Source organism: Rhinichthys klamathensis, unplaced genomic scaffold (assembly GCF_029890125.1).
Source record: "Rhinichthys klamathensis goyatoka isolate OS25496 unplaced genomic scaffold, OSU_Roscu_1.1 h1tg000197l_1, whole genome shotgun sequence".
NCBI lineage: Eukaryota > Metazoa > Chordata > Actinopteri > Cypriniformes > Leuciscidae > Rhinichthys > Rhinichthys klamathensis.
Window position 1 is genome coordinate 2,811,524 of NW_026606723.1, and position 268,477 is coordinate 3,080,000.

General features: G+C 39.7%; 2 protein-coding genes across 7 annotated transcripts; one reads left to right on the forward strand and one right to left on the reverse strand.

Moving 5' to 3' along the window:
• Positions 1-8,090: 8,090 nt before the first annotated feature.
• On the reverse strand, positions 8,091-162,646 carry igsf9bb (immunoglobulin superfamily, member 9Bb). 6 transcript variants are annotated; one of them, XM_056263070.1, is made up of 21 exons: positions 162,336-162,646; positions 105,287-105,478; positions 100,567-100,713; positions 79,281-79,432; positions 59,261-59,378; positions 55,292-55,433; positions 50,923-51,068; positions 47,506-47,648; positions 45,921-46,061; positions 45,727-45,843; positions 45,481-45,631; positions 44,376-44,487; positions 40,045-40,220; positions 37,769-37,995; positions 37,310-37,394; positions 35,830-35,991; positions 35,437-35,482; positions 19,502-19,657; positions 13,016-14,659; positions 9,930-10,057; positions 8,091-8,538 (listed from the first exon to the last, which is right to left on the reverse strand). In XM_056263070.1, exons 1-21 carry the CDS (start codon positions 162,397-162,399, stop codon positions 8,324-8,326), a joined length of 4,464 nt encoding a protein of 1,487 aa, XP_056119045.1. In that variant the 5' UTR covers positions 162,400-162,646; the 3' UTR covers positions 8,091-8,323. The 6 variants fall into 6 exon arrangements, with proteins under 6 accessions (XP_056119045.1, XP_056119046.1, XP_056119044.1 ...); XM_056263071.1 differs by having other exon boundaries at positions 19,502-19,588; positions 44,364-44,487; XM_056263069.1 differs by having other exon boundaries at positions 44,364-44,487.
• Positions 162,647-233,995: 71,349 nt separating this feature from the next.
• Positions 233,996-263,973, forward strand: jam3b (junctional adhesion molecule 3b). The gene is made up of 9 exons (XM_056263075.1): positions 233,996-234,189; positions 257,241-257,309; positions 257,416-257,529; positions 259,915-260,067; positions 260,473-260,675; positions 262,076-262,175; positions 262,256-262,385; positions 262,620-262,674; positions 262,791-263,973. The coding sequence occupies exons 1-9, from the start codon at positions 234,000-234,002 to the stop codon at positions 262,824-262,826; spliced, it is 1,050 nt and encodes a 349-aa protein (XP_056119050.1). The 5' UTR covers positions 233,996-233,999; the 3' UTR covers positions 262,827-263,973.
• Positions 263,974-268,477: the final 4,504 nt, after the last annotated feature.

Here is a 268,477-nt window from a genome sequence, read left to right on the forward strand (position 1 = left end):
TTGTTTATATATTTATATACTTGGCAGCCCCACTTGTATCTATTATCTGAACTATATATATATTTTTTAAACTATAACCTTAGTCTTGATGAGTAAAGCAACATCCAAGTATCATATCAGTGCTTCTTGTGTCTGAGGTCTGTAGATGTTAGTTAATTTAGAGCTACTGGAGAACTATAAACAGTTGCAGTCAAAATATTGATTGGAATCTGAAACTCATAACATAGGGGCAACCATTAAAGAACGGTGCAATTCATAAGAGCACTGTAAGATACAAGAGAGGTAAGCAGAGTTAACCCTATGGGTGCCGCTTTAAATTTCATTTATCTGAAACATATGAAAGCACATCAAAACAATACAGCAAAGCTATTGAACAGCAGTGACAATCATACAAATGGGAATAAATGATACAGAACAAAGCAGATTCCCACATTCCTTAATGTGATGTTCAACATTTTAGGTAATAACATTCATCCTGCTATTCAGAATAAAAAAAGACACTTTTGAAAACGTAGTTCAGCCAAAAATGAAGATGGTATCCTTTACTCACCCTCAATTGTCAATGCTCAAATGTCATGGAGAACAACATGAAGGTGAGTAAACGATGGCAGAATTGTATTTTTGGGGTCAGCTGTTCCTTTAATGACATAAATCATATATCACATATCAGATTACAATGTCATGTTTAATTCCTTTAGTTTCTGTGCAGGCAAATGCTGACAGTACAGCATATGGATAGAAACCTACATCAATGGAAAATAGTGGCACATTAATGCCACTTGATTGAGTCCGAATGAGGTCATATTGTGATGTGCAAATCTGCAAATGATTCTACAAATGAAATTAAAAGAGACAGTGATGGTGCAAACATATTACATCAGTACAGCATACATGTTGAGGCTACCAAAAGGGATAACATTGTTGATCTACAGTAAAAAGAAAATAACAAATGTAGGCCAACAACAAAAATGTTGTTTGACAAAAAACAAGCAAAATAGAATTAGCCTATAGCACTAGAATATTTTATTTTATTTTTAAGAGCTAAAAAAGAAAAACTGGGGGGCTAAATGGAAAGCACCAAAACTGTTTTGCACTATAACCTCTTATATTTCAAAAGTGTTTTCCCGACTGTCAAGAGTGTGTTTACGGTATTTTCTAGTTTTTGGTAGCACATTGATGTAACAAAGTACACTCTCCAGGTATTAATGTGTGGTTTTCTCTCATTTTCTTTGTTAATCTACAAGAAAGATCGTTCAGTGATGATAAATGTGAGGCGCAGAGTTATCTCTGGTCTGGACCACAAAATCGATCAGCAATAGCACCGAGTCATGATATGTTCAATGGTATGGCTGTTTACACACCACACTGAGGTCTCTAGAAAAGGTTACGGTGATTGTTAGAATACATACCTACTACAAAAAGCAGTTTGCATCATCTGCTATTTCTCTAATGACCACACCTTGCTACCAGGAGCATCTAACAGCAGAAAGAACATATACTGTGTTTCTCCATAAACAAGACAGCTAAACTGGAACAAATCTTCTGTGTTTTTCTCGCAGTACAAAATTAAAGATTCCCCAATTCGTCGTTATTACGTAACTATAAATATCTGTTATTTATACATACAGTACACTGTCAAAATATTTCTACTGGTACAGTCTGTTGACTATAAGAATACAGAATACATATATCTTGGACTGTGCTGCTATACATATTGCAGGTGCCACACACACTCCTACCCCCCCCCCCCCCCCCCCCCCCCCCCCCCCCCACCCCAAAACAACAACATACCGACAAATGCCATTTCAGTCAGCACACACGAGCGAGATCTTGTGCTGACTGCTTAAACAGCACTGTAGCTGGACTACAGAACAAAACTCCATCTCTGCAGGTATATTGAACTGCACGATTAGACTCATCAGACAGAATTCAGTAACTGGTCATTTTTGAACAGAATTGTGTGCAATCCTTTTGTGTGATAGATTTCTTTATGCCGCAAATGATCATGAGAATATCTTCCACACAGTTCATTTTACATTAATGAGGTTTTGAGCATGAATCATTATATGAAATAATATTCAGCACGTGCTTCCCCTGAACATTACAATGTTTGCCGATGAAAATAGGAGCAGTTTAATATAGGTTTTATCTGTCACTGTACATTTTGTTGTCACTTTTTTATTTATATTTGATTTTGTATTGCTTGAACCAGAGCTTTAGATGACAATGAAACGGAAAAAAAGTGCAACAACCAAAAAAGCATAACAGTAGATAACACCATCCACTTTGGTTTACGATTCTAGTAGCATGTGAGACTTTTAATCATTGTGTTTTATAATACAGTATATTCTATCTGTAATAGTTTTATAGATATCTGAAAGTGAAGGCCTGCTACATGTTTCCATAAACTACTGAGACAGACCATAAATTGATCATACATCCATCAACAGCCACAGTGTACAACATATTCTCATTTACGAAAAAATATATATTGCATGATGTGCATTTTTTATTTACACCTTGTGGTAGTTCTGGTATGTGTGTGTCTGCTGTGGAGCTGGTGTCCTGATAAACCCTATGTGTTTCCTGCAGACTCATGGTGCACTAAGTGCCATGTGAGGGCATGACCGCCACACTCTCTCATCCTCTACATTGTGCTGACTCCATGCTTTCTCTCTCTCAATCTGAGACTGTGTACCAAAACGATGAGAAGCATGGTAATTCATATGCTTTTTGTATCCCTGATATACTATAAGAGGTCATCTTTTGAGAGGTTAACTTATAGGTTAGTCTGTTAAGTCATTAGTGGCGTCAACAATAGGAAAAGTGTTCTACATTTGTACATGGGTACATAATATCTGCAACTGTCATGATTAAAAACAAAAGGAAATGAATAAACACAGTTAGGGTCATTTTAAGGGTTAAAGCATTCTGAATTTCACCAGCTCAGACTATTACATTTTTTTGTTAAAGGGGTGCGCAATGCATTGTGTTTGTGTCACATTGGTTTTGATGTGCATGTGAATTTGTTATGTCTTTTATCTATTCAACAAACTATCAAACTCGTTACTATTTCATTCAGGCCGATGGGGGGGGGGGGGTTGTTGTTTCAAACATCATGTTGTTTCAAACCTGTATGATTTCCTTTGTTCTGTGGAACGCAAAAGAAGATATTTTAAAAAAAAAATGTCTCAGTGCTTTTACAATGAAAGTCGATGGGGCCCAATGTTGTTTTGACTTTCATTGTGTGGCATACTGGTTTGAAATGACATGAAGGTTGAGTAAATGATGAGAGAATTATGTATCTTTAAGTGTATCCGAAGTTTTTTTCTGCATTCACCCTTTCTAGTGAGCTATCAAATGACTGAAATAATACATATTATAAATATATAATTATAATAATCAAATAATAATATCTCATTGTATAATAAGTTAATAAATAATATATCTTGTTGCACTCATTATAAATCATTGGCTTAGTAACATTCAGCAAAATCCCCAAATCATGCTAAAAAGGTAAGAAATACTAATTATGTAAACATGTATATCTAATAAAACAGGGTTAGACTTAAACAACTTCTCTACACATCTCTAAACATAATTTCCATCCCGAACAGTTTAGCTGTCTTACTCCGACTGGAAGCAAACAGCTAAAGTACAAACCAATGGTGGCATAAATCAGCATCCAAATATCTGCAACCAAACAATCAACAGACCAGCTAAAATCGGTTTGCCAATGAGTAACGCATCATTCAAGATGAAGTAATATGCCATTTCCGCAAAATGTGCACTTTCTTGTAAGTTGCTTTGGTAAGCAAGTGTCTGCTCAGAACATAAATGTAAATGTGATGTAAACATTAGAAAGAATGTGTCATAAAAAAACTAGAAGATTCTAATTGAAAAATGCTACTAAAAATGACATGATTTATTTGCAATCAAAACAAAGGAACAGAGATTTACTAAGATGTTTTTATTAAAAAAATTATGCACCTCAGAAAATGATCTGGAATGGAAAAATGCTAAGCTTGAGATGTGTTGTCAAAAGTAATAGAATGTTTTTTTAATCTTTGTGTAGATATAAATGGCATATAAAGTCCGTACAGTGTCATAAATAATTCAACTAATGCTTGAATGAATCTCTACCACGTCTATAATGCTACTAAAAAGATAAAGGTTCATTTCATCAAGCTCAAGAGTCTGTTACAATGAATCTCATTGTATATCGCCCATGAGTCAAATCAAGTTAGCATTAATTACCTCTCAAAATCCCCAAACAGCTCATTTATCTGGCCACACTAGAGTTAGCCAATCTGTTCAACGATTGATGCTACAGTAGCAGAAGTCTCCCGCAAAGCAGAATTTGAGCTAGACCGGTATCCTTTCAGGTTTAGACATAGAAAACTTTCATCATTAGAAACCGACAAAATAAGTTGCAAATCCAATGTGAGAGTGAATGCAAGTGGACCGAAACATTTACACCACTTAAATAGCTATTTTGGCTCAAAAATGCTCTCATGCATTCCAATCCTCATGAAAAAGTAACATTGGAAACTGAATCCAAAATATGACAATATGTTTTATATCTGTATATATATTCTGTTGCGTGCATATATTGGGCAATTTATTCAAAATTACTAAAATTTTATAATACATTGTGCAATATATGCTATTATATTATATACAGGTTTTTTTTTTTTTTCATATTACAGTACATTCCTAGCTTTTTGGATATTCATTTCGATATTATTCTTTTGTATGAAGGCTTTAAATAAAAAAAGGAACACAATTTGTATGTAATTAAATAGTTAGAAAGCACCATATTTGACAATTGCCCAGTGAAATGGATCAAAAATACTTAGATAAGCACATCTCCCAACTGAACGAGATGATCAGTCGCCTCTATAACAGTGTCTTGTGACACACATCTAACTTTAGAATAGAATACCTAACTTTAGCAAGTAGGTCTCATCTAGTTACTTGATTTACAAATAAAACAACAATTACAAGTATGAACAATCAAGTCTTTGCTCAAAATATAAAGCCATTCACACAACGCACAAATGAGACGGCTCAATCGAGGTTCGGCAATCTGAGCAGGTCTCACGGCACGACGTTAAGTAAAACGTGTCGAGCTCCGAATTGCTAAAAGCTTAAAATGGTGTTCTCTTCGACAATCAATCCCCTGATCCAAATCTACATCATCCACAAAGGTCGACCTTTTTGATGGCGAAAAGGTGCAAATGAGCACTTGATGCACTGGTCTGTCATGTGTAAGCTAACGTTACATCCCGACAAATGAAATTAAATCTTCACAATATGGCAGCTGCGGCTACAACATTGCTTCCCTTTACCAATCAATATGTACGCTCCACAGCTCTCTTAACTGTAGACTGGCGCTCGCTGAAGTTTTAACGCTCCGATGGTAGTCAAGTCACAGCAGAAAAGTACGCTCACGTTAGCAAAATTTGGGTGAAATTTCACAAGCGAAAAGGGCCATTGTCCGATGACCAACTTGAACCCATTGCAAAATTTGCATGAGGAAATCATTCGCCGCCACTTTGAAATTCCAAATTGCATGGATTCCTATTTCGAATGAGAAAATTCGACAAACAACAGTAAATGTGACCGCACTTGAAGGCTTATCAGACAGATGCAGGATGGTGTTAAAATCCTAAAACATCAATTACTGAGGTGTTCAGGAGATAAGGTGCGTGACATTAGCGAAATTTCACACACACAAAAAAGTTCAATTGTCAATAGTGTAGTGATGAATGAAGCACATCTCACACTGAAGTAACTTTCAAACCCAGCAGTGTTTCTTTTGGGCAACACGCCAAATCCGAGTGACCAATTTGAACCCAATTTGGGGAAATCTTTAACCCTTAAACGTAATTCCCTATCGAGCAGATTCCCATTGAAATGACTGCGTTTTGCCCTGCACAACAGTAGCATCAAATGTGAGTGTGGTTAAAAGTGACTACTGTAACTACTACACTATTGATAATAGACCTTTTCGTGCTCATGAAACTGTGTCGAAACTTCGTTAATGTGACCACACTTAAAAGCAGCAGCCATTGTCTGATGGAAGATCACATTAATAATATAATATTAACAGAGTTCAGTCAGAAGACTTTTGATAGCACCTTACGTAGGCTGTTAAAATGCCTATAATGTGGTGATTGGCCATTGGGAGGGGATTAGCTATGAACCACGTCCCCATAACCCCTTAAACCTGCGAGTTGGAGGTCAAGGGTTAGCCTTCACTTGATGATTTAAAATCTTTTCCCAGGCTGAAGAAACAGTACAATGTTCAGCCATTTGATGCATTTTTAGACATTTTTCAAATGTACAAGCTGACTGCACATCTGTTCAAGTGATAAGACACAGAACATGCCACCTCTCGTCTGACGGCCATTACATCCCCCTTTGACAATGGCTAGCACACTAAAATCTACATTTGCCCAGGTATGTCTGTTCAGACAGTGAAAATACATGTCTTTCTGTAGAAAAGAAGCACCGTTGGATGATAGAAACACAATAAAAACCTTTGGCCGCTGGGAATAGCCCTCTCATCCCAAAGAGATTCATCCCAAAGGGTCTTCAAAGAGGAGAGAGACAGGCGCTGGGTTGCCATTTCTGGTTTTACCAAAAAACAAAAACAAAAAAAAGGCTCGATAATGGCCTACAAAGGCAGTAGATTTCTTTTCTCTCTCTTTTTTTTGTCATTTAAACAGAAAAAACCCTAACAAACACAGAAGGAACAAGCATTTAGGAGCCCTACTAAGGCTGGCCAATGCCTTTTTTTATGTAAGGGGGCATCGCATATTGATGACGAAAATACTATAGTATATTATGGCACAAAATCCTATCCTCCTCACAGTACAGTACACTTTATAGTCTTATTGATTAAGGAAGCTGTAGTATTTTTGGCATTACTATAGTACTTTCCAATATAGCTTGATAACCAAGAGAAATGAGGTTGGTGTAAACTAAAAATGTCACTCACAGTAGTCACCAAGGTTTTGCTTCAGTGCTTCAAATTTGTGTTCAAAAAATATAGAAAGATGTAGCAGCTTCTGTAAGTACACATATTGTTTATCAAAAATTGCATTGGAATAAAATGTTCCCTTAGTGATTGCCGTTGCAATCCAAGCCTATGTCTCTGCCTGTCCTGTGGCTTTAACAGATGTTGTGCTTTGTAAGAGTGTTTCCATTTTCTCCTCAAATATGGAGTATCAGTGTTAGTATGTGAGTAGAGACACTAACAACATCCTAAATGCACACATAATCCTGTATGTCTAATTCCATTGCCATGATGCCTTTAAAAATTTGAAACATTACTTTGCTAATATACGTTAAAATTGAATATGCTACAGTTCAAAAGTTTAGGGTCAGTAAGACTTTTGTTAAAAAGAAAGTAATGCTTTAATTAAGGATGCATTACATTGATCAAAGGTGACCGTAAATATATTTATAAAGTTACTAAATGCTGTTCTTTTGAACTTTCTATTTATCAAAGAATCCTGAAAAACTGTTTCACGGTTTCCAAAAAGATATTAAGCAGCACAACTGTTTTTAACATTGATAATATTAAGAAATGTTTCTTGAACAGCAAATCAGCATATCAGAATGATTTCTGAAGGATCGTGTGACACTGAAGACTGGGGTATTGATGCTAATAATTCAGCTTTGCCACCACAGAAATAAATTACATATATAAAATATACTAAAAAAACACATTTATTTTAAAATGTAATAATATTTCACAATAGTGCTGTTTTTACTATATTTGTGATCAAATAAATGCAACCTTGGTGAACATATAAGAGTTTTTTTTTTTTTTTAAACCCAAACTTTTGAACAGTAGTGTACATTTCACTTTTCATGAATGGTTTGCAAATATGTACTAAACTTGCACTGTGAAATGACATTTGAAAATACAAGAATATTCTGACTGCCAATTACTACTGAGCTTGTGGTGATTTTGAGCTATACCTGTGAGAACCCTGTGGTCTACTGCAAGATATGGTTGAGACTATTGGCAGAATAAAATAGAAGCTTGACAGCTGTCCTCTTATCTGTCTAGAGTCACTAAATACCAAAGATATAATGAAGCACTTGATCGATCTTTCTGAATTTGAGGTAAATGAACTGGAGCAAAACCTTGGAACACAAGCATTTTCTTGTGATACATTAAGTGTAACGGAACAGAGAAGAGGAGTAAACCATTGGACTCGGTGTGGACATGAAGACGTTGGCTGGCTGAGCGAAGGTGGAAGGAGCTCAGAGTTTGGGGAGAGTGTGGCCTGTAATCTCTGGGACTTCAGAGGAGAGTGGCGTGGTCTGGGTCTGCGGTGTCCATACTAGCCAAAATGGCTTTCTGGTCTTCTCGGGGCGGGCGACGGTACAGCAGAGCGGAGAAGCGGGCGTACGGGTCCTGGCGAGTCAACTTTTTCTTCTTCTTGCGGAGGTAGAGAGCTTCTTCTGGCTGGAGGACCTGAGAGGTGTGGGGCTGCTGGGTCTGAGAGGGGGTCACACCTGTATTGAGAGCAAGACAGATGAGCACAAGAGGACAGATGTGCTGAAAGTGAGGAGAGAGGATAATAAAATATTACGGGTCTCTCTGACTCGACATCTAGAGGTCATATATATGCCCTAAAACTTTAGCTCATGGCACCGTTGTAAATCAGACAGTTCATCTGGTAAACTGAAACCTACGCTACTTTCATGTCTCCTTGCTCACTCTTGTTTTATACAAATGCAACTGGTGCCAGCTTGCATCATGGTTATAGACTGTAGTGAAAATGACCAGAGGATTTCAGTTTTAGTATAACTATTATAAGTGTTCGTCTTGTAAGCCAGTTGTTTTATACATAGTAATGGACTATTTTTTCTTAGTGGAAGCTTTAAGATAATGTACAAAGGTCTCTTTCTTATGCTCACCAAGGCTGCATTTATTTGATAAAAAATTCAGTATAAATATTAATATTGTGAAATATTATTACAATTTGAAATAACCGTTTTCTATTTTAATATACTATATTTTAAAATGTAATTATTTCTGTGATGCTAAAGCTGAATTTTTGAACAGCCACTACTAGAATATAATCATTCTAAAATGATTATTTGATGCCCAAGAAATATTTTGTATTATTATCAATGTTGAAAACAGTTTTGTTGATAATATTTTTGTAGAAATGTGATACTTTTTTCAGGATTCTTTGATAAATGGAATGTAACATTATAAAAGTCTTTACTGTCATCTTTAATCAATTTAATTGATCCTTGTTGAATAGTAAGTATTAATAATTTCTTTTAAAAAAATCTTACTGAGCCCAAAATTTTTAACAGTAGTGTACAGATTAAAATACCAATATATATCAAAATACATATCAAGTAATATCGATTATTAAAGGCTATGTGTCTAATCTAAAATATTTTGCGGCATATTCATCTGTCACTTGGTAGAAGCAAAAACAGGCAGATGCCTACATGGAGAGGTTGCATCACATACCATTATTCATGAACAACATCACGCAAAGTTGAAGAAAATACAGCTCACATTTCATTCGCTTGCAATTACGAAAAACATGTATTTGTTGGTTGCGGGGAATATGATTGTTTGCTGCCACTACTTGATAACAATGTCAAAAATGGGTCCTGAAGCAGATTGACACAAGTTGACATCATTTTAAAGCATCATAGGCATGCTATACCGACATGATGGCTGTACCAAAAGGACCCAAGCGACGCAAATCAGTCACTTACGATGTTCCATTTGAGTTAGCATACTTTCATAGAAGGCAGTATGCAACAAAAAACTAACTAGGTTTTGAAACATGGATTATGATTATGAGAAAAGGCACAATATGTGTTGTACAATTAGCTTATAGTATATGAATTAAAGTAGCTTTTAACTTGTTCCTCACCCATCTTTCGTCTGGTCTTGGAGTTGTTATTGTTGATGCCGACTTTCTTGACTTTTTTCACTCGTTGATATCTCAGTGCTTCTATCCTCTCAGACCCTGCAGAGCCACTTGGTGCACCTCGACGTTTTCTGAACAGAGAGCAAAGAAAGGCAAAGCCATCACACAAGGGACGTGTAGTGCGTCGGCTCTCCATGTATATTCAACTGGTCATAGTAGTGACCACATGGCCTCGCTCAGATTACCCATGAATCTCTTACACTCAAATGATCAAGACCAGGCTTGGTCCAGTAAAGTAAGTATGATGCAAAACATTTATTTGAGTGGAAAGAGGGGTATACTTAAGACTTTTCCATGTATTTCCTGCCCAAAATTACATTTGTAATTCTTTTGAATGGCAACTTTTCATCAAATCAACATTTAAACAAAAAAAAGTCAAGCTTATGCAACAGGAAGGCAAAACATAAATATTTTATCATATATTGTTAGGAAATGAGATTTGTTTAAAAATGTATACAGTACCTCAATATGGCAACATAATGTATGCATCTGTTTAAAGAGAAATTTTGAGAAATCATGACATAGATTTGGGTAATTCCAATGGATTAGCATACTTAAATACATATTAGAATAATACTGTATAGTGGTCAAGGGAAAAAAAAACACCTTTTTATACAAAAAGCTTTATAAATCCATTCTCAGACAGTTAAGTTTGTACAGTCTTCCCATCTAAATACAGTATGGAGGCACTTAAACCGGCAGCCCGCATACTCTGCCCCACACAAACACTCGCACACACAGCTCTCACGAGGCACAATAAAATAACAGAAATAGCATTATAGAGGCACCGTCCTTCTGCTGAGGCTGCCGAGAGAAATTAAAGGCCATTAGTAGAGGGGGGAAATCACAGCTCAGCGACAAAGCATTGTCAGAAATGTGCTCATAGACATGAATACTGTCTACAATGGGCTTCACCATGCTGACAGGGGGAGAGATGGCGGGAGGGGAAAATGGCTACTTGGGAACAGTCACATAATGAAAAATAAAACAAAGCACTTGGACAACAAATGTAACAAGAATTTAATCAGATATTTGTTGGTTTTTCAACTGAAGAGCAATATTTAGCAATGGCATGCATGGCATTTTGCACATGGAACAGAACTTTAAAGGGGAATACTCTGGAAAAGCACTTCATTGGGTGAAAGCCACAACTTAAAAAGGAGCATTTTCTAGTGCCAATAGTACTTTCCCCATTGTGAAAGAAGTGCAGAAACTGTTTTGGAAGAAAACTTGCTTCACATGATTGTGAAATGTGTTCTGCAGTCCAAACTTACACAAAACACGTGCAGTTTTATGCATATGCATACACTGCGTGTACACTAGATCAATCATGATTATATATTTTTTTTTTGTACATTTAATCATACAAGGTGTCTGTACAAAGCTAATGGGTTTTAAATCAATTAAATTAGTTTCAAGCAATAAAAAGCACCTACCTGAAATGAAGTATAACATGCAACTCTTGCTTGAGACGGTCCCTAACGACTGGTCACTTTTATCCAGGTTGAGCTAAAATTCCCAGCCACTGCAAGTAGTGTTATACTGTCATTTACTATAAACCTTTTTTTTTAAAGGCACATTTAACAGAAATCATACCATGAAGGTTACCATGAATATCAAACCATGCAGACTTTTTAAATGGCAGCTTCTCACAAAATCTAAATTTAAGCTCTGCTTTTGATATTTTATTTGTATTGCGTCTCAAGCATGAGGTTGTGTTGACCAAATGGTATGTGCTGGGTTTCCTAATCAATAACTGGGGAACGTACATATGCATACTAAGACAAGAATGCATACAGGCTTCAAGACTGCAGAGCTAAAATGTGTGGTTATTTGAAAATAAATATAAAAAACAAAACAAAACCATAAACTAGGTAATAAACAAAAGGAAAGCAAGACCCAAAGACTTGTATTCCCCTTTAAAGGACGAGGTGAATAAAAGCCCCACCTGCTGCCCCCCCCTTTCAGACATGGATCCAACCCTTACCTATTGCGGTGTAGAGGACCTGGTCACAACAACGCTGCCCAGATAGCTGAGATCAATCAAAAACAAAGCAGGTAAGACTCGAGGAGCCATCAAGAATGACCAAATGCACTATTTAAGATGATGACAACATTGCAACAGATGAGAGCAGACAGTCCCTGCAACACGATTCGCCCAACAAGCCTCCCCTTGGCAGTTAGAGCTGGGGTGACCTGGGTGACAGGAGGTGGGAGAGAGGGGGAGTGTGGAAAAGGCAACCATGCGGTCAGGTTACTTTGGAACAGGAGAAGAGACCTGTTGTGCTGGACACACCAACCTCAGCCTCCACATCATACATTCTGAGAGTCGTCCTAAAAAGCCTGGAGTTAGTCAAAACGGTGGGCTTCATTTGGACTGGGATTGGTCAATTTTATTGCACATGTGGGGTTCCTCCTGTTGGGTGAAAGGCAGGGTAAAGCATGACAGTGAATGGAAAGGCTGAGATCCTGTAGTTGTGTCCCTCTGATTCCAGGCTTTTTAGGGGCTTCGTTATTGCATTTTAAATAGACTTCAAATAGAACCTCTCCAGACACGTAGCCCTAAAAGGTCTGTCACCATGTCTGTGAAGCAAATAATTCATCAAGTCTTGACTTGGAATCTGTTACCCCACAACCACTTTGGTTAGTTGCTCACTTTGGTTTTAAGACAAGTGCTTTAAAGTGCTTCACAGACCTTATGAATGAAATTGGATGTCTGACATGAAAAGCAGCATTACATAGAAAACTAGAGCACAACTTGTCTATGTAGAAAATGGTTTTGAATGGTTTTGAATAATGTAAGGCATCAGGGGCAGTGTAACTATGAAAGCATGAGTTCTAACATTCCTAAAAAACAAGCTTAAGGCAAGCAAACACAATTTTGCCCATGTGAGCAAACTGTAGCTTTAGACTAAAATTAAAAGTGTGGTTACTTTTGCACTGAGACCGCTGAAAGGTCCTAGATGTTACACTTAGGCCAGATGGTACATGATTTATCAATCCACACGCTACAGGTCTAGTGCACCTACCCTGAAGCTGATAACTGGGGTGGAGAGGGTTCTGACGGAAGGATCTCCTCCTCAGTCCTCCTATGGGTTGGCATCTGCCCAAAAATGTTGCTGCTTTCTACAGGAGGTGAAGGGGACTGTGACGGATAGCTTGCCACTGAGGTGGCAAATGCCATGTGGGATCGGTAGCTGGGACTTGCCCTTCGGCTACCTTGGCCTTGAGCAGGAGAGGAGGAGGGCGAGGACCTCCTAGAGAAGCTAGCTGAAGACGGAGGTTGAAGGGTGATCTCAGACATCTCAGGAGGGATTGGGGGTTGGATGACACTGGGACGGGGCCTGGGTCGCACTACAATCTCCGGTGAGCCTTCGTGAGAGCTAATAGGGCTCTGAGTTAGAGGTGAGAGGCGGGATGGTTGGAGAACAACCATGCTGGGTTCCATCCTACGGGGCTGCCTGGGGCTAAGCCTGGGTGTAAGCTCGTACCATCGGGTGTCCAGGCTTCCGAACGAGCTTGGGCCAACCATGTGAGACACTGGGTCAGGGTAAGGCAATACCGGTACACCCATACCGTGGCTTGTGTGTCTTAGATGCCCTAGACTCTGTGCCTCTTGCATAGGTAAACGCTTGGCTGGAAGGCCCTGAGGCTTGACCTTGCTGGGAGACTTGCCGGGGCGGCACTTTGGAGCCCCCAGCTGCAGGATACCAGGGTAAGGAGATACTTGAAGGGTGGAGGGCTGGAGAGCACTAGGTGGAAGAACAAGAGGGGGAGGAAGGGGAGGTTCTGGATGAAGATGCAAAGGGTGTGGGGGTGGAAAAATAAAGTGAGGACCCTCAATTGTGGCAAAGGTGAAATCGGGTCGTTGCCAGATGTCTGGAGAGCGTGAGGTGGAGGGATGTGCCAAGGGAAGGGTGTAGCCAGAGACTGCATAATGCTGAATCTCTCCCTCACCGATTTCCTCCGGAATGGTGGGATGGCCGAAAGGTCCCTCCAGGTGGTAAGGAGGAGAAGACATTACTGAGCTGAGAGGGCTGGTGTCCGGCATGTAGAAGGGGGGTGGAGGCTCAGGTTCCCCTGGACTTCCCAAATAGCTGTAGAACTGACCATGGGAAAAGGCTCGGAAGTGAGGAGCACCACGGATCTGCCCTGTAGCCTGGAGTCGACTGGTCTCCATGATAGTCATGCCTTCCATGGGCCTCTGAAAGCGGGGACTGTAGGCTGGGGGCTGCAAGTAAGACTCCTGGCTAGAAGAAATGGGGGAGATCTGATGGGGTCTGAGGGTAGCCATCATAGGTGGCATTGGCCCTGGATCGTCATTCTCTTCATCTGACTGTCTAAATTCAGGGTACAGGTCAGATTCCTCCACAAAGGGGAAGCCCTCAATGCGCCGTGCCTTAACCGGAGTTTCCATATCTGTGGGATCCATGACAAAGCGCCCATCTGGCCCACGACTGATCAATTCAATTGGTGTGGTAGCCTCCGCCTCATGCTTAGAGACGCTGTATTTCTTGCTAATTATTGCTCTCTTGGTCTTCTTGTATAAGGACAGCTCCTTCTCCTTGGCAGGACTTTGAGGAAACTTCTTAGCACGTAATCCATCCTCTGAAGACTCTGAAGGAGGTCCTATGGAGTGGATGCTTTCTGGACTTATCTTTCCAGAAGATGACCTATAACAATGGGAAAGAAAAAGAAAGAAGAACAAATGTTGAGTTATGATCATTGTCGTTTCAGGTATAAATACGTCATAGACAACTGGACTTTTTAATGATGTTTCATCACTCATCTAAAAGGCCTCATCTGTTATCCGCTGGGGAGAAATAGCTGTGAACACACTTACAGTACACCAAATTAGACCAACACACAGTGTGAAAGATTCTTCTCAGATGCACCCAAGGTACCTCATACACAAAACTTATGCATAGCACATGATAATGTGTGAAAATAAAATGCAAACACCTAGTTTAATAGTTCAATTATAAATTTGGTATTTAGATACAAATTACAATAAACTTTTATAGGGACACACTGGATTGATCTAAGATGTGTTGCTTACGGTCACAATTGGGGTCCAACCTTGTGATTTCTAGCACATGGTCCACCATTAGGCTACATCACGCCCACAACTCCCAAAGCAACAACAGGTAAGCCTGAAGTGAACTATAAAATCCAACAGTGCATATACATACACATTTGCTTATTTACTTGAATTTCAATGATTGCCATCATTGATCATAACACAACGAACTGTTTCAGAAACTATTCTGACATTTTAATTTTAGATAACCTGTTTACCTCTGTGTAAGTTTCTGCTTTTGGGTCTTAGAATGTCAGAATTAATCAGAATGATCATTGAAGTGGTTTGTTTACTTTAAGGTCACAATCATGGGAGTTAAATGTGACCTATGATTTAGACTATATACAAGTTTATCTTTTCAAGGCATCTTTATGCTATCTTACATATAAATAGAAACAATTAGTTATCTTCAAATTAGATTGAAAATGATATCTAGCACAATGGTCTTGAAAAGATTTACATTGTAATTCTAGGCCCCAGAAAGTTGCACCCTGACAACCATCAGAGAAATAACATTCAATTAAAAAACAAACCATTTTGAGCTCTATATGAAATAAATATGTGTTGTTGTTGTAATTTTCACTCTTTTTTTTTCTGGATATATCTTGTCATAACTCATCCTTGTTAAGCCCTTATACTCTCCAGTCACCACTGTTTGAATATCATAACTAATTCAGTTTTAACACTATTGTTTCCTCAAAAATTAAGAATAGTGTTTGTGTGAGTGAGTTGTAGACAAAATATATCAAAATAAATATTAATAATAGAAGGTGACATTTTCAGAGACATTCAACTGAGAGTATCCATGTGACCAAACAACGAGAAATAACAAGCATAGTCCAGAAAAGAAGAGAGCAAATCAGGAAATGTTATAGACATAATACTTTATTCAGTAACAAATGTACATGTAATGGCTGAAGCTTTGTTTTTGCTGAATCATTACAGCATGCACTTTCACTTGTAATGGCTGCGGTGACGGAGCTTGGTTTCCATGGCAACTGCCTATTGATGACCACCATTCAGGTGCAATGACGTTATGCTTGCTCCAAGCAACAATACAGTGAACTATTAAGCAGGCTTTTCCCAAGCCAAGCAGAGGGAGCACACAATACACACTCTTCGGTAAAACAAAAGTCCACACTTTTCAACATTGTTCTCACAAATGTTTAAAGGCATAATATACAAATATGTCTGTTAAGAAAATGAAACGAAATCTAAACACACAGACAGATCTTATTATATATTGACTTGCTTATCAACAAGGCTTTGCTTTCATTTTGCAAGAGTAAACATGTTTTGGATAAAAACATTGATAAAACATCAGAGATTCAATGTGTTTTAACTGTAATTATCCTTATCAGCTGATCATTTCAAGTTGCTGTCCTGCTAAATGTGTTGTGATGAAAGATAAAGACCCCATATCACTGACAGAAAGATGGTATCAAACCGTATAAAGAGGTAAACAAAATGAACCGTCTCTGTCTTTACTTTGCCTTCCATGCTAATTTCTCCTGGAACTTCATAATGAGTTTAAACAATCTTCAAACCGAGACTCAATTCAGATTCTACTGTACATGGGAAATTCATATAGTTGTTATATTAGGTCACACCATTCACAATCTTTCTGGACTAATTAAGCTGAGCATTCAAGAATGATTGTCAGGCATTACAATACCACAGTTCATACTGTGTTTGGCACAGAATATCTCATTAAAAGCTCATTCTACTACATTGACTGTAAAAGCAATTCCAAATAACCACACAAAGTGCATAAGCTTCACAATATACCAAGATAGTGCAATGTTTACCATTTATATAAGTTAAATCCACTAACAAAACAATAAATAACAAACAAAAAGCAATTTGAACACTGGAACACCAGTTGCTGCACGTTAACCTCTGGTGTGTAAGGGTTTGTTGGTGACATACAGGCAGTGGTTCAGATGATTGGGAGGGAGAAATCTGAAACAAACATTATGGGGTGAATAAGACACATGAAATAGAGTGCAAGCCACCCCTTGGCGGCCTGTGGTCTTCATGTGTGCAGATATTTAAACTAAACTATACTGTCAATTTTGAATGTGTGGAATCATACAAGTTGCTTAAAAGATAGATAGATAGATAGATAGATAGATAGATAGATAGATAGATAGATAGATAGATAGATAGATAGATAGATAGATAGATAGATAGATAGATAGATAGATAGATAGATAGATAGATAGATAGATAGATAGATAGATAGTGCTAAGAAGAACTGAGTATAAACTGTAAAGGCTTAACTAAATAGAGAAGTGAAAGCATCACAAGAGAATCAAAACTCACATCCACACACTCATCTCACACACCAAGTATGTCATCTCAAAGCCAAGGCCCAGCCATGTAATGAGTGACTTGACTTTGGGGAGCTGTATTAAGTTTGATTCAGAGATGATTGTGTGTAAAATATTTGTAAGAAATTTCGACAAAAAGCAAAATAATTTAAAGTGCTTGCTCAATTATGTATAAAAGAGAGTGTTATGAAAAGCTTCCATGACCAACTTGACCGAGTTCTGTGTAGAGGATTCCACAGCTCTTAATGCACTGCATCATTATCAAATTAAAGGTGCTGTGTCGCCCTCTACAGGACACATTAAAACCGATGCTTTAATCAAATTAAAGGTACACTCCAGGTTATTTTCAACCCTAAAATCTATAGACTGTATGTTTGGTTCTATCAAACAATGTTGAAGGTATATACACATAATGGAAGCCTAGTAGGTTGTTGATAAAATTCCCAGGACTCAGGACCAAGTTTTATAGGTTTGCCCAAAGTGTAGTATATAGACTATATAGAGCATATATGACTTTTGTTTTCTTCCATTTTTTAAATTGTATTTATATAGCGCTTTTCAGAATATGCATTATTTCAATGCAGCTTTACATAAAATCATAATGTTTCATTATAATGTTAATTATATCATTAGGCCCTGTTTACACCTGGTATTAAGAAGCTTTTTCGTCAATCAGATCACAAGTGAAGTGGATGATGCTATATACAGGTGTAAATTGGGTCTAAAACATTTTGAGCTTGTCCACTTTCGACAACTTCCAGAGCTCGTCAAAAAATGCATTTGTCCGGATTGCTTCCATGGTGTAGACGCTCATGTGGTCGAATGCGTTCGAACCAGTGGCGAGGCTACATTAGGCCCACTCAGATTGATGGCTGGTCCACCCAATCAAATGAGACACAAAATTTTTTTTTTTTTGGTGGGGAAAGGAGTGCTATGTGACAATAACAATCACTCATATACATGAATTTAGCAGATTGGACTTTGGATCCGATTGACCAAAACGTATCTTAATACCAGATGTAAACAGGGCCTATAGTTGCATTTAGCAGATTAGAGCTGAGCGATTATATAGTTTACATTTTGCCATGACACAAGCAATCAAGCAGTATAGATATGCTATATGCCCTACATGAGTTTACTGTATATGCGGATAAAGTTGGACATTCTATATCCAACTTTATTTAAAGAGCTGGGTGATAGTTAGTTACATCTTGCGATGAACAATTGCACAGCCGAGATTAGCTTATACAGTATATATACACGTAATTATGCAGTACATGCGACTGTGTGATAGAATTGAAATGGTAGTAATGTAATGTAACTATACCTATACTTTTACATTACGTGAGCTTAGAATTATAAGGTTCTATCTCCGTTTAGGGTAGGTCTGAGATATTGAGCGTCAAAGTTTTTACATCCCTGCTGGTTTGTGAGATGGAACCTTTTTATTTTATTAATAACTACTAACATATTTTTTTTTTTTTTACAAAAATAACACCACACAGGCATTAATAAACACCTAATGGATAAGATTGTCAAAAACTCAATTTCGACCAAAAGTGGAGATAGAACCTTATAATTCTAAGCTCACGATTAGTTAAACTATGCAAACTCCACTCTGAGAAATTCTTTTTGTAATTCATAACCACTTACTCCACCTAGAGAACAAGTTTCACCACAAAATAATAATTTTAAAGTAAACCACAAACATTAATTGAGCATTCATGTTTAAAATAACACAAGTTTTACATTTTTGATTAGAAAACATCTGGCACACTTGCCTGCTAGGCTCCCATTATAAATGTATAAAAGTATACATGTAAATGTGTTTATACAAACATTATACACACTAAAACAGAAATCAAGTAAAAAAAACAAAAAAAAAAAACAAAAAAAAAAAACAGAAAGCACCTTTAATTTCACAGAGCTAAGCGTAAATGTGTGAGTCGGGCCAAAAGGCAACAAATTCTTAAGTTTTGTGGGTCTCCAGTGTGTATAGCGCATGGGTTCACAGCCTGCCAAAACAACCGTGCCCAGCAGCGCACATGGGACGCATGCGACATAAGGCAGTGCATACTGCTGAACAAGGTGCAGGCACTCACAGAGGACTGGAAGGCGGAGGCCTGTAGCTGCTCCTTTCCTGGCCTTCCCAGAAGGGTTCTATGCCAGGTAGAGGGGTAAGAGGACTCCTGTGGCAGGAAACACAATAGAGACGGGAGGGACGGGGAGGGGAGGGGTCATGTTGGCCATCAACGAAGCTGCTTTCCATACAACCAACATAACAGGAGAAAAAAACAGTGACATGGAGAGATAGAAGTGAAGGAAAGAGGAAGGCAGAGCTTCAGGGCATAAGAAATGATAATGATCGCGGGCACTGGACTGTTCATTTATTAAATGACACTCTTAATCATCTTTCACACATTTTAAAGCATATGCATGCAGGGATGTCAAGGCCAGCTTGGATCCATGCAGTCTCCTCGTTTTGATATACCCGTTGACATTCAGAGGCTTATTTGAGATTCCTGGCAAAAGCAGCTGATATACAGTGGAGTGCAAAGATCTGTGACTAACTGTTTCAGGTTGCATAAAAAATAAATAAAAACAAAAAAACATGAACATGTATGTGTGTGTGTGTGTGTGTGTGTGTGTACCGTGCTGGCAAAATGAGTCGTAATGAGCAAATTTTCAAAGATGAGTTGTTGTTATTTTCACAATCTCTATTAAAACAAAATGATGTATGATTTGTTGGAATCATGCAAAAAATTACTGAGCTACACCTGTTTGAAGTCGATAGAGTCAGCAATGTCAATTTGGAGAAAAATCGAGTTAACTTTTTCTTAATGTTTAAAAAAAAATCACCTAGCAACCATACCTTAAAATCCCTGGTTATAACACCAAATTTGGCACACACCAAGTCAAAACCTAATATCTAGAAAAAATATGTATTCACCTTTTTTTTCCCATGATACCACAATTGTTTGATTAACATTAATTAGACAGGCAGCCTATAGCCTATATTAAGACCTACTGTACTGCACGGATCTAATATAACAAACATCAGATGTTTTTCCCCAACAGTTAACCAAAAGTTCACTTAAGACATAACAGATAATGTTTGCGTGGATACTCGCCAAGACTGATATTTTGAAATACAGTAATTCTGTACATGTATATCGGGATCTTTTACTGTCTATAGAGCTCCGGACGTCACGTGACCTACTCTGTTTAAACCGCCATATTGGCAGGGAGGAGGCGCTCAGGCGGTCCGGGACCGGGACGTGAATGAATGACGGCAGCATGAGTTTCAAGGCAACAGAGTTCATAGCACACTTTAATTCAAAATACATAGACTTGTACATAACAAAACTTAATAAATTAAATATAACAGATCCCTATAATGCCCCCGGGGTGCTTTTCATGTGTATTGATAAAGGAACTGATAGCTTTCCTGAAAGAATAGGATGAAGAAGAGTCAGCCTCCACAGAACATAAAATATTATTTTTTATTTTATTTTTCGTGTTCGCATTTATGAGGGAAAAAAAAACAATGTTACGGACTTGACAGTTCTCCGTTATGGACATGATAACCGCTGTGAAAGTGACTTTAAAACTTTCACGGACTTCAGAAAGCACAAAGCCTTTCTTTAAAGTAATTGTATCTTAATTTTAATTAATGCTTCATCAACCAATTACCTAGATTTAATAAATAAGAAGTAAATATAGAAGACAATAGATAAGAAACGGAGGCGCCGGCGGTGAACTGGACTCTTGTCTCATAAATGAACCGAAACTCAGCGTATGTAGGCTACTTCACAGACCTGATAAATGTATAGAAAGCTTGATGTCTACTTTTAAACAGAACATTTAAAAACGAAAAACAGGCTGATCTCTGCATATGTAATCCGTATTAAATCTGCATTTCTCTCTGGCGCGTTACTGTGAAGATTGCGAGTCAGCATCGTCAACTTCATATCTTGAAGCCGACACACTGACACAGAAAAACCTTGTTTATTAATAAACAATTAAAATGTCTCCTTGCTATATTTGACATATTCATAATCATTACCTTTGCCGGTTCTTTGTGGCAGCTTTTAGATACTTTGGAGCGCCACCCTTGTTACATGAACGCACCATGCATCAGCACCGAAAACGTGATTTAAAAAAAAAAAAAAAAATTATCTAAAATAAAAAAAATCATGATACGAACAGAATTGTAGGTTTGGTCTATTGTTACAGCCTTAGTAAGATGAGAAAGCAGGAGTTTAGTCGTTTGTTAGTTGTAAAAACAAAACAAACAATGGCTATCTGAACATCTTTGCCAAGCGCAAACCAGTACAGAAGTAATCAATAAATTATCGGGGAGGGTCATGCTTTTTTTTACAATCGTTTTGGAGGGTCATAGAAAAATTATTTAGGCCTACTGGCGAAGGGAGGGTCAAGTCTTTTTTGACTTTCCCAAGTTTTTCCCAGACATGAAAATATCCTAATGATGTGTCATTAGTTGTCCATTGAAATAATCAATAAAATAAAAAATTGTTTATGGAAAGTGTGTGAAAATTTTTGTTTTATGGGATAATGATAGGCTACTATATCTTTACTGTCACTATTGTAAAATTATTCTTTTATATCCTTACGGTGGGATTAAATGGGTTAATCAACAGTTTAAACATTCCCCAAAACCATGTTGAAATTTTATGGTTTTAAAATTTAAATAGACTTTAAATCATTCGACCGCTATCGATATCACTGCTACAGCCGCTCTGGCGCTCTCCTGATTTGCCTGCCAAAATGGCGGAGTTTAGATTGCGCAACGTCAGCTTCCGGAGCTCTATGGGTCTGATGTGTCTTTGTGAGCATGCTTCGGAAGTCTCAGTCAGCACGAGTAAGATCGTTTTGTTTACATTAGCATGAGTTTGAAAATCACATTTCATTGGTTCAAACTCATGCCATCGAGAATTCGCTATGAATATTCACAAATTTGGAATAATGTGCTTTAAAAAGATACCAAACTTTTGCTGAAGGGAAGCACCAATCGCCGAGAAGCGCGCAGAGAAAAACAGTATTTTCAAAGGAAAGATATTCCTCTCCTGCCTGGTTAAAACCAGACCATTCTCAGTTGTAACTGAGTTATGGTCTGGCAAAGCTTCATAGACAAATCATTTCCAAAGGGGCGTCACAACGGACGTAGCTCAAATGCCTCTGGGCGCAATTGGATAGAGCTAAAAACAATCAGAGCGATGAAGGAGATGACGTGTGCAGAGCGACGTTAGTCTGTTATAGAACAACTTAGTTTGAATAAACGAGCAGACACTGATTAGCTACTGCTCTACGTTTATTTAAAATTAACAGCAAGACAACTAGAAGTGAATGTGCTTTCCATTAAATGAATCACACACAGTAAACAAAACCTTAACAAAAAAAACTTTGCCATTTAGACGCGCAAACTGGGTGCCGGTGCGGTGAGACTTACATGCTCAGGCAGATTCGGCTTGAAGTCGGTCATCCTCGGACGCGGCGCCTTCGCGCTCGTGCGGACACGTCGAGTATAAACAAGGCTTTACTCCGTGTCGGCGCGCGCTCTGATCGGTAAAGGGGCAGAGATTTCAGACCTCTGTTTAATTAAGGAGATCTCCAAGATTTCTCTTCTTGGGAGGGGTGCACAGACCTCTCCTGAATCATCTCCAGCAGTAGCAGCCTCCGAAGCACCACTAACTCCGCCTCCGTTTCCCTCGTAAGCTGATATTAGTATTTAAACATTATCTATGATAAAAAATGTTTGTGAAACAAATATTTTAATAACATGGTTTTGGCGGTTATAGAGTTCTAATGACGGTGTTCAACTATAACCGTCACACCCCTAGTTCCACGGCGACATCCATGTTTGTAAATGTACAAAATCTGCTTCACCGTTGCTGTGCTGTCGTCATCGTGTAAAGCCCGCCCCAACGTTTCTGATTGGTGCCGTGATTTCGACGGATTAGAAATGGGCTTGAATGAGCTCTTTGCCAGACTAACTCAAGAGGTCCTCGCTGCAGCCTGTAGCACGATGACGTAGCTGGATGGTCCAATACGTAGTGGACGCTGTTACGTGCATGCGCGGTGGTGTGTTTTGGTGACGTCATATATGCATGCGCACTAGTCAAGTCAAGTCATCTTCATTTATATAGCGCTTTTAACAATGTAGATTGTTTCAAAGCAGCTTTACAGAGATAAACATATAATTTAAGGTAACATTGTTTTGGCTTTATAGCGGTTCTTGAATAATGTTATTTTCCAGCTAAAGTTAGTTTTGGTTGATTCACTTCCGTCGAAATTATCATTTGTTATTAAATTAGGGGCCGCTAGCTAAGACGACACCGTTCTCTCTAAACAGACTTTAAACGAGAACCTGTGATAAACGCTGATGGCGTTCACATGCGCATTAAGAATTGATTCTATAGTTAGAGTAGGTGTAGAAAGTAGAGAGTTACTAGTAGAGAGTTGGTGAACAATCGCACGTGCTTTGATCTTCCAAGAAGAATAAAGTTAAATATAAATGGTCACTTGAGTATGGAAGCTCTTTTCCGCCACAGAATAAAACAAATCTAACCCTAACCCTTACATCTCGCATACTGACTTTATTTCTCAGAATTGTCAGATATAAACTCACAATTGCGAGTTATAAAGTCAAATTCTAAGGGAAAAAATTACTACTTTTTTTTTTTTTCAGAATAGTTTAATATCTCACAATTCTGACTTTATAACATGCAATTGCGACTTTATATCATGCAATTCTGACTTTATATCTCCCAATTGCGTAGGATATTATAAAGTCAGAATTGCAAGATAGGCTAATGCAATTCTGAGAAGAAAAAAAAGTCAGAATTTCAAGTAGCCTATATTTCTCACAATTGCTAGTTTATATCTCATAATTCTGACTTAACACGCAATTGCGACTTTATATCACGCAAATCTGACTTAATAACACGCAATTGCGACTTTATATCACGCAATACTGACGCAATACTTTATATCACGCAATACTTAATAACACGCAATACTTAATAACACGCAATTGCGACTTTATATCACGCAAATCTGACTTAATAACACGCAATTGCGACTTTATATCACGCAATACTGACTTTTTAAACCTGCAATTGCGACTTCATATAAATTCTGAGATAAAAAAAACAGAATAGTGAGATAAAAAGTCGCGATTACCTTTTTTTTTTTTCACTCTGTGGCGAAAACAAGCTTCCATACCATAGACATGTCTTGCAGACACTGAACAGCAAATTAAGAGGAACCTTATGCTACAGATCACTGTGGAAAAATTAGTAGCCATTAAAGAAGGAACTCTTACCAGGCAAAATATCATTAAGGACTTTACATCTGACAAGATTTATTTTCTTGATGCTGTCATTATTTTAGCATTTTCCATTGAATGTGTACTGGTATTTTAAGATGTTTACAGACCTTATTGTATTGTACCTTTAAAATTACAGAGACAAATGGCTACTTGACTCGTTTTTTGCTTCCACTCAACAGCAAATATGACCTGAATAAAATAAAATGGCTTTATTTTAAAATGTTCTATATACACGCATTAAAAAAAAAATACTTGCGGTGAGGACATGATTTGACAATCTATCAAATTTAGGTTTAAAATCATGTGATTTAAAATGTTGTAATTAACTATTTTGCATGTAGCCTAGCATAGAGTGAAACTCGGATAACTTAAGCATCCCATTTATGTAAATAATTACTTATTCATCAATAATTACTAATAACTATTTAACAGTACTACTACTACACAGGTTAGAACATCATCTCAGTACAATTGAGCATACATGTCACTTAAGACCAGCGCATGCGAATTATAACCCAGAGATCGTTACTGCGCATGCGTCTATGATGTCACCAAAACACACCTCCATCCACTATGTATTGGACCCCGATTGGACCATCCAGCTACGTCATTGTGCTACAGGCTGCAGCGAGGGGTGTCTTGACTAACTTGCAGAGCAAATCTAAATTTGCTGGAAGTTGTCTGGGTTTTCCCAGGCTAATTCCTCTCAGAAAACGTACAAATAAAGATACTTTTATATGTTTTATTGCTATTTGGAGCATTGGGATCGCTAGACGAAGGCTTAATAAACTCATTTTTGTGAAAACCTCAAATTCGACCAAAATTGACATTTTTCACTTGTTTTGCCTGTAGCTCGAAATGATCCCATAGCCTACGCATTCCGACTCCTTTTGCCAGCACGGGTCATATATACACAGTGTGTATATATATATATATATATATATATATATATATATATATATATATATATTCAAATGTTTTCATTTCAAATTATTATCTACATAAGACTTTGTGTTAAAAAAAACCTTCTGAAATTAATATTTCTTCATTTTCTTTCTTTCTTTCTTTCTTTCTTTCTTGCCCCCACTGTATAATTTTACAAAGCACAAGCCTATGTAAAAAGAGGTACAATAACTCAAAATGAATTTAGTTAAAAAAAAAGTATGAAAAAAAATCATACTTGATGCCATAATAATACTGTAGATAAACAGGTGTTACGTAACTAAAATAATCTTTAAAAAATAATTTCAGTGCTATACTTAATGTTGTTTAGTAAATACACAAATCCTTTATCAGAGATAAAAAAAAACGAGTATAAACTAATACAACATAAAACTAATAGCTATGTACTGTAGAGTAACTACCACAAACAGATACCATATCCCAGCATGACATGAAATAAAGTGAACAGCAATAGCAGCATGTTTTTAAATAGCACCCCTATGGAGGTTATGACTGACATCATATAAGAGCTAATCCACTTATATTTAGCTTATTAAAAGATGTATGTAGGACGATCATATAGCTACTATACATGTAATATTACAGAGGAGCAACGTTATATGCCCTCTATTAATTTAAAACTCATCCCTTGCATTTCTGAAGCATTAGAGGACATCAGAGAATGTATCAAGTAAAACAGATTATGAAGAAATAATATGAACAAATACTAAGTAACTATTGAAAATATAAATAAGAAAATCCTAGTCACCGATGTCCACTGTTATTAGCACTGGGAAGAAAGACAAACAACAGAGTTAGTGTAAAATGTAAGTTAAGAAAAGATACGTTTGCAGTGAAATAAAAATATCGGAGAGATGAAACTCCCTGTTCTTTAGCAGCTTGTTAGTATACCATGGTAAATGCAAAATAAAAATATGAAAGCATGGTAAGAGGCATTCTTAAAAGCAGAGACAATACAAGCATGCACATTTACCATGGTAATGGCTCCAGAGGTATTGTTGGTAAAACGGTTAGCGCCACTTTTAATGGTGGCTTATGAAACGTACTCGGTTACTAACGTAACCTCGGTTCTCTCTAGAGAGGGAACGAGTACTGCGTAATAACTTACGCTAGGGGAAAACCTCTTTTCCACGAGATATTGAAGCCAAAAATTATCCTTAATTTTTTATTAATGTAAAACGCTTTACAGCAGCAAGCAGACACAGGCGATACAGCTCGCGCGCCTATTGGCTGCTCTTGCGGCAAATGCAGCAGCCTATCGAGAGAGACTCTGCGTGACGTAATGACCAATGGGGGCAACTCGCGCCCATATCGAATCCAGGCAAATTTGTTGATGAAACATTGATTAAAATGAAGATACAATTTATACAAAACGAAATAAAATTTAAAGAAAGGCTTTCTACAAAACAAAACTTAGTAGATCAAAATCTGACCCATTCCAAATGTTTTCCGATATAGGCCTATTGGTCATCTTATGATCCTATCTTACTCATCTCATGCGGTTCCGTTTTCATATAATCAACATAGATGAAAAAAAAAAAAAAAAAACATTATATTATTTAAACATAAATATGAAACGTATGTTTAAGTTTTTTAACTTATAAGCTCACACCGCTCCGCTTTGCTCACATGCTAATAATCAAATAATACCCAGCGATCTTCGAATATTATTTTTGCTTGAAAATTTCGTTTTGTATAAATTGTATCTTCATTTTAACCAATGTTTTCATCAACAAATTTGCCAGCTTTATTTCAGGTGTTGCTTGATAGCCTATCTCTGCGCCCAAGTAGCAGTGCTTCGCCTGTGCTTCCCCCTATCAGTCTAGCATTGCCATGTCAGTGTATTGATTCATTGTCCCTTCATAGTTTGCAAGAGACATATAATAAACTGAGCGTATTAATAATCTGAGATGTAGGCTATTTAATAAACTGAGCGTAGCCTATTCATCTGTCAATATGAAACGCGACTGGGTCATTCGAATTAATGATCGGAAAAACACGTATCGACCACCGTTACTGTAAAATATGCACGTATGTCCATTTAAACTCGATTTTGGTCAAATGTGGATTATATCATTACACTGGCAAGAATATGGTTACATTTAAAGTTGTCGTACCAAGTATGACAACGCTACGTTCAACTGCTTTTGAAATTACGTGTTTTTTTCACTTCCTGAAAAGTAACCGTTTTGGACATACGTGAGTTTCATCGGGCAGCGACGATATGAGCCCTGGGCTTCGGCCCCTGGGACTTTGGTGTTGGATCCCTGTACGCACGTCGTGTTGCATTGTGTTCCCCTAGCGTAAGCTATTACGCAGTACGAGAGATACTCTCGTAAGAGAACGTACTCGGTTACTAACGTAACCTCGGTTCTCTCTAGAGAGGGAACGAGTACTGCGTATCTTGCCGTGCTTGGAATACGCTCTGGTTCGCTTCGGCGATGAAAACCAGCTTGTACCAGCCTAACGAGCATATTTATAGAGTGAGACCACGCCCTTTCTGGCGGGACGTGACGATATGGGCGCGAGTTGCCCCCATTGGTCATTACGTCACGCAGAGTCTCTCTCGATAGGCTGCTGCATTTGCCGCAAGAGCAGCCAATAGGCGCTATATATCAAATGTATATGTATATATATATATGTATCAATATATATATATGTATATATATATATATATGTATATATCAAATATATATGTATATATATATATGTATATATATACATATATATATAAAATGTATCGCCTGTGTCTGCTTGCTGCTGCAAAGCGTTTTACATTAATAAAAAATTAAGGATAATTTTTGGCTTCAATATCTCGTGGAAAAGAGGTTTTCCCCTAGCGTAAGCTATTACGCAATACGAGAGATACTCTCGTAAGAGAACCCTGCTTGATGTTTACACAACTAATCAAACAAGCCTCAATGCTTACCTCATTAAAATATTTATGTGCTTATAAGCCCTTATATATTTATGTACACTGACAAATCCTATTGAGCATATATGCAGACACGCAAGAACCAGTTTTGAATAAACTATCCCTTGAAAGATGTTGACAAAGAGGGCAATCTTCACACAATAAATTGATAGTCTGTGTGTTTGGATTACAGTAAACAAAATTATTATTTTTTAAATCAGTTTTAGCACACCTATACAATTCAAATCACACGATGCACAGATGTATATAATTTACAGTGCTTGTTTTACACAGTCTTTTCAGTGGCTGATTGTTGCCATGGGAACTCAAAAGCTGCAGGGTCACTATGAATCCCTCTTACTCAGTGTCTGTGTAGAAACCAACCGCTATGAGGATGAACCTGAAACCAATCCTACTTTCTTTACTGGGGTAGTAAGTGTCATCAAAACCATGAACATTTATAGACAACAGTTCAACAACACAAACATCAAGCAGAAATACATAAACAGGGTATGTTTATGTCACTGCAATCTCACTGCAAAACATTGGTCTTAAATGGCTCATTAACAGAAAATAAAAAAAGAAGAAATTAACATCAAATGCTATTAATGAATGCTGCAAGGCACCAATGCAAATAGAGTAAAGTTTCATAGACAGTGGCGTTTATGTTAAGGTTTCCAAATTTGAATTCAGCTCAGGCCGTTTCCTGATCCCTAAATGTTTTCCTGTTACTGCTCATCTGGTAAAAAAAAAAAAAAAAAAACTATATGATTGACTATAATTTTCATTAATTTCATCCCTAGAAACTGAAACAAATCGGGCTTTAGCCAGCGCTGGAGAGGACGCATGTGCAGTAGTGTTCTCTGGCTGTTGCACAGCACGGAGCCTGGACCCCTATGCATGCGAAGTATCAAGTGTACTCGCCTTCTTGCAAGAGCTTTCGGACGCGGGTCGCACCCCCTCCATGCTCAAAGTGTATGTGGCGGCCATAACAGCATCTCACGCTCTTGTGGCCGTACAATCATTAGGAAGAAACAACCTCGTCGTGCACTTCCTTAAAGGGGCAAGGAGGCTAAATCCTCCGCGACCCCCCTCTGTGCCTATCTGGGACCTCTCCACGTTCCTGGAAGCAATGAAGGGTGCCCCATTTAAGCCGCTCTGGTCTGCGGACCTGAAGCATATATCGCTCAAAACCGCTCTCTTACTGGCGCTCGCCTCAGTCAAGAGAGTGGGCGGTTTGCTAGTGCTATCAGTTAGCGCGTTTCTGAGCGTAGAGGAGGCTAGTCGAAGGCGCTCTTGATGGTTTTTTGCACCCTATCTGGGAGACATCCGGGTACCCGTTAAGGGGCCATACATGAAGGGCCCACAAGTCGGGACGGGGATGCCAGATTTTCCCGTTCGCCTGCGTGAGGAGATCTCTCCTCAGTGGTATCGGCCATGGAGCTGTTTCCAGCAGCTGTGCCAACTCGGAGAACCATAACTGGGTCTTCCAGAGAGGGGCTCTTAATAGCACTGCACACTTGCTCTCCCTGATCCGTCCGATGACCTATGGTAGCATCGTGACCGAGGGAATGCATACAGCGGGCGGCTCGGCCAGTCGTGGGCTAGTACAGTGGTTTTCAAACCTGTCCTGGAGGACCCCCAACACTGCACGTTTTCTTTGTCTCCATAATCAAACACACCTGATTCAACTCATCAGCTCACCCATGTGATAATGAGCCGATGAGTTGAATCAGGTGTGTTTGATTAGGGAGACAAAGAAAACGTGCAGTGTTGGGGGTCCTCCAGGACAAGTTTGAGAACCACTGGGCACAATGACCTGTGATGGGGCGATATCTGGATATGAAAATAAGCATCTTTCAGATCCACTTGAGAAAACCAATCCCCTGGGCGAATCTGCGCAAGTATTTGTTGTGAATAACAAAGGAGAAAACTCTCACTGAGAAAGAGTCGCGCGGGGGCGGGGCTGGCGTGGGCTCACTTGTTTTTGAACGCTCATTAATACTCTAACCCCACCTTTGTGAACGGGAGGGCGCAAGGGATGGGGTCGTTTTCTGTACGTAACCGTGCGTTCACACACACCGGAGCGTCAAAGTGGCCGGAAGTCATTCATTTTCAATGAGAGCCGGCGGCAAGCTCCGGTCAGGGCGGCGCGGCGCGTCTTGAACGGCGAGGAGAAGTTGAAGTCAGGTCAACTTTATGGTAATGAGCTATGACACGGTTCGGCGGCAACCAATCAGAATTTAGAAGTGTTCCGTTTGAGAGGATTCCAGGGAATGCAGTCCTGTAAACTTTGGTTCCGACCTCATTAGTTCCCAAGCAAAATAGAGGAAAGGTTGACCATTTGAATTTGATAAGGCGCGCAATACTATTTATAGGCAAGATTTTCGCGCTAGAACCCTTGTTTTTGAGCGGGAATGCAAATTAGATTAGCACTTAACCATTAACACAAAAGCCACACCACACAAATGGCTTTTAATTGGTTTATTTCGTTAGCAAACATGTCACTATAATCGTAGTTCTTTCCAATGATCAATTTCTTACTTTCACATTTAAAAGATTCCATGAGGTTAACTTATACCCTACTTGGTCAGTCTGCAAAAAAAAAACGATCGACATGCTTGTATGCTTTGAGGCCCCTTTAAATACAGTTTTAAAAAAGACCAAGCATTTGATCTACGTCAGAGCGTCCATGAATCTTTTCACGGCGTTGTTGGCAGGGCGGCGAGAGCGAATTTTGAGCTGCAAAGAAGCTCTGGCCGCCCTGTCAAGGACACTTGCTAAAAAGTACGGGGAAGCTTGTTGACGCTTTGGCCGCTCTGACGTAGCAGCATTCTATGTTCGATCATAGGAGAAGAGAAGTGTCACAACATGAAATGTAAACAGAAAAAACAAGCAATACATTGACACTAGAAACCTTTTATAATGACAGCATTTTTATAACCGATTTGGCAGGGAAAAAAATAATAAGCTATTAATTATTATTATTATTTGCATCTAGTGCAATCGCTGAACCGCGTCATAGCTCATTACCATAAAGTTGAGCTACTTTCAACTTTCTGATTGGCGCTCTGGTCGCTCAAAACGCCAAAACGCGACGCAGATGGATTTGATGCTCCTTGCAGCTGAGAGAAGCCAGCTTCCATTGAAAATGAATGACTACCTGTAAATTTGGAAGCAAAAGGTGGCGGCGGTGTGTACGTACAGTAAGGAAGCTGGCCGCGAGCGCAGTGAAAAGTGGCATCATTTTCACCTGCTTTACCTGCTGCCAGAGCCGGGATTTGAACACGGGTCTCCGATTCCATCTTGGAATCTTAAGGCTGGAAATGTCAATATTGCTGCAACTATTGCAAATATTGCCCCCGAACTAAAAGGGGGACTGGTAAATGTGTGAGAAATGGAGGTTGGTCCGGCCTCTGCGGGACTCAAACACTCTCTTTCTTCCTTTCGCCGATGTGAGTGACGCAGTTTTGAAAACTCTCACAGTGTCCGTCTGGGTCATGCAGAGAGCTCGAGAGGGCTCTGCATGACGTGCGAAACGGGGGAGCGAGGGCGGGGTAGCTCTCTTGAACGTAAAGAGAGCTAGCCGCGGGCGCGAACAGCGCTCGTGTGCGTCCGCTTTGGCATCCTTTGTGCATGGCGCTTCTTTTTGCGTGGCTCAAGCAAAGGGGAGGAAGAGCGGGAAGCGCGGGGTCATCATCGACGAAACCAGCCAGTCGAGCCAGCAGGGTGGGGAGATCCATCTCGTCGCACTCAGGACAGCCGCCCTCAACGAGTGCAGCTTCCGCATGGTCACGGCCCAGACAGGAAGAGCAGAGGATGTGACGGTCTCCGCCGAAGACAGGGCCTTTGACAAGGCGTAGGTGGTTCAAGGCATTTGCAACAACGCCTCAAATTTGCTTTTTAGAAAAAGTGTGACGCAACGGCGAACACACTAATGCGTTAAAAGGATATATAGGGTGGCACAGCAGAACAGCAGGCTGAAGGCGGCGTCCAGTTGAAAAACCATGAAAGCCGGCGTCCTCAGAACTGCAAGGCAGGTGGCTTGCTCCGCTGAAGGGTTTTTCGACGGTGGCGAGAAGGCTTCTCATCCAGAGATCAGCGAAGTGGTGAGTTTGCTGAAGGAGATAAAATCTGGAGTTCCTAGGCGATGCTTGGTCCCTTTATGTCGTAGACCACGCCCATTCTGCCGGGCTCTGATGTGTCAGGGCGCGAAGTGCCATCTGAGCCGCCTCGCCATAGGTTCGTGCAGTTGCCGCAGCACAGTCAATGACCGCGCTCGCACTCATCTGTATCTGCTGTGCAGCTACACTGCGTTGTAAAAATTTGGCTTCAATATTCTCAAGAAAAAGAGTTTTCCCATAGCGTAAGCTAGCCTTACGCAATACAAGAGACCTCTCGAAAGGGAAACACCTTTTTGTAGGTGTTGTGATACATATTTGCATTCCCCTTGCAAACAACATGTCCAACATATTTTGAATTCTGAAGCCTATTAAATATAATGTTAAATAAAATCCATATAAGGCAACAATAGGCCAGGGCCTATTAAGAGGTCTCGGTAAACTTCCAAGAGGGCCTCAAGGTGACTTAAAAGGATTTAAAATAAGACAAAACAAGCATTATAATAGGCTAAAAAACAGTTTTGGGGAGTAGCTAAGTAGCGACGCTACTAACTTAACAAAATTTTTCAGTAGCATGACAGTAGCTCAGTTTCTCAGCTCAGCTTTTCCAGTAGCTAACTACTTCTTCCATGTATGAAAGAAGTGCAGTGTCTTCTTCTAGAGTGCATTCCCGCCATCTATTGTTTTGTCACGCCTCTTTACGGTTTACTAAGGCTGTGTCTGAACTTGCCCCCTAAACCCTCACCATAGTTCACTTGAGGTTGTGAATGAAAACGAGTGAGTGAATTCGAACAATGAGTGCGCCGGAAGGCCTGCCGCTTTTGCATAGTCTGTGCTTGCTTTTTAATAATTATTTGAAACTTGGCAAACTGGCAGCCCCAGTAGTAAGAGGAAAAGATTTATCTTGAACTCTGTCATAGAAACTATGTATAAACCTTAATTAAACAATTAAATAATCAATTAAAATAGAATTTATGCCTGTATAATATTCCGCTGTAGTCACATTGGACACACCTTGGAAAATGGATGGATGTTGAGCGTACATCGGTTGTATACTAGTTTTTGCGGTGCATTGTGTGCACTCGATAACGTCCAATATTGTTTTGAACACCACTATAAATGGCTGTGCCCTTAAATAGTGCCCTATTTAAGGATACAAGGGGCGATTTCGGACACAGCCAAAGAGATTGTCTGATGATTATGTTAAGAACGGTTGAGTTGATATTTCACATGAATCGACTAGTAAAGGTTAAACTTTGGTATGTAATCTATGCAAACCAAAGATAAAACGCTGTCTGCGTCGAAGACTTCAAGCACGAATTTAAGGACGCACATACAGGTGAGTAATAGATTAATTTTGCTGCTTTATTGCACTCTTTATAAAATGTCTGTTTCTGTTTTAAATACAATGATGAATCAGTGTTTCCTAGAATAATCTGTCCTGCTACAATTTCGCAATGAACCTTAAAAGATCCCTAACGTTGTATTTTTCGCCATTGCTTTGGCAAAGCATCTGTCAATCGAACAGAAAATGAATTCACAATATACCTTTGTGCATTTATCACATGGCAAAGGCTATGATTTATTTAAATAGGTATATAGCTTAGTTTGTTGTGGCGGGTTTCAGAGCGAATCTCAGAGCTGCTCCGTTCACAGAAAATGCTGCGAGCTCCATCACTGCATGTGCTGTGGGCTTACCATACATTTTTGACTACTCCTGTATATCCAATTTAAATTGCATGCATTTTGTTCTTGCAATGATGTTACATTTGTTGCAATTTTTTAACTTTGACAAACAGTCAGTTTGAGATATATATTTGAGTATTGTGTGTAGGTTATATATGGATAGTTTACAAAATAAGACAATATAGACTATTCTTTGAAATCACAATTGTATTGCATTACGTTTTTTTAAACGTTTTAAAAAAGCAGATTCAATATAGCTAGAGCCTTTTTGATTGTAACTTGTAGTGTAGCTAACCTGGATATATGAGGTAGCCTAATTTTGAAAGTTTGATTTCTAGACCTGGAAAAGTCATGAAAATTAATAAAATCTTAAAGGAATAGTTCACTTAAAAATCATTTACACACCCTCAAGTTGTTTGAAACCTGTATGAATTTCTTTCTTCTGCTGAACACAAAGGAATATATTTTGAAGAATGACAGAGATGACAGAGTTTTCATTTTTAAGTGAACTATTCCTTTAAAACGTCATGGCATTTTATAATGAATAGACATTTTACACGTTTTTCTAAGCTATTGTAGTAAAAATCCTTATTCGTAATCCTTATCCAGTGAATCACAAATGACTAAATTACAGCTCCTAAAACTTCTGGAATAGACTCTACTTTTTTGTGGACAATGGAGTCCCATTGGTTGAGAACCGATTGATCTAAAGTGCAAATTAAGGCAAACGCATGAGAGAACTATTTAGCATTCCAAACTAATGGAAAAATGAAGAACCTGCTCTTTGATGAAATTAACTTAGGCCATCCAGTCTATGAACACACTATATCCATGAATTACCGGCCTATCACTGAGCAGTAATTAATGGGTCTTCTAATAGGATCTTTAAGCGAGAGGGTGGACCTGTTAGATGCTTTGATTTATGAAGCATACTCCACTCTCGCTCTGAATGAACTGAGGTATAATGGGAGAAGTAGGAAGTTCTTAAAATACATTACTTACGGAGTCTCCACGCTCTTTCTGCAGTGTGTTATAGACAGAGGGGGATCTGTCGAAGAGAAAACCGGAGAGAAAGAAAGCAATTAGAGATTTAACACATGCATAAAAAGACTCATTTCCTGATGAAAAGCACACTAAGAGCTTGTTGGGAGTTCTGCAGCATCATTTGTGCAATAGTGGCAGTTACCTGTTATTTAAACCTCATCATACTGTAAGAGAACAAGATAGTGGGGATGTCTTGAATGTTAAATAAATGGAATTGCTTTAGACAAAAAAAGTCTCCCAGTCTGTTTGAATTGCATCAAAGTCTTCAGTCTGTCTGTAGGGTAAGATGTAAAGTGCATGGGGTTTGGATGAGAAAGAGAAGGACATTCTGGCCGTAAGGGCACCACTGACCTCGTCTCCTCTTGAGCTTACGCCGTCTCTGTTTGTTGACGAAGCAGGCTGCTAGTGTGCTGAAGAGGACGGCTGCTGCCAGGAAACAGATGGTGGCCACAATGCCTGCCACCACCGGCCGCGCCAGTCCCTCGTCTGGCACCTCAGGCGGCGGGAAATAGTCTGAAAGATACAAACAAGCTCGCCTTCAGCACACACACACACAAGCTCTTTCATTCTTAGTTGCCTAAGACGGGCTGTTTTAACAATAAACCATACAGCTCATTTTGTATTATTTAGTTAATAGGAGGGAAGGTTGGAAAGACTGAAACATGAAATAGCCAGCTATCTTGATTCATAAAGACATTAAAAATACATTTTAAATCACAGTGGGATGCTTTAAGAAATTAGATCAAAGACTGAGCAGCCTCACATTTATTTTGACTTCAAGTAGTGATTGAATTCCGACTGTTGTGCTAAAACTATCTATTTAGTGAAATCAATCATTAGGGGTGGTTGTCAATCACTAGAATATGGTAACAGACAAGGTTTGTCAACAGAACGAAATATAATAAAATACACCAATCATGTAAAAAAAAACAGGTTTACACTATTGTTCGAACGTATTTCTTTTTATTAGAAATTAATACTTTTATTCAGCAAGGATGCATTAAACTGATCAAACAGTAAATGCTGTTCTTTGAACTGTCTATTCATAAATCATGAATATATATATATATATATATATATATATATATATATAGTAGCACAACTGTTTTCAAAACTGATGTTAATAATAAGAACTGTTTCTTAAGCACCAAATCCGCATATTAGAATGATTTCTGAAAGATCATGTGACACTGAAGATTGGAGTAATGATGCTGAAAATTCAGCTTTGCCATCACAGGAATAAATTACATTTTTAAATATATAAAGACTGAAAACAGTTATTTTAAATTGTAATAAAATTTTACAATATTACAGTTTTACTGTATTTTTGATCAAATAAATGCAGCCTTATTGAGCATAACTTAACTGACCCCAAACTTTTGAATGGTAGTATATGGTGACATATATCAAAAGTGAATATTTTCAAAAGTTAAAATATCCCCTTAAAAGTGATAATAAATATTTTGCCTACTAAATACTAAACAAACTGGCATGCCCATATTCTTTGTTAAATATTTATTTTTGTATTTGTATTTTCAGTGAACATTAACTGTGGTTTGAGATATTGAAACTATAAAAAAATTGTCTGACTATATTCAAACAAAAAGAACACTATGCATCCAATATTTCTAAATGTGAACTTCCTTTAATTCTCAAACAAATGAAATAATTCACTTTACATCCATCAGATGGCAGCAGAGTCTCATCAAACCACCACTAATTCAGAGTCAACGCATTCCATTAATGTGTGTGTGAGCCTACACAAAAATGTCAAGAGTACATTACAAAATATCACCGTACATGTTTTAAAATCCTCAGTATGGGCACTGACCTGTGCTAGAGACTCCCACTACATTACTGGGCTCACTGACAAGGCCCTCCATAACCGCTATCACTCTGAACTCATACCAGGCCTCCTGTAAAACAATGCAGAGAGAGACATTTACAGCATGTTTCCTTTAAATAGGTGTATTACCTGAAATCACTAGAAAAATCAGTCCACTGAAGGTTCAGTTGTAGTAGATTCAGATTGGAATAAATTTGCATCCAAATGTGACAAATATGCAAAAAACTTCTGAACTTTTCATTACTGTGAGTAAAACCTTGAGGAAGATGTCTGTCGTTTTGCTTTTTTCCTTCAAATTTACATTTTAGAAAATGTAATAAAAATATAATTTGCATGGATGTCAAATGGTCATAAAAGTTTATAGTTATAGTTTATCCTCAAATACTGCAGAAATGGCAAAACGAGCTGTGTGTCAAACTTTTGAAATTGTGATCACAGGTATACCTGAACCAGGTCTCTAGCCAAGAGCTCTGTCTCTCCAGCAGGGATTGCATCATCAAGTACATCCCACCTCTCCCCGAGGCGGAAGTCCATGATGTAGTGATCAATTGGCGACGTGTGATTGGCTGGAGGGATCCATGTGAGTAGGACTCCCTGCTGTGTCCGGTTGGCTGTGAGGCACCGTGGTGGGGTAAGCAGCACCAGTGGTTCTGGGGTACTTATAGGAAATACTAGAGGGAAGAAAGCAAAACACTGTATCATCATAATATGCAGATATTATGCACAAGAATGCATTATTCACAAGAATAATATTTCTTATTATTATTAATGTTGAAAACTGTTGTGCTGCTTAATATTTTTGGTACTTTTTTCAGGATTCTATGAAGAATAGGAAAAAATTGCATTCATTTTGAAAATAAATATTTTGTAACATTATACATGTATTTTCTGTCACTTTTGGTCAATTTAATGCATCCTTGCTGAAACTGCTGACCCTAACTGTCTGAACGATAGCGTTTTAGAAGAGATAAATGTGCTAGTAATTTTAGTATTTGTTGCTAGTATTAGTATTTTTTTCTAGTAGCGTTTTTGGTAACACTTAACTTCAACCCTTTATGTATGAAGCGTTATAAAGGTATTCATAATGTACATTATAATGCATTATATGTTTTCATAAATAATTGTAACCAAAGTTAAAAAGCATTATAATATTTGCAGATTAATTGTTACATCTGAAATTGGTTGTTTGTCATGATGTGTTTTAATGTATTATACTTTCTAAAGTATTGGGACACCTGACCATAACACCAACAGGGACTTAAATGACATTGTATTCTAAATACATAGACATTAATATGGAGTTGGTCTAACCTCTGCAGCTTTAACAGCTTTCACTCTTCTGGGAAGGCTTTCCACAATAATTTAGAGATTTTCTGTGGGAATTTTTACTCATTCAACATACAGAGAATGGATGAAATAGCCAAAAGGTCTAAATGGACCTTGCTTTGTCACTGTCAGTCAAGCTAGAATAGAAAAGGGCCTTCCCCAAACAGTTTCCACAAAGTTGGAAGCATAGTATTGTCCAAAATGTCTTGGTATGGCGAAGCATTAAGATTTCCCTTCACTGGAAGTAAGGTGCCTAGCCCTAACCCCTAAACAACAGCTCCATACCTTTATCCCTCCTTCACCAAACTTTACAGTTGCCACATTGCAAACCCAGATTCACCCATCAGACGGCCACACAGAGAAGCGCGATTCATCACTCCACAGAACATGTCTCCACTGCTTTAGAGTTCAGTGGCAGTACATCCCTCCATCCGATGCTTGTCATTGTACTTGATGATGAGGCTTATATGCAGCTGCTCAGGCATGAAAACCCATTCCATGAAGCTGCCGCACAGTTTTTGTGCTGATATTAATGCCAGTGAAAGTTTGGAACTCTTGATGACTTTTAGGCACCATGCGCCGCCCTCAGCACTTAATGACTTTGCTTTGTGACATTACATGGTCTTCTTCTTTGTGGCTGAGTTGCTGCTGTTCCTATACACTTTCCAATAATACCAATTACAGTTGGACGCAGAATATCTAGCAGGGATGAAATTTCACAAACTGACTTAGTGCAAAAGTGGCATCCTATACACAGTACCACGGGTGAAATCACTGAGATCTTCAAAATGACCCATTTTTTTCACTAGTTTGTAAATGCAGACTGCATGGCTAGGTGGCTGATTTCAAACAGCTGTTGCAATGGGCCTGACTGAAACACCTGAATTCAATAATTAAGAGGTGTGGCCCAATACTTTTGTCCATAGTGTATATAACATGGTGTAATATACAGGTGAAACTCGAAAAATTTGAATATCGTGCAAAGGTTTCAGTAATTCAACTTAAAAGGTGAAACTAATATATTATATAGACTCATTACATGCAAAGTGAGATATTTCAAGCCTTTATTTGTTATAATTTTGATGATTATGGCTTACAGCTATAAAACCTTTTCCCAATATTTTAATTTTGAATTTGGGGTTTTCATAAGCTGTAAGCCTTAAATCATCAAATGAACTTTTGCACGATATCGAGTTTCACCTGTAGTTAGAATCAAGAATTTGTTGCTTCTTTAGAAGTACTAAAAAAAATCAGTGAGGAATCATAAAATGTTAAGAGTCAGAATTTCAACTTTAATCGCTTAATTCTTAGCGTTTCTATCCCTACTATAAAATGGACTTCTGTCAGGCAGAGATGAACTTGTCACTGAATGTTGGATCGCACGGCTGACCAACCTAGTGTGTTCACAGTGACGACCTCGCTGAACGGGCCTGTTCCCAGCTTGTTCTGGGCCAGGACGCTGAATTGGTAGGCCGTCTCGGGCTCCAGGCCTTGCACCAGGAGCCAGTGCTGCCCGCTGGGCACAGGCATGGACAGCCAGTCATGCGGTCCTAACTGCTCCCTCTTCACCCTGCAGGAGGAGTCACATGCACAGATGGAAAAAGTTGTCATGCATGCACATACGCTTGGATAATGATTATCACGTCGCTCACAACACTGATGAGAGCACTGCCTGCAGCTTGACGGAAAAAGACAGCTTGTTTGGCTCAGTGTGAGTGCTCAGTGATATCCAATAATACAAAACTGTCTCATCATTTCCCAGAGGAAATCCTGAAGAATGCACCTGCATTTTCAACACCTTGTACGCCCTACATCCCTTTTCTCTGGCTCTCTTGGGAATGACCTATGGCTTGAAATGAGTCTTATGGACAATACATCTCTTACAGGAAACAGTAAGAATGGCTGCAATGTTTTGGATAAGTGGAATAGAAAGTATATTTGGTCACACTTTAGAATAGGGTCCAATACTCAAAATTAACTAACTATTAACCACAACGTTTGCAATAAACTCTAATTACAGCTTATTAATAGTTAATAAGGTAGTTGTTAAATTTGGGTATTCGGTAGGATTAAGGGATGAAGAATATCGTCATGCAGAATAAGGCATTAATATGTGCTTTACAAGTACTAATAAACAGCCATTGTCCTAGTAATATGCATGCTAATAAGCAACTAGTTAATAGTGAGAATTGGACCCCAAAATATTACTGTATATTTTAACATTTAGATTTTTTATATTTACAATGTATTGGTTTTTTTTAGCTACAGAAGCCAGTGACATCATGCCCTATTGCACACATCCGTTGCAAGTGTGACTGCATCTGCAACCAGTATTCTGATAAACTACTGCTCTTGGCATGCATGGAATGACGCCTGACGGATGTCCTATTGTTCCTATTGGTGTGAGTCATAACATTCCACTGAGGAGTAATTGATCACTTCCTCCATGCCCTTATAACATGAGAGTTCACAGGCTCTTGAGATGTGTGTTATTCACAGCATCTCAGCGGTCGCTCAGCACCTCTCCTGCAATACACAGGAAGTAGCAGGAACGCGGCAACTATCTGCGTCAACGAGGTTGACGGAAGCTGTTGTTTAATCTCACGTGGGTCACCTTTAAAGGCCATTCACACACAACCTTTAAAGCATGAGTCACACTGCCCAATGTTTCAAATGACACCTTTAGTCAGCTCTTGGCACAGGCCTCCAATCGTTCGGGTACCTGTGGTGGACACATCAGGCCAGTTGATAATGATGGTCTAAAAAGAAGTTTGATGCAGAAAGGTGAGGGAGGCCTGGAGGGTCCTCCGGAGGGCCTTCTATTATGCCTGTGTGGAGACTTCTTATGCCTGTGTGGAGTTCTCCATTAGTGGAAGGACTCAAGTTGGTACAGACTATGAAGAAATGCTGAGCGCATACAGACCCAATTTCCGCATATATGACATCGATCTGTCAGCAAAAATAAAATTGAAACTGAATTTAATTCTGATCTTGGCAATGTACATGGAAATAAATTTCTTGATGAGCGAAGTCAGATGAAAGTTCATGTCAGTGTTTTTCAATCTTAAAGCCACATTGTTTTATCCATGCTCTGCATGAAGAAGACTAATATTAATATATATATATATGTATATATATATGGTGTAATTATTCGGCCAAAGTTAGACAATGTATACTGCTTCAATTTCCAAAGAAATGACCACAAGCACTCATATGTACAATACTAAAAAAGAAAAAAAGCCTCAAGATTTTAATAATATGTCAGATTTGAGCAAAAAATCTGAAATTGGGCACCACAAATGTATATATGTATAAACAATACCAATCAAAAGTTTGGGGTTAGTCCCTTTTTTTTTATTATTAATAGTTTTATTTAGCAAGGATTCATTCATTTATTTATTTATTTTTTATTTATTTTTGAAACATTTCTATTTCACATAAATGCTGTTATTTTAAATCTTCTATTCAATAAAGAATTACAAATATATATATAATACAATTTTTATATTGATTTCTGAAGGATCATTTGACACCGAAGACTGGAGAAATGGCTGCTGAAATTTTAGCGTTGCCATTGCAGGAATAAATTATATTTTATGATTATATTAAAATAGGAAAGTTATTTTAAAATTGTAATGATATTTCACAATATTGCTGTTATTACTGTCTTTTGATCAATGCATCCTTGGTGAGCATAAGACACTTCTTTCAAAAACATTCAAAAATCATACCGACCCAAAACTTTTGAATGGTAGTCTATGTATATACAGTATGCCTATATATACTGTATATATCTATATATATATATATATATATATATATAAACTTCCCCTTGCATCTCATATAATCTCTAGACTTTCTCCTCTTTTTCTCCATGTGTCTCTAAACTCTCAGACTACATTTCATGACTATTTATAGCTTGAAAAGGACTGAAATATGTCACCAGGGCTTGTAACGGTCAAAACCTGTTCATGCTACATACCCATTAAACATGGCTGCCATCTGTTACCTGGTGTGACATTGGAAAAATATGTTCTAAAAAGAGTAAGTAGCAAAGCCACTATTTAAAGGAGCTTAAAAGACAAACGATTGAGATGTTCTTGCTCGTACCCATCGAAACAAACAAACAAAAAGCATGTGTCATTCTATAGGGGCAGGAGCACAGAGAGCTATAGAATGCTGATATTCCGGGTGAATATCGCAGAGGACAGCGCCAAAGAAGGAGCAGAATCACAGGGATGCAGAAGCGCTGGCATGGGCGGCAGAGAGATGAAGAGAGGCGAAGGAGACGAACGTGCTGAGCCAGAAGCGAGAGTTTGCCGTAATGGTCATGTCAATAACAAGAGTACCTCCGCAACCTATAACCTCTTTTAAACCTGATCGTCACCTTACCAGAGCAAGTAATGGAAACGTATAAAATTACGTTACAGTAAATACTTACTTGCAATTGCTGGCTCTCAGCATACGGTTACAATATCAAAAACTGTTTAGCACTGAACTGCGAGAAGGCACAAGACAAAGTCTTTATATTAATAAATACTTTTCATACATCACATATCTCAGAATCTATCATAGTTCAGAATCTATCAGGGCTTAATAAATACTGTATGTACAAACTGGAGGTTCACCGCACCTGCCAGACATTGGCAGTTCAATAAGCTGGACCTGTAGTTGATTAATTAGCATCTGAAAAGTTCTATTGTACTTCAACATCATCGTTTAGAACTTAATTTGATGTTTTTGATGTTAACTCACCCTCATGTCGTTCCATTGTATTAAGAGACATTTCTCCAAACATCTTTTTTTTTGTGTTTCACAAAAGAAATAAAGTCATACATGTTTGAAAAAAGACATGGCAGTGAGAGAAAATAAAGTAGAGAATCTTTCATTGAGTGAACTATACCTTATTTTTCTCACAGTATGAATGGGTCTGTATATATGAATGTAAACATGAAAATATATATAGCTGCCTTTATATTTTAGGAAGGGGGTCACTGTGATTAAATAAACAATAATAACAATAAAAAGGCCTTACCCTAACATACTGTAAATGTGGCTTCCATAACTATAATCAGCAGTAGACTGATCCTTCTAAATCACATGAACATGCCATTATTTTTAGTGTGCTGAAGTGATTAAAAAGCAGTCGAACTGCACACAACACCAAAATGGTCTTGTCATCTTAATAAGGTACTTTGCATGCAGCTCGACTCATAACAACTCCGTAGAGGGATTTTACTGCCAGATCATTCCAATTCTATCGTTATGAGCCAGATTAACATGGCCAGTATGCTAGGGAACTGCTTGTAGAGGGGGGGGGGGGGGGGGGGGGGGGGGGACTCAATAAAGAAAACAGTGGATCTGGACTAGTCATGAAATGATTATCTTTGTTCAAGACTTTCCGAAAAAAAAAAAAATTGGAAGTTATGAACAGTACTTTGAAGAACAAACTAGACTATTTTATTCATTATATGAACTACAAAAATTCCTAACTATGATGCTCTATACCCAAAATTATCTCCATAACATTTTAGCTGCATTTCCATTAATATTAAAAGAATGGAAGGCCCTGCTGGTCATCTCACCCATTGGGGGAAAGGTTTTGCCCTGTCCCACACCGTGCCCCCAGATGTAGCAGCCTCACAGCAGCAGCAGAGCTTAGGTCAACAGTTAGGAAAAGAAGCAGAAAGCAAAGCATGCTGGGATGACTCACACATGGCCGTACCAGACTGAGAATGTCTGCTCAAAGCCGCCATCGTAACCAGATTCCCACGAGACGTTGGCCGAGGTCGTCGAGACCGAAACGTGGACTTTGGCGGGGGCGTGTGGGCTTGTGCCTGTGGGAAGAGGACAGCTTGTGTCACACTTGATACAAACACACACTTGTACACAAAAGCTAAACCAAGGCCACACACATTTAATTTCCTGAAGCGTTGTCTGTAGAAAACCCTCGGACAGAGCGATTAGATCACTTGTCTTAACACAAACACTTGCGCTAACACAAACAAACAGACACAGTGTGCATTATTCATCCTTTATATCTTATTCAACAGATAACCGTTAGCTTGTAGGGATGCTTTTGAGTAAAATAATCCCTCTATACTAAGACACTGAAACATTTCAACAGTTTGAGTCCGCTCACAGCATATAATATCCCTCAGAGACCTGACCTACCGAAGGACTTTTACAGAGCTTTTTGTGAGGAACTCACTGAATAGCTAAAAGAGAAAACCTACAGTTTAGCCTAGCAGCTGCTGATCAGCGACTCAACAAAGATTCTTTAACTGACAGCTTCACTGAAGCTACACAAATCCAAACAGTGTCTAATAGCACAATGGATACTACAGGGCAGTGGGCAGCAATATAAGGACTTAGCTGGCAGTGTTGTTTTATAGCAGCACATGTTGCTAATAAAAATAGACCATGGCAACATTAGCATTTGTGCTACTCTCCTCTCCTCTAAATAAAAGGTTTTATTTATCAAAATAAATAAAACTGAAATAAAATAAAATATTATATAAAATATATAATATATAAATATTATATAAAATCATATCAGAATAAAACTAGAAAAATATATGTTGACTACAGAAATTTCAATTAATTTAAAAAAAATTCCCTTTTCATGACCATGGGAACCCAGGGTCAAAAACCACTGTCATCCAGCAAAATATAAACAAAAAATACATTATGCACCTTTAAAAAAGTAACAGGGTTGAGTCTGTATGATGTAATATGATCAAAAAACATTGCTGTATGGAAGAATCACTTTATTGCAAGTAGTGTTTGTGCATCATGAAGTTGCACCATTTGTCTCCTACGCCTCCTACCGATTACTAGGAGGTGCGTGCTGGCAGTGATGCTCGTGGCGACATTGGAGGCGACACACTCCCACTCCCCGTGGTCCTCCTTGCTGAGAGATTTGAACTGTAAGCTGCCTCTTGGTAGGACGTTGTGCTTGCTTCTGCTGGGCTTCCCTACCTTCTCCAATAAAAGAAAACAGTTCTAGCAAGCGGTTGGGTTGGGTTGACAATGATACAGGATCCTCCTCAAGGATCGTTATAGATGCGGCTTACCTTTCTCCATGTAATGTTGGGGAATGGGTCTCCTTCTGCCTCACAGGGGATGACCAGTTCTCGACCAGCCTCCTGCCTGTACTCCCCTCCAGGAACCACCAGAAATTTGGGTGGGTCCTATCCATCGCCAAACGATCGCCACGTTATATTGATGCAAATTGATGACGTAATTAACAAAATGTGTTATTCTTTACCTTTAGCACCAGGGGGGCGGGAGGGGACTGTCCCATTGTACCGAGGCTATTGTAAGGCACGCATGTGTAGGTGCCGAGAGAGTCCTCTGTCACCTCAGACACTCGAATGCTCCCATCTTCCATTTGGCTCCAGCCAGGGTACTGCAACAAAGAGAAAAGTCCCATCACACCCAGCATACACAACCAGAGCAAACCGTTTCCTGAAGCTCAAACAGTCCAGCATGATGCTTGCAACGCCAAGGTTTTGATGCTCAAATTTGATTCCCAGGGAATGCACAAACTGATAAATTTTGTACACTGCCGTTCACATTTTTGTGGTCAGTAAGATTTTTAATTGCTTTTGAAAGAAGTCTCTTATGCTCACTAAGCCTGCATTTATTTTTAATATATTTTAAAATGTCATTTATTCTTAGCAAAGCTTAATTTTCAGCATTCAGTGTCACATGATCCGTCAGAAATCATTCTAATATGCTGATTTGGAGAAAATATTCTAAATATCATTAATGCTAAAAAAAACAGCTTTGCTGCTTGATATTTTTGTGGAAACCGTGATACATATTTTTCGAGGTTCCTTTGATACATATAAAGTTCAAAAGATCAGAAGTTATTTAAAAAAGAAATCTTAACATTATGACTCTCTTTACCATAACGTTTGATCAATTTAATGTGTCCTTGCTGAATTAAAGTATTACCTGCTTCTTCTTCAAAAAATAAATAAATAAATAACGTAATAAGCCCAACTTTAGTGTATTTTGAATAGAATGTAAATTCCTTTAGATAAAAGCATCCATTGCATGCATAATTACATGTACAATGTAAAAATTTCAAATTCAATAATCACACTCGGTATAATCACAGTATGAAAAATCTAAATCTAAACTCTGTTAAATGCTCTGCGAAAAATTTGAGTGTAATGGACACACTGAATAATATCACTTATGTATGAATGTACTAAAAAGTGGAGGGGACATATTATTAACCTCATCGGCTTAGATCATGAATATTAATTAGGTGATGTAACAATTGCCTAGTCCATGCTGAAAGGCAGGTACAGTAAGTGGGTGTTAACCATAACCAACTAGTAGACTGTTTAGTATAAAAGTCATCATTTCACAAGGCTGGGTACAGCTTTTTCTTCATACTGCATCAGAAACGCCACCAAAAAGAGGGGGAACAAGCTTTTAAATTGACTAAAACCCCCCTTGTTCTAATGGTTGCAACACCCCTGACGAGCAGTACAACTTTTGCATTCAGTGAAATGTATGAAGTGGATTTGCTCTCAGTGCTCTTGGGATGTAACATGATAAGCCTACATATTTTCAGCTGCATGGACACTATCCTTTAAAGCCAATTGCATTAAGGAGGAACAGGCTTTGAGAATGAAAGTGATTTCCTGTTCCTTCATTAGGGTCAGTTATTCCCCACTTGGCTTTACTGAAGAAGAGCCAGTGTTCTTTGTCTGTGCGAGACTATGAGATCAATGTAACCTGTGAATGAAACCCATCTCACACAGCTGCGAGAGATCGTTGAGGCCCACGTGACAGCATCTGGGAAAACACTGAGATCATTGCCCAGCTGGACTCACCTTCTCTATCCGCAGAGGCAGGCCATCTTTTTTCCACTTCACTGAAGTGACAGGCGGGTTGGCATCCACCGGGCAGCGGATGTACCCCGGCAGTCCGATGGCCACGTAAATAACGGGCGGCATGTTTACCACACGGGCAGGGTCTACAGGACACAATGATAGTAGAAACATTAAATACAGCATAAAAGCTTTGCTGTTATAAAATTAGACATCGAAGGTTTTGTGCATTGTTAAACTGTCAGTGTTAATCAGTGTGTGAGATGAGACAAAAAGATCTGAACTAGCTCAGACGGAGACTATTACTCAGCTAATCGGAGTACAGTACAGTAAGTGCCTTGGGAACAGATGGGAAAAAATTAGCGACAGCCTACATAACTGAAATACAATATTTTTTTAATATTTTCAAAAGAAATATGAGTGGTGTTTACCCATGTAAAACTCTACAAAACATAGACAGTTGAAAAGACATGGCTAGGATCTTGTGCAGATTTTTTTTATTTTTTTTATTGAGAGCCCGAAAAACAAAAAAGACCCCAAATGCCTATGGAATTCTGGTCACTAGATAGTTGACTGAACAGGCAGCATGTACTGTAGTATAAGGCACTTTCTAAGGTAACTGGTTTAAGATCAGCTTCCAACCATAACATCATGTCTAATGATATAAACAATTTTAAGCAAGCCTTAGATATAACTATGTGTGACGATGTGTATTTCACTGTAGAACTGGCGTTTAAGTAGATAGATAGATAAAAAGATAAATAAATAAATAAATAAATATTCAATATATATATATATATATATATATATATTTAATTATTAAACAAGGATGCATTAAATTAATCAAAAGTGACAGTAAAAACTTTTATAATGATACAAAAATGTTATATTCATCAAATAATCGTGAAAAACTGCATTGTGGTTTTCACGAAAAATATGAACTGTTTTTAGCATTGATAATAACAATAAGAAATGTTTCTTGCATACCAAATCAGCATATTAGTATAATTTTGGAAGAATCACGTGACACTGAAGACTGGAGAAATTATGCTGAAAAGTCAGCTTTGCCATCATGGGAATAAATTACATTTTACAATATATTGAAATAGAACACAGTTATTTTGATTTGTAATAATATTTTACAATATAATTTTATTTCGGATTAAATGAATGCAACCTTGGTGAGCATAAGTGATAAAAAAAAAAAAAAATTCTAACCATCTCCAAACATTTGAATGGTAGTGTAAATAAACAGTCCATCAGACATGGTTTTATTCTTTGAATCAAATGCATATATACAAAGAATTGTGTGATATCATATGCAATGAAGGATACATATTGTATTTGCTGCCTTCAAAAACCAACCAGGTGCTGTGAAAAGCCACTATTAATAGCGTTTTCACCAGTTCCCGAAAAATTAGCAAGAGGATGATTTCTGATTACTTTTTAATTCATTATATTGTATAAACTACATCTAAAGCGAACAGTATCAATGATGCTGTAAAAGAGATTCAGTCGCGTGTGACTCATAAATCACTGTCTCTCATTAGTGAAGACACCAGCCAACCGCAGCATGCTGGAGAGCGAGAGGGAGCGGCGCTCCGAAACGAACACTTTGAAAAAATCCAATGCTCCATCTTAAAACCCGGGTCTATTTTTAGCACAAGTGGAGCTGTGGGACGGGCTGGCGGGAGGAGTGGACCAGAAAGAAGTGTTGAGTTGAAAAAAGAACAGAAGAAAAGGGAGTCGTGAGGACGTAAGGACAGGATTGCTGTGGATTAGAAACGAAAAGGGGAAGGAGGAGGGAAAAAGGAGCAGACCTGCAATGCCGTCAGCTGTCTAACGGGGCCGCCAGCGCCCACGCTAACAGCCTGCCGGAGTGTCTGCAGGTGACGTCACTGCAGAGAAGAGGGTTTCCACACTGGATGATGTCATCCCTTTACATTCCTCCCTCCCTTTTTTCACTAACTGTCAAATACACTTTCTCTGCACATCTGCTCGCTACACACATGGGCGGCCAGAATATGTGCCGGTTTTAGAAAACAGGTGAAAATTTCTGCAGTCTGTCCCTCTCTGGGAATTCTGCTATGATGTAATCCCTTTCCGCCACTTCAACAGAGCCAAGCCGGTCCGACACAGGCTGATCTGCTTCCTCTGAGCGAGGGAATTTGGAATGTCTGTTACCTTGGATACCACAGCCAATTTGCAGTGCTCATTCCCGTCACTATTTACTGCAAATGCAACATGTTTGTGTATTTTCCCCTGCTTTTTTTTTTTCAACAACGTCTAGAGAAGCCTCTACACACTGGTTCTTTGCATCAGTCTATCGGAGTGGAGGACGTGAGCCATGACTGAGTGATCGGCTAGCTTACTGACTCAAGGTCACTGTTTCAATTCTGCTCCAGACTCCGGGGACAGAAGGCCATTCCAATCTCTCGGCTGCAAATAGAAAGCGTCAGCCTTCCCAACAGCGGTAGTTGAGGCTAATGCACCCTCATGCCCATGTATTGAGATGGAATACGCTGGGAGACTAAAGTAACCCTGTCATCAATTACAAAAGATCACCATGCAAGAAAAATCTGTTATATATCTTTGTAATTCTGAATACATGATCCCGATGTGAAAAATCTGGTCCATGATGAAAAGGCGTAATCTGCTGGTGAAGGTTGTTACTTTATTTTCATGCTCAATCCAGTGAGGCCAATGTCAGAGAGGATGAAGGAGAATTCATCCTCTATTACATCATGTATGACATTAGGTAATACAATAGGCAACTGGGAATTATTGCTTCATCTACATATATATGGACCTCCTGATTTAAGTGATTTTGTAAACTTATACTGAATGAAGAGATTACATATGATACGATAACAACATTTTACTATAACAAATTAATTTTAGATGAAGCAGTAAATCCCAGTTGCCTATTGTGTAATGTCATACATAATGACCTACTGTATCTGCATTGGGGTTCCAACATTTGCGATCATACGGAGATCATCAATATGGGAATAAAAGGTCTAACTCATTTACTACAAAGTGTAATGATAAGGATTACTTGGACACTAATGAAAAAAATATTAGCAAATTTGTGACACTGACAATGTGTACAACATTGTTTAGAAGCACAAGATGCTTTGGATCATCTGAAGCTGATCATAATGTTCAACAAAACAGAACCACTTTAACTTTGGCTCTTAGATTTTTGAGGGGTATGATCAGCTGGATATATTGACTGGAAGTAAAAATACCAAATCGATTCTATTCTGACGGTTTCTCGCCTACACTCCACAGTATATTTCAGCATCTGCTCGGAGCAATGCAGAGAGTTGTTTAGGGGCACTAGCAACGGATACATGTTTTCAGATGAAAGACAAAAATCTAATATGTATCAGCAGATTGCTCCACAGAATGACTCACAATGCACTGTCAGGTATGCTGATGCAGAAGGTGGGCGGCCAAGGCTGTTACTCGGGCTGCAGGTGTATCTCCCAGCATCCTCAGGTTTCACCTGGGAGATGATGAGTGAACCGTCGATCAGAATACTCACTCTGCGCTTTAGGTCACTGGAGAGAGAGAAAGAGACAGAGCTGATTTAACACAAGCAGTATTAATAATGACGATTTCCACAATTTACGTTAGTAATACTTTTATTTAGCAAGGATCCGTCAAATTGATCAGAAGTGACAGCAAAGACAGTTCTAATGTTACAAAAGATTTCTATTTCAAATAAATGCTGTTCTCCATCAAAGAATCCTGGAAAAATCATGGTTTCCAAAAAAATAACTGTTTTTGAGTAGTATTAATAAGAAATGCTTCTTGAGCAGCAAATCAGCATAATAGAATGGTTTCTGAAGGATAAGATATAAAATGTATTTTATTTTAAATTGTATTAACATTTCACAATGTTACTGTTTTACTGTATTTTAGATCAAATAAATGCTGCCTTGGTGAGTATAACAGACTTATTTCAAAAACATTTATAAAAATCTTACTGACCTCAAACTTTTGAAAGGTATTGTACATTCTTTTTGTGTTCCAGGTACTGGAACGACATGAACGTGAGTAAATGATTTTCTTTTGTAAACTATCCCTAAAAATATATATGCCTACGTAAATTTATTTTAAGCCAGAAAATAAAGCACAAAGCCTCATGAATTACAGTCTACTCTTTCAACAAGAACAGATGGAGTGTCCGGGGCAGAGATCAGAGAGAGAGAAAAAAATGCATCAGTGGACAAAATGCCTGCGTGGCCTCAATTCTTGCCTGTGCTTCCACCTGTCCTGGTGCACAGTCTCTATTAGAGAAAAAATAACATAATATCCTTTTTCTATAGAGTGTACAGGCCACGCATGAGGGCGTCTTAAATGGCTCAGGGCACCGCTACTTATAATCAGTGCTAGTGGAGCGTATGATGACACAAGCGGCATGTCACTGGATATTCTTGTCATGGGGGAGAGAAGGAGAACAGCGAACCATGAAAACCTGAGAGGGTCAATGGTGAGGCTACGGTTATCGTTTATCGTATATATAATAGTGGCCGTTCACTATATTCCCTTTTCTATTCAAGGTTAACACAGAGGACACACCATTTTATGTAACATTTCTGTTTCTATTACTGTTTCTTTAAACATACCCTCTGATGTTCATTCATGTTTATTTTGTGCTGTAACTAGTAGTAAAGAGAAAGAGGCAATGCAGCAATGTGGCATGCCACAGTAGGAGTGCTAAAAGTCTATTTATGGTTTGAATTTCATAATAAAACTTAATTTTGAAAGCCGAGATTGTTTTATATCAAAATATATCAATATATAAAAAATAACATCAAATAACCTGCTCTGTCTTTTCTGTCAGCGCATTGTCCGTATCTTTGTTCCGCAATGTTTTTTTCACTGCGTGAGAATGTGGATGTGTGGCGTGAGAGCGTGAGAACAATGTCTCTTCTGTGAGTCTCACGCTGAATGAGTGAGAGTTGGAAGCCCTGATAGTTATTTATGCTTTTACCTTAGCAACATGCTAATGCTAAAGTCATGTGAGGAGTAGCTTCCTATTTTTAGTGTCCCCAATTAGTCACTTAGAAGTTTCAATTTCAGTTGGAATTGATGGCCTTCGAAGTATATATTAGAAAAATGTTTTTTGTTCACACATTGGCCACAATTATTGGCACCCCTAGAAAAAATATTATGAGTAAAATATCTCATGTATTCCCAGTCATATTTACATGTAATTTAGCATGTAAACATTAAATTATCCAGCCATGACTTCCCGTTTCATAAAAGTATAAATATGAAGAAACACAAAGGGAAAATTCCCTTGATCATCCATCAAAATGAGTAAGACCAAAGAATATAGTTCTGATGTGCAGCAAAAGATTGTTAAGCTTCACAAAATAGAAAAAGGCTGTAAGAAAACAGCTAAAGCATTGAAAATTCCCATTTCCATCATCAGGGCAATAATTAAGAAGTTTCAATCAAATAAAGATGTTACAAATCTGCCTAGAAGTGGATGTGTGACTATATTGTATTAATGTATGGTAAGGAGGATAGTTTGAGCGGCCAAAGACTCTCAGAAAAAAAAAGAAAAAAAAGTTCTAACAGCACCTACATCACCACATGGGAGGGTTTCAAAACAAATCATCTGCTCTCATCCAAAAACAAACTCCAGCCTATTCACTTGTCAGACATTACTAGAACTTCAACCGGTCCTGGACATCTTGTTCAGATACATGGCATCAGGGATTCTATCAAATACCAAAAGATTAAAAAAATCTAAACCTGACGACCTCTGCTAGAAAGCGTATAATGGGCCGTGGTTGGATCTTCCATCAGGACAATGGTCCAAAAAAAAAAACAACAACCTCAAAATAAACACAAAAATGGTTCACTAAGCTCAAAATGAAGCTTCTGCCTGTGTGTCTGGGTCTGTATGGCGGAATGGCTTCTGATCTCTTGTTAGGTGTTCTCCAAACTCAGAGCTTTTATCTTGGCAAAAGGAGGTTGCAAAAAATATTGAATAAAAGGGTGCCAATAATTGGGTTCCATTAATTAGGTGACTGACTATGACTGTATATTTGTAATCCCACAAGTGTGATGAGGGACATTGAGTAATAAAATTGTTATTTGACTAATATTAATGTATTACTTTAAACATTTGGTCCAGCACACACAGGGCAAAAGAGACACGAATGAGACAATCTGAGGTGTGAGACCTTCAAACAAGTATAATGACACAGGGACACATGCACACATGTAAATACAAGTGGGAAACAAATAGCATAATTTCATACTAAACTTTAATTTTTTTCAACTCAGAATGCTAAAACCTCACAAAACCAAGTATCCCTTGTAAAATTGCATCTTTTTTTGCAAAACATTCAGGGGCGATTCTATGGCTACGTTTACACTAGTGCATTTTTGTTTTAAAACTTCTTATTATATTTTACATCTTCTTCCCCTTCTTATATCTGTGACTTAGCCACCCTGCGTATCCTTCCCTGATTCGTCAAGCCCCTACGCTACTGAGACATGACAATAACAGACCAACCTCGATGCCCGTGTAAACATTAACATGGAGATGAAACTGCAAGCTTTACTGACTTAGTTCAAGCTATTATTAGAGCAATCGGCAACTCTTTACATTTTTACGTGCATGCCCAGTGTGCATGAATGATCACAAGCGTTTTCGGTCGTGTAGCATGGACGGAGATCTTTTCTGAAACGCAGTGGAAACAGCAGTATGGGCGTAACGAGGATCGGTTTCATTTAAAAATGCCGTGTTAACGCACTAGTGTGGACATAGCCTACGCTTTCAATTGTAGGAGGCCCAGAGCTGCTTTTTAAAAATAAATGTAAATTAAAAATGCATCTGTTTATAGATGTACACTACGGTTCAAAAGTTTGGGGAGGGTAAGATTTGTTTATTGTTTTTGAAAGAGTCTCTAACACCGTGTCTACACCGGACGCGTATGGTGTGATGTGACAAAAGACAATAGAACCCTTTATAATCAGTTATGTTGTTTACACTGGATGCAGCGGACTCCAAGCACTCACGATACGTCTCATAGGAAGGACAAATGGATTTGTAACGATCGCTTTATCGCGTCCGGCATAGACATGGTGTTATGCTCGGCAAGGCTGCATTTATATGATCAAAAATACAGTTAAAACAGTAATATTGTGAAATATTATCATATTTTTATTTACTATCATATATATCATTAGAAATAACTTTTCTATTTGAATATATTTTAAAATGTAATTTATTATGTATTATTATCAAAGTTGAAAACAGTTGTGCTGCTTAACATTTTTATGGAAACCATGATCATCTTTTTTTCAAGTTTCTTTGATAAAAGTTTAAAAGAACAGCACTTATTTAAAACAGAAATCTTTCGTATTATTATAACGTATTTGATGTCACATTTTATCAATTTAATGTGTCCCTGTGGAATAAAATACATTTCTTTTTTCTTTAAAAAAAAAAAAAAAAAAAAAAAAAAATCTAACTGACCCCAAACTTTTGAATGGTGTGTTCGGATGAGTTCGGATGAGAAGCCCTCTAAATACAGTTTAACGACACCTACGATTACATTTCAGAACATTTCTTAACAAAAGGCCTTACAAAGTGATTGACCAAAGCCTAAAACAGTATTACAATGCCCATAGTCCCTAATGGCAAACTCACTGATGCCTCAATGATGATGACGAAACTACATGGACTGTGACAAACTCCACATGGACACAGGACAGTGGGGGTATGGTACAGTAATGAACCCGATCATAACTTTACTTCTTGAAGTAGACGTTATCTTCCTCCCAGAACCAGGTGTACGTTAGGTTGCCAGGATATGCCTCAGCATGACAAGTGAAGAATGCATCCTGGGATATGTTTACGGTTATGTTCTCTGGCGGTGAGACAATAAATGGGGGTCCTGAAATAGAAAAGAGACACATAATAAATCACCATTACACATCAGGATGCGTCACATCCTATTGGAGCATATAGCAATCTCAGTACTCTTCAAGGATAAAAACAACTAGATCTGGAGAAAAGATTTCATATGAGTGTTTTTAATCATGTATATTTTCATTCTGTTGTTTTGAATTCAACAGCTGTTAAACAATCAACACAATCCACAATTGTGGAGTGAATCAAGTGAAGATTGTATTCAGTCAATGCCTCACTTACAGTGGTGTACATACTGAATGAAGAGTTAATATACACTGCCAGCCAAAAGTTTGGAATAATAATTACGTTTTATGCTCACCAAGGCTGTATTTAGTTGCACAAAAATACAGTAAAAACATCCTGCAAGTTTCATAGCTTGAAACATCCTCCTCATTATAAACAAAGCATTTATTTAATCAAGCTCCAAAAGATATTGCGAGATCTTTGACATCACACAGCAAATATATTTGCATATGATATGACTGCCTCCAGAGCAAGACATCAATGAATAGTTATTATATATCATTATAAATCATTATTATTATACATCATAGGCCCCACCTACTCGCATTCAGTCACTTAACAGCTGACACAAGATGCCTACACTGGATGAAATACCATTATAATCACTGACGCTGTCTACACTGGAAACAGTATACAGATGCGCGTTCAGTTTCTGACATACTCCAACACGCTTGAGTCTGCATGACAAATACAAGAGTGAAAAAACATCCCGGATCGTGTCAGAGGATCATATGTTTGTTCGGAGCATTTTGTTTTGTAAACATGGCACAGTATAATGGAGAGTTGGCAAAGAAACTTTTGATGAAAGATGCCAATTTTATTGGATCTGACAGCAGGTGAATAACAAACCGTAAGTAAATGATTTCATAATGCTTTGTCTGTAAATGATAGGGGTTATCTTGGATAATGTTTGCAAAAGACTTATTTATGTGCAATAGCGAGTGGGCATTGATACTGTTTCCTATGGTGCAAAAAAAACAAGTGAACCTCAAGGAACATATTAAAATAATAAAAAATCCATGGCATGACCACTTTAAACTAAACATTAAAAACACTAGATAAAAACATGTAAAAAATATTAGAGGTACCCTCAGCTGTAACATACATATTTGGATCAACCGTCTCATTTGAATATCATCGATTAAGATGATAAGAATTGTACTCAGTGTGAGAATCTGCAGCGGGCTACAGACTGTACTGCCCACTGTGGGCATCGCTTATGTTGGCAGTGCCAGTGTAAAGAGAGGGCTCTTCTGTGGAGAAAGCCTGCAGAGATCTCCACATGAAGGCATGGACTCTACAGATGCTCTCTGTCCTGCTCTATACACACACAAACACACACACCAGTACAAAAACAAACTTGCAAGACAGCCATCGTGTCTGCAATACCATGTTTCTTCAACTACCCGCTTTTTTGTTTCAGCAGTTGAAAAACGTTTTTTTTTTCCTTTTTTGTTATGGGATAGTCTTATTAAAAATGTTAATTCTTATTTTTGATACTCTTCAAATGCCTTTTATGTATACATTTTTATTGCTTTACCCTTGCCATTCAGTCTTAAAATACGTGATAAACTGGTCTAGACCAGTACAGAATTCCATGAGACAGTTTCCTGAAAATGTGCTTGCTCCGGTACACACTAGAGCTTATTCTGGTAAAGACCTACCTACTTACAGATGAACAGATCACATGATCACTATGAAAAGTGATCAAAGTTGTTACGTTGATAGCAAAATTGCATACAATAATTTACTTGATATTAACAGCCTTCGTTTTTTTAAAAACAATTCCACCAGTAGGGATCAAGTATGGATGTCCATTTCGGCCTCAGTTGAAAAATATGATGGTGAATCTGTAAATAATAATAATGAGAAATGTTCTTTTTAATTATGACTTAGTATCTCATTATATTGAGAATATCTCTCATTATAATGACTTGGCATTTCATAATAATGGGAAACTTTCTCATAATGAGAAACTTTCTCATTATTAATGCTTAGTATCTCATAACAATGAGAAACTTTCTCTTGATTTATTGTTAATATCTCATAATGATGAGAAACTTTCTTAAAATGTACTTAATGTCGTAAAATTTAGGGGAAAAATGAATAAATGACTTCTCATAATAATGGGAAACTTTCTCATAGTTAATGCTTAGTATCTCATAACAATGAAAAACTTTCTCTTGATTAATTGTTAATATCTCATAATGAGAAACTTTCTCATTATTAATGCTTAGTATCTCATAATAATGAGAAACTTTCTTAAAATGTACTTTGTCGTAAAATTTAGAAAAAAATCGAATAAATGACTTAATATCTCATAATAATGGGAAACTGTCATAATCAATGCTTAGTATCTCATAATGAGAAAATTACTAAATATGTACTTTGTCGTAAAATGTTTGGGGAAAAATCAAATAAATGACATAATATTGCATAATAATGGGAAACTTTCATTCTCATAATTAATTTCATAACAATGGGAAATGTCCTCATGATTATTGCTAAGTATCTCAAAACGATGATAAACTTTCTCTTGATTAATTGTTAGCATCTCATAATGGAAAACTCACGATTAATGCTTATTATCTCAATATACCGCAAAGCTTTCTGAATATGTACTTTGTCGTAAAAAAAAAAAAAAATCTAAACTGACTTAATATGTAATAATCTCGTAATAATAAGACATTTTCACATAATTAATGCTTAGTATCTCATAACAATGAGAAACTTTCTCAATATGTACTTTATGTCATAAAAGTTTGAAAAATCAAAACTGACTTGTAATGGGAAACTTTCTCATGATTAATGCTTAGTATCTCATAAAAATGAGAAGCTTTCTCATAATTAATGTTTAGTATTTCATGACAATGAGAAACTTTCTCTTGATTAATTGTTAGAATCTCATAATGAAAAACTCTCATGATCAATGCTCACTATCATTATAATTACAGACTTTCTTAATATGTACTTTGTTGTAAAAATCAACTTAATATCTTGTAATAATGAGAAACTTTCTCATGATTATTTGCTTCGTATCTTATGACAATGAGAAACTTTCTCATGATTATTGCTTAGTATCTCATAATAATGACATACTTTTCTTAATATGTACTTAATATGTTGTAAAATTCAGAAAAAGTCTAATAATTGACTTAATATCTCGTAATAATGAGATATTCTCATATTAATAACTTAACACGCCATAATAAAGAGAAAGTTTCTGTGGGGAATGTGGGCTTCCACACTAAATTACCCCTTCATCAACACCAAATCAGCATGGATAATGTTCCTATTATACTGAATATCATTTAGCATTACAATCAACAGTATTAAATTATTACAATGATTCACTTTTTCTTTTTTCTTTTTTTACTTTAGTAGTTTTATTTAAAACTGGTTTGATAAGCATTTGATGGGAAGGAAAAGAAAAAGAGTAGAATAATTTATTTTTGTTTAGAAGAATGAATAATGTGAATATAGAGGATATCTGCAACAGACACAAAACAGATTAGCGATCCCAACAGGAAAAGGCTTATTTGGCAAAACTATGGTGAAAAAGATCTCTGACAGAGAACCCATTACTGCTCTATACTATACCAGACAGCTAACATATGGAGTCCAATTATCTCTGTAGCTCTGCAGCATGGGTCTATTGCAAGCATGACATTGCAAACACAGAAGACCGTTCAAACACAGCACAGAACTCTGACAACATGATAGTCATGTCATTCAAATAATAGCAAACAATAAAGACATGGAGTCAAGTCAGAGCAAGGGTACTACCTTGGACGAGTAAGCGTGTGGTATGGATGGCCTCTCCCTGCTCGCTGTACGCTCGGCATGTGTACGCTCCCCTGTCCTCACGGCTGATGGAAACAAGCGTCAGGCTGCCATCACTGACCTGTGGAGAGAGGTCACAGCATCACCTACTGAGATACAAATGAACAATCTTATAAACATAAAGAAAACAATCTCGCTGACAAGTGTTGGGGGTAACGCATTACAAGTAATGTGAGTTACGTAATCATATTACTTTTTCAAAGTATCAAGTAAATGCATTACTTTTTACATTTACAGTAAAATATCTGAGTTACTTTTTCAAATAAGTAACGCAAATTACTTTATTTTCCCATTAACTGACGCCGCTCCTGTCCCCATGCTGAGAGAAATCGGGAGTAAGTCCAGAGGCGTTGTGTGCACGGTGTAAACATGATAGTTATTGTAGTTCTTCTAGACTATCAGAATATTATGCAAACCTGCAATAATTCAATTTGATAAATGACACAATTGTACTTTATGTGCTTAATCTCACTTTACTATGCGTCTTTGCTGCTGACCTTCGATGATCCAATTCAACCATAGCAATAAGCAAACATTTCTTTAGATAAACATCACATTTCTGCTTCATTTGTTTGTTTTTATTGCTGAAGTAAGAGTGCTGAACTTTCTTCTCCTGTGTCCTATTCTTCTGCAATCCAGAATGCCAGCACAACTAAAATGTGTGTTTGAGCTGCACCCTCTACAGTACAGGCATGAATTTGCATTTGATTCAGCCTGAGACTTAGTCATTTCTCTTTTGGTGAGAAAGGGCCTTTACATTTGCCAAAAACAGAACTTTTTAATTAAAAAACAAGCAAGAAAGCCCAGCCTAGGTGAGCAAAAGTATGCAAAAGTAAGTTTATATCCTTGAAATAGAAAAACATGAATGTAAAAGTCAAATCCCGTTTTGCTTATTAAACCGTTCATGTGGGGTTTTTAAAGTCTGTTTGCTTCAAGTCAACAGTAACATCTTGATAATCCCAAAGTGTGAGCTACACAACTTCTCACTTTTTATCTCTGTGAAAGGTTTCACTTATTTGTCTTATATGAACACAGATCAGTAGAAATTATGTGTTGGGGGAACCCTGCTCAGCATCCCATGAGATCCATTTTTCCTGCAGACATTCCCACAGTTATGTTACTTCAAATTCAAAACATGCATCATGAGAGGGGCCACTCTTACAAGCTTATATGACAACTTATAAAGAATAAAACAATTTGAGAAAAGAATTGTCTCGTACACAGTACAAACAAAAATGCTTTGCAGTGAAATCACTGTGAACCGGAAACATAGAGGCAGAGACTGCGTAGGAGAGATCAAACAAACCAGGCCACTCCAACAGAGACTTAAAGATCAATGTGCATCTCTCTTTCTGTGCCCACACAAGCGTTATTTCCATTTTACCAATGGCAGAGCAGTTCTTGCATTTATCTAATATGCTCTGGGTTATTCTTGGTTAGATTGGATGAGGTGTGGACCAAGGAGGGTTTGGAATTTGTATTAAACATTTTAGAAATTAGGATGCAAAAGCCTAATTTACAGTGTGGATATATCCACCAATTTTGGCCATGGCCAGATTTGTCCCCACCACTTGAAATATGAAATAGCTTACAGCAGGGATGAATGTAATACAAAGGAAGCATCTACAATTGTTAGTATTTGTTTATTATTATTTAAACTTTTATTTATACTATTTTATACTATTTATTCACAAATAAATAAATCAGTTCACTTTACACTGGCACCCCTTGTACTGAAAGTTAAAATGTAACCACTGGACCAACAATTAACATTCAATTGCTGATCCATACATTTAACCACCAACCTACCAGAATGTTGCTACTAGGATACATCACAATGCTTTTGAGTGTCAAAAGGTCAAAAGGCATGCACTTTTGAGGAGGCTGGCAGTTTCAGGAGTGGGATGGTCTACCACAGTTGAAATGGTACTGTGGATGGTACACAATAATCTTTTCGAGACAAGGCCACGCTTACAAGAGGAGAGTGTTTCAGCTTGTTTTGGCATTGAATTGTGCACATGGTCTCAGAGAGTGAGCAGACACACAGCTGAATAATGGATTTACTCTGTACAAGTGTGTGTGTTTGGTGGCAGAGGGGCAGGTAAGGGGAGGGATGCAGATACTACTGTATGCATGATTCATCGGTACATGTTATTCCAAAGGAAAAAAGGTTTGTCTTAAACATTGTAATAACTTTCTCCACCTTTGAAACAACTTTCTTCTAAGCTGACATCACATAGGCAGCGTGGGCACTGAAAATAATGCAGCTTTTCTAAACTCTAATGGTTAATGCATTATTTTAATGCAGTTTAATGTAAATTAACGTTAATACTAAATATAATATAGGTTATGGCAATAATATCAAATAACAGATTTTAGAAATAAGCATTTACCACTGGTATATGTCACAAGGCTTAAGGGTAAAAAGGCCTTCTCAAAAATAGGTACATGCTGGTGTTTTCAGGAAAGAAACTGTTCATTCTCATTTCTTATAATCATTTCTCAAGCCCTAAACGTTTGTCACGAGTAATGTCCATGGTTATTTTCAGAAACTAAAATTGAATCAACTGATTAAAAAACATTTTGAAAACTGAAATAAAAGAAAAATTAAATGAAACAATTAATAATAATAATAACAATAATAATTATCAAAAATAAATAATAGTTTTCATAATCAATAAGCTCTTATCTCATGGTGAAAAAATCTGACATCCTATTTCAACTAATTTCATATCGTCACAGCTTGGTTGCTGCAATAATCACTCGGGAAAAAAATCCCTCAAAAAAGGAAACACTCTTTCTTTCCAGCGCAAACGTTCCCTGGTGCTATTTTGCAGTTTCAGAAAACAATTCCGCCACTGACCAGGAAAAACCTAGTCTAAAGTCGGTGGCGCGTTATTCAGATGCTATTTTAAGGGCGCATGCTTGGCCATAATGTAGCGTGTGCACAACTCGCATACACTTTGCTTCTCTCATCTACACAGACACAGCAGTTCCCATACATAATTACAAGGAAAAATTGTCACGGTTCATGGATTCATGGACTCTCTCTCGCTATGTGTGTGCGTGCTGTGTGAATGGGCGTGGCTCGTCAGCTGGCTCGTTCCACTGATGAGGATGTCCTATATATTGTTTGCTCACTCGTCTTGTCTCTGTCAGATGGTTGTGGAGGTTCTCCTGGGTCTGAGCCTGTTCCCCTGTTCCTGTCCTGCTTCTTCGACGCTTCCATAGGATCTTCTCCACGTTGGATCTGCATTCCGCCCGCTGAGTCCCTGCGTTGCCTAGTCTGCCCGAGCGTGTTCTGTGTTCACCTGAGGATTCTGCCACTTCATTCCCTGAGTCTGCCGAGGATCATCGATCACCTCCATTCTGAGTTTGTCTATATGAGAACTGTAACCTATTCGTTCAGTACGATCCTTGTGGATGCTACCTGTCGAATTGAGTCTCTTGTCTTCTCTTTTGACAAATAAATACTTGTTCACTCGCATCTGAATCCTTGACTATCTTTCAGTGATCCATGACAGAACCATCTGACCACCATCTCATGGATTCAGCGAGTGACCCCGGGATCGAACAGATGTTCGCTGGAAGCCACGCCCGGATGGATCGCCAGGACGAGCAGATCGGAGCTTCGGGACGGGCGATACAGGCTTTGGTAACGCAGGTGTCCGAGCTCACCTCTCAAATTCAACGCCTGAGAGTTCCCACTGCGCCGGCACCGCCCCCGCCTGTTCCCCAAGGGATTTTCCAGCAACCAGAGCCGCGTGCCCTCGCACCAGAACCGCGCATCCCAGCACCTGAAAGGTATTCGGGCGAGCCCAATCTGTGCAGAACGTTCCTGACTAAGTGCTCTATTTTTTTCTCACTTCAGCCAATGACATTTGCGTCTGAGGAGTCGAAGGTAGCCCTGGTGATGACACTACTTTCTGGCCGCGCGGCTCAGTGGGGAACAGCGGTGTGGCAGAACAGACATCAGTGCTGCTCCTCGTTCCAGGCACTCGAGCTAGAGATGACACGAGTGTTTGACCGCGCCGTCGCTGGACGCGAGGCTGCCCGCCAACTCGCCGACCTTCGCCAGAACCAACTGTCAGTCTCTGACTATTCCATAGAGTTCCGGACATTGGCGGCCGAGTGCAAGTGGAACGAGGAGGCGCAGTGGGACATGTTCCTGCATGGGCTGGCTGACCGCGTTCAGAGGGAGATTTATACCCTGGAGCTGCCCAAGACACTGGATGGACTAATCGAGTTAGCATTACGAGTCGATGCTCGCCTTCAACAGCAGGAGAGCCGACCATACCGGATGCCTGCGGCCGAATTCACCACGAGTTCCAGTGCCCGGAGCTTGAGCGCGGTCAGTCCCCTGAACGATCCTGAGCCCATGCAGGTAGGTCGAGCTCGGCTTTCCCGGGAGGAGAGAGAACACCGTCGCTCGAGGGGTTTATGTCTTTACTGCGGGGAGGCCGGCCATTTCGTCAACACCTGTCCTTTAAAAGGCCAAGCCCGGCGGTAGGACGGCGGCTACTGTCGGGCGGGCTCTCCATGACTGGACCCTCGAGCGCCACTCTCCTCCCGGTTAGACTCCAGTGGGCGGAACACTCCTTCAGCTGTCAAGCGCTGGTGGATTCGGGAGCAGAGGGAAACCTTATGGACTTTTCACTGGCACGCAAGCTTCGCCTCCCCATCACTACGTTAGAGAGAACGATCACTATCAACGCACTCAATGGGCAAGAACTCCCGGGTATCACTCACTCCACCGGACTTATTACACTCATTACCTCGGGAAACCACACTGAAAAGACTTCACTCTACCTCACTCAGTCACCTCACGCTCCTATTGTCCTGGGTCACCCGTGGTTGGTTCAGCACGGACCTCGGATAGAGTGGGGCCAAAACTCTGTTTCCGCGTGGAGTAATGATTGTTATGCCTCATGTCTTTTGTCTGCCGTCCCGTCTGTTTCTCGTTCTGTGTTGCAGGAGGAGTCGGTGAATCTGTCTAACGTGCCACCGGAGTACCGCGACCTGAAGGAGGTGTTCAGTAAGTCTCGGGCTGCTTCTCTTCCTCCTCATCGTCCCTATGACTGTGCCATAGAGTTACTGCCAGGTACGTCTCCGCCCAAGGGCAAGTTATATTCACTTTCTGCTCCAGAAAGGGAGGCTATGGAGAAATATATTTCTGATTCTCTAGCCACCAGGTTCATCCGCCCTTCCTCTTCTCCAGCGGGGGCGGGATTCTTTTTTGTGGGGAAGAAGGATGGATCTCTGCGACCTTGTATTGATTACCGGGGGTTGAACAACATCACGGTTAAGAATACTTATCCTTTGCCGTTGATGTCTTCAGCTTTCGAGAGGTTGCAGGGAGCATCTATCTTCACAAAATTGGATTTACGTAATGCATATCATTTGGTTCGCATCAGGAAGGGGGATGAGTGGAAGACCGCGTTTAACACCCCCAGGGGGCACTTTGAATACTTGGTTATGCCGTTCGGGCTTTCCAACTCCCCTGCAGTCTTCCAGGCACTCGTCAATGATGTGTTGAGAGACATGGTAGATCAGTTCATATATGTTTACCTGGATGACATATTGATTTTTTCTTCGTCTCTCCAGGAGCACGTTCAACACGTCAGACGAGTGCTCCAGAGGTTGCTAGAGAATGGGCTTTTTGTCAAGGCGGAGAAATGCGCTTTTCATGCACAGTCTGTTCCTTTCCTAGGGTACATCATTTCGTCTGAGGGAGTACGCATGGATCCTGAGAAGGTTAAGGCTGTGGTGGAGTGGCCAAGTCCAGATTCCCGTAAGGCCCTACAGAGGTTTCTGGGGTTCGCCAACTTCTACCGGCGTTTCATTCGCAATTTCAGCCAACTAGCCGCGCCGTTGACTGCCTTGACCTCCCCCCGAACTGCGTTCAGGTGGTCAGACACAGCTGAGGCTGTGTTTGCCAAACTGAAAGGCTGCTTTGTTTCAGCTCCCATCTTGATAGCCCCTGATTCTTCACGTCAGTTCGTGGTGGAGGTCGACGCATCAGAGGTGGGGGTAGGAGCAGTTCTTTCCCAGCGTTCTCTCACGGATGACAAGATGCATCCCTGCGCGTTTTTGTCTCGTCGTTTATCGCCTGCCGAACGTAACTATGACATTGGTAACAGAGAGTTGTTGGCAGTAAAGTTAGCGTTGGAGGAATGGCGTCATTGGTTGGAAGGGTCGGGGGTACCTTTTATTGTCTGGACCGATCACAAGAACCTGGAATATATCAGAACCGCCAAAAGACTGAACTCCAGGCAGGCTCGGTGGGCACTTTTTTTCGGACGTTTTGATTTTTCTCTCTCGTACCGCCCGGGTTCCAAAAACATCAAACCCGATTCTTTATCGCGTATTTTTGACCGTTCCGAACGCCCGTCTACTCCCGAGTGCATTTTACCCGAGACCCTATTTGTCTCCACACTCACATGGGAGGTCGAATCGAAGGTCAAGACGGCCTTAGAAGGGGTAACGCCTCCGCCCGGCTGCCCACCGAATCGTTTATTTGTGCCGGAGGGATTACGGTCAGACGTCATTAAGTGGGGGCATTGTTCCAACGTAGCTTGCCATCCAGGAGTTAATCGCACCAGTTTTTTTGGTCAAGCAACGATTCTGGTGGCCACTTATGGCACGCGACATTCACAGTTTTGTTTTGGCTTGCTCGGTATGTGCCACTGGTAAGACTTCCAATCGACCCCCAGATGGGTTACTCCAACCGCTGCCTGTCCCTTCGAGACCCTGGTCCCACATCGCGCTAGATTTTATCACCGCCCTCCCACCCTCTCAAGGGTACACGGTAGTTTTGACCGTGGTGGACCGATTCTCGAAGGCGGCTCATTTTATTCCCTTGCCCAAACTACCCTCAGCCAAGGAGACAGCGGTGATTGTTGTAGATCACGTCTTTCGCTTACATGGCCTTCCGATTGACGTGGTTTCTGACAGAGGACCCCAATTTGTGTCCAAATTTTGGCGAGAGTTTTGTAAATCACTGGGAGCGACCGTTAGTCTGTCCTCAGGGTTTCACCCCCAGAGCAATGGCCAGACCGAGAGAGCCAACCAGGATTTGGAAAGAGTATTGCGTTGTTTGGCCGCCAGGAATCCTTCCTCTTGGAGCCAACATATCTCTATGGTGGAGTACGCCCACAATACATTACCAGTGTCATCCACGGGCCTATCTCCGTTTGAATGTAGTTTAGGTTACCAGCCACCAATTTTTCCCAGTCTGGAATCCGAAGTCGCGGTCCCCTCCGCTCACGCGTTCGTCCAGAGGTGTCACCGCACATGGACCAGAGCCCGTGAGACTCTGCTCCAAGTGGGGGCGCGCACCAAGGCTAAGGCCGATCGCCACCGGTCGAGGCCACCCGTATACGTCGCTGGTCAAAGAGTGTGGCTTTCTACGAAGAATATTCCTCTCCGTTCCGTCTCAAATAAATTAGCTCCTAAATTCATTGGCCCGTTCACTATCACCAAGATTATTAGTCCGGTGACAGTCCGCCTCAAATTGCCTCTAGCGTACAAGAGAATTCATCCCGCGTTTCATGTCTCCAAAATTAAACCCGTTTTTCGGTCACATCTTAATCCGCCTGCTCCGGTTCCCCCCCCGCCGCGACTCGTAGATGGGGAGCCTACTTTTTCGGTTAACCGTATTCTGGACTCGAGACGGAGGGGACGCGGGTTCCAGTACTTGGTGGACTGGGAAGGTTACGGTCCGGAGGAGAGAAGTTGGGTTCCTGCCAGAGACATTCTGGATCACTCCCTTATCGATGATTACAATCGACAGGTAAGGGTGTCTGGGAACGCCAGGCGGCGTTCCTAGGAGGAGGGGTACTGTCACGGTTCATGGATTCATGGACTCTCTCTCGCTATGTGTGTGCGTGCTGTGTGAATGGGCGTGGCTCGTCAGCTGGCTCGTTCCACTGATGAGCCGATCAGCGCCAGCTGTTCTGAATGAGGATGTCCTATATATTGTTTGCTCACTCGTCTTGTCTCTGTCAGATGGTTGTGGAGGTTCTCCTGGGTCTGAGCCTGTTCCCCTGTTCCTGTCCTGCTTCTTCGACGCTTCCATAGGATCTTCTCCACGTTGGATCTGCATTCCGCCCGCTGAGTCCCTGCGTTGCCTAGTCTGCCCGAGCGTGTTCTGTGTTCACCTGAGGATTCTGCCACTTCATTCCCTGAGTCTGCCGAGGATCATCGATCACCTCCATTCTGAGTTTGTCTATATGAGAACTGTAACCTATTCGTTCAGTACGATCCTTGTGGATGCTACCTGTCGAATTGAGTCTCTTGTCTTCTCTTTTGACAAATAAATACTTGTTCACTCGCATCTGAATCCTTGACTATCTTTCAGTGATCCATGACAAAAATATCACCACACGAGGGAAATCATTGTGGTGTCCATGAAGATGTGAAAAAATAGGCATAAATCTAGCTTACACATTTACCCAAATTATTATACACCTGTTTAACCAAAGCTAATTTGGGTGGGTTTCTCCCATCGCCATACAATGTCACTTCTCTGTCTGTTATGGCCCTGACGAGAATACTCGGTCTCCTTGGCTGTGAACCGCTCCTGGCGTGCGCCTGGCAAATCCGCCATTATAATAGCAATCCGGCATAGAACAAGCTTTTAAAGGGAATGTGAGATGACGCTCTGATTGGTTTATTGCATGTTACGCCCAAACCACACCTATGAGTAATGTAGCTACTTCAGACCAACCCATTTTAGATTTGCGCCGAGATCCGCCCACAAAGTTACTTGCGTTTCGCGTTTGATACTTGCGTTTCAGATCATTAAAGTAGGGCCCTAAGATCGTTAACCAAACACAAGAAACCTGCTTAACTTAATCAATGATTATGGAGACAAATTAACTCAAGAACTGGGGCACACAGAAACACAAAAACTGAATTGAAACAGAACATACATGTTACATTACGCCCCGTCCTGGACAGGCGCGTCCTCACATTGTTTAAGTTCTGGAGTCTCTGGAGGGGGACGTGAAACAGGAGAGAGTGAAAAAAAAGTTTGGGGGGAACCAAACACTCCATTGGCGAGTGGAGGGAGGAGCCAGGAGGAGCCAGATGGTCACCCAGAGTCCAGCCAGGACGAAACCCCAGGGCGGAGTTGAGGGAGGGAAGAGCCATGGTGTTGACTTGGCAGACGACACCTTGGGGACAACTCATGGAAATGGAGCCGCTGGTGACCCAGGTGGAACTGACTTGACGAAGAGCCCACACTACATCGCTGGCACTGGAGACTGAGGAGGAGCCGCGACAGAGCATCCGAGGTGGAATCAGGGAGCCTGAGGACTAAGGTGGAGCCAGATGAAGCTGAAGGTGCAGGCAGGACAATGTCTGACCAAGGCAGAGCCGGTGGGACGAGGGAGCCCGGTGGAGGCCGCGGTAAAGTGATGGGTTCATAAACTGGAAGTGGAGCCAGGCAAACATCTGTACTGGGTGGAGCTCGAGAACTAAAGTTCTGAGGCAGTTCCTCACAGAAAGCTGTTGGAGATCCAGTGTGGCTGAAGTGAAACATTGGAGGTGGGGGTGAGGAACTGGCTGATTTGGGAAGAGGAGGTGGGAGAGGGAGGCTGGGAGGGATCACAGGGAGCACAGGCAACGTGGGGCTTGGCGGGATTAGCAGAGAAAAAGGAGACTCAGGGCTGGGCGGAACGGGCTGAGGAACTGGCTGATTTGGGAAGAGGAGGTGGGAGAGGGAGGCTGGGAGGGATCACAGGGAGCACAGGCAACGTGGGGCTGGGCGGGATTAGCAGAGAAAAAGGAGACTCAGGGCTGGGCGGAACCAGCGGGGAAACAGGAGACTCAGGGCTGGGCGGGACCAGCGGGGAAACAGGAGACTCAGGGCTGGGTGGGACCAGCGGGGAAACAGGAGACTCAGGGCTGGGCGGGACCAGCGGGGAAACAGGAGACTCAGGGCTGGGCGGGACCAGCGGGGAAACAGGAGACTCAGGGCTGGGCGGGACCAGCGGGGAAACAGGAGACTCAGGGCTGGGCGGGACCAGCGGGGAAACAGGAGACTCAGGGCTGGGGGGATCCAGCAGGGAAACAGGAGACTCAGGGCTGGGCAGATCCAGCGTGGAAACAGGAGACTCAGGGCTGGGCGGGACCAGCGAAGGTGGGAGAAACAGGGAAATATCTTCCTCAAACACCTACAAATTACTTCCAGAGTCCATAAAATGCATATCCATGACGACGGGTTGTGGGTGGGGCTTCCCTCCATGCCTTCGAACTCCACGACCATTCCATTGGCGACATGCGGTTTTGCCGGCTCACGCACATAGACAGACTCTCCATTTTGCTCAGGCTCCGGGGCAATGTCTCTTCCCGTCCTAGGCTCGGGCTCGTCAATCGAGGCAGGCCAGTCTCCACAGTTTGCAATGGGCTCTTGCAAATCCTCCGTGCAGCTCGCGTGGATGGGCTGGCTAAACTCTGGGGCTGGAGTGGGGCTGGTGTGGTCCTCAGTCAGGCCGATGGTGAGTGGCAAATTGTTCTTCACCAGCACCCACTCCACGAAAGCAGCTAAATCCTCCTTTAGACCATCCACCGGAATGCATGCCTTAGAAGTCCTGGGTATGTTCTTCCAGTGGATGGTCTCCCTGCTCCAAGCAGAGAAGCTGCGCAATGGGAAGATCCATGGGGGAAAAAACAGGATAAAACACAACAGAAACATCTGCGTTCTGTCACAGCTTGGTTGCTGCAATAATCACTTGACGAAGAATCACTCAAAAAAGGGGACACTTTTAATATAATAACCAAACTCAGACAAGCACTGGAGATAACAGGAGAATACCACAGCCAACTAAAGACGACATGGAACGGAGAACAGAATGAACTAAGAGCTTATAAACCCACACTAAGATTGTTAACCAAACCGAAGACACCTGCTTAACTTAATCAATGATTATGGAGACAAATTAACTCAAGAACTTAGGCACACAGAATATGAAGAATATGTTACACATATAATTAAAAAATATATATGATTATTATTATTGTTATTATTACTACAATGATTATATATAAAAAATGATTATTCTAAAGGACTTTAACAATCAGTAAGCCATACTTGAAAATTTTACTGAAAAAAGTTTTTTCTTTAAATGCAAGAAATTTCAAGTGTAGCTAAAGTATACTTGCAATAGTTCCATTTTAGCACTATCAGAAACTGTAAGGTATTCATATTAAGTACATAAATATGTAAATGTATTTATAGTATACTTAGCATAAAATACATGTATTTTAAATACATTTTGGCATATTTATTTTTCACTATGGTGGCTTTTACCAGAGCACAATGTTTTGGGGATTTTGCCAATCAAAAACCAAAGTTTACCATCCAAGAAAAAAAGAAAAGAAAAATTGCGTGTAAGTCTCCTAAGAGTAAAGTCACACATGTTTGATTTCACATGAACTGTGATGATGATGCTTGCTATAGTAGGTCTTGCCATTACACCGTCTGATGGAACACTGAATAATTCATCAGAGAGCCCCCTCAGCGAAGGCTTTACTTTAGCATGAATCTATGTCATCTGTCTCCACTCCTGCAATTTTTTTCTCAAAGTACTCTTCACCTGCTCGGCCGGCAGCAGTAAAGTGACCCTCATGTATCGTTAACCATCCAGCTCTGACAGGGTAGGGAGAAAAGATGCTTTGGCGAGTCCCTTACCCGTCAGGTCTGTCTGCAGAGAACGGCAGATCTGTTATGCTGTTCTGAGACCAGTTGTACCCGGTCACATATTTCCCATGAGATTATGATTGGCAGCAAATTGCATTCGAAAGTGAGTAAAGGTTTTTATTTTTTCCCCTGTTTTTCCTTCCTTGCTGACTTGTAGAGAATACACTATTCATTTGAAATACATTTTACTAATTCATTTTGAAAAGTAAATGTCATTAAAGACTGATATTATACCATGATCATACTATCCTTACTAATAGGGATATTAAAATGCATTTTATACTTAAAGGTGCATTGCGCAACTTTTCATGTTAAAAATACCTGTTTTTCTTCCTATACGTGCTTAAAGAACTGCCTGATGGGCTGAATGAGCCCTTCTCTGCGCACTGAGATTGCCTCTATAATCCTGTACAGTAAAATATATAAGAGGGATTCGGGCTCGAATTTGAGACTGGGCGTGACGTCATGCGCGTTCACGCTCACCAGTCTGTCTCGCAAGTTTGTGTATTCGCCGGCGCCGCCATTCTCCGCATCAGCGGACAACTCGTGCGTCAAAAGTAGAAGATGGATTCAAAGAGACCGGCTTGTAGTCCATTCCAAACCCCAACGCAAACTCCACGTAAAGTAAAAAAAAGAAACATTTTGTCTAGTGCCACCAAAAGGGCCAAATTGGAGTCAGACAGGCGTCGGAGTAAGACGAGAGTCAACCTCGGGAAATGGAGAGATCTCCGGTCTGCTCTTGGTCTCAAACGGGATCCTCAGTTGGCTTTTTTCTTGATAAAACGGTAAGATATAGCCCAGTCTCTAATGTTTGATACGGCCAATCTATGTATGACAACAAATGACGATGCGTAAAATGTGTAATGCTTTAGCGTAAGCTAGATACATATACAATCAGAATTGATTTTATACCATTGTCAGTGAACAGTTTCATAAACTAGGAATTGTGTTCGGACCAACAAGGAAGAACGCCGTTGCATTGGCTATATTGTCTTTTTCGGTAAAAATAGTAAATTGTAAATCCTTTCACTGCTGTCACTGCTATCCTCAGTGCTTCTCTCCACAGTAACATCAAATTGGTCAGAGCTCGTATTCTATCAAAACGAGGAAAACGTAAAATATTTTGGTATTGTGATAAAATACATGTTAATGTGTCAATACAAGTATTGACACATTTCACATTAATGTTTGTCAGTGTGTATTGTCCCTGTCAAAATATCTACTAAATAAATCAGCGCTACATGTAGTTTAGTGATTAGCAAAACAGTTCAAGATTCTTGAGTGTGATAACATGCTGAAAAATATGACCGATAATTAGACACAAATTTTGAGTAAATTCTAACAGAAAAAGGATGTATTGTTATTGGAATATTCTCAGATCAATACAACAGGCTGAACCCCGCAAGTCTTCGGCAGCTTAGCCTGTTTTGGCTTTTATGAAAACGTCATGGTGACATTTGATTGTTTATTACCTTGAGACATTTGAGTGAACGTTGTTGACCAACCGTGTACGGTATGATTATTATTTTGAACTATTGCGAAGTAATCAATTATATTGTTCATGGACGTGTTTTCATAACAATACAATCATAGGTGGATACAGATACAGTAAACACATAAACAAAGTTTTCTACTACCCCCGTTTTCCCCTCACACATAAGAGTAATTTACTCAAATGTCTTTCCTTCCATATATTTGAAATGACTTGCAGATTTATAACTTTATTACCTCTGAAGACATTTTGGCTGTACTGTACACCAAAGATCTGTACAGCAGATGCTCCTTTAGTTATGAACAGCTCGTGCATGCGTGCGTGTGCGTGTGGTCTATGAGCGTGCACAACTCTGGTTGCAGTTTCGCTTGTCGCCAGAGGGGGCGTAGTTCTGCAAAAACTCAGAAACCTGCGTTTTGCACCTTTAATATTAAGAAATGTGCATTGTGCGATAAAGAAGTACTTCAAATAAATTTGAATTACAATATTTATATCAGTAAGTCTCAAGCGATATGTCAGTAAATATATGTAATGGATTTGTACTATACTTAGTATAAAATAGATGTATTTTAAATACATTTTCGTATAGGTTTTTCACTAGGGCAGTGTTGGTATTGTTAACCAAACGGTTTTCGGTAACTGAAATAAAGCTGAAATAAAATATAACATAAATATTAGATGGAAAAAGTACTAAAATTACTAAAACTGAAGTAAAAATAAATGTAAGAATAAAAAAAAAACTATAAAAATGAATAATTCACATACAATTATAAAAATTAAACTAAAATTAAAATGAAAACTGAAAACTTAAAAAAAAAGCTGATTTTTGTATTATTTGTTTTTATTAATAAAATATGAATAACACTGGTAAGAGCGACTTGCAATCAGAAACCACAACTATATTCGAATGGTCGTCAATTGAAAAATATGCTTTTTTTGTAGTTACAGCATCTATCCAGCGGAGGTAAACTGCTAACCAGTCAAACCTTGACCCCTTGGCGTGAACATACACACTCTGCGCATTTACAAACTGAACATACATACCTTAAGTCTACAAATGGGCAGCATGATGGTAAGTACAGAAGCTATTTTACTCAACAAACGGCAGCAGTCTGAGACACCGCTGTGGATCCCAGACTCCATAATTACTCTAATTACACAGATGGAGATGCACGGCCAGGCTACAGCAGACCCCACAACAACACACGTGTCTAATAAATCAAATCATAATAATATATGTAAAAAAACATTACCGTATATACAGTGGTGTGAAAAAGTGTTTGCCCCCTTCCTCATTTCCTGTTCCTTTGCATGTTTGTCACACTTAAGTGTTTCGGAACATCAAACCAATTTAAACAATAGTCAAGGACAACACAAGTAAACACAAAATGCAATTTGTAAATGAAGGTGTTTATTATTAAAGGTGAAAAAAAATCCAAACCATCATGGCCCTGTGTGAAAAAGTGATTGCCCCCTAAACCTAATAACTGGTTGGGCCACCCTTAGCAGCAACAACTGCAACCAAGCGTTTGCGATAACGGGCAATTAGGCTTTTACAGCGTCCTGGAGGAATTTTGGCCCACTCATCTTTGCAGAATTGTCCTAATTCAGTTACATTAGAGGGTTTTCGAGCATGAACGGCCTTTTTAAGGTCATACCACAACATCTCAATAGGATTCAGGTCAGGACTTTAGCTAGGCCACTCCAAAGTCTTCATTTTGTTTTTCTTCAGCCATTCGGTGGTGGACTTGCTGGTGTGTTTAGGATCATTGTCCTGCTGCAGAACCCAAGTTCGTTTCAGCTTGAGTACACGAACAGATGGTCGGACATTCTCCTTCAGGATCTCTTGGTAGACAGCAGAATTCATAGTTCCTTTTATCACGGCAAGTCTTCCAGGTCCTGAAGCAGCAAAACAGCCCCAGACCATCACACTACCACCACCATATTTTACTGTTGGTATAATGTTCTTTTTATGAAATGCAGTGTTCCTTCTACGCCAGATATGCTTGGACACACACCTTCCAAAGAGTTCCACTTTTGTCTCATCGGTCCACAGAATGTTGTCCCAAAAGTCTTGGGGATCATCAAGATGTGTTGTGGAGAAATTGAGACGAGCTTTGATGTTCTTTTTGCTCAGCAGTGGTTTTCTCCTTGGAACTCTGCCATGCAGGCCATTTTTGCCCAGTCTTTTCCTGATGGTGGAGGCATGAACGCTGACCTTAACTGAGGCAAGTGAGGCCTGCAGTTCTTTGGACGTTGTTGTGGGGTCTTTTGTGACTTCTTGGATGAGTCGTCGCTGCGCTCTTGGGGTAATTTTGGGCGGCCGGCCACTCCTGGTAAGGTTCACCACTGTTCCATGTCTTCACCATTTGTGGATAATGGCTCTCACTGTGGTTCGCTGGATTCCCAAAGCTTTGGAAATGGCTTTATAACCCTTTCCAGACTGATAGATCTCAATTACTTTCTTTCTCAATTGTTCCTGAATTTCTTTGTGTCTCGGCGTGATGTGTAGCTTTTAAGGGTCTTCTGGTGGACCTTACTGTGTCAAGCAGCTCCTATTTAAGTGATGCCTTGATTGTGAACAGGTGTGGCAATAATCAGGCCTGGGTGTGGCTAGAGAAATTGAACTCAGGTGTGGACAACCACAGTTATAGTATGTTTTAACAAGGGGGGCAATCACTTTTTCACACAGGGCCATGATGGTTTGGATTTTTTTTCACCTTTAATAATAAACACCTTCATTTACAAATTGCATTTTGTGTTTACTTGTGTTCAGTGGCGTAACTATCGGTAAGCAGGGTACGCGGTTGCTTACGGGCCCGGACCAATCAGGGGCCCGCTTGACTGGAAGATATTGATTGACAGCCGGGGCCCCCTATCGCAGATTACTACTTTTAGTTTGATCGCATTTTACTTTATCACGATTTTGTTTTAAATATATAATGACAACAACATATTTTACAGATCATTAAATACATGTGTGAAACGAACAATCATGGATTTTGGTGTAATTTGTTTTGAGCTGGGACTGGGGAATCCCCGGGTCGGCTGTTTAACGTTACACGCGCGCGCCACTTCATGCGTTTTCTCAGATCGGATAGCTACTGATTTATCAAAACGATTCCATTTACAGCTGGTCACATAAATGTGTTTTTGCAAAACAGATATAGATCCGATCTTCAATTTCCGCGCTATATGCAGATTTAATAGAGTTCACGTCACCGAAAGCAACAGATAAGCTGCATTTTATTGATCATCAGCTAAAATGTCTAAATCGTAGACCGCAATTAGAGAGAGCGGCAACAGTACTGGTAAGATCATTTCGTTTCTTTACTTTTAATGAAGATGATTGTGTGTTAAGCGAGCGTCTGCGACTTACTTTCACTTTGATTTGCGATAGTTTGTGCGTTGGCTTGATGAATAGATGCTCATCTGCGGTGATGCGTGTTGTTGCAGAAGCGTCGTATCTGACTGACATATAGCCTATACCACGCTCTCACACGTTTATTTTTTTTTAGCATTTTTAGAGGAGTAAAATTGACATATGTGGTTTCAACAACCAGATGTATTTACATTTGTCCAGTGTCGTCTGGAATGGGGCCCAGACCACCTCCTGAAGTGGTTTGAGCGACCGGATTCAAATCCGTCTCGAATGCGTTTCGAAGGGAATTTACACCTGGTCTTTTCACGATCGGATAGCTATACGATCACAGAAAAAGCATGAAGTGGCCAGGTGTAAACAGTTCCTTGCGTATTGCATGCAAAAGCCTACTCGTGGACATTGCGTCATCACGTGTTGTAGTAGGGGGCCCGCCTTGATAATCCTGCATAAGGGCCCGGTGTTGGCTCGTTACGCCACTGCTTGTGTTGTCCTTGACTATTGTTTAAATTGGTTTGATGTTCCGAAACACTTAAGTGTGACAAACATGCAAAGGAACAGGAAATGAGGAAGGGGGCAAACACTTTTTCACACCACTGTATATAAATAAGCATATTTTGCAATAAACATACATATATGCTTATAAATAATCAATATCATTTATCCATCCTTTTTATTTTTATTATGTCGTTCACAAAGCTGCATTGGTTTGTAGTTCTTATACTTCCAGAACCAAGGACGCTGAAAAAGTTGGTCGGCATTGTACTCTAAAGGCTCGTACACCAAGGACGATAACTATAACAATAACAATAAATATATAGCTCTAAAAATTATTCTTAAAGAAAAGAATAATGATTCCACAACCATAACTGCACAGTGAAACTGAATCACATTCGGAACTATTTTTCTGAGCTGATGAATGATAAAAATATTGGCAGCCAATCTGAATCCACCCTGCTTTAAAAAACTCGAGCATTTAAAGCGGCAGATGACAAAACTGCTGTGAATGCTTAGAATAAACAGAACAATATCGTGGGTTGGTGTGGACAATATTGTTATCGTTCATGCTGTGAATGGGTCTTAATAAGGTACAAAAATTTAGTATGGGAGTCCTCTCTTTCAAAGACTATAGTATTATTAAGTATATACTAGCCTACCCCAGGATTATGCTTTAAACAAAAAAAGTTGATGGAGAAGTTTCTTTCATCTGTAAATAACATTATAGATCTAATCAGTCAAAACAACATGCTACAGTATTTTGACTAAACAAAGAGCTTGCCATCACTCGAATTAACAAGCAACGAATACCACTGTTCCTGATATAATCTCACCTTACTTCAAAAGTGTTCCATCACCAAGCAAAGCTTATCACTGACAGTCTGTCATTGCTCTGTTATGTGCGAGGAGATGAAGATCTCTCAATGGGCTTTTATAAATCAAACTCTTTTCAGGCAGAGAACTAAGCCATCCATTCCTGTAGGGATCTCTTTGCTTAGTCTTCAGCGAGCAGATGGTTTATACTCAGGAAGCATTTGACAGTTTGGTTCACTATGTTTGGTTTGCTGGTTTTGATGAACCACAATCAATGGATCACTTGTGAGAAAAAAGCTAGTATTTAGATGCTGGTTTCGACAAGGGAATCTAAGAGTCTGTTTCATATCATGGAAGGCTCATTTGATGAAATATATAAAAGACGTCACTCAAGAGGAGAAATTCCATTAGTGCTGAAATACAAGGATGATTTATTTGGTTCCTAATTACACAGCACTGTGAACATAAGAGGCGCAAGGGACACCTCCACGGCATGTAGTTAAAATGAGTACAGTTACGAGCACTGAGATGGTCAGGCGGCTAGGGCAAAACCACTAGGGTATAGGACAGGGCTGAAGGGGATTAATTAGCTGTTTCTACAGGCCGAGCAACTACTGTTAAAACTCCAGCTTGATTTGTCCAATTTGACAGAGTAAGTTTAAACCATATAGCAGGGACACTCAAACTGCTTAGTTTAAAGGACACTTCTAGACAATATGGCAAACTTTTTAAAGAAGGTCTAAAACATCCCTGGTGCCAATTTTAGTGCCAGTCCCTCAAACCATTTAATTGTTCAATTATTTTTTAATTAAGTATCTTATGTTCATAAAGGCTGCATTTATTTGATCAAAGATTATTACAATTCAAACTGTAATTGACTCTGTTCTTTTTTAATATCTTTTAAAATGTACTTTATTCCTGATGGATAAATATTCAAAGATTAATTTTTCAGCATCATCACTCCAGTCTTAAGTTTCACATGATCCTTCAGAAATCATTCTAATATGTTCAAGAAACATTTCTTGTTATTATAGGTTAAAAATGGTAGCTTAATATTTTAGTGGAAACTGTGATGCATGTTTTCAGGATTCTTGATTAATAGAAATACCCCCAAAAAAAGAAGAAAAAAAAAGGAAAAAAGAAATGTATATTTCGTCTATTAACTTTTGAACTAAATAAACTAGAAATAAAATATGTATCTTTAGTGAAGGTCAGAGATTAGCAATGGCAGTGTTCACGTATTCTGGTTATTAAAATGAATAATAAATTGTGAATTAAAAAAAAATTATTCAACAAAAATCTATAAAACTGCAAGTGAGTGTTGTGCACTATCAATGCATATCACTTGTTTGCATTTTAGACACAGAAGCAGCAATTTAACTGTGATGGCGGGCCACTGATAACCTCACGGAGGGCTGGATTTGGGGCCATGACTATGGTAGTTTGAAGATGGAAAGTTAGCAAAAGTAAAGATAGAGGAAAGGAGATGACAAAGTGCCTATGACCTGTAATTTCCACCGTCATCAAATATCCTGAGCCCTCACTGTGGCAACTGCAATCCTGTATTTGTGCAGAGAAGCATATCAATCAAACTACACAGGCACTCTTCAGGTAACTACAACACTAGGGCTGTCACATACTAAAATTTACAACAGTATATTATGGTTTTCACACTGCCACACAAACATTTCCCAGAGAAATTTAAATGTCTCACACCTATATTCTGGAAATAATTCTCTTTTTTAAATAACATTTATATATATATATATTTATGTGATTTTATGAAAATAATATTATAATAAAAAGCTCAAAACCGCTTATTCGGAGACATGACAACATTGCATACAACATATATTTTAGTATTAAGCAACTTGGCCAGCCCAGATGAATGACATCATTAGCCAATCATAACAAATGGTCAGAGAGAGGGCAAAAAAAAACTAAAAAAAAACTGTTTAGACACAAGAAACTATACTAATATTTTAAGTTTACATTATAAAATATCCCCCAATTTAGAATATCCCCTAGATTTCATGACCAAAGTTAATATTCAAATATAAGAGATGTGTTTGCTCACCTTGTATTTGATGCTGTCCTGTACGGGGTCACCCTCCCTAAGCCAGCTGACTGAAGGTTTGGGATTCCCAAAGGCCGTGCAGCTCAGAGTGATGCTGCCCCCCTCTTTGGCCTCCACATACTGCGGTGGCGTGTCCGTAAAAGTTGGGGGAGCTGTGACACAGAGAAACGATGTGAAAATTCCCTATTTGTTACCTGAAATAAATCAGCCTGGGGATAACAAGGCAGGTTAATTCATAACAATATCATGTCTTATAATAAACGTGTCTTTTACAGACCCTGCAAAAGCATGACTCATGCCTCATCGCTAAAAGGAGCCATAGGAGTTCAGAAGGCCATCGGAGCTGTTAGCTCGTATACCTGTGAATAAAAGGGACTCCTGGTCATGGATCTCCCTACTGCATACATATGTGGCCATTTATGAGCTCTTAGTATACAGTATATGAGCTCTCTGGTCTGGCATCTCTCTCATTGTTAATAATTCTGCTCCTGCTCCATGGCCAATTCTCCCCTAGCCTTGATTTAGTAGATAAAATTTCACTTTCATTACATATAAATCAGGCTGGGGAAGGGGTGGCCATGCCGTCACATCACATGGCCAGCCAGCAGTGTGCCTGAATAAAGATATATAGATATTAGTAAGACATGCTGCTGCTGTACAATAAAGCATACATGAATTACCCGTAGCAGATCTATACAGGTGGAGCTGGGGAAGGTAGAGGGTTTCTGAAAGCGCACTGCACTGCTACAGCAAATGCTAACCAAGTATTTGAAGGTTGAGCATGCAAGCTCATTGGCTACTGATACAGCAGGAACCAATCAGCTGTGCCCTATAGAGAATGATGATTGCAAACAGGTTGATTTAAGGGCCTGTCAGCCTGCGCCATCTAGTTTCATGACAGAACTTTATTTATATACACTGTAAATAATTGCTAAGGATTTAATTTACAGGATTAGATTTCACATTATAATGTTGTATTTAATCATCCCACTGTAATGTATTCTTTACAACAGTAATTTTTTGAAGTCACCATAATGGTGATTAGTGTTCCATTAGCTTGGGATCTTGGACCCTCAGTATTCATATTCACATTTATGTTCTAGCAAAGTCAGAAATGTGACAAATAAAAAAACATTTGTTAAAATGATGACAAGCTAGAATATTAAATAGTTTAGTCAAACTATTCCTAGCATGTATATGAAGATTTTGTGTTAGTATTATTTAAGCATGAAGATTTACCAATAACTTAATTCAAATTCATAACTGTTTGCAGATGGATCTTTCTCAATAGAGAAGCAACTGCTGAGATTCATCTTTGAAAGATGTGACATCATCTTGTAAACATCACCTAATGACGCACAGACATCAATACTTGACAAAAAAACAAAAAAACAATGGTGACACTCAACAAATAATAAAAACGTTTATACAACACAAACCAACATTACAAAATAAACCAACACAAATGGCTAAAAGCGAAGCAAAAATAAGTTCAGCAGCACAGATAAATCCAACAAGAATCAAGAAACTCCACAACATAATCTATTCATGCCACACTGCATGCTGGGTACCTTAATAGTACATATGCACTGTAGAAATACAGTATGATGTTGTTTGTTAACAGTAAATTGTGTTTTCCAACTTTTTAGTGCGGTTAGTTAGACACAAGAAAAGTCCTACTGTGAAAGTAACAATTATTAAACTGGAATATACAGTACAGTAATTTCACACTAAAATATTTAACAGTGTATATACTGTACATATATATTATGGGCTGGACAGGGCACAGAACCGAAAGCTTGATCAGGAACAATAAAACATGTATTGAAAGGTTCAAAATTAACTCTTTGCCACGCCTGCCAATGTGAACTGAGACCAGTTATGATTACACTAACTAACTAACAAACCCAAAGATTTGTATTATTTTGACCATTTTAATTAATTTGTGACCATTTACATCACAAAAAATATTTTGTGATTTCGCATAAATATTATCATCAATTGAAGTATTATGTATAGTGTATATATATTACAATATTATTATTTATTTGTGACATTTACTGTACATCACAAAAACTATTTTGCATAATATTAATTAGTTATATATATTATTATTAACTTGGCATTTGCTGCAGAAAACAGGGCTATCGGGAGACATAGATATTAATTAAAAAAATATACAATCTCATAAGAAACATTCATGTTCATGTGTGAGATTGTCTGGTTACGGCATGTGGCTCATGTATGTCGTGTGTGTGATAACTTGAAATGGGTTGTATAGTTTTGTAACACTCGAGGGGAATTGTGTTGTGCCGCATGATCTGCATTTCACTCATAAATATCAAAATATTAGTGACTTGTTGCATAATTGTTCATATTTCTTACTGTATCTCCAAAATTAAGATTATTGTGTCTCTTGAAATTAATTTGGTGGTTACTCAACTATTTCTAGGCACAATTACAGACAGTTAGGCGCAAAGGATGACAAAGGAACACTAGGGAGAAATGGTTTTAAGACAGCACTGTGACAAGAGGGTCCCTTTTTAACACGTAGATCACAGGAACATCTTACTTTCCAGGAACTCAGAAGAGATGAGTTTGGCGATATACCTGGACTGAACCCTTCTCAAGCTGAGCATCTATTATACATGGCTCTAAATGTCAGTAAGACCTGACTGTCGGTGAAACTAAGGGGCAAATAAAAACGATTCAGCAAGCTTGATTTGGTCTGATAATAATACTAATTTGGATGGCTTTTTTTTTTTTTTACTTGTCTTACCCAGTTTCAGCACTGCTTTATTCTGCTTCATTCTACTTGAGGAACCCCCAAGATCTGGTGGCACATGACCAGAGTGCTCAAGGAAACATATCTAAGGCCAGCCGCTAAGACATCTGTGCAAAACATGCCTCCATCTGCTCCGAGTCTCCATTTACTGCCGTACACACTCTCACACACTGCTGACCTGTGATGTTGATTAAACTTAAACATAAACACACACACGAAATGCTGAGGGCACAGGCATACTACAGGCTAATGAGGAGAATCTATGTGTCTTACAGTATATGAAAAAACACCCTCATCTGTGATTGTATCATGTTTCACAGTCATTGAAAGCAGCTAATTGATAACGTCTAAGTTTGCCTTTGCTTTTCAATCCACATTTCCATTAGTGGCAAAACATTCAGGCAAATCCACTTGACAGACATTAGCTAAATGCCTGCCACAGCATGCCAAATGGAGAGAGAGCAACTGCCCGACACCTGCTGTGTATACAAACTACAGAGAATATGTCTCACCGGATTGAAGTGCCCTGCTCCATCTAGTACTGTGTGATTTAGGGAATATTCACAATATGTTTAAGATTATTATTCTGCCGGTATGAAATTAGCTGAAATAGTGAATATTGCGATTGTTTTATTTGGCCATAATGTTTTTGTTCCTAAAGGATTGGATCATGAAATATTTTTTCATATAAGGTTAGTATTTTTGTAAAAAAAAAAAAAAAAAAAAAAAAAAAAAAAAAAAATGTGAATTGGAATTCAATTAATTTGAATTAATTGTTTCAAAAATCTGATTATAATATTAAATTGCTTCATCATTTAAAAAGTGACATTTTATACACTAACGTTCAAAAGTTTGGAGTCGGTAAGATTTTTAATGTTTATAAAAAAGAAATCTCTTACCCTTACTCACCCTGGATTTATTTGTTCAAAAATATAGTAAAAATAGTAATATTGTGAAATATTATTTTATAATTTCAGTACAATTTACAAATTAACCGTTTTCTATTTGAATATATTATAAAATGTGATGTATTCCTGTGATGTCAAAGCTGAATTTTCAGCATTATTACTCCAGTCTTCAGTGACATGATCCTTCTAATATGAATCATTAAATCATTCTAATATGATGATTTGGTGCTCAATAAACATTTCTTATTATTATCAAAGTGGAAAACCATGAATGAAAAAAATGTCCTAGGATTTTTTGATAAAAAGAAAGTTCAACAGAACAGCATTAATTTGAAATATAAATATTAGTTTTTACTGTTTGATCAATTTAATATGCCCTTGCTGAATGAAAAAAAAAAGATTCTTGCTGACCCCTGTCAGGTGTGGGGTTAAGGAGATGAAGCGAGGACTCAATTGCAGGAAAAATGAGTTTTTAATAAGTATAAAAAACAAAACAAAAACTACCCCGAGGGGGAAAACAAGACAGACTTGACTTGGAAAACAAAAGACTTAATTTGACTTGAATGGCCTTGGCAACAGCATCTAGGCAGGACACAAGAGGTACATTTGACAACGAAACAGCACAGGACTGCAAACACAGGGAGAATAAATAGGGAGACCAAACAAAGGAGGTAACGCGGGAGGACAGGTGGGGCAAATGAATCAATCAGGTAACGAGGGAGGACAGGTGGGGCAAACAAATCAATAATCAGGTAACAAGATGGGAGGGGCTAGACAATCAACAGGAGAGCACATGGCACAAGGAAACATACATGACAAGCTATGGGTGCTTCTCAATATCCCTCCTCGTCTCCTCGCTCCTCCGTCCTCATGACCCGGAAACCAATCGAGCTCAGCCATCTTGAAGGACATCTCAATTCTCTAATTGCACCGCGAGGAGGCGAGGATCGAGGAGTGAGGAGGCTTCCAGAGGAGCTATGGGTGCTTCTCAATATCCCTCCTCGTCTCCTCGCTCCTCCGTCCTCCATGCTATGACCCGGAAACCGATCGAGCTCAGCCATCTTGAAGGACATCTCAAGTCTCTAATTGCACCGCGAGGAGCCGAGGATCGAGGAGTGAGGAGGCTTCCAGAGGAGCTATGAGCGAGGATACACAGGTGTACCCTTTGCGGAAGAGTTTTATCGACTAAACATGACGCACGTATCAATTCTCCTCCCCCTTCACATCAGTCACAATCATTTGAATTTATACTTTACTTTTGTAGTTTACATAAACCACACAACTCACATATTTCAACAAGGTATCTTGCTTTATTATTATTTATTATGAATTTCTTAAATAAACAAACTTTAACAACATAAGGGCAGATCCTTTGAGCACTGCTGATGACGCAATGAAGTGACGTTCGAGTGATCAAGTATTCCAATGTATAAAAAAGCTTTCATTCGATACAAAACATGACAACATGAAAGCACACAGCTGGGGCCTGTACCATGAAGGTAGCTGAACAAACTCGGAGTTACAGGATTAGTTTTGAGTTGACAAAACCAAACCGATGCAATCAGGCTTTATTGGTACCATGACGCAGCTCATCAACTTTCTCTGTCAACTCAGGCTTTGATCTTAAGCTATGATTACTCCACGAGCGCGTGCACATACCAAAGTGACGTTGGCACCGAACAACCAATCGCGTTCGATATATTGAGCGAGAGCGATATTTTCTTTCCGCGGAGGAGCAAGAGATAATCATTCAGAATTACGATGAATTTAAATATGTATTACAAGCTCGAAACAATACGGTCTCTGCTGCCAAAGCAAGAGAAGACTGTTGGAGAAAGATTGCTGATTGTGTTAATGTGTAAGCCATAAAAATATTTTCTTTATTCATGTAAAATGATGTAGGCTATGAATGTATGTGTGTGTGAAATATAGCCTATATTTTTATAATATATAAAAAAAATGTGCATGTATATACTAATAAAGATTAATATTCATTGATTTTTAGATGCAACTCCAAACGTTCTTGGCAGCTGATAAAGACAAAATATAAAAATATAATTCAAAGTAGCCTAGTAAGTATTTACACACAGCCTTTTATTATTTTTTTATTAACACTTGTTTGAGGCAAACCGAAAAAAGAGTGAAATTCAGAAAACCAGTGGAGGGCCACTCCTCCAGAATACACTGAGTTGGCTCTGATAGGAATAAGGGACGGCCGATTATGGATGGGATTACAGGTGCTGTACAATCTGACCCTGGTGCCGGCTCCTCGAAGCAAGTAACACTGGGTACGTGTGCGATACATTACTATTTTAAGTTTTAAATATGGCTGACTGTATGTTCTGCAGTAGAGGGAAATGCAGTGTCCCTGTTGAAGCCAGCACACACACACAGTCTCCCACACAGAGGTCAGTATGCAGCAGACAGAACACCAGAAACATATTGGCCTACTTTTATTTATCAGGGAGGAGGAAATGATGAAGACACTCTGTCTGTGTTCTGGGACAGTTGCTGAGGTGAATGCACTGGCCTTTTTATTAAGGCAAACATTTGAATGTGTGGCATAAAACAGGGACTGGCCCAAGTTACACATCTCTTTTATTGTAGGATTTTTCACAACCTGTCCCAGAAACTGAAGCCTCTACCTCAACAGGCATCAAAAGAAATGTGAACAAGGTAAGGATTTAAAACCCTTGACATATATTAGAGGTCTTTGTCAAGGAACTTTTTGCGAGTTGATTAGCCTCCCAAAAACTTGTAATGATCATGTTTGTGGTGGAATTATGTTTCAGGTGGAAACAGACTCAGTCAGGGCCCTTTACAAAAGGAGCCTATGGGGCTAGATTGCACACTAAAGGAGCCTATAGAGCTAGACTGCACACTAAAGGAGCCTATAGAGCTAGACTGCACACTAAAGGAGCCTATGGAGCTAGACTGCACACTAAAGGAGCCTATGGAGCTAGACTGCACACTAAAGGAGCCTATAGAGCTAGACTGCACACTAAAGGAGCCTATAGAGCTAGACTGCACACTAAAGGAGCCTAAAGAGCTAGACTGCACACTAAAGGAGCCTAAAGAGCTAGACTGCACACTAAAGGAGCCTATAGAGCTAGACTGCACACTAAAGGAGCCTAAAGAGCTAGACTGCACACTAAAGGAGCCTAAAGAGCTAGACTGCACACTAAAGGAGCCTGACTGTGAGCTGAGGAGGCTCCACATTTAAAAAATAAATGCAACAGCTAGATTAAACTGATCTCAGCATGTGAACTTATTTAACCAAGTAACACTTTAGCATGAATATTTATTAATGCAACTTTCTATTGCTTTCTCCCCCCCCCCCCCCATGCTTTCTTTCTCTCCCCCCCCCCCCCCCCCCCCCCCCCCCCCGCCCCCCCCCCCCGCCCCCCCCATCCCATCCCATCCCATCCCATCCCACCCCACAAAACCAATAAAACAGTTCGAGACCTATCTGCAGTTTTAATGTGCTTTTATTAAGTGTAATATTGTATGGTGATTGCAACTACATTTGCACCAGCTGGGTGGTCAAGTGTGTTCGGGTCAGTTTCATCGGGGAGAAGCTTTCTGTGGTGTTCTGGCTCCTTTCTATGGTGGCTATATTGTGCAGAATGGCACATGCAGACACTATCTGTGATGCACACTCTGGTGACTCTTAAGCGCCGAAGACAGTTGAAACGTGCCTTTAGGATGCCAAAGATCATCTCTAACTTTTACTATGGTTTTACTGACACATGAGGGTCATGATAGGGGGTTATTGTGTAGGTTTTGCTGTCCCAATTCAAATTAACAGTGTTTTGTACTGTACCAAATTTAACTAGCTTTCCCCAAAGCGCTGACACAACATACTCACGGAAAGTAGATTGTTATCTGTTAATTTTACTATTAATTTAAAGATTCATCTCACAGAAAATAATAATTTCACATGTTCACATAATCTCGACCTGAACATTAAGGCTGTGAAAAGACTTTCTATTAACATAATCTGCCTCATGTTCTCCTAGAGAAGTGGAGATTGCAACATGTGTGCAGGCTATTGCTCCAATGACTCTATAGGGAATCCTATCATAAGATTAAAATAATGCTTAACATGTACTGTATTATATAGTAGCCTACATTTGTGAAATTTGCTTTTTGAAAAAAAAAAAAACGTGATGTCACCCTATCAATATATTTTACCGGCAATTTTATAAAAACCCTCTCTTATGGACATGGTCAATAAATGTCTGGGGAACACTATTAAACTATTAATGTACTCCTGCAGAGCGAGGACCACCTTGCGAATGGTTCGACAAACCGTGTTTTCCCCTAGATTCTGTGCATCACCGATCGTGCAAGTATGTAGGCTACCACTTGCAAAAAAACGCAACGCAATACCATTTATGGTACAGTAAGTGCATGAATTCGATGTGTTAAATTATTTATGTGCGGCTCAAGAAGTTCGCAAAGATAAGATATTCCTTCCGCAGAAAATCTGTAACACTATCAGGAAAGGCAAGGGGATTTTGTCCGGCTAAAAACTCTTTCTCTACGATGTGCTCGTCTAACAATTTGCGCTGAGATGTCCACAGGATTTGAAAGAAAATGTAAAGCCATTGCAACAAACACTGGGAATTAGTTACGTCACCTATATGTTTCTTTGCTCACAGCTGATTGGTCAAACTTCAGTCTGAGATCTCGAATCCAGAACTTAACCTGCCCCGGAGCAGGTTAGCCGTGCAGCGTAAGGTACCATGGCAACGAACACCGATTAAAGCCGAGCTACTTTCATAGTACCTAAAACCCAGGGTTGGCGGAAACTAAGCTGAAATATAGCTGGCTAGCCACCTAAACCGGCTTCATGGTATAGGCCCCTGGTGTAAAACACAAGCTGTGTGCTACACAGCACAATACAAAACATGAAAGCACATGAAACAAGGCACACAGACAAGACAAAACAGGAGTGTCAGGGCTCTGTCACAAAACCAAGAAATAGACTAGACAGAAGTGACAGAACCCTGACAGACCCCAAACTTCATATCGGTAAAAAAAATATGTGGTAACGTCTGTTGTTTACGATAATATACATACTATACTGTATGTGACTAAATGAATTGTTCTATTGATGAAAAGTCTACATAATTGTGGTTTCATCGAGTTGAAAAAATAAATTTTAAACAGTCTCTGAGAAAATATATAAATATCATATACTGTATATTGAATTCATTAATTTATCATTTATGTATTAGTATTAACCCCTTGAGATGTACAGTACCATCTAATTTTCGAGGGACCCCAACATACAGTGTAACGCAATTACAACAAAACAAACAAAAAATGTTATTGACTTAAAAAAATGTTGACTAAGTAAAATATGATTCGAATGTGATTCAAAGGGACCCTATTATGGATTTTTGAAAATGACCTTTAATGACGTGTGTAACATAGCTCTAAGTGAATGAAAACATCCTGCAAAGTTTTAAATCTGAAAGTGCACCGTATATAAAGTTATTGTCTTTCAAAAGTAAGAGTCAAATGTGCTAATATACTGGATGTGCAAATGTATATTATGAAGAAATGAAACAGTTTTTTGACCTTTGATGCATGTAAACCTGTTATAGGAGACTCCAAAACAACATTAAGATAGCATTTAAAATAGCATAATAGGGGCACTTTAAATGAAAGTTTAAAGCCAAGCCATACACAAAGATATTTCATTGTATCAAGTACTTTATGCAGACAGAGGAGTACCATCTTACATGATACAGCACAAGAACCAACTTTGGATTTAAGTTTCTGACTGGAACCAAAAAACACAATAAAGGACTAAAAAGCCAATCTTGTAAAATATTAAAATCAGACAGAAGAGGGTTGAATTTGTAGAAAGTCATATAAACATGAATATATAAATATATGACAGTGTTATCAGCATAGAGTTGAACATGACAGTAATTGAAAATGAATGGTAAATTATTTACATAATTAAATATTGGTATCACTTCTTTTTTTTCATTTATGTCCTTAGTATTACAGCTAACACAGAGGCAAACAGAGTCCTGGAATAGAGCTGTTGAATTTGCCAAACGATCACCTGCTCACCCTCTGTGCGCGCGCACACACACACATTTTGTCTTTGACGCTGCATAATAATCCCTCCGATATTTCCAAGGCTTTGAGGCAAGATGACATCATCTCTTTTGCAATGAGCGCGCGTGTCAGCCGGTGATAAAATCACTAGCACTTATCACAGGCACAGATTGTGAAAAGAATTCAGCTATATTAAGGCTCTGTGCTTACACCGGCCACACAGGCAGATGTTTTAGCACACACACACACACACACACACACACTAACAACACACGCATTGCACCAGTGAGTGCTAATTGGCAGGAGAAGCATGGAGAGAGGAGGCTGCGTGGAGCTCGTCCCACAGGAACATCTTCATCCTGCTCATCTTCCTCTCAAGATCCAGTACTGAGCCGAGCATCTGTGTGAATGCTGCTTGCTGGATTACACCTCATCAGATCACACGGCCTTTAGACTCATGCAAATATGCGTGAACTACACCAGCTGCACAGTTCTTGCCCAGAACAAGCCACAATGTTAATGAATGAATAAATAAATAAATCAATTTGAGCAAACTACCCAATGTAACACTGAATCGATCGGGGTTTAAAATACATGCTATAGACTTAAATATATGCTGTCACGTGTATGTTCTGTTTCGTTGAAGTTCCTGTACCCGTTTCCTTTGTTCCCATTTTCCCCCCACTAGTTAGTTTCCTTGATTACCGATTGTCACGCACCTGTTTCAGTTTCTGTTGATTAGCCTCCCTTGTGAATTTAAGCCTTCAGTTCTCACAGTTCTTTGTTTGTCCTGTATGCAATCTACTGCTCCACACTCTAGTCTGGTAGGTGGTGGCAATGCACCTCTAAAGATGGTTTATCAAATCAGATCAGTCAATCAAATCAGAAGTTGTTCTTTGTTTGCTGTTGATTGTCGTTTGAGTGTATGGGCCCTATCTTGCACCCAGCGCAATTGACTTTGTACACCGACGCATGTATCATTCCTATTTTGCACCCAACGCTCAGCGGACTTTTCCCTCCACAGACGCACGTCGGTAAATTAGGTAAATTAGAATGAACTTGCGCTCCCGGGGGCGGTTCAGCGAAAAGAGGAGGCGTGTTCCGCCACAAACGTTCCCTGGTGCTATTTTGCAGTTCCAGAAAACAATTCCGGCGCGTTTTTCAGATGCTATTTTAAGGGCGTATGCTTGGCCATAATGTAGAGTGTGCACAACTCGCATACACTTTGCTTCTCTCATCTACACAGACGCAGCAGTTCCCATTTTTCCAAATCATATTACAAGGAAAAATATCACCACACGAGGGAAATCATTGTGGTGTCCATGAAGATAAGGCATAAATCTAGCTTACACATTTTTTTGTGTATTATTATATTTATTTATTTATTATTATAAGCCTAACAGAAACTAATTTGGGTAGGTTTCTCCCATCCCCATACAATGTCACTTCTCTGTCGTTTACGGCCCTGACGAGAAAGTCGGTCTCCTCGGCTGTGAACCGCTCCTGGTGTGCGCCTGGCAAATCCGCCGTTATAATAGCAATCCGCCATGAAACAAGCGCGCCTGCTTTTAAAGGGAATGTGAGATGACGCTCTGATTGGTTTATTGCACGTTACGCCCAAACCACACCTATGAGTAATGTAGCTACTTCAGACCAACCCATTTTAGATTTGCGGTATAATAGCAACAGCGCCCGAGATCCGCCCACAGTTACTTGCGTTTCGCTTTTGATACTTGCATTTCAGATCGTTAAAACAGGGCCCTATATGGTTTTTTTGGGGGGTGGGGGGGGGTTCCTGTTTTCGTGAGTGTCGTGTTGTTATTAAAGACTGTTATTGCTGGATTCTCCACTGTTGTGTGACTTATTACAACCACCTGCCAGAAGAACCAAAATAAAAAAACGGATGGATAATCCTGCAGTCCGCCTTTTCCTCCTGAATCAGGAGGTGCGTTCCCTCGAGGACCACACAAGGGATTTCATAGATCTGGTGTGCCTCACTCACTACCCTGACTGCTCGCTCTGCGTCTTTTATTACACCACCAGCCTCAACATGCGGTCCAAGGCACACCTAGAGGGAGCTTTGTAGAATACCTTGAGTGAGTTCTGGTGAGATGTCAAAACCAAAATAAATAGTGTTCCAACCAATCACCGACGGGTGTTCGTTGGTAGACGCTGGCTTCTTCTTCAGCTCCGACTTCGCGTGCAGCCGTGCACGAGCGCAAAACCTCACAACACCCCACCCCCTGTCGGTGATTGGTTGGAACACTATTTATTTTGGTTTTGAGTGGTTGGTGAAACCAATTGGTTTTATGTGCAGATCTCAGAGCCTAGGCTGCCTACAGAGACGCGTTTTTTTGACGGCCTTCTTATGGGGCGGGCAGCTAGCGGATCGTTAGGAAAGATTAGATGAATGTGATCATTTATGTTTGGGCCCTTTTTGGCCCTGAAATCACTGATACAACCTTTAAGTTTGCTTCTGATCCATGCAACTGGTAGCAGCGAAAACGAGCGCTCAGCTTGATTTAAAAAACAACAGATTTTAGCACTAGATCTCTTATTTAATAACGAACTAAATGAATGCTCTGCTAGTTAAGTGGAGATGTTTTATTTATTTGTATTAGGTAGCCTATACATCCATGCCTCAATGTTTCAAAAAGTGGTGGGGGACAATATCGATCCTGAGAAAAAGTGGTGGGGACATGTCCCACCTGCAAATTACGCCTATGATGACGACGACTTCACTGGATCTAAACAAATCAACCTAATAAAAATGTTTTTAACAGTCACTTGTCTCCACCCTGTCCTCTGGCGTAATGATGTAATTGATACAAAGTTACTTTTGAAAGATGATTTCCTGTATTTTTATCACTACCATAGACATCAGTGTTTATATCCGAACAATAAACTTTTATCCCAGTACTTCTGTGATAATTTGAATTATTGTAGCAGAAATAATGATATGTGTGTTTGAAAAGACTGTTTGTGAAATTGTTTCATATATATAGGCTTCATGATAACTGCTCTCTCTGGCTTAGCAGCAGTGCCAATGCAGATTTAAATGTTGATTGTTTGCTGTGATCGTACTTGACAAAGCTTTATTAGACATAGCTGAATCATTGTCATTAAGAAATAAGATTGCGTGGGTGTTCGAATCGAGATCGCGATCACGATCTTTTAACGATTAATCATGCAGCTCTATAACACTGGTAAATAAAGTGTGTTTCCCGATCCCTCTGTATGACTGTATGGATCATTTCTAATATTAAACAAAAGAAACACACTTGAACAAAGCATCCAATTGTAATGGCTCAGACAAATGTAGCTTCTTTGTTAATGATGGAAGATAAGAGGCAATTCAAAGATCCAATTATAGCAAAGTGCTTTTCCACAAAATGAAAATTTCTTTTTATATTTGGGAGGTTCCGCTGATGTGAATGTAACTAAATTGCAAGTACAGTCACACACGGAGGCCATCGGTGAGCAAAACCTATTTTCTTATCTCTCAGACACTCTTGGTCAAACACAGATTAAATGTAAGCCGATGCATACTGAGAAGAGGGGAGCCTCACCGGAGGCTGAAAGAGCAAACTGAAAGCCTTTTAGACAAGGGGGCATTTCAACAGAACCCAAAGAGAATAGTAACAAAATAAAGAGCATCACTGCTCTTACTGCAAGACTAAAACCAACCCTGCTGTCCCTGCTAAAAACGAGCCCTGATTCAATTAGCCCAGAATGAGAACTGACCCTCACTTCGTTTTTCTGTCTCTGTCTGTTACTTCCTTCCATGTCAAATGTCGAGAGTAGCTCACCTCACGTGTTGTTTTCACATCTGCATTTAGCTGTGAGAAGTCTGTTTCCTTTTAGTGAATCAGTTTGTTCATTTAAATAAACGATTCACTGTTCAAATAAAGTCAAAGTAAAGTGAAACAAATAGTAATATACTGATCTTCATCAGTAGTGATTTACTCATTTATGTACAGTAAATTAGTGTCTACTTTCCAGTTTTAATAGCTGTAAATATTGTAAAAGGATTCTTTTATGATATTAAAAATGATTAATTAAAAATGATATTATGAGGCAAAAAATAGCTTCGCAGACACTCTTATATAGACACGACTAATTGCGCAAACCACGCCAGCTGTGAACTCCATTCAGGTTTGTCTTTATTTATTCAGGTTTTAAGTAGAGTAAAATTCATAAAGTGAATAATATGAGGGACAGCAATTTATAAAATAAAAAATAAAATAAAAGGAATCTTGCTCACATCGCAGAGCGCTAACAAAGAAGTGAGCTTGAGGTAGTGGTATTTGTAATATGAAACTCCAGGGGAAAATTTCACTCAGTTCCGATTGTGTGTTTGTGTGATGATGGTGCAACTGTGAAACCTGCTACAACATGAAAGAAATCAGCAGAATGGAGCCATTGAGAAGTTTAAAGGCAGATGGAGTGATACCCAAAGCTAATTAAGCACAAACATAAAAGCCAAAACCAGCCCCCCAGACCGCTATTCTGAAACACTAATCATATGTGAAAATCCTCTTTATCTCACGCTGATGGAGATCTAAAAGATGATCCAAAAAGCTTTTTAGAAACTACTGGCCCCCAGCTTCTGTACCGACTTCACACATGCACGAGAGAATGACTCATGCAGATTTCAGGCTTTAATTTTCCTTTTTCATATTACAGACATATATAATCACCTTACACACTTTGATCTGCTTACACATGTAATCCTTGGTTTTTGTCCTCCTCTGTGTTATCTTGTGTGTATATTGTCCATGATGTATAGCATATGGCTAATTGTGCAACTGCATTCCAGGGTAATTCAACATGCACTGCATGCTGTACCACATTAAAGGTGCTCTAAGCGATGTTGGGTGTCGTCAGTTCTTGTTGACGTTCGAAGTATTGTCAAACAAAACGGAGGCTAGCTAGACCCTCCCTCCTCCTCCTCCCGTCCCCTCCCGCCCCCCTCCCTCCCTTGTGTTGGGGTTAGGCGAACATGAACGTCCATTTAGAAAAACAAAAAAATGAATTTACCCACCTGTCCAGCAAAAACAGAGCTACCTGAATGTCGGATTGGAAGCCCTTCAACCGGAGGAGTTCTCGCCACCTTTTGAAGACTTTTCCAATGTAAATTCGGGACTTTGCGCGTTCCTTATCCTTTTCCCTCTTCTTTGCAATTGGTTCATCGGAATGTTGTCTCTTTGGTCGTGTGTCGGCCATATTAAACTTAAAGAGAAAATAATTCTAACTTCCCTCTTCATGCTTCTCTCTCCTCCACACCCCCCTTCATGTGTACGCGCAAAGTCACTGAGTTAACTGATTGAGCTAACTCCCCAATTAATGAATCCAAGAGCAGAGGTGGTCAAAAAGCAAGGAGTCGTAGATCTTCAACAAAAGACAATCTTTACTGATGAAAAGTATAACAAAACAAAGGAAGCCGGGCTTCCAAGAAACACCATCTGTGTTTACATGAACCCTTATAATCGGATTGACGGCTCAATTGGACTAAAAAACCTTCATGTAAACACCTTAATCGATCTGATTGAGCTCGATCCGATTGGAATTTCGATCGGATTGAAAGGGGTGGTTTATTCCTTTTGTAATCCGATCGAGAGAACATGTAAACACTTGATCAGATTGAAAACCAAAACTGAAAGGATTGCGCATGTGCAATGACGCTGAAATAGCGTAATGACGTATGCCGCACGGAACGAGCTGTTCTTCCTGTTGAATAAAGTGTCATCTAAATGAGTGTCCCGTTAATCTAAAACTGTCATTTCACATTCTGACCAATAAAGCATGGCACAAACCCACTTAAATAGGGCAAGAAACAGGTGTGACACATCAGGCATAATGAGTGGTAGTGTTCAACAGGAGCCTGGTGACAGGCGCCACCTGCCGACCAGGAGGAAAATAGCAGTCCAGTTATGGTTATATATGCTCATTCCCCCAATTTTTACATTTAGATTACCTTTGTCATCATCTAATGCTCACTTAAAGTTTATATATATATATATATATATATATATATATACACACACACACACTAGTAATACTGTTGAATGTAAACTTTAGAAAATCTCAAAATGAATGTCCATTCACAATACTGTATGTTGTGACGCCAAAATCCTGTGATTTTAACTTTTGGTGTTTTATTTATTTATTTATACAAAATAGAATAGAATTATAGTATTGTCCATTTGTCAATTATCGGTGATAACATATCAGATGATTTCATTTCGTTTGTTTGTGCTTTTGTAATTTTACAAATTTTTATTTATATTTTATTTATTTGTATTTAGTTGCCAGAGCAACATGTGTAATTTTGTAATCTTTTTCATCTAATATTTAGATTTCATTTCATTTTAGCTTAACTTCAATTAATAAAAAAAACTTTTTAATAGGTAACTTTTAGTTAACTAACAACACTGCCAAGAGCATGAAACATCAAAATTGATCCAATACACAATTTGGTACTTGATGTCCAATGTAAAATCTGGGTCTTGAAGCACAACTGCCATTCCATGTCAATCCTGCAGCAGTTGCTGGTGTCTGCTCTTAATTAGTGAAATTATCAATAGCTTAAAAGTCAGCAAATCGATAAAAAGGCCTGAAGTTCAACCATAAAATATTCTCTCACAGACATGCAACACATTTGTCAATGCAATGAGTGAACAGACTGGAATAAGGGCAGTAATTCATTATTAGTAAGAGAAGTGCACTATGGCATCACTCTTACCACTATGGCACCCAAGGGGCTGGCATGCTGTCAGCTTCATTTACACCCAATGAAAACACACCAAGGGCCATCCCTCAACTATTGAAAACTGAACAACCAGGCCTGTCTATTTCCTGTAGCTAAACCCACACTTTCCATTCCCATTAACAAACCAACAAACATGCTGCAGGTCAACAGACTGTGACAGTCAGAGCTGCAAATATCAGTTGTGCCAGTTCTAGAATTCTGTGCCTACCGTTGCGCTATCGTTTAAAAGTCTTCATCTCATGCCATGATGCCATCTGCAATGTTTCTGAAGCATATGGCCTCGCCTTGCAGAGTTTTCAGCACCCACATGAGATTGTGAGGCCATTAGGACCACGGACAGCTCCCTGGCCCACATGCATCAGCACCACTGACAGCGCCCTAACTCAACCCCTGTAGTGACTCTGCTACAGGGTCAATTTGACTCACAGACCTGATAAGGAGACAATTAGAATGGCAGCATAAGCGGCCGGATTGTTTATGTCTGTGGCTTTATCTGGGTTCATGCCCTATCCGAAGAGGCTTTATTCGCTTAACAAGCTTTATGGAAAAGAAGATTTGTAATGGCATTATCAAAATTGCAGTTCTGCACATATAAGCCGATTGATATGTAATGGTGCTTTTTTTAAACTATAACTTCTACGCTGTGGATGAAATGACCAGCATGAAGAAGTACAAGCCTTTTATGTCACAAGTCTCTAAACCAACAATGCACACTCTTATTTAAACACAATGATGTCTAGCAGGCAATTAGAACCTGTTTGAAATGACAATAATTTCATCTTTCCGGCTGAAAATAAGTGTCAGAATAATACCAGTATCCCTATATCCTTTTGCTTAGCATTTCAGGATCCAGGTGAACATTGTGGATGCATTAAAATAAAGCATTAAGTCACTTGAAACCCCCTTAAAAAATGTAATGTAATCTAAATGTAAATATTAATCTGAAAAAACGATTCTATCGCTAATTAATATGGTTTATTAGCCTAACTTTAGATGGGTAATTTGACATGCTATATTCCAACTTTTTAAACTGCACTTTGCACATTTGTTTATAGTTATTATGCATGCAGTTTTGAATGGCCACATATTTATTGAGACAATATTTAATATAACATTTAAATATAACATTTAAAATTCAAAATAAATACAGTAAATAAATAGATAAATACAGTCAGACCTATTAAAATGAAGTAGAAGTCAAAAAGTTTTAAATGTGAACAACCTAAGAAATAGGTTACGGTAGTCCTTAAAATGTTCAAATGTACTCTACAAACCTCAGATATTTAGGTGAGTCTGTGGACCTTTTGGCTGGATTGTATTCACAGTAAGTCATCTGTCAACAGCAATCATACAATGTCAAAGCATTAGAGCAGAAATGCAGTACAATTTTTGGACTGCCCAGAGACTAAGCAACAGACGTTCTCTCCTGATGCGGGTATCCCATTAAATCCCAGCAGGATTAGTGTTAGCTCACAGTCAATTTGGAATAGATTTAACCGCACTGCTCTACTCTCTAACCCTGCCATAAGGATCTGAGTATTAAAACAGACAAGATGCTCTCGACAACCGAACAACAACTCTCACCTTGTCGCCAGGACGTGACCTAGCTTCTTATAGAATCTAGTTAACTGCATTACCAATCACAACATAGTGATTATTGAAATACACACAGGATAAATGGTGTGTCCTCCCTGTCTACATCACACCCCAGAAAATAGGATGAACAGCAGCTGTCAGTCAAACTGATGGGGGCGGGGACTGTACTAATTATGTCCAATCAAAACACACAGAGGCTGAGCATAAGAGCATGTGAGGGGTGTCAGTTCAGGGGAGACAACTAAGCAGCCACTAATCACAGAATATGCCTCATAAAAGAGTCATTAAAATGTACTTGATGAATTTTTAAAAAATGAACACATTAGAAACAACCTAGAACTTCCTAATCAACCACATAATAACTTGCTAAAAACTTAGTAACCACATAGCAGCATTCCACATGCATTGTAGACAGTAGCATATTTTACATAGGGAAGAATCATTTACACATTAACTTCTGAAAATCTTAAAATTAAATCATTTTCAGTAACTATATTTCTAGCCTACACTAATTAGATTTTGGTGACGACACGGGCCAACATCAGAAATCAAACGCTAATTGAGGTTTTAAATAACTTGAGAGTCATGTATATGGGGAAAAGGTGAAATAGTAAATCTGAACATTAAGTTTGCTATTTGGATTTCAATGGGACTTTTGTGCTTTCCCTCTCCAACTTTGCAAGAAATTTAATCTGAAATCCAAAGGATTAGTGATAACCAGCAGTGAAGTGTAAAAATGCTCCAAGATCACAGAAAAACCAGAGGATCTCCAGTGGTGCTGGAATTTTTTATTCTCCCCACACAGATTCAGCACTGCAGAAGAGGAAAGGAAGTTATTTAAAGAGTCAGACCACCTACTCTCTCTATATATATAGCTTCATGGGGCTTTTTTGTGTGAATTATTGCTTTAAACACAAAGATGTACACTCCATTGTAAATCTTGCTGCATTGATGAACCATTACATCACTTCCTCTCCTCCTCCTTAGCACTTTTGACATGTGCCTCACACCTCAAACGACACAAGTGAGAGTGTGTGTGTGTGAGAGAGAGCAAAAATATCTCAGGAACTGTAAAACAACAGCTCTGAGGCACATAGCGACAGCAGCTAACATTGAGCTTTAATTTCTTTCTTTCACTCACCACGCGAACCGCCGCTTAAACGGCCCCAAACACGCCAGCACTCCACAAAATACCCTTCAGAAAGCACTTTATCAGCTGGCCCTATGCATGTATTCATAGATATATGCTAAAGCTTAATGCTTGTGGGTTTTTCTATCTTTGCACAAAAGCCTGCAGAAACACCTCTGAGAGAGTGGGAATTGTTAATGAGGGGTGAAGACCTGCCCATCACACAGATGAGACGCAAACATATTACAGTACACCCTAAAGTAGAGTTTAGTCTCCGATTAAACTGTGTAAAAGAGATTGGCGATGCTCTTGAATATCTTTGTGCGTTTCCGAGCCCAGTGCAGAATTAGACATATCGGGTGTGGTCTCAAAGAAGAAACACTGCTGATATTAGTGTGTTAGTCACACAGGACCGCAGGGCACATGGGCACACACACATCCACATGGGGCTGATAAACTGGCCTGTCAACACTCCAACTTGTGGGCTGAGCTGCTGGATTTAAGACTAGCCACAACACAAATGGATACACACACACATACACAATGTCATGGAGCGACATCAGCACCACCCTGACACTTGAGAGAGTCAAATAAAAATAAAAAAGATTCAAGTTCATCTCACAGACATGAGCAAGTTACTAAAAAACTTCAACAATACAATTTCAACACAGTCTGTAACTGCAGAGCTGCGTATTTGGAAGGGTGATCTGATTTACAGCTGTTGTCTATTGGAAGAGGTTGAGTGTAAATCACACAGCAATGAGATAGAGATAATGTACTGTAACTGGTCTGGGGATTTGGGTGTCTGCTGCCTAGGCAACACAACCGAGATGGCACAGTGACATGATCCGCTCACAGGAAGACTGACACTGCCGTAACCAGGCACGAGGCGGCAAGATTTTTTTGTCTGCAACAATGGCCAATCAGAACAGTGCGTGGAAGGGTTTTCTCTGTTTGAGCGCTGTCACGCACTCGCAAACCTTGCCCATTTGGACACTTGCAACAAATTATCAAACCAACTGTCATTTATTTTAAAGAAAGATAGCAAAAACAAACTTCTCAAGCAAACCATTATACAAAAAGAAACTTTATTTCATATATCTATTTAAAATGACTTTGGGACCAGTTAAAAGTAATTGAGTTACTATGTATGCATTAAATTGATCAAAAGTGACAGTAAAGACATTTATAATGTTACAAAAAAAATCTATATCAAATAAATACTGTTTTTGAACTTTCTATTCATCAAAGAACCCTGGAAATGTATCACAGTTTACCCCAAAATTTTAAGCAGCACAGCTGCTTTCAACATTGATACTAACAAGAAATGTTTCTTGAGCAGCAAATCAGCAGAAGGATCATGTGACACTGAAGACTTGAATAATGATGCTAAAAATTCAGCTATGCCATCACAGGAATAAATGACATTTGAAAATATGTTCAAAAAGAAAACAGTTATTCTAAATTGTAATAATATTTTACAATATTACTGTTTTTACTGTATTTTTGATCAAATAAATGCAGCCTTAGTGAGCATAAGAGACTTTCAGAAACATTAAAAAAATCTTCCAGATCCCAAACTTGTGAACAATAGTGTACTTCAAAACAACAACAACAAAAAAGCATAGCCTAATTTGCTTGCATTTGTCACTCGGTTTAATATTTTGACATTTAGAAATTTAAGTATGGCTGACTGTAAGTGTCCAAAAGTGCCTAAATACTTTTGACGGCCATTTACATGAGGAATGGAATATTGGTCCAAAAAGTTTTTGGTGTAGATGGGGCTATGCCCACGAAACCAAACCAAACAGCTGACTGAACGCCAAAAAACGTACGACTTTCAACTAGTTATAAAAGAAACTTGAATCACACTTTTTTAATCACAGCACATCTGGTTTGGACACAATCGGACAACAAAACTGGGTTCAACTTGACCTTCCCAACCTGACCTAAATCCTAAAAACAAACCCTATAAGTGACATGAGAAGAAAACTGATCTTAGGTCAGAGACTCACCGTTGACTGTGAGGTGCACCCAGCTGCCGTTGTGAAAGGTGTGATACTGTTGCTCCAGCATCAGGACCTTGCACTCATACCAGCCCTGGTCTTCCGAGCGAACCCTCTCAATGCGTAGAGATGACTTGCCATGCAGGCTGGCTCGACCTGAGGGGTTCAGAGGCACACAAAAGATGTGAGAGATGCTCTGATCCAAGGGGTCCAAAACACCCATCTATAACAAAACATTATAACTTCATTGCCATTCCAAATGGTATTTATAATATAAAGGGAAATATGCTTTTTAAACATATTTTTATTTAAATTAATTTATACATTTTGTATTAAAAATATAGTATTTGTATATACTTTATACTGTAATATCTTTTAATTCACACCACTCTTAAGTTTTTTTTAGTTTAGTACATGAAAAAACAAAGAAGCCTACAGCCATTACACATTTAATTCAAGTAAATTAAATCTAATTGTTTATCTTTACTCTCGCAATGATGTACACAGCCTGGGTCCACAACATCACTCATGAGTGTTGTTTTGGCGACAGCAGTGTCAGGTCCAGGGGCCATGAAGGCTGACGTGAGAGCCGAAGAGGCTCACAGTAATTTCTATAACTCCCATGAGCAAATCGGGAAACACACATCTCTAACCACACCAGACATGGGCAAATCCTTTGTGACACTATGTATAGCTGGCTGGCTGTCTTCAAGGGTCAAGCAGAGAGGGGGATTTATGCATTTTCTCTATATTCTGGCAACAGTGCTGGACAGATGGCCAGAAACAATATCAGGACAGGCAGAGGGATTGCAAGACAGCAGCGTTAAAGGCTATTAAGGGCCTCAAAAAAATTATTTAAATAAAAATGGCATTACCATGGCCAATACACAGTCTGAAAAGAATCTGTTATAGTCCCACAGCATACAAAATAAAAACACTATGTAAATAAGAAAAATAAAATCGTGCATGTGCATTAGTTGTACAGTCTAAAAATATGTTTTTTGTGTGTGAAGCATGGCTTATATCTTTGTTGTTAGATTTTATTCTTGTTTGAAATAATGATGAAATAATGCAGATAGTGCCGTCTTTCTCCATGTATATAGATAGCAGCACTATTGGCACGACTGGAAACAGTACGCAATTGTGTCCAGTGATCTCATCTCTGAACAAACCAAGGTCGCACAAACAAAAAACTTTAAAAATATATCTTACACACAGCAATTTCTGTAAGGCCCTGCAGATCAATAACACTGAAGGAGAACCAGAAGCGAAACGAGAGCGGTCAAACGCCTGGCCTACTTTTACAGCTGTAAGAGAGTGTTGATGAGAGCAAGAGAAACAATAATGGCACATGATGTAGGTTAAAGATAGTCCTCAGGAAGTGACACGGTGGAGGTCAATACAGGACGGAAGTACATTTTCCCTCATTTTCTTTCTCTCTCCCTCATTAAGTTGAAAGTCTAGGTCAAACCTGCATGTGAAATATACATATATATATATATATATATATGTTTTTGTTTTTTTTATGTTAAAGAGTTCTGAGGAATCGGACACATGCAGGTTTGACTTTCACTGTGTTCCACAGAAGAAAGTCATACAGGTTTGGAATGACATGAGAGTGAGTACAAGTTTTATTATTGTCATTACAACTAAAACGGTTACATTTTTATTAATTTGTTAATTTAAATAAAGCTAAAATAAAATAAAATAAAAATACTACAAGACAATTTGTAACCTAACAAAAAGTGTAACTAATATTTTAATAAACTATGTAATACATAAATAATAAAATAAGATAATAATAAGCTCATTCTAAATATTATAAAATTAATAAATATTAATAATATAGTATAATATAGTATATTAATAGTATGTAAATAATACCAAAATATATTAAAATAAATTCAATTAATAGTACATAGTATATTAATAGTATATAAATAATACAAAAATTATGACAGAATTTTCATTTTTGGGTGAACTATCCCTTTAGCATGTCATGATGCATAACTCAAAAGGACAATAACACCAATGCAAGTAACAGAAAACTATTTTTTAAAAACTGCAGTAAAGCAGTAACTCACATGACTTCCAGCACTGCAGGCCTATTTTTTTGTGCAGTTCCTGAATAAACAAGACTAAAACTTTTAAAGAATTGCTATTTCATCTTTTTTTAGCATTAATGAATAATACAGTGACTCTCAGATATGTGGGACTCTATCATCTCTCAATCCCATGCTTAGACAAAGGCCCATTACATAGGTTTCATATCCGTCATTTGGTGACAAGCAGGCTTTTTGTGGTGGATATTGGATATCTATGCCTGAGCTATGCTGGATGCGAACCAGTTACCATTACAGCTGGGAGAGTTGTGCCCGGGTCTCACGCACTAAGACACAGAGCTACTGTGGATGTGCTGAGTTGAGTCATTAGTCTGGAGGATGCGGTGCCCACTATGAGGCCAGAGATCAGAGGAAATATGCTGCTGAATATGACCACATGTAAAACCTCATTTATATACAGGTCACAGAAGCACACAGGCCATATACTGTATGCCACAATTATGGATCCTGCTCAATGGAACGTTGATCAAATTAAAATTCATTAAAATTGTAAATCGTTTTTGGATGAAGTCTCTGTCTTGTTAGTAGCACACAGTTACTGTGCGCATGACCAGATTTTCTTATATTTTATATTGCGATGTTTTTTTTGTTTGATTGTTTGTCTATCTGTTGTTATAAATTTCAATAAATAAATCTATAGATTAATTTACCATTCATAATACAATTAATTATACAATTTATCATATATATATATTTATTTTTTAAAGATTACCTGAGTGAATGTTAGATGATGCCAAAGATAATCCAAATGTAAAAGTAGGAGAAATTGGATGCTTTATTAACCAAGATTGGTGATTGAGTCATAAACTTCAAATAAGGTTTTAAATCACATTAATCCCAGGATTCCAGCACCAGCAGAGCAACAGCCTATGAGATGTTTTATTAATCTTAATCTGTTTTAAAAAAATACTGCACAATGTGTTAAAAATCACTGCTGGAAATTCAGGATGAGAGAAAGTAAAAAAGATTCCCCTCTCATTACCGTTCACCGTGAGTGAGAGCCATTAAAATTGCATATCCTGCCCTAAGCCACGTCTGATAAACTATCACAGTTTCTTTGCTTTTATAAATCTGACATGCTCTTAAATTATGCCCTTTATGTTTCCACTTCTTATCAATGATGTAATTTTCAATCTCAATTAGGAAAAAAAGGATCATATTTGATCTGCCTCACTCTACCCCAACCCCAGCACAAAACCTCTTTCATCTGTTCGGCTGATGCTTTTCTCTAGAGATCAGCACCTCTTCCACCTGTCCACTGATCTGGACCGTCAGATCCATCGGAGCAAAAGATAAGAGCTTTCTTCAAACCAGCCCGTATGTCTCGATTCATAATCTGTTGACACGGCTGGCTCTTGCCCTGTGATAAAGCTTTCAGCCCCTATGAATGAGATTAAATAATGTGCTGAGGTCTGGACTGGGCTGATTTCAGAGCCAACAGTAAGTGTCTCCATTTCAGTGGGTCAAACATATGGCTGAACGACCTGCTACGATACCCTGTATATGAAAAAAATGAATCGGGTGACATATCCAACAATCAGGTATGTAGATCAGCCACCTATATTTACTGGCAGATTATGACAAAATTATAACTTGTCAAAATTAAATTGTACCTGACTTATATGGACCTGTTTATTACATCAAACCAGGATCCAAAATTAAAAAAAAAGTTCCTTTATACAATTGAATTAAAAAAGTTAAAATGGTTGGCGAAAGAGCAGGGTATCTTTTGTCATAGTAATAGTGCTAGTAGTTAATAAAATTGGGCATTCACCAAACACTGTGTCTGGTGGGTGATAAATTAAATTTCCCAGTCTGCATCCAACTAACAGATCCAACCCAGTAATGTTTAGTCGAAATGACTGAATGCAATGCAAATCGCTCTTGTACCTCCTGTGGTTTGTAGGGGTGTAATTTCATTGTATTCATTTACCATAATTCAAAGACTGAGACCTAAGAGCAAAATTAATCAATATCGACCTAGTTTCTAGTTAAAATCTTTTTTTTTCAGCATTTGATTTCAAATTGGTACATCCCTACCTGCAATATCCGCAAATACGGCTATCTTAAAGAGATTTAGATGTGGAAAGGCAACCTTCCATCTTTAAAACAGGGTTCACATAAGGGTAAGTTTGGGAGAATCACAGTTGTTGTGATGAAACAGTCTGTGCATTGTTCGAATATATTAATGGAGATGGTTTTATCTGATGAAGACTGAAGATAATGATCTCAAATCAAACAGGCAATTACTGTTCACTAATTTCATGTGACAAATCAGAGCCACATAAGAAAAAAACAAGAAGTGTAATAATTGTAAAGCGAAAGAGACATTTCAATAGTATTTATCTCAAAAACAAGACCAAATTGTTTCAATGCATTTTAATGCATTCAGTGCATGAAATATAAATGGCACTATCAATGCAAAACACTGTCTAATAGAAAGAATATCTCTGAAAGTCATGTAAAATGTGTGAATTTCCTTTATTAAATGCAATAATCATATAATGAATTCATTAAAAGTTTTATTAGTCATAACAAATAATAAAACAATGGCTTTATTTGTGTGAATGATGTTATGCAGTGAGACAGAAGTAATCAGGGCTCACCGGCGTACTCGGGGTCCACATGGGGAGGGTAGAAGCGGAAGTTGATGAAGAAGGGGATGGGAACTCCAAACTTGAACCATTCCACCACGTAGGGCTGGCCGTTGAGTGGGTGGGCCACGTCACATCCCAGAATCACGGTCTCCCCAGCGCGGGCCGTCACAAACTGGGGCTCCTCTCTGACTCCGTGGGCACCTGTGAGAACATATGGACTTTGATGAGCAATCACACACAGGATTGTACCAACCACACACTGAAACTGCTCTGGTGAGCAATGATTCATCTAACAGCTGAAATTAGATTTTGGTTAGTAGATCAACCATGAAGCAGCAAGTCTGCAGGCTATGTGCTGAAGTTCAATTCAGCATATATTAGCCTTATTCAGAAATCTATTTTATCTCTCCGGAAACTGGAAACTATTTTACTAATCAATATACACACTCATTCTCTCTCTATTTACTAAGACAAAAACTACAATGGGCTCAAAAGTAAATAATGGCAATATGAGATATTGTTTTGTTTTTGTCTCACACTTAAACCTTGAAGTCAACATGTTTTTGTAGGATTTGAAAAATGTAAAACAAAGAAAACTTAGGACAAAAAAATAAGAAATATTTAAGATTCTGCTTGGTCACTAATCAAATAGGGAACCTGTAAACTCTGATGTGTACTTAGGTTTGCCAGGCTATTGACTGACTGGTTGTTCATATGACGGCATGTAATTAAAGATACATATTCACAACAATATTTCAAGTTTTAACGAAATATATTAATAACAATATTTTATAAATATTTCTTTATTTTTAAAATGCTTCTGAGCAATCAGCAAATCTGTAATTTTAAAAGAGGTAATTTAGCTCCTAAATGTTTCACTTTACAGTATGTCTGGAGTCCTAAATTAGAAAAGCATGCTAACAGAATCATTTTCACTAGAGGTCTCAGATTTTTGAACCCCACTAATATCCTGCCGAGCTGAATATTTTGTTTACAACAACAGTGAAATGTCTAAATGAGTGAGTTTAATTGAATCACAATTTTCTAGAAAGCAATTAAAGTAATGAAACCGTATCGGACAGACGAAGTGAAACTGCAATCAACCTTTGCTACAGTAACCGTGTCATCCAAGCTTATCTTGCCTGCAGCAAATGAATAGGTAATTAAATATGATTAATCACATATAGATGACTAGATGGAAAAACTTGCATTAGACAGGATAAAACATCAAGTCTTCCTCTCCTCTGTAACAAAACTGACCTTGACTTAAGGTCACGGTGGCCAATGAAAAACTTGTATAATCAACGTATGTAAGAGTGTGAGAGCTTCCTTAAGAGGTGCCTAACATGACAGATAAAACAGTATGGCTTAATCAAAGCCCAAGTGGACTAAAACTGATTTATTCAATATGTAATTGTGAGGCACATCACACATAAAAAGCTGGGGAATCAGATGACTTAATCATGACTGTGATTAGATATTCTCAGCTGCTGCTTTCCCTCCTCCTCTCTAGCCCCGTAATGATGTGATGATGAGAGCCGGAGTGCCGCCAGCGCGTCCCTGTGCGTATACCCAAGACTCCCGCTGCACCCACCACCTACAGTAGCAGCGCCTGCTGATTGGCTGCTGGTGACATCACCGGTGAGCAAAACAAGCCTTGGAAGGTATGACTTCACTGTTTGCACGGCTGAGAGCAACAAGCGGTTAACAAGCTGCTCTCTCTACTCTCCCCTCCAGATTTACTCCCGTTTACAATGAAAGGCACAGGGGATTGAGCCAGTCAATCCACTTGAGCCCTTAGAGAAAGAGGATGTGCATTTACAACAGAGAGGACTCAAGCATTCTCTGTGGTAAAAATCCAAGCATCATTTGTTTTTTTTTCATAAGATTGTATTTTGGTAGAAGAAAGAAGCATGTGCCCTTTTAAAAATAAATCAATAAAAATTATAATAGTAATTAAGTTGCCTTTATTTGCATTCATATTTATTCATTATCAAAGCACTATTTTCGTAGTACTGCTCATAAATGAATAAATAACAATACTGTTCATAAATAAATAAAAAGAATTATCTTTGGTAATTAAGCTGCCCAATTACTTACCTACATTTACATTTATTCATTTAGCATTTAGCTGTTATCAAAAGCAACTTACATAATGTAGTCAAAGTCAAGTCACCTTTATTTATATAGCGCTTTATACAAGACGGATTGTTTCAAAGCAGTTATGATGATAAACATCAGGATAATAATGATCAATGATGCAAACAGAATTCAATTCTACTGTAAAGCAGCTAGTTAATAGATAATAAAGATAATAGTGTCCTTATTCAGGTGAAGTCAGTTTAGTGTTGATTCAGTTCAGTTCAATATCTGTATAAAGTTTATCAATTAGGAAATTAGTTCAATTCAGCTAAAAGCAGATCTTCAGAAGACAATATTGTGGATATTCTATACTACAAGCAATTTTCTATAAAAGTGTGAGGTTATTGTTATTATTTTGATTATTATGATTATTATTATGATTATTACTACTACTTTGGCCATGTGTTATTTGACTTCAGATAAGTGAGCCAAGACTGCCACAAGTAAAACCTAAAAGAATAAATCAATTTTAAAAAAAATCCAATCAATAAAGCTAATGCCCTTGGTAGAAGATGTTTTCAGTGTTTTGCAAAGATACATCCATCTTAGCATAAGATTTGCATGAATGTACTGATGAAAGCATCAATATATTAGGCATACATTAACGATCTAACAGCATATCATGATATTCACAGATCTTGCTCAACATTATAAATGTAACGGAAGGCTTGAGGCACCGTACTTCCTTTGAAAATCCCACTTAGGAAAGTAGGTCAAAGTAACCTGTAAGTGCTCTGAGATTGCAAAGGATTTGATTCAGTACAGTGTGCTTCCACTAAAAACACTGAATCAACACCCACGGGTCATAATATTGCCAACTATTTCCACCAGAATCAATATGGCAGGACAAATGAGCAATCTTAATTAAAGAAAAAATCTATATACAGGAAATGATCCAGTCTTTATAAGTAAGTCTTTATCATCATTGTGCCAGTTCTAAAAATACAAAATTAAAGGCTATTTGCTATTAAAAAACTGTTCTGCCTGAACTTTCAGTTTAGAAAATCAATACATGAAAGAAATTGGGCCAGTAAAGCACAAATCTTTAAACTAAGATGTATCACCTGTTCAATCTTATTAATCAATTTTTAAAACATTGTTTTAAAAGTTTGTTTTGCACAAGAAAATGAATCAAGCATCTGTCAAGTATCTGACTATTTCAGAGTCAATCTGATTGTGGCATAACTTTAACGAGTGGTGATGAGAATCACCAGAAGAGATCAGAAGAGCCCACTGTCTGAAAGAAAAACCAGACAAAAAGCTAAAAAGAAAAGATGCTTTGTGTATGTCTTTGGAAGAAAAGAAAAGAAAAGAAAAAAGAAAAGGTGTAAAGACTGCTAATGGGCAAATACAAAGAAAAATAATAAAGAGCTCAGCTGTACAGCGCAAATTAAATGACATTACCTCCCCTTAGCGAACAATAGACTGTAGCTTCCCCATTCATCTGCATTAGACGATTCTGACAAGGATGATAAAAAACAAAATATTATGGTGACTTTGAAAACTAATGACACTCTAATGGAAGGGAAGGACTTGACCTAGTTCGGCTGGATCACATCAACCCTGCCATGGATCACTCGCACGAAACCCTCAGAGGTTCAGGTTCTCTGTTTTCAAACAGCCCAAGCTGAGGCCTGATCAGCTCATGTCTCCTCTAGCAGAGATGCTCTCTGATGTCAGGTGACTTAGACAAATCATATGATTATAGCCGGAGCAGAATTTACAGGCTCTTGAGCTAAAAAGATAATGATTCTTTAGCTCATGGATAGAGAGTGGGCTCTGCCAAGGGAAAGACAAAGGCTCGCCGACAGGGGAGCCATACTGTGAAAGATTAAACATATGGGATCGCCGTAGGGATCACAACATATGGGCACCTAGCCTAGCACAGGTTCCACCACTGCATATGAGTGTTAGGCCTGCCGTAAGACGTCTCTGTCACGTCGACTGCCGAGGGTGCTGGAGGTACTCCAACAGGGTTTGCCAGCTTGGGTACTCACCTGAGGAGCAATATAAGCACACGCATCCGGTCCCTTGGGAGGGGAATTTTGCGCGGCAAGCGAGGCAACGAGCGGATCCTCAGCGTTCACATGCTACTTGGAGCGAGTACACGGAAGGACACTGGCTCTACACGGAGGTTGTAAAATCTAGAAAATGTGTCTGGTGTCGCCCAGCCCGCAGCTAGCCCAGGAGAAGGCAACACTCCTAGTAGAGATTCCACGGCTTGCCTTGTGCCTGGTACGCCAAAACGATGGCATCCACTATCCATTGGGCCAACCTCTGCTTAGAGACACCCTTTCCCTTCTGCTGGCCTCCATAACAGACAAAGAGCTGGTCTGAAGTTCTAAAGCTCTGCGTTTGGTCCATGTACAGTTGCAAAGCACGGACGGGATAGAGAAAAGCTAGGGCTGGGTCTGCCTCCTCCAGGGGCAGTGCTTGTAGGTTCACCACCTGGTCTCTAAAAGGAGTGGTGGAAACCTTGGATACGTATCTGGGCCGGGATCTAAGGATCACGTGAGAGTTGGCGGGTCCGAATTCCAGGCACGATTCGTCGACTGAAAACACCTGCAGGTCCCCTACCCTCTTGACCGAAGCCAGTGCAGTGGTTCGAAGGGTGCTCTCTGCAGGGCCTCTAAGACCAGGGAAAGATCCCACGAGGGTATGAGGTGAGGGCGAGGAGGATTAAGCCTTCTCGCGCCCCTCAGGAACCTGATGATCAGGCCGTGCTTTCCCACAGACTTACCTTCTACCACATCGTGATGTGCTGCAATAGCGGCAACATACACTTTCAGGGTGGAGGGGTCACTCCAACGCATCCTGCATGAAGGAAAGCACAGCTCTAATCTGGCACTTCCGGGGTTCTTCTTGGTGAGAACGAAGAAGTTCGACGAACGAGCGATCGAGACTGTCAGACCGAGTCAGGTACCGACCGCATCCAGAAACACACGTGCTGAAGTGCTCTCTTTCGTTGTCATTCTGTCTGTTTCTGTGTATCTGTGCTGTTGTCCAGTTGGCATTTTCACTCCAAAATGGCGGCTGCGCTAACGAAGTTTTTTAATAGCAAGTAGCTGTTACCAAAAAAGCATCAGAGTTTCACCTCTTGCCTTCTATACTCTTTGATGATGTGGAAAGCGCAGTTCATGTTGCATTGCAACGACAGACGCCAGGGGAGCGCAAGCGCTTTGGAAAGGAGACAGCGGCACAGCCACGCTTTCCACACGTTTTTAGACGCAATATGTGATCGGCCTAAGATCTACGGGCAATGCGTGCGCATTTTAATGAAAATATCGAGCGCTATATCGAACATTTTTATATCGTTACCGACAATGGTGTACCGTTGATAAATACCGATACCGTTTTATCGCCCAGCCCTAGTTGCAACTAGGGATGGCGAAAACTAAAAATTTTCTTGACCGACCACCGAGCCTCATTAGCCGGATGAAACCGGTTAACCGGTTAGTTTAAAATATGCTACGCTAGTTGAAATAACAGCCATTTCGAGCCGCGCCTGCAATTTCGCAACTCTGTCACATCTCTCTGCCGCTCTGCCTCCCGCTCACACACACACTATAATAGTCTCTGAGCGCTGTTTGTCACATTTCCTACCAGCTAGCATAGATGACATGGTAGGTTGGCTTTGGCTACCTTTCTCACCCAAGAAAGAGGCTTGCGGGTGTCGCGTTTTCAGGTGATACATCATAGATGATGTGCTACTACTGTTTTTAAGCACTGTATCACACAAGTTGCAACTTACATCTGTCATTCTTTTTGGTGAAATGGTCCCACACAGTACTTTTCTTTGCACGCTTCATCCTGTCGTCTGCCCTGGCTCTAACCTCGAGTGTTTTAGCCTGTAGCCTTTACTTTTCGCAAACCTTGTGAGCGCGCGAACCCAAACGCTGTGACCTCGCGCCAAATGTTTTTATTGGTTTATTAAGTACAAACAGGCGAGTTATGAAAAATTGAGTGTGAGGGATTTGTTCATTTCACACAAAAAAATCTTGGAATAAGATGTCTAACTGTAGTAGTGTTTAGTCCACTGTCTATAATAGCCTAATTTAGAGATTTTTTTTTAACCGACTACAGACAACTTTGATCGGTTAACGTTGATACGGTCGGTCAACCATCGGTCAAACGGTCATCGGTTAACATCCCTAGTTGCAACATCTCATAATGTACCTCAAACTGAGTAGTGTATCACTGAGAAACATCCTGCTCAAGTCGTCCTTGGCTTGCGATGGAGGTTCGGGTTGAATAACTAGTTCTTCCAGTGTTTCATCATCGAAATCGACGTCATTGTTCGTTACTGTGTTTAGTTTACGGGGTAGGAAGCCTCAGGACAAGCAGAGCTGATGTTGTTATGGCAATGGGCGGTTTTGTTTTCGACACGCGCGCTATACGCAGTAGACCAATCACAACAGACTGAGCTGTCTGGCCAATCAGAGCAGAGTAGCTTGCAGAAAGGAGGGATTTAGAGAGATTGATTCATCTGACGAGTCGTTTGAGAATCATTGAAAAGGTGGTGATGTGCAAATGTATTTTATGAGAAAATTAAAGTTTTTTTTTACCTTTGATGCATGTAAACCTGTAGGAGACTCCAAAACAACATTAGAAAACTTTAAAATAGCATAATAGGGGCACTTTAAGCTATTAAAATGACTTCAGATGGAGGTCAGTAAGATGTTTTTTAAATATATATTTATTCAGCAAGAAGGCATTAAATTGATCAAAGAATGACAGTAAAGTAATTTATAAAAGATTTCTATTAAATTATGTTCTTTTGAACTTTCTATTCATCAAAAAAGCCTGAAAAAACCCATCACAGTTTCCATAAAAATATTAAGCAGCACAACTGTTTTCAACATTGATAATACTCAGAAATGTTTATTGAGCACCAAATCAGTAGCCTGGATGCCAGCCGAATTTAGCCCCGCCCACAACATTTGAGGATGGGAAGATCGGTCTGGACTTGATCCGTTGAGAAGCAAGTATGCCCGAACTAAAGCTGTTCGGACCAATCAAATTGTCAGGGCCGGCTTTATACGATGATGGACAGCTGATCAACAGTAACGTAATCATCCACGTCACCAAAGAGCGCTTAAGCCTTGGGTTGAATTCATTTACAACAAAGGTGGCTGCTGCTGGAGAATTGAGATGTACAGATTCCGCCATCGCATCTGTTATAGAAGATATAGACAGTGTATTTATTTTAAAAGAGGAACAGAGAAGCGCGATCAAGGCATTTGTCGATCGGAAAGATGTTTTTGCCGTCCTTCCTACGGGATTCGGTCTATCCAAATGAGTGCAGAGGCATTTTTTTTTTCCTGGTTCGGTTGAAACACGCCCCATAATCACAGCCCAATGGAGCAGTATCAGAATCACATTCTGACTAGAATCTTGAGTATGACGACGTCAGGCTACCATATCAGCATATTAGAATCATTTCTGAAGGATCATGTGACACTGAAGACTGGAGTAATGATGCTGAAAGTTTAGCTTTGCCATCACAGGAATACATTTTAAAATATTAAATCGATCAGCCTTGTGACTTAAGTGTAAATAAAAATTCCCAAAAAAATCATACTGACTGCATATTTTAGCTTGGCAGTATATCTCAAAGCATTATCTTTTTACCTAAACATAACATTTTTGCCCCCAAAACCTCAAAATGCAGTTAAAATAAAAAATAAAATAAAAACCGTGCAAGGTACATAGGGAATTTCACATGAATTTTTTGGGAAACCTACTTTTTTCATCAGTGTTCTGTTGTTGCAGATTGTATGTGGGCCCAGTAAGGGGGAATAGTAAGCTAGGGCCCCTACACAACTACATGTGAGGGGCGACAGTATATACCTCCATAAAAGATGACCACACCACACAATTTTCAATCCAGTTCACCCTGAATTAATTTATCAAATGTTCCTGTAAAAAACACCTCTGAGCAGTTAGCTTTGCAATGGATGAAACTACTTCTGCCTGCTTCTATAAATACATTACTTAAATTACTCCTAAGTAATGGCTGCAGAGTAAGATGTTAGAGTGGATGGACCTCTAATTGCAAAGGAGGAACTGGGGGCAGTGCATAACTTTGAGGCTTCAACCGGTCGCATCATGTGAGCAGAATCCTTAATGAATGTGCTGATTGCTCCTCGGTAACCTGCATCAGCTACTCACCCACATTTTAAGGTGGATATCACATCTGACAGCTGCTAAAATCATTTGACATGATTGATTGGTACTTAATATTATTAAGTTAATATCACAGATTTACATCACACACACACACACTTTTGATGGTATATTACGTTATAGTATATTATAATATTATGATTATAATATTAATGAGCCATACATAAGGTTTATAATGAGACCTGAAGCTTAAAATTATTTTCATGTTTGTTCATGGATGTCTGTCTGGATTGTCAAGTGTTCACCAACTAGAAACAAAGTCAATGTTTATGCATGCAAAAGTTATTAATTTTGTGTTGTGTTAAAGTTTACAAAGGTTAACTGGGGTCATGTTGGGTTCAAATCTGTCAGAAGACATATACCTGGTACAGTTACTTATCTTAAAAACATACAACTTCACATATCTTTCTAAAGTGAGAAACGCCACGTGTGTTATTATGCAAATGTTAGACCAATCTGGCCTCCAGGTTTAAAAGGGTGCTATAGATGTGGGTCCCGAACCAAGCTTCTTACCCCCTGCTGAATGCCAGTATTAAGGGCAGATGGCTAAGGGTGGATCAGTGTACTCTTGGTCTACTGAGAGGAATGTAGTGGAATGCTAACCTCTTTTAGAGATTTACCTGTGCATGTGACATCAACCTAATAGGTCATCTGAAGTCTAAGACTTAAAACAGAATATAATCCCCAAATGAACTTTCATAGTTCTGGTTTGAAGTTTTCAGGTTTAGTTCTACAGGTCTACTGTAACTTTATCCATACTAGCTCATAGATCTACACCATCATTAAACTACAATTATATTTAAATACATAATACAGATATTATGTGCTACATAACTAGAGCAAGCAGAGAAAATGGCTGTGATGTTCCCTTTTGCCATAACGCACTTTTTATTTTAGCGCTGCCCCTCTGTCGATCAGACTGTCATACAGCGGACATTCAGCAGACTTTCGCTGACAAATAAACTTGGATATCTGGGTGCAGGTAATATATAGGTAATAAAGTTTGGATACACTTTGAATTCAAAGCTGGTTGAAAATCAGCAAATGAGTAGCTTATATTTTGGGAAGCTACAGTTGTAAAGTACATCAAAGATACAACATTGTCGCATTCATTTATGAAACCCCTTCATTTCTGACAATCCATCTTGTGATTACCTGCAGAAATACCATTTATATATAATTGCAATCCCATAATAACAATTTTCATTCTGTTCTACTAAAGAGCCAAATATTTCAAGAATGATTTGACATGCAGCAAGACAGGATTTTATCGGTCTGAGAAGCTGTAATGTACGTCTAAATATGAGAACCAGAAAATCAACTTTGGCACCACAGGCCAAGTGGCACAAGAGTATCAGAAAAAGTACTTAATCCAGACAAATGATTTAATCTATTTTCCTTCATTAGGTTCATGCACTTTTCAGACTGAATGACACAGCACTTCTCATGGTGGACCAGCACATATCGCTTAATATTCCCAAATACTTTTTTTAACTTAAGTCATTAAAATGACTATGCTGTATACAGTAATGTGTAAAACCATACTTTGCATTGCCATCATGCCTTAAAAACATGAAGTAAATCAAAGCAAATTACCATATCATCCCTAGAGATGACTTCAGCCAATCTCATTTGACCTGCAATGAGAACTCAGTCCAGACAATGTTGCCTCCACTTGCAGAAATCCTAAATGGATGCTTTTCCCTCCCATTAAAAACAACAATGCTAAAGACCTAACACTTAAAATTCAATGAGAGGAAATCACTTAATTGGCTGTTTCCTTCACCCCTCTAGCACAGTGCTCTCAAAAGATGGAAATGGAGAATTTGATTAATAGTCTACTGTTCATACAATGTTCTCTGCAGGGGCAAAATCACTGAGGTTTTTTATTTTCTCGACAGGCTGGTCTCTCAACAAAACAGACTGAACCGGATTCAGATTTTAATGATGAATCCTAAACAAATAGTAAGGGCAATTGTGTATGGTTGAATCATGAGGGTTGACTGCAGAACTTTCGTCACTGGACAGTTTAAAACCAGTAACCTTAGAAGATGTGTCTTCGAATGTATCCCCTTTAAAACACCACAGAAATGGCCACAAACATTCACCCGACAACTATTTTCTGAGGTGGAGATTTCGTATGAATTTGTATACGAATGAGATTGTACGAATTCAACAAATTTGCCACCAATTCGCCAAAATGCTAAATAGTTACAAATGGCCACGAGATTGAGTTGCAAACATCTTTAGTGTGTTTTGCTGGCTTGACCTATTACCATTGCATTTTAAGACAATGTATCAAATTAAAATGTTTTAAAAACCTTTTTTTTTTAAAACATATTGAGACTTCCATTGAAACACAAGACTGTTTCCAAAGAAATCACATGAACTCTAAATCTTCCTAATTATTCAGGATTTCCTTATGAAAGATTAGTCGACTAGTGGTTCAAGCAAACCACCAACTAGTCAGTTTAGTCTTAAACATGCAGTTTAGCACATTCCACAAAACTGTTAATGTGAAGGGTGTCTTGAGGGTGAAATGAAAGAACGCTCAGCATGTGCTAGAGAAAAGGTCTCATCAGCTTAATAATGTATAGTAAACAGCAAAACCGCTCCCGAAATGGCTAAAATAATATACAATATAATATTGTGATCACATGGTTCAGCAGCATCATATCAAATGGCGAAATACGGTTTAAGACAATCAAACTGAACACTTAATGGTCTGAATAAAATATTTTTTTACATTTGTGAATGAGAAGCTCTAAGCTGAAAAATAACATGTAAATGTTATCATGTGTTAAGTAAAAAACTATTCCCTTGAATTTTTGATGTCATCAGTTTCTCGTTTCCCAGTTGATTCTCTTTTCAATATCCCGCAGCTCTTGTGAGCTTGCATTGTCAGGGCTACAGGTTAATCAATCCTCCAGATAGGGGCCACATGATTAAGATTCAGCTCCACAAACTCCTCTGAGGATCGGTCTGATTTCCACCCCAACTCTCCCAGGCAGCGTTCACTTCTCCTTTAGGTATGTGTGTAAATCGAAAATCAGGGGTTCTCAAACCTGTCCTGGAGGACCCCCCTTACGAAAAAGAAGTTTATTCAAGTGTGCTATTAGTATACTTCTTTTAAACTTAAAAATAAGTATACTACTATCTACTTTTTATGTACTTCTCAGAAATATACTTCAAATTGCACTTAAGTATACTTGACTTATACTGACAGAAAAGTCCAAGTATATTTGGCCTGTCTTATACTATTTTTTTTTATCGAGATATACTTAAAAGTATAATTAAGTATTCAAAGTACACTTGTCTTGTAGTTGTGTTAACTCTTTTGATCGAGTAGCCTAATATACTTTTTTACATAGTTTTCTCTTCATGGGTTACGCTTCATTTCATTTGGTAACATTAAGCAGTTTTGATTTACACGCTGTTTAATGTTTTATGATCACGTTATTTTACATTTGAGTGAACAATCTTCTTTCACTTGTTTCAGCTTCTTCTTCTCCTGTGTTTTGATCAGGAGATTCTGTACTAGAAGATGTGTCGTAGCGCCCCCTACCGTATAACAGTGAAAACATGGATAGCTGGAAAATTCAGTCAATGGCGGGCAAAGTGTAAAGTAGAATTAAAGTAAATTCCTATGTACACTACCAGTGGACTAGCCTACACAAAATTCAGATACTCAGAATTAGAAACTGTTTTATATCAATATTTTAATCAATATTTTCAAACAATGTAAGTTTCATAAGAGTGTGTATAGCTTTGGGGGTGTTGGACTCGATCTACTCCATCTGTGTTTTGATCATCGATCGGAATCTGATCAAGGCTTAGTCTTTAACAAAAAATGTTTTCAACTTTTTTGTTTAAAATGTGGCCTTTCTTTATAAAACTTATCAACATTCAAGTGTTGATAAAAGAGGATGCATGAAGCTAATAAAATGTTTTTAAAATTAAAGTTAAAGGTATTTGTCCAAGTATAAAAAATAACATTTGAACATAGTAGTATAGGCCTACTGCTGTCACGGTTGGTAAATCCTACGTCTTCTTCTTGTCTCGTGTCTCTGTTGTTGTATGTGTGGGCGCTGATCAGAGGGGCGTGGCCGCTCATCAGTGCTCGTTCAGCAATCACTCATTACCTCATCACCAGCTGCAGTCTATCCATTCCTGTGTATATATCTCACCAACTTCTCATCTCCATTGTCAGATCGTTGTTTTGTGATGTCCGGTTGTGTTGATCCCTCTGCGTTCCAGTCCCGTGCCTTTGTTGTTCCTGTTCGTGTTCCTGTGGTCGTTATCTGGATTTGTCTTGTTTGTTCAGCACTCTCCGTCACCTCACTCACCGGATTCATCTGACCATTGGAGTTCCTGCGCCGCTAGCCTGTTACCACTGGACTCTTTCTTGCTTCATCATTGCTTTATAATAAATACTGAGTTTTTACTTGCATCTTGCTTCCGAGTTTCTATCATTACAGAACGATCTGACCCAAATGGAAGCAGCGAGTAACCCGTCAGAAAGTCTGGAAGAAACTGACTTTATGTAGAAGACTGGAAGACTTTCTGAACAACAGCAGACTTCGGATGGATAACCAAGAAAAGAACCTCAACGACACAGCTCGCGCTGTTCAGGCTTTAGTGGCGCAGGTGTCCGGGCTCACCCAGCAAATCCAACTTCTGCGAGCTCCCACTGCGCCGCCTGCACCGCCGATTCCCCAACCACCACCAGCGGACCCCTCCCAGTCGGAGCCCCGTCTACCGGCTCCGGAGCCGTATTCAGGTGAACCTAACTTTTGTCGAGCCTTCTTAACACGATGCTCAATGCATTTTTCTCTCCAGCCCCGAACCTTCCGTGAGGAACGAACCAAGGTCGCTTTTGTCTTGACGTTACTGACTGGGAGAGCGGCACTATGGGGAACGGCGGTGTGGGAGAACCAGGACGAATGCTGCGCCTCGTTCCAAGCGCTCTCTGCCGAAATGAAACGAGTCTTTGACCGCGCTGTGGCCGGTAGAGAAGCAGCCAGAGTGTTAGCCGACCTGCGTCAAGGAAGGAGATCCGTAGCGGATTTTTCTATCGAGTTCCGGACCCTGGCGGCGGAGAGCCAATGGAACGAGGAGGCGCAGTGGGACATGTTCCTGCATGGGCTGGCTGACCGCGTCCAGAAGGAGATATACGCCATGGACCTTCCCACCAAGCTCAACGACCTAATCGCTTTGGCGCTTAGAGTGGACGCACGGCTGTCCAGAGTGGAACAGCGAGCACAGCTCAACCGCCCTTCGGGAGGATTTGAAGGCCAACGTTCTGGAGGCGGGGACGCGGTCAGCCCCGTCTACGATCCCGAGCCCATGCAGGTGGGTCGAGCTCGGCTTTCCCGGGAGGAGAAGGAAAGGCGGAGATCCCAGGGCCTCTGCATGTACTGTGGAGGAGCTGGACACTTCGCCTACAACTGTCCTTTAAAAGGCCCAGCCCGACAGTAAGTATGAGGCTACTGTCGGGTGGGATCTCCGCCGAGAAGACCTCATCAACATCGACTCTCCTTCCGGTTAGACTCCGATGGTCCAACCACCGTCACGACTGTCACGCACTTCTGGACTCGGGCGCCGAAGGTAACTTCATGGACCACACCTTTGCACTCAACCACCAAGTTCCCCTCAAACCCCTCACCCATCAGATTGCAGTACACGCCCTCAATGGCCAAGAACTCCCCACTATATCTCTGGTCACTGAAGACATCACCCTCATCACGTCAGGCAACCACTCAGAAACCATCTCCTTTTATATCCTGGACACTCTGCTTGCACCCATTGTTCTTGGCCACCCATGGCTCACTCATCACAACCCCAAAATAGACTGGCAGCTCAAATCAGTAGTGGCGTGGAGCAGTTTTTGTCATAAGTCCTGTCTTGTGTCTGCCTGTCCGTCTGTTTCTGTTCATGTGTTGCAGGAGGAGACAGTGGATTTATCTAACGTGCCCACGGAGTATCGGGACCTGAAGGAGGTGTTCAGTAAGTCTCGGGCTGATTCTCTTCCTCCACACCGTCCCTATGACTGTGCTATAGAGTTATTGCCAGGTACGTCTCCGCCTAAGGGCAAATTATATTCACTCTCTGTCCCAGAGAGAGAGGTCATGGAGAAATACATTTCTGATTCTCTAGCAACGGGATTCATCCGCCCTTCCTCTTCTCCAGCGGGGGCGGGGTTCTTTTTTGTGGGGAAGAAAGATGGATCGTTGCGACCTTGTATTGATTACCGGGGGTTGAACAACATCACGGTAAAGTATACTTATTCTTTGCCGTTGATGTCTTCAGCCTTCGAGAGGTTGCAAGGAGCATCTATCTTCACGAAATTGGATTTAAGAAATGCATATCATTTGGTCCGCATCAGGGAGGGGGATGAGTGGAAAACCGCTTTTAACACCCCTAGGGGGCACTTTGAATATTTGGTTATGCCGTTCGGCCTTTCCAACTCCCCAGCGGTCTTCCAAGCACTTGTCAATGACGTTTTGCGAGACATGGTCGATCAATTCATATATGTCTACCTGGATGATATATTGATTTTTTCATCGTCTCTCCAGGAACACGTGCAACACGTCCGACAAGTGCTTCAGAGGTTGCTAGAGAATGGGCTTTTTGTCAAGGCGGAGAAATGCGTGTTTCATGCACAGTCTGTTCCTTTTCTAGGTCACATCATCTCGGTTGAGGGAATGCGCATGGATCCTGACAAAGTTAAGGCTGTGGTAAATTGGCCAAGTCCAGATTCCCGTAAGGCCCTACTGAGGTTTCTGGGGTTTGCCAATTTTTACCGGCGTTTTATTCGCAATTTCAGCCGACTAGCCGCGCCTCTGACCGCCTTGACCTCCCCCAGAACGACGTTCAGGTGGTCAGACGCAGCAGAAGCTGCGTTTGCCAAACTGAAGGGTTGCTTTGTTTCAGCCCCCATCCTGATAACCCCTGATCCATCACGTCAGTTCGTGGTGGAGGTCGATGCGTCAGAGGTGGGGGTAGGTGCAGTGTTATCCCAGCGCTCTCCTTCAGACGACAAGATGCACCCTTGCGCGGTTTTGTCTCATCGTTTATCCCCTGCCGAAAGCAATTATGACATAAGCAAACAGAGAGTTGTTGGCAGTCAAGCTAGCATTGGAGGAGTGGCGCCACTGGTTAGAAGGGTCGGGGGTACCTTTTATCGTCTGGACCGATCACAAAAATTTGGAATACATTCGTACGGCTAAAAGACTTAATTCCAGGCAGGCTCGGTGGGCTCTTTTTTTCGGACGTTTTGACTTTACTCTCTCGTACCGCCCGGGTTCTAAAAACATCAAACCCGATTCTTTATCGCGCATTTTTGACCGTTCCGATCGCCCGTCTACTCCCGAGTGCATTTTACCAGAGACCCTATTTATCTCTACACTCACATCGGAGGTCGAATCGAAGGTCAAGAAGGCCTTAGAAGGGGTAACGCCTCCGACTCGTTGCCCACCGAACCGGTTGTTTGTGCCGGAGAGTTTACAGCCCAGCGTTATTCAGTGGGGACACTGTTCCAATGTGGCTTGTCATCCGGGAGTTAATCGTACTATGTTTTTAGTCAAGCAACGATTCTGGTGGCCTCTCATGGCTCGTGATGTTCACAATTTTGTATTGGCCTGCTCAGTTTGTGCCACGGGTAAAACTTCCAATCGACCTCCAGATGGGTTACTCCAACCGCTGCCGGTACCTTCGAGACCCTGGTCCCATATCGCACTAGATTTTATCACCGCCCTCCCACCCTCCCAGGGTCACACGGTAGTTTTGACCGTGGTGGACCGGTTCTCGAAGGCTGCCAACTTTATTCCCTTGCCCAAATTACCTTCAGCCAAGGAGACTGCGTTGATTGTCGTTGATCACGTCTTTCGGATTCATGGCCTCCCGACAGACGTGGTTTCTGACAGGGGACCCCAATTTGTGTCCAAATTTTGGCGAGAGTTTTGTAAACTTCTGGGGGCGACTGTCAGTCTGTCCTCTGGGTTCCATCCCCAGAGCAATGGTCAAACTGAGCGAGCCAACCAGGATTTGGAGCGAACGTTGCGATGTTTAGTGTCCAAGAATCCTTCCTCTTGGAGTCAGCAACTGTCTATGGTGGAGTACGCCCACAACACATTGCCAGTGTCATCCACGGGCCTATCACCATTTGAGTGTAGCGTAGGTTACCAGCCACCTATTTTTCCTAGTCTGGAATCCGAAGTCGCGGTCCCCTCCGCCCACGCCTTCGTCCAGAGGTGTCACCGCACTTGGACTAGAGCCCGTGAGACTCTACTCCAAGTGGGGGCGCGCACCAAGGCCAAAGCCGATCGCCACCGGCGGAGGCCTCCCGTGTACGTTGTCGGTTCTAAAGTGTGGCTTTCTACCAAGGACATTCCTCTCCGCTCCGTTTCAAATAAGCTCGCACCTAAATTCATTGGCCCGTTTTCTGTCACCAAAATCATTAGTCCGGTGACAGTCCGCCTGAATCTTCCTCCAGTGTACAGGAGGATTCATCCCGTCTTTCATGTATCTAAAATTAAGCCCGTTTTTTTTGCTCGCATTAATCCGTCAGTCCCGGTTCCCCCCCCGCCGCGTCTCGTAGACGGGGAACCCACTTATTCGGTCAATCTTGTTCTGGACTCGAGGCGGAGGGGGCGCGGATTCCAGTACTTGGTGGACTGGGAAGGTTACGGTCCGGAGGAGAGAAGTTGGGTACCGGCTAGAGACATCCTGGATCACTCCCTTATCGATGATTACAATCGGCAGGTAAGGGAGTCTGGGAACGCCAGGAGGCGTTCCTAGGGAAGGGGGTACTGTCACGGTTGGTAAATCCTGTCTTCTTCTTGTCTCGTGTCTCTGTTGTTGTATGTGTGGGCGCTGATCAGAGGGGCGTGGCCGCTCATCAGTGCTCGTTCAGCAATCACTCATTACCTCATCACCAGCTGCAGTCTATCCATTCCTGTGTATATATCTCACCAACTTCTCATCTCCATTGTCAGATCGTTGTTTTGTGATGTCCGGTTGTGTTGATCCCTCTGCGTTCCAGTCCCGTGCCTTTGTTGTTCCTGTTCGTGTTCCTGTGGTCGTTATCTGGATTCGTCTTGTTTGTTCAGCACTCTCCGTCACCTCACTCACCGGATTCATCTGACCATTGGAGTTCCTGCGCCGCTAGCCTGTTACCACTGGACTCTTTCTTGCTTCATCATTGCTTTATAATAAATACTGAGTTTTTACTTGCATCTTGCTTCCGAGTTTCTATCATTACAACTGCAAGTGCAAAAATAATATATAAATAGTAAACTATAAGTATAATGTTAAGTTCACTTAAAGAAAACTTGTAGTATAAAACTACTAAACTAGTAGTTTACTGAGAGTATACTTCAAAGTGTACTTTCATAAACTAAAAATTTGCTATAAGTATTAAAATAGTAAACTACTAGTATACCCATGTTCACTTGCAGTACAAATGAGAAACGTAATTATGAACTAGTTGTGCACTTAAAGTTTACTAATGTTACACTTATAGTACACTTAAACATATAGTTTTATATACTACAAGTGGGCCAGTTAAGTCCCAAGCGGTATTAAAATAGTACACTTACAAGTTTACTACTAGTACATATTGACATTAGTATACTTACTACATAATTATACTTAAAAATATACTTGAACATTACTTAAGTATACTTCATAAAATTAACTTGAAGTATACTTCTTTTTCGTAAGGGCCGTAGCATTGCACATTTTGTCTTCCTAATCTGACACACCCAACTTAGGTCTTGCAGTCTCAGGTTTGAGAACCCCTGGTGTAAATGACTGTGTAGTAGGCTAATGATGTTAGAGGCTGACTCAACATCAGGCTAGGCAGAAACAGAAACAAAATATTGGATTCCACTAATGAGGTTTTAAAGCTTCTGTGACAATTAACTCTTTTTTTGCTGGCAAGTAACCAAAAGTCAACAGACTGACACATGCTGGTTTAAATCTGGGAAAAATCCAATCACATTTCAGGTATTTACTGCAAATTCGAAATTTTGAAAATGCTCAATTACTTATTTAAGCTTTTATTTTCTGCAATTCAACTCAAAGCGCTTAAATGTTAAGATATTTTGTAGATAATTAATGAATGTAAATTTTTTACTTTTTAAGAACTGTAAGAATACATATAAATTCACCCATTGACAAGTTCTTACAAGAAACAGCAAATGGTATTCTTTGTTGCATTTATTTGTATTCTGAATTACTATTAAATTTCAAATCAACTATATAACTGTCATTAGAGTGGATAGAAGCATTTGCCAATTCACCTTTACAGCTGAAAACAAAAACTGAATGAGTGCTATTGTTGTTCTCTTACGAGAGGTTCTCTCGTATTGCGTAAGCTAGCTTACGCTGCGGGAAAGATTCATCTTTGCTGAGAGTTTGAAGCCAAAAAATTATTTCATAATTTGTATCCATTGACAACGCAGTTCCTCTGCGGCAGACCTAGAGCAGGCTAGCTAGCAGCTCATTGGTTCGCTCAGAGAGAACTGCTTAAGCCTATGGGAGAGCGGGGCTGAACCCGCTGCCAATGAGAAGCGCCCGCGCGCTCATTGCATCATGGCCCGCCAGAATGGGCGTGGCTATGGTGTATATAACAGTCTCTCCCAGGCTTATATGTTGATTCATTTCATCTTCAGCAAGCTACACGCTTCTGCTGTCCTGAGAAAAGCCGTCGCCGTCGAGAAGGCATCACTCTAGCGAGCTCCCGGACCCTGAAGAAGCCGGCCGTCTTCGCCACCTTCAGCCGCCCTGCAAGCTAGCGCCATCCGACGACTGTATCCTTCTTTTCTCTATATCTAAAAGAGCCGAGCGTCTTTTTAAAGATGTCTCGTTTTTCCTGCGGCTCTTGCCGCGCTCCTCTCGAGGACAGAGACCGCCATGTCATTTGCGCTCTCTGCCTGGGACTCGAGCACGCAGAACTCGCCCTCGCGGATGGAGGATGCGACTTCTGTGAGAGCCCGCCGTTGTCGTCCCTGCGGGCACGACTTCTGGCGGCAAAATCCGCTCCCGCGCCGCCTCTCTCTTCGCCGCGTAAAAAGAAACGCCGCTCCCAGAGGCCGCCGGAGCCCCCTGCGGAACCATGCGGGCCGCCGCCGCCGCTTCCCGCTTCCCGCTCTCCCTCCCCGCCCCAGCCGGACATACAGTTGCCGCCGAGTGGCCGCTCTGTCGCTTCCGATGACGCCGCGGAGGAAAAGGATTCCTGTTCACTGCTCGCGTCAGACAGTGAGGAATGGTCATCTCTCGGATCCACGAGAGAGTCGGCGGGGATCCGCGCCGGGATAGAGGAGGAACTAATGCGCCTCCTCTCACAGGCCGTCGAACGCCTCGGTCTCGAGTGGTCTCCTCCACCCGAGCAGGCCCCGAACCAGATGGACGGCAGCTTTTTTCATCGGCGCTCGACCCCCGCGTGCAACCGAACCGCCCCATTCCTGCCTGAACTTCACACAGAGCTGACGAAGTCCTGGAATGCCCCGCTCTCGGCTAGAAACCGCTCCGATATATCCGCCTCGCTGCGCTCGGTGGACGGAGCCGCCGAAAAAGGTTATTCAGCCATGCCGCCCGTTGAGGACTTGGTCGCTGAAGCCTGATCATCAGAAGTCTGCCTAGCAAAGTTAAGAAAACGACGGCGCTCTCCCGCTGCGGCCGGACCGCCGTCAAAGCTTCGCCCTCTGCCAGTCCCCGTTGTTTCGCCGACTGCTGTAGTGTTGACCGCCACAAACAAGCCGGTGTCCCAGCCCGCTTGCGAGCGACAAAAAGCCGTTTTCACGGCTACCCAGAGAAATCTCAAAAAGAGAAAATATGCCAGTTGTGTAGAAAATGTGCCCACAATCATGTGTTCACCCATACACACAAGCATAACATATCCCGTGTCTCTCTCAGAGCCCCATCACATGAAATGGGCACAGCCCGCTCTAATATCAGAGAACATAAACACGCCCACGAGCTCATGCGCGTGTCCCCTCTCTGCTCGCTCTGTTTCACGGCCCATAGACTCCTCTCTGAGTGCAAATCCCGTTGCCACACACATTCAAAGCGCGCCCACACACTGTGTCCAGCCCGCTATGTGCAGCAATCAGGGCGATATAGCCATTCGGCCACTAGCCGCATGCTCCAAAGCGTGGGAAGCCATTCCAGGCATTTCCCCGTGGGTGCTAAGCATTATAAAGAACGGCTATCTGCTACAGCGGGCTCTCATCCAGCGCCGCGTGTCTTGAGTTTGGTCCGAATGATTCTGTTGTCATTCTCAAACCTAGGCATGGCTATGTCCCGAAGGCGATTGGTACCCCGTTCAGGGCTCAGATTATTTCCCTATCGGCTCTGCCTTCATCCGATAGTGAGCGCGACGCCAATCTCCTCTGCCCGGTGCGGGCTCTGAGATTGTACACTACGCGCGCTGAGCAGCGCGCTGAGCAGCTTTTCGTGTCGTTTGGGGGGCGCACCAAAGGTCTGGCCGCCTCTAAACAGACACTGTCTAGATGGATAGTAGACGCTATCGCCTCTGCTTACGCATCTAAATGCCTGCCCTGCCCTCTGGGCATCAGGGCGCACTCCACTAGAGGCATGGCCTCATCGTGGGCATGGTCCTGTGGAATTTCCATTCATGACATTTGTGTGGCCGCGGGATGGGCCTCCCCGTCCACTTTTGTCAGATTTTACAACTTGGAAGTTCCCGCCTTGCAGGCAAAATTACTAGCTGTCTAACGACCAGCTCCCTAAGAAGCTGCATTACTGGGAGTCCCTCACACAACCGGTTCGCCCCTTGTGCTCTCCTTAGATGCTTATGTATATACTTCATGTGCCCGCTCTGCCGGCCTCATATTACATTCACTCCACGTTAAAAATCCCCCGGTATCACTCTGGGATTCATGAGTGGATTCATAGCGCGCACGGCGTTGACCAGGTGTTCCCGCAGCGTAAGCTAGCTTACGCAATACGAGAGAACCTCTCGTAAGAGAACGAATCGGTTACCTAACGTAACCTCGGTTCTCTCTAGAAGAGGGAACGAGTATTGCGTTCCCGGCCGTGCTTGCGCTACTAGCGTTTCGCTTCACGCTGAAATAAATCAACATATAAGCCTGGGAGAGACTGTTATATACACCATAGCCACGCCCATTCTGGCGGGCCATGATGCAATGAGCGCGCGGGCGCTTCTCATTGGCAGCGGGTTCAGCCCCGCTCTCCCATAGGCTTAAGCAGTTCTCTCTGAGCGAACCAGTGAGCTGCTAGCTAGCCTGCTCTAGGTCTGCCGCAGAGGAACTGCGTTGTCAATGGATACAAATTATGAAATAATTTTTTGGCTTTAAACTCTCAGCAAAGATGAATCTTTCCCGCAGCGTAAGCTAGCTTACGCAATACTCGTTCCCTCTTCTAGAGAGAACCGAGGTTACGTTAGGTAACCGATTCGTTTTCATTGACGTGTGTGGCGAGCAGGACGAGGCCGAGAGACGTGAGAGAACGGCGCGAGGCCGGTGGCGTGAGTGGTAATGAGCGACACCTGTGAGACGCACCGGTCCCACATCTCTTACGGAGGAGCGGAAGCATAAAGGAGGAGCGACGACAGTGCAGATCCAGAGACGAACAGGCCTGATTTTATGTTGTGTTTTGTTTCTGTTTTTTGTGGCCAGCAGTCGTCCGTGAGGGGCTCCTGGCTTATACTTTCATTTTGTATTTGTTGATTTATTTTATTAAAACCTGTAAAGCTGCAGTCCGCAGTTCTTCCTCTTTGTCGCCATCTCTGTTCGAAATCTGCAATTGCAGTCATTCGCGGAATTATCAACTTTACGTGAGTTGTAGTTCGACACCGAACAGCGCGGATGAACACATTGAGGAGAGTGTGCAGCTGTCAATCACCGCGCCGGTGTGGATACTGGCATTCAGAATCACAGATTATTGTTCTTGGAAGTATGACTATTGACTAACATAATAATTTTCACCGGAAAATGTCATCTGAACAAGTAAGTAACATCCACTTTTGTTCTGGTTCTGAAATTGCAGTAAATCGCGCTGATTAAATCTAAAAATCGCTTATCATGCAAAACCGTGCAAATTATGCTTTGTTCTAGGGCTGCAACAACGAATCGATTAAATCGATAAAAATCGATTATTAAAAAATTTAGCATTTATCAGGCGCGCTTCAGAATCGGTTCACAGCCGAGGAGATCGATGTTCTCGTCAGGGCCGTAAAAGAAAGAGAAGTGACATTGGGGATGGGATAACCTCACCCAAATTAGCTTCGGTTAAACATGCATATAATAATTTGGGTAAATGTGTAAGCTTTATGCCTATTTTTCCCATCGTCATGGACACAACAATGATTTCCATTGTGTTTTAATATGTTTCCTTATAATAATGTATCATTTGCAAAAAGTAAAATGCATCTGTGTAGATGAGAGAATCATCTACAGTGTATGCGCGTTGTTCACACTGTATTATGGCCAAGCATGCGTGCTTAAAATAGCATCTGAATGTACGTGCAACGCGCCACTGACTTTAGACTAGGTTTTTTCTGGTCAGTGGCGCAATTGTTTTCTGGAACTGCAAAATAGCACCAGGGATTGTTTGCGCCGGAACACGCCTCCTTTTTTGCGCTGAACTGCCCAGGGAGCGCAAGTTCATTACCTAGTTTGCCGACGTGCGTCTGTGGAGGGAAAAGTCCGCTTTGCGCGGGTGCAAAATACGAATGATACAAAGTCAATTGCGCTGGGTGCAAGATAGGGCCCAGAGTGTGTCAGCGCGCGAGCGACAGTGCACAAGACAAAAGAGACCGAGGGCCCTATTTTAACGATCTGAAACGCAAGTAACTTTGTGGGCGGGTCTTGGGCACTGTTGCTATTTTACCGGCGGGATAAATGACTCTTGCGCTCGACACAAGTTTAAATGGTGTTGGTCTGAAATAGCTTCATTATTCATAGGTGTGGTTTGGGCGTAACATGAAATAAACCAATCAGAGTGTCATCCAACATACCCTTTAAGAGCAGGTGCGCATGTTGCATGGCGGATTGTTATTATTATGGCGGATTTACCAGGCGCGCGCCAGGAGCGGTTCACAGCCGAGGAGACCGACGTTCTTGTCAGGACCGTGAAAGACAGAGAAGTGACGTTGTATGGGATGGGACTTTTTTTTTTTCTGGTTCTTGACGGACAAACTAATTTGTCAGATGTCCTTATACATATGTGTCTTGCCACTATTGGGCAAACAGGTCTGATCCGTCATTACTACAATTAGCCTGAAAAATGTGGGTAAATGTGTAAACTAGATTTAGGCCTACATTTTTTTACATCTTCATGGACACCACAATGATTTCCCTCATGTGTTAATATTTTTCCTTGTTATAATGTATGATTTGCAAAAATAAAAACTGCTGCATCTGTGTTGATGAGAGAATCAAAGTGTATGCGCGTTGTGCACCCGCTACATTATGGCCAAGCATGCGCGCTTAAAATAGCATTATGAACAACGCGCAACGCGCCACTGACTTTAGACTAGGTTTTTTCTGGTCAGTGGCGTAATTGTTTTCTGGAACTGCAAAATAGCACTAGGGAATGTTTGCGCCGAAACACGCCTCCTTTTTGCGCCGACCCGCCCAGGGAGCGCAAGTTCATTTCCTAGTTTACCGACGTGCGTCTGTGGAGGGAAAAGCCTGCTTTGCGCGGATGCAAAATAAGAATGATACATATGCGTCAGTGTACAAAGTCATTTGCGCCGGGTGCAAGATAGGGCTTCGAGTGTGTCTGCGCGCAAGCGACAGTGCGCGAGAGAGACCGAGTGTGTCCGAACATTAGTAAATTGGTACATAGTAATATATAATTATTATATAAGAGGCATGGAAGTTAGATAAATGGACAACAATATAAATTAAAACAACAATTAAATTATTACTACTGAATTAGCAGACTGTGATTTGAATCAGATAGACAGACAGAAGATGAAAACAATTTCTTGTCTGTCCCAAGTACCACTACAAGGGAATTTTATTTTTTCCAAAATTTGCAGCACTGAATTTTTTCATTCTTAAAGCAACACTATGGAACTTTTCAACCTTCATAATATATTTCCAAGACCCTTGTGATGGTACATCGACTTACAATAGGTTAAATGACACGTCTGCCATAGCCTGACGTGGTCTGTATCGCTTTTACTCGCACTATGTAACTTCGGGTTTCGGGTAGTAACCCCAGCACAAAAAGAACTACAAAACTCGACTGCTTTACGGCATACGTCACTTCCCCCACCACTTCCTCAAATTGTCTATGGGCATTGCAGACATCCCAAGTCTATAGCGTCTCCCTGATGCCCGCAAATTAGTTCAAATCTGCCGGAATCTAGAGCGCGCATGCGAGACAGAACATACTGCGCGCATAACATACATAGCGCGAGCATGGCAGAGAGGGAGAGAGCGAGAGACCTTGCGAGTGTGCCTCACGAAAGCTAGTCAACCCGCCTCCTTCTTCCCACAACGAACCCCGTTACAACATGCAACCTGTATATTGTATCTGTTAACATGTCAAAAAATGTGTTTTAGGGTTCATGAGCCTTTAATATTGTCCTAGCTTGCTAAAATAACTGATTCGTAGTTTTTCATATTAGGGGGTCATTAAATGCAGTTTCAGATTTTTATATTATGTTTCTCAAGGTTAGTTTCTAAAGTTTGCAAAGTTTTTTGCACCAAAAAGGTCTAATATTTGTAAAAATTTAAAACTGGGGAAAACACTCTCCGAAATCCCATATTGAGTAGGTACTTATTTCACGACTGCTAAAAATTTACATTCTAATAGTATGAATGTGTGTAGTATAAATGTAATCCGGACGTACTACGTCTGCCATGTTGTCATTATCATGACCTACCAGCGTAGGTCAGATTAGTTACGTCACTTCACTGCCATTCAAAAATCCTCTCCTGTGGGACATGACGTGTGACATGACATGACATGACAAATCCCGACAGCAAATTGATGTCTCATATTTCTGACGTACTCAAAGCGCTTGCGCTACTTCTGACATGAAGGAAAAATGGATTTGGAACGTTCGCTTTGTAAGACACAATGAGATTATAAATAAATGTACTCACCCGTTGTAACGGTCACCAGCTGGAGTGCCCTTGAGAGACACCAGAGGGCACTCCACACCAGACGATCATGTTTCACTCACAAACTACATTTCCCATAACTCACTGCCCGGACTCATCAGCACTCATCTCATTCACCTGTTTCTCATCATCTTGTTTAGTTTACACCATAAATACCTGGTGTTCACATTCACTTATTGCGAAGTCTTCTTGTACTGTGTGTTTTCCCGTGTTTGTTGTCTGTTTTTGACTTTGGATTGTTCTTGGACTCTGATCATTGCTGCCTGCCCTGACCTCTGCCTATTTCTTGGATTCCCTCTGTGTATTCTCCATTGTCCTGTCTACTGATTCTTGACCCTGCCTATACGACTATTCTTGAATAAAGCTGCATTTAGATCTTCATCTTCATGTCTCGGAGCAGTTCATGACACCCGTGTTTTCTCCGAGGACAAAATACTCGGCACTGCCGTATCTTTCAATGAAACATGTTTTGAAAAACCGGCAGCATGTTGGGAATAATTCACAAAACAGTCCGATGTGAAATGTGAAGAACAAACGAAAACTATCTTTCAGTTGCTCAGGCACATCATTAAAAATAAACTTCATGTGCAGTTTCTTGACATCCACTGACAGAACAAGGGCTGCATCCAAAAACAAAGGCAGTTGACTTGTTGCCTCACTGCCCTATCAGGCAATGACTCTGCAGGCAGCATTTAAGCATGAAGGCACCTCAAGAAACTGATTTTGGACAGACTTCTGAGGCAGCTCAACAGTTTAATGTTCTACAGCTAAATAGAGCCAGCTTTGCTGAGAACTAAACAAATACTTAATTACTACAGTAGTAGCCTGGTTAAAACCAGACCATTCTCAGTTGTAACTGAGTTATGGTCTGGCAAAGCTTCATAGACAAATCATTTCCAAAGGGGCGTCACCAACAGACGTAGCTCAAATGCCTCTGGGCGCAATTGGATAGAGCTTAGTTTGATAAACGAGCAGACACTGATTAGCAACTTGCTCTACGTTTATTTAAAATTAACAGCAAGACAACTAGAAGTGAATGTGCTTTCCATTAAATAAATTACACACAGTAAACAAAACCTTAACAAAAAAAAACCTTGCAATTTAGACGCGCAAACTGGGTGCCGGTGAGACGTACATGCTCGGGCAGATTCGACTTGAAGTCCTACATCCTCAGACACGGCGCCGCGCACGCTGTTACAAAAAAAAAAAACGTGCACACAGCCAAGCGAAATGGGGTCTTGCGTACCGAACGCGTCATTTTTGCCGTGCGCACCTTCGCGCTCGTGCGGACGCGTCGAGTATAAACAAGGCTTTACTCCGTGTCGGCGCGCGCTCTGATCGGTAAAGGGGCAGAGATTTCAGACCTCTGTTTAATTAAGGAGATCTCCAAGATTTCTCTTCTTGGGAGGGGGGTGCACAGACCTCTCCTGAATCATCTCCAGCAGTAGCAGCCTCCGAAGCACCACTAACTCCGCCTCCGTTTCCCTCGTAAGCTGATATTAGTATTTAAACATTCTCTATGATAAAAAAAAATTTGTGAAAAAAATATTTTAATAACATGATTTTGGTGGTTATAGAGTTCTAATGACGGTGTTCAACTATAACCGTCACACCCCTAGTTCCACGGCGGCATCCATGTTTGTAAATGTACAAAATCTGCTTCACCATCGCTGTGCTGTCGTTAGGGTGACCACCCGTCCCGCATAGCGCGTGCGCGCACAGCGTTTGAAGCCCAATTCATACGTCCCGCAAATTGAGACCGTGTCACGCACAATCAATGCTTGCTAAAAAAAAAAAAGTCGGTCGCTCTATATCAGTGGTTCTCAAACCTGTCCTGGAGGACCCCCAACACTGCACGTTTTCTTTGTCTCCCGAATCAAACACACCTGACCTGATTCAACTCATCAGCTCATAATAACATGGGTTAATGAGCTAATGAGGTGAATCAGGTGTGTTTGATTAGGGAGACAAAGAAAACGCGCAGTGTTGGTGGGTCGCCAGGACAGGTTTGGGAACCACTGCTCTATATCCTCGAGCCCCAGGCAGCCAAACGAACATTACTTGACAGTTCAGCACGCTACTGTTGCCACACCCACGTGACCTCAGTTGAACTGCTGACTAGGTTGTTGTCAACTTTTTCATTGTTGTCATGACAGCGCAGTGAGCGCACCTTCTCGTTCCGTGAACCTCTGGAGTTGTGAGTTAAAGGGGTCATATAATGCCATTTTTGTACAAGCTAATATGATTCTTTAGGGTCTAAATTAAAAGTTTTGTAATATACTTTAATTAAAAATTCTCATTAGTATTGTAAGAAAACACTTATTTTACCTGGTCAAAAACAGCTCTGTTTTCAGCACGCCGTTTCAGTGCATATGACTTTAAATGATAATGAGCTTTGCTCACCCCGCCTCTCTGTTCTGTGCGTACACCATTTGTAACACAATAACACAATAACCACGCGTTGTTCATTATAAACGTGGGATTATGAATTATATTGAGAACGTTGTACATAGAAAACATGCTGTAATGTACCCTGAGTGTAAACCGACGCATTCATCGTGAAGCGTGCAGCTGGCGATTTGCAAAGATTATATAAATATTAATATAAAGATTAATAAAACGTTACACTCACTTTAGTTCTTCTGAAGGTTCAGCAGGAAGACGAATAGGTTCCGATCCTTTATTCAGGTGCAGCTTCTCAGCAAAACCAGCTTTACACTGATCCTCATAAAGCAGTCCACTGAGAAATGATTCGGCAAACATGAGAGCGTTGCTCGTGGGGAATATTCCCTTCGAAAACAAACTCAGCCACTGCGTCTTCAGCGGTTCGGATTTAGGAACATTAAAATGACTGCTGTGTTCGTTATTGCACCCAAGAACAGAACACCACAATCAGGCCCGGATTGGCCATCTGGCAATTCTGGCACATGCCAGAAGGGCCGGTGTGATTTTCTATTCTTTTGGGCCGAGCTGACCACGTTGCTGCACGTACCCATAGCATAGCTGTCAACATTGAACATTGAAAATAAGGGAGATTTCCCGGAATCCATCCCCAAAATAAGGGAATTTTTTTACACGATTCTTACCCCAAAACTTTTTTTTTAAAAGCACTAATCATTAACAGTCTAAAGAGTTTATTACTACACAATATATATTACAGAATTCCAGACCAATGAATATGTTTAAAGTGCTTTATGAATGAACAAAGTAAACATTACTTACACATTTACATTTGCTACAATAGCTACATCAAGCTTAATGTTGGGAGACAGAGTGAGAAAGAGCTCAAAGAATTGGTAGTTAATTCGGTGATTTTGGCCGTCGGCGTCCTCCTGATCCATCATCGCACATCACACTCATCTACTCTACTCTCCTTGATCATTTCAAATTCACATCCCGCTACTTTTTCCCATGATTTTTCCCTCTTCCTCGCTATGTTCCTCGCGCTCGCGCCCACGCCGCTGCGACTGTCTTCTTCTTCTTCCTCTTCGATAGTAGCCTAAGCTACTGTCTGCATACTGCCACCTGCTTTACTGGAGGTCTAGCAACCCAAGTGCAAGCCGCCACTTCACAGACACAGATAGTTGCGTGTTCTGAGTTAACACAATCAGAGCGTAAAAATACGGTATATTTTACGGGAAAATACTAAAACGGGAAGACAGCGGGAAAAGAGCTAAAATACGTGAGAAACCCGGAAAAAACGAGATATGGGCCGGCCCATATTTATAGGGGGGTTTCTCCCCCTAGCTACTGGCAAGTGATATGGCAGGACGTGCATGAGGACGTGATAGGCAGAGGCCCTCCCCTCTGCCCAAAGTAATATGCTCCACGTCAAGAGTACGCAACCAAAAGCGGGGAAAGAGTAAAACAAATCTTGCTAGCATGTCAGAAGCCGATCTACAAAATGGATAAAAAGATGAACTTTGTGAAAGTAAAGGGTGGTAGTGCAGAAAAAATAAGGGACAAAAAACGCAAATGTCTTGAGGCCCATGCTGAAAAATGTCCCAAGATAAAAAAAAATTTCCCACTTTAATAAGGTAGGTCATGCTTCTTTTTATCATATATAACGTTATTCTATTGTGGTTTGGTCATGGTGCCTTTTCTTTATTAAGCAGTTGTGTTGTGTGCGTCGGGCTGCCGTGCCATGCTCGTGTGTGCGTGTGCTTTTGGCCGCTGTGCCATGCTCTTGTGTGCTGTGCTGTGAATGTGTATGGACTAAAGTTTTTTTTTTTTTTTTTGTGTATGGACTAAAGTCTATGCGCCTCAGTCTTATATCATGACGTGTATGCCTACAGTGTGAAAGTCATTGCTGCCTATGGTGTGTCTCAGTGGGAAAAATGTTCAGATTCTGGGGACGTTTTTTTAACGTCATCTAGTTGGGCCGGTGAAAACCACAAATGCCAGGGCCGAATTTTGGTCCCAGTCCGGCCCTGACCACAATCGCTTAGACGCCATTCTGCTCATAGACAGTGCTCCAGCATATCAACAATGACCGCGCCGGTCCGCGCAGACTATGATTGACAGGACGAGCGAGGGCGGGTCTGTGTTGAATCACAAGCTGTCAATCAACAATCGCGGGAGGGGCTTCCGTTTTATTGACGTCACAAAAACGAATGGCTCAATTTGAGACGGGAAAACATATAAGGAGATTAAAACAAAAACACTGGATGGATTTTTATCATTATATGATGGTTGTGTACAGGCACTGCCAACACACATTTCAGTACAATCAACTTGTAAAAGTGCATGTACCATTATATGACCCCTTTAAGAATTTTTTTAACTGTTCCTGTGGTGAGCAACTACAATTCCTGTTAATCCTATAATTTTATATTATTATTTATTTAAAGTGAATAAATTGTAATGAAAAATAAATAAAATTAAATAGCTAAAGTAAATCGTAAGTGGAAGTGCATCTGTCAATTCATTGAATGTTCAAAATATTATGAATCTTTATTTAGAAAAAATACACATTGGTTGGCCTATTCATGAGCATACATCAGCAATTACACATGTTTAGGGGAATAGGGCATTATTAATATACCATAAGGTGCGTGCTAGAAATGGGTAAACCACTATCAGAGTCTGCCCGTGGGGTGGGGGCACCGCCGCGCCAGGCAGTGTCCCACATTGTCCCTCAGAAACATACCCCTTGTCCCCCCTTGGGCTTATTAGCAGGTGGTCACCCTAGCTGTCGTCATCGTGTAAAGCCCGCCCCAACGTTTCTGATTGGTGCCGCGATTTTGACGGATTAGAAATGGGCTTGAATGAGCTCTTTGCCAGACTAACTTGCAGAGCAAATCTAAATTTGCCGGAAGCTGTCTGGGTTTTCCCAGGCTAATTTTTGGGTGAACTATCCCTTTAAGAAGGACGTTTCTCAGTACACTATTCAGTTTAGGTTATGAGATGTTGCAACTGTAATTCCTCACAATCAGCATTAAGTGTATGTTCATCAACAAACCGATGTGTATTTTTCTAATTTATTGCGGTGCACATATGGGAACTGTATCAATAACGGTGCGTACATTAGCCGAGCTCTAAAGTGAATGGCCGATGTAACAAACGTTGGTAAAACAAATCTTGCTCCATACTTTATCTTTACTCAAAGTAGTAAGACCGACAGACGATCTGTATTAATAGGTAGTAATGTAATTTGTAATGTAATAAACTGTAGTAATTTTAGGTACAGTAATAGTGGCCCACAGCTGATTAGCAGAAGTATTTCAGTAAGATAGTAATAACGTGGGATAGCTGGTTAGCAGGAGCCTACACAATATAAAACACAAAACTAAGTAGCTATTTTGAACATCGGTAGAAAATATATAGGCTAGTACATCAATAATTAGTCATACTTACAGGTTGCGATTCTGAGGAGCAAGTCGGTCCAAATAAACTGACCCATCTTTCAAGAGCAAGAGTTTTGCGAAATCCGCATTGAACTCCGAGATTTGAGAAGCAGTCGTCAGTAAAATGAAGGGAACACAGCAAAAGTTTAGGATTATACTGCTGTGGTATTTGGTAAAGATGAATTTTGACTGATTCTTCAAAGCCTCATCCTTTGGGAGTGAAAATAAACCAAACTCTCTTTCACAGCGGAGACTGAGAGTACAGCGTCTTGCCGACATGATATCCACACAAACGAGCTACAGCAAGATTCCCTGTCCACACCAAGGGGGTAATCCATCGACCGGAAGTTGAAGCCGGCCGGGTGCCGCCATGTTGTAGCAGAACTTCACTTGCGTTAGCATTTCCATTGACTCCCATTCATTTTGGCGTCACTTTGACAGCGAATAACTTTACATCTGAGGCGTTTAAAGACTCCATTTGTCCATTATTTATTTCTAAAGAAACACGACAATGTATAAAGGGCTCCATTACCTTCTATGTTACATTATGGCCCCGTAGAAACAGTTTAAGTAAAAATAGGCTAACGATTGCGTCATAACCACTCGACTCTCTGTCGCGCTGTACAGAAATTACCGTACAGACAGGAGGAGAAGCTCGCAGGCAATCGGGGGGACGTCCCGTCAAGGGAGAAGCCCATAGATAATGAGTCCATAAAAGCAACGGAATACTTACTCCTGCTCACTCACGCCAAAGAACTCTTTGCTCAAGTTCCCCGTCTCTGCAAGATTAACGTTGGCCATTTTCACGCACAGCTACTAGAAGATTCACGTCTGTCAGACAGGTTGCTCACGTCATCAAGCTTAGTTTGAGTCGGTTTGAGTCTGCGCGTCAGGAACGGAAGTGCTCAGAAATCGCTAAAAATGGGCTTTAACTGTCTCAACTGAGTTCCAATGAGATGGCTCTGTCCACTTTTTATACGGTCTATGGTCCACACGCACGCAGAACGTACTTAGGCGGGCATTATGCAATGTAGTAAGTCGTGACGTGTGAACTTCGCGAAAATAGATTTGAACTCCAAATGACTCGTTTGAGCGGTTCAGAGTCAACTCTTTTTTTTTTTAAGGTAAACTAACTTTATTTATGATGCACTTTCAGCTTTACAACATTGCAGACTGTTTACATTCAAAGACAGCTACATTACACACTGGATGAAAGGTAATTTTCAAAAATCCATAATAGGGGCACTTTAAAGTTTTAAATTTTGTAATTATGTCAAATTAAAAGTATTAGGCTACTTTAAAGTGCATTTAAAATCATTGTAGTTGAGTCCTAATTTGCGTACTTAGTTATTGCACCATTGTATAACGTTTTGTAGAGTAAATAGTGCGAGTAGTGTGTTCAGACTGAAAATTCCAAAAAGAAAAAGTGCACTTTAAATAGGCTATCCGGATGATGAACTTAATTAAGCAAAAAAAAAAAAAATGTGGAATGTTGGACACTTCATGCACTCAACTGTAGCAGATTTAATTATGTAGTGGAGGGGGAGGGGCTATCAGACTCCAATATTGAATGACAAAATAACCATACAGTATAAAATTCATACAGTTTGAGTACATCGTTCATGAGTAAACATATTGCATAAGTAGCCTACATAAGTAATTCCCAATGCACAATTTGGGACACAACTTATGTTTTAATCTTTGTGAAATTAACATACAATTAAGTGTCTGAAAACATTACATTCAGTTTGCACTAAAGTGCATTATTTTAAAAGTAGGCCTATATAATTTCCGTAATAAGATTTTTTTTTTTTAAGTATGCTAAACAGTAATGTTTAAAGGGATACTCCACTTTTTTTGGAAATAGGCTCATTTTACAACTCCCCCAGAGTTAAACTGTTGAGGAACTATACTCTCATTCCTGCGTAATAATCAAGAAACTTCAATGCCGTACCATGAGAGCAGCAGGCGTAATGATATGACGCAGCGCCTGAAAATAGGCCACCTTCCGTCAACACAACGGAACTATTTTCAGGCGCTGCGTCATATCATTACGCCTGCTGCTCTCATGGTACGGCATTGAAGTTTCTTGATTATTACGCAGGAATGAGAGTATAGTTCCTAGCCATACCAGCCTAGAAAATCGCAACTTTACATTTTCCGTCGGTCTTAGTGCACGATGTAACTACAGAAGAGTCAAGTTTTAAATAGGAAAAATATCAAAACTCTTTGGTCATTTTTCTTTAGAAATGCTAATGGTCTTGTCCACTTCAATGATGTATGCTAAGCTATGCTAAAAGTGGTACCGCCAGAACCGGAGATCGGCTGAATGGATTCAAAAACGGTAAAACTCAACAGTTTAACTCTGGGGGAGTTGTAAAATGAGCCTATTTCCAAAAAAAGTGGAGTATCCCTTTAAGCACTGATTGAATATTGTGAAGTTCCATTAAGCAAAACTGTGCTCATTTGCAAGCAAAGACAGCAAATCTGACAATGGTGCACTGTAATATATGAGCTTGTGAACATAGTCAGGCATCTATGGCAGAGGCTGGCTGTTAATCCTATATTGTTGGGAAATTTTGACTGTATTCAATCCTCTTAGTCTGTAACTTTTCATGGCTGAAGAGTCAATAATTAATCTGCAGCCTTCCAGCATAACTTCTGTGACTTGAGTTTTGAGTTAGAGCTCATCCAAAATCCAAATCATGTTTTATTACAATAATTGTTGTATTGCTGTGCTAAAATGTGGATTACAACAATACAGATACTCGTTTAAAAATTAACAAGATTTTTCCGGGCTCATTTTCACTCAAAGAAAGCAGCGCTAGGCGATCCAGCAATTCCCGGGAATTTTTTTTTTTAAATATCAGGTCATTAATCCTATCGAATATAAAAATAACTGAGACAAAAACAGAATCTGTGTCTAAATATATTCCCAAACACATGCTCATTTGTGTTAGCAATGGCAGAAGACGCCTACGATTCTCTACACTGGCTAGCATTATATAAGCAGCAATTGGTTTCTCTGGCAATATATCTCTCTATTTCTATCTGACAGATATTCCCGGTTTACCTGCCCTTCACCTTTTCACTCTCTGTGTGCACCAAGTATGCTTTTCGTATGCTGTTCCACTGCACTCTGGAGAACATGCCAAGAGAACACGGTAACAGTAGTAGTACTATTTTCATTTTTAATAGCCAATGGCTAAGCAGTCATTAAAGGAGAACTCCGGCGCAAAATGAACCTTTGGTCTAATAAAACATTGGTACCTAGTCAACCGTTCTCTGAGATTTGTTTTCATGATAATCGAATGTAAAGAGTTTTATCTCTAAAAAATGTTTAGCGTATAACGCTAGTAATGGGGGCATTTAATAAGTAAAAAGAAATCGCTAGTTTATACCACTAACAAGGCTCAAAATAGCCCCACACGAACACAGTAACATAATGAGGGTCTCTACATGCAAAACGAAGCATTGAGAACTTTGTAAGTGTCCAGACCGTTTAATAAGAAGATAAAGACAGTCCACTTCGTGTATACAGACAGGAGCCATCTTTGGAAGACAGACTTGACTAATCAAACCACGAACGCCATTCATACAGTTCAGAAGTTCACTGAACTTCATACAGTTCAGCTCACTTAGCACGTCGTTCGTGGTTTGATTAGTCAAGTCTGTTTTCCAAAGATGGCTCCTGTCTGTATACACGAAGTGGACTGTCTTTATCTTCTTTTTAAACGGTCTGTACACTTACAAAGTTCTCAATGCTTCGTTTTGCATGTAGAGACCCTCATTATGTCACTATGTTCGTGTGGGGCTATTTTGAGCCTTGTTATTAGTATTAACTAGCGATTTCTTTTTACTTATTAAATGCCCCCATTACTAGCGTTATACGCTAAACAGTTTTTAGAGATAAAACTCTTTACATTCGATTATCATGAAAACAAATCTCAGAGAACGGTTGACTAGGTACCAATGTTTTATTAGACCAAAGGTTCATTTTGCGCCGGAGTTCTCCTTTAACTAGTTGTTTCCCGACAAAATTGTTGTTGGTGGAAAGGAGGAGTATAAGCAAATGGGTGTTAATCTGTCAAAAGACTACACTTTTCTGAGACTGCATAATGTTAATTACCACAAAATTTTTTTTGTTTTATTATCTTGTCCCTCCTTTTAAAAAAAATATCAGCAAAGTAGTTAAGAAAGCATCTGATAATGATATGTGGATATGTTTGCAAGCAGTTTTAAAGCTGAAAAAAAAAACAGTCAATGTTGATATCAATAAGAACAACTTCATTTTTTTAAATAAAGCAGCTCTCCAGTGTGTTCTTCCTTTTACTCGTCGGACCTCGGTGGACTGAACAGAAGAAATGAACCAGAGAAGATTTCCACATCAGAGCCTCAGAGCATACCGTAATTGCCATGGACCGATTTGACAAGCAATTTCTAACTCCCCAAACTAACTCCAAACAAACTTCGCTTTGGACTGATTTTGTTCTAACTGACCAGTTAGTGTTTCGCTTAAAGTACAATATATCAAGGCCTTAAAGTACATTTAGGTTTTCATGGTTTTTATGCACTATGCATGGCATAAATTTTGTCACCAGTATAGTATATACTGTACACGCATAGCCAGATTTTTCTAACTGTGCATACTCTTTATTCTCAGCTCGCACATTTGCCTTTTTCAACACTGACTGACCCGTTGTTTCACAGTCATAAAAGAAGCTTGTGTGTGGCAGATTGAGAAATAAACACTAGTTTAAATGAGTACAAATACATTTGATCGCTCATTACTTCTGGAGAGAAACAAAGCAGACACTGGAAAAGGATGGAACTTCTAGTGTGTATGTGTTGAATTTTTGTGTTTCCGCATGCTATCAAATGGAGTATAATTTGAAAGACTGTGTTTGGATCTATGACTAAAGCGTTCACGAAAAAACGTATGCATGCTTTGGGCTTTAGTTTAATTAGCTTGACTGGTATTGAACCTGGAATATTCCTTTAAACCTTATTTATGGTCTGTCTGACCTCTAAATTGAGGGGTGATAGGCTGGGCAGATATGATTGGTGTGGAAGAGTGGATATTTTGGATTTGAAGGAGAAAGTTGATCGAAGTTGGGCACCATGCCACAAGGAGGAGAAGAGGAGGCAGCTCAGTCAGGAGGGCCTGACTCATTACAGCAAGTCAGCATCCCGCCTGCGTCACGTCCCATACCAGGCGTCCACCCCAGTACGCACAGTGAGCAAACACGTGGACTCGTGGCGAATGATGAATCTAATTTTAACAGATCTATAGCACAGCCAGACAGATTGAGAGAGATGGATGCACAGATTGCGTTTAAAATTGATTGCTTTCTGAAGGATGGTGGTGGAGGATAGGAAAACGAGGGCTAGGGAGAAAAGCGAGAGGGGCGGCGACAGCTAGAAGGAGAGTTTTCTGGGCAGAGAGCCTGCACTGTAAAAAAAAAAAATCCTGTCGTATTTACAGAGGATTACTGGCAGCTGTGGTTGCCAGCATATTCTGGCAAAATACAGTAAAAATGTAAACATATTTACAGTACAACCTGTACATTTCAAATGTTAAAACTGTAATTTACAACAACAAAAAAAGCTCTTTTCTGCTGAATAAGCTAGGCCACGCTGATACTAAAATCGGTTTTGTACCTTTACCATATACGGTACTATAATAAAACAGGCGTAAAGAGAAAACACATGATGAATCAAAGTTACAAGCAGCTTTTCCGCAAGCTGGTAAATACTAAAATATTGAAGATACACACTTTTTACTACCAAAAATAGTGTATTTAACAGTCTTTTACTGTAAAATTACATGAAATGATTAGATCTATTTCAGTTTTTCTCTAAGTAAAGGAACTTACTGTTAACCAGTTAACAGGTTTTTACTGTACCATTTTTACAGTCTTTTACAGTTAAAATTACAATCATTTTTTACAGTGTGGGGTACAGTAGTGAAGTATCTCATGGCCAGAGCATGAATGTTTAATGGACATGGTGGAGCCGAGCAGGAGAAAGCCGAGTGCCCTGCATCAATGGACAGCTGAAAAATGAGATGCGAGGAGAAGTGGTCCAGTCAGGGGGCAGGGAGAGAGGCGATCACAGCATGCTGTCTGGCTGCCAGCCGGGCCCACGCGCGTCAGCAAAGTCACATACTCACACACGATCTCTACATCTCTGTCAATTCATTGTGAAGTCCAGCAGCCTGTCCTGATGCAGACAATACAACGGGATCTCAAAGTGTAAATGCAGTCTGGCATTTCTGTCTCTATCTCTGACTGATGATAGTGTTGTCATGGCTGATGATAGTGTGCTGTGTTACACCAAACGTAGTGATAACACAACAAATGATAAAATGTATCTCTTCTTCTGTTACTCAGAGTTTTGTTCTTATCAGCCATATTTCTGCAGCCTCAAGCTGAGTAGTTCCGCCCACACTGAAATCTCATTGGACAGAAGTACCACTCCTCATTAGGGATGCACCAATATTCAGAGCCGGACAGTAACGGAGTACATTTACTTGAGTACAGTACTTAAGTACAATTTTGAGGGATCTGTACTTTACTCGAGTATCATTTTTGGGGAGTACTCATGACTTTACTCAAGTACATTTGAGAGGCAAATATTGTACTCTTTACTCCAATACATTTCTATCCATAACCGTGAGTACCCGAGTAAAAAAAAAAAAGAAAAATCTCGGACACCCTCAATTTGTTGTTTCCCTCTCAAACGTGATTGGATTGTGCAGGCACACTGATTGGGACAGCCTATCAGCAATCACTTTCAGCTTTCCGCCAAAGTCAACTCCATGGTCAGATTTTATATTACACATTAATGTAAGCCAAGCATTTGGTTTGATGTTCTTGAGTATGTGGTGTGTTTAACACAGATGTGGCAGTGGTGTAGCCACGAGGGATTTCTGATTTCTTAAAAAAAAAACTTTAGGAGGCAAAATATATTTTTACTGATTATGTGAATTACACTGCGAAAACCAAAGTAGGCTACTACCCAGCGAATAAAGAAGGGTTGGCGCTCAGTCTCCACAGTACATAAAATATTAATTTTGTTTTATTTTATTTTTCGGGTTTGCATTTATGAGGAAAAAACAATGTTATGGACGTGTTCTCCGTTACGGACGTGAGCGCTCTGAAAGCGGCATAAAAAATGCTTTAAAACGTTCACAGAGACATCAAACAGAAAACACAAAACCTTTCTTTAACCTGAATTTTGTTTTGCATTAATTGTATCTTAATTTTAATCAATGTTTCATCAACCAATTGCCTGGGTTTAATAAATAAGAAGTAAATAGCAGACGATAGATAAGAAACGGAGGCGCCGGCCTGTGAACTGGATCTCGTCTCATAAATGAACCGAAACTCAGTGTATAAGGTAGCCTACTTGCCTCTCACAGACATGTCTACTTTTAAACAGAAAAATTCAAAACGAAAGAAAACAGACTACAGACTGCTCTCTGCTCATGTAATCCGTATGAAATGTGCATTTCTCTCTGGCGCGTTCACTACTGAAGATCGCGAGTCAGCATCGTCAACTTCATCTAGCCGACACTGACAAAGAAAACACTTGTTTATTTAACAAGTATTTATTAATAAACAATTAAAATATCTCCTTGCTATATTTTACATATTCATAATCATTCCTTTTGCCGGTTCTTTGTGACAGCTTTTAGGTGCTTTATTGGCAGCGCCACCCTTACATGTGGTGTGTGTGTGTGTTGTCCCCGCATTTAAAATGGGACCCCCCAAAAAATTAATTAAATTAAATAAAGCAACATGGTAAAAAGATGAAAATGACTTGATTTTACTTTCAATTCCTTTTACATTCTCCAAGGTAATAACATTAACATTTTTCATAACTCCATGTAGGACGTTTCTGTGCATAAATGTAAGCACTGTGGCAGTAGATTAGTATGCAATATTTAGAAAATTTACTCTTGTACTCTTGATACTCAAGTACTTTTAAAAACAAGTACTTTAGTACTTTTACTTAAGTAGACATCTGAATGTAGTACTTTTACTTGTACTTGAGTAAAATTTAGCAAGGGGTATCTGTACTTTTACTCAAGTAACAAAGCTCTGTACTCTGTCCGCCTCTGCCAATATTACAATTATGCATTATTTTTACTATTCTTGTTTTTACTGAAAACTAAAAACAAGTCATTTTAAATGCTACAAGTGAATTTTAGGCATCACAATATTATCATGTACAAATCAATATATATATATATATATATATATATATATATATATATATATATATATATACACTCACCGGCCACTTTATTAGGTACACCTGTCCAACTGCTCGTTAACACTTAATTTCTAAGCAGCCAATCACATGGCGGCAACTCAGTGCATTTAGGCATGTAGACATGGTCAAGACAATCTCCTGCAGTTCAAACCGAGCATCAGTATGGGGAAGAAAGTTGATTTGAGTGACTTTGAACGTGGCATGATTGTTGGTGCCAGAAGGGCTGGTCTGAGTATTTCAGAAACTGCTAATCTACTGGGATTTTCACGCACAACCATCTCTAGGGTTTACAGAGAATGGTCCGAAAAAGAAAAAACATCCAGTGAGCGGCAGTTCTGTGGGCGGAAATGCCTTGTTGATGCCAGAGGTCAGAGGAGAATGGCCAGACTGGTTCGAGCTGATAGAAGGGCAACAGTGACTGAAATAACCACTCGTTACAACCGAGGTATGCAGCAAAGCATTTGTGAAGCCACAACACGCACAACCTTGAGGCGGATGGGCTACAACAGCAGAAGACTCCACCGGGTACCACTCATCTCCACTACAAATAGGAAAAAGAGGCTACAATTTGCAAGAGCTCACCAAAATTGAACAGTTGAAGACTGGAAAAATGTTGCCTGGTCTGATGAGTCTCGATTTCTATTGAGACATTCAGATGTTAGAGTCAGAATTTGGCGTAAACAGAATGAGAACATGGAACCATCATGCCTTGTTACCACTGTGCAGGCTGGTGGTGGTGGTGTAATGGTGTGGGGGATGTTTTCCTGGCACACTTTAGGCCCCTTAGTGCCAATTGGGCATCGTTTAAATGCCACGGCCTACCTGAGCATTGTTTCTGACCATGTCCATCCCTTTATGGCCACCATGTACCCATCCTCTGATGGCTACTTCCACCATGTCACAAAGCTCTAATCATTTCAAATTGGTTTCTTGAACATGACAATGAGTTCACTGTACTAAAATGGCCTCCACAGTCACCAGATCTCAACCCAATAGAGCATCTTTGGGATGTGGTGGAACGGGAGATTCGCATCATGGATGTGCAGCCGACAAATCTGCGGCAACTGTGTGATGCCATCATGTCAATATGGACCAAACTCCCTGAGGAATGCTTCCAGCACCTTGTTGAATCTATGCCACGAAGAATTGAGGCAGTTCTGAAGGCAAAAGGGGGTCCAACCCGTTACTAGCATGGGGTACCTAATAAAGTGGCCGGTGAGTGTATATATATATATTGATTTGTACATATATATATATATATATATTGAGATTTGCTAAAGATGGCATTTAACAGTGTTATTAAATTATTAGTGTTTTTAAAGATTAACTTTGAGTGGGCATTAAATTATGTAAAATGTAATGAATTAAATTAATTAAATATCCAATCGGCTGATATAATACATTTTTAAAATCTCAAATATTAGCCAGTATGGGATACTAATATACTGTGCATCTATACTTCTCATATCATTAAATACAGACAATGTGCAACTGATAGTAAAAGTTTAGAATCAATTATATGACAAATCCCTAAAGCTGCACAAGGGAAATAATAAAAAGCATAAACAAAATTCCTGCCTAAAATGTCACAAAATGTTCTATATCTGAAAATCCTGGGCAAAAATCTGAACAAAAAATAAAGCAACATGCATATAAAATTATTTATTTTTAATCATGTTTAAATAAATCGCTGGTTGATGCAAGTGGTCAAAGCGATTAATCAATAATTGATTACGTCACTGTGTCGCGGTCATGTTTAGTTTCATTAGGTGTGTTCGACTTGAAGTGGCGCGGCGCAGACCGATTGGTGTATGACATCAAAGTAGCGAGTGATTCAAAAGCATTCGGAGCCGTCTCTACTCTCTAATCGCTCTTGCGGTACTTTGATGTCTTACACCGATCGTTCTGCGCTGCACCACTTTAAGTAAAACACACCTATTGTCTTGTTTAGTTTATAGTCATGGTTTTCATTTACTCTATTTGCCTGTGTTCTAGTTAGTTGTCATGGTTTCTTAGTTACACACCTGTTCCTTGTTTCGTTAATCATCTAGACCTGTGTATTTAAGCCGTTTGTTCTGTCTGTACATTGTTTCTTGAGTTAAATAAACAGATTTAATGTTCATGTGTAGAACCTGATATATCTTCATGTTCATTAAAAGTTGCTTGCCATCGTTCATTTTGTGTCACACGTATCCTTTTGGGATTTATAATACATGCACCTTTGACACAATGAGACATTCAGATAAATCATAACCTGAAAAACAGAAGGGGTCATTTTCATCTTTGTATGTATGTGTAACACAACCAGCTAATGCAGAGCAGAGCTTTGAACAGCATTTATTTGAAATAAAAATCTTTTGTAAGGAATGGAAATATTAATTACTTAAAAAAAAAAAAAAATTACTGACCCCAAACTTTTCAACAGTAGTGTACCAAACCAATCCCAATCATTTTTTAAACTGCACTTCCCAAATTCACCTTTATGTTTCCTACTGACTCAAACTCTGAACCACTAAGAAATGTATTTTTCCTCTTCCAGATGCTGGATCATGATTCTTCCTCTTCACCCTCCGACGCTGAGTCAGACTAAACACTGGCATCACTCCTCCATTAGTCAGCACTCCAACCACACCGCTGGAGTACCATCTACTGAGCGTCCTTGATTGTCAGCATTTTCATTTGTGCCAATCAAAAGGGACATTTCTTTTTCTAAACCCAAGAAGTGTTTAAAGATATATCTATCACTGCATTATCAATGGATCATCCACAAACGACACAGAAACACGGTTCTTCAATCATTTTGGTGTGCTGTAGGCCATGGCCACATCACAGATGCAGATCTAAACAAGAGCAATATCGATTAATAGGCCCATGCTCTCAATTCTTAAAAGATCAAAGAATTTCTGCTCAGTGATTTCCAAAGTGCTAAACCAGACGTTAAGCTGTACTTAGACCAAGAGAGTGATTTCCACTGACTAAACACACAGTACATGAAAAAAACCCCAGCTCTTCCATTTTCGGTGTGGACGATAAATAAAATAAAAAGAAGAAAAGGTTCAAAGGTAAACAAGGTTCTTGAAGTGGTTGTCAAAGTCATAATAGATAATAGCCAATGACTTTCGTTATACAAAGACGGTGCACTCAAATTATTATGAATGGGAGAACGTGCAATGTGCAATAAGGCAGAATAAGTACCACCTTCTAAATAAAAGAGAAGTATTTCGATTTTGGATGCAGCGTCAGTGTTCTGAGACAAACACTTAGGACTGCACATGGGCATTGGTTGGTCCAGCCTGAAAAATGCATTATGTTTGTCATGATTTGAGTGTTTAGAAACAAAATTTATTAGACCGTTGTTGTTAGATTTCATTGGTGATTTCAAATATGAAATTGAATTGCAAGCTTGGTGAACAGCTTTGGAGAATTTTATGTTTCCCCATTCAAAGAGACAGGACTTGAATGACTAAAACAGCTGGCCGAGAGGCGTTTCAAAGATGGCCGCCGAGTGAAATGACTTGGGACTTTGATAATAGCGTCTGCCAAATGCATAAATGTAAACCTGATAGTTTTACATCATTGTATAAAATCTAGATCTTTAATGGCACTTAAATGCAGTCAGTGAGTGTCATGACGTGAATAAATCAGTCATCTGGCATGTTCTCCAACATGGGAGGGGTATTTTTCATGTGTTGATGAGCTTGAATTAGAAACATACTTTCTTTACTTTAACGTCAGAGCTAAGTCATGCATAATTAACTGAATTCCACAGGGCTCTTTTGAAGGTATCTATATATGGAACATCTTCCACTAGTGTTGTCTTGCATGCATCTACAGAGTAAGAGGAAGACTGTATTTGGGGGAGGGGGACCTGAGTCATTGCTGGCCCAAATACCAGCTGATTGACATATAAGGGTTAGTGACTTTTATGGAACAAGCCCTTTGCCCTGGGCCAGCGGTGGCCTGTTACTTCCTATCTACATCAATCGGGTCGCAGGCCGGCCTTTGGTGAAAAATTGATGCTAGAGCATCAAGGTCAAGGAGTATGTATAGTATGTGAGTGGTGAGTGATTTCATTGAGGAAGACCAGGGTTTAAAGTTGTTTTTGTTATATTATATATTAATATATACAGTATATGCAAGTATATTAATTTATACCACAGGGCTGTTGAATGCTTGAATCTAATTGGCTGATGAACGCAATTATTAATGTGCAATTATTTTCAGGGAAATGCATTATTTTAAATGCAGAAATGCAGAAATATAATTATTTTAATTTAATAGTTTTCGCTCATAAATGAGAAAACAGCCTAAAGTACCGAAGTACAATAAAGATTAAATATGTTAAGCGAAACCAGTTACAGTATTCTTGTTCAAAATGCCTTAATAATCACAAATTATCACAATTTTTAATACACTATAACCTTAAAATATTATTTTATAATATGATTGTATGGTGATCCATATATCAATATAATATATTGTATCGCCAAGTCCCTCATTCCCAACTTGAATGTGTTCAGGGAAAACACAACAAGACTACATTGAGGAACAACAGAGTATGTAACTTAATAGCAAAGTCATAGAAATCACTCATCTGTCGTTCCATTATTCCTAACAGTTGAACGAGTCTGTGGATTATAGTGCCCTACAAAGGCCAAAGACCTTAACTCGCTAGAGTGTGGAACTGAGAAAAATGACTTTAAAGATTTTTAGTTGTCTCGCCAAATTAATTATATGTAGGACACTGAAAATCTGGCAATTAGATGTTTAAAGCTGCATGTAGGGAGTTTTGAGAAAACGTTGACTTAGCCTGAAAATTTGAACAAGCACAACTTACAGGCCCCACCTCACGGCCGCATTAACAATAGGGCTAGGCGGGGCTAAAGATTGACTTTCAAATCCAGACTCAAAACACATCTGTTTAGCTATGCATTTACTGAATGAGCACTGTGCCACTGTCCGTCCGACTGTTTTTACTGTACTGGTTTTGTCTTTGTTTGTTTTCTAATTTCTAATTTATTTATTTTTATAATCTCTGGAAGAGATTTTGAAGGAGAGCGGGAGAGTCTTCACTCCGATGAGGCGAGTGAAGGAGTAAGTTATACTGCTGTATAAGAAGTCGCTGAGAGCGTCGACGCGTGATCTGTGGGGGCCCCGCTGGGCATTACTGGTGTAGCACCACCCCAGCAGAGTACGTCCCTGGGCTAGAGGTCCAGTGGCACCGTACACCGGCTCAATCTCTTCCATCTCAGATAGGGGTGGACCAGTACTACTTTATTTGATTTTTTATTCTAAACTGTTTTAATTATTCTTATTTGTTTTGATTATTTTAATTTCTTCTATGTAAAGCACTTTGAATTGCCATTGTGTATGAAATGTGCTATATAAATAAACTTGCCTTGCCTTGCCTAAAGCCCCGGGGCCCGAACAAGGAGGGGGCCCTTGATTGGCTGTGGAGCAGATACTACTAGCCATCTGATTGCCAAAGCCTTACCACGCAACGCCCCCCACAAATTAGCCCTGTTATTTAGTAGCGCTTTGCCGAATATTCCATGCATTATCATGGAATCATTATCATTAATATTATAGTGACCGTTCGCAAAGACCCGCCTTTTTTAGTTACTGTGTGACAAGCCAGGCGGCTCTCACGAGTCACGCACATCATGTTCTCACTCACGCATTGAAAAATACATCGCGGGGCAAAGACTAACGTTACACAATTGACTACGAGAGAGAGTTCAGAGCAGCGCTGTTGATATGAAACAAAGTCTCAACTTTCAAATATTGTAATTTAAATAATTTAAACTATACCGTTTTCAAGTTCAAGTCCACCGACGTTCATCTACTGACAGCTTTGTTGTCGGACAAAATTGCGTATTCGGCGTTATGATTGGCCAGGTCGCCTGTCAATCAAACCCCCGTGGGCAGCAGAGGGCATGGTGAAATGAAACGTCACGCATTAATTTAACATAATACATTTATTCTATATTTAACTTGTGAACGATCGACCTGCTGGTGCACATAGGCCAGATGGCTGCCTGGAGTGCCTGCGCCTTATTAGAATATAGCTATATGCATCAACCAATAAATCACCTCCACCCTTCACTTCATTCTAGAGTCTAGACTATTTTTTAAAACACAACGTCATCGTCGACCCCACAAATTTTTGGTAAGTTTGATTATTAACTTGATGGATGTTTGATCTTGCTTTTTGTGTTTGATCAAACTCTATATTCGCCTAAAGGGCTGGCGATAATATATCCGGTAGAAATATGTCAATTTTGCTGAGACATCATGATGTAAGTTTATAAATTAAACGCGTTTTTAATCATTGTGGTTTGGATACAAATTATTTTAAATGATGGTGAACTTGAGGCGGTTTTGCACAGCGCACTTGAATTCCGACCCTGAGGTCTTAAAGTGACAGTAGCTGCTAATAAAGCTGCTGTCGCCATTTGTGTCCATAATGTTAATCAAACATCAGAAAGAAAGTAATTTACTGCCCTTGAATGAATCACTTTTGTAAAATTAATAAGAATGAATGTTGAATTTATAGTGAAAACTATGTATTGTATATTTGATTACTTTATACAATATAATATTATTCAGTGCTTTAAGTTTTTCAAGGTCGATTTCTTATGTGCCTTTGTTCTATTGTTATTTGTGACTCTTGTCATCGGTAAGCTTGAGATTCTTTTCTTAAGTTACTATTATTTTTTGTGATATTGAAATTGGTCACAAGAATTATGAAATGTTAGTGCCATTAAATTTTGATATGATAAAAAATCGTTTTAAAAGTAATATAACTTAACTGTGAAGTATATCATAGATGGATAAAATGACTCGTATAATGATAGAACATTTAGCTCATGTAGTTGGTGACATGTAGTGGTGGGGGGCCCTGCAGTAACTCATAGCCCCGGGGCCCAGTGAGGCCTCGTCCTCCACAGCGGAGCCTGTCGTGAACGCCATAGACAGTAAAAGAAATGGACACAGCGACCCCGTTGATTTCAACGGAGAGAGTTGAAGCCCAACATGGGCACTCACTTCCTGATAGCCAAGCGCACTGCGCAGGCTCAAACTGAGCTTGACGACGTAGATGTCACGTGAGCAACCGTTCTGACCTTCTAGTAGCTGTCGGAATGACAAATCGGAATTGAAATCTGAAACAAATCTGTTGTTGAAATATTTTGTCCCGTTGCTTTTATGAACTCTCTATCTATGGGCTTCTCCCTTGACTTTATGCCTCCATGTCCACCCGATTGCCTCATAGACAGTAAACGATTGCCTACGAGCATCTATTTCTGTCTATACGGTAATTTCTCTACTGTGCGACAGAGCGTCCCGTGGTTATGACGCAATCATTAGCCTATTTTTACAAGAATGGCTTCTACGGGGCCACAACGTAAGATACAAAGTAATGGAGCCTTTTATACATTGTCGTGTTTCTTTAGAAATAAATAATGGACAAATGGAGTCTTTGGACGCCTCAGATGTAAAGTTATTCGCTGTCAAAGTGACGCCAAAATGAATGGGAGTCAATGGGATGCTAACAGCAGGTGATAGCCAGCTACAATGGCGGCCCCCGGAGGCAGCTTCAACTTCCGGCTGATGGATTACCCCCTTGGTGAACGCGCAGGCTAGTAAACAGGGCCACCGATAACAGCGGATAAAAAGTTATATGGCACATTCACTAATAGGGACTAAACGTCAACAATATGCTCTACATGGACTATGGCCTGCCCATACTTTGACTACAAACTTGGTCCTCAAATCATTATGTATTTTGCAATAGCCTACATGTAACTTTATAACGTTGCACTCTTTCTATAAGTTATAAATAGCTAGTAAGATAACGTTAATATAACGGTAACTAACGTTACAGTATGTAAGTAATTATTCTAGCGATATATAATGCTAGATAAGGTGTGCTAGTACATTATTTCAGCAACATGACAAGCCAGTGAATTAGCAGGTTTCAATTGTTGCTTAGCAGAGTGCGTGACATTTTATTATGCGGCTAGAGTTTTGACACGAGTCAAAGGGCTCTGTCTAATTCTTTCTTTTTCGCTTGTTTATCGTCATCGGTCTTTTTCATTTTACCTCTTTGTTTTATGAGCAGGTGTCACTCGGGAATTGGCAGTTTAGGTTGTTTCTCCGTCATAAGCACAGCTGCAGCACGCCGGCAATCTTGAGTTTGAACGACGGCTCGCGCTGTGCAAGAGAGAGGTGTGATCAGCGCTTACACGAGCGTGATTGACACTGCTAAGACATTCCTCCTGGCTCTGATTGGTTGTTTCTGACCGGGAGCGTGTATTTCTGCAAATGGCAATAGGACCACTGGGAGGAGCCAGAAGAGCTTGATTTTTTCACAGATTTTCTGTCTCATATTCTACTGTCAGGACATAATGACAGTTTTAACAAATATGTAAAAAATATTTTTTTACAAAAGTTACCTACAGCAGCTTTAAAGGTGCAATGTGTAATAATTTTGAGTATCTATTAACAGAAATGCAATATAACATCTATAACTATGTTTTCAGAGGTGTATAAAGAACTTACTAAATAAAACGTAATGTTTTTATTACCTTAGAATGAGACATTTATATCTACATAACCGCGGGCACCCCCTTCTATGAAGGTCGACATATTGTGACGTCATGTTTCTACAGTAGCCGAACGCGAACAAACAGCGCTACAGACCGCGTTACTGCGTCACCGCGTCAAGGTAGTTACTTCACTACCTTGAAAGAGAAGCAGCAGAAAGCTAGAAGCTAGCCATAAACACCATGAGTAGTGACTTTTCCCTTGTCAGTGGTGTAAAAATATGTAGTTGGACTGTTTCATGTTGGAGTTGGAGTTGTAGTTGGAGTTCTTCTCCCTCGCTGTGTTATGGCTTTGCTATGTGGGGATAAATGTGCTGGTTATGTTCGTGAGACAGCTGATTAGTACTCTTGTCATTGACCGTAAAATAGTATGTTACAGGAATCACCAACCCGTCGATCGCGGTCGACAAGTCGATCTTGTAACTCCATATAAAGGCTTGGAAGCATTTTAAGTCGATCGCGAAGAGTTTTCAAAATCAGAGAAAAAAGCCTATTGTGTGTAGTAAATGGTTTCTAGGGGATGCGGAGGCGCGCTCGCTGTTACAATCATGTCATTTTTGCCACGCGCACCTTTGGGCTCATATCATGCGGACGCGTGGAGTTTAAACAAGGCTTTGCGCTTTAACCAGCTCAGCCACAGTAACAGCTCATATTTAGCCAGCTAAACTTTTACTACCCTGTTAGAAAACATATATAGTTGCATAGTTTCATGTGGTTCTTCTCCCTCGCTGTATTATGGGTTTGCTATGTGGGGAGAAATGTGCTGGTTACGTTTGTGAGACAATCAGCTGATTACTATTATTATATTATATATTAAGACCCTTGATCCTCACCTGATTATGGGTTTGTAAACTTTATCCATGATGTGGTTTATAATGGACTGACGTACAGAAACAGTGACAATGTTACACACTCTTGGCTTACTCTGGCTATTCTCTGCTGTCTCCAGACGACAATCTGTTTGTCCAGTTTTAGCCACCGTAGCTTCTTCGGAAGGGAGGGGTGAGCAGTGGGCTGAGCCCTTAGTGCAAACTCGCAACCGAACTGCTAGATGTCGCTAAAAATCACACACTGCACCTTTAAGTAATGAAAATGATCTACATAACGAAACTTTGAGCTCAAACTTGACTTTTGACCACTATTTTAAAGTTACTGTAGGCTACTCTGCCTTTGTATTGTCAGCAAAAAGTGAGAAGTCATGCCAAGGCAAAAGCCAGTAACTTCCACATCAATATTTGGTTGCTGATCACCATTATCAAAATCATTATTGTAACACCTGTCCTGTATACAATCTAGTGATCCTGGCATTTATTTTGTATGATTTACAATTACCTAGGCTTCTAGTTATTGTGCTTTGGTTGCATTCTGGTGGCCCTATACATTAGACATGACAAAATACCTCCATAGATAGCGGTAAGACTAAAGAGTATCTTCAAGTGGTACCGAGTGGCATAAGACTTGCTAAACACGCGTTATGTAATGTAATGATCACGATAAAACAGATCCTCACGCACATTCGACCCGGAGACTGGTTTGTAGCGGTGGATCTGAAATACGCATACTTTCACAGGCGTTTACCGGGATTCGTGTTCGAAGGTGTCACCGTTCACGAAAAGTAGCCTATGCAGTGCTTTACCCCTTAGGACTCAGTAGGGAGCGCGTTCTGGACTACTTGTTAGACGACTAATGCATTTATAGCACAACCTTCTGTGTTCTGCATGCGTTGGTTTCAGCTGTCTGCCCTATTATTGTGCGTGCACTTCGCTCGTCCCACGGATTTATTCCGGACGCTGTGTTTTGTATGCATGTTTTTAACAGCTGTTCTGATGTTGTATGCACCAGCACTTGCTTCATTATGTTGTATGTGCCAATATACCCTTGTTGCTTCATTATTATCACTCTGTGATATATTAGTCCCGCGTCGGCTCAACCGTGTTCAAGGCGGAGCTGAAGGCGCCGGCGAAGTTTTGGCACTCTGCCAGCTAGATGCATGATTGTTTCAACTAGGTCCGGTACCCTAACTGGGTGAGGCGGGGCTTTAGTTCTTTGTTGTATTGACCTGCTTCGGCATGTGTAACATTTTTCTGTCAACTCTGCATATATACTTCGCGATCGATATCGCACGTTTGTCGATGGAGCGGGTTAAGAGCATAGCCTACTAAATGTTCTGACCGCATTAGTGCAGGACAAAGCTCTGAGGACATCAGAAGTTACAGGGACGGATGGTAGCTGTACAAAGTACACAGGCTACATCGTAATTTCAATTTTAATGGAGAGTAAAACAAAGGCAGAACACCGTATAATCTGATAGGTAGCATTATTTGATAGAACGCCAACACCGTAACTTCATATTGACGCGCGGCTAAACAAAAGCAGAGTGCCGTAACTCAATATGAGCGTTCCAAAACTAAGCCAAAGAGCCGTAACTGGTGTTACGGTGTTCTGCCTTGGTTTCTCATGGGCTTTTGGAAGTTACGGTTAAGACAAACCATTTTTTTCTCGAAAAAACAACGGAATTGACTCAAGATACTTATCCACAAACATGATAAAGGAGGTCTTGAATGTGCCAAAAATATCAATAACTAATTTTCAACCAAAAACGAAGTTACGGTCTTTTGCCTTTGCACGGCAGTATAGAAACATCTACATGTTGGTAGAGTTCAAAAAGGCTCTACCAACTTCCATTGCTTCAGCGGGTAGTCTGCTCAGGCTCATAGTTTGCACTGGCTGTGGTGGCGGACTAGACTGAGAGCGCTAGAAGAGGGAGAGTATCAGAGACAGGAAACTGCCTTTGAAGTGCTGAGAAAGTAGAAATGGAATCCAGCCACAGACATAGATAAGACATTCCCTTCAGAGTCTACAGTGCTAGGGAGCTATTTGAAGATTTTTGTACGTTTTTTCCTGTTTAAAACTGAACAAGATATCCTGAACGCAAATGCGATACACAACCTACTGCAGCGCACATATATATGTAGAGCTGCATTGGTAAAACACAACCTACTGCACTTCATATATATATATGATATATATGAAGTGCAGTAAGTCCATATATGCACTCACCTAAAGGATTATTAGAAACACCTGTTTAATTTCTCATTAATGCAATGATCTAATCAACCAATCACATGGCAGTTGCTTCAATGCATTTAGGGGTGTGGTCCTGGTCAAGACAATCTCCTGAACTCCAAACTGAATGTCAGAATGGGAAAGAAAGGTGATTTAAGCAATTTTGAGCGTGGCATGGTTGTTGGTGCCAGATGGGCCGGAGTATTTCGCAATCTGCTCAGTTACTGGGATTTTCACGCAGAACCATTTCTAGGGTTTACAAAGAATGGTGTGAAAAGGGAAAAACATCCAGTATGCGGCAGTCCTGTGGGCAAAAATGCCTTGTTAATGCTAGAGGTCAGAGGAGAATGGGCCGACTGATTGAAGCTGATAGAAGAGCAACTTTGACTGAAATAACCACTCGTTACAACCGAGGTATGCAGCAAAGCATTTGTGAAGCCACAACATGCACAACCTTGAGGCGGATGGGCTACAACAGCAGAAGACCCCACCGGGTACCACTCATCTCCACTACAAATAGGAAAAAGAGGCTACAATTTGCAAGAGCTCACCAAAATTGGAGAGTTGAAGACTGGAAAAATGTTGCCTGGTCTGATGAGTCTCGATTTCTGTTGAGACATTCAGATGGTAGAGTCAGAATTTGGCGTAAACAGAATGAGAACATGGATCCATCATGCCTTGTTACCAGTGTGCAGGCTGGTGGTGGTGGTGTAATGGTGTGGGGGATGTTTTCTTGGCACACTTTAGGCACCTTAGTGCCAATTGGGCATCGTTTAAATGCCACGGCCTACCTGAGCATTGTTTCTGACCATGTCCATCCCTTTATGGCCACCATGTACCCATCCTCTGATGGCTACTTCCAGCAGGATAATGCACCATGTCACAAAGCTCGAATCATTTCAAATTGGTTTCTTGAACATGACAATGAGTTCACTGTACTAAAATGGCCCCCACAGTCACCAGATCTCAGTCCAATAGAGCATCTTTGGGATGTGGTGGAACGGGAGCTTCGTGCCCTGGATGTGCATCCCACAAATCTCCATCAACTGCACGATGCTATCCTATCAATATGGGCCAACATTTCTAAAGAATGCTTTCAGCACCTTGTTGAATCAATGCCACGTAGAATTAAGGCAGTGCTGAAGGCGAAAGGGGGTCAAACACAGTATTAGCATGTTGTTCCTAATAATCCTTTAGGTGAGTGTATATATATATGAAGTGCAGTAGGTTGTGTTTTACCAATGCAGCGCTACATCAGAACGTAGGCTAACTGTTGGCCAGCATCACACTCATGACCAGTGTCGGCCAATAGTGAGCCTACGTTCTGACGTAGTGCTTCTCTGTTACACTAAGTGAACTCAAGTTGCTTTAAGTAACAGCTCAAACATGCATTTAGTCTTGGAACATTTTAGTCTTAAGGCCTGTTCACACCGGGACGAATTTCGCGTGCGATATTCGCCGACGTTTAACGCCTCGTGACTAAACAATGGGCGCCAAAGTGAGTGTGCACACCGACGCGTAAAACACCACGCGTAAAAGCGTCATTTTTTAAAAAACGCCTCGGGTTTGTTTTTTTTGGTTTGACGCGCCGCGTCAAAAACTATCCGACCAATGAGATTGCCGCTTTTGCTCACGTGTCTGGAGCTTCTGAAGTTACAGTAAAACACAACTTGGGGGCGCTCAAACACAAAACAGTCTTGCCGAGCACACATACATAATAGCGAAGAAGATGTACAGCGTCTACACTCTGCCGGGAAGAAATAAGACGAGGAAGATGCAAGGCTAGATGAATGTAGAGCTGCTGGTCTTGTTGGTGTCTTTATAAAGAGACACCAACGACAATAAAGAACTATATGACAAACGCGACAAACTTGCTCTCTTCTTCTGAGTGACAAGCGAGTGTCAGAAGCGTAGTTGCGCAGCGCCACTTTGTGGACCGGGGTATTTCTGTTTTACATTAAGCGCCATCTAATGTCAGGGAATGAATTTGCGTTGCGTTGAAAAACGCTGACGAATAACGCGAGCCGATATTCGTCCCGGTGTGTACGAGGCTTTAGACTATAGGCTGAGGCCCACATAGAATAAGGCAAGGCAAGGCAAGTTTATTTATATAGCACTTTTTATACACAATAGCAATTCAAAGTGCTTTACATAGAAGAAATTAAAATAATCAAAACAAATAAGAATAATTAAAACAGTTTAGAATAAAAAATCTAATGAAGTAGTACTGGTCCACCCCTATCTGAGATGAATAGTTGAATAAAGTCGTTATTTTTGGGGGGTTTTGCGCACAAAAAGTATTCTCGTCGCTTGATAAACTTAAGGTTGAGCCACTGTAGTCACTTGGACTATTTTAACAATGTTTTTACTAACTTTTTGGGCCGGCAGGTTTCAATTACATAGAAGCATGGAGGAGTGAGACAGCTCTCAGATTTCATCAAAAATATTTTAATTTGTGTTCCGAAGATGAACGAAAGTCTTATGGGGTTGGAACAACATGAGGGTGAGTAATTACTGACAGAATTTTCATTTTTGGGTGAACTAACTCTTTAAGCCTATAGTCCAAGACTAAAATGTTCCAAGACTAAATGCATGTTTGAGCTGTTCCTTAAAGCAACTTGCACTGGCATATCTTAAAATGTCAGTGTCATTGTTTTGTCCCAAGATGAACACCAGTAATGTTTTGTTTTCTAATTTTTATAAAAGCTACTTAAATGTCCTAATTTAACTAAAGCCTACTCCTGGCTTAATCTAAGCCCTGTGTGTGAAACCAGGCGATAAAGTTATAATATCTTAAGCAATTTTTCTTCCCAAGTAAATTAATCTTGTTTACAGAATGTTTCTATATTGTTTACTCGAAAACAAGACAACATACTGATTAAAAAAAAAAGTTGTATTAATTGATTAACACATCAATGGAGCCAACAAAATTCATTTGGGAATTGGCTGCCTTAGCTGTGCGCTCTGTGGGTCGCATATATATATATATATATATATATATATATATATATATGCAATCAGCGCGGGTCTGCTGTTTTCACTGTTTGATTAGAACGCCTATCATGGATTTGGCTAGATTGCTGACATTATAAATCAGAATTACAAGACATTGAAAGTATCGGTCAAGTGAGCCAGTAAGTTGAAATATAGCAATTTGGGGGTTCTTTCTTTGCAATCTGTACTACCAAGACATAGAAACGACTATGAAAGTGACATGCTCATGTGAGTTGTGTTGGAAATTCGGCCAGATGTGATGACAGGCTGCTTGTTTGTTATATAAACTATTAAATTTTTTCCACAGGGAAGAATCCTACACGCTTATCATTCTGCTGGATCAAGCTATTACAGCCTGAGGATGAAAGAGAAGTGATGACTGTTGGAAAACACATCCAATGTTATCCAACACCGCTTAAAAATGAGCAGCTGTCAGGTCCCCCGCTCTCCTCTAACAGGTTTTCCATGAAACATAGACTGCGGTACAAACCTCCAGAGCAAGCTTTCTTTAGATTCTCCATTTCCAGCTGGCAGCTACATCAACAATGCCTAAGGGTTAAGAACCCAGCAGAATCTAGTCTGCTAGCATGTGCTAACTGGTAAAACAAATCACCATCATTTCATTGTACCCACATCAGCTCAAATCACATCCTGTCTGCCCAAAGTCAAAATTTTGGCTGGTTAGCATGATCTGTTAGCCCCTCATGGTAGATGCTGTAACTATGACATTGTAGAGTATAAAGGGTAATGTATAATATAATAAATTATAATATAACATAATATAAAGCATATTTGAATGATTTCTGAAGGATCATGTGACATTGAAGGCTGGTAATGGGCTGCTTTGCCATCACAAAAAATAAATTATATTTTAAAATATATTTAAATAGAAAATAGTTATTTTAAATTGTAATAATATTTCACAGTATAACAGTTTTAACTGTATTTGTGATCAATTATATGCAGCCATTGTGAGCTTAAGAAAATTATATAAAAAACATTTTAAAAATCTTACCGACCCCAAAATAATCGTATTAATATTATATTATATTATATTATATTATATTATATTATATTATATTATATTATATTATTCACATTTCATTTAAGGCTCAGGTGATTAGCTTAATTCTTTTGAGATTAACGAGATCTGACAGCTCTCTCCAGGTATTATAAACCTCCTTGTTGTCAATCTAGACAAATTTAGGTAAAAAGATCAATTTGAGCCCCTGCCAAAATTACATTCGAACAAACACAAAACTAGTTTAAAAGGGGAAAGCTGTTGGGCACATGCTCTTCTCATGAGGGAAGATGGTCTGTTCCTGAAGTGGACTGCTGGAGGTCTCAACAAGTTCAGTGCGGTCAGCTAGCATTGAGCCTTGAGGGCCTACAGTACCTGGAGCCATGCATGAGCTCATGACTCTCAGACTACTGCCTCCCAGTCCTCTGTTTAGACAGAGCAACAAAGCATAGATTTGGCACCTGGCCAGTTTGTGGGCCTGTTTGCCAGCTAACAGCTTGAGACGGGAGGGTGAGGGCAGGGAGAGATCTGCATTAGGGCTGGGATAGTGCAGCGTGGCTCTGACACACAGGAGGGAGACAGTGAGCGAATGCAGCAAAGTGCACAGTCAGAACAGCAAGGTGAAATATGTCTCACTGTCAGATTAAGGGGATGACACAGCTCAAAGGTAAGATGATCACATTCCGCTTTTTATACATAAAAATTAGGGGTTAAATAACACCTACATACAGCAACATATCAAACCACGAATAATGTCTCTCTTGACATAGTAAATGTATAATTAATCATAGTGCATGCAATGAAAAAGTTCTCAAAATGTGACCCAAGATTGGATGCTCCTTGCTGCTACACAGTTAGCAGCCCTCTAGTGGCTAAATTGGAAATTGCAGGGCTATGTGAGTCCATGAACCCAACATTTGAAATAAAGACAGACCACTTATTTAAACTAGTCTGAACTGAGGGTCGGTCAGATTCACAGAACACATCTTGAATTACATTTATGATGGCTCTATTAGAGTGGTCTTGTGTTTAAAAAGCTATAGACATCTGAGGTCAGGAAACGCAGAATATTCATAAAATGAATTACTATAACAACCTATAGCACAAGATGACTGATATATTAAAATACTACTGAGCACAACACCATATTCCTGGTAAAAGCACCTTCAGATGTGTAAATAAAGTTCCCCAATTAATATTTTCAGAGCTTAAATATAGTTCAAACAAAAATGAAAACTTTGTCATCATTTACTCAATCTCATGAGGTTGCAAAACCTAAAGGACAAAATCAGCCTCAGCTAGCTCAAATATACAATGAAAGTGAATGGTAACATATAATTTTGTGCTCGACGAGAAAAAGAAAATCAGTAAATGTTCATTTTGGAGTGATCAATCCCTTTAATTTAATAGAACACACTTAATATGAAGTATACAAGTCTAAAGTTGCTCATGGTATTGAAGAACAGATGAATATGGATGAATTAACAGCTCAAACCCTCGTTTTGCAAGCTCAGATGACTTTTAAAGAAACACAAGCACTTAAACAGAAATGTCACTATGGCATAGCAATAATATTTATGCAAAGAGAAAACTATAATTATTATAATTATAAAAACAAAATAACCCAGAGCTGCTATGCTGTTTACTTTAAAATATTCCACATGATCAAATTAGAATTTAGATATATTATTAGAAATTAACTCAGAATGACACAATCCCAGAATTTTATTTTAAACTCAGCAATATCTCACAACAAACATAAAGCTGTATATAAATTGCACTTCAACTCACCTTGAGCAGCTGTTCCTCTGGTGCTGAATACACTTGCTATCAAAGTGGCCACATACCAAATCATAGTACTATTGCCAACCAGAAAGAAACCTCATCATATCTCAAAGTGCCCCTTTCAATAAATCATTCTTAGCCAAGCCCCTGGACGTTAGACACGCTGTCAGCTGTTGATACCCTTTTAATCATGCCCTGCATACTTTTCTCCGACGGTTCCCTTCATTCTTTCCCTCCCCTTCTTTCCTTTCGCATCCTCTCTCGATGAAATAGAGCACCTGCACCAGCGCACGGCAGCCAGACGCGGCTTGATGGCAATGCCAGCGTGAAACCAAGCATGACAATTTAGCTGTTAGCTCCGCCCCCGCTCTGATTTCATTGGCCAGTGGGGGAGGCGTCGGGGCGGGTATTGGTCGCCTCTCCGTCGCTCTCCATGTAAAAACTGAGAGCACCGCGTTTCAAGGTGAGTTGGAGCGTGAAGTGGCGTCGGGACCGCAGTATCATGCGCAAAAGCGAAGTCGTGTAAGCAGACTGTCGGAGACCCTCCGTAAGCCGCGTGTGGTAAAAGTTAAATGTGTGGAGGGGTAGACGTCAGACTTTCGTGTGGGAAGGAAATCCTCAACCTGTATGCGTCATTCGCATTTTATCCCATCGATTGCACTGCGCGCGGTGTTAGGATTGAGACATTAAACTGGAGCCACACTGAATTATCCGTTAGTAGTGATGTCACTTGAACGTGACATCATGGTTGAAACAAATTTTTAGCTCTAAACTAATTCTAGAAGGAGGCAAGTAACTAGCACTGTAATAATATGACACAGTTATTATGAGTTTTATATATATATATATATATATATATATATATATATATATATATATATATATATATATATATATATATATATATATATACACATCATGAATCAGTCCTCCCAGCTCCAAAAGATGTAGTATAAATGACTCATTACTTGATGGTCACACCAACCTTCCATAATTTAAATGGAAGTTAAATGGAAGTTCCATTTAAATATATAAATAAACAATCTGTCATTTACTCAGCCTTAAGTAATTCTAAATCCACATGCTTTTTTTCTAGCCTACTCAAAACAAAAAACTTTTAAAGAATCTTAACACTCTTTTCCATACAGTAAAAATGCTGGGTTGTTTTAACACAATTTTGGGTCAAATATGGACAAACTTAAACATTCGGTTAAAAATGTAATAAAAAAAAGTAACCCAACCCAGCATTTTTTTAGAGTGTGGTTGCTCATGGTGTCCAGAAGTTGTTAAACATGCATTTCACATTGTTTCCAACTTTAAATATTGAGGGATGATTAAATTTATGTTTTCATTTTGACAAGTTATCTTGTCTATTGCATTTCACTAATTTAGAACATGCTAAAAGGGTCAGATCTGATGCGATGCTATAAAGAGACAGTTTTAAAGTAAAAAAACAACAACAACAAAAAACAGAGAGACAAGTTAGGATTTGTAGAAATAAAAGAGAGTTTTTAAGTGTAGTCCAGTTGAAGAAGTTATGAGATATTGTTGAGTTAGCCAGGTGAACAGATTCTAAGACCACAGACTCGCATTACGAAAGATTAAAAGAAAAGCCCAAGAACTGGCAACACATCACTTTTAACCATGGATAAAATTGCCCCGTTACTTACCCATTCTGTCAATGTGATGGGTAATGGTTATTTGTAGCACAATCTCTGATAGTGACATCTTTAAAAAAGTTGTCCATAAAACCTCTTGCAATAGCTTTATGTAAGGAACGGACATTATTTATTGAAACATCATTTACATCCATGTCCAGTTCACATTCAAAAATAGTGCTCAGACTTGATTTTATCGTTTGGTGACTCACATATTCACCTTTTTTTGTTCCACAGAAAAAAAAAAAATATCAGCTTATGGGTTTGGAACATCATGGGGGTCAGTAAAAATAACAGAATTTCCTCTCAAAGCACTTTATTTTATAAAAGTATTTTAGCTGATACATCTATCATATAGCATATTGTTAAAATTGAGCTACAGTATATGTAATTTATGATCCATATTGTTAGATTTTTTAAATTATGACTTTATACCTAAACATACCCAGTCACGCAAAACATTAAATACATTTTGGCCTTCATGAACATAATTGTTTTTACATAATCAAATGGAAGAGACACAATGTAACTCTAAACTCAATTGTGTATTTCAGATGCGGTCACGTTTCATAACCTCATCATCTGCAGAGAGAAACTGCCACTGAGAATACACACTAATGAAAGACGTAAAGACATCATAGAGGATTGTGAAGATATTTCACTGGTCTTCATTACATCTATATCATGTTCAATGTCAATTGTTATTTATTAATGTATTCAGCTAACAACTTTTGTTAGAGCACTGTCATTTTTGCAACAATCTGCCATGTCAATAAAAAAATAAAAGGACCTAATTGACACAACATGCTGTTTTTTTATGTAAAACCCAAATAGAGGCAGCAATATATAAGACCAGGCCACAATTTGTTAAAATAATATTAATAATAGTAATATTAATAATATGAAGACACTAATATTAATGAATACAAATATTGTTGAAAAGGTTGTTTATAACACCATTAAGGTCCTATATAACATTTTAAAAGCATGGTTCTTTATGGAACCTTATAAAAAGGGTTCTATTTAGCACCAAAAAGGGTTCTGCTTTGTTACAAGCCGAAGAACCCTAATTTGGTACTGTTTAGAACCATTTTTGGGTTTTTCATTGGTTTGATTATCATGTGCACCTGTCATTCATTTCATTGATTGGTTTGTTTGTATTTGAGCTCTGTGTTTCCGTCAGTTCTTTGTATGCCCTTTTCGTCACCTTGCACTGTACAATTGAGGTCTGTGATGTTCCCGCCCTGCCTCCCACTCCCACGTCCTCTGTTCCAAGATGACCAAGAGAGCCGTTCCTAAGAATTCTGCCTATTCCGGTTCAGCCAAGGAGGCCACTTTAGACTGTCGGTTTGTCCAGTATCGGCCAGGAAGGCTGTTGGTTAAACCCCAGCCTGCACTGCCCAGTCCTTCAGCCCTGTCTTCACTGCCTCTCATCAGCTTTTCCTCTCCTTCTACGTTACCTGCTCTGTGTTTCGTGGATCCACCTCGGGCTGATAGTTCACCAGCTCAGCCCATAAGCTGTCAACCCGTTTGCTCCGCCTAGTACCTCCGAGCCCATCACTCCACCTCGGCCCATCGACCTGTCGACCCCACTTTGGCTCCTCGGCTCCACCTGGGACCATCGTCCCTACAGTTCTACCAGGCTTCCCTATCCCTCCGGCTCCACATTGTGGTCACTTTGCCATCGCCATGGAGTTACGGGCCTTCATCTGTGACTCATCCTTTCACCCCTTTGGCTCCGTCAGGCTTCTCCTTCCCTCCGGCTCCACCTCAGTCCTCAGGCGCACCAGCTCCGCCTCAGTCCTCCGGCACCCTGGTTTCACCTTGGCCGCTCGTCCCCACGGCTCCGTCTGGTCTCAGGACCTTCTGTGTTCCCCGGTCTCTTCGGCTCCGCCTGGGTCTCCAACGCCATCAACCTTGTCTCAGTCAGTCATCTCCCTGGTTCTGCCTGTCAAGTCTCCACCATGGCTCCAACCTCCAGTGTACTGCACTTATCCACTGTGTATAAACCCACATTCAATGACACAAGCACTGTTCAGAGGCAATGTAAAAAAAAAAGTTTAATAAAGGTTTTAAATTCTTGTAATCTCTCACTTATTTGTCTCATTTACTGTCAAGTTTTATTCCACCCACTCACCCATATGATTTATTAACCTGCTTGAACATGCAGTTAATAAGTAGGTATTTTTAGGTACAGCTACATTATTTAACAGTAAGATGTGTTTGTTCTCTTACGAGAGTATCTCTCGTACTGCGTAATAGCTTACGCTAGGGGAAAAACTCTTTTCCGCGAGATATTGAAGCCAAAAATTATCCTTAATTTTTTATTAATGTAAAACGCTTTGCAGCAGCAAGCAGACATAGGCGAAACAGCTCGCGCGCCTATTGGTTGCTCTGCAGCAAATGCAGCAGCCTATCGAGAGAGACTCTGCGTGACGTAATGACCAATGGGGGCAATTCGCGCCCATATCGTCACGTCCCGCCAGAAGGGGCGTGGTCTCACCCTATAAATATGCTCGTTAGGCTGATACAAGCTGATTTTTACCTCTTCAGCGAAGCACCACGCATCGCTGGATCCGGAGTGAGAAGCCGCGGCGTCGAAGCAAGCCTTTCAGCGGGACGAGCTCTGGAGTCGCTGGCCTCGCCGCCTTCAACTGCCGTACCTGCTGCGCTTTCCGGCGTTCTATATCCTTTTCATACTCTGTGTGTATTTACTCTGTTGAGAGTGTTTGCTCGCTTACTTGACGCGACTCACACTTCTCTCACAAAAAGAGCTGCGTCTTTTTAAAGATGCCTTCCTGTGGCTCGTGTCGCGCCCCGCTCAGCGATGGAGACCGGCACGTCATCTGTGTTTCCTGCCTGGGTGAGGATCTTGCGGCTCTCGCGCTCGCTGACGGCGGATGCCCTCATTGCGAGCTTTTGCCCATGGTGACTCTGAGGACTCGCCTGGCATCATTCTCCGAGCCTTCACCGCAGCCCGCCGTGGTGCCGCGCCGCAAGAAGCGCCGCGCCCAGCGCGCTCCCGAGCTTTCTCCAGCCCGCCAAAGTTCGCCGGTTCGCCCGCCAGCTTCGCCGGTTTCGCTCGAGTCGCTCACTGACGGACAACGGCCGCCGCCTGCCGCCGCGTCCATCCACGAGTTTGACCCCACCGAGGCGTGTTCTCTTCTGGCATCCGATAGTGAGGATTGGGCGAGCTCCGTGGATCTCCCCTCCGCTAGCGTTTCCCGCCAGCCCACTGGTAAGAGAGCCGGCATTGAGACTGAGCTGATGCGTCTGCTCTCTCAGGCCGTGGAAAGCATTGGCCTCGATTGGGAGGCGCCCGCGCAGCCGCCGCGCAACAGAATGGACGGACGCTTTCTCGGAAATGAAGAGGCTCCGACGAAATCGCGGCCCACGCCCTTCCTCCCGGAACTTCACGAGGAAGTGACTAAATCGTGGAACGCCCCCTTCTCCGCCAGGCTGCGTACCTCTGCCTCTGCTGCTTTCTCCTCGGTGGATGGCGCGAAGGACAGAGGATACCTTTCTGTTCCTCCTGTGGAACCAGCTGTAGCGTCTCATCTCTGCCCGCCCTCCGCTGGACGGCGCGCTCACACGACGCTACCTTCTAAAGCCTGCCGAGTGACGTCAACCATGCACGGTCGCGCTTACACCGCCGCCGGGCAAGCAGTTTCAGCGCTGCACACTATGGCTATCCTGCAGATCTACCAAGCCGACCTTCTCCTTAAATTGGACGAGGAAGGACCCGGAGCGATCTGCGTGGCGGACCTGAGAAGCGCTACAGACCTCGCTCTTCGCGCTACTAAAGCCGCTGCACAGGCCATAGGACGGAACATGGCCTCTCTCACCGTGGCTGAGAGACACTTATGGCTGACGCTGTCCGAGATGACGGAAGCCGAGCGCTCTGTGTTCCTCGACGCGCCCATTTCACAAGCGGGCCTTTTCGGATCTGCCGTCAAAGATTTCGCGGACAGATTCATGGAGGTGCAAAAGACTTCGCAGGCCATGAAGCACTTCCTTCCGAAGCGCTCGAGCTCCGCTGCAGGCCGCTCAAAACAGCCGTCTGCTCGCAGTTCTCAGCCGCAGCCTGCACCGCCCGCCGCCGCCTCTTCACAGCGCCGCCACGCCCGAGACCAAAGACCGCGCTCTCGCTCTGCTGGACGCCGCCCCCCTCAGCGCGGGCCCCGGCCGAGGATTGAGATCAAGCCCGAGGCCTCAAAATCTTCCTAGCCATTCTAGGAATGCGACGGTGTTCAGATCCCGCTGCGGCCGTATTTCCACCAAAACTTCTCGCTCGGTCAGTTCCAAACATCGCGACTGTCCCAGTGTATTTCGCAGTGAGCCAGCCGGTGTCTCAGCCCGTTTGCCTGCGCACAAAAGCCGTTTTTACGGCTACCCAGATAAATCCAATAAAGAGTGCATTTTCTGGTGTTCCGGCCACGGCCGATGGTGTTATAAGTGTTGTAAGAATGCCCACCCAGTGCCCATTCACACACACAGACACAGCCCGCCACTGTGCAGGGCTAGCACAAATAAAATCGACTCCGGTCGATTGTGCAAACAATGTAGTAAACGCGCCCATGTCACCATGCCCGCTCACACTACATGCTGCGTGTCCCTTGGTTTCTGTAAAAACGAAACCAACACACATTCAGTCGGCCATGAACGACAGTGTTTTCAGTGTAATAAATGTGCCCGCAGCCCCGCGCCCACATTTTGTCACAGACACGCCGATTCCTACGGGATCTCCCCCGCTCGCTTTTTCTGCACAATCTGCCATAAAAAAGCTGAGCGCGGTCAGGCCGCCCGCTGTGATCAGCGCGCCCCCCGCCTCGAACGCTGTAAACACGGTGTTGTGTTCCCAGTATGCCCGGGCTCTCGAGCTGCCGTTTTGCCGCGACCAGAGCCCGGATTTCATTCTGCCCCTAGCTATTCATGCAGATGCGTGAATACTACGAAACTACGGTGAAAAACGAAGTGTCTCATCTACTTCGTGCCGAGATAGCGAAACTACTGAGCAAAGGGGCTATAGAACCTTTATCTCAGGCTCAGAGCGAAGGGGGCCTATACAGCAGATATTTTCTGGTACCGAAAAAGGATGGGGGTCTCAGACCCATTTTAGATCTACGACAGCTGAACAGAGTGCTTGTCAAACGCCAGTTCAGAATGCTTACGACCAGGAAAATCCTCGCGCAAGTGCACCACGGGGACTGGTTTATGTCGATAGATCTGAAAGACGCCGATTTCCAAATACAAATAGCGTCCCATCACAGGCGATTTTTGAGATTCGCCTTCGAGGGCCAGGCATATCAATACACAGTCCTGCCGTTCGGCCTGTCCCTAGCACCGCGTACATTTACGAAGTGCGTGGACGCGGCGCTCGCACCCCTGAGACTTCAGGGCATGCGAGTCCTGAACTACTTGGACGATTGGCTGATTCTAGCTCGATCACGATCGGAGCTCATAGAACACAGGGCCGCATTACTCGAGCACCTCGAGGAGCTGGGCCTCACAGTCAATTGGACGAAGAGCTCACTGTCTCCCAGTCAGAAAATTTCCTTTCTGGGAACCGTGTTGGACTCGCTGTCCATGACAGCACGCCTGTCACCAGAGCTCGTGCTAAATATTCAGCGCGGTGTGAAATCCTTCCGCCACGGCGCGATAGTTCCGCTCAAAAGGTTTCAGAAAATGCTGGGGCTGATGGCCTCAGCAGCCTCTGTACTCCAGTTGGGCTTGCTCCGCATGCGCCCACTGCAGATGTGGCTGAAAGCGCGGGTTCCACCCAGGGCATGGACAGCGGGTCTGTTTCGCCTCAGGGTCGACCTTCAGTGTGTTTCAGCTCTGGAACCTTGGAAAATAACCGACTGGTATCAGTCAGGTGTGAGTCTGGGGACCGCTTCGAGTGTGAAGGTGGTGTCTACGGACGCCTCCACCTCGGGGTGGGGAGCGCTGCTCGAGGGCAGACCGCTAGCTGGCCTGTGGTCAGAACGGGAAAAGCTCCTTCACATAAACTGCTTGGAGATGATAGCAGTCGACAAAGCGCTACGGCGTTTTTGTCCCCAGGTAACAGGCCACCACGTCTTGGTCCGGTCGGACAACATGTCAGTGGTGGCATACATAAATCGCCAGGGCGGCGTCAGGTCACGAAACCTTCACAGGCTGACGGAACGCCTCCTGGTCTGGGCTCAGCACAACCTGCTCTCACTGAGAGCGGCGCACGTGCCTGGTCACCTGAATGTGGGACCAGACAGACTGTCCAGAAACAATGTTCCAGCAGGGGAATGGTCGCTGCACCCGCAGACGGTCCAGCTGCTGTGGAAAACGTTCGGCAGAGCACAGGTGGACCTATTCGTGTCCCACGAAAACGCTCATTGCCCGGAGTTTTTCTCGAAAAGCAAGGACGCGCTGGCTCATGTTTGGCCCCGCTGCCCCCTATATGCTTTTCCTCCTGTTTTGCTCCTGCCTCAGGTGTTGGAACGAATCAGAGAGAACGGATGCCCAGTGCTGCTCGTAGCTCCGCTCTGGACAAACCAGACGTGGTTCCCTGCCCTGATGCAGCTGACCAGCACTGCCCCATGGCCTGTACCATTGAGGAGAGACCTCCTCTCTCAGGCGGAGGGCTCGATTTGGCACCCTCGCCCGGAGTTGTGGTCCCTGCACGCATGGGCCATCAACGGGTACCCGCTAGCCTCCCAGAAGGAGTGTTAAACACGATCGCGCAGGCTAGAGCTCCGTCTACCAGGCGGCTCTACTCCTCGAAATGGTCTGTTTTCTCTGCATGGTGTCAAGCCCAGAGCTTTTCACCTGTGGAATGTGGGGTTTCGGAAGTGCTTTCCTTTCTTCAAGAGCTACTGGATAAGGGCAGGACCCCATCCACGCTCAAAGTATATGTGGCGGCCATAGCAACGTTTGCAAAACCGGTGTCTGGCCAGTCGCTGGGGAAAAACGACTTAGTCGTGCGTTTCCTTAGGGGAGCTCGGAGGCTGAACCCTCCCAGGCCCCCTTCAGTCCTGACGTGGGACCTTTCCACGGTCCTGGAGGCCATGAAAGGCGCCCTGTTCGAGCCAATCCAGCTGGTGGACATGAAACACCTGTCGTTCAAAACAGTGTTTCTCATGGCTCTCGCTTCAGTGAAGCGCATAGGGGACTTACAGGCGCTTTCAGTAAGCGCGTCGTGTATGGAGTTTGGGCCTAATGACTCGAAGGTCATTCTCAAACCAAAGCATGGGTATGTCCCGAAATCCCTCAATACACCGTTCAGGGCCCAGGTAATTTCCCTGTCCGCCCTTCCGGTTCTCAGTGAGGAGGAGGATGCGAGTCTCCTTTGCCCCGTCAGGGCATTGAGAGCTTATGTGTCACGCTCGTCTGTTTTCAGACAGACGGAGCAGCTTTTTGTTTTGTTTGGCGGGCGCTCCAAGGGACTCGCCGCCTCAAAACAGAGCCTATCCAGATGGATAGTGGATGCCATTGCGCTCGCTTACTCTGCGAAGGGCCTACAGTGCCCCTTGGGTGTCAGGGCGCACTCCACGAGAGGCGTGGCCTCTTCGTGGGCGTGGTCGAGCGGGGTTTCCCTGCAAGATATCTGTACGGCTGCGGGCTGGGCCTCGCCGTCTACATTTATAAAATACTATAACCTGGAGGTACCCGCCTTACAAGCTAAGCTTTTGGCGGTCTAAAATTCAGTGCTATCTGCCCCGCTGTGCGACCCAGATGCTGAGTTTACTGCAGCCCCATGAGTGTTGACACACGTATGGCCACCCAGATCAGGCTGAAAGCTTTCACCCTGGCTGCGCGTTTTATTGTCATATAATAGCCCCGCTGGGTGCTTTTTTATAGGGAATGACGCTTCCAGCCTCTCTTCCTCCACTCTATGTGAGTTTATGGTGATTATGCATTACATGAGCCCTGGGCTTCGGCCCCCGGGACTTTGGTGTTGGATCCCTGTACGCACGGCGTGTTGCATTGTGTTCCCCTAGCGTAAGCTATTACGCAGTACGAGAGATACTCTCGTAAGAGAACGTACTCGGTTACTAACGTAACCTCGGTTCTCTCTAGAGAGGGAACGAGTACTGCGTATCTTGCCGTGCTTGGAATACGCTCTGGTTCGCTTCAGTGATAAAAACCAGCTTGTATCAGCCTAACGAGCATATTTATAGGGTGAGACCACGCCCCTTCTGGCGGGACGTGACGATATGGGCGCGAATTGCCCCCATTGGTCATTACGTCACGCAGAGTCTCTCTCGATAGGCTGCTGCATTTGCTGCAGAGCAACCAATAGGCGCGCGAGCTGTTTCGCCTATGTCTGCTTGCTGCTGCAAAGCGTTTTACATTAATAAAAAATTAAGGATAATTTTTGGCTTCAATATCTCGCGGAAAAGAGTTTTTCCCCTAGCGTAAGCTATTACGCAGTACTCGTTCCCTCTCTAGAGAGAACCGAGGTTACGTTAGTAACCAAGTACGTTTTCCCTGAGGTGAAAAGATGAAGATATGTTTTCCCTCAGGTAAGAAATGCACATATATGTTGGGTTTGACACCAGCTGCAAAGTGCTATGCAATCATCTGAACTGAAAATAACACACAGGCCTCAAAACTATCTCGATTTCCATAACCATTTTATAGCTGAAGGGCAGATAAGGATATTCAGCCCTACAACTCACCTTTAGATAGGTCATTATAATGTGGTTTAGGAAACCATGCTTAATTCGTTTTTTTGTTTGTTACGCAGCTTGTTGCAGTTATCTTAGACTTACAGTTTTTCTCCATTGGTTTGGCTCATTTCTTGAAACAGAAATTACATTCTCAAAACTCTAAGATCATTTGGCAAAACAGTCTTACAGTTCAGCACAACACCATGGTTCACCTGAAAAAAGCTCATACCTCTCCCAAAACAGTTCACTCATGTGTCAAAACTAAATTTCCTTCTCATTTAAACAGTCAGTGCCCCCAAAATGCTTCGTCCCTTTGGCATTGTGTAAGCCCTGCAAGTCAAAATGTTTAGATGTTTTGTCACTATGCAGAAGACCATTGAAATATCCTTTATGTCCACCTTTCAGTCTTAGCCCAGTCCTTTATTGACAATGGTTACTATAAATTTTTTTGTCTAGCTAACAGAATACAATTGTGTATAAAACTGAAAAAATAAATAAATAGGATTTTAGGGTAAGAGTAGCCTGCAAGGTTTGACATCACACATTGCACTCATACTGCCAAGGAAATTGTAACCATTATCATTCACACACATAAAGTAACTTCCATACATCAGAGTAAAAAGAAAATGTATACAGCATAATATACTGTAATATAAACACACAAACAAAAAACAATGAAAATTATATACAGCCTATAGTGCTGTAAATAAAGCTGGAGTTTCACAACTACTGTAACAGTTCTTCACTGGTCGCTGTCCTCACCCTCCCTCTCCTGACCACCGTACTCTATCGTCCACGGTGTCTTCGTGCTCCTCGGCCTCTTCCCCCTATTCCACCACCACGCACCCTTACTCCTCTTCCTCCTCCTCTTCTTCTTCCTCCTCCTCTTCCTCGAGCAGGCAGTTGCCCTTGTTCATTTACTTGGCCAGGTGCCTCCATGTTCAGAAACTGTACTGGTCCTGCATGGTCAAGCTCTTTACAAACATGTTTGGGAGCATTCACAGTCATGGACAGCACCTGTCAGGTAACTAAACATACTGTTTGATTGGTCATCTGAGATGTGTGAAACTCCTTTGTTAGTCAAGTTAGTTTCACCTGACTGTCAATTGCTGTAATAAATTTATCAAATTGTTCCAAGGGATTCATATATGGTATTCATGGTATTATGTTCTTGACTAATTTTGACAATTGAACAGACTATTGTGCATGTGATGACTTATACAATGAAATGACGCTGACAAGTTTTGGAGCGAACAACCATTAGACTGAGAATCAACAATCAGTTTAGATCAACAAGATCTATTCACTTGGAAATTGTGCTAAATGTCAGCTACCTGTACTTAATCATTTGCAAAGATGTACTGAGACATTGAGACATGTACTTAGATATTTGCAATTTGATGAAATGAATGAGAAATTCAATTCTGTTGTGAACAATTGCCAAGTGGTTTGGAGGTTTGTCCATGTTGTTTTGAGAATGTAATTTCTGTTTCAAGAAATGAGCCAAACCAATGGAGAAAAACTGTAAATCGATTTGATTTATTACACAAGTGAACGTTCAGTAATGAAAATGAAGAATCAAGGAAAAGTAGGGCAAAGTATCTATCAGCATTTTCAGATTCAGTTTTATTCTTATTTACGTTTGATCCTTCGATTTAAGTTTTTTATTCAAAGCTGATTCATTAGGATATATTTAATTTATTATGTCAATTTTGCAAATGGGCATGGTCTTGGTTTGTGATTTTTCACACTGAAGTATGTGAGAGTGTGGGTTAAACTCTCTACTGATGTTGATGATAAATGGGTTAGGAACCACCTTAACCTTTAAAAACCTGTCTGTGCTGTAATGCGCACAAACAATATGTTTCAGAGATACAGATCAGCCTATTTATAGAAATAGCCTTTCTTTGGGATATATATTTTTTCTTTAGTGTACTACGGTGGTCTATATACAACACCAAACTTTTGATTTGAGATCCATGCTGTTGTATATAACATATTTATGCAGCGTTGCCATCATCTTGGACTTATGTCGGCACTACTGATTGATTTGATTTATGAGTGAACGTGTTCCATAATGGGTTTTTTTTAGATAAAGTGAGTTGGATATCAATCAGCATGTTCAGAATTAGTTCAATTCTGACTCACAAGCTTTCATGCTGATTCATTGGGGTATATTGTCAATTATTTCTCTACTAATGGTGTAAATTGTGCATGGCAGTGATTCACACTTACAACTTGTCATTTTGAACAATTCATGAAAAGAAGAGGCTTCATTAGAGTCATTTAGCATACAAATTTGTTTTTTATTTCCAGCTTTCCAGTGGGTTAACTTAAAATCATAGTTCACCAAAAAATAAATATTCTGTCATCATTTACTCACCATGTCTTTCCAAACCTGCATGACTTTATCTGGAACACAAAAGAGGTTTTGAGTTTGAGTGTGTGTGTGTGTGTGTGTGTGTGTGTGTGTGTGTGTGTGTGTGTGTGTGTGTGTGTGTGTGTGTGTGTGTGTGTGTGTGTGTGTGTGTGTGTGTGTGTGTGTGTGTGTGTGTGTGTGTGTGTGTGTGTGTGTGTGTGTGTGTGTGTGTGTGTGTGTGTGTGTGTGTGTGTGTGTGTGCGTGTGTGTTGTCCATATGTCAATGCATGGGGTCCGATGTTGTTTTTAACCCCAACATTCTTCAAAATATTGTTCCACAAAAGAGGTTTAGAACAATATGAGAGTGATTAAATGATGACAAGATTTAAAATTTTTTGGCTGAACTATTTCTTTAAAGGGTATGTTTAAAATGCTGACCAGAAAATCAGGAGCACTCTGTATAATAAGAATTCATATTAAATGTGCATGCATCATAAATTAGCTCCTCCGGGCATGAGGCTGTAGTAGCTCTGAGTCGTGAAATGCTTTAAACTTTTCATATGTACCCACAGGGGACAATAAATAAGACTTTTGTGTTTTTCCACTCCATTAGAAGATTTGCATATATCAAAAGAACAGCAGATGCTCTGCATTATAGTTTGTCAGTTCTCTGTGCTCAGGGCGCATTTGGACAGTCTGGCATTTCATGAAATGTTAACCACTGTCGAATTGACAAATACAAGAATGCAAATCATCTATGGCTAGGCTCTTGTGTTCCATAAGAAATACAAAGACAACAGATAAACAGCTTGCCAGCATACTGGCTAATGTTAGTGCTGCTTGTGGCTGGATGTTTTCACTCTCTGATACATACAGAGGCAACACACAAAAACTGGTGATAAAATGACTTCAGATGTTCTTTTTTTATCAGATAATTATTTGATGATAATTTAAATCAATTTGATATCATTTCAGTTTGTGACATCATTATGGTTTTATGAATGTTGAGCATAGTTAAACCTAGTTACTGTCACGAGACATATAGCAATTAAACAGAAAGCAACCTCAGAAAGGGTTTTGACTTCGGCTTGGCTTTGTTTGCGCTGTGAACAATGCCAATGAATGGGGAATAAGCAGTATGTGGACCTCATTCCAAAAATGTTGATTTGTGTTAAAATGCAACTCTGGTGTTACAATTATTTATCCATCCCTCATGGTTTCCCTTAAAAGTAATTGCAATTGATCAGAGCAACTCATTTGATCAATGTCATTGATTCCTCGATTAGAAAGACAAACATATCTTCTCATTAGGTGTTTTTTTATACATGGTAAATTGAGTTAAGAAATTAGTGCAGCTATTGCAGAAATTAAATCTCTGATGCTATTTTCACAGTCTTTGTGTCCACTTCCAAATAGAGTAAATGTGCAGACAGCAAATGAGCAACAGACGCGTCTAAACAATAGTAAACAAGAAACCAGTTTGGTAAAATGACATGAAGTTATGCTCTTTATCTGATTAATCTCATTACCCAACAAATCAGGAAGATCTTATCACAGAAAATGGTACAGTAGTGCAGAACAGGAGTTGCATGCGTTAGCACCATGTTAGGGCCTTATTGACAAAATGCACCACATATGGGGAGGGGACTATCGATCCTCCTCTTCCCTCTTTAATGCTTTCTCATAGTTCTCAGATTCAATCGCTAGTACACTTTTCTGCATACAGCTTCCTAATAGATCATCCCATGATGTTGAAAAAAAGTGAGTGTCCAAAAAGACCACATTGAAAATGTGGGATTTAAAAGTTTTATTTTATTTCTATTGTAATGTACACTGTAAAAAAACTTAACTCATTATTTTGTGTTATCTTTTTGCATGTTTTTTTTTTTTTTAAGTTTAACTAACTTATTTCGATAAGTTGAGGACAAGAAAACTTAAAATTTCTTGTTGTCTGGACAATCTAGTTATCTCTACACAAAAAAATAAGTTGAAATAACTAAATTGCTAAAATATTTTTTACAGTGTATCAAAGTAAATGTAAACTCTCTTTCTCTCTCTCAGATGTTTGGACACTTACATAAGTGCTGAGGATGTGTGTGCACACTCACCCTTAGCACATTTGTAATTGTATCTGTGTTTACCCATTTTGTTTACAGTGGCTTGAATGTCTTGTTTCCAAAAACTGCATCCACAATAAGCTCTTTCATTTATAAATGACCTCTTGCTGTAATCTACTGTATGGGATGTTTAAAGCTAGTTGATTAGTGGTCAGCTGTTTAAGTTCTACACATTTTCAACATCTGTACAATAAAGGGCACCTTTAAATGCACCTTTGAACTAGTCAAAGTAAATGGTAAATGGTAAATGGACTGCATTTATATAGCGCTTTCACAGACCCAATGGCCACCAAAGCGCTTTACAATTTGCCTCACATTCACCCATTCACTCACTCATTCATACACCGACGGGCGACGGCAGCCATGCAAGGCGCCATCCAGCTCGTCGGGAGCAGCTGGGGTTAGGTGTCTTGCTCATGGACACCTCGACACTTGGTCAGGTGGAACCGAGGATTGAACCACCAACCTTCCGGTTTGTAGACAACCCACATGAACCACTGAGCCACTGCCGCCCCCTGTAATCAGCCTGTAAAGTAATCCCTGTTCATTCTGGTCAGGGTTGAGCAAATGATTGCATAGCTGTTAGCTGGCACTGCTCCACCCCTGTGCCCATGGGAAGTCTGGCATACATGCCTGGCTGTGGCACTTTGGATTTGGGGATGGGGGGTGTAAAGTAGGTCATATGGACTCCTGTCAGCTACAGTCTGCTCGTGACCAACACCCCCTACCAGTAATTCATAGCCCTACTCAAAAGCATCAGCTCTCTCAGTTTAGTTGGACTGTGTTTGGACTATAACCATAGTAACTGTGAGTACCTGTGGTGAAAGCACAGAATCAGCCCTAATGATCAATATGTCGGGTCGTTATGTGTCAGTGGCAACTGTCCTCTAGTTATTACCAGCATGTTAGATTTTACTACAGCGAACACAAACTGTAAATATGTGCATAATTCAAGGTCACTGCGGTTTTTTGGTGCTGTCACATCACATATAAAGATGTCATAGCCCAAGTGTGTAATTCATGTCCAACATTATGTGAACCGACTTTTCCAATAATGATTAGCCTGAAAAAATCAGACATCTGTGAATTTTTCAACAAAATACTGTTTTAAGTTAATTATGATTTGTCATGCATATGGCAGGCTGGATTTTTAAAAAGTTAAACTTAAGATATGAAAGGTGTAATGGAATTACGTGATACAAAATCACACTTACAATGACTCTTACTTTACTTTTAAATGTCAGTCCTTCCGGATAGGGCGTATTTTTTTTTACTATATTCATATTACCAATTAGCTTCTGATATTTCTGGGAGGGAGGGAGGGAGGGATGGATGGATGGATGGATGGATGGATGGATGGATGGATGGATGGATGGATGGATGGATGGATGGATGGATGGATGGATGGATGGATGGATGGATGGATGGATGGATGGATGGATGGATGGATGGATGGATGGATGGATGGATGGATGGATGGATAGATAGAAATTAAATATGCTGCAGAATGTGCTGTGTTGGCTAATAGTGAACTGCATAAGGATTTTCTTCAATTATGTAGACTACTCGTCTCTACGCAGTACAATCTGCTTCCGATGGTGCAGTATGCCAAATTCCTTAAGGAATAAGATGCATTTCTCATGGTAACAGTTTGAGACAGGCTGATTGTGCGGAGATGAAGTGCTTCACATAATGCATTTCAGATTCATGAGTAAGTAAAACTATATATAGTGTACTTACATACTGGATGCTTGAGTATTGAGGTGAAAATCCTACTTGTGGCACTCGTTGGTTTCTAAAGCATTGCTGTAATGGCTGGTTGAAGACAGGGTGAGTTGAGGAGGGGCTGGTCAGTTGCCCTCTGGACGTAATGCTCTCAAAAGTAGAGTGCAGTTATTTTGAGTAATGCGTCCTGATCTTGCAGGGTATCTGTGTGTATAAAACAGCCCCTCAAGCTGTATCAGACCAAAAGTAATAGTTTATTGTATTTTGATATTTTAACAGCCCAAGCATACAGAATATGTAGAATGATGCATCAATCAAATTCATAAGGAAATAAATAATTTTCACAGTGGATTCCAAGTGATCAAGAGGTTCCAATTACATGTAACGTACGGCAAAGACGTACATCTGAGTCAATGAGGAGGGAAGTCAGCGAGGGAAGGGCACTATAAAAGCAAAGTGAAACGCAGCCTGAGTCATTGAATCGTTTACTTAACTCAGGGGTAGGCAAGTTCGGTCCTAGACAGCCGCTGTCCTGCAGAGTTTGGCTCCAACACTGAAAAAAAACCTCTCCTGCCTATAGCTTTAGTAATCCTAAAGACATTGATTAGCTTGTTCAGGTGTGTTTGATTAGGGTTGGAACTAAATTCTCTCTCTAGGACCGAACTTGCAAATACTGTACGTCAGTGAGATTAGCTTAAAGCATAGAATCTGGGCCAAAAAGCAAAACGTGTCCCCTGTGAGCACATAGAGTATTGCGCTAGCATTTTTTATTCATAAAAACCTACAATGAGCTAATTGAAAAAAGAGGGAGGGAAATCAACTGCCCTGTAATAATTGCCATGGATGATGGATCTATGAAGCAATGAGATTGATTATTTTATGATGAACTATCCAAAAAAGAGGTCAGTGCAATTGAATTATAAAATACACCAGATATGCCCCGGTGAATAGTTAACAGATTTTATTCCATTGTTCTTATAATATGTACAATATTATAGCAACAGTACCTATATAGGACAGCAGTATTACATCGCCTTAAATTGTCCTGCTGTCATATATAATGAGAGTATATAATCAGAGGTAATTGTGAAGGAGCACCATTCAGCAAACATACAGAGAGAAGAAGCTCTGCGGACTGTAATCGGATAAAGCTCAGTGGCAGGGCTCATTGCAGGTTTAAGCCATGGCTTGATCCATTGCTTGGCAAACACTGTGTATCATGCAAGCCTGATAAACAACCATTTTCCTTCATTTGGGGACATATTTTGAATGATCTGGAGACAAAGCCAAATTAGAAAACGTGGTGCCTGAGATCATCAATTGATGCAGACATCTATGTAGCCACATACAGTATGATTGTTGTGTATTGCTCTTTTTACGTACAGTTTTGAATATACACTGTCAGTTTAGAAATGCGTGTCTCAGTGATGTTCAAGAGATGAAATCAATATAAAAAAAATGACAGCCTCTGTAAAGTTACAGATAATTATCTTATCTTTATTATGTCTTTATATCTTATTATTCATATTATTACTATATTATCTTATTTAAATATATCTTATTTATTGTCTATTATATACAATAATTTATTAATGATTTATTTTCCTACTTATTTTGTGTTCCTTTTCGTCTTTTTGTTGTATTTATTTTTATGAGGTGCTTTGTTACTGATGGTAAAGTAATTGTCAAAATGTAGGAACACAAAATAAGTAGGAAAATAAATAATTAATAAATTATTGTATATAATAGACAATAAATAAGATATATTTAAATAAGATAATATAGTAATAATATGAATAATAAGATATAAAGACATAATAAAGATAAGATAATTATCTGTAACTTTACAGAGGCTGTCATTTTTTTTAATTTTTGGACCAATTTCCACCCTTTTAGAATGAAATGGGAAACTTTTAGCGTCACCTTTCAGATTCATATGTAAATATATATTCCCGTTACATGTGAAACCAGTAGCAGAGCTGAGTGCTTCATTGCTCACACACCAGCTTGCAGGTTTGGTGTCGTGTCCATTATATTTTTAACAACCCCATCTTTCAATAACAACCTTGTCAAATATTGCATTACATTGTGACAGGTTCATAAAACAGTCAGTGCTGTAATGTGTCGCAAAAGCTCTTAAGATCAGGCTGGAATGATCAGGGACCTTAAAAATAAACTCGTTTTTAACATTGGGATCCTTCAGAAGTATAAATACAGAGCGGCAGATGATAATAAACAGCTAAGAATAATTTGATGAACTTTCACACGTTAGTTCATCTGGTGTTGTGATCTCAACACTACGTTTCTCTTTTATCTTGCTGTTTTATATTTTGGGGGAGATTCCCATTCCTTCTCTTTTTGTCAATGCAATCGCAGAGCTTTACCAGCAGATGATGTATGAAAATGATTGATGCCTTCAAAGGACACTCAGTTTTGGTTACACAAATGTTGATGAGCAAGATAGCCATAAACCCACGAGCGACTCATGTTTGAATAGTGTTAAGCTTCTAAATGTAAGATAAATGGGAAATACCAAGTCAGTGACATTTTGTAGAGAACAGTATATTAACAGTAAACAAGAATTGAGAGTAATAGTGCTCGTAAGCAGCAGAAACTGTCAGTTTATTTTTACCATGCTGTTATTCAGCATTTAATAACAGTATACTGCAGCACTCCTGTCTCATCGACAATAAGATACGCTCTCTTCCTGCATATAAAACACTTGATTACATCATAATTTGGTGCCAGGATAGTACACGCTGTTCTCCACTAAATCTTTGTCATTTCATTGTGATTCAGTTAGAAGCACAGATCCCACGACTGTCCTCAGTGTCAATCTCTAGCATTGCCATAGTTACTATCTCCTCTTAAAGGCGATGCTTCAATATGACTGTAAATTTCACTCTGCTCATTCCTAATAATGCTGACACAAATGCCAGCCTTTATGGATTCTTTCTCAGTAATATGGCCCTGGGTCTGGATTACAGGCCTATAATTCTTATTGACAGGCTAAAGGTGCAAATATGATTTATTACAGAGAGCAAGAAACATCCTCAGATAGCCCTGCCACAGGCACATTGATTCTGGGAAGTGTATATAAAAAAATCACTAGAAACTGTGATTGAAACTGCAGATAAACATGCCCACATTATACAATGGGATTCAAAAGACCACTAGTAAAAATTCGGTGTCACTTTATTTTGATGGTCCCTTTAACACATTATGTTGACTAAGTATAACGTTGCGCCTTCATGGCTACTAACTCTCATTAGAGTGTTAGTAGAGTATTAGTAGACTGATAGGGTTAGGGTTAGAATAAGTTGACATGTAGTTGCAAAGTTACTTATAGTCAACAGAATGTTCAAAAGGGACCATCAAAATAAAGTCTACTATTTTGCATTATTGTCTAATTCAAAGTGCATAAAACTGTTAACTTACATGTTTAATTATAGAAAACCTTTATAGAAATTTTTAATTAATTAATTTGTTTGTTTGTTTGTTTGTTTTAGGACTCAACTGCTGCTATGGAACCACTGTGATCATACATACTGACTGGTCATTGTGACGTAGAGGCGGAGACGGTCGAATCCATTTGCAGATATTTATTAAAGGTGATGACAGACTGAGAACAAGCCAACAGAAACACAAAAGTAGTCAAGGGAAATCCAGAATCGAAGTCAAACTCGCAAAGGTCAGAGGCAGGCGGCAAAGGTTCACACAATGAATTCAGAGTCCAAACACAAGAGAACAAGTCCAAGCACAGAGAAACACGAGATACAAACTGAGACAGGGTTTGGGTAAAACAATACTTCACAAATGGGCACAGAACAGAACAGTCCAGATAAAGGGTGGCTGAGGGTGCACAGGTGAGACTGATGAAAGCATGATGAGGTGATTAGGGAAATGAAGTCCTAATATGCAGGAGAGAGGGATCTAGTGAAACCAGGAGGAGGCGTTGTCGTGCGTTCTGTGACAGTCATAAATAAATGTATATAATAATAATATTTTTAATAATTATAATGCAAATATTTATTATTATTAAAATTATACTATTGTCACACGTATAGCCTGTTTTGGATTTTGTGTCTCCTGCATTTTGCCTTAGTTCCAAATCATCGTTAGTTTCCTTGGTTATTAATTAATTCACGCACCTGTTCTGTTTTCCATTGATTACCCTGTCTGTATCTAAGCCCTCAGTTCATTGTCCAGTGTCGTCTTTATCCAGCGCAGTCTCATCCCAAGACGTCATATAACTGACGTCTTGGGACGTCTTTTGACCATACGTCAATATCCGCCTTTTTAGGGTACCCTTAAACGTCGGTTAGATGACGTTATCGGATCCTAACTCTACCCCAGACCTAAACCTACCCCTAAACCTACCCCGTCACCTAACTGACGTTAAAGGTAAAGCGTCAGTTGTATGACGTCCCAGGATCGTCATAAACCGACGTTTAAGGGTACCCTAAAAAGGCGGATATCGACGTATGGTCAAAAGACGTCCCAAGACGTCAGTTATATGACTTCTTGGGATGAGACTGTGTTACTTTATCTCATGTGGTTGTGTGTTAGTTTTCTCCTGCGATCTCCTGTGTGTATCTTAGTGGATTAATAAAGAAGTCTTTGTTTGTATTCTCCTATGTTTTGCGGTTACTACAACCACCAGAACGAAACAACTAATCATAACTATTATAATTAAAAATAATGATTAAAATATATGAAAAAAACCTTTATTAGTTTAATAACATTTTCTTAGTTTGCAGTTAATAATAAAATGGAAATTGTTTATTTGAAAGTGTTTTCTCTGGTGTTATTACTTTCATCCCAAAGTTTGTTTCCTAAAGCTGGCATCTCATCACACACGACTGTCTGTCCCCCTTTCGGTTCTTATTTTAAAATATTGAAATCATGTCTCCCAGCCCATTGATCCTCAGAAGAACACAAACACACTTGTTTCTGCAGTTTACAGTTTCTAGATTAATTTTTAATTGCTGTATTCAAAGTGGAAAGTCTGCTCTGAGATTCAAACAGGCCTTGAGCATCGCTGCTGTTTTGTTGGAGTGACAGAAAAGTGAATGAGTTAGTTTACTTGTTGACACATGTCAACAACAGCATCTACAAACATGCAATTAATTCATGAGATGATTTAGAGTCTAGAGTCTTATATGAAGGATAAATGCTCAATGGATGATGACCCAGTGAATGCAAATGTTGAGATTTAAAATGTTGCGACAGCTTCTTCACTCTCTGAACCTACTTTCAAATAGTGAAATCAGTTGTGTGCATAGTTTAAGACTTGTGAAAGTATTGTCAATCTTCTTAAATTGCTTTTTAAGTAACTGCAAGATGTTTTGTACGTGTGTAGTTTATTTTATTAGTGTATTTAATCTTAAAAACGTCATTATTAGGTGTGTTGAGACTCTCGGATAATACTTCTTCAGGTGAAACATTCAGAAAGTGCAACTTCAGCAAACTTTCAGGCTGCTAGGCTGTGACATTAACATTTTGGTCATGTTATTTTTATTTTTTTGTTAAAGATCAATTTTCAAACTTTGTTTTTGCTGTCAGGTCTGAGGTGCGAATTGAGATACCACACTTCTGACTAAGAGTTAAATGTTATTGGAGCCAGGCACGGCATGTGTGATGGACATACTGTTGACAGATTGTGCTGTGAATGTGTCACTCAAGAGTCGTGATGATGAAACCAAAGTTTATTTGGAAGAGAACAGCCTTTTGAAACATCTTGTTCAGAGATGATTCACCAAACTTTTCATCACCAAGTTTTTGTACTCTGTGCACAAACGTTTAAGACTTTTAGATGTGTTTTTAAAAAACTACGCCTTCTCACCAAAACCCTGTCCTACAAAGAAAGAGCGTCAAACTTAAATGCACAAAATTAAAGGAGAACTCCGGCGCAAAATGAACCTTTGGTCTAATTACACATTGTTACCTAGTCAACCGTTATCTGAGATTTGTTTTCATGATTATCGAATGTATATAGTTTTATCTCTAAAAACAGTTTAGCCTATAAAGCTAGTATAACGCTAGTATATTGGGCATAGTGTAATGACAAATAAAAATCGCTTGTTATAGCCCCACACTAACACGGTAGCATAATGAGGGTCTCTACCTTCAAACCGAAGCATTGAGAACTTTGTCAGTGTCCAGACAGTTTAATAAGAAGATATTTTAAACATACAGTCAACTTCGCGTATACAGGCAGAAGCCATCTTTGAAATACAGTCTTTACCAGTCGATCTACGAACGCTGTTCGCGCTCACCTTATCACAACTTATAGCTCGTTCACCAGCGCACTTGGATCGGCGTTCGTAGATCGACTGGTAGAGACTGTATTTCAAAGATGGCTCCTGCCTGTATACGCGAAGTTGACTGTATGTTTAAAATATCTTCTTATTAAACTGTCTGGACACTGACAAAGTTCTCAATGCTTCGGTTTGAAGGTAGAGACCCTCATTATGCTACCGTGTTAGTGTGGGGCTATTTTGAGCCTTGTTAGTGGTATTATCAAGCGATTTTTATTTGTCATTACACTATGCCCAATATACTAGCGTTATACTAGCTTTATAGGCTAAACTGTTTTTAGAGATAAAACTATTTACATTCGATAATCATGAAAACAAATCTCAGATAACGGTTGACTAGGTAACAATGTGTAATTAGACCAAAGGTTCATTTTGCGCCGGAGTTCTCCTTTAACTAGGGGGTTTCTGATTAGCTGTTCGCTAATTGGCTGAAAAAGGGCCTGCCTCTTTTTTGCTAAACTCATTTACTGTATTTCAGCGGTGTATGTCAGGTAGAAGTTTCTCTAAAGTTTAATTTGAGATATTCAAAGGCCAAATTGAGATATAAAGTTGTAATTGCAAGATAAAGTCTAAGTATAAGATATAAAGAAGCAATTGTGTGATAAAAAGTTGCAATCATGAAAACAAAGTTACAGTTTTGAGATAAAAAGTCAAATTGTGAGATATAAAGCCCAAATTGCGAAACATAAATTCGCAATTAAAAGATCAGTCGAGTGTAAGAGTGTAACAAAGTCGCAATTACTAGAAACAAAGTTGCCATTTTGAGATATAAAGTAACATTGTGAAATCTAAAGTCAAATTTTTTAGATCAAAAGGCTGTGAAATAAACTATAGGTGTCAAATATAAAGTCACAATTGTGCGATGTAAAGTCACAATTTTGAGATATGAAGTCACACTGTGAGGTATAAAGGTCGAATTGCAAGCTATAAAGTTGTAATAGTGAGATAAAATCTTGGAGTGAGAAGTCACATAGTGAGATTTAAAGTCACATATAAAGTCAGTATGTGAGCTAAAAAGTGACTTTCTATTATTAATATTGTTTTATTCCTAGCACTTTTAAGACAGTTATTATTTTTACTTCCACCATCTTTCTTATATGTGTCTTCTGGTAGATGTTTTGTTCAAACACTAGCCATTATGTTTTAAAATTAATCTTTGGGTTAATTAAAATGTGAATTGCCCTTTATAAAGTACTCTTTCTATTCTAGAGTGAGTCAGCAAAATGAGCTCTAAATAACTGTTCATTGAGTTTGAACCTTAGAGAGATTACACAAAGGTACATGTGTGAGACAGTCTAAATATAATCCTCCTCTGTGCTGGAGTGGGCCGACAGAATGAGTTTAGGAAATACTTTCTGGACAGTCAAAGAATGGCCAGTCAGGCCCACAGTAACCCTGCTCGCAGCTCTCAGAGATATCAGGAGTCAAGCTCTGAGTGACACGCTAGAACATTCGTACTGGCTCTATCTCTCACCGGACAGGGGTCTGCACTCTGCACCAGGCCTCAACCAAAAGTGTGGCTTACTGTCACTCAAACTCAGATAGATACAGTACATACACGTCACGTCACTGCAGACGTGCTGGATGCTCAGACTGCGCTAGAAGTGTTGAATTTCAAAACATTTGAAGAAAGTTGGTCATTTCAGGACTGAAGATAAGAGAAGTTATAAAACGGAAGAATCCAAAAGCACGATTTTAAGCTGTATCTAAATCCAGCCCCATCACTGAGGTAGAACTTGTTTTGGGCGCTCTGGGCCACTGAACTATGTAATTGAACTGAGCTGTCCTCTTGCCAGACAGCTTTTGAAAGTCTTTAATATTGCTCGACAACCAAGTGTATTGCATTAAGAGAGCGGTTTGATATTAAAATATTGTATTAAAATGTTTTTTCCTGCCATTTCAGCATTCCTGTACTCTTTGCTAGTTAAAAAAAAAATAGAACAATTCCTTTCATTCATGTAATCCAGCAATGGAAGATAAATAGCTTTATTCCTCTTGATCCATTCTCATTTCAGATAAGGTGAAACCATTTGTTTCTTTTCTCTAAAAGCACTATTCGTGTTATGAATCTAGTAAGATCATCGTTGTCAACAACAAAATGTTTCATTTTGAGCAAATGAGATTGCTCTCATGTTTTGCTTGTCACGGAACACTTTTACTTTATTGGCCACCTGACAGCTGATCCAGGATCAGTGTCTCATCTAATACTACCAAAATGTCACTGACCTATGATAGCGTTAAACTGGTCATAACACTTCAAAAGTCATCAAGTTATTTAATATAGCATCTGTCATCATTAGCACGGGAAAGTGATGCAATATATGGATATTTTTACGCTCACTTGTTTTCTCTTGTGAAGATGATTCGTTAAAAGGTATAATATGAGCATCCATAAATGAGTAGGAAGACATTTATTAATAAGACCATCTGAACTCTTCCATAATCATGCTCTTTATTACTCATCTGATTTAAGTCACGCTGCACCTCCACAGCAGCTGCTTCTATGTTGAGACTTCACAACTCTTGTGAATGCACTATTATCTGTGCAACTGTAAAGTGCGTACAATTGATGTCATCTCTGTTGACACTAAATTAATCATAACACCCTTCCCAGAGGAATATATGCTAATTGTGCTATATTTTGTTCATGACCAACCAGACTGGCATACAAATACAAGTCTTGGAATGAATAAAGTGCATAATTAGAATTTTAAACCAATAAACGATATGAGACAGTATGACTTGTATGTGTAAACTTAGCTTTGTGAATGATGTATTTGTATATATAATTGTCAAATTGACGTGCATCTTAGCTGAAGTGATCATTACAAACACAGTATGTAAGTCACTTTAGTATATGAAAGAGTCTGAGTACGGTCAAATGCATGAAAATGCTCAAAACCATTGCATACATTAAATATTATGGATTATTTATAGCAAGGTTGTAGTTCTTGCCTATTAATGGATATCTGGGGGAAAGTGCCCTAATTATTTTATAAGGCAAGAGGCTTCACTGTAATTTTTTTTTTTTTTTTTTTTACATTTTTAACACTTATTTTTAACAAAAAAGAATTTGTTTCCTTACCATACTGTACATAGTGAAAAATTATATTACATTTAATAATTTAATATATAAAACATGATACATTTAATAATTTAGTTACAATACATGTTATACCATACAATTCCCTGCGATATATAGGCAACAGCCACAACATTATACTATACCTAATATCAAAGGTCCCCCTCCTGCTGCTAAAACAGCTCTGATGCGTCAGGCATGGACTCCACAAGACCTTTGAAGGTGTCCTGTGGAATCTGGCACAGAGAAATTAGCAGCAAATCCTTTAAGTCCTGCAGGTTGCGAGGTGGGGCCTTCATGGATCGTATTTGTTGTTCCAGCACATCCCATAGATGCTCAATCGGAATGCTATCTGGCCAATTTGGAGGCCAAGACAACACCTTGAAATCTTTGTTATGTTCCTCAATCCATTCCTGAACCATTTTTGCAGTGTGACGGGGTGTATTATCCTGAAGAAAGAAGCCACTGCCATCAGGGAACACTATTGCCATGAAGGGGTAAATATGGTCTGCAACAATCTTTAGGTTGGTGGTATGTGTCAAAGTAACATCCACATGAATGCCAAGACCAGGGTGTCCCAGCAGAACATTGCCCAGAGCATAACATTGCCTCTGCCAGCCTGCCTTCTTCCCATAGTGCATCTTGCAGCCGTCATCTCATCCAGTTCTGTCACTGTGCCTTGGATGCCCATGACCCTGACCCCACTTCACCAGTTGTCCTTCCTTGCACCACTTTTGGTAAGTACTAACCACTGCATACTGGGAAAACCCCACTAGACTTGCCGTTTTTGAAGATGCTCTGACCCAGTCATTTGGCCATCACTATTTGGCCCTTGTCAAAGTCACTCAGCTGTTTTCGCTTGCCCATTTTCCCTGCTTCCAACTCATGAAATTCAAGAACTGATTGTTCACTTTGTACTTAAAATATCCCACCCCTTAACAGGTGCCATTGTAAAGATATAAGCAGTGTTATTCACTTACATTTAGTGTTGTGGCTGATCAGTAGGCTATGTGTGTGTATACAGACACACACACACACACAGCTGGGTTTTTGTGATATATGAGGACATTCCATAGGCGTAATGACTTTTATACTGGACAAACTGTATATTCTATCCCCCTACACTGCCCCTATCCCTAAACCCATAGACATAATAAATACATAGACGCCCTATTGGCCGCTGGAGCGTACGTCAACGGCGCCGCCATGTTGGGGATGGCAACTTTCCCATACCTCTCATACCGGGAATTGAGAAAAATGCATGTTTTGTGCGCTGTTTGGGGCTGTACACATCGCCACACAATTGAAAACAGCTTTCGAGGAATTACCTTTCACAAGCAAGACTGAACGTTTGTTTTTGGTTGTATTTGGTCATGATTTAATTAGTAATAGTAACGTTCAGAGGATAAATTTAAAAATACTACTGTTATTGTGTCACGAAATGTAGTTTAAATAGTTTTTCAGTCGACAATGTAGTTGTTTAAAGCTCAAATATGTGGTTTGTTTATAAAGATAGCGCCTATTTAAAAATTTGATCTGACGTTTTCGGAGTTGTAAGATGCGCTCAGTGCTCGTCTACCCCGCCTGGAACAGCCGTACCTCGGCCAGTGCTTCTGAAGTTTTTCCGCTGACTCGGATGTCTGTAGTCTAGTGGTTAAACATGAGATATAATTCGTCTTGTGTATATCTAACGGGCGATCTTTGGTCTCATTAATCTATAAATGGTTCCCTGGTAAATCGTTTTGGCTGAGGGCAAAGTGAAGTTTCATAACTTTATATTTAGGCTATTTTAACATCCTGCTGTATGTTTGACTGAAGCTACTTCTGTTATAATGGCTATTACTGATCAATAAAACTGAAATTTAACAAAAAGAGTTAAATATAAAAGTCACTATTTAACTTATTTTTTATTGTGTATATTCTGTAATTGATATTTCTTGCTATTATTATAGTATTATTAATAAACTATGCTATTATCAATATTTTTATGATTGTATTATTGTACTTATGATATTATATAATTATACTAATCATTACTATTTTATTTGCTGTATACTATTTGTTTTTTTTATTGACTAAACTATTTACTATTACTTCTCACTTTATGTTATATATACTATTTGCATTGCACTGTAGTTGTACCATAACGTATTATTATAAAGGATCCATCAGTTATCTTTGTTATTGCTAAAATCTGGTCAATCACAGAAAATGCTTTTTCCACAATAAGAAAACTTAAATTATATCTCAGTATGGGGGTCTTCACCATTCTTATCCAAGAATAAAAAGCCAGATACATGACGAGCTTTGACCATTCTTTATTAAAAAAATATATTTTACAAGTCTAACTATCGAGATTTTAAATAACTAGAGATGGAACTTTTTGTACACCACATACAAACCACTGAAATCGGTTGATAAATGTAAAAACAGTTTGTTTTTATCCAGAAAAAACGCAGCTCCCCCGTTTACTTACATTTGATTACAGTGCAGTCTTGCCCTCAGCAAAATGGCGGACCCGTTGACGTATCGCAGCAACGTTCCAAAGCGGCCAATAGGGCGTCTATGTATTTATTATGTCTATGCCTAAACCTACCCATTACAGGAGACATGCTGCATTTTTACATTAAAAAAAAACGTTGTTTTTTTTATGTTTTTTAAGCTATTTGAAATATGAGGACTCATGCAATGTCCTCATATATCACGTGTAAGTTGTAATACCAGTGTAATATGCATGTCATTATACACATTTGTGTCCTCATATATCACAAAAACAAAAGCACACACACACACACACATGGAAGCAACTCAATACATTTAGGCATGTAGACATGGTCAAGATAATCTGCTGAATTTCAAACTGAACATAAGAATGGGGAAGAATTTTAGTGACTTTGAACATGGAATGGTTGTTGGTGCCAGATGGGCTGGGCTGAATATTTCCGAAACTGCTGATCTACTGGGATTTTCTCACACAACCATCTCTAGGGTTTACAAATGGTCCAACCGAGGTCTGCAGAAGAGCATCTCTGAATGCACAACACGTCAGACCTTGAAGCAGATAGGCTTCTGGGAGCAGAGGCTACAATTCGACTCACCAAAATTGAACAAGAGAAGATTGGAAAAACATTGCCGATGGTCTGATGAGTCTAGATGTCTGCTGGGACATTCAGATGGTAGATTCAAAATTTGCCATAAAAAAATATGAAAGCATGGATTGGCTTGTATCAACGGTTCAGGCTGGTGGTGTAATGGTGTGGGGGATATTTTCTTGGCACACTTTGGGTCCCCAATAGTAACCAATTAGTACCATGTCCATCCCTTTATGACCACAGTGTACCCATCTTCTGATGGCTACTTCCAGTAGTATAACGTGCCATGTCACAAAACTCAAATCATCTCAAACTGGTTTCTTGAACATGACGAAGAGTTGACTGTACTCAAATGGCCTCCACAGTCACCAGATCTCAACCCAATAGAGCAACATTGGCATGTGGTGAAAAAGGAAATTCGCATCATGGATGTGCAGCTGACAAATCTGCAGCAACTGCGTGATACTATCATGTCAATATGGACCAAAATCTCCGAGGAATGTTTTCAGCACCAAGTTGAATCTATGCCATGAAGAATTCAGGCAGTTTTGAAGGCAAAAGGGGGTCCAACAAGCTAGAAAGATGTACATAAAAAGTAGCTGGTGAGTATATTCATTCCATGGTGAATGTGTATACTGTATATAGCAGGATCCAAATGCCGATAAATGTTTGTTTAATAATAATAATGGTCATGGAAAAATGTGAGTCATCAGGTGGCCTTCAGTTTTACTACCCATTTTATTATGGTGATAATCAATATGTCTTATGGTGTAACAAATGAATACATTCTTAAGCTTCTTTGAATAAAACATGTGTGACTACCTCACTGATGTTTTCTACCTGAGTCATTCTCATCTAACGGGATGCTGGGTGGCCTATAATCGAGTTAATGTTTCATTAAAACATTGCCTTCAGACAAGATTACACAGAATACAGCGCATTAATGCCACAAGGACCCAAGGTGCATTAAAAAATCATCATTCAGTTCTTTTATTAAGGAGAACATTATCAAAACAGTAGCACTTGTGCCCTGGAGTCAAATCACTCAAAGCTGATTATAACTGTAAACAGCTCATAATTTACACACAGAGTCAAGGTTACTGCATGCATATCTGTTCATTCCAGCATCCGGACATTACCGGCAATGGTTTTGTCCGACAAACGACAGTCCATTCATTTTCTAATGTGCCAGCTATCTGGCTTCACATGTGCCCTACTAAAGCCAGATAACTAAAATAAAGCTTGAGCCATGGTCAGCAGTAGCTGTGTGAAGCGGGAGTGCCTTCATTAGATGGCCTGATGCTTGGAGGATCGTCTACCTCATATACATTCTCATTTTCTCAATGGAGAGGGGCCGATAAATCAGATCTCAGCGTGCTTCGACCCCACTGTTAATGCTTTATAGCAGTGCTCAGGCCTAATTGCTGGCATATTATTGCGGGCCTCCAGTCCAGCTTAGTCACTTCCTGCTGTAGATGGGTCTCTGGTGGAGGGATTTCAATGTTTGAGAAATCAGCCTGCTTGTTTGTGTAATGCAGGTCAAGTGTTTAATTTAGATTACAAAGCAGATGTGTTAAAAATACATCAAAACGTCAAAAACATTTTTTTAAATGGCACCATATTTCAAAGAGCTGTCAGTGTATAAAATTGGCACAACAGCTGTAGGAAGTCCAAAAAACACAGTCTTATATATACAGTATGTGAGGCAATGCGACTGTTAATTAATGAAACAAGGTATTTAATATTACTCTCTGAAACACTTGACTCTAATTGGTCAGTTGTGGTGCTCTGTGGTCATTTTTAAAATATGTCTATACTTTTGGTTATCAGTCAGTATTAAAGTTCTTTTTCTCACATAAAATAAAAAAACGATATTGGATATTTCATTTTGTATGCTCGTTTCCCCTTTTTTTCAATTAGATTAACTTTGCCATCATGATCTCACTTTTTCACTCACAATCATATTTAATAACACTGCTAAATATAATCTTTAGCAAATCACAAAATGAATATCAATTTATCATATTGTACATTAATAATTTGATGCCTAAATTCACTTCAATGGCATTTAAAACAACTGATTTAAGTTTTAGTCTTATTTAATTTATTTAGACTAAATATTATATAATTTTAATATCCTCCATTTGTTACTTATTAGCCATAACATGAAAATAATTATTATCTTATTGGTGTTGACCAGAAACATTATTTTATTTTATTATTATGTTTTATGTCTTGTTTTATATTCTAATACACAACAGTACATGTATGTATCTTATCCCACTTATTTTTGGCAAAATATTGTGAGAATAATTACATCTAAAGGATGCTTTTCTTACATTCACTTTCGGTGAATGTAGCCTTGGTCAGGAGAAGTTGATGTCGTCAGACGGTATCCAACGTTCATTGGGTGTTTTAATCCTGAACCGCAACACCCTCCAGTTGGCAGGTCGGCAGTGGTGGCCAAATCACTGCCCATCTTCTCCCCCTGGCTTCCAGCTTAGCTCCTCTCTCCTGTTCCATATCCAGCAAGAGCCTCTTTCTGCAGCCTTCCTCTCCTTTCCTGTCAATCCAATTCTGTGAACATTCTCCATATTGACTGGGTCGGGAATCCTCTACAGCCGACCTCAACTGGGAACAGCCATACCTGACATCCTTTCTCCTGCCATTGCTGCAAGAAAACTTGGTATTTGGCACTCTTTCTTTCAAAGGCTTGATCACAACCTTCGTCCCATGGGACTGTCAGTACAATCAAGATGATCTTCTTCCTCTCCTCAGACCACAAAACCACATCTGGCCTTATTGGCCTGGTTATCACTGGCCTGGTTATTTGTTGTTCTTGATGTGGTTGATGTTTTTTCTCCCTCTCTCACAAACTTGATCAATGGTGTTAGTTTCCCATGTTTGCAGCTTCTTACACCTCTCCTGCTCCAGAGCATAAGCAAGCATCATAAGCACCTTATCATGGCGCCACGCTACCTGTACCTTCCCTGAGTGAGTGCTGTTTTACAACCCACCAGGATGCGCCATGGTACCTCTCTCCCCACAAAACTTGCATTGTGGGTCCTCTCTCATACCCCACTTATGCAAGTTTACTGGAGTTGGGAGTGTGTCATATACTGATCGCAGCAGGACGGATATACGGAAAGGCTCCAACTTCCATAGATCAGTCTATGTGACCTTCCTCACTTGGGGTTCCATTGGGTCCAGGCTCCCTGGGATGCTATAGCTCCACAGCTCTTGTTTTTCGTCCTTCCTCCTCCAGGTACCGTACTTCCTCCTGGATCATGGCTCTCCTCTCTTTGGTGTCTACCTTTCCCCATTGTTGGAAATGGGAAGTTTATATTATTTATTTACTTTTGCATAACGAGAGTGCAGCGAGAGAGCAACAGAGAGGGCAGCACACATTAGAGGACAATATAGCAGGCACTCCTCTGTTTAATTACGCAGAAAACAAACAGTGCTTACAAGATTATCCTGAGACACAGCAGGCCTCTATTAACATGTAATGCGTGCATTACGTCTTTTCCATATGTTCAGAGATCTCATGGTTTTAGCTCATAACAAACAAATCCTGCATCACTTCTACATCTCTGACCTCCAAAGCCTTCATGCATTACAGGCCTATTTCTGCATGTCATTTTATGCAAATTAACATAATGTCATACTTATACACTATGTTTGCCAAAACCAATAGGTTTGTGCAGTATATAAGGATATATACGGCTCTTATGAACCTGCATGCAAATGCTTTGTGAAGTGAGCGCTCTACTGGGAGTTTAATAATTGATTTTAAGTTGGCTGACACTCTAACGAATTTGCATGCAGTTTAAGGACACAGTTCTTTGCTGAATATAAAGTCAAGGGTAAGCACAATTTGTGATTAATCCCTTCACTTATAGCATATTTCGCCTTAATGAATGTTATATTTGCACTTGTAGTTGTACACAGTACGGCATTTATATGTTTTGTTAATAATGCAATTCATATTGTTGGTCGATTGGCCTGACTAAAATGCCTTAAACAGTTCACAAAAATGGAAAGCAGAACGATTCTGACAGGGAGTGAAATTAGAAGAATAACAGCACTGGATGTGGCCTTGACCTTTAACACCCCCCTGTCAGACCTTAAAGTGGGCCTTTGGAACACTGTCCCACAGTCTTAATGCCTCATTCGTTGCTTATTACACTCTGAGTCACATCCATGTGGCTCAGCAGGGCACGGCGTGGCCAGGTTGTCCCACAAATGCACTAAACAAGCCAGTAAGTGTCTAGTTGGGGCAAAATTAGGAGTAGTCGTTATGCAGTCCAACCCAGATTCAATTCCCATGCTGGAATAAATTAAATCATCCTTTTAAATAAATCTATTAAAATTTCAGTTCTGTGCCAGTGGATTTTTTTAACAAGACCAGGGTCTCATTTGGTTCCGTTTCAGTAACTTACCTCAAAGCTGTGATGAACTCAGCATTTTGTTTGGCAGCTTAACTCGAATCCTAATCATGCACTTTTTATTATTATATATATATTTTTTAAATGTAATGAAACAGAATGGGAGCTCACCTGTAACGTGATGCGGTGAAGGCAGATAGGAGGCTGGATCCAAACGCAGTGTACACGCTTTATTTAAACATAAACTATAAACTCAAACAGAGACTCAGAACGTGGAACAAGAATCTTTACACAGGAACGACCAACACTCACGTTAATCCTGGAACAGAACATACATTCAACAACTCACAAAGACAGGGCAGAAACACAGGGCTTAAATAATCAGGGACAAACGAGATAAACAAGGGGGCGTGGGAAATCAGAAACACCTGGGATAACTAATCGACAAGACAGGGAACCATAGAACATGACAAGACACAAACCCACATCGTGATATAACACCCCCCCTTAAGGGCGGCTCCTGACACCCATTAAAGCAACAAAAAATGCAGGAGGGCGGAGGAGCATAGGCAGTCTTGGGGGAGGGACGGAGGGCCAGGCCCGTGCAGGGGAATGGACCCTGGACATAGACAAGGCGGGCCTGGGCCGTGGAGCGTGGGCGGGCCTGACTGAACAGGTGGCCAGGGCGGAGCAAGACGAGGCGGAGGCCAGGGCGGAGCAAGACGAAGTGGAGGTCAGGGCGGAGCAGGATGAACTGAAGGCCACGGCGGTGCAGGAAGAGTTGGCGGCCAAGGTGGAGCAGGATGGAACGACGGCCAGGGTGGTGAAGCCCCTGCAGACGACCATGGCGGCGCAGCCTTCATGGTCTCGTCACCGGACCCTTGGCCCCCCCCCCCCCAAATTTTCTTGGGGGCAGCTACGGGGAAACAGGCTAGAGCAGAAGAGACGTGAGGCTCTGGCTGCGCAGACGTGACGAGAGGCTCTGGCTGCGCAGACGTGACGAGAGGCTCTGGCTGCGCAGACGTGACGAGAGGCTCTGGCTGCGCAGATGTGACGAGAGGCTCTGGCTGCGCAGACGTGACGTGAAGTTTGGGTGCGGCTGGGCTGACTAGGAGCGCTGGCACGGCTGGGCCGACGAAAGGCGCGGCCTCGGTAGGGCTCACGTGGAGCGCAGGCTTGTCGTGGCTGAGCGGGACCAGCGGTGAAGGCTCAGCGGGACGAGACTCAGGCATGACGGTCTCGGCGGGAAGAAGCTCCGGCATGTCGTGAAGAAGCTTTGGCTCGTAGTGGGTGAACGGGACCAGCGGTGAAGCCTCTGTGGGTACTGTGAACTTGCGGGGTGTCTCTGCAGCCAAGCCCACAGTAAATGATGAACCGCTCCAGAAGAGGGCCAGGTTGACAAACCCCTCTAGGGTCCAGCTGGTACAGTCATCCGGCATCAACTCGGCAATGTCCTCGTCCAACCCGCTCCAAAACAGTTCCATGAGCTCAAGGTCGTCTAAAGCCCCCAGACGACAGCACGACATAAAGTCCCTTGCGTACCTCTCGATGGGCTGGCCTTCCTGAAACATCGAGGCAAGGAAACTTCTGAGAGCCTGGTTGCTGACAACTGCTGGATCCATTTTCTTGGTGAGTTGTTCTGTGATGGTCTGTAACGTGATGCGGTGAAGGCAGATAGGAGGCTGGATCCAAACGCAGTGTACACGCTTTATTTAAACAAACTATAAACTCAAACAGAGACTCAGAACGTGAGTTCTGAAACTAATCCATTTGAATTTTATGGTTAAGTAAAAAGAAATTCTGAAGAGACATGATCGCTTTAAATGATGAACAGATTGAATCTAGGCTTTTATTCATAAATATGGATCAGTGAGCATACACAGCTCAACCGAACCTGCTTGACGTGCAAGAACAAACCTCATTGGTTCTTGCTGAAGCTCAAACGTGCTGCGTAACATAGACATAATATAGAGCTAGACGCCCTATTGGCCGCTGGGCGCAAGAAATGCGGCCGCCATCTTTAACCGGTCATACTCCTAATTGCGTTGCATAGCAGCAGTTAAGATGTCAGAGCACTGTGCAGCATATTCCTGCTCAAATCGAAGGACCATGCAACCTGCAATTGCCGCCGCGAATCCTACGCAACCTACAGCCTCCGCTGCGAATCCTATGCAACCTACAGCCGCCGTGGCGAATCCTGTCCAATCCACAGCCAGCACTTCCGCGAACCCCGCTTCCTCACTGGTTTGCTTCGCCAATCCCGCCCCCTGACCAGCGCCATTCTCTGGAATCCATTGCAATGGATTTCTGCTGCAATGCTCACTTGCTCTTGAACAACAAATCCGGTCATTTCCAACAGAGAAATCGAAGGTTTCTTTCATTATTCAATAGCTATCTGGATCGGCATTAAGATGGGCTGTTAGCGATTAATTGTTACAGTTACGTCAAGGTAAAAGATCTGTTTCTGAATATTCAGTGGAATTCCGTACTCTAGCCTCTGCAAGCGGTTGGAATGAAAAGGCTCTTCTCTCTGTCTATCGACGTGGTCTTAACCCTGCACTTCGCCTCCAGCTAGCAATCTATGATGATACCCTGGGATTAGAGAAATTTATACAACAAGCTCTCCGCGAACACCATAGATCTCGGAGTTGTTATCGTGAAGCTCAACAATCAACTTTTGCACCACTACCGAATTCCTCTGAACTATACCCAGAATCAACAGTGGAGAAGATGCAAGTGGACACTCATCGATTGTCTCAGGCTGAACGTGCACGACGCCGGGAATTAAAATTATGCCTGTACTGTGGAGTTGAGGGTCATTTCCTACGTTTCTGTCCTACGCGGCCTCCTCGGCTACTTGTGAGTTCGGTTCCCGCGTCCCTTCCAGTATCAGTTCCATTAATGATACCTGTGATTCTAAAATCTACGAATTTCCATATTTCTATTACAGCCATCGTGGACTCCGGCTCAGCAGTGGACTTCATTTCCAGAAACCTCTGTAAGAAGCTCCAGCTCCAGAAATCCAACACCTCCAAGCCATACTCAATCCATGCAGTAACGGGTGAAACCATCAATAAGGGGTACGTAACATCCCAGATAACACCCATCATATTATGTGTTGAAGACACACACCATGAACTATTTAACCCATTTGTGCTAGAAAACAGTCAGACTGATATCATAGTTGGTCGTCCATGGCTTATACGACACCAACCTTCCTTTGATTGGAAATCGGGCAAGATCCTGACATGGGGTTGCAAATGTTCTTCGACTGATACTGAGTTACCAAGCTCGTCCATAGCCGAATTACCAGAATCAATCCCGGTGAATTCAACGTCCATCGAGAGTCCCACTGAAAATCTGTCAGTGTCAGTCCCCTCATGTTACTCCTCGTACTCCGATGTGTTCAATCCTATTGCAGCATCCAAGTTACCTCCACACCGACCTTGGGATTGTGCCATTGACTTGATTTCTGGGGAGTCCATTCCCAAGGCCGGATTTACACTTTGTCCATCCCCGAACAAACGGCCATGCAACAGTACGTCGAAGAGGCTCTACAACAGGGGTATATTCGACCATCCACTTCACCTGCTGCTGCTAGTTTTTTCTTTGTTCCTAAGAAGGATGGAGGGTTACGTCCATGTAAAGACTACAGAGCGCTTAATAGGATCACGGTCAAATTCAGCTACTCACTCCCGTTGGTTGCATCCGCTCTTGAGCAACTCAGAGAAGCCAAAATATTCACTAAACTTGATCTAAGGAGTGCATATAATCTTGTTAGAATACGAGAAGGGGATGAGTGGAAGACAGCGTTCATCACTCCCGCAGGGCACTGAGTATCTGGTGATGCCATTTGGACTTGTAAACGCCCCATCAGTCTTCCAGAGTTTCATGGACGAAATATTCCGAGACTATCTGAATCATTTTGTGATAATCTATATTGACGACATCTTGATCTTTTCAAAGGATCCATTTGAACATCAACATCACGTCTATCTTGTACTCCCGCGTCTCCGAGAGTTTTCTCTGTTCCTGAACGCAGAAAAATGTACATTCCATCAAACTTCCGTTGAATTTCTGGGATACAATCTAAGCGAACGAGGAGTTGAGATGGACGACTGTAAGACTAAAGCTATCACCTCCTGGCCCACCCCACAATCCGTAAAGGAGTTGCAACGGTTCCTGGGGTTTGCAAACTTTTATCGAAGATTCATCGACCAATATAGCATGTTAACTGCTCCACTAACGTCTCTCCTAAAAGGAAAACCAAGGTCCCTCCTCTGGAACTCTGATGCTGAACGTGCTTTTCAGTTTCTCATGACGGCATTCACTACAGCTCCTTTGCTTCGTCATCCAAATCCTGAAAAGGTATTCATCGTTGAGGTAGATGCTTCTACAACTGGAGTAGGAGCAGTCTTATCACAGTACCAAGACTCATCTTCAAGACCTATGCCTTGTGCATTTTTCTCTCGCAAATTATCCACCGCTGAAAGTAACTAAGATATCGGCAACCGAGAACTTCTGGCCGTCAAGCTTGCCCTAGAACAGAGGTTTTCAAACCTGTCCTGGAGGACCCCCAACACTGCACGTTTTCTTTGTCTCCCTAATCAAACACACCTGATTCAACTCATCGGCTCATTATCACATTATCATACATGTAGCTATGATACAGGAAACATGGTACAAATACACAAAATACAACCAATAGTACGGTAATCTTAAATCTTACTTGTGAAAAGTAATCCCCCGAGCCCTATTTGCGATGGTCCTTCGATTTGAGCAGGAATATGCTGCACAGTGCTCTGACATCTTAACTGCTGCTATGCAACGCAATTAGGAGTATGACCGGTTAAAGATGGCGGCCGCATTTCTTGCGCCCAGCGGCCAATAGGGCGTCTAGCTCTATATTATGTCTATGTTACGCAGCACGTTTGAGCTTCAGCAAGAACCAATGAGGTTTGTTCTTGCACGTCAAGCAGGTTCGGTTGAGCTGTGTATGCTCACTGATCCATATTTATGAATAAAAGCCTAGATTCAATCTGTTCATCATTTAAAGCGATCATGTCTCTTCAGAATTTCTTTTTACTTAACCATAAAATTCAAATGGATTAGTTTCACTTCATGCGTCAAAGTGGTAGTTGCGTAGCAGTCAATGGAGGGACAGAAATATCTTAGATTTAATCAAAAAGATCCTCATTTGTGTTCCAAAGATGAACGAAAGTCTTACGGGTTTGGAACAACATGAGGGTAAGTAATTAATTAAATTTTTGGGTAAACTATTAAAATTATTTAAAGTCCCCTTGCAGTCAATTTTATCCCTTAAAACTCATCTTTGATCACCAAAATTACATATTTTAAACGTTTTTTCCTTGCCTTAAAATAGCTTGAATGTAACTCTGCACCCTTGCTTCATTTAGTATAGCGGTTCTATGAATATGAAATTAGCCCCGCCTCCACTCTCTCACACCAGCTCAGAGACCCACTCTTTGACGACCACACGTTGACGTGATTGGTTACAAGGTAGTTTGTGACGTCAGAAACACCAGCGATTTTCACGATTTTTGCAGTTTCAAGAAGAAAATACTCAGCAATGGTGCTGAGTTATGAATTTACACATGGTTTTGTCTTAAAGAATATTAAGAACACCACATAGACATACAAACAACATTAAAAGCTTGATTTTCATCACAGTGAAACTTTAAAATTATTTAAAATTATTCAGATGAGTTGCATAGGCTATACTATAATTAAAATCCTATTAAAACACTAAAAAATAAAGATTAAAATATTAAACTGATGTCATATTTTTTAGTTTATTTATTTGGTTACACATTATTTCGATGGTCCACTTTAGACATTCTACTAACTAAAAGTAACTTTGCAACTACATGTCAATTGACTCTCATTAGTAGACTGTAGTAGATGCTGTCAGTAGAATGTTAGGTTAGGGTTAAGTGTTGGGGTTTGGGTTAGAATTAGTTGACATGTAGTTGCAAAGTTATAGTCTTATAGTCAGTAGAATGTCTGTTGGGGGACCATCAAAATAAAGTGTTAGCAGATACAGTATTAAGCAGACAGTCTACTAATACTCTTGACCGGTAGTTGACATAGTTGAACAAGTTACTTATAGTAAGTAATGTTGGACTATTGAAATAAAGTGTTACCGTTTAGCTATTTATTTGACCTTCATGAGATGGTGAAAATTTAGCCAGTTTATTCTTCTAAGCTGGAAATGTCCCTTTATAATTATAAACAGAGGCATCCTATTAGTGAGATCAAATGTATATTTTGCAGGTAAATGGAGCGTGGGATAATGAAGTTAAAAAGTTCACTGTAATTGCCCCCATATGCATGTCTCATTGCCTATGCACTGTGCTTAGAATGTTTTCTAAACGTCCTTTTTTTAATGGTAATTGAGCTTGCATGCTCAGCTGAATGTTGTTTGAAACACTTAAAAAGACTTTACAGGAGTAGCAAGAAACAATTGTTCTAATTGGGCAACATGGTGTTTTTTGCAATCAATGGGATCCATGTTTAGTTCTCAGCAGGTTCAGTGTAATATCCACTGTAATTGCAGGCTGTGGAGAGCGTGGGGGTTCCAGACGCTCCGCGGATTAGTGCTGAGGAAAGGAAAACGCGAGGAGTGTTTCCCAAGAGGGAGGGAAGAATGGAGAGGACACTGTCAAGGAGAGCAGTCATCTTCATTATCCCGCAACCCTGTTAGTGACACAGCGCATCACTTTTACACAACGCTGTGCTTCATCTACTGTGATCCCTCACAAGAGTCTGACCACTGAGTGGAATATTAACAAGGCTGTCTCATATCTCCTCACAGTGCCTAAGTGCTTCAGTAAGCGGCGAGCAAATATTGCCCTGTCATTCCTGCAAATGGGGCCATTGAGGTGCTTGCTTGAATAAAGAAAGTCGTTGAAGAAATGATTACATGCCTGGAGATCAGAGATGGCCAAAGTCATGGGGAAAAACTATGTTTTGTATGCGGCATTTAAATCGATAGCTAAAACATGAGCTGTGTTCCAATCGACAGGGTCCCTTTATGGTCTTTAGCGCTCCCTAGACCCTGCGCAAGGGATATCAATGGATAAGTCTACTTCACTTGATAAAATAGGTTCATTCAGAACAACTCTGAAACGTCATCACACACAACGAACCTTGAGTTGCGTATATTAAAACAAGTTTGAGGTATAATGGCAAAATGTACTTCTGTAAATGCATACAATATAAATTACCATACTCTTATTTAATATACATGTGCATATTTATATAAAAATTAAAGGGATAGTTCACCCAAAAATAAAATTCTCTAATAATTACTCGCCCACATGTCATTCCAAACCCATACGACTTTCGTTCATCTTCGGAACTGAGGATATGTTTTATGAAATCTGAGAGCTTTCTGTATACTCTCCATAGACAGCTACGCAACTGACACTTTGACGCTTCAAAAAGTTCAAAGAGATCGTAAAACGAATCCATATGAATTGAGTGGTTAGAACAAATTTCCTGAAGAGACACGATGTCACGGGTACAAGTACAAAAACAAGGAAGAGAACTCAAGTGCAAAACAAGGAGGATTTAATAACAAAAACAGTACAAACACAAATCAAAAACCCACGAGGGGGAAAACATAATAAATGAACATGAAACCAACACTGACTCTGAACATATGAACATCAACAAGGAACTGGGAAGACGTATGACAACGAACCGACAAAGACTGCATACAAGAGGAGACTTAAAAAGGGAACAAATCAAGAGGGAACAGGTGGAACAACTCAAACACTAATCAGGTAACGAGGGGGAGGGATCAACAATCACAACAGCACATGGCACAACATAACAACACCCATGTGCAACACAAGACAGGACAGGCATGTGACATAACCCCCTCCCTACGGAGCGGCTACCAGACGCTCCATCAGGCTAGGGCGGGGCAGGAAGGAAACATCAAGGCGGATCGGAAGGGACTGATAGGAGGGACTGAAGGGATAGACCAGGGCGGGACAGACCAGGGCGGGACGGGAGGGACAGACCAGGGCGGGACAGGGACATCGGGTGGCCAGGGCGAAACAGAGAGTCCATAGGGCGGTGAGGGAGAAACACATAGTCCATCGGGCGGCCAGGGCGGCGAAGAGCCCTCGGGCGGCCAGGGCGGAGCAGATCTTTCAGGAACAGACACCGGCTCGGGAACAGACACCGGCTCGGGAACAGACACTAGAACAGAAACAGTCACAAAGACAGACACAAACACTGGGTCCGGCACCGACATGAGCTCTGGAACAGGCACTGGCTCTGCCTCCGGCTCAGGAACAGGCACTGGCTCTGCCTCCGGCTCCGGCTCAGGAACAGGCACTGGCTCTGCCTCCGGCTCCAGCTCAGGAACAGGCACTGGCTCTGCCTCCGGCTCCGGCTCAGGAACAGGCACTGGCTCTGCCTCCGGCTCCGGCTCCGGCTCAGGAACAGGCACTGGCTCTGCCTCCGGCTCCGGCTCAGGAACAGACACTGGCTCTGCCTCCGGCTCTGGCTCAGGAACAGGCACTGGCTCTGCCTCCGGCTCCAGCTCAGGAACAGGCACTGGCTCTGCCTCCGGCTCCAGCTCAGGAACAGGCACTGGCTCTGCCTCCGGCTCCAGCTCAGGAACAGGCACTGGCTCTGCCTCCGGCTCCGGCTCAGGAACAGGCACTGGCTCTGCCTCCGGCTCCGGCTCCGGCTCAGGAACAGGCACTGGCTCTGCCTCCGGCTCCGGCTCAGGAACAGGCACTGGCTCTGCCTCCGGCTCCGGCTCAGGAACAGACACTAAAACAGAAACAGTCACAAGGACAGACACAAACACAGACACAAACACCGGGTCCGGAACCGACATGAGCTCCAGCTCAGGAACAGGCACTGGCTCTGCCTGCGGCTCAGGAACAGGCACTGGCTCTGCCTCCGGCTCAGGAACAGGCATAGCAGAGACCGGCCTCTCCAAGATCCGAGTCAGACGCTCCAGATAGTCTGTCACAACTTTGGCGGCCACGCCAAAGGGGATATCTGGCTCTGTCTCAGACTGGACAGACGGGACGTGAGCAGTCTCTCGCTGGGCAGACGGGACGTGAGCAGTCTCTCGCTGGGCAGATGGGACGTGAGCAGTCTCTCGCTGGGCAGACGGGCGTCTCCTCCTCCTCCGTCCATGACGGCAAGAAGCCGTCCCAGAACGGTCTTCCACCGGTCCAGGATCGAAGGGGGGCCAGGATAGAGAGTGATGTTGACCCTCCTCTCGACCACCTCCTCCTCCTTTACAACCTCCCCGGGTCCCACGAAAAATTACCTGGCGGGTCCCCCGAAAATCTCTCCTCTCCCGCTCCTTGGCTGGGGAAGAGAAGTCCGAAAACCCCCCGCTGGAACCCAGGTTTGGCGGAGTCCTTCTGACACCGCCGATCGGAGAGAATTGGGTTGATCCAAATGTGGAAATGATGTAATCTGGGCAATCCAAGTCGTCGTCATCCATATACCTCCAGCAAAAATCCTCCATGCTGCTGAGTTCTCAAAGAGGTCGGTTCGTTCTGTCACGGGTACAAGTACAAAAACAAGGAAGAGAACTCAAGTGCAAAACAAGGAGGATTTAATAACAAAAACAGTACAAACACAAATCAAAAACCCACGAGGGAGAAAACATAATAAATGAACATGAAACCAACACTGACTCTGAACATATGAACATCAACAAGGAACTGGGAAGACGTATGACAACGAACCGACAAAGACTGCATACAAGAGGACACTTAAAAAGGGAACAAATCAAGAGGGAACAGGTGGAACAACTCAAACACTAATCAGGTAACGAGGGGGAGGGATCAACAATCACAACAGCACATGGCACAACATAACAACACCCATGTGCAACACAAGACAGGACAGGCATGTGACACACGATCGCTTTATATGATGAACAGATTTAATTTAGGCTTTTATTCCCATTTAACCGAACCTGCTTGACGTGTGAGAACAAACCTTATTGGTTCTTGCAGAAGCTCAAACATACTGCGTAACACGAGAATGAACCTCATAGGTTCTCGCACATCAAGGGTACATGCTTGAGCTTTCGTTTACCACAACTGATGTTGGTTGGTTAATGTTTATATGTGAATAAAAGCCATCATGTCTCTTCAGAAAATTTGTACTAAACCACTCAATTTATATGGATTAGTTTTACGATCTCTTTATGAACTTTTTGAAGCGTTGAAGTGTAGATGTGTAGCTGTCGATGGAGGGACAGCTCTCAGATTTCATCAAAAAAATGGGTAACACTTTATTTTGATGGTCCCTTTTGAACATTCTGTTGACTATAAGTAACTTTGTAACTACATGTTAACTAACTCTCATTAGAGTATTAGTAGACTGTCTGCCTAATATCTGCTAACTCTTTATTGTGTTGGTCCTCCAACAGACTTTCTACTGACTAAAAGTAACTTTGCAAGTCAACTTATTCTAACTCTAACCCTACCAGTCTACCAATACTCTACTAACACTCTAATCAGAGTTAGTAGACATGTAGGTGCAACGTTACTTATAGTCAACAGAATGAGTTAAAGGGACCATCAAAATAAAGTGAAACCAAAAGATCTTCATTTGTGTTCCGAAGATGAACAAAAGTCTTATAGGTTTGGAACGACATGAGGGTAAATGATGAGAATTTTTCTAATTTTTGGGTGAACTACCCCTTTAAGTTATTAATTTAATTGATATAGATTGTCATATTTTCAAGTGCTAATCTGAGTGATAAATGTTTGTTGTGCTGCTTAATATGAAAACATAACTTCTTAATCTTATTTAACCGATATCATGATGCACTGTAACTATCACATCCCGCGCCCTTTATTCTCACGAACAACCCCATACTACACTGGGACTATTTAAACTCATGAAAAATGCTGGAGCCTCATCTCAATTTTTATTTTAGTCAAACTTCTTGCAGTAATGGGGTGATACACAATGCCTCGATCATGGCTAAATGTCCTTATTATGTATCGATGCTCCCTTATTCCACATGCCATTCGCAGTGCCTTTTAAACTGAACATGTTTGTTCCCTTTGAATTTAAATCTCACCTGGTGGAATACCCTATAAAGTCCGCTTTGCAGAGCATTTAGCTAGTCAAATGGAATGCAACTTTGGACTCTTATTACAAAAATCTCTAGAATACTTTCTATTAGCCATCTAATGGTCATAGATTTCCTAATATTCGCTCTTGATATCAGATGGCTCATCTGAACTGAACCGGTGCAACTTTCATGTATCACACCGCGGACTCGCACTTTCGTTCTATACAAACAGAATTGCCACCTGTGTTCCGTTTATCGATTGTAGTGAAAATTACCTGAGAGGACTGTATTGTTAATAATAGGCTACTGTAATATTGTTGCAGTCAATTGTTTTGTACGTTGTATTTTTTTTAAAAGAAATCTGTCCACGTATAGCCTATTTATTTACTTAGTGAGTAGACATGTAATAGCATACACAACATAATGTTAAAGGGATAGTTCACCCAAAAATAAAAATTATGTCATTAATTACTCACCCTCATGTCGTTCTAAACCCATAGGACCTTCATGCAACTTCAGAACACAAATTAAGATATTTTTGATGAAATCAGAAAGCTTTCTGACCTCCCATAGACTGCAACGTTGTGCCGTGATATTGATATTTTTGTTAAAACTGTAGTATTTCAGTAACATTGCATTTATTTTACTCATAAAAACCTGTTTTGGCAAAACTATGCTCTAAAATGTCACCCTTGTCATGTACTGTCATTGTGTTCTTGAATGTGGTCTTTTCTGTCGTGGGCGGTGGAGATGGGGAGTGTTTGTAATCTGTTAGAAGACGTGATGGACATTAGGGGTCTTGGTGACTCACTGAATGACTGTACTGTCCATGTACTTCTCTGCCCACAGATATGACCTCTCACAGTGGGGTCTATAAGAGGACTTCTTTATGCACACAAACCGCAGATGTGAGAAGCTAGTTTAATTCTGCTCACTGAAAAAAAGAGCACCTAATGCCTTAATGCAGGACTTCTCAATACTTTTTTGAGCCAAGGACCAAAATACACTTCAATTAGGCTACTCTTTGACAGCGATGCCATAGAAATATACAGAGCTCCTGCAAAAACAGAAGTTTAAACAAAATTTGAAAGACAGCTGTGCGCTCGTTTCTCTGCTGCATAATATCTATAGAAGAATATTTATGGAATCCCTATCCATATGTTATTACATTGTAACGTTTCGAATACTGTTTCTGGGTCCAAGCATCCACTGTAATTTCAATTGAGGATACTATCTTCAACAAAACTATTTATTTATAGTGCACATTTAAGATAAGCTTTTAAAACTCACTGTGTAGGCCTACACTATCCAGGCTCATGCAGTCTCAGACACCAATATTTTAACAATACAGAAAAGATGAATCACTGTCTGGCCAACTGAGATTTTGTTATGGAAATAAAGATAATGATTTGATCTACAGCACCCCATGAGTTTATTAGCAACGAATTACGTCAGACTTAACAAGCGGATAGTAAAAAATACTTCCAGTCACTGGTTACTGTTGAACATTAGATTCCAGTTTGTCAGAGAAAATGTCTTAATTTGGATCCCAATGTGGGGAATATTGCTTTAAAATTAGCTTTCACTCCAAATTGACAACAAATTTGATAACACTGTCTAACAAACCATTTTCACTCTAGCTAGTAAATTTCACAAACAATTACAAAGAAAAAGCAAGTGAGTGATTCTACAATTGGAAATACATTGTATTAGAGATACAAGTTAAGGGGGAAAAAACTGTTCACTAACAGACATTCTTTCCAATATCTTATTGAAAAATTGTACCTGCAATTATAGAATCACCCAAGTGACACATTGAATTAAAAGGGAAGTTTTGAAGTAGAACTGAAATGTTTTCTTGTAAAATGTACAGCAATAGTCTATGTTTTATTTACGATTTCGAAAAGTTGAAGAAAGTGAAAATCAGTGGCTTTTCCCCCCAGTTTAATTTCCACAACTGAAACATTATTTCATTGTCAGGAGTGAATGTGCAGTGTGTAGGATGATCATCTATAACCTTTTAAAGCATCAGCACATTTGTAATATAATATAAAAGGCCTCACGTTCCTATTTGAATGACATGTTCCTCTTTGCTGCCGCCCACAAACAACCCACACCTGATACTCATGCCTCGTGCAACTTATCCCACTGTATCGTCATTGTTTAAGCGTCCCTATGCTGATACGTGCTGCCCTTGGTACATTAAGTACACTTCACCATGAGTCAGAAATACATCTTCTCATAGCGGTCTGATAGTGACGGGATGGGGATGACTGATAAACCTTCAGCCAAGTTACCTTTTTCAGCTCCTCCGTGTCCTGCGTGAGTCACAGAAAGCCCTGTTCCGGACTCCTTCTCATGTTCTAAGGAGGTGTTGAAATGAACACGCTCATTAGGCCTACAGAGATGATTCACAACAATGAATCAAGATGCCGGCCCACCGTTAGCACATTGCTGGTCAGCCAAACTGTCGTTCTGACCGTACAGCTGAAGAATGGCAACCCGCTTGTTCCCTGCTGTTGCCATGGTTCCAAGCTCATTCGTCACAGTGTATTGCGTGCGTCTCCCTGCATGTTAAAGTGAAGGGGATATACGGTAGTTTCAAGAAAGCCAGTGAATATCAGTCAGGTCAGAATAGCTTTTTTAGCTTATTTTTTTTAAATTAAATTAATTTTATTCAGCAGGGACACATTAAACTGATCAAAAGTGACATTTATAATGTTACAAAAGATTTATGTTTCAAATCAGTGTTGTTTGAACTTTGAAAAAATGTGTCTTGGTTTCCACAAAAATATTAAGCAGCAGCAACTGTTTTCAACATTGATGAAAATAAGAAATGTTTCCTGAGCATCAAATCAGCATATCAGAATATTTTCTGAAGGATCATGTGACTGGAGACTGGAGTAATGATGTTGAAAATTCAGCTTTACCATCACAGGAATAAATTACATGAAACATACCGTACTACGGAAGCGTATTGCATTCACTTGAGGAAAAAAATCTACTCTGTCTTTCTGAATTAACGAGTTAATTATCTCAGAATTACAAGATATTTTTTCATGAAAAAAAAGTTTTTGCTCTGTTTTTCTGAATTAACGAGTTAATTATCTCAGAATTACGAGATAATTTTTCATGGAAAAAAGTTTTTGCTCTGTTTTTCTGAATTAATGACTTAATTATCTCAAAGTAATTCATTAATTCATAAAAACAGAGTGAAAATTTTTTTTTTCAAGAAAAATGTATCATAATTCTGAGATAATTAACTCGTTAATTCAGAAAAACAGAGCAAAAAATTTTTTTTTCCTTTTACCTACAAGAAAGTGAGAATAATTAACAACACACAACTGAACTAAATGAGAACTAATCAGAAACCATGACAACTAACTTAAAGTCCAAAGTGAGACTGTGACAAATGTGAGTTAACGGGAGCTCATTTCTATATATAGTTTGCATTAGTAAATAAGTTGTTTAAGTGTTTCTGATGGCCCTGTGGAAATAAGAAAAGTTATGAAACACTGATATACAGCATTCACACAATTCTTATCTTGGAGGTGACAAAAACAGAACAAAGCACATGGCTATAGCCTATACTGTACACTGATGGAAGAGTCCCATGAGGAGAAGAATATGATGTGAAAAACAATCCAGGAGCCTTCATTCTTTTCCTCTCTCCAGTAACGTGGGGTTCACTGCTGCATGTAAGACATGGGCATCTCAGGGGAGAGGCCTTCATATTCTTATCCATGGGGAGAAGGATCGCTTAGCAACTTTTGTTGGTTACGGCCTCTCCTGGTTGTGACACAACCACTCCACTGCATAGGACCCCTGGCAAGAGATATAATTTACATCTCTGTGTGTTTTGCATTTTATATTACTACAGCTGCCTTGCGCAAGAGGCAACTGTTTACACTTGTACACGCACGCACAGTGTGCATGAACGTGTCATGTGACATGTGTTTTCGGTCGTGTAGTGTGGACAGAGATCGTTTCTGAAACACAGTGGAAACGCCAGTATAAAACGACAGTATAAAACGAAAATGCACTATGTAAACAGACGCCTTAGTTTGTTTCTCTCAGGCTACGTTCACACTGTCAGTCCGAATCCGATTTTTTTGCATATCCGATTGAGATCCGATCATATTTAGCTAGTGTGAACGGCAAAAAATCACTTGAAATGCGATTTTTACAAAAAGCTTCATTCCTATGTGGTTTGAAATCCTATTCAAATCGCAGTTCTGAAAATCCGTTTCAGTCTGACCGCTCTGATCGGTTTTCGCATGGTTCCCTATCGCATGGTTCCCAACCCTCCATGTTGCGGTTGTTGTTTTTGACATACATACCATCACAACGTCATTCCCATAGAAACCAATGCAGATATTCCGGAAAACGAAAGATTGGCATGGACACACAAATTGATTCTGAACAGTTGCGATACACAGTGTGAACGTCAATAATTTTAGATCAGATTCCAATCGGATACACAAAAAATCGGATTTGGACTGACAGTCTGAACGTAGCCCTTGTTACCGGTTTCCTGTGTTCCCAGTTGTCATGGATACTCATTTAATGTTCACACCTGTTAGTCTCTGAGCTTTATTATTGTGTATTTAAGTTCCTCATTTCCTTCAGTTCATTGTCCGTTATAGTTTGTATATCTATGCATGCTGTTCATTTGTGTTTCTTCGTATTGGATTACCTGAGTTTACTTTGTTTAATAAATCACGCTTCTATTTTAAACCCTTTTGCCTATCTTCTTTGGACTAAACATATTACATTAACATAGTTGACAGAATTTTTGCGGACATTAATAAAATGAAATATTTTCTTATTTGAACGAAAATTTAATTTAAACCCAGGTATTTAGATAATATAAATAATCTGAATGTAGATCATCTTGATTGTAACTTTTTTTCGTTATTTTTTAACTTTTTTAGACCCACTCACTTCAAAAAATGAATTTCAAGCAAACTGAAAAACACGGTGCATAAAATATTGGTGTGAGATTATTATATGCATTCTCTTAAAGCTGCAGTCCGCAGTTTTTCCTCTTTGTCACCATCTCTGTTCGAAATATGCAATTGCAGTTATTCACGGAATTATCAACTTTACGTGAGTTGTACTTCGACACCCTCGACACGGCACAGTGCGGATGAACACAATGTTTGAGGAGACTGTGAGGCTGTCAGTCACTGTGCCGGTGTGGATACTGTCATTCAGAATCACAGATTATTCTTTTTGGAAGTAGGACCAAAATAATAATTTTCACCGGAAAATGTCATCTGAACAAGTAAGTAGGCTAACATCCACTTTTGTTCCGGTTCTGACATTGCAGTAAATCGCGCTGATTAAATCTAACAATCGCTTATCATATCACGTAAAACTGTGCAAATTATACTTTGTTCTCAAATTGTTAATGTTAACAACGTCAGCATTGCGTGACTATACATGTGATGTCCTTCCGATATGTATCCTTGTTTTCCCATGGGTCGGTTGCAGTCTCTTTTTTTCCACTCCAAAGTCCAAACGAAGTCTTTTGCATTTTACAGCGGGTGAGTCTCCAGTTGTCACTGGTGATTGTCGTTTGAACCTTTCTGGATCCGCCATCAAATTAATAAGTTTAATTACATCAAGTGCTGTGAGAAAAGGCTATAAATCTCCACCTCCAGCATCCTCACACGCAATATAGCTTATACTAGCCGAGACTCCTTCTTTATGTGTACAGATGTGACGTAATGACGCAAAGACATGCTCGAATCCACCAGTACCACTGGAATTAAAAACATTATTACAAGCTTACCGTTTTGAATCGAGTTAAGGCAACCAGATAGTTTTGAACACTGGCTGGTTATGTATTTTCTCAAAAATGTATTTTGGATAATTTTTAACCCAAAAAAAGCTACGGACTGCAGCTTTAATGGATAAAATATTATATTTCTGAAGAAAATTATACAAAATATGATCATCAATGGACATGAAATTTACCCTAAATTATACAATGACCTATATACAATTTTAGTACAGAGGTGGGCATTCTGAAACATAATCATAATAGCCTACTACTGAGATCTGAGTGTGAATAAACCCTATCTTTAATAAAGGAAAAACTTTATTTATCATCTTATTTAACTATATTGTATCACACCTCTCATAATAGCAGATGAAAATGCACCGACTGGCATCACAGAAGATTTGTACCCTGCTATTAAATATCCAGACAGAAGGTAATTTAAATTCAATGTGATTTTACACTAACTTCATTATCACTGACTATTTTTAATGTCTCATATAGAAGCCTCAACAGAAGCCTATGAAGAAATCTCAATTTGGGCACCTGCAATGTCTCCCTCAGTCTTCTGAGTCTCATGTGGTAGGCTAACAGGCAATCATCTACTTAATGGTCCTTTTGAAAACTTTTTACATCTTTATAAATCTTAGTCACTCTGGACAGAAATAGGAGGCTTTAGTGGCTCCTAGATGTCAAGTTCAAGTTCAAAGTTTTATTTCCATTTGCACATGTACGTTTCAGTACAGGTACATTGGAATTCTTGTGCGTTTCTCAGAGTCAGGTTTTAGATTTAAAAAGAATATATATATATATATACATACATACACACATACATACACATATAGGCCTACATACATACACACACACACACACATATATATATATATATATATGTATACATATTTATACACATACATACACACACATACAGTACATACATCTTAAGGTAGAGCAGAGAGCAACAAAACATTTTAAAAATACAAAAACTGTATATAAATAACTTAAATAGATACACATTATAATAAATAATAATAATAATATTGCACGTACAAAAGAAATACTCTGAATAGAATGAAATACTCTTGCACTAATCATTAACAATGTTTAAAAACATGGAATATGGTACTTTTTGCCCTCCTTAATGTCCTGTGCCACTAGCCTAACAGTGGCTGGAAAGAAGCTGTTAAACAGACGGGCCTTGTGGGTACTAATGCTCACAGGCCTGCGGTGTCTCAGGTTATAGCCTGTGTCCACCCATTTAAACAAAGCATAAGCTGGGTGGTGTTTGTCCTTAAGGATGCTCTGTGCTTTCCATCTACAGCGCTGGGTGTATATAATATACATGGAGAGCCGATAACCCTCTCTGCAGTTTTAATGACCCGTTGCAGTGATTTCCTCTCAGCCAGGGTGGTGTTACCATACCACACTGTGATACCACTGGTGAGGATACTTTCAACAAGGTCTCTGTAGACATTTTGTAGTCAAGTATGAATGAATACTAATTTATAAGTTGGTATAATTTTACTTTAAAAAAAAAAATGTGATACATATTTTGAGAGCACATGCATGCACTTCATCAAAACCATTAACTTAATTCCCTAATTTAAGTTTGATTGAAATTTATAATTGATCGCTTGTTAGTCCAGCTAAATTCTTGGTGAAATGGTGCCACCTATAGTCATTTATTAGCTACTGACAGGATGCAGCAATGAAAAAAAAAAATCACATGTGTTGTTGTATTATGTAATGTAATTAATAATGGTTAGTTATTAAATTAAATTATTAAATGCTTATTAAAAGGTAGTAATTATTTTTAATAATATTTTCATTTGGGTATAGCCTAGCTCAAAGCATAAATTCAGAAGACAAAAACGCTTTTATTTTGAGAAATAACTCTAGGTCTCATTTCAACCGCTAGATGTCAGTCATGAACCATAGTTTTCTGTCTTCATGTTATCTTTCTAGGGCTTAACATCTAGAAATAAGTATTTCAGTCACGTTTCAATATTCTTCATCAATTTCTTATAAAAGTTAATAGAGTAGATTTTCAAACAGCTGTAATGTTTTTTTCTGCCAACTAATATTGTAGGCTACTGTTTTCTGTTGATTGACAGCATTGGGGATTTTGGAAAATACTAATTAGGGTGTATAAAAGTATGATAGACAATAAAAAATACAATTAATGGTTCTTCTGCAGCAGTTGATTTTGAAGTCATCACGAGAATATGGTAAAAAGGGAATGAAAACTATTCTTACTTAAGCCTAAAATTTACAGGCTATTGCAACATTACTTGTGTTGTCATTATTTTCTTACGGCACACATTTACAGAACCAAAAACAGGTTACATTACAAGAAATTAATTGAGCTCTGCTGCAGAGCTCCAAAGACTGGGACAAAGGTCAAAGTGCATCTCAGTGTGCTTTACCTTGTATTCCTATGCTGTCAGAGCTGTTTTTCCTCAGTGCGCCTGTTGGCGGTCTTAGAACAGGCCTTTTTTTTTTTTTGAGGAGAGACTTGAAGTGACTTTGCTGTGGGCAGGTGTTTCTACTAAGAGGTTCACGATGAGATTCCTTGAATCTGACAAGGCATTTAAGGCCTCCTCACGGTGCTCTGCTGCCTCAGGCAGACCTGCCGCTTAAACATTTAGCATGAAAATGGCCTGGGATGTCAGTCACAGTATAGCGCATTTGCCATTCTGTTCAATATTCAAAATGGCTTCATTCATTAAATTCATGCGTAATATTAGGCTGTAGAAAGATGGATGGATGGATGGATGGATGGATATATAGTTGGGTTGTGTAATGGTTCAAATTACTCACGGTTCGGTTTGTATCGTGGTTTTAGGGTCACGGTTTCGGTATACAGTTCGGTGATATGTTCAGGGAAAAAAGGACTACTGTCAAAAAAATAAAGAAAATACCAAGAACAAATAATCTAGCTACAAGCAACGGCACAAATAAATACATTAGAGCAAAGATACAACTAAAATAAACAGTGCTTTTGAGGTTTTATCATGTAGTAACAGTACAGTTTTCAGGTACAGAAATTGAATAAAGTAATCAAATGTAAAACACCATTGCATATACTCTTCACTGAATAAATGACATAAAGATTAGTCATTATTAAAGTTACAAAAGCTATTTAGTCAAGAGCAGTGAGTGATTTCCTTGTCTTTTGTTGTTTGATTAACTTTAAAAACACAGACAGCAGGAATATTAGGCTGCTGTCACTGATCCGCCGCTGATCCAATATACTGATACTGTACACATGCGCTGTCTTTCTCTACTGTTTACATTCACTTAAGACATAACCTTCTATGTTTGCTGTTATTCTCGCCAAGGCGGGCATGTTTTGTGTGAATTTGTTCATTTAAGCACAAGACTTGAAAGAGAGCTCAATATGTGCGCTGTATGAGACGCGGCTTTCCGTGTGCGCGCTTCGGATGAGTGCGCACACAAATCTTCTCACATAAGTTCTCTTTAGCGTCTTATTTGAATGTTTAAATTGGCAAGGCTTAAATGAGTTTAGTTTAAACACAGATAGCAACATGTGCTGTTCAGGTCTCACCTGCGCTTGTGAGCTATCAACACTCGGATGATAACGGCATAAATGACTTTGTCATATTAGACCATACAGCACTCGCATTGAACAAAGTTTAGGGGAAGCCAGAATGCCTATCCATCAACAGAAACATTCATTAGCCTAAACTCTGTCTGTCTGTTTTATTCGTTGTTATTTTTAACAAACCATATTATAGATGCTTATGTGTCGTCAGATTTTAGATGAACTGTGGTGCACGGTACGGTTTGATTTTTTTACCGAGAACCGTTATTAGACAGACAGATTGACAGAATGATAGACAGATCAATAATTGCAAAGGATCTCTTATGACTTGCCACCATATAACCTACTTTACAAAGTTTGCTTCTCTGACAACAAACAGTCATTGAGAGGACTATCTCTTCATCTTTTAGGGCATCTTTAGTCGTGCCAGTGCCAAGAGGCTTTTGTGACTTGGCAGAGGGAACATCCCATAGCAGAGTGGCCCACTCATCTGTCATCACAGCTCCGCTAGACTCTGGCTGATGTTAACACACTTTGATGTCAACTGTACATTCTGATGACATTCTTTCTCTAGTGTTTCATTTACAACATTAGAAAGCATTTGGCAGATCACAAAATGACAGCAACTGACAGTCTGGAGCCTTTATGACGCGCTGCTAAACAATTGTCCTTGCTATGGAAGCTATGCAATGTCTGTTTTCATACAGTGTGGAGCCATAGAAGTTGAAATCCCTCTGGTGTCAGTATTTGCTCCTGGGCTGGGGTAAACAATTCAGCTGCACTTTACTGATTTCACTGCATATTTTATTTCAATTTATGTGGGGTTTTTTTTATTATCCCTTTTTATCCTTTTTTCATCCTTTTGTCCAATTTTACCGCAATCTTTTCATTTTAAATATTAAACATTTTGTTCAGTTTTATAGTTCTTTTATGCTTTTATTTATTTTTATTTAAACAAATTATTTGTATATTATTTTTATATATATATATATATATATATATTACATTATATTTAATTCTGTATATTATATAAAACAAAATATTATTAATTATATATTTATTTACTTTTCCCTTTTATTTATTTCTTTATTCATTTTATGTCCTTAAATGAGTTTAATCTTTATTTCTTGATATATTTATTTCTCTTTTTCTCTTGTTGAGCACTTCCCTTTACCATTATGCATGAAATGTGCAGTAAAATAACTTGCCTTGCCCTTTGTGTAATCTACCACAAGGGTCTTTCTGTGGTTATTTTTAGTGAGGTTATTTTCATTTTTCACATTTTCACGTTGCTTACTCAGGGAAATATGCGACTTGTTTTCTAAAACAAATTGATGACATAACCCACAAAGAAGCGTGCAAGTCACAGAAAGGATTTTCAATAATATATACACAAGCTTGTTTGCGTGAAAGCTTTTAGCATGAGCCCTGATGAAACATCTGCGCTTAAATCTGACAAATGTGACAACCTCTCACAATCTCATTAGAGACCAGTCCAAATAAATAAAGGGCTCCTTTTATCAGAAGGTCACACGATGACGCTCGGTGTGACCGATGCTTCTCACAAACCTCACTGACAACTTCTTTTAAATCTTTGAGCATATGATGACATATTTCCATAAAAGATGAAAGTAGTGAATTATGCAGAAGACTCCTTCATGAAACATTGACTGTTCCTCTGATGTCACTTCTTGACACTTTTTGATGCACCTCTGATGATTTGTAGATCTGAGGCTCATGGTACAATAAATTATATGTAATGTATATTACATATTTGTATATTCATGGGTCATGAGATAAAACTGTGATATCTGATATCACAGCCTGATCTCATTAGTAAAATTTGCATGTAACGTTTACATTTTTGTATGTTTGGATAGTATATGCTGGAACTTCCTATTTGGATGGACTGACAGCATCTAAAATGTAAATGTTATATTATATTTACATAATTATTTCGTTTTTTTTTTTTTTTGTAGTTGCGTTTCACTTTTGTAGCTATAGATATTTTTGGTTTGAGTCATGTCAAATTAGTTCAATTCAAATGCAATAAATAAATGTCATGGCACTGAATATATTGAAGTAATCTTTGAAAAATAAAATGTTGTGAAATGATTGAATAACCTTTTTCTATTTGAATAGATTTTAAAATGTAATTTTTTTCATGGCAAAGCTACATTTTCCGCATTATTACTCGTCTTCAGTGTCACATGATCTTTCATAAATCATTCTGATTCACCTTTTTCAGGATGCAAGTATAATTTTGGTCAATTTAATGTGTCCTTGCGCATTAAAAGTACCAATTAAAAAAAAATCTTACTGACTGCATTTTTGAACATTATACATACGAATGCATTTGCTAATGAGATTAAGTTACATAATATTTATAACACAGTATGTTTGCTCCCTGTATGAATCACTAGTGCAATATCTGCTAATAAATGTACGTGTATTTTCAAAGGATTCATATTACACCGTATGAAGTTAATTTGCGTATGACGTTAAGAAGCTAACCAGCTCCAGATGTGACCAGTTTCTCTTTCAAAAGAACACCTTGAGTAAGTTAGCCTGCTAGCCTCAAACGTGGCGGGGGTTGTTTTGAAAGACACCAGTGAAACAGGTGTTATGAATTCATCATCTGCACACTGTATTATTGCTTCTGCTCTGAGAATTTCACTTTGCCAAGGGCATTGGGGGTTTGAGAGCTGGCAGCATCTTAAAAGGCCAGGCAACCTGGACAACCAACCTGGAATTTGAACAAACTTTGGGAAACACTAAAATCCTTCTACTACTGAGAGGCTCTTTTACAGCAAACTCACCTTGTGCATATACACACACACTGGCCCTCATTTATCATTCTTGCGTAGAAACGGGCGTATATGTTGGCGTAAGATTATGCTTACACTCCTCTCACCGCCTGATTTATGAAGCTGTGCGTACCTTTGAAATCCAGGTGTACGCAATACCTGCCCTTGATAAATCCCGCGGCTGAAAACGATCGTCATTAGAATAACACGCCCCTATATATTCAAGTCTCCGCTTCCCACACGCCCTCATTTTACGCCATGGACACACGGAAGACGGCAAAGAAGAGAAACTTCTCTGACGTGGAGCCCGAAATGACCTATCACAATGCAATATTTTACAGCACGTCTTTTGAATTAGCATTCAATTTCGAATCACGTTACATGTATTGGGGTGTACAATAGTGATGATGATGATGTGATGTGGAGTACCATTCATTCACATTAATAATTGCATGACAATTTGTAATATTCTTATTATTATTAGTATGATTTGTATTATTAATGACGCTTATTGTTATTTAGAAGAAGAATGTCATTATTATTATTTGTATTATTATTATTATTATTATTTAAAAGAAGAAGAATGTATTTTTTATTATTTTGTCAGTCTGAATTATTTTTTGGTCATGAAAGCCTTTCGTTACCGAACCCAGTCCCGTACCTGCCGGGCCTAACCCTGAAACGTCAGGGTAAAGCGCACAGGCTCGCAACTGAAGGAATACATATGCTTACAAATCAAATGCTTTGGTAAAGTCACACAAATTAAACATTGAAGTCCATGTTGCACAAAAATAAACACTGAAGTTTATAATTACTATGTTGTTGTTTTTTTGTTTTACAGTGGGTCATAATATATAATATCTTTTAGTTTGTCAGTGCATTTTGTGGTGTTAGGAATTGTTTTTCTGCGCATTTCCGCACTAACTCAAAACGTGCGTACATGTACACCACCTCCTGAGCTGGCGTAGGATTTGAGCGTGCCGTACGCCAACGTCCATATTGATAAATCTCAAAGTCACCGTGGTTTTGGGTGTACGCCAGGTGTACGCTGGAAATTTGGTGTACGCACTTTTGATAAATGAGGGCCACTCAGTGGTGAATTTGAGTCATGCAGTAGCCTATGTGAAACATTATGAGTGACTGACTAATCAGAATCATAGAGAATAAAAGTATGATAACAATGTTAAGCGCAAATTGTGGTCAAAATATAAGGGAGACTGGAGCTGGCTTTTTTGCTGTCTGTTTTTTGGCTACGAATGAAGGATTTTTTGAAATATGCAATGTATCCCTAAACTATATTTCATACATTGTCCTGTTTTGTTTCATCTTTGTGGTTCCAGCAGAAGTAAATATAGGGAAAGCGATGTTAACCTTCCCTGTCTTCTTAGGCATGATATTCCTAGACTTTCTTTCTTTCTTTTTCTTTCATTTGCTTGTTTATTAGGCAATTAATCAAAAATTCGAAGTAAATCAGATCACACAAGACAATTTGCTGAATAAGATTATTGTCTTGTCCGATAACCATGATTTCAAATCAAATTGTAAACCAGAAGACTAAAGTGTTTTTTTCTACCTCATTTTTTTTTATTATTAATAATATTTTTCATGTTTTGTCCTGTAAATCCTTCATATTTGTATACAGAAACTTACTTCTACTGTCACCTCAGGTGGATGGTGCGAATGTTGGATAGAGATTTTAACCCTGTAGCAAATTTCTAACTGTAGTTAAACTCTCTGGTACGTCTGTAAGATGTCTGCTAAAGATCTGTTAATCTGGAAAGCATCTGTTGTGTAAAAACATCCGATAAACGTCTTACAAAAAGGAAGTTTTACATACATAAACATCTGAAAGACATATTCTAAATGTCTATATGACATCCTACAGGAAGAGACATAGCTAGAGAGGTATTGCAGATGAGCAAACACTCTAAAAAATACATCTTGCAGATGTAAATGCAGACATCAAATAGACATCTCCGAGATGTAGGCCTACTTGTGCTATCATGGTGTTTCAACTCAGCCCTCCAGCTGTAATCAAAGGTCTACAAGAAATGCCTCCCATTAAGTTGCATTCTTGCTTAACACAGTTGCCATGCAACACAGGTATAAATTTCCTCCCCACAATGGAAATTACCTTGGAAGCTGCCAATGAACAAAAAGGGCTATAAATACGATATAGGAAAATTATCATTGGTTCAGGGGGTTTTCAGAAGTGTGATTCTTTGGCTCATCTGTGGACGGGGAGGTTAGACTGAAGACCCAGGTGTTCCTGTGTGCAGCATCTGCTCGCATGGCAGACATCCAGAGCCCCATGTCTCTACCCATGCTCTCTTTTTCTGTCTCTTCTTTAGAGTTGGGAACGGAGATCCGGGTCTTGTTTAGAACCGCTTCCGTTTTTCCGTTCTTTTGCCAAGGGAGTATAGTACTGTACCAATACCCAGGCAGCATTTACCACACTGCTTATTCAACGGCACGGCAACACTGAAAATGAACCAACATCGCAAAACGGACATCTTCTGATTCCCAAACGAATGATGCTGATAAAGTGGGCCTTTTTAGTGAATCAAAAACATGCCGAGAAATCATTGTAGTAGTATTCCCAAAGTGTCGGTTATTTTTAGTGAATCAGAAACATTCAGTGCAACCTAGTCTGATTCTTGAATGAATCACTCTTATAAATTGTTCTTTTAGGTGAATCAAAATGCAAGCAATGAATAGTCCAATTCTCAAACAAATCACTCTAATGAATTTTTTTAGTGATTTCAAATATTCGGTGTAACCAGTGTAGCAAATGAATCTAATGAGTCGGTACTTTATGATTTCCATTACACGAGAGATGATGTTAAAACTTCATGCTGATTTGTACTCGGCTTTCGCCAAGATAAGCAACACTAAGACGTAGCTTTACAGTAAACTATGCTTCTCCATCCATTTACGCTTCTTTCCCATTCCATATGGTAGTGTGACTCCCCTTCTGTCCGGCGCTAACGGCTGCAGTGTACTTGGCGCGTCAGCACACACGACGGCTGCAACTACAGTGTGGTCTCCCTAGTGGACCTGCACGACAACCGTCTGGATTGAGCCGAGTAGGGGACATCTCTAGGGTCTTCAAGTGGGCACCTTCCGTCCTCAGTGTTTCGTCGACTAGCCCACGACACCTCAAGAGGGCTCGACAGTAACTCTGGCGTCCCAGAGTCACCCCCCTCCGTCCCCCACTCAACTCAGTCCAGCTTACGCTTACTGACCTCTACATCCCTCCTGCTGCTGAGACCTAACCACAATCTCACAATCTCTCCGCAACCCAACCATACGCGCCAACCCGTTTGACTAAGGCTGTCGAGCCCCACTGGTGCGTTAATGCAGTTTCAGTGGCAACGGTTCCGTATGGCATAGTTACCACCTACCGCAAAAACACAATATCTGCCCAACCACCCAACTGTCATTCACGCAAATATACACAGGAACGTAATGACTGTAACTACTATACAACCTATCCAAATAAACCAACAGACTCTTCAAGTTTTCAAGAATTCTACGAAACCGTAGCATGGCGGCCTGTACACAGCCAGCTAGAATCTTTCCGTCTCAACCACAGCCAGTTGCTGCTCCTTTCTGCTGCTTCAGATAAGTTCTTTACTGTGCGACGCAACTCTTGGCCGCTGAATCCGATGTCTCTGAGGAACTGGGTTGTAGAGTGTGCCACAAAACCTCGACAACCCCACTGGATAAACCTGGACTCTCCATCCTCGCTGTTCTGCTTCAGTGGCCAGATGAGCATACCGCAGTTACTTCCTCTCATATGCCTCATCTACCGCATCCTCCCATGGCACTGTTAACTCTATCAGTTGAACAATGCGTGCTGATCCGGACCAAATTTTTTTTAGACTATTTCCGGTCGAATTCCTCTAATGAGTCGTCTCTTTTTTGTGAATCAAATATACAGCACAACCTGTAGTCAAATTCTCAAGCTAATGAATCGGTTGTTTTTAGTAAATTAAAAAAAAATTTAGTGTAACCATAGTAGTCCAATTATTGGACGAATGACTCCAATTTTGAAATCCTTCTTTTTAGTGAATCAAACACATAGATTTAACCCTTGTGCTGTGTTCAAAACCCTTTACCTAGTGTTCCCTGTCAAAAATGACCGGCCTTTCAACTGCTAAGTCTCTCATTACACTATATTATAACTAAATATGGGATTTAATCTTTTTCTCAGCTTGTTTTCTTTCAATTAGCACAGATTTTGTATTTCTTTTTGGATCTGATTGATCATAGGCCTCATTAATCTGAGCTTATGCATCTCATTTTTTGACAGAAAAAAAAACATTATTTGTGGTTAATTTTGTCAATATTTAATCAAATTTGAAAATATTCTGTACAATTTATCACACTAGTGTTGTCACAGTCATCGTCTTGCACCATCCTGTCTTCGTCTTCACTTCCCAGAATCCTCCTTGTATCCACACCTGAACTCACTCCCTCAATCACCCACCTGTTCTTCGTCATCATCATCTGTGTCACCTGTCCTCACCTCGTTAGTGTTCATTTGTATCTGTATTTAGTTTCCCTCTGTTCAGTCAGTCCTGGTCGGTTCTTGTGAATGTTACCTTTGTGTGTACCCTCTGCCTGCGTGTACCTGTTTGTTTTGTTATTAGTAAAAGTTTGTATTGGAGCCTTTTGTCTTTGAGTCTTCTTAAACCCACACCACACCGTGACAAGTGTGCTTTAAAAGAAGTTCACAAAAAAATCGAATTTTCTCACCTTCACATCATTCAAAACCTAAATATTATATTCAAAATATTTTAAAATGTCGTTTAATTATTATTTATTATTTTCCTTTTACCCATACAATGAAAGTTTGAATTTGCTTGAACACCACCCTTATTCAACATATATTTTTTTGTGTGTTCCACAGAAGAAATTCATTTTGGAACAACATGAGGGTAAGTAATCTTTTTATTTTGGGTGAACTATTCAATCATTTCAAGACACTTACATCTAATTAAATGGCTTAATTAATTAAAAAGCTTGGAATTTTTCCCAAACCCAGAGTTGGGGAAGTTAGTTGAGAGTGGGGAGTTGGGGTTCAGGAGGAGGAATGTAGGAAAACTGCCGTGCCTCCTTGCACTGATTAACTGAATGTGCTCCTCCCAAACTTTGTTAATAAAACATCATTAAAGGGAATTCTTTATGATTCACATCCCTGCTCTTGCTCATCTCGTTGGTCTACTCCTTTGCAGATGTTTCCTTCTGTCCTATTAGAGCAGTGACTACAGCCAGGCTGCTTTCCACCAGTGGGATACGCCGTCTCTCTGTTTCTCTCAGGCTCTGCCCTCTTTAGCTCCTCTGACCACATGCACGCCTGACACGCTGGAGGCTCGTGACAGCTGTAACTGTGGAGGGCCAGACAGTGACAGTGCCTGAATCTTGGCAGGACGAAGCTAACAGGTGGATAAGACCAGTGCTAGCAGACCCATCTGTGTATGGGCACACCTATATCACGTGCCAGGAATGTGAGGCATCGGTGTTCAACCGACTTAATCTATTTGTGACTAATACCTTGAAAGAGTAAACATGGAGCTGTGAAAAGCTCCACGTTGCGCAATCTCGGGCTCTTTTAAAGTAAAACCTGATGTTTTGGCAGTGTGTGAATTTATTTAATTAGCATTGTAAGCGCTGAATCGTTTAAATCAACTATAGGTTATCGCAAACGCATGCAGGCTAATTGGAAAAAAATGTCGAAATTTCTGCGAAAAACATATTAAACGTGCTTCTTGCATGTTTCGTGACACTAGAATGGAGTCACAACATGACCTGTCCTAGAAGCTAATAAATTAAATAAAGAGGAAAAAAAACATTTAAATATGTCATTTTGGTGATCAAAGAGGAGTTTTAAGGGATATTGACTACATGGGGACTTTAACCAATAGTGTTAACAAAAGCAAACATGACATAAAAACACATTTTATAAAACAATCATACCTTTTTCGCTCAAATCTTTCAGCTCTTTTATCAGGACTGCATCTCAAGTGCAATGTTGAACCAAGTGAGCTATACAGAGCAAGTTTAATACATTAAAAAAAGCCACGCATATAGAGCTGGTTATGTAACAAAATGGTTATGTCAAAATGTATTAGTTTACAAATCATGCACTAAAGTGTTTTGAGGTCAAAACATATTATTGTGCAAGAGATTGTGCAAAACTACATCTTTATTAATCAATAATCTACCCTTGTAATCAAAAATGTATGTGAAAGGAATGAAAGTTGTTGGTGTCTACAGTGCCGACAGCCTCCCTTTTCCTAGACAAAAGTAGAGATTTTTCCTTTTGTTACATTTCATGGACATTTACCGGCACAATCCAACATCATATTACAGTTTGAAAAGAAAGGTGTAAGAGGTTTAGGACTTAATACCTTCTAGAAAGCTCCTCTAATGTCCTTGTAAGAAGCTCGACTCCGATTGAGAGCTTTACATCAAATGGATTCAGCGAATCTTAATCCCTCTTAATTTAGGTGCAAACCAGCAGTGCACACTTCACCCAAGTGAATTAAGCAATTAATTCCCTTACGCTGTGCTGCACTGAGTCTACGCTATGATTTCATCGTGACATCTTCAAACCGTCGGTTACTTCCAGCAATTGTTTTTTGTTGCTGGCAGGGTCCGCCTGCATCCTATCTCCAGCCTCCTGGCCCAAAGGGATTCAAGGGGTGTAGGGTATAAGAGCTTCAGCCCTTCTCTCTCTCCCCTTGAACCGAGGCTGTGGGCACCAACACTGTCAGCTTCCATTACCTAATTGGAGTTGAAATGCAGCTGTCCCGTGCTTCCTGCGTGGCGTGCCTCGCTCAGCCTCACACAGATGCTGCGTGTTGTAGACTTTAAAGGCGTCCGACAATCTCTCTGCGATGAAAGGGAGTATCAGCCACTGACAATGAAGGGGTATAGCAACAGCATTTAATGTAAACACTGAAGCTGTGCGAAGCTCTCTTATGCAACATGAAATGTTTAAGCGAGCGAAGAGTTACGATGTGCTTTATCATGCAGCTGTCTTTCAAAATATGTGGAGGAGAATAACAACCACACCCCACAAATGTCACAATCCTATCAACTGCAAGTTGTGTCATTGGTTCATAATAGAAACAGTTGGAATTTGAATGACTGTACTGTAAATCTGAATCTGAATCAGCGTGCAGCATCCACAATGACTCTTATTTAGCTTCACCACAAGAAGGAAGTGATCAATGTCCATTTGAACGTAGACATTGATCAGTTTTCTTGTCTTCTCTGATGAAAGTACATCTCATTGTTGTCTGCTAAAACTGAACTCATTGGTGAAAAGGGTTCAGGTCTATAGAATTTGAAGCTAAAAATCTGTAGGGCAGGGAGTTGCTAACTTAATAAGCATACTTCCTGTTTCAAGCAGTTCCCATAGGACAGCTTACAAGAGCCATACTGAACAATTATAAAAATGATGTCCATTAGTGTTCGCATCCTGTATATGGAACAAAACCGCACACTGCACTGTTAACCTGAATTTGAGCCAAAAAAATTTAGCCAATCAGTTACATCAAAATTTTAAAGTTAAGAAATTCAAAGTTTAAGTAAGCAGAACTAGCTGATTTTGTACATTTTAATTGCTCTTAACTTGAAATATTTGAGTAAGATAAGTCAAACATTTCACTTAAAATTGTCATAATCTCAACTTAAATATTTTTAGTTGTAGTTAAACTTGGGTAGATTTAACTAGCTAATTCAGTAAATTCTAACTTGCTAATTGCTAACACAAAGCTATATCAATAGCATAGCATAGCAATTTCTGTATGAGTACAGCAATTTAGCTTATGCTTATGCTTATGCTTAGCCGAGCTTATGCTCCACTCGTCACTATGATGTTAACCCCCACAAAAAAAACACACATAACAGAAACTCTGCTAAATTAGCTAAACATTAAACACTACTAAATCCCCCACTTAACATGAATCATGCACATCATATAACACTTAATTTTAGCATTTACTCTCCCTTTCGGGTGTCATGGCAAAGCATGCTGGGAATGGAACCCAGTTTCAGTTAAATTTAAGTTTGTCTAAATTAAATAAAAATTCCTTCAAACCTTAAAACAATGCAATGCATGATTCAAAATACAAGTAAAACCAACACGTTCTCACTCCCAATCATTCACATATTGACTCTTGGACGCCTCAGCAAACTTCCAGAAGGGCACCAATAAGTCTTCAAATCATTTATATGTAGTTATATTAAAGGTGCACTGTGTCATATTTAGGAGGATCTGTTGACAGAAATGCAATATCATATACATACTGTAACTATGTTTTCAGTGGTGTATAAAGAACTTACATAATGAACCATTATGTTTTTATTACCTTAGAACGAGCCATTTCTATCTACATACACCGCGGGTCGCCTTACATTGAAATAGCCAGTTTCGTCACTATGTTGTTCTTCGTGCAAAGAAGCTAAAGTCAGCGAATAAAACACTGACACAATGATGAACAAGTAACAATAATTTTCGCAATAACATATCGTTTACTGAATAGTCAAGCAAACATAATTTTTTAATTTATCTTTATAAAGAAACCTCATTGCCTAACTGGCTACTCTCTGCTGTCTAAGACGACGATATATTTTCCTGTCGGCCACCGTAACTTGTTGGTTGCAATTTGTAACCTCACCACAAGATGCCGCTAAAAATTACACAGTGCACCTTTAACATTATCTTAATTAAACCGCTTAATAAAACATTAAAAATAAAGATGTACAACATTAAACTGACATCATTTTTTGAGTTTGTTTATTTATTTATATTACAAAAGAAGCTTAGACAGGAGAGCCTTTGAATATTGTCTTGGCAAAAGGGCTTTGAAGTAAAAAATGGTTAACAACTGGTTTAGAAACCTGATAATGTATTTTAATTTGGTTCAGGTCACACAATTTCCACCCAAATTAGTGAAAGGATCTGACGTGCACTACATATATCAGTGTATGTGGGTTGATATTGTGAGATTGTTGATCCTCTAAAATAGATTTCCTCCGCAACAAAGGGGGGTTGGTTGTCAGTATTGCAAGATGCAGCCCACTTGAGTTGAAATCCACATTTTCAAAAGCCTTTAACATGGGCCATTTAAGCTGCATGAGGACTGGATCAGTTTTCATCACTTTTGGCTGAAGTCCTTTTTTGGCAGCTTGACTTAATGTGTCATCTTACAGTGTGACTCATCAAACGTGTGAAACAACAACAAAAAATCCTGAACTGAACTGTTTTTCACCATTCCTCAAATAAACTGCAGATGTTTTCTCTGTGTAATTGAATGTAACAAATTACAACTGCTTGCAATCAGATCTTAACCCTTAAATGCATGAATGTTTCGCCAGTCATTATTACATTCGAGTTTTTTAGCGAACCCGGATATCTAACACGGATGGATCGATCTCTACCGTCGTATTAGATAGCCTAGTGTTAACTCTCCTGATAGAGTAATAATGACAGAAGAATAAAATAAAATAAAGCATATAGGCCTAAAGCATATTTTGTTACCCTTTAGAACTTGGAAGAGTTCAGTTTAACCAAATGTTTTATACCATCATCACTGTCCTCGTCAGAGCTCATTTCCCAGTACATTCAGCATCTGTCTCATATTCGCGATATCAAACATATTCTCAAAACTATCATTTTCAACATATAAATCAATATTTTGTCATGATTCTGCCCTCGTGTCCTTGATTTTCTAGTCTTGAGGCAGGATCATGACAGAATCATGTTTTGTGTGCAAGCACATGGTCTTGTGTTTTGAGCCATGTGCTTGTGTTGTCTCGTTATGTTACCCCGCCCCCTTGTTATCCTTGTCTTGTCATTATTGTCTAGTCAGTTTCACCTGTCCTTGTCTAGTCAGCTTCACCTGTCTTTGTCATTAGTGTCTCCCTATTTAATCCCCTTGTGTTTGCTGTCCTGTGTCGGTACATTGTCAAACATTGTGAGTTATTCTCTGTGAGTATTTTGTCTGAAACCTGTTTATTGAGAATTGTGAGTTTGTTTCCTGTCAAGTCAGAGTCTTCGTTTGTCATCGTGTCTTAGTCTACCTCCAGTCCTGTTTTGCCCCATCGTGGGTTTTGTTTTCTGTTTTGTCATCATTAAACCCCTTTTGAGTTATTTGCTGTCTGCGCATGGGTTCGTTCCTTCATCCACATGACATATTTTGATCGCTGACAGCTTCTTCACCAGATCCACCATCAAGTGACCGTGACACTAATATTTAATTGAGTTCAGTACTTAGGCTAGTATAGGCTACTTCCTATTCTTTTGTTTTCTGCCTGTGGTAACAATGATCAGTGAAACTTCATCATTGTTTATCAGACATTCACACCTTGTGGAATAAAGGTGAATTGCTCTTTTTCAGTCATCAAAGATTCAATTATTGTTGTGCAGAAAACATCTATTTACACTGTTACACACCTCGGGTGATTAGTGACCCTATACAATTTTTATTACAAAATCATCTTTTTTACTTTGTCACAAGATATTTTCATAAATATATGCTAACAACCTAAATATGAGGTGTCATCATGAAATTGCCTTTTTAGTCCCAAGCCTTTGTCTCAAGAAATTATTTATTTGTTGTTGTTGTTGTTGTTTATTGATAATAATACAACAGTAATAGTCATTAGCATCAACAATGTAGCATCTGGACCAATCAGACACACACAAATTATTCATTATATTTAATGAATAATCCAACAAACTCACTCTCCCAACAAAGTTCTATGAAACTTCCCCCACAAATGAAGCCAACACGGGCAGAACCCATTGTGTTACAGGACACCTTAAAGTCCCACTCCGATCATATTTTGAGCTATTTTTAAACATTCCCAGTGGTCTTTAAATTATGATTATGCCATTTTTAGCCAAAATCACAAAACCTGTGCTGTTTTCTGGGACTTCGCTTCAGCAGAGCGGCAGTACCTCATTAGCAATTCGCCTCTGCGTTGTGGGCGGAGCCGTTGGCACGGAGACGCCCCTCCCCCTGCCCGTTGCTGAGAGCTCTGTCTCTCCCGCTAGCTTACACCCCCAATACCGGTGGGGCAACAGTATTATATACACGTTAATTATTATTATCCGAAGTTAATCAAAGTTATCACCGATCACCGATCATTATTTCACTCCAAGACGTCGCGTGTGGAGACGCCCAGTGGAGTTACTACGTCACAACTCCAGTCGATTTTAGCCGGCATTTTAGCGTCTGCTACTGATTCACAGCCATTTGAATGTAGAAATACTCAGAAATACAACTTTGAGCTGATTTTTCTCAAGATATGTCCTCTCACATCAGAAAAATGCCACAAGAACATGTTAACACCTAGAAAAACATTATTTTCATCGGAGTGGGTCTTTAAGACTGATAAGAGTTTACGACCCCAAAAAAGGAATGTGCAGAGGGCTGTGACACTCTCTTAATTCTTGCTGAGAAGGAGAAATGAACCCTTTTAATATATATTCTTTATATATAACCATGTGATAAATGTATTAACATGTATCTAATTTTCCATCTCATGATTTTCCTTTTATGTGGTTTGGCCTATGTCTTCATTCTCTCTTCTAAACTATTTTGGTCTGAAACATGACTTGCATTATGGTTCACCAAAATCATATGTGTGGCATGTTTAGTCTCTATAAACTCCAATCTTCGTCCCCCATTTGTTAATTTACATTACATTTTGCTAACTTTATGACGCATTGGTATTATAAGAATCTTGAAGATTCTTTTCATAAACACCCAATGAAATTTAACATTCAAATGCCCTGCTAGAAAACAAAGGGTCGTAAAAAACTCCCTCCAAAGGGACGTCTTCGTATTGGCTCACGCACCTTCAGAGGGTGTGACATCTTCCCGCTTTAAAAATCACTGATCACAAGATTAGCCCTCTTGTCCTCTTGCTCTTAGCCCTCTTTCCCTTGGTAAACTGTATGTATGTTTGTGTTAGAGTAGTTCTAGTTAATAAAATCTTTTTCATGTCACACGTGAATCTTTTTCATGTCACACTTAATCAAAGTTAACTTTAGCTGGAAGTAACATTATTCAAGAACCGCTATAACGCCAAAACAATCTGTTACCTTAAATTATATGTTTATCTCTGTAAAGCTGCTTTGAAACAATTCATTGTTAAAAGCGCTATATAAATGAAGATGACTTGACTTGACTTGACGTAAAGTTGTCCGTGTCTCAAGCTCATATCTGGAGTCATTAATCATAGATCTTGACTACTTGCTCTTAGTACTTAATAAGAAAGACATTTCCCATACCCCGGAAATGTACATTTCTATATTAATCAATTAATAACCAATATTGAGTGTTCACGGGATGAACCAATTGGTAATTGGTAATTGGCAATGAGTAATTGGTTGTAATGTTAATGCTACATGAAGTTAACCCGATTTACTGATCCAAATATTCATAATCAATTATAACAAGTTATGATTGATTATTAATATTTCATTGAGCTAATTTGCTACAACAACAACAACTGTATGGCAACCTTTGAATGTAAATGACGGATAACACAATATTTTGTGATGTTTATGAACACATCCTTCCTTAGGAGGAGGAAATATGTTGTTATGGTACATGAGCAATAGCTCTGATCGGAAGTAGGGAATATTGTTTAACTTAAGTGCATGACGGGAAGTGTGTTAACTCAGGAAGTCGAAGGAATGCTGCATTACTGGTATAAGAGGAAAATGAGTAATAGGCATGTTTGCAAATACCTTGGTATTTACAATATCTGGTGTTATTATGTAAAGAACTTGTTCAACAGAAATGAAGGCATAAGCGTGCAGTGTGTTCTTGCTCATGCATGTTTTACAAAGCATTGTTTTAATTGTTTATTCTAATGTAGAATGTATGTTGATGTATTTAATTTATACTTTAGTCTACAGTTAGCCTGTTTTATCAGACATGATAATGAGTCTGTCAGGTGCCTGTGGTTTTCCAGTAAACCATGTGTAATGCCCATAAGCAATTCAAGCAGTGTCCGATGTTGTATTCACATGAAGTTCTTCAGAAATGTCCATGCAAAATTATAAAATTCCTTTGACAGATCTAAGCGCGGTTGCCTCTCGGAATATCATGTACATCTTCACACACTATAACTGCTCCTGCTCTCCTGTGTTCAGCGGCCAGGGGTTGCCGTGAGTGTGAGTGTGAATGTGAATGTGAAAGATGCCGGGATGTCTGCCTGAATCCATTCATTTCCCCTGAGCTCACCACACTGTCCACCTTACACAGCACCATCTGGCTCTCTTCTCTCAACAGACAGCTTTCACTGTTCATTTTCTCTGTTTGTGGTGCGAAAACAAATCACATTAAAAGCCTAAGGTGCAAAAGGTGAAACTGACCCAAATGGAAAATTTTTATATTTCTATTCCCCCCATGCATTTATTGCTAATTTTAGTATTATCATAGTAAGACTATACACAAATATATTTTACATGGCTGTTGTCTAATGGTTAAGATAGTTTGAATTAATTTTGAATTAAAATATTATAGCTGAAAATCACTGTGCTTTGCCTTCAAACTATACTGATATAATTTAATTAGGCCTATAATTTTTGAGAGATAAGGCTTTGCTAAATAAATAAATATCTTTTTTGTTTCTTTTTTTTGACATCCAGTTTCTGGAGCTTGCAACAAGGAATAGTAAGTAGAGAATGTGTGGAAACAATATATATTTAATACAATATAGGCTATATGATGCTTAGTCCATGTCCTTTTTCAGCCTGCGGTTGTCATGTAAATGTCATTTCCCCCTGTATTTTTATTTATTAATTTGTATTATTTATTTATATTTCTTGTCGAACAAGAGTGAGATTGAATGTGAATGGCCTTGACTGGTGAACCCTTCAAATAAAATTTAGAACATCAAGATATAAATACACTTACTTGATGCACTGATTATGGACTTCTCTTATAGTCTGTGCTCAAGTGCTGCAAGTGGTTGGCGAAGCGAGAGACTCTTGCTTTGAACGTCCTTGTTGTCGATAATGTCTGGAATTGGAAAAACATAATGTGCCCTAAGCCTTCTGGATTTGCGCTTATCTCCCGTTGTCAGACACTGGAATGGTCTTTGTGCTGAAACGGTCCCACACACATTCTAACCTTGCCATCAGACAAATTCACATAAACAGAGTGTGATAACATCAATTATTATCTCTAATGCTGCGGCATTTCTGCAGATTGAAATCCTGAAATTCAAAATCCTGAAAACCCTATCTATCTATCTATCTATCTATCTATCTATCTATCTATCTATCTATCTATCTATCTATCTATCTATCTATCTATCTATCTATCTATTTATCTATCTATCTATCTATCTATCTATCTATCTATCTATCTATCTATCTATCTATCTATCTATCTATCTATCTATCTATCTATCTATCTATCTATCTATCTATCTATTCTAGATAAATAGATAGGCTGGCTAATATGGTCATTTAAAAAACACTTTTATGTAGTTTCTTTTGAACCGTTTCTTTTGAACATTGTATGTCATATATTTAAGTAGATTATAATTACACATTTGTAATTACAAAGTTGCAATTTAGTAGCTACATTTACAATATTTACTTTAAATACCCTAATATAAACACACTACAGTCAAAACAATCAAGTAGGCCTACTTTACATGTGCTTTTTAGTCTGTCAGTCAGCACAACAAAATAAGTGTACTTTAAAGCACAACAAATGATAATTGAAACATAATGATTTTTTTTTTTTTACTTTGCTTGTTCAATGGAAATATGGAAATATTTCCGAAATGTATAAAATTGTGATATACAATTTCAAAGTTTGTAAAAACGTCCATGATCCATCCTTAGATAATTTGTTATTATGTTCCAATATAATGCAGTTTTTTGTATTAGTAGAACTTAAGCAACTTCACTGGCGTGGCATGCAAAAAAATCCATAAATAAAAAAACCTGAATATTCATGACGATGATGCTGTTTGTAGTCATGGAAACTCCTCACAATAGCTCGACGTGCCTCTCTCTCACTTCGGTCGGTGAGCGCGAGCTGAGCTCTGAGCTCCATCCTCTCCTAAAGCCCTTTACTTTGCGCATGTACAGCCGAACTGAACATTTCATCGACTCCAAGATGGCGTTAACACCACTGGCTTGCGTTCTGCTTCTCCTTTCCATGCAATGTGAGTACACATCACCGCACATTTATACTTTCTTTGTAGAAGAAGCAGAAGTGATACAAACTGTGGTGAATCATTTATCGAAGTTCTTGAAATGTGTTTCAATGAGCGTCCTGTTTCACTAAAGTGCTTGTCTCTTTAAGCCAACTAAACTATTGAGCTAACCCGTTAGCTCTTTTAGATGAGATGTTAGACGTGGACGTTGAATCTAAACTGAGATAAAAGTAACATTTTGGGGTGGATGTGCCGTGTTTCTTAACACGAGCTTCAGGTTTTAGTTGTCTCGCGCTGAAATGTTTCTCATCGCGGGCTGGAGACTCACTCGCATCCGTGATCCGTGTTTGTTCAACTAACCATACATAAACCCGTTCGCCTCTGTTATTCCCTTATTCTACAGGTTACATTGGTTGCTTACGGGAATATTAGACTTGTTTTGTTGTTGTTGTTTTTAACTCAGACTTTATTATGCCATAAAACTTGTTATCGTGCGTGTTTGCTCCGCTGAATCACTCGCCTCAGTTCTTTGTTCACGCTTTAAAAGTTTTTGAAACGAAATAAGCAAACACATTTGGACTGAGTGGTTAGTGTTGTTGTTGATTTTCATTTTGCTTTCTCAAAACGGTCGCGTGTGTGTTTGGTTTGAGTGTGTTTTAACGATTGGAAACTATTTCTATGGAAACTGGGCATGTTTATTGCGAGATAACGGTTTTCCGACTCAAGTGTTCACGAGAGAGGGGATCAGGCAGCGCGCGCCAGGCATTAGCACAGGCTGTGGGTGATATCAACATTTACAGCATATAACCTTCAATATTCACAATATACTTAAGTCTTATGTTTTGAGCTCAGGGAATTAATTAAAAAAGGTTACATGATTTTGTCCTGGATCGTTTGAACGGTCGGTTGTAATTCAATTAAATACTTTTAGTCTAGACCACTAGCTTAATTAAATTATTCAGTCAGAAGATGAAGATTTCGTTTCTTACCGTTGACTGGAAATAATCATTAGCTTCGCTGTTATAGATCATTTATATTTGTTAAGTCGGTTTGAGATATAGGCCTAAACTCTTTAAATTAGCTATTCAGGCTATATGTGTTTTTGGTAACACTTTACAATAAGGGTTCATTTGTTAATATTAGTTAATGTATTAACTAACATGATCTAACCATTATACTGTATATTTGTAGCCTATTTGTTAATCTTTGTTAATGTTAGTTAAAAAATACAGTTGTTCATTCTTTGTTCATGTTACTTCACACTCACATTGCATTAACTAATGTTAACAAATACAACTTTGGATTTTAATAATTAGTAAATGTTGAAACTAACATGAACAAAAATGAATAAATACTGTAGAAGTGCAGTTCATTATTAGTTTATGAAATCTTATTGTAGTGTTACCGTGTTTTTTCACCTTTTTATCTCAGTTGCTTTGGTTTGAATGATAAAATGAACATTTGATGACCCTTTTAAAGGTTAACTGTAATTGTAGTTGTAGGGACTCATGTAGGCTGAAACTGCTCATCTCCTGTGATTATTCAAGTGTGCTGATTGGCTTAATTACAGACTACAGCACTAAATACTGCTGCTTAATCTGTGTTGTGATGTACGTCCTCTACATTTCTCTCTTTTTCAATTTCTGTTAACTTATGACTTTTTATCCCCTCATTTATTAAAATTAATTTATTAATTTTGTTTAGTTTGTTTAAAAAAAAGGAAATCTGTTTGCAAATAGATTCTGCATATTCAGTAGTCACTTTTACTGACTATAAATTAAAAAGCTGGCCATGTTACATTTATTACTTGTAAAAATATTTTTTTCCATATTGTGTAAATACATTGCAGCATAATGATGTGAAGTGTGATTTTAAGAAAAAATGTACGAGTTTCCTAGAATTTATTAATCAGTGTAATGAAATTTCTATTAAAAGTAAAGTTACAGCTGAATGTAAAATGAATATGTCGGCCTACTCCAAAAGCAGTTTCTCCGTGGTTTGTTATACCTTATGTTAAGAGTGCATTTGTAGAGTGGAAACTCTCCGGTGTCTTTTGCCAGCACTTTTGGTGCCAAGTTATGCTTTACTGGATATGATAAAATAGATTCAGGAATAGTACAAAGGTTGAGATCACACCCCATATTTTAGATGAATACTTGGACGAGTGGCAGCCTTCCATTTTAGTCCACACCGAATGCTTTGGACTTTGGAAGAAATGTGGTGTCGTGGAACAATATTCTGAGATAATGTTCACCATTATGTTGCCTATGAAAATGCTGAAAATTGTCTGTTGTTGAGATGAATAGGCCTACTTCAGATGTGATTAAATACAGCTTAAAGTGAAAAAGAGTGAAAGTGATAGCTTGTCCCTTGAAGGCTGAGTGTGCTTTCTCTTCCACCCGCTGCTTCCCAGCAAATGGCTTTCTGGGGGTTCATGAAAAGCATGCTGGAGCTTCTGGGCATGTCCATCAGTTGAAGGCTGACATTTTTGATGTGTTCAGTAAGCGACCGAGAGAAATAAGCTCAGAAAAGATAGCCGTTCTCTGTGTGCTTTACTTAGGGCTGTTGCAGACAAAGACACGTTGCCCTTCCGCACGTGCTTAGGTTCGTTTTAGCTGGAAGGTACCACATAAGAAAAGTATGTTGTAATCTAGTATTCCTAAAAGCTGTTTATTGTCACTGTATAGTGATGGGAAAAATTCCATACGGGGGGTCCCAGTGTAATCCGCATGGGTACCATGACAGGCGGGCTGTGGGATGAAACATGCTGAGTCTTTGAGCAACAGGAGAACGGCACATGTCCGACCGACCAGCCGGAGTATCCCGGAGTAACGTGAAGAAACAGCTGAGCGGCTGTGGGTGCAAGTGAATGGAGGGACACCCCCCCCCCCCCCCCCGACACGGAGCTGAAATATGTCCCACTCAGCCCACCACATATACTCGGCATTGAGAACAAATGTGGAATGCTCACACACAAACAGAAGCCTCGAGAATTCATTCACTTCATATGCGTAATAACGGGGACGCAGAGCTGAAGATCGTATAAAAGTGTCAGTCTAGTAAGAAACATTTAGCATTTTCAACATTAAAAACAGCCATTTAAGTAAAAGTTTTAGTAGGAAATCTGAGAGTTTTCCATGAAAATGGAAATCCCTCTGAAGTCTCTGAAAGAAACATGAAAGGTGTTTTTTCCCGTGCTTATCCTGGTTGTATTACTTTGTATTTTTTGGTGAGCAGTGACAAATGTGGAAGGGAAAGCCTAGAACTAACAGATTCCCAGTTCAGGAATGGCAAGCATGCGCATTCTCTAAATGTCAATAAGACTTCCATGTGTAAGATGGCCATTGATCAAAATAGTTCCTGACTGCAGGGCTGGATATCCTGGAGCCTATGCAAAGGAGCAGGATTAGGACAGACCCCATTTTTATTTTTATTTCATGTCGTTCCAAACCTGTATGACTGACTTTCTTCTATGGAGCAAAATAAGATATTTTGAAGAATGTTTCAGCTGTTTTTGTCTATACATTGAAAGACAATGGGGTTCAAAACATCACTGAACCCTTTGACTTTCATTGCGTGGACAAAAAAAAAAAAACACACACTGAAACAATTCCCAATTTTTCTTTTCCATAGAAAGAAGAAAGTAATTTTTGAGTGAATTATCCACTTTTTTTTTTTTTAACAATCTTCATGTAGCGTTCTCATAATAATACATAATTAGTGTTTTTTAACCACTTCCTTACTCAAGATTCTTCCGTGTTTGTTCCAAGTTTGGGTGATCATTTTTGAACAATGAAGACTGTTTAGATGATTTCCATATTCTCACATGCTTTCAAAAGAAAGGATTATGCCTGTGCAAATGTCTTCCTCAACTTTGTCTTTGCCAGCTGCTTGTTTGAGAAAGTGAATAGCTCTGGAGTGAATCAGTTGAATACTGTCAGCTTCATGCAATAATTACTTATTAGCCGATATCAGACACTGATATAATGAGTTTTTCTTTCCAGTTCAGTTTTCATTTTCAAATATAATTGTTTGGAGCGAAATTAAAATTGAACCTTGATTTTTAATTTAATCACAAAGGTAATTATTATTGCTAAAAATAGAAATGCAACTGATCATCTGACAGCCGCTGGAATCAAATGCTGCTCTCTCTATGGAAGCAAGCCATGCCAGTGTGCCCTGATAATAAGCTCAGAAATGCATACAACAGTGATAGTTTGAACAGAACTAACATGGTATTAATTAAAATTCTAATCACAACATTTTCTGTCGATTTTACATATTAGTTACATATACAGACTATGAGGCATACAGACATTTTTGCATTCCTCTGCTCTGATTTTTCCATGTTTTTCCGTATAAACATGCACTAGACAGACGTCTTTGACCGTTGTGCTCACGTTTTTCGATATGCCTGTCGCATGACACAATATTCTAAAAGTGCAGCGCTCAAGTTAAAAGAAGTTTAACTTTTAACATGTCTCTACACATGTCTCTTTTTCATTTAATTGCCCTGCATCTTATAGTTTTAAAAGTCCTCTAATGAGGTGTAAGGACAGAAAACAAATGGGATATAACACCTTCATCTAGGGTAGAAATGTCATCTTCATTGAGTTGAAACATCTGCCATTTGCAACCTAGTGTTTGAAATTCCCTATCACAAGTACAAATGTTGACAGCTAACTCCCATGATTCACCTTGGTGATGATGATTTGAATCTCTCGCAGCAGATATCAAGTTCTAAAGCGACTGCTATGAAGAGCAGGTGACTCCGGCGTGGTGATAAAAAAAGACCCGCAAATGTATTTCTTGACTGTTCCAGCAGAGGTTTTGAAGGGATAAGATGATGAGCATGACAGACTTTCACATTTCCAAATACTGAGAAGATTTTTCACACAGGTTTTTTTTTTAGGTTTGTGTTGTGAACGAGGGAGATGATGTGTGGCTGTACAAGAAACTCAGATACACGATACGAAGCTCCATCAACAAACAGCTCATCCATTTGGATTTATTATCTCTCCATCGAATTACACTTTGTCATTTTTACGACTCAAGTCAGGCCCCCATACAGTCAATCATAGAGACAATTTATCACCTGCTCGACGGCCCACTTTTTCATTGGGTCCGCACGGCTGTTCACCAGAAAAGAGAAAATGTATTACCCTAGCCTATTTCATATAATTTTCAAACTATTTCCATTTGTAGCGCCTTTAAGCCTATATATTTTAAAGAGCAATAGCTGCAAAATACCTCGCTTAAAATAGTGCCCCACTGCCTCTGAGCTTTATCGTATGTGCTGTTGCCTATCAAAGAATGATTAGCAGTTGATAAGTTAACGGATAAGCAGAAACGGAGCAACCTTAATGAGAATCTTATTTGGAGTGTGACTCCTCTCTGGGTTAAAATCCACCATTAGCACCAGATTTGTTGTGTGCGTTTAGCCGACTGGTCAGATTGCACTGACAGATTGCAGCCAGACCATCTGGCGGGCCGGCGTTAAGGCCACCTCATAACGCTTCTCTCACTTACTTGCTAAGTTAGCAGGGAAGAATTTGAAAACCAGGCAACCCTTAAAGCTGAGTTTGACTCTCTTATTATAACCATAGATGTATTAGATCTATTTCAAGATTCCATCTGATTCACAAAACATGAGTTAATCTGAGCTGCTTTATTTTTAGATTAATAATACAGAACTTAAAAGTCTTCATCTGAGTCAGATTTCCATCGATGTAGCTCCCCAAGACATTAAACAGAGCAGTTGGGAAAAATCAGAGGGAATTACCTGGAATACTCTTAAATATGAGTTTAATGGCTTGCCTGTGATTTGAAAAGTTTGATTCCTCCAGTGGCCTCAGAACATAAAGGTTTAATTCACCCAAAAATGAAAATTATCCCATAAGTCAGTGATTATAGTTTATAAAGTTATATGGATAGTTTTCTTACAAAAATGCATCGCTTCACTTCAGAAGGCCTTTATTAACCCCCTGGAGCCGTATCGATTACTTTTATGATGGATGGATGTGCTTTTTGGGGCTTCAAATCTAGGGTACAATTCACTCCCATTATAAAGCTGGGAAGAGCAATGATATTTTTTAATATAACTCTGATTGTGTTTGGCTGAAAGAAGAAAGTCATAAACGCCTATGGCTCGAGGGTGAGTAAATTATGGGATGATTTTCATTTTTGGGTGAACCGACCCTTTAAGTGAACTTTGTAATAGTATGCGCTGAGTAGCTACAGCTGCTGTGGGTTTGTGAGCGTGCCCTGAACAAGTAAGTGCCTGGGATTTTTGTCATTAAGCCAGACACTGGTCAAGATCGTTCTGCCCGGTGGCCCTGAGGTGTGTATATAAGCCTATGTACAGTATATTTAATAGGCAAATAGGTTTGTTTTGACTAGTTGTTTCATATATAAACATTTTGCTGACAATAATGCAGTTCAGTCATGGCGTCAATTTGTAGGCCAAAGCGAAAGGCTTGGGAATTTTAGTATAGGCTATAGTGGTTTCCAATTAATAAAGTAAATTAAAGGTATAGATCACTCAAATATTGTCATCATTCACTCACATTCATTCCTAACCTGTATGATTTTCTTTCTTCTGTAAAACACAAAAAAGTTTTTCTTTTCCATACAGCGAATGTCAATGTTGTCCAATTGACTGTTGTTTTGGACCCCATTGACTTTCATCTTTCATCATTCATCTATTTATTTCGTGTTGAGTGATGTTTAATGGAACCTACTTTGCAATTCCATTTTTCGTCTACGGTTCTATAGCCTAAGTATCATGGCAAAAAGCTGAGATATGTGACGGTTATACAGCAGTTTGTTAGGGGTGTCCCAAGGCGAACACATTATCTCAGAGATTTGCCCAATAGCAGACAACACAGGCTATGTGTTTACATCACGGCTGCATATCAGCATTTACTAAGATGACCTTAAAAGGAGTCGCTAAGATAGGCCGCATGAGACGCTTCCTGAAGGAAACTAATCAGTCAGTAGCCTTTAAGAAGATTTGCTGAGACTTAAGTCGTCCTAATAACGTGCAGAGATACGAAAACAATGCCAGAGCGCTGGATGTAATTAAAAGATCCGACTGTAACTAACCCAAGTGGAAAAGATGCTGCTGTTATTGATGTTTTCCGGGAACATCACAGCAAAGCAGAGTGCAAAGACAAATGCAGAGGGAATGTAAAGTTGAAGCTTTGTTTCTATAACTTTGATTTGATGTAAAACGGAGCTGCACTATTCTCCCATGATTCTGAATAGACAACTAAACAAAATAACATTTACTGGAGGTTCTGAAAATATATTTAATTAATTTGAATTATTATTTTTTTGAGTGATTCAATGACTTTATTTATATGACTTTCGTTACTGGATGAATCAGCGTTTTTGAATGAATGATTCAATGAGAAATACCTTTTTAACCGTCACTTGTCGCCACCTACTCTTTTAACAATGTAATGATACAAACTTTATTTGAAGCGTCAAAAAGGTGATTTGCTCTATTTTAATCGCTTCCATAGACATCAGTGTTTATATCTGAAATATAAACTATTATCCTAGTACTTATCCTAATGTTATGTTCACTGTGATCGTACTTCAAAGGTTTAAATGACATAGTCAAATTGTCATTTAGGAATGGAATCACATGGGTGTTTGGATCGAGATTGCGATCTTTTAGCGATTAATCGTGCAGCTCTAATGTAAACATTTTATTTGAGATTACAGATGGTAAGGAAATTGGATGTTTTCCATATCTACCTTTATAGGCTGTCAAAATATTGAATATAGTTTCATGTTCCAGTATCAAAATAGCAGTGGTCAGGCAAGGTCCTTTTGGCTCTGTCTGGATTATAATTTTGTTTATACATTCATTTAGTATTCGATATAAAAAGTGTGATGTGTATTTGCTAGCATTATTGCACTACATTAACATTCTCTGTTGTACTTGTTCTGTTCATTGTCAAAGCTCTTGAGAGTGTTCATGGCCTGGGGGATGTTCTCATAACAAGTAATGATTTGCTGTAGCAATTTTTTCCAAATGCCCTATGAAAATTTCTGTCTTCTAAAAGTATTGAATTGGATTGGTATTTGCATAAATTGTCTCTTTAGAGGACAGAATATTTCTAATTTACAATTATACTGATGTTAGTTTCAACCATTTGCCTTTGAACTCAAGGGACACTTGTTTTCTTCTTTCATTTGGTTTGCATTTTCTACTCGTTTACCACAATGTTTTGAGCACATTTTTTTTAAAGGAGTTCTTATTTTAAATAATGTTTAAATAATGTAGTAAAAATATTTTTCTATGATGCAGTGCACTAACTGTGGATTAGTCAGGTTTATTGTGTTTAAATTGACAGCACTGCTCTCACAGAGGGTGGAAGCCACTATTGTCTGAGGACGTGTTGTGTGGTACCTTAAATTACAGCTTCCCTTTGTTGTTCTGTGTATTGAAGAACAAAGAGAACACTGGTGTGCAGGTTCTTGAAATATTAAAAACATAAAACAGTAGAGAAAGAAAAGAGACAAATAATTTATGGCAAAAATAAGGCCCAAGAAGACACTCAAATAATGCCTTTTAGCGTGGTCCCTTGAAAGTACGGGGCCTACGTATATAGCCATTGCACTCCTCCTCAGAAGTAAAAGTTTTCCCCAAAGTTGAGGGAAAGCTTTTTTTCTTTCCGTTCTCCACTGATCTTATGGTTCTGTGCACATTCATGGAATTTTCACATTTTTGAACGGATGAAACTGCCGCAGACGCACAATGAAATAAAGTCTCTGCTACAGAGTCATTCATGCAGAAGTGGGCAACCATGCAGCTTTATTTCTTATCAGCACCACTCAAGATCACATCATATGTCTGTGGGCAACATCCTATGGTTGGGGTTGAAAATTTGGACAGTGTGATGGAATCTCCAAATCTGAGGTAGAAAATGTAGGGTAAAGCATTAAAGCTCTCAGATCAGTTTCCTCTCAATGCTGGATGTTTGAGCTGGCCACATCTCAGGAAAATGCAGTGCAGTTGTCTATCATAAGTAGACATCGCATATGTTACACTTATCATGGGTGGGGTTAATTACATCATCTGCTATCCAAATTGGAGATTCCAAAATGACTGCAATAGAGTTGACAAAGTGGGAGATATTTTCAGCAGTTGAGGAAATACTATTCCCCTCGTAAAACTACCCTCATTAGTGAGTTTACATTGTATTCTCTCTGGGCAGGCTTAAAGCAGATAAGCATCATCCAGTCAGTCAGGACATTAAAAATGGGTAGGCACGCACATCTGGATCAACCGATGCAAAATGTATGCAGCGTGTATATAAATCCTAACAGCGAAGGTGGAGTTTGTGTTTGTGTAGTTTTCTCTGCTCCAGATTTGTGGATTAGCTTGAATTATGATGTTAGATGATGATAATTGAGATCTTGATAAGAACAGTTGAATCCTCAATTCGAGTCTTTAAATCAATCTTTTACTCTATGCCAGTGTTTCCTGCTCCACTTTTTATTTTTGCTGAATCTGCACTCCAAATCAAATGTGATGAGATAAAAACGACATGGTAATTGAAACGTCTTCTGTTGTGCTTGTGGGCGGCTCCACGCAGGGCCGTAGCTAGAGGATTCGGGGCCCCCTGAAAAAATATTGATGTGGGCCCCCACCACCCTCCACCAATATCATATACTGTACAATAGATGAACATAGAGGGCTACATATAACAGAAGATGGTGATGTTGTTGTAAAACCTTTATTTTAAAAGATAAATGTTTATATAAAAATTACAACTAATAAAAACTAACAAAAAGGAAGAAATTGTTAAATAATAATAAAACCAATTTTTAAAAAGTAATATTTTTTCCCCCCAATCAGTCTGTTATAATTCATAAATCAAAAAGTAAACATTTAGAAATTGACAAGAATGCAGTCTAATTAAAAAAATAAAACCATTTATTGCCTTATTTTTTAATAAAGATAATATGGAACTGGTAATATTATTAAATAAAGCGAATACATTTATTCATCCAAGTGCAGTGTGTTGTATTCATGTTTTCTCGATGTTTTAAATATCATCAGCCGGCAGGTCAGATGCATAATGCAATGCGTCGTGACTCGTGTAATTTTTTTAAAACTCTAGTTACAATAGTGTAAAAAGACAGGAATTTAGACCACGTAATCATTCGGTCGATTGTGGCGCGCACCGATAATAAAAAATGACTGTACACGGCAGACTGTAGACGGAAGTTTTCTAATTCCCAGCGAAATAACAATATATAACCGGTCTTTAAGAACGTCTTGATCGACTGGGATACAACCACTCTCCTTGCCTCCCTCTCCGTCTTTTCCTGGCATTTCTGGTAGCCTGATTTATGTTTTCTTTTCCCTGACATTTTTCAGTCAGTTAGTCTCCTGCTCTTCCACCAAGTTCATCGTTAACTTCAGGCTGCCGCCTCAACTCTGATTGGTTCTGTTCACGAGCTGGGGTGGGACTTACAATTGTATTGGGTCCATCTGATGTTTGTCACTGACTCTGACTGAATAATTAATAAATACTTTAGGTCGGACTAAACCATTTTTATGGAGGTAAGAGAAGCAGATATTTGGAAAAATATTTACCCAAATTGCACGTTTTTGTGGTTTTCATTTAAATCTCAGGCATACAACTAATATAAATATTAGAATTATTCATACAACAGGGGCCTAAATAGTATAACTGCTGGATTTTGTGGGGCCCCCTGGGCAGCGGGGGCCCCTATAATTGTCACCACCTTTCACCCCACTAGCGACGGCCCTGCCTCCACGCAATAACACCAGCATGGCTGGTGTAGTCCGATTCACAAACTAATGATACTTATGAACTGGTTCAGTGAATCAAAAACATGCAGCACAACCAGTGTAGTTCGATTCACAAACACATAACTCTTTTGAGCTGGTCATTTGAATGAATCATTAAAGAAACTCACAAACCTAGAATCATTCACTGAATCAACATCAAGTTACCATTACCTCACATTACCATTACCTTTTAAATGGACATTGTAACTGAAATATACCCAAATTAATCGGAATCGAATCAGGAAATGTGTATCAATGCCCAGCCCTCGATAAAGTCTCAGGTTGCTTCATAAAAGGATGGAGATTTCACTTTATTTGAATACTTCTGGCAAGCTCCACTTGTAAGCACGGTTCTTTCCTTTATTATTTTTTTAAAACCGAGCATGCTAGCATCAGATGTGTCTGTAATCTCCAACCTTAATCAGTGCAGCCTCCTGGGCCTTGAAGAAGCGCCAAAGCAGTTGAAATGTCACTGTTGGTAAATCATGAAGGATTGTGAGAGCTCTGTCCAAGTTTTAATGTTGCCTCTGTGGCTAACCAAGCACATTTTATGATTTGAAATATGCTGCGTTTGTTTTTGTAAGTGTTAACGCTTCTGGCAAATCTGCAAATGGGGAAAAGAGCAACAGAATCTGACGGAATATATGTACACACCCTTGCGACGCTGCTACAGCCACATGATATCATGTGCTTTCCTGTACTTGCATCAAGATGTCAGCCTTTTGCATCCTCCCACGGTCCACTGGAATGTCCACATTTGTTTTAGATGACCGGGCAGCGGATGGGCATCGAATGCTCCACATTTTCGCCGAGTGAGCAGGAGAAAAGCGTTTCCTAAACAAGAAGGGGATCTTCCTGAGCAGGTGATGAAGTGGTTCCTTTGGGGAGGTCACTCCTTGCGTGGTGCTCAGATGGTGTGCGTCCCGAGCTATGAACCCCCCACTCTCACCCCACCTGTTTTACTGCAACATTCCCTCTCTGGCCACTTAGACGGCGTATGCGAACTATTCGAGTCTGAGGCATGCCTTTGTGAACATTTGTTGTTTCAGCCTAACTCGCTCTCTTTAAATTCCTCAGCCTTTTTTTTAGGTGAAGCATAAGTATATTTTGTAGATTTATGCAAAATTCTCACTGTTTTAATTTGCAGTGGTGTTGACGCTCTGCTGAGTGTCTGAGGAATGATCAGTCTAGCAAATGAAATTGAAGATGTTTATACATAAAGATTCTCAGAATCTCAGTACAGGCTTGGAAATTCTCACTGTTTTATAATGGAATTTATATGAATATTTTATGTGTTTGTTTATATTATATATATAATATATTATATATGTGAAACAAAAGAAGATATTTTGAAGAATCTTCTGCTAATTTTTTCTTGGAGTTCAATGAATGGAGACTTGAGATTTAAAGCATCAAAAGGCTACAAAAACAAACATGTCGTAAAAGTAGTTCATATGACACGTTACATATAAGTCTTGTCTTATGAATCCTTTGTGTTTTATGTGAGAAACAGATGGAAATTTAAGTTTATTTAAAAATCTTTTTATTATTTAGTTTTTTATATATATATATTTTCTAATTATACACTACCATTCAAAAGGATAATTGGAATCAGTAATATATATATATATTTTTTTAAATTTATTATGGATGCATTACCGGTATTAATCAAGTTACAGTAAAGACATTTATAATGTTACAAAATGTTTCTATTTTAAATAAATGCTGTTCTTTTTGAAAATATATCACAATGTCCACAAAATATTATTGTCATAAGTAGCACTGTTTTCAACATTGATAATAATAAGAAAGTTTTCTTATTATTTATATATATATATTGCCATACAGGTTTGAAACAAAATTTTTGGCTGAACTATCCCTTATAATCAGCAAACGGGGAAAGTTGCAACAGTAGTAGAAAGTTGATCCGTGCCTTAAAGTAGCTTTTCCAGGTTAACCTCTCACCTGCGGTGTCTGTCCAAACACGGACTCACCTGTTGTCTGCTGTCTCAGACCGTCACACATTCTCAGTGACCCTCGTGCCTGGCTGGCCTGCATTACCTCTGTGGATCTGGCATGAGGATACACATTAATTTGACATCAAAGTAGCAGTGAATTACAGGTCCAAAAGCCTTTCTCAAACAGGCGAGTCTGTTAAACACAGTATCAATCATCCTGAGAGTAGACCCTCTCTCGTTTACATTAGAGGCCATTTTGAGATACAAAAGCCCGGAAGACTGTTACAAGATGACCTGAGTACTCGTGTCTGCTGTTACGTAGTTTAGTATGCAGTTATGTTAATTCATTTCTGCAGATTTAGATTTTGCTGCTTTTTAGTGTTGCTGAAAACCTCAAGGTTTATGTGTTTGGCCATTTCCCAAACGAAAGGCTTGCATAACCAGCTATATATAGTATTTGCAGAACTGTGTTCATGGATTGATTGGGTTTGTGGTCCTGATTTAAAACTCTCTGTGCTAGTACATCATTGGTACTTGGGCAAAGCCAAGGTGCTGGAGAGGGAAGGCATGTTTTATGGCATTGCTATAGAGCCAGAAGTGAATGCGGCCTGTATTTTTTGTAGTGTACATTTGCAAATGAAAAGAGAGAACTGGCCATGTAGGAACATACCTTTTTGCAGATTGAACTTATATAACACCATATAACTATTTTTTTATTTTTAGATTGTATTCAAATTTGATTTAAAGAGAAAACTAAATTAATAAAAAAATGTGCAACACATAAATGAATGATATGCACTCAGATATTTAAAAAAGATAATAAATATAATGCATTTTATACATTAAGATAGCTAATAAATGATTCTCATTTTGCTTGTCATTTTCTAGAATTCCCTATATTGTAAATACAGTATATGATGACAAGAAATCAATCCCCAGTTACTAATACAAACTAACTTATGCTTCAGCCAATAAACTTATTGATTTAATTTTTAAATGCAACCTATTTTATAACAAATGCATGTGGCAGAGGTAAAGATTTGTAACTAAGCCTACTCCAAAAAGTAGCAACAACTTCAGATCCAACTGTTCAGAAATGCGGCTAGCGCTACACAACATGGCTTTTGTACAAGAGTGCAAACAAAAGACAATTAATGAGAGATGCTATGGGGGGCCAACGCTGTACAATAGACAATGAGAGTTCAGGGGTTTTTGCTTGGCTTGCTGTTTTAGCACTGATTGTATCTTGAAGAGAGGAATGAATGCTGCGACCGGATCTATTATGCAGTTTATAGGCTTCCTGCTGATGGTTTAATCACTGTTCAGTGAGAGCTTGGTTCTCTCCAATAGACTGACAACTCCATTGTGTTGCTTTTATTTTGTTTTATACATTTATATTAGATTGCATTAGATATAGCTTATGTTTAGTATGATATCACTTTTTTTAGATTATAGTGTTAAAATTACATAAGCATGTCACATTTCCAAAAGAAATCCTTTTTAAATGTACAGAAAAACAACTTTTTTTTCCCACCAAATGTTTATTAATGTGTGATTCTACAGAGAAGTTGTAAAACGCAACAATATTCCCTCTCAAAAAGAGTCACCCCCCAGGGTGCTGTTTTCACCTGCCCTGTTGCATCCTGGGGCATTTCTTTTGAACAGGAAGTGAAAAGGATTATGGGCATATCCCTGCTAAATCAACAAGTCTCCAGCGACAGTGGGGTGGTATTATTCAGCTGTCAGTACCTCATTGCTTTGCTACACAATTCACGCTCTCAACAATAGATGCTGTTTCCAGCACTGGGACCTTTTAAAAGGCTCGAGCAGCAGAGAGAATATACGAGTTAATGTCCACGAGGACTGGAGCACCGCTGCAATGACGCTTGTGTGTATTTCATGCTCTAATCCATCACCGTAAAGACGTCATCAGAAATCCAGAAACGTCACCATCTCGTATTGTTTAATGTCATGAGAAGAGAAGGTTTCTCTTTATGTTTCAAAGCGCACGCTTGTACTGCCACTGCTCTTGAAGAAGGCTCTGGCAGAAATTAATTAGGATTATGGAAGAGGTCAGTGTGCTTGTGCTAGTATTAGTATGCGAGGCATTTGCAGTGAGCGGCGATGACGCCATCTGTGCTGAAAGCAGTGAGCGGCTAATTCTGGAACTGAGTGCGACACGATTTACAGATTTTGGGTTGGAGCCGCCTCACGGCGAATACGTGATCCTCCAATCAGCCGAAAACAATTTGGTGAGCTAAATTAGGGCCTTTTATCGCTGACAGAGGAGATAAGCATAGCCAAAGCATATTATGTGCATTTATGCAAATGCATTGCAGATCTCTGATTATCAGTTTCAGTGGAAGCAGTTGTTGAAATGGCATCTCAAAATAAGCCTCCAGTAGATCTTCTCGGGGGGTGGTCAGTGCTCCCAGCTGCCCACAAATGGGACAGGAAGAGATGCACAGCTCTGATTTACCTGCAAATGCAACCAATTAGTATGTCGCACGGTCTCTGCCTGCTGTTGACAGCTGCTATAAATAGCAAAGGCTTCTCCAACAGTAACCTGTTCTCACCCCTGTGGAAAATAACTCATGGTCTTGCTACGCACAACTGCCCTCTGAAGAATCACTAGCCTGCATTGGGAGAGGTTGAGTGATGTTGGTCAATTGAGCCTATATTTGAACCCTCATATTCTATGCGGTTCCAAGTTCCAACCCTCATGTTCTAAATATCAGGGTAATATTTCGAGGCTTTTCATAGGCAAACTTTTTATAAACAAAATAAAATAAATAAATAAGCCTTCATAAAGCCTCAAATAAATCTATTTTTCCATTTTCATCCATCCCCTCTCCAAACCGCTTGTCCAATGTGGGGTTGCAAGGATACTGGAGCCTGTCCCAGCATCTTGTTTTTTTCATAATTTTTTTTTACTATTAATATTTATTAATAAATGACACCTTTATTTTAAATATCTTTTTATATATTATTTTAAAATATTTTATATATTTTTTACATTTAAATATTTTATTTTATACATATTTTTACATGTACAACACTTTTATATTAGATAAAACATTCAATTCAGTTAACAGAACTTGAGTGTTAAAATTTAGATTGACTTAATTTAGATTTTATTAATTTCCTAAAATTGGGGTACTAAAAAGTAATCCGCCTTTGTACTGTTGCTATCTGGAATGTTTTTGTTCTGCCGCAGCCATCAGGCCCTGTCCCGATTAATTTAGTATTCATTCACTCCCACTGCCTGAAACTGTGTCACAAAACAAAGGTTTCGATTGGTGTTCATGTGGACTTCAACCATGTGATGTGTGACACTAAACAAGAGGTCTTTTTATTGGGAAAAAAAGAGAAGGCGATCTAATCAAGCCCAGTTATTTCATGTGACTGGAATGTGGGGTGAAAAGTACTCCTAATATGATATATCTGTAAAATGAATTTCCCTGTACTGCTTTTTGGTGCCAAAATATAGTATTTCCAAATGCAATCAAATAAAGCCATAATCAGCTATTTTCATATTCCATCTCTATAAATCACAGCTGACTGTGAAAATCTCACCTCATTTGAAACCTGTCTCTATGCAGAAGGGGCGTAAAGGGATACAGGACAGAGATGTGGAATGGGAGATACGCATACTCGCTGAGCCCACCGGTCCCGTGAACTCCAGTCGGCTGGAGGACAAAAGGAAAAGGGGCCTCCTGCAGTAACTAATGCTGACGCAAAGTGACATGTACTCAGGCATTCTGTGACACCGCTGCCCCTCTCTCACTGGCTCAACTCAAGCTTAGTCTTTGACCTGGCTCGATCGGAGCAGAGCTCGGCTGGAGTCTAGCCCTCAAATACCTCTAAGAGAGCCTATAGCATTCACATGTGAATGCAAAAATTACAAATGCAAAGAGCAGAGCCTCTGGCTAAATGTGAACTGGCACAGAGCAGCGAATTTGGAATAATGGAAATGAACCCGGTTGCATGTGTGATCCTGTGCAACCTAGTCTATAGTTTACCTGGATAATAAATAAAATGCTACAGGATACTCTCCATCTTTAATTTCTAAAATGAAAATGATCAATTTCTAAAAAGATATTTCAATTCTTTAATTTGGATAATTTTGATATATATATTTGTGTAATTTGATTATTATTATTATTATATACAAGTCTAATATAGTATAATAAAGTATAACATATAAGTGTATATATATATATAATATATATATATTTTGCTTATTTTGGGGATATATCACATATAGGATATATGTATACAGACGTCTTTAGCTGTTACATGCGGTCTAACACTGGCCGTTTTCTGAGCGTCTCAAGGTGGTGCGTTTTTGAGACGCTCTGTCAAGTTATAAATAGTCAAACTTTTCAAAATCGGTCTCAATTCCCAGCATTCTGTTTCATCCCTTTGCTTGTCTGCTTGTTTTTGAACACAGGAATGCGTCCTATAGCTGTAGATTTTAAAAAGCACGTCTTCACAAAGACAATGAACATTCCTCCTATTGTCGACCATAGCAAAGTCAGTGTTGTGTTTTAGTTAGAGGTGCACTTCAGGAGGAATGCCTGCTTGTTCTACACTGGCACTTTGAAGTGACGCCTAGTGACATTTGCTCAGCAGCTGAAGGAATATCAGAGGTATTTTCGTTGTGGAGATTGCCTTATCTTTGCTGAATGCTACTATTTTTAGTCTTGGTGGAACAAGAAAAAAAAACGAATTTCTTCCATGATAGAAATCTACTCATCTAGCAGTTCACAACATTTAGAGTAATGGGACTTTGGGAATATGTTACATAACAGAATAATTTTCCTCAACTGACTAAGAATCAGAGCATACAGATATATCCAACATGAGGGTTACATGTAAATGAACAAAATAAATAAACAGCCAATATAATGACTGTGTCTAGCTCCCTGAGGTACCTTCCTCTCAGCTTTCATTATTAGACGTCTTCAATTGAGAGTGGATGAAACAGATGAGTCTGAGGGCAGAACAAAAGGTCATTTTTTTCATTTCTCCAGCCACTTGGGACTTTTTAGACTGTAAGCGAATGAATATTTGTCTTTAGACCTCTAAAAACAAGCATTTTCTCTTCGTAATCTTCTGTGCTTATGCAAAAGAGTCTTTGTTGAACCTATCTGACTTGTAACACTCATGCAAATAAACCTATGGCAGACCTAAATGTGTAAATATGTTTAAAGGAGATAAAACTGTAGACCGTTGAGATCATCCATTTGGGCAGCGTCAAGAGAGTAAGGGCCGTCCACAGCTGTAAAAACACCACCATTACTGACTCAAAGCTTAAACCTCTACACTTTTGTTGATTCCGTTGTTTTCATGAGTTCTGAGAGGTCAGCTATAAGCTACTTTCCCTGTAGCAGGTGGGATGTCCTACGCGGAGATTATTTGTAGAGGGGGGTTTAACACAGCCATGCCAAGTACTGAGGCGACTGGTTTCACAAGAAGCCTGAAACTCAACAGAAATGCATTTTCCCATGGGATTTTTTTTGTATCCACATTAGAGTATATTGGAATACATCCATTAGTATGTGCATTAATATTTTTGGTTGGATGGAAAAGTGGCTGGTGTTTCTTTGCTAGTGACTTGCATCTTTGTTTATAAAAAACGTTTATTTTGTATTTTATTTATTTATTTGAGATCAATTTATTTATCCATAACTGTGTTTATTAGCTGTATATTGAGGAAAAACTGTGAGCTAAATGCAAAATATGCTAAATTTTATTTTGCATTAAAAAATAATAAAAATTAAATAAAAAATGTAAAAAAAAAAATATGTCCAAAATGTGTCATTTTAGTGATTTTAGTAATTGGATATTATTATTATTATTATTTCAGATCCCCTGATGTGGCAGTTGTGGCATATTTTTGTGATAAATGAATTCATATTTGCTTAATTACTAACTTAAATATCCTTCTTTGATACCTTGATTTGAGCATCATTCGTTTCCTTTTATAAAAAGATGCCACCCCATAATGCACTGCAACAGGCTCAGTGAAAAACAAAATAAAAAATCGCAGACGAAGCGAGAGAAATGTTAATGATGAATATAATTGCTAATTATAATAATAATAACTGTTTTAAAAATCGAGTTATTGCCTAATTAAAGTGCTCCACATCACTCACTATGAGGTTAGGATGCTCCCTTAGAAGGCAGCTGTCTATGTAGGCGGTAGATAGCCCACTAGATTTCACAAGAGAGCTTGTATTCCTCCCATCGGCATCAAACAAAAACAGATGCCAAAATGCCCATGAGACAAAATGTGAATTTAAAACACGTGGTCTCCTTTGTTATTTCTCAATGGGTGAGAAATTCAACACTTTTGCCCTTGTGAGTCTACACAAGTGTTCGTACAGGCTCGAAGGGTGTAGTGTACGAAATACACTCCTCAGCGAAGTCACACTGGGAATATTGCTGTACAGTTCTCCATGCGAGGAGGATTTCTGACCTCTTGCACATCATGAATTGTTCAGGGCTACAAACATGCAGATCGTTTTAAAGCTGCGGGGGCAGAGCCCGAGTGTGACTGTCTATGATGGGAAATCACTCTGAGCTTCAGAATCTATTCCAGTTGGATACGATCAGCTTATAGGGAGCTATGGGACACATCCAATCCAATCCCAGTGAAGTAGACCCGGGATGTGTAATGAATGGCTCTGTGGGCATCTTTCTCAGCCAGTGAACAACCTCCCAGCCTCCTCCCCCCTAGCGAAATGAATCAATGCTGCAGTTTAAAAATAACAAGGAATATTATCCACTTCATGCATTGCTGAGTGAACCGAATGCATTGAATGCTCTCTGACAGGCTGCGTCGGAGCAGAATGTGTTTGGGCTCTTCTGCACACTGGTCGCAGATCACGATGCAGGGTGTGGTGGGCTTTTAAACGTTGCACTGTGGAGGCTGTCCAAACAGCCCCATGATTCTGGCTGTATAACTCATTTCTCTGTGGTGTAATGCTTCTCCATATAAGCCGTCATGCTGAGTTAGGTGTGGAAGACAGGATTAGAAAATGGCCTCCTCGAATAGGGCGACCTCACCGTCGTGCACTTTTCTGAGTTCAATTCCAAGGTGGTCCATTCGTGCAGTTTTAAATACAAGTTAAGCTCAGTAGACAGCGTAATGCTGATTGCCTCAAACAGTAAGTTGGGACTTGTTCCTCGTTTTAAGGCAAATATCGAGTTTAAGGTGAGACACTTAGAAGTGAATGGGGCTGATTTAAGAGCAGTAATGTGAAGCTTATTATTTTATAAAAGTACTTACACTTTCAATCAAAAGTTTGGGGTCAGTAAGATATTTTTTCTTGAAGTAAAGTAATACTTTTATTCAGCAAGAATGCATTAAATTGAGCAAAGGTGACAGTAAAGACATTTATAATGTTACAAAAAAATCATGTGACACTGAAGACTGGAATAATTCTGCTTTACCATCACAGGAATAAATTGCATACATTTTAAAATATATTTAAATAGAAAATAGTTGTTTTAAATTGTAATAATATTTAACTGTTTTTACTGTATTTTTAATCAAATAAATGCAGTGTTGGTGAGCATAAGAGACTTCTTTCCGAACTATTAAAAAACTCTTTCCTAGTGTATCTAAACCTTACACTAAACCTAGTGTATCTTCATTTTTTCTGTTTAAAACTTGTGCTGTAAAGCGGTTTCAAATCATCATTTTGCAGTCTTTTTAGGGTTTAAGGAGTTACATGGTCATGGTGACAACGTTGAATATGAATATAACTTAAAACAGAAAAGAATAGTTAAAATAATGTTAACGTGCATAATATTGTTTATGTCTTGTGGCTATCCTATTGAAACAATGACTATTTTGGTGTTTACTTGGTGCCCCATTCACTTCCTTTGTGCCTCACTGTAAATCTGCCCCTTTACAAAAATTGTGGAAACCAACATTACGCCACAAATTCTGTTGATTGAGTATCACATCACACAAATGCTTTATGTAGATATGGAAATACAAAGTCAGTAAAGCTCTCTCTCTCTCTCTCTTTGTTTCTCTATTATATTATTCAGTTCTGTAATGCCCAGGATTTTACCCAGGCATTACACTAAGATTACTGAAGAGAACCAACAGTTATGCCTCTAAAGGAAGAAGTGGGAGATTAAAGCTCGGCTAGGATTGTCACATCTCATCCAGCTGTGCTCTCCTAACAGGAAGAGAGAGGTCAGGATATGTAGGTCATAGCACCTGCCTTGTTTGAGGGCTCAATTATCCCTCAAATGGCATCAAACCACAGACACTTCACCCGACAGGACAGACCCTACATCATCGGGTGAGGTGTACGGAGGCAAACATTACTGACACAAGCTACGCTTTTGGTAGTGCTGCTGAGCACCAGCCTCCTATTTGATGACATGAGAGGACAGGATGTGGCAGGGAAAAGGAGACGAGAGACGCCATCACCGCTTCCTGGACGTCTAGTCACAGAGTGGACAATGGCCTTTGTGTCCTCCATCTGGCTGAATATGATTGTAAAAGAGGATGTAAACCTGTGGATGTGTTTGTGTGTGAGCTGTGTGGGGGTTTTTTTGGGCACATCCTGCAACCTTTCCCATGTCATTGCATTGACCAGGACCTCTTCCTAAAAGTTCTGCATTAAGTATTATTTACACTAATTTAATCATGCCTAATTGATCTGACTATGAAATTAAATTGTAAAAGACATTTTTGTAATATTTTAAAGTTTGTTGACATCCACCTCATACTGATGTATGCACAGATAAATAGCAGTACTTCAGCTCTTTGGTGTATGGAAGGGCCCTTGCTGTGAGAATGGTCACAAATGCGACTAAAAATGTGTGAACATTATTCCGAAATCTAATCAGGGAAGCTTTGTGCTGTTTCACCAGATCCTGCAGTGTTGTTATTGTTAACTGAAAGTAATAAAAATGTCCTGTAATGAAATATAAAATATTCATTAAAATATAAAATAACTAAATGAAATATAATAAAATAGAAATAAATATAAAACTGAATCTGATATAAAATAAATTGGAGCTAAATAGAAACATTTAAAAAGAAAATAAATAAAAAAAGACAAAAGTACATACTACAATTAAAAGTTAAAATGAAAACAAAATATAAAAATAAAACAATTTAAAATATGAATAATACTTTTATAGTAAGTAATACTAAAATAACACTGGATCCTACTAGGGAGCGTTTTCTGCACAAGGTCCTGATTTGTGATCAAATGACTCTTATGAACTGATTCTTTTGAATGATTTAGTCAAAAAGATTCAACTTGCTCACTCGTAAATCATCCTAAGCCATTACTCAGTTGACAACTGACTCCCTCACTGAGTCCGATTCTACATAAACCGAGAATCGTTACAGAGATTTTAGATTTGTTCAAAATGACATAATTCTATTTACTCCCTGGTTGCTAACATGACAAAGAGTTTACAAAAATGCCTAGCAATTGATGGCCATTAAAATTTCAGTGCCCTGAATATATGCTCTATCAGGAAAAATATTTGAATGGAAGATTATGACACAAAATTACCACAGACATGCAGTGGTTGTTTATGGATGGTGTTCAATCGCTTATCCATGGTGAACCCAATGCTTTTAACCGACCAGCTTTTCATAGGGAGTTAACCTGTAACCTTTTAAAGTGGTAGAGAAAGTGTTGAGGTTTATAGGTCGTGTTGGTTCTATGCAAATAGAGCAAATGTTTTTCTTCCTCTGTGAACCTACCGACTGAACAGCATTGCTAGATTCATTTAAATACATTTTCTTGATGTTGGACAAAAACGAAGAGACACACACTTCTAAAAATAGTACGGACTTCAAAGTTGACCTTTTTGATTTAACATGTTTATTAGTGACTACGTGAACTTAGTGAGCCCCTTTGGCCTTCACTTTAAAGCAGTCAGCTGTTATTCATAACACAGAACGGAGACTGCCAGTCAGCCTCCACAATTATCTGTGTTGGGACGCTTTTACATCAGTGATGTTTGTTGTGAGAGTGAAACTAAAAATGGCTGGTAACATATCCGTTCACAGCTCACAGGGATGCGAAGAATGTGTTTTGTCAGGGTGGAGGGGGACGACTGTTAATTGAGTTTCATGAATCTTTAAAAGAGTTGAGCGGTACCAATATCGCATGTAGTTTAGGTCGCAACGACACCCCTGAAATGTCAGTGGGCGATGTTCAAGTTGTTAATTCAACATAAAACTGATGTTTGTCTTCATCTTCTCGTTGCAGGCTACATCAGCACCTTGGCAGTCATCCTCAAGACGACGAATGAAAAACCATGGGTCAATGAGTTTGAATGTAAGGCTGAGTAATTTACTCTCCTGCAGTCTTTAGCTGCGGATTCTAACATTAAACTCGGCATTTGAACTGCTCACAAGCTCTCTCGTTTTGTCTCCCCATGCAGCAATCGAGCTGTCCTGCATGATAGAGTCGATCACCACTTCTAATCCTAGAATAGAATGGAAGAAGATTAAGAATGGAGAGCCCAGTTATGTATATTTTGAAAAGGAAATAGCAGGTAAACTATACAACACTCTTCTGAACACTGTGCCATACAACACATTGATGCATACTATTTTACTGTAAGGTTGGCTAATGCAATAGTAAACATATCATTTGTTAATTCTAAATATACTACCGGTCAAAAATTTGGGGCCGGTAAGATTTTTTTTTTCCTTTTTGAGGAAGTCTCTGATGCATTTATTTGATCAAATTAAAACAGGAAAACAGCAATATTGTGAAATAATTGTTTTCTATTTTAATTTATTTTAAAATGTAATTTATTCCTGTGATTGGGAAATATACATTTTTAGCATCATTACTCCAGTCTTCAGTGTCACATGATCCTTCAGAAATCATTCTAAAATGCTGATTTGCTGCTTAAGAAACATTTATTATTATCAATGTTGAAAACAGTTGTGCTGCTTAATATTTTAGAAATCTTATTTAAGATGATAAATGTCTTTAATGTCAATGATCAATTTAATCTGTGCTTGCAGAATAAATGCATTACTTTCTGTCCAAAAAAATAATAATTAATGCCCCCCAAATTTTGTACTAATTAAAGTACTAGAAATAAATATGAATGAACAATAAACAATTATATTTATACATAAACATTCACCCAGATTAATGTTGTAAAAAAGATGGTAACAATTTGGAAAATCCTTTTATAATAAAATTTAATTTGTCAACAGTTAACAATAACAGCTTACTTGAACAAACCATGAACAATACAGCATTTATTAATATAGGTTAATTTCTACATAACTTAATACATTTTAACACTTAAAATGATATAAATTAACATCTGGTAAAATATTCTAAACAAACACCAATTAACAATGAATAATAGAGTGGTTCTATTATTATACACTCACCGGCCACTTTATTAGGTACCCCATGCTAGTAACGGGTTGGACCCCCTTTTGCCTTCAGAACTGCCTCAATTCTTCGTGGCATAGATTCAACAAGGTGCTGGAAGCATTCCTCAGGGAGTTTGGTCCATATTGACATGATGGCATCACACAGTTGCCGCAGATTTGTCGGCTGCACATCCATGATGCGAATCTCCCGTTCCACCACATCCCAAAGATGCTCTATTGGGTTGAGATCTGGTGACTGTGGAGGCCATTTTAGTACAGTGAACTCATTGTCATGTTCAAGAAACCAATTTGAAATGATTAGAGCTTTGTGACATGGTGGAAGTGGCCATCAGAGGATGGGTACATGGTGGCCATAAAGGGATGGACATGGTCAGAAACAATGCTCAGGTAGGCCGTGGCATTTAAACGATGCCCAATTGGCACTAAGGGGCCTAAAGTGTGCCAGGAAAACATCCCCCACACCATTACACCACCACCACCAGCCTGCACAGTGGTAACAAGGCATGATGGTTCCATGTTCTCATTCTGTTTACGCCAAATTCTGACTCTAACATCTGAATGTCTCAACAGAAATCGAGACTCATCAGACCAGGCAACATTTTTCCAGTCTTCAACTGTTCAATTTTGGTGAGCTCTTGCAAATTGTAGCCTCTTTTTCCTATTTGTAGTGGAGATGAGTGGTACCCGGTGGAGTCTTCTGCTGTTGTAGCCCATCCGCCTCAAGGTTGTGCGTGTTGTGGCTTCACAAATGCTTTGCTGCATACCTCGGTTGTAACGAGTGGTTATTTCAGTCACTGTTGCCCTTCTATCAGCTCGAACCAGTCTGGCCATTCTCCTCTGACCTCTGGCATCAACAAGGCATTTCCGCCCACAGAACTGCCGCTCACTGGATGTTTTTTCTTTTTCGGACCATTCTCTGTAAACCCTAGAGATGGTTGTGCGTGAAAATCCCAGTAGATTAGCAGTTTCTGAAATACTCAGACCAGCCCTTCTGGCACCAACAATCATGCCACGTTCAAAGTCACTCAAATCAAATTTCTTCCCCATACTGATGCTCGGTTTGAACTGCAGGAGATTGTCTTGACCATGTCTACATGCCTAAATGCACTGAGTTGCCGCCATGTGATTGGCTGCTTAGAAATTAAGTGTTAACGAGCAGTTGGACAGGTGTACCTAATAAAGTGGCCGGTGAGTGTATATTATTTATGTTCTATTATTATTATTATTATAAATTAACATTAAGCTAGATTAACAAATGCTGTAAAGGTATTGTTCATTGTTAGTTCAAGTTAGCTAATGTACCAAATGTTACTGTAAATGTTATCAAATTGAAACTCATGAAACCTAATACGTCAACCAATGTCAATGACTTGAAACGCATTTCCTCACATTACATCAGTATTTAGTAAGCGTTTGGGCTTGGAGTATAATTTACATCACATTGCATGTAGGGGAACAGCTTTCAGTCCACCCATTTCAACCAACTGTGTACCTTCTCTCGTTTTCATTTTCTCCAGGTGACCTGGAAAAGAGAGCGAAAATTCGAGAACCTGCAACCTTAGTCATTCTCAACGCAACAAGATCTGACACTGCTGATTACCGCTGTGAAGTCACCGCCCCCAGTGACCAAAAATCCTTCGATGAGATTTTGATATCACTCGTTGTAAGAGGTGAGCGGTTCCACTCAATCTATTGATTATTGCCTGACAACCCCACAGTACTGTGCCGGTGTGCCCTGTGCTGAAATGGGTATTTTTTTAGAGGAATTTTCAATCTGTTGTAGACATTGTTAGTACTTCCCAACTGCTACGATGTAACATGAGATGGAGTGGCGAGCCAACGCACCCACCCTTGGCGCACATTTGAGGATGCTTGCGCAAACCCTACAGGGCGTGTCCGGGGCTATATGAGGAAACCTCTGAAACTGCATCTGAGTTTAATCAGGGATCTAAAAGGGGAAAGAGCAGCATGTTCAGTTAGCCAGGATGCTTGCAGTCAGTCACTATGGTGCATGTGTGTGAGGATGCTATTGTCTGTGCAGTTACGTTAAGATGATTCTCTTGTGTGCCATGCAGTGAAGCCCGTCGTGCCCAGATGTTCCGTACCCAAGTCCGTCCCGGTGGGCAAACCAGCAGAACTGCATTGTGTGGAGGATGAGGGCCACCCGAAGTCCCAGTACCAGTGGTTCCGTAACAAAGAGGAAATCCCAGAAGACCCCAAGACCAGCCCAAAGTTCTTAAACTCCACTTACACCCTGAACGGAGAGATGGGCACTCTGGTGAGTTCGGAAAAAGAGGCAATGGGGTAGGCGTAGGGATATTTTTGGGGAGCCAGTTGATGTGCGATGGGCTCAGCCATGAGGGGAATCTGCTGCCCTCATTTTCACATTCCAGAGTGCCATTCTCCGCCATTTGTACTCGGTGCCCTCGACAACCTTCACACCACTTTTTTAAAGTTTGACCTGCGCTGCAGCACAGCCTCTTCCCCCTAAGGAGGCAACGTCTGAAGGCCCGACTGGGTCCTTGTATATTATTATATATATATTATATTATTCCCTATATTTATTCAGTTTAATCAGTTTTTGGTACCTAATTTTAGGTGACAAAAATGACATTTTAATTGATGCAAGAGTTGAAAATGAAACCAAATATTTTAACCATTTAGTATATTTTCTTCCTTAAATAACATTGTTAGTTCATTGTTAATATCCTGCGATGCAGTTTTTTTCAACAGCACGTTTTAAATAAAAACGTGTAATTATTGCTATAATGCACAATAAAAAAACAAACTTTATTAACCCTTCAGTGTTTTGTTGACAGGTTAATACTGCTGCTTAGAAACACACCCTATATACTGCTCAAAAGTTTAGGGTTGGTAAGATTTATTAATGTTTTAAAAAAGTCTCGGTAACACTTTACAATAAGTTTTCATTTGATATCAATAGTTAATGTATTAACTGACATGATCTAACCATGAGCAATACATTTGTTACTGTAAATTTGTTAATCTTTGTTAACGTTAGTTAATAAAAAAACACAGCTGTTCATTGTTTGTTCATGTTAGTTCACAGTGCATTAACTAATGTTAACAAGATTTTAATAAAGTATTAGTAAATGTTGAAATTATCATTAACAAAGATTAATAAATGCTGTATAAGTGCCGTTCATTATTAGTTCATGCTAACTAATGTAGTTAACTAATGAACCTTATTGTAAAGTGTTACTGAAGTCTCTCATGCTCACCAAGCCTGCATTAATTTGATCAAAAATACTGTAAAACAGTAATATTGTGAAATGTTATTACAATTTACAATACTGTAACTATTTTCTATTTGAATATAATTTCAACGTAATTCCTGTGATGGAAAAGCTGGATTTTCAGCATCATTACTCCAGTCTTCGGTGTAACATGATCCTTCAGAAATCATGATTTGGTGCTCAGGAAACATTTCTTCTTATTACCAATGTTGAAAACAGTTGTGCTGCTTAATTTTTTTTCCCAGGATTCTTTGATTAATAGAAAGTTCACTTTTGATCAATTCAATGTGTTTTTGCAGAATAAAAGACATTTCGTTAAAAAAATATATCTTACTGACCTAAACTTTTTTTAAGTTTCAACACTGTAGGTCATTATGCGAAATGATTTGTCAACTTAATGACTGTAATTTATGTTCTTCAGAAATTCAGTGCGGTCAGGAAGGAGGATGCGGGAGAGTACTACTGCAGAGCCAGGAATGAGGCTGGGTTCTCTGAATGTGGACCGCAGTTGATGGAAGTTTGTACGTATTTATATTGCCTATTCACATGTGACAGGACACCCCTCAAATCCATGATCTCACACTTTGCCCTTTTTTTCTAGATGATATCAACATTGCTGGAATTATCCTGGGCGTAGTGGTTGTGGTGACCGTCCTTCTGTGTATAACAGTGGGCATCTTCTGTGCCTATAAACGAGGCTACTTCACCAGCCAGAAGCAGACGGGAAACAAGTAAGCGCGTGACTTTGACAGCGACTTCCGTCTGAGTCACACTCGGTCCCAGAGCAGTTTTGACTCACCGTTTCATAGCTTTTACCCATTTCGTCACCAAAGAAGCTCCTGAATGTTCCCAGCTTATCCTTAACATCACATTTAGCTTGTTCAGATATATGAAATAAATGTAGTTTTAATAAATACTGATATGATATAGTGGTGACTGACTGCTTAATGTTTTTTTTTTCTTAGTTACAAAGCTCCAGCAAAAGGAGATGGAGTGGACTATGTCAGAACAGAAGATGAGGTAGGTGGAAATAAAGAGATTTTTATTTATTTATTAAGGCTTCCAAGAGCTTAAGAAATTCTGAGAAAATTCAAGGAATCAGTTAAACCTCCTTTACTCAATCTTCTCTCTTTCAGGGGGATTTCCGACACAAATCCTCATTTGTCATCTGAGTGGAGGAAGACGGATGATGGAAGAATTACATTTAAAGTTATTGGCACTATTATACCTCGCAGACACAAATCCCCAAATGTGGACACAGATGTCGGAGCTGCCATGGCACGTGCCTTGCTTTTTGGCACGTCTGCAACGACACAATTTGTAATTGCCAAAGGTGACAAATAATCATGTCTGATCACTGTTTAAAGACACTAGATATGTATTGTTTCTTTAATTCAACTTTTACAGCCCCTTTTTACAGCTGACTAAAATGTTGCCTGTTGTAAAATTTTGGCAGAACCCGATATACAGCAAGAAAACGGTTTCCTTGAAATCTTGTGTCATTTTTAAAAAAAACATTTGTTTTGTACTAGCTAAATTTGTCAGACTATTTTTGATGGAATATATTTTGAAATGCCTATAGAATAAATTGTTTTACTTTTTTAAATATTTGTAAAATACTAACATAGAAGCTAGGTTTTTTTTTTTTTTGACTAATTTGGGGGTGAGAGACACCATTTCCACCCACTTCACATCCTTGGTTTTAACAATTGGACATGCAAATAATGTACCAGACCACTTGACGTTGTGGATGTTTCGTTTTGTTTCAAATCCTTTCAACGGCATATCCAGCGACACCGGCTTCAATCAAAGGTCTTATGTACTTACTATACTGCTGGGGTTTCATGTTAATAGTGAAAGGACGTTCCATGTTCATGTTTGTAGATAGTCTTAGACAGTGAGTATCTTTGGAAAAACACCAGCAAAAAAGCTGGAGAATATTTTGAAAGACCAGTGCTGCGTATTCTTGATTTTAAGTGTCCTTCTATGCTAGCTGTTTATTTTGTATATAGTGAATATACTGTCTAGGTTTTATTATTTTTTTATTATTCTTTCTTCTTCTCTCTCTCTCTCTCTGTGATTTTTCTTTTTCTTATTTGAGTGAGAAATGCTCTCAATGTTACTTTTTAACATAACAGGGTTTGTATGTTGACTAACTGGTTGTATATAGATCCACTGTGAGCTACACTGCATAAGCAGTTTTTGGTTTAACTAAACGTTGAATGAGGCAAATATGACACTCTTTCCATGAAAAAAAAACTTAAATTGGTCATGGTAGAGAGGGGATCTGCCTTATTAAATGCATTATTAAAACAAAAAGCCTGGAACCATGTAAACTTAACTTTTCTTCCGTAGCAATGATTATGGATATATTTGGTCTATTCACACATAATTTTGATCTAAATTATGTTAAAGAGTACAATCCGCTGAAACTGAATGCTTTTGTTAATATTTTATGAGTAAAACCTTTTTTTTTTATCCTGCCACATGCTCAGAAATCTTCAGCTAACTTCTGAAAAGAATCATAAATCATTCCTCTTAAGTGCCTTCATGTGTAGACAGTGACAATAATGCAGTTTTCAATCACTAAATGCTGTAGCAGTTAATTGGAATATGCAGAACAATTTTTCTAATTCACTTCTAATTCATCACTCTTAAATCAGGTCAATATTTAGAAAAGATCAGGTGTTTGAGAGGAATGATAATGTTCTGCGCTCACCCACTGTTTTGGTCACACATATCTGATCATTTTTTTGTAAATAGACCTGTTGTTGTGAATTGATTTTGGGGAATTCTTTTTTTCTTTCTTTTTGACGTAGCTATTCTATTATGTAATAGTGCCTAAATGTAGATTGAAATAATGTTTCAGGAGGACAGAGCACTATAGTGTTATTTCAGCAGATGGAATCAGAGTTTTATAGTTTCACTAGACACATACGATATATAATTGATTTTTTATAGAAAGTTAGAAAGCGAGGTACATTTCGAGTCACAGCCCAATTCAGTCCTATATCCCTACATATGGAGTACTGTGAGGGGAACAGAAAATAAGGTAGCCTATTTTGTGGGTTTGGGAAAAAAAGCAGGGCGAGCTGTACCAAATACTGACTGCCAAAAGAGCATTTTCTACAATTCCAGTATTATTCTGCTCTCAGATCTTTCTTTTTTTTTCTTTTTTCTTTTTCTTTTTTTTGTAACTCTTGAGAAAGATTTTTTTGGAGGCTGAGTTCAGATGTTTTTTTTTTTTTTTTTTTTTTTTTTTTTTTTGTGGAGTTTGTGGTTGTTTTGGAGACAGCTGGAATTTTAAATGAAACATATTTCATTCACTGAATTCATGTAATATCCCATTGGTTTGGGACCGGTACAAATCCTGTGTGAATTCTTGAACAGTATGTTTGTGATTAATAAAACTCACTTCTTAAAATCAGTATGTTGTCTTCATTTTAAAATGAATTCATCGTTTTCTAAAATAGATTTGACATTTATTATAGATTTTATATATATAACTATATAATTATTATTATTTATTTTTTGTTGTTGTGTTTCATTGTTGAATATAAATGGAAAACAAAAAAGGATAATTTGAAGAAGCACTCAGGGATTTGTACACATAAAAAATAAACAATGCTTTACAAAATCATGTACACTCCCATGAGATGAAGGCTCTCAGCAGGCTAATGACCCCCAAAACCACCCCTTTTTCTTTTTCTATTTGACATGGAACGGTCGATCACCTCATGGGAGCTGCCATATGCAGCCGAGATCACATGACCGGCAAAAAATTTCTCACATTATCACATAATTCCCCTGTTTTTCGTCTTCTCTTCACTTGGTGAATAAATTCAGCTTGTCAATATAAGTAGGCGACTGCTAACAGTCAATGGAACATGAACAAAAGCATGAGTGCCCCTTTAATTAATTTGAGAGACCGATACTGCTTTTGCCGATATTAGCTAGTCATGATGATAGTTTGGTTTCAGATCAAAAGGGCAAATAAATGGTTTCGCTAGTCCACAAATGGCTTTCATTTATAATATTTTGGTTGTTGCTAAAACTGCCCACTCTTACTCCCCCTTAAGCACACAGTTACGTATGTGTCGGACACAAATCCACTTGTTACACCCAACAGTCGCCTCAGATAGGATTTGGAGGTAACCTGATTAACGAGCTAGTCCGAACCAGCAGCTCTGCTGAAGAGCCATGACTGAGGGCTTCACCTCTAATCCACTGACCTCTCTGGTTGTTTGGTCAGTAAACAGCTCTGGATCTCTGGACCTATCTACTACAGTACGGGATGTGCTACTCAATAGTTTGGTAAAACAGCGCACTCTTTCTGGTGCAAAAAGAAAACGAATTCCCAGTGTGGAAATGTGGAAATGTATTTCCCAGTAGTTTTTTCTGTATGACCGTGTAAACTACAGTATATGATCTATTGCTGCTTCAGAGATTATTCATAAATCCTTTGATCCATGGTGCATTATGAAGTTACAGTTTTTTTTTATTCGCTTTACTATTTTCACAAGTAAGGTGTACATTTTCAAAACTCTTAGTGCTACTGCTAATATCACAACAACAGATCATCAAAAAGTGCACTTTTTTCAAACATTTCATCATGTTTTCAATTGTGTCAGTACAATACACGAAAATCACAAGGTATCCTTTTCACAACACAAAATAAGTATTTCATCTAAAGGTTTTCATTCACAGTAACTGCCTTTCATAAAGCTCTTACTATCAAACTTTTGTTTTGCATCTCTTCTTGTTCAGTTTAATACAATGGTCTATTACAGTTTTTCTCAATTGCTTAAACACAATTTCTGAATCATTGCTCCTTTTTCTGAAAACATTAAACACAAAACCTCATCTTCAAGCACTATTTACAAAACCTCTGACTCTTCTTGCAAAATGAAACTTTCGCCTCAAAAACAGTTTTACTTGTGTTCAAAATCAAACACTGCTCTCAAATCATAGACAAAGTGATCAAAATGATATACACTATCAAGCAGTCAGTAAACAATACACCAAAAAAATAGAAAAACAAATTGTTCAAAACATACAGTTCTCGAAAGATATCTACGGACGGCTATTCTGTTTGTAGACTTACCCGTGACACATTACTGTACCCATCAAAAGTTCAGGGAGGAAGTCCATTTTTAATCCTAAAACAAATTTCATATTTGTCCGTCATTGTCTTTTGATGAATGAAAACATCATAGAAGCGCAAAAATTGATCAGAAATTACTACTCTGCTTTGCTCTTTGCAATTTTATTTGTTCTTCCTCCTCCTTTGTACCCCTATTTTTTACAGTACAGTGCCCTGCATCTCACAAAACTTCTCCTTTGTCAGTTCTATTGTTTGATACTGTTATTCTTGTTCTTTGTTGATATGAACCTGCAACCAGTAAAATCTATTGAGGATTCAGTACTTGTAACAAAATGGTTACTGTTACAGTAATGATGTTCGGGGCCATATAATTTGTTTATTGTACAGTATACAGCCTACAATGCACTCTACTACATTGTACAATACTAAAAGGGACAAAAATCAAAGGAGTAAAACGTGATCATTTGTGCTTCTTCTTGTCTTTTGGGCATCATTTGAAACAGGTTAAATCAATTTTGAGTGGTTGTGTTTCAATCAATGACATGTGTTCTCTATTTGTATTTGAATCATTGCCACTTGTGTTTACCAGTATGGATGACGTGTGCATTACAGTGCAGAATATGTTTTGAGAATGAGAAATGTGTTAAGCGTTTACTTGCTGAAAAGTCTAAGTAAGATCTGCAAATTGTGTTTTGCCATGTGAAATAGTTTAAGGTATTGACAACAGACTGCACAATTAGCTAAATGAGTTCAGGCAACTGAGAACTTTGTTCAGCCAATGGGTTTTAGTGTTTTAGCAATTGAGAAAAAACTGTATTTAATCCAACTGATCTTAATGGTTAATCAATTCATCATTCTGTACACCTATAGATTTCTATAGATATTGATTCTATATAGAACTTGTTTGCAATTTCCAATATGGATAACCAAATGTGTGATGAATTATTTTTTTTTTACATAAGTGATTTATAGATTAATAACCACCACGTATGTTCAAAGTGAGAGTGTGTGTGTAGTGAGAGAGAGAGAGAAGAGAGAGATGAGAGAGAGAGAGAGAGAGAGAGAGAGAGAGAGAGAGAGACTGAGAGAGAGAGAGAGAGAGAGAGAAGAGATGAGAGAGAAGAGAGAGAGAGAGAGAGAGAGAGAAGTTGCCATTTGTGAACATAAAGCAGAATAGAGTATAAGGGAGAGGAAACAGTCAATGACTGTAAAACATCAGATTGATCAAGAGATGCTTCAGTATCAGGGTTGACAGATGGCATCAAATACAGCATTTTAAATTACAGTATGTATGCCATGATGTGATACTAAAACATGGTAGAGACTGCCACATTACTGTAACTCAACCTTCATCTGTAATGGTCAACTACAGTATAGATATGGCCACAGTGAAATCATTTACTGTATTGCCAGCAAACTCTGTTAGCACAGAACCTCATGGCTGTGTCATACTTCATCACACCTTTTTGAATAACACACTATAGATACTATTACAAACATTATGGGTTCAATTACATAAGTTTGGTAATGCAAGTGTATTTTCTAATGTGGCAACTGTAGCCTGCTTACTGTAATTATTTCAGCAACAAGAGTGAAGATCATACTGTTGTGTTTCTGCGATTAAAACCAAATGTTCTCATTACATATTACAATAATCTTGTGTTTGAAACAATGGGTTATGTGGACTGAAAATGTATTATGAAAGCATGCATCAGGTTT

Bases quoted from the DNA above. Each gene is read 5' to 3' on its own strand.
- igsf9bb (XM_056263069.1), bottom strand. From the start codon at position 162,399: ATGATTTGGTATGTGGCCACTTTGATAGCAAGTGTATTCAGCACCAGA. The intron at 37,996-40,044 runs GTTGGTCAGCCG...TCTTCCCTCTAG, and splicing joins CGTCACTGTGAACACACTAG to TATTTCCTATAAGTACCCCA. The intron at 10,058-13,015 runs GTAGGTGCACTA...CTCTCTGTTCAG, and splicing joins CCCCAGTTATCAGCTTCAGG to AAAACGTCGAGGTGCACCAA.
- jam3b (XM_056263075.1), top strand. From the start codon at position 234,000: ATGGAAACTCCTCACAATAGCTCGACGTGCCTCTCTCTCACTTCGGTC. The intron at 234,190-257,240 runs GTGAGTACACAT...TTCTCGTTGCAG, and splicing joins GCTTCTCCTTTCCATGCAAT to GCTACATCAGCACCTTGGCA. The intron at 257,310-257,415 runs GTAAGGCTGAGT...CTCCCCATGCAG, and splicing joins ATGGGTCAATGAGTTTGAAT to CAATCGAGCTGTCCTGCATG.